General features: G+C 44.8%; 6 protein-coding genes across 6 annotated transcripts; 3 read left to right on the top strand and 3 right to left on the bottom strand.

The window, feature by feature from the left end:
- Positions 1-57,770: 57,770 nt before the first annotated feature.
- Positions 57,771-63,273, bottom strand: COA7 (cytochrome c oxidase assembly factor 7). The gene is made up of 3 exons (XM_066597590.1): positions 63,117-63,273; positions 60,964-61,104; positions 57,771-58,319 (listed from the first exon to the last, which is right to left on the bottom strand). Exons 1-3 carry the CDS (start codon positions 63,220-63,222, stop codon positions 57,874-57,876), a joined length of 693 nt encoding a protein of 230 aa, XP_066453687.1. The 5' UTR covers positions 63,223-63,273; the 3' UTR covers positions 57,771-57,873.
- A 4,450-nt stretch (positions 63,274-67,723) lies between these two features.
- On the top strand, positions 67,724-85,668 carry ZYG11B (zyg-11 family member B, cell cycle regulator). Its single transcript, XM_066594761.1, has 14 exons — positions 67,724-67,794; positions 71,794-71,959; positions 73,015-73,769; positions 76,059-76,199; positions 76,291-76,467; positions 79,135-79,199; positions 79,422-79,521; positions 80,647-80,697; positions 82,005-82,166; positions 82,704-82,751; positions 83,359-83,556; positions 83,837-83,889; positions 84,539-84,636; positions 84,773-85,668. The coding sequence occupies exons 1-14, from the start codon at positions 67,792-67,794 to the stop codon at positions 84,955-84,957; spliced, it is 2,202 nt and encodes a 733-aa protein (XP_066450858.1). The 5' UTR covers positions 67,724-67,791; the 3' UTR covers positions 84,958-85,668.
- An 11,330-nt stretch (positions 85,669-96,998) lies between these two features.
- Positions 96,999-112,685, bottom strand: ECHDC2 (enoyl-CoA hydratase domain containing 2). The gene is made up of 10 exons (XM_066597589.1): positions 112,509-112,685; positions 110,545-110,612; positions 108,767-108,854; positions 104,187-104,273; positions 102,589-102,681; positions 102,443-102,499; positions 102,170-102,357; positions 101,098-101,148; positions 98,097-98,144; positions 96,999-97,459 (listed from the first exon to the last, which is right to left on the bottom strand). Exons 1-10 carry the CDS (start codon positions 112,633-112,635, stop codon positions 97,382-97,384), a joined length of 885 nt encoding a protein of 294 aa, XP_066453686.1. The 5' UTR covers positions 112,636-112,685; the 3' UTR covers positions 96,999-97,381.
- A 451-nt stretch (positions 112,686-113,136) lies between these two features.
- Positions 113,137-157,198, top strand: SCP2 (sterol carrier protein 2). Its single transcript, XM_066597588.1, has 16 exons — positions 113,137-113,311; positions 115,561-115,612; positions 124,027-124,098; positions 124,292-124,423; positions 126,169-126,233; positions 129,745-129,871; positions 131,640-131,703; positions 134,543-134,629; positions 136,044-136,194; positions 137,018-137,165; positions 137,357-137,464; positions 147,349-147,505; positions 150,073-150,163; positions 153,816-153,945; positions 154,909-154,988; positions 156,592-157,198. The coding sequence occupies exons 1-16, from the start codon at positions 113,261-113,263 to the stop codon at positions 156,685-156,687; spliced, it is 1,611 nt and encodes a 536-aa protein (XP_066453685.1). The 5' UTR covers positions 113,137-113,260; the 3' UTR covers positions 156,688-157,198.
- Positions 157,199-164,290: 7,092 nt separating this feature from the next.
- Positions 164,291-228,339, top strand: PODN (podocan). Its single transcript, XM_066597586.1, has 11 exons — positions 164,291-164,481; positions 187,440-187,710; positions 188,193-188,286; positions 188,442-188,506; positions 202,507-202,616; positions 205,310-205,466; positions 206,290-206,405; positions 208,851-209,508; positions 211,116-211,264; positions 211,656-211,814; positions 223,749-228,339. Exons 2-10 carry the CDS (start codon positions 187,444-187,446, stop codon positions 211,795-211,797), a joined length of 1,758 nt encoding a protein of 585 aa, XP_066453683.1. The 5' UTR covers positions 164,291-164,481; positions 187,440-187,443; the 3' UTR covers positions 211,798-211,814; positions 223,749-228,339.
- An 11,952-nt stretch (positions 228,340-240,291) lies between these two features.
- Positions 240,292-273,366, bottom strand: SLC1A7 (solute carrier family 1 member 7). The gene is made up of 9 exons (XM_066594760.1): positions 273,155-273,366; positions 264,971-265,013; positions 261,911-262,133; positions 260,128-260,227; positions 259,366-259,599; positions 255,900-256,094; positions 250,125-250,259; positions 246,849-246,948; positions 240,292-241,578 (listed from the first exon to the last, which is right to left on the bottom strand). Exons 1-9 carry the CDS (start codon positions 273,364-273,366, stop codon positions 241,354-241,356), a joined length of 1,467 nt encoding a protein of 488 aa, XP_066450857.1. The 3' UTR covers positions 240,292-241,353.
- Between the last annotated feature and the right edge of the window lie 14,992 nt (positions 273,367-288,358).

Genomic DNA, 288,358 nt, shown 5'->3' with positions numbered 1-288,358 from the left:
AAGGTTTGGGTTTTCACCAAACCGAATGTTAGGAAAGTTCAACCCAAAACAGTGTTCAATTGTTCTGGCTTGCTCAACACTCTACGTGCCTACTGCATGTATGCCGATTTCCATTCCTAAAACAGACTGAGAACAAGATGTACTTAAACACTTGTTGGCATCAATTGTGTGTTTAACTGCTGCTTACCCTTTTAGAAAACCAATTGTGATGAAATGGATGAGTGGGTGGGCACATGTGCCTCATGTATTGGGGAGTAACATATAGTAACATAGTATGTAAGGCTGAATGAAGACAATGTCCATCTAGTTCAGCCTGTTTAACCTCCTATGTTGTTAATCCAGGGGAAGGCAAAAACCCCCAAGAGGCAGAAGCCGATTAGACCATTTGGGGAAAATTCCTTTCCGACTCCCTGATGGCAATCAGACTTATCCATGGATCAACCTCTAATAGTTCCTACCTGCCTCTATAGCCTGATTAACAATTACCTAAGATTTATATCCTGTAATATCCTTCCGCTCTAGAAAGATATCAAGTCTCCTGTTAAACTCCTCTATGGATTTTGCCATCACCACGTCCTCAGGCAGAGAGTTCCATAGTCTCACCGCTCTTACAGTAAAGAACCCTTTTCTGTGTTGGCGATGAAACCTGCTTTCTTCTAGACATAGCGGATGCCCCTTTGTTACAGTCGCAGTTCTGGGTATAAAGAGATCCTGGGAGAGATCCTTGTATTGTCCCCTCATGTATTTATACATAGTTATTTGATCTCCTCTTAGCCGTCTTTTTTCCAGGGTAAATAATCCTTATTTTGATGCCTCTCTGGGTATTCCAGTCCCGTCATTCCATGTATTAGTTTAGTTGCCCTTCTTTGAACCCCCTCCAGCACTGTAACATCTTTCCTGAGCACCAGTGACCAGAATTGTACACAGTATTCCATGTGAGGCCTGACAAGAGCCTTATATAGTGGGAGGATAATGTTCTCGTCCCTCGCCCATATACCTCTTTTAATGCACCCCAAGACCTTATTAGCTTTTGCAGCAGCTGATTGGCATTGGGTACTCCAGTTAAATCTACATTCCACTAGTACCCCCAGATCCTTTTCCATATCACTTTTCCCTAGCAGTACCCCATTAAGTGTATATTGGTGACATAAGTTTCTCCTGCCCATGTGCATAACCTTACATTTTTCAACATTGAACTTCATTTGCCATTTTTCTGCCCAAGCCCCCAGCTTATCCAGGTCCGTTTGTAGCCGTACATTGTCCTCCTTTGCATTGATTATATTGTATAATTTTGTATCATCTGCAAATATAGATATTTTGCTGTGCAGCCCCTCTATCAGGTTGTTGATAAATATATTGCACAGAATGGGGCCTAATACTGAGCCCTGTGGCACCCCGCTAGCGACGGTGGCCCAATCAGAGTACGAACCATTTATTACCACCCTCTACTTTCTATTCTGAGCCAATTCATTACCCAACTACACACGTTTTCACCTAATCTGAGCTGTCTCATTTTATATACCGTATATACCGGCGTATAAGACGACTTTTGAACCCCGAAAAATCTGCTCTGAAGTCGGTGGTCGTCTTATGCGCCGGTAATACAAAAAAAAAAAGTGTAAAAAAAAATTCATTACTCACCTCCCCCGGCGTTCTGTCACGCTCCGGCAGGATGTCGCTCGCTCCTCGTCCCCGGCGCAGCATTGCTTTCTGAATGCGGGGCTTGAAATCCCCGCTTCCAGAAAGCTAGTACACACGCCGGCAGCCATGACAGCATTGAATGGCTGTGATTGGCTGAAGGCGCACGTGTTAGCAATCACACCCATTCAATGATGTCATTGAATAGTGTGATTGGCTGAAGCCACGTGTGTTTTAGCCAATCACAGCCATTCAATGATGTCATGGCTGCCAGCGTGTGTATTAGCTTTCTGGAAGCGGGGATTTCAAGCCCCGCATTCAGAAAGCAATGCTGCGCCGGGGACGAGGAGCGAGCGACATCCTGCCGGAGCGCGACAGAACGCCGGGGGAGGTGAGTAATGAATTTTTTTTTTTCTCCACTGTATACCGGCGTATAAGGTGAAAGTTGGGGGGTCGTCTTATACGCCCCGTCGCCTTATACGCCGGTATATACGGTATCAGCCTATTATGCGGCACGATATCAAATGCTTTAGAGAAGTCCAGATATATGAGATCAATAGACTCTCCCAGATCCAGCCTAAAACTTACTTCATTGTAGAAACTGATCAGATTGGTCTGACACGATCGACCCTTCATGAATCCATGTTGGTGAGGAGTTATACCGTTGTTCTCCTTGAGGTATTCTAGAATGGCGTCTCTCAAAAACCCCTTGAATATTTTTCGAGTTATTGAAGTGAGACTTACCGGCCTGTAGTTACCAGGCTCACTTTTGGACCCCTTTTTATAAATTGGAACCACGTTGGCAATGCGCCAATCCAGTGGTACAACCCCGATCTTGATAGTATCCATAAATATTAGATATAGCGGCGTAGCTATCTCATTACTTAGTTCCCTTAGTACCCTTGGGTGTATTTTATCTGGGCCTGGCGATTTATCAATTTTAATCTTCTTTAACCAGTTCCGCACTTCCTCCTGCGTTAGGTGTGGAGGATGGCAACAAGCCACTGAAACTTCTGCTGACCAGGGATAGTTAATTTCAACGAGAGCAACCACCCATTTGATGTGTTTTGGGGTTTCCCAACTTTTCTGCAATGATAGATGTTGGGAAAAAGAAGAATCAGTTTGTTGGATTTCAACATGCCGATCCATTTCTTCTCAAAGGAGATAAGCAGCTGTGAGAGGTGTCTGGCTGCAGTTTACTCTACTCTCTCCATTGAAAGTTTAAGTGATCAAATTCTCTACAGCACCACCACAGGGCAAATAAAGCATTACACAATTACTAGTTAAATCATTAGACCGTTAGTGTAATGCATTGATATGGCAGCAACTATAGAGCAAGATGTTCTTTGCTGCTATTTTAGACCCATGGTGATAACAGGAACAGGGTCCTGAAAGTTTAGGATTGGTACAGGTGGGGAGACTGCCAAAGCGGCTTGGATTCTTATCCACATCCAGTCAGCTGCACGGTGAAGTCATTGCGGTCACCGGCCTTCCATAATACTGGTATTGGCTTGACCCATACTGGGCAAAGTGGTTCCGGTTGAGGATCTCCTTGCAGAGTACTTGCCAAAATAAATCAGACTGCTGCTGCATGCAAATAATTTAAAAAATGGTGGCAACAATAGGACAGTTCTTAGTCCATTCAGGCTGTGGGTGCACAGTGTAGATCTCACTCTCTGGATAGGAGTTACTGGTCCAGTGGAACAACCCGGGTCAACTCTTGGGATGCTCTTTCTTGGTGGATGGATCCCTAATGGGTTTTGGTCAGGACCCTCTGTCTTAACCTCACAGCCCATTATCTGCTTGCCCTCCCTTATAGCATGAGAACAAGACTACTAATTGGCAACTAATGGCATCACACTGTTCACAAGTCACGGACTGCTTTATAGCCTCCAAATCTTATCTCCTCTTGATAAAGTTATTCTCTGCACTTTGTGCCCATCTGACAACCCAAATATATAGACCAACTTGAAAAGAAATAGTTACCTTAAAAAACAACAACAGTAAAATGTGAAATGTACATAATGTCATTATCAGGGTATCATGTATTCTAGCTTACTGGTAGGCTGTCTACAGCTGCTCTGAGTTTTGGTTGATAGATGTCATTTCTAAAGGGTTGATTCACCAACTTAACTTGGCATTCTTTAATAGAGTACAGGATTGTACAGGATTCGGCCTCTTTCCAACGAGCGTATAACGACCGGTCGTTTTCACGGCCGGATGATATACGCTGCGTTGGGAGAGATGAAACGCCGAGACTGCCATGCCTTGCCCCCCCCCCCCAATCGCAGGCTCACCTCTGCTCTCCTCCCCGCTCGTTCTTTGCAATGGGAGGGGGCGGGGTGGCGGCGGAGCTAAGCGCCGTCCCGTCTCCTCCCATTGATGACTATGGACAAGGAGCGGGGAGAGGGCGGGAGCTGAGCTATACGATATACGCTTGTGGGAAAGAAGCCTTCGAAAAAGATGGTTACTTTTTGTCCCCAGATGTTTCTGGTATTGCAGCTCTGTTCCATTTAAGTGAATGGGCCTGAGCTGCAATACCACACACATCCTGTGGTCAGGTGTGGTGCCACTTTTGGAAAAGACAGACATTTTTTTCTAATGCTGTACAGTCCCTTTAAGCAAACTGAAGTAGAAAAAAAGTTTTTGAACTTTTTCTTATCATTTTAACATACAGAAGTTAATGCAGTGAACCATGCCGCTATTAAATCTGCCATAGACATGTTAGTTAGAGTCCTTTGTGGATAGTCAGTCAGATGGCTTTCCCTTGTAATAAAACTAATCTGGGATTTGAGGTGATTGATCTTGATCTGTGACTGCTGGAAGGATTGTTGTAGACTTTCTTATTATTTCACTTATTTCATGTGGGAGATTTAGGGGATTCATTCTGGTCCTCCAGAACTCCAGCTGTGAAGCATTTTATCATATTCGGAGCTGTCAGATGATTGCAATGATTTATTGAGTAGGCATGGGGTCTGTAACAGCGGTTCTGCACTGCAGACCTGCCACGGTTTCTGGCATATCAAAGGTCCTAAAAACGGTCTGTTTCTAATATAATTCTGAATAGTCAAACATTGCCCAAAACATGACAAGCCTGGCAGCTCCGATATTTCATGATTAGATGGTACAGCAGCCCACCTACTGTGAAGTCCAGAGTGATTAATGGCATTTTATTCAGGCCCTTATATCAAGTATCACTTCATTATTCACAGTGTCGCTGTTAGCCATATGAATTCACTGCCGTAAAAACGTATTAATACAAGTTAGGAATTATTACCGTGTTTATATAAGAATAAAGTTATCTAACACTTATATCACGCCTGAGAAAAAGGAACTGCCCCCTTAATGGGAACGGGTCATCAAAAAATTACCTATTGTATAAATCAAGTTTTTATGTTAAACATATTTTAAGAATTTTTGGTGATTTTTTTTTTTTGTAGTTTTTGATATTACAATCCCCAGATGAAGCACTCATTAACATGACTGGCATATTGTGATAACTGGATTTAAGGCATTGAAGTTCATTATAGTTAGGATCCAGTAAGCCACAGACTCGTTTGGCATTGGGCCAAATCTTTAGTCAACAGGTGAAGTACCCCAATCTTCACGCTTTAACCCAACCACTAGATGTGGGGTCCCCTGGCCATTACTCAGGATCCCAGTACTGTGATGGTTGACGCTACTTTAGGCCAACCCATGGTACCGTAAGGAACAAGCTGGAGGTCTGGTCATAGAGAACAGGTTCAAAACAGAATTCAGGCCAGAGCTCAGGGTAGGCAGCAGACAGATGTGTCATCACATAAACAAGCCTATTACAGGAACAACGTCAAGGAACCCACTTGTCAGGAAACCAGGCAGTCAGAAATGAACTTGTGAGCACCTTGAACGGACCCAGATGACCTTGATACTCAGACACTCTCCAAAGGGGAAGATGCCAGATATACCCAGGATTAACAGATAATTGGTGGGAAAAACCTTGTATGAGGCACACTGGCCATTAAAGAACATTGGCAGGAGTTCACAAGTAGCTGATTGTGTGTGGATTTTGCTGTGGATAGGCAATCTATTTGAATTCAATTGAAAGGGTGAAATCTGCAACCACAATCTGCAACAAAATCCACACAAAATCAGCTGTATGTGATTGCACCCATAACCCTGGCATTAGGGTTGTATGGAGTGGGCTCAGGAACCAAATTCGCTCCATACCCAAAGTCTACCAGCTGTTGACACTTAACTGTCAAGCACGCATCTAAACAGCTAGAGAGGGTCCATCAATAGACCTCCCGAATGTAGTTGCAAAGTGCCAGTGGGCTAGCATAGCAGCCTGGAGCCTAGTGAAGGTGTTCTGGATTATGATTTTCTCCAGCAGGCTTTGGGGTATTTTGCCGCTTCCGAATTGTATCGTGTGCACACATCGTCGCACAGAATCAGACACAAATGCTGGTCTAAAACTGGGAGAGTCTCTACAATGTGTAGAGGCTCAAGCCTTTTATTATAACACATGACAACCGCCCTTCAATGGGCGTGCAACAGATTACATCAGTAACATATAAGATTCTCATTTGTCGGATCATATAGAATCTCCCACCTCTCTGCCCACCCTCTACTAGCCAGGATGTAGTTTAGACTTTGTCCTCTATGCAGACAACCTTAAGCAGTTTCTGTGTATGTGGCAAGTCTTATCAACATGTGCTCAGGCTGAAGGAATTCCTTTGTTGTAGAAGTTTCAGCGTGGGGGGCAGGGCTGGGGATTCATCCAAGATGGGCACAAGCAATATATATATATATATATATATAACACTGTGATTTAACTCTTTCCTTATGCAGCAGAGTTCCACATTAGGTTGAAGTCATTACAACAGCATAATACATTTGGTTTATACAAATCAATAGACATTTTACACTAATCATCATGTCTATCACAATCCCCCCTTAAAATGTCTATCCTCTAACTCTCTATCTAATTTTCACAGTTCTCAGCGCATGAGCCTATAACTGGAGCACGTTGAAGGTTCGTTTTAGAGTCTTCAAGGGGGTGTAGGACTTGTCCACTCCTTCTGGGGATGCATTCAGCAAACTCATGGTGGGAGCGGCTTTTCCAGCATCAGTTTCACAGGTCTCTCTGACACAGGGGATAACACAGCAGACTAGAACAGAAAAAGTAACCATCAGTTCACATACAACAGCGACGCCCGTCTGTGCCAGGATCCTTTACCACCCGCTCATCCATGGCGAGTGCTGGTCCCAAAAGTTAGCTCTTTTTAGTTAGTGCGGTCAGCTTCTTAATGGCAACTGCGTCTTTACCCGCGGGTCACGTGTCGTCTAGGATGTAGGTACAACAAGTCTCCCCTATCATCTTACAGACACTCCCCTTTTTAGCTAAAGTCATATCTAAGGCCATTCTAGTTTGAAAAGTCATAGTCGAGGTAGGTCCTATTGGTCGACTAGTCCCTATAAGGCGTCTCTAGTATAATTTATAAACCGCTGTTAATTATAATAAACATAATTAATCCAATCAACGTTTATTTACCATAATGATCAGGAAAATGGACTCGAATCTAGTTTTAACTTGGTCTCTAATTTTTAAAACTTGTCAGGTACCCCCCTTGGCTATCCTATGATGTCAATGTATACGTGTAGATCAAAACTACCACCAGGGGTCTCTCTTCTCGCTCTAGTATAATGTTACAATACTAGTAGCGTGCACAGGTACGCACGGCGTGGGACTCCCTAATCTTCACCCACACCAATGTCCCTCCTGGAGATAGTCCTAATGGTGAACACGTCCAGGTTGCCTCACCCTGACCCTACACTACCTAGTGACAAGACTGGAAGGAACCGCCGTACCTATGCGGAAAACAAGGATAGACCAGCATGACAGGATAACCACAAAACACAGACTGAGTTGGATCGAGATAAATTAACTATTGGGGGTAACCTCATTATCCTCAATGCTGTCTGACAGGATGTGGAGGAGCATAAGGGCTTTACTAAGGCACACTCCCCTGTCCAATTACCCTCCAGGCGGGTCCTCTACCTCATGTCACTACAAAGCCAGTAAACGTCTCCTAAGGACTGAACCTGATTCTGCATCCATTCCCCTCCTTTCGTACCGTAGGAGGAGTAATCCCCGTTGGTGAGTTCCCCAAAAATCTCCCTCCACCCTGCCTATTTGCCCGGCAGGTGTAGTTTCCAGGGTAGTCAGTAATACTCTCTTTGGTGCAAAACACTTAGTTATAGAGTATTCCTTCTTCCATTTTTCACGGACAGTGTAATTAGCGGAAATGTTCGTGAAGAGACTAATAAACCAGTCTTCAGCATCTACAGGGAGATTTAGGGGGACCATCCCCGAGTGTGGTCGGGCACTACCGCACACGCAACAGTTAGACTTGTTGCTCCTGTTAGCATTGTACCTCATCAACTCCAACCAGAGATTCTGGTCAGAGTAGCCAGTCGCTACTGTCAAGGTGTCCTCAAAGGTAGGGTCGGCTATGATCATCATGTTCGTCAAGGTCTTTATCTTACGGCGGAGGGGGTTAATTATGTGCACGGGACTAAGTAAAGGCTTCCATTCGGCTGCATCTACCATACCCCTTATTTTAAACTTCCCTAAGGGATCTGTCCTCCCGTACCGGTATGTCCCCAGACTATAAGTCTCCCCGTCCCCCGGGCTTGGATCTCCCATGGTTAATGTAAAAACCGCATTAAAACCAAGCAACATACTAAGTTCAGCCTTCCAATACCTGCTGTCCTTATTATTCTCAAGGAGGGTTATACGACTAATTAGGGATTTCCCGCTCCTATCTTTCTTATTTAAGGCACTTTGCGGTTTATAGGACCAGTCTATTCCTGTGTTACATCCCATTAATCCCCAATAACGGCAGTCTTCTCCCCAGACGTTATCAGTGGCGCAAACATATTGTATTCCCCGGGTATATAAGTCATATAACCAGCTGGACTGAGTTAAATCTGGCCTGCGGTGGGATCTTGCGCCTAGACACGGGACTACAGTACAATAGTCGAAGGAATATGCGGCTACTTGAGCATTGGACGAGTTATACTAGAAGGTAACCATACCCTCATATTCTTCCGACTAAGGATTCCAGTTGCCACCCTCCTCTCTCACTAGCCCTAACCAGAGTAATGTCTTTGGCACAACTAAGATTGGTCTCCCGGATCTGAAGCTTTCTTACAGTATGAAGCATAGATCCATGTAAGTCTTTCGGCTAGTTTCACAGCGGTGGCAGTAGTCAGAAGCACCTGGTAGGGGCCATCAAATCGGGGCTCAAGAGGGTGCTTCCTGAGGAACTTCTTGACGCACACCCAATCCCCAGGCTGCAAGAAATGTGTCCCAGTGTCTGCCTCTGAGTCTGGAAGAGAACACCTGTGCATAGGCTTTGGTTAGTTCTTTAACAACGAAAATCACATACTTAGTCAACACATCAGATTGTAATTGTAACCACTGAGGATAGTAACAACCTAGCCTTGGGGCTAGCCCAAACAATCTCGTAGGGAGATAATGTATAATCCCCCCTGGGTTCATATCTAACACTGTATAAGGCTATTGGATGACAGTCTTTCCAAAGTGGCGTCATTTTTAAGTATCTTACTTTTTAGCGTGCCACTACGTCTCTCCACCTTTCCACTACTCTAAAGATGGTAGAGTATGTAAAAGGCCTGGGATACACCCAGAGCAGACATGACATGTTACATTCACCTGCGAAGTTTTTACCTCTGTCTGACTCTGAATCACTTCTGGTACCCCATATTCACAGTTTACCTCGTTCATGAGCTTCTTTGTGGTTACCTACTTGTTTGCCTTGGTGACAGGGTCGGCCTCCAACCTGCAAAGACATCAACAACAACAAGCACGTATTCATACTTCCCAACAAGTGGGAGCTGAACGTAGTCAATTTGCAATCCCTGAAATGGGTAGAGTGGTCCCGGCAAGTGTGATGTGGCAAATTTACTTCTGCCCTGACTCACCTATGGCATAGATCATGCTAAACCGGACAAATGATGCAGCAGCTACAGAGAACCCAGAAGTCGCCCATCGTCTTTCAAGCGTCGTCGTCATTGCTGGTTTACTAGGTGGGTCTTTCCGTCCATCAGCTGGGCCATCATGGGATACAGGAACTGTGGTGGGCAAGTGCTGTTGACCGTTCACCACATGCTGTCCTGTTTCTGCTGCTCCCATATTAGTCCATTTATTCTTTTCTTCCTTGCTGGCTTGTAACTGTAAAAGTCTTTAGCATATCAAAGTCCAAATTTTTATCAATGTCCAAAGTTTTTTACCACTGACTCATGCCGTTAGTATCTTTTTCTTCTTTCTTCCACGGCTTGAGGGCCGCTGCCTTTGCTGCGCTGTCAGCAAGGGTGTCGTCTCTCGCCTCTCCAGTGTAGGAATTGGTGCGAACTCTCAACTTTGTCAGGTAGAAGTAGGGCCTCCATGCGACTCTGTACCGCTGCACCATTCTCAATTGGTTGTCCTGCTAAGGTAAAAAAAACTGTCTGGCCTTCCATATTGGGCCGTAATCATGAGCTATGCCAAATGCATACCAGGAGTCAGTGTAAAGGGTTGCCGTCTTACCTCTCGCCACTCTACACGCCTTAGTGATGGCCTTCAATTCCGCTTCTTGTATTGAGACATGCGGAGGCAGAACTTCTGCTTCTAGGACATCTTGTTGTGTGACCACTGCATATCCGATGTGGAGTCGTCAATCCTCACCCTGATACCATCTGCAAAAAGCTCAACATATGCATTATCAACAGAGGTTCTGATAACAGTTTGCATACCTGCAGTTTCTTACTGTATTAGTACTAAATAATCGTGCTGATGTTCTATTTCACATGGCTCGGAATCTTGTTATCTTATTCCATTTATTTATTTTTTTTCAAACCCAATCGCTGATCTACAACACCTAGATCATCTATGGCCCAGATCACCTCTGCCTCCCCCCTTTTGAACCGGAATACTCAATGGAAAAAAAAGAGTAATTGCGTTCAAACTAGTAAACCAAGAGGCACAAAAACAAGCACTTTGTAGGTCAAGGTGACATTGTATGCAGCGAAGTCTGAGCGAAAATCTCCTTAAAAAATTTTTTTTTTTATTTCAGGTCGCAGTTAGCATTTTTTAACACAAGGGGGCGCAACACAAGTAAAATTTTACGTCACCCAGTGTAATAGTATTTCAGGAGAAGTCCAGCGTTTAGCTTTTACTCTCCTGTCGGAATATAATTATAGCTTCAGTGTAGACTGACACTAGAATATACAAAAGACTTAAAGAAAAACTAAAGAATACGGATGACTTAACATCCTACTCTGGGCAATTCAATCCCTCTTTCTTCACATAAAAAGTTAAATTACTTCACCAAATTGCATGAAAAAAAGTTTGCTGGGTGACTATAGGGAAATTATTTCATCTGTAGGAGCCTTCCGTAACATCATCTGTCTGAGTATCCATTGGAGAAGCGGGCAGTGGAAAACAGAGCCCCTGGGAACATGAGAGAGCGTCCCCTGTCATGTATTCCTGGTCTCTGCCCCCCATGCATCAACTCCAATCTTCCATGCACTATAAACCAGCTTAGTCGTCTACTATGTCCCAAGCTGCATCTCCACAAAGGTTTGTTTCCCTGAACTTATCACACATCCAAAGTGGCCACATCTTGGAGCGTAACAAAGTCTGGTCAAACAAAACCTTACTTCAGACAATCATGATGTTAGCACTGGATACAGTGGCATTGGGGAATATAGGCCTCCCAAATGCAGCAAAATGGCCGCCAGAGGCAGAAAGGGGCGGGGCTACAGATCTCCCAGGTGAGGCAAAATGGCTGCCGGAGGAACGGGCAGGGCCAGGGGCAGCAGCACTCCCAGGTGAGGCAAAATGGCCGCTGGAGGAGGAAGAGGCGGGGCCAGGTCCTGTCCCGAATGGGGAGGGACCGGAAGTAACATCACACACCCTGAAAGTGAGCACATGGGGGGAAGTAACTTCAGGGTGGGGGCAGGCCTCACTACATTTACTGCAGAGTCACACTATGTTGGATTGTAAACATTGCAAGCGCGGCCGCCATTACAGGGAGGGGCTGTAGTCAACACAAAGGCATTACATTGTTCATAAGCAATACACATACCCCACTACATGCTTTCCCCTCTTCAATCTCTTAACTACATTATACCTCCTCCTAGCAATCTAAAAACACCTTTCTTTCTGCTAGGCTTCCTGCTCATCTTCTGAAAACTTTCTACAGCCTATCTTATCTGTCCATGACCTGACATTTCTTTCTGCAACTTTTCCTGGTCCTTTCCCATTGTTCAGTAAACTCTGCTGCCTTCCCTTCAGCAACCAGATCACAAGCTCTATGACCTTTGCCCTTGCTCACTTTGCTCCCCATTCTCTAAACAACCTGCGTCTATGCCTAACCTTCTCAATCTGCTCAACTCTATTCTATTCGAAGTTTCTATTCATTCTATTTGAAGACACAGTAGTGTTTCTCTTGTAAAATCTGCTTTCTTCAAATCCTTCCCATATAACCTCTCTTTCCCACTCAGATTACAATGCACATTAATTCTACAAAACACAGGGAAAGACAAAGTAAACAGAAAGGGTTAATTGGAAAAAGCTTTCAGTTCACTCTTATCAGCAGCCCTCCCCCCAACAATAAACACTGCACATTCTTTCTATAGTACCAGACAGACGGGATTACTGGAGAATACCCACACAGGCTCAAGGTATATATCTCATCTACCTTTATAACAGCCCACCGTATACTAGTAATCCCCAAGAGCACTCCTTGTACACGATCTAGACAGGACATTTAGCTATACACAGAGACTGACGATTATTTTCAATGACCAAAACCTCAACAATATTCTGGAGAAATCAGCCGTCACAAAGCACGGCTATACCTTTCCACATATGAGAACATAACACGCTCAATCATAAAGGTAAGTATACGTATCATAAATCTTCCTAACCTCACACTAGTTTTACCTAGGAGCACATGTCACTGGCGTGTTCCCTCAGACCTAAACAGCCGAGTCCGCCCTTCCGACACATTAACCCTCACAGAATTTATCTCTTGGTCTTGTATACACAGTGTTTAACCGTCTCAGACACAACAGCATACAAAATACCCCTAGACAGGTAACATGGTGATTTTTCGAGTGGACAGACCTGTCTTTCAGTGAAGGTCCAGTCTGGATCAGATACAGGCAGATTTAGCAGTCAGAACCCAGATCACATCGGTAGATTTACATAAAGCAATCTTACCGTGTTCTGTAGATTTTCGGGCCCCTAAGTTCTGCGTGCCATCTGCCGATCTCTGTACGTTCCAGGCTGTGACCTCACAGATCCACTCGCCCACCCAGGGATGCCACTGTTCTGGATTATGATTTTCTCCAGCAGGCTTTGGGGTATTTTGCCGCTTCCGAATTGTATCGTGTGCACACATCGTCGCGCAGAATCAGACACAAATGCTGGTCTAAAACTGGGAGAGTCTCTACAATGTGTAGAGGCTCAAGCCTTTTATTATAACACATGACAACCGCCCTTCAATGGGCGTGCAACAGATTACATCAGTAACATATAAGATTCTCATTTGTCGGATCATATAGAATCTCCCACCTCTCTGCCCACCCTCTACTAGCCAGGATGTAGTTTAGACTTTGTCCTCTATGCAGACAACCTTAAGCAGTTTCTGTGTATGTGGCAAGTCTTATCAACATGTGCTCAGGCTGAAGGAATTCCTTTGTTGTAGAAGTTTCAGCGTGGGGGGCAGGGCTGGGGATTCATCCAAGATGGGCACAAGCAATATATATATATATATAACACTGTGATTTAACTCTTTCCTTATGCAGCAGAGTTCCACATTAGGTTGAAGTCATTACAACAGCATAATACATTTGGTTTATACAAATCAATAGACATTTTACACTAATCATCATGTCTATCACAATGGTTCCTAGGGCTGCCATGCATGGATGCCTATTTAGATCTGCTTGTAGCAGAGCTTATTAGGCAACATTGAAAATCATTACATATTGCAATACTGAAGTATTGCAGTAGATAGTACAAGCAATCACCAGTTAAAATCCTCTATGGGGATAAAATAAGAATGTTTAATAAAATTTTGAAAACATTGAAAAACAAAAATTTAATCAGTGACAAAAAGTCCACATATTTGGTACCAGAATGATATTACTCGGAATTGCAGAGTTTCTTTTGTTAACTTTGCTACTAAAACAATAAATAAAAAATTATCAAAAAATGTATAAACTTTAAAATAGTACTAATATAAACTACAGCTTGCCCCACAAGAAACGAACCCATATACAGCCTAATGAATGAAAAAATAAAAAAGTTATGAGTCTCAGAATATGGCAATGGAAATCAATTTTTGTTTAAAAAAAGTTTCTTTACTTTTTAAGTAAAACTTTAAAAACAGTATAAATCTGGTGTCGCCATAATTGTACTGACCCAAAGAATAAAATTCTGGTCATTTTTACTGCACCATCAATTGCATTTTCTTTTCATTGCATCCCATTTAAAAAAAAAAAATCAGTACATTATATGTTACTCATTCCATGGCGATGCAAAAATAAAAAAGTTATAACTCTTGAAGGCGGAGTCAAAAAACGAAAATAAAAAAATGGAAAATTTCTGGACCTGAAGGGATTAAAAAGATTGTCCCATTAGCACAGCTTCTAATCATATGACTTATTAGAGCATTTGGAGGTCACAGAGTGAGATCCCCACTAGGAAACCCCCATCAATAAGCCATAGAGGGGAGATAAGTATTATCAGCTTAAAGATGGGTTTTCCACGATTTTCAAATATCTCCTATACTCAAAGTATTGAATATGTGTCTGATCAGTGGAGGTCCAACTGCTTGGACCCCCACCAATCACAAGATCAGGAGTCCTGTGGTCCCTTATATGAACGCACCAGGAACTGAACAAATGGGCTGATGCTCGATTAATCTATAGCAGACTTCCAGAAATTGTAGATAAAAATCTTGGCATAACCCAGAAGAGTAATTTGAAGCTGCTTGGCCCCAATGCACAATCTGTAGTAGGGCCCCCAACTATAATGCTTCATTCATAGCACTGGCCTCCTTGTATGGGAAAGAGTCCTTATGGACTACTTATGACCCCATCGAGGGTAACCGAATCTTCTGCACCCATTATAGTTCTGACTCCTACACAACCCCTATAAACTCGTCAGCCTCGGTGCTACAAATCCCTTGTATAGACATAGAGTTCAAGGATAAAACTCTGATTGTCTGCATTGACTACTAGGAGGAGCTTTGGAACTTACTGTTCTGCTGTCTTGTGTCCAACCGCCATCATTATACTTAGTTGAGAAACCTCATAAAAACTGTTTGCCTTCAAATTTGCAGTCGACTACTAGATGGAATTCATAAATCTCCTTGCAAGGGTTTTCAGAGGATTGTTTGATCGCCCCACCATAGCATGGAGACAGTGATGTGCTTGATTGAAGTGAATGATGATGCAAAAAAGGTAACACCATCCCCTGCCTTTGAGTCGACATTGTCCGATCTCAGACAAGAATTTAACCATCACATGAGTAGATAACGAATTAGAGGTTGAAATAAATACAGATCCCAGGGTAAACTTTTTTGAGACCTCTCTGTATGCACCATCCTTCATCCAACGTCCTTGCTGCTAAGCATTTCAGCTGAGGTCCTCGCTATTAACCAATTCAGTCAGGGTCCTGGCTACTGAGCCTCTAGGTTGGGGTTAGCATTTATCTAGGCTTCCTTCAACCAATCAGAGAACATGACTGGGAGGGCCAAGGCTGTAAAGTCAAAGTCAGTTTTAGGTGGACTTGCTGTTGGAGTCAGAATTGGTAGAAATGTACTGACTCCGAATTTGTATGATACATGAGCAATTTTTGTAAGAGTCAGAGTGTGGGACAATAAAGGAGTCGAACATTTGGCCTAACAACCCCACAGCCCTGGTGAAGGCTCATTTTGCAAACATCAATAGGTTATTTTGAAATAAACTCATAAGAAGTTGACCCTAGTAGCAAGTGACACCCAGGTCTACTGCAAATGAAGTTATATTCTGCAAGACCTTTGTGGTCCTAAATGATTATCATATATCAGAGCCTTGGTGCACCAAAAGAGCCTGTGATACTCCGGGCAACAGCAGTCAGTGTCCCGTAATATGTTTATTTACTAATATTTACTATATGTTTAGCATTATATGTCAATGGAGTTTGGCTTTTTCCGGCAGCATGTGTCAGGCCTGTGTGTGAATTCCCAGACTGTTTAATATGATTTTCTTGTCTTATATTATGCAGATGTTTCATTCTTCAGAACGGATCAGATCAAATAATTGTCATCATGGTAATAATATCTTGTGTTAGAAGAGGCCGGGCTGATGGCTCTCGAGAGCAATTAAATTGCCTCTGATCTCTGACACCTCAGAGTGGTGAGTAGACTGGAGTGTTCCTAAATCAGTCAGCCGCATATCTCACTGCACGAGGACGGGACATACAATCATATATCACATGCTCTACGAAATATTTCATGCATTTATATTACAATTTATTTAGGAAATAGAAGGAATTTAAAGGAACTCTCCAGGACAACACTGTATTCTGCCTGGTGCAGTAGTATGTCATGCCTGCTGACTACCTCCTGATTACATGAGGTTACATGTACTGGAGTTTTCAGAGGATGGTTTCTTTCTAATTTTCTATTGAAATGGTCCAATGTTCAAAAATCAGCCCTATTCTCATTTGCACAAGGAAAGACTAGAAGCAATGGGATGAAACTGAAAGGGAGGAGAAACAGATTAGATATTAGACAGTAAGGGTGATCAATGAGTGGAACAGGTTGCCACAGGAGGTGGTGAGTTCTCCTTCAATGGAAGTCTTCATGCAGAGGCTGGACAAATATCTGTCTGGGATGATTTAGTGATCCTGCACTGAGCAGGGGGTTGGACCTGATGACCCTGGAGGTCACTTCCAGCTCTACCATTCTATCATTCTATGTGTGCCTTTATCTTTTAGTTTCTGTAGCCAGGAGCAAATAAACTACTGATCGTTTTAATATTAACCCCCTCGCTCTCAGCACCAGGATCATTCTGATCCCAACCATTTACTCTTGTGATGCTTAATCAATCAAGTTGATAGTTTTAAGGCACAGCCCTGGGTCATTTTAGACAAGCCGAGTTCTCGGCCCAATCTAACAAGGGCCGATCAACATACATATCAATCAGTGCTTGTTTCATTGTCTTTTACACTGGCAGAGAATCAGCCTATGGACATGAATGATCGGTAGTAGGATCATTTGTCTCCATAAGCCAGCTTTACATCTCCGTGTTCGCATAGGGAGGTGCACCAGCAACCATTTTTAAGGTTCAATGAAATTGAACAATTAGTCAAAGAATGAGCATTCGCTCATTTGTCAGCCGCTCACTGTTCCCTTTACATGGCTCAATTGTTTGGTGAACAAGCATTTAGATGAACAATATGGCCCGATAACTAGCCTATGTAAAAGGATCTTAAAAACAGACCTTGGGCTTTCCTAATCCCGAGACTAATCTTGTTAGGGCATACCTGAAGTACTGTATGCTTTAACAGCAGCACAGGTAGTAATTCACTAGAATACATAGGGAAATGAACCCCACCTGATGGAGGACCAAAGTCAAGACTCGTGGACCTTCATAAATGCTGCCCATGCTGAGCTCAATACAACTATCTAAGCAAGAACTGGACTGAGTAGGAGGGCCCAAAATGAGTGATTCCAACTAATGAAATTCTCACGATGAACAAGCTATTGAGAAGAAACTGATTACTCCACAACCACATTCAAGGGATTGTGGAGGTCCCAGGGATCAAATAAACGTGATGGGTGGGAATACCCCTTCAATCTCATGACTTAGGCTAGTGATACATAACAGCTTTGGTCATACAACACCTAGATCACAAGGTCAAACTTAAAAATCACAAGTAATGATTGTGCATGCAGTCATGTTACAGAAGAAGATTTCTACACCAACAATAGAAAAGGGTTCTTTACTGTAAGACTTGGGAACTCTATTCCTGAGGACGTGGTAATGATTAACTCACTAAAAGAGTTCAAGAGGAGCCTGGGCGCCTTTCTTGAGCAATATAATATTACATATTATAGTGATTGATTACTGTTTATTACTGGGATTATTCTGTTTGCCAGATTGGAGTTAGAAGGAATTTTTTTCCCCTAAAATGAGGAAAATTGGCTTCTACCTCACTGGAGTTTTTTACCTACCTCTGGATTAATATTGCAGGATAGTATAATAGACTGAACTGGATGGACATATGTCTTTTTTCATCCTTAGACACTATGTTACTACACGCGTCATGATATGACTGTATACACTACAGCTGCAAAATATCCAAACCTGCTGTATTTTTCATTGCAGTCACATGTGACTTACTCATTGTAAATCACATGTGACTCACTTGCAACATGTCAGCAGTTTTTTGTGTGTGTTTCTTGTGTGCGTTGTAAGTACTAAATCACATGCAACTCAAAGTCAAATTGTACCCTAAAATAATTGCATGCAATGAAAAATCACAGACAAATTACACACATTTTCTGTTTTGCGACATTTACGCGGCTTGATGACCATTTAAATGGCCCCCACGAGTTGGGTACTTGTTCACCTAAGGCTGCATTCCCACGAACGTATATCAGCTCAGTTTTCACGCCGAGCCGATATACGTTGTCCTCGTGTGCAGGGGGGGGGGGATGGAAGAGCCAGGAGCAGGCACTGAGCTCCCGCCCCCTCTCTGCCTCCTCTCCACCCCTGTGCACTATTTGCAATGAAAGGAGGTGGGGCGGGGGCAGGGTTAAGTTCTGAGAATTAGCCCCGCCCTGCCCCGCCTCTCCCCATTGCAAATAGTGCAGAGGGGCGGAGAGGAGGCAGAGAGGGGGCGGGAGCTCAGTTCCTGCTCCTGGCTCTTCCATCCTCCCCCCCTGCACACGAGGACAACATATATCGGCTTGGCGTGAAAACCGAGCTGATATACGTTCGTGGGAATGCACCCTAAGCCTTATCTCAGTGCTGACTAATAAAGAACCCAAATAACACAAATGACACTTAAAGAAATCTATGAGGAGATTTATCTGTGCCATTGTGTCATAATACTGGTGGTGCAAAAAAATAACTCATGAGCCATTATGTCTTTTACTTCAGCCTCGAGACTCACTGTAACCGCAAAATATGCTATGAAATCTATGAAAATGATGTTTTGTGTAATTTCCTGTATAATACTGTAAATTTATTCTGCAGTCCCATGGCATAACAATGGGTCTGTATGCAGATAACAGACCACCTGCTGTTCTCTGCCTACAGCTCAGGGAGGCTCATTTACATGCAAATGAAGTTAATAAGCTATTAATAAGTGCCCATTAGCAGCTTATGCAAAATGATCTCTCAAACTGTCAATCATCCTATCTTTTGAATGAATTTTGAGCTATTATCTTTGCATATAAATGGAGCTTTACAGTAACAAGTTTAGACACTTTGTAAAAAGCCATAATTAATTTGAGCGACATCTGCAGTATTATAGACATTTATAATGAGCCGTGCATCATTTAACGACGATATATTGCAGATTATTATAAAGCAGGTACAAGCTCTGTGCCAAGTCTGACCTGTATGTTGTGCAGTTAGAGGTCAACATATTGCAGAGTCAGGTCTGCACTGCCAACTGGCCTTATGTGTCCCTTGAGGTTTTGGCTCCTCTTCCCCGCAATAGTCTAAAAAGAGCTCCCCTTACTAGTCACAGCAGTATCCCCTCCATTACTAATATTAAAAACCTGCACCTCCATCCAGTTCCCCACTTGTTAGAGCACACCTTGCTTTGTCAGTAGTTACAGAACCCTTCCCAATCTTCTCAACATCTTACCACCCTACTCCCCCAGTAGTCACAGCAGTTCCCAGAATTGTTTCCCCAATTTTAATACATAACCCCGAGATTCAAGAGCAGGTAAGAAGCCGCTTTTAGTATTATTTCTTATATGTTTTAGCTGAACAGAGCATTTCCAACATTTCAGGGCAGTTTCAAATGACAGTATATGCAATTGCGCACGCTTCAGTGCAACACACAGCGTATGAGTCCTTTTTTGCACACGTATCAGCGCGATTAGCTCTCAATTGTCAGCTTTAGCGGTGATGTGTAATTAGCGCCCTAAGTGCGACTTCACACGAGCATATGTACAACTACGCTCGCCTCAGTGCAACGTATTTGTGCTATTAGTGAGGTTGATTTGCGTGCATGTCTGAACATAGGACTTTACTTTTTGCTCACGCAGGACCAGTTCACATGCAGGCGCAACACACCTCTTCTTTGATTTAAAAGGCTATTTAGCCTAATAAGGTCCAGATGTGTTATTTTTCCCTCTGAATTGCGTAGTGTATAGCACACATACTAAGTGTGCATTGGTACAACTCCCATAGACTTCTATGGAGCCCAAACGATGCCCGACACTCATGTATACTCGCTACTGTGCTGCTACACAGAAGCGAGCATCGCTGGATCGCTCATAGCGAGCTGGGATTTTGAACCACTACTAACAATAATCGTTCCATGTAAAAGGGCCTTAAGACCGCAGATCAGATCAGGTCCAATTCAAGACAGGCCATAAATGATAGATCAGTGAACAATAAGTTACTAAAAATGGAGGAACAAACCTATCTTACAAAATCACAGAAAGCGGCCATACTTATGGATAGACCAATACAGCGGTACAAGGGTAGCATGAAGAACTGCCAAATCCTATGTGGAGATTGTAGAAGTGTAAAATACTGATGATCAGCCACTGTCACACCTACCATACACCGGGGGGCTGCTTAGTATTATATGTGCACATAGATATGGCTTCTATAGGACATCAGTCACACAGATATGAGTAGTGACCCTGCAGGCTTAGAGCCTATTAATGACGCCCTTCCTGCACCTTATAAGTGAAGCACACAAAGTACCGACCCCCCAGACTCCCCAACATTTTACAGCCAGACTGCTCCCTGCAGTTAGTTTTGCCCGTGTCTGTATGTCCTGCCCTTGTGCCTTTGTATCGGTATATCAGGGAGTATGGGGGCCGCCTTCTGTGAGGTTTCAATAGATCAGTGAAGAGCTGACGGCTGGGACCCCACTGATCATCAGAATGGGGGCTCCGTTCTCTCTAGACTCAAGACCGCCGCTAGAAGTGATTCTAAAAATCTAATCTAAAAGACCATTTCACTCATGGCGGAACATTAGAACATTTTTATTAACGAGATAACAATTAACGAAACAACAAATAACGAATTAACAAATAAACAAATGACACTCTGAAGATGTGATGCGTCTCTTTTTCTGGAAGCAGGTTGTATTTTGCCACATTCGGATTTCTTCTCTCATATCATTCAATGACTGGGATCTGCAAGATAAAAAAAAACTTCTGATTATTCAGTGAATTTAAAGGGGTTGTCCCGCAAAACAAAGTACAGTTAAGCACTTCTGTATGGCCATATTAATGCACTTTGTAATATACATCGTGCATTAAATATTGGCCATACAGAAGTTATATACTTACCTACAGGGGGTCCCCCCCCCCCCCCCCCCCCCCCCCCCTGTGTTGGCGTCCCCGTCTCCCTGGCGCCGACCATACCTTCTCCTTGCTCGATTAGACGCGCTTGTGCAGTCTGCCTCTTGAAGGGGCTGCTCCAGTGTGCTCGTGCCGGACAGCTGGTCTAATCGAGCAAGGAGAAGGTATGGTCGGCGCCAGGGAGACGGGGACGCCAACACAGGGGGGGGACCCCTGTAGGTAAGTATATAACTTCTGTATGGCCAATATTTAATGCACGATGTATATTACAAAGTGCATTAATATGGCCATACAGAAGTGTTTAACTGTACTTTGTTTTGCGGGACAACCCCTTTAAGTTCTTACTTGCAAAAATATTTTTTTAAACAGTTTAGTCGGCAGAAATCAGTAACATTATTTTTCTGGCCTAAAAGAATTTCTAAATAGAAACCCCTTTTTATTGTCTCCACTGATGTCAGGCTCAGGCGATGTTCACACCACGTTGTTCAGTACGTGGTTCTACAGCAGCTGGGTCTATCGGCACATCTAACCAAGCTGATAAAATCACCTTATACCAATCTAGAAGCCACTGTGAGAACACAGTATGGGGACACCGATTGGTAACAGAGGATTACCTGCACTGATACACTGTAACAGACAGTATTTATAGTCTTCATCTATAGACATGTTTGTATTCTGCACTTTATCATCTTAATCATGAATTATACTTGGCACCACATCTATAATGTAATAAAATACAAATACTGCTTTAAAAAAAACAAATCCTTTTTCACTTGTCTCTCTTTGTCCATTTCTCGTTTTATCCATTTATCCATCTGGGGGGGCAGGGTGTGACCCGCTGTGTGCTGCTGCTCTCCCACAGTTCTGTAGTGCCAGTGTAGGCAATCTTCTGGTACATTGTAACATACAGATACATTGTAACATCTCCCGCAGCTATGAGAGCAGGAGTAAGGGTGGTTTCACACTCATGAGGGCGAGCACCCACTGGCGTTTGCGTTTTCCGCGGGAAAAAAACGCAGCGTGTTCGCCGCGTTTCCCGCGTTTTTCCGCGCGCTTTTCGCGGCGTTTTTCGCGGCGTTTTCGCGGCGTTTTCGCGGCTTTTCCATTAATTTCAATGGAGAAAAATAAGGACACATATGCAACTGACAGTTCCTATGTTAAAAACGCAAACGCAACGCAAAAAAAACGCCAGTGGACAGGAACACATGTTATCTCTATGCCTGTGCAGGAAAAACGCAAAACGCAAAACGCAGGTTAAAAAACGCCAGTGGGTGCTCGCCCTTATGCTGGGGACTCAGCTTTCCTGCTCTGTTCAGGGAGAATCCTCGCAGCAGAACGGTTCCATCTCTGGACGGAACCAGACAGCGCCCAGCCGGACCCCAATGACTATAATGGGGTCTGTCCACTTTCTGCCCAGCTGCCAGGTTTTAAAATGGAAGAAAAAGCGCTGCATAGAATGCTTTTTCTACCGGTATTTGCAGCCGGATCTGCAACGGAAGTTCCAACCAGAGGTTTTGATGCAGATGTGAGACCTGTCTAAGTCAGAAGCAGTCTCAGTCTTGGAATGCAAATAAGAGCGCTTCATTCTCTAAAAGCAAGCGGAGATGTGGAAATTGTTGAGGGATTGAAGTCTGTTAGACAGAACAATTTCTTGGAAAGTGGCAGTGATACAGCAAAACACAGACATAGAACCAGCACATTGTATGATATATACTCTGTATACTCTGGCTAGTAGTGAATATGGGGTGTAGAGCGCCTCCTTATGGGAGGGCCTTGTATACTCTCATCTTTTTTGGCAGCACAAGAGCAGCAGAAGAAGGACAGGAATCTAAAAAATAAAGAGAGGCAACTCCTGGTGACACGGGTTTTATCACACTATTCTTAATTGGCCGTCTCTGTACTCCACAGTTGCCCTAACTTCGACCGTGTCCCCAATGCCAAGAGCCACAATAATAACCAAAATAACAAACCCAATGATGGCAGCTTTCTCTATGATACAAGGTGAAAGCAGGGTCTGTATCACTGTGGATGGGGGAGGGTCATAAATAGATATCAGTGTTACCCCAACTTTGAAGCTGTCTCTTTCCATTATCAGGGGGCAGTGATTCTAGAGCTCCCAACATTTCCTGAACCTGGTAAAGCTGAGCTGCACCCCAATATTTCTGAGCTGTTCCCTGACATACCCCAATGAGGAGCACATAGGCCCCAGGACACAACCATTCCCTGTAGAGGACTCTGACCCCTCTAAGCTTCTACCTGTGGGAGGGATAACCTATAAGAGCAGAATGATCTTATTTCCCAAGATCTGCCCAGTATTTACCTGGATGGGCATTTATTGTCCATTTTGCTGCTTCTGGAAGGAAATAGAAGTCATTACTCACAAAAAATGTCTAAGCTTACAAAAAAGAAGAGCAAATGGCAGAAAATGCGTAAAAAAAAATTAATTGCCAGAACTCCAGGTTGACTTTCCCAAAGCCCCATGTAAGGTCTATACTAGACCCACAGTAGCCATGTGTCATTTACAGTCCTGCTGTCTTCTTAACCGGAAGGTCTTTGAGTCTAATTATCATCCTGTTCTTGATGAGCGTCCCTGCTGGTCTGGAGAAATAATCCCTGATAGACTTTTGTGATATAAAGGACATTAATCAACTATCTAATAATCAGATTCTATTGCCTACTGCTCCTCGCCGGACCCTCCATCCAGGAAGTGCTGTTAGGTCACAGCTGGAATAAATTAGTTACATAATGCCTGATCCCTGGTGAGTCAGTGTTATGCATCCTGCCCCGGGAATCCTATGGGAAAGCTACCTCTTTTAAAGGGAAAGCCCATCCCTGATGAACTAGAGACAATGAGTTCAGTCCCATTCAGTCATTTTTTAATGGCCAGTCCCTGGAGTTCAGTGGTCAATAATGATAAACTGCATATACAAAATATAGAAGACAGACTTTCTTTAATGGAAACTGTATAAATCCATTTGTAGTGAGCGCCCGGATAGAACATAATCGTGTAGCTACAGCTATATGAGAAAATGCAGGGCATTTGGAGCTAAGTGTCAGAAAACTGACCTCTCAACGCATACGAAATCTGAACCTATTAATCTCACATCAAACAACATTATAGATACACCTTCCTGCCCCAGATCACCATCATTAGCCCCTTCACTATCCTAGACCATTAAAAAATAATCATATAATTATATAATATAAAGTATTGACCACTAAACCTCTCTTGTCCTCCAGGGTTATTACAGCAATACTTTGACTACACATTGCTAGGCAAAAATGTGCAGTAGATGCAGAAAGTTGGTGAAGTGACTATAATTGGGGGTGGAAAGGAGTTTAGCTACATGTGTCATAGGCATCGATACACTTGGAAACCCCTCTTTTAAACTGTGGAATTTTTGTGTGTATGTCGAGGGTGCCAACACAGTTGGAAACCCCTCTTTAAATCTTTGTATTTACCCCAGCTAATTCTATGAACTGACATTATAGTGTCCAGTCCAGATAATGCAGACGTCCTATACAAATTGGTTTCCCTGTTACAATTATTGATGCTTTATTCACTGTGAAATGTGCAGATAATATCCCCAGCAATAAAACGTCTCACTCATATAAATACATGTACTTTAAGGGACCCTCCAGCCTTAAGGGAAAATAGCTTAGATGGATGAACCAACCCCACTTTGTAAAACTTTGCATTTGCTCCAGCTAATTCAATGAACTTACATGACAGTATCCAGTCCGGATGCCACAGAAAGTCTCTCATATTGGTTTCCGCTGTAACAGAAAATCCATCTTCAGTTACAATTATTGATGCTTTATTCATTGTGCAAAGTGCAGAAAATATCCCCAGTAATAAGACGTCTCGCTCACCCTCACGTCTTATGGGAAAAAAGCTTAGATGGATAAACCAGTCCCTAAGAGTAAGGCTAGGGCTACAAGGTAACTTTTGGCCATGACAAAGGTCGTACATATTAGACCTTTCCAGGCACACTTCAGGTCCATGGCTTCTTGGTACCAGTGCAAATTCTGTGGATTTTTTGTGACTTGTGACCCTACAATCATGGCACCCTGCCATTCTCACTGCAACCCTATTGACCCTAATCTGAGATGAGGAGATCCCAAAGGAAGATCTTATGTCTTATATCACTGCAGTAATAACATTGTATGTCTCATGTCACTCACCTGTTCCTCCTTGTGAACCAGCATCTTGATCTTCTACAAAATCCAGAAGGAGAAAAATAAGGACAGTAAGAAGTGATGATCCCTCAATAATGACAAGTATCAGCAGCCGATCTATGTGGACATTGTACTTACCTGTTCTTAATGTCATTCTTGTCCTCACTGTCCAACACAAAATAGAAAATATCTCACTATTGGAGAAAAGAGCACAAGCTCTGATGAATGACAGCACAGACTTAAATCCCAAGTGATAGCAGATAGCTCAGGAGACACCAGAGACATCAATCAACAGTGCCGGGTGGGGTTCAGCATCTGGAGGGGCAGTGAATCTCGAATGAGTTAGCCATCAGATGGTTCGGCAGTGACTTACATACCGTGTGGAAAACATGAAAAAAAAGATTTTTAAATAATTAGAGCACTAAAGAATATAAAAGGTAGCATTGGATTTAATGGCACGTTATATTAATGATAAACTGCATATACAAAATACAGAAGACAGACTTCCTTTAATGGAAACTATATAAATCCATATGTAGTGAGCGCCCGGCTAGAACATAACCGTGTAGCTACAGCTATATGAGAAGATGCAGGGCATTTGGAGCTAAGTGTCAGAAAACTGACCTCTCAACGCATACGAAATCTGAACCTATTAATCTCACATCAAACAACATTATAGATACACCTTCCTGCCCCAGATCACCATCATTAGCCCCTTCACTGTCCTAGACCATTAAAAAATAATCATATAATTATATAATATAAAGTATTGACCACTAAACCTCTCTTGTCCTCCAGGGTTATTACAGCAATACTTTGACTACACATTGCTAGGCAAAAATGTAGAGTATATGCAGAAAGTTGGTGAAGTGACTATAATTGGGGGTGGAAAGGAGTTTAGCTACATGTGTCATAGGCATCAATACACTTGGAAACCCCTCTTTTAGGGTGCATTCCCACGAACGTATATCGGCTCGGTTTTCACACCGAGCCGATATACGTTGTCCTCGTGTGCAGGGGGGGAGGATGGAAGAGCCAGGAGCAGGAACTGAGCTCCCGCCCTCTCTCTGCCTCCTCTCCGCCCCTCTGCACTATTTGCAATGGGGAGAGGTGGGGTGGGGGCGGGGCTAATTCACGGAACTTAGCCCCTCCCCGCCCCACCTCCTTTCATTGCAAATAGTGCAGAGGGGCGAAGAGGAGGCAGAGAGGGGGCGGGAGCTCACTTCCTGCTCCTGGCTCTTCCATCCTCCCCCCCCTCTGCATACGAGGACGACGTATATCGGCTCGGTTTTCACGTTCGTGGGAATGCAGCCTAAAACTGTCAAATTTTTGTATGTATGTCGTGGGTGCCAACACAGTTGGAAACCCCTCTTTATATCTTTGTATTTACCCCGGCTAATTCTATGAACTGACATTATAGTGTCCAGTCCAGATAATGCAGACGTCCTATACAAATTGGTTTCCCTGTTACAATTATTGATGCTTTATTCACTGTGAAATGTGCAGATAATATCCCCAGTAATAAAACGTCTCATTAATATGAATACATGGACTTTAAGGGCCCCTCCAGCCTTATGGGAAAATAGCTTAGATGGATGAACCAACCCCACTTTTTAAAACTTCGCATTTGCCCCAGCTAATTCAATGAACTTACATGACAGTGTCCAGTCCGGATGCCACAGAAAGTCTCTTATATTGGTTTCCGCTGTAACAGAAAAATCCATCTCCAGTTACAATTATTGATGCTTTATTCATTGTGCAAAGTGCAGAAAATATCCCCAACAATAAGACGTCTCGCTCACCCTCACGTCTTATGGGAAAAAGCTTAGATGGATAAGCCAGTCCCTAAGAGTAAGGCTAGGGCTACAAGGTGACTTTTGGCCATGACAAAGGTCGTACAAATTAAATCTTTCCAGGCACACTTCAGGTCCATGGCTTCTTGGTACCAGTGCAAATTCTGTGGATTTTTTGTGACTTGTGACCCTACAATCATGGCACCCTGCCATTCTCACTGCAACCCTATTGACCCTAATCTGAGATGAGGAGATCCCAAAGGAAGATCTTATGTCTTATATGACTGCAGTAATAACATTGTATGTCTCATGTCACTCACCTGTTCCTCCTTGTGAACCAGCATCTTGACATTCTACAAAATTAAGAAGGAGACAAATGAAGACAGTAAGAAGTGATGATCCCTCAATAATGACGAGTATCAGCAGCCGATCTATGTGGACATTGTACTTACCCGTTCTTGTCCTTCTTGTCCTCACTGTCAAACACAAAATAGGAAACGTCCAATTATTGGAGAAAAGAGCTCAAGTTCTGATGAATGGCAGCACAAACTTAAATCCCAAGTAATAGCGGAGGTGCAGGTCCCAGAGGGCCCCAGTGTCAGTGACACTGCAGTAACAGCGTTGAACAGTAGGTCAAGTTGACCATAGAGATGCTACAGGCAGCATGCACTACAATTTAATGTGTTTATGTCACAAGGACCAACATGCTTGGAAACCCCTCTTTAAAATGTTGTATTTGCCCTATCTTATGCTATGAACTTACATTATAGTATGCAGTACGGATGATGCAAAATTCGGATAAAATGTTCTTTTCTAGAGATGAGTGAGCACCAAAATGCTCGGGTGCTCATTACTCGGGACGAAATTATCGCAATGCTCGAGGGTTCGTTTCGAGTAACGAACCCCATTGAAGTCAATGGGCGACCCAAGCATTTTTGTATATCGCCGATGCTCGCTAAGGTTTTCATGTGTGAAAATCTGGGCAATTCAATAAAGTGATGGGAACGACACAGCAACGGATAGGGCAGGCGAGGGGCTACATGTTGGGCTGCATCTCAAGTTCACAAGTCCCACTATTAAGCCACAATACCGGCAAGAGTGGGCCCCCCCCCCTCCCAACAACTTTTACTTCTGAAAAGCCCTCATTAGCATGGCATACCTTAGCTAAGCACCACACTACCTCCAACAAAGCACAATCACTGCCTGCATGACACTCCGCTGCCACTTCTCCTGGGTTACATGCTGCCCAACCCCCCCCCCCCCCCCCCCCCCGCGCACGACAGTGTCCACAGCGTACACCAAATTGTCCCTGCCCAGCCTTCAGCTGCCCTCATGCCACGCCACCCTCATGTCTATTTATAAGTGCGTCTGCCAGAGGAAAAGCAGGCACACACTGCAGAGGGTTGGCATGCCTAGGCAGCAACCCCCCCATAAAAGGGGCGGGGCGATAGCCCACAATGCTGTACAGAAGCAATGAGAAATCCAATCCTGTGCCAGCTCCATCTGGAGCTGCACACGTGCGCATAGCAATGGGGAACCCATGTGCCACACACTATTCATTCTGTCAAGGTGTCTGCATGCCCCAGTCAGACCGCGGTTTTTTATAAATAGTCACAGCCAGGTCCAACTCCGCAATGGGAATTCCGTGTGCACCCACAGCATGGGTGGCTCCCTGGAACCCACCGGCGGTACATAAAAATATCCCATTGCATTGCCCATCACAGCTGAGGTAATGTCGTGCTTAATACAGGTGGGCTTCGGCCCACACTGCATGCCCCAGTCTGACTGGTAATATGTACCTTAACAGTAACCTCGTTGGTGGTAATGTGGTGGTGACTGCGGACCTAGTAGCGCGGTTTAATGTAGTTGGTTTTCGGAATGTGGCCAGGATTAAGTGGACCGTGGCGGGGGATGGTGGTGGTGCTCTCTAGTTGTGTCGTTAATGGTGAAATTCTTGGACTGCCACCAGACGGACCAATGCAAAGGCATTTGCCAAGAATGTTTTCATTGTTGGAGGAGGAGGGGGATGTTTTGGAGGCACTATGTGTCCTCTCCACGTGTCCGTGGTTATATGCACCTTAACAGTAACAGCGTTGGAGGGAAATGGCCTCGCCGCCATCATGTCTTTGGGAAGCCTCTGTTTCCACACCCCAGTGACATACCATTAGCAGCGGTATAGGCAGAGCCCAGAATTATTAACATTTAAGCCATAGCATTAGGACAGGCCCCACTAACATATCACTAGCAGCAGTATAGGGGGAGCGCAGCCTTAGTTCCATTTTAGTAATAGTAGCACTCAAGACAGGCCCCAGTAACATTCCCATTGCAGCAGTTTAGGGAGATAACAGTCTCTTTCACATTTCAGTAGCTGCAGTATAGACAAGGCCCCAGTTACATTTATGTAGCTAAAGTGTAGGCCAACCCCACACACCTTTCTGTACCATGAGTGCAGGCGAAGAACATAGAAATTACTATGATTACACTGTAGGTGAGGGCCCAAAAAAATTGGTGTACCAACAGTACTAATGTACCTCAGAAAAAATTGGCCATGCCCAACCAAGATGGCAGGTGAAACCCATTAATCGCTTTGGTTAATGTGGCTTAAGTGGTAACTAGGCCTGGAGGCAGCCCAGTTTAACGAAAAATTGGTTCAAGTTAAAGTTTCAACGCTTTTAAGAGCATTGAAACGTATAAAAATTGTTTAGAAAAATTATATGAGTGAGCCTTGTGGCCCTAAGAAAAATTGCCCGTTCGGCGTGATTACGTCAGGTTTCAGGAGGAGGAGCAGGAGGAGGAGGAGGAATATTATACACAGATTGATGAAGCAGAAATGTCCCCGTTTTGGATGGTGATAGAGAACGATGCTTCCATCCGCGGGTACAGCCTACGTATTGTTTAGGTATCGCTGCTGTCCGCTGGTGGAGAAGAGAAGTCTGGGGAAATCCACTCTTTGTTCATCTTGATGAGTGTAAGCCTGTCAGCACTGTCGGTTGACAGGCGTGTACGCTTATCTGTGATGATTCCCCCAGTCGCACTAAACACCCTCTCTGACAAGACGCTAGCCGCAGGACAAGCAAGCACCTCCAGGGCATACAGCACGAGTTCAGGCCACGTGTCCAGCTTCGACACCCAGTAGTTGTAGGTGGCAGAGGCGTCACGGAGGACGGTCGTGCGATCGGCTACGTACTCCCTCACCATCCTTTTACAGTGCTCCCGCCGACTCAGCCTTGACTGGGGAGCGGTGTCACAGTCTTGCTGGGGAGCCATAAAGCTGTTCAGGGCCTTAAAGAGTGTTGCACTGCCTGTGCTGTACATGCTGCTCGATCTCCGCACCTCCCCTGCTACCTGGCCCTCGGAACTGCGCCTTCTGCCACTAGCGCTGTCGGATGGGAATTTTACCATCAGCTTGTCCGCCAGGGTCCTGTGGTATAGCAACACTCTCGAACCCCTTTCCTCTTCAGGAATGAGAGTGGAAAGGTTCTCCTTATACCGTGGGTCGAGCAGTGTGTACACCCAGTAATCCGTAGTGGCCAGAATGCATGCAACGCGAGGGTCACGAGAAAGGCATCCTAACATGAAGTCAGCCATGTGTGCCAGGGTACCTGTACGCAACACATGGCTGTCTTCACTAGGAAGATCACTTTCAGGATCCTCCTCCTCAGGCCATACACGCTGAAAGGGTGACAGGCAAGCAGCATGGGTACCGTCAGCAGTGGGCCAAGCTGTCTCTTCCCCCTCCTCCTCATCCTCCTCATGCTCCTCCTCCTCCTCAACTCGCTGAGATATAGACAGGAGGGTGCTCTGACTATCCAGCGACATACTGTCTTCCCCCGCCTACGTTTCCGAGCGCAAAGCATCTGCCTTTATGCTTTGCAGGGAACTTCTCAAGAGGCATAGCAGAGGAATGGTGACGCTAATGATTGCAGCATCGCCGCTCACCACCTGGGTAGACTCCTCAAACTTTCCAAGGACCTGGCAGATGTCTGCCAACCAGGCCCACTCTTCTGAAAATAATTGAGGAGGCTGACTCCCACTGCGCCGCCCATGTTGGAGTTGGTATTCCACTATAGCTCTACGCTGCTCATAGAGCCTGGCCAACATGTGGAGTGTAGAGTTCCACCGTGTGGGCACGTCGCACAGCAGTCGGTGCACTGGCAGATTAAACCGATGTTGCAGGGTGCGCAGAGTGGTAGCGTCCGTATGGGACTTGCGGAAATGTGCGCAGAGCCGGCGCACCTTTACGAGCAGGTCTGACAAGCGTGGGTAGCTTTTCAGAAAGCGCTGAACCACCAAATTAAAGACGTGGGCCAGGCATGGCACGTGCGTGAGGCTGCCGAGCTGCAGAGCCGCCACGAGGTTACGCCCGTTGTCACACACGACCATGCCCGGTTGGAGGCTCAGCGGCGCAAGCCAACGGTCGGTCTGCTCTGTTAGACCCCGCAGCAGTTCGTGGGCCGTGTGCCTCTTATCTCCTAAGCTGAGTAGTTTCAGCACGGCCTGCTGACGCTTGCCCACCGCTGTGCTGCCACGCCGCGCGACACCGACTGCTGGCGACGTCCTGCTGCTGTTGACACATCTGGATTGCGAGACAGAGGTTGCGGAGGAGGAGGAGGAGGGTGCTTTAGTGGAGGAAGCATACACCGCCGCAGATACCACCACCGAGCTGGGGCCCGCAATTCTGGGGGTGGGTAGGACGTGAGCGGTCCCAGGCTCTGACTCTGTCCCAGCCTCCACTAAATTCACCCAATGTGCCGTCAGGGAGATGTAGTGGCCCTGCCCGCCTGTGCTTGTGCACGTGTCCGTTGTTAAGTGGACCTTGGCAGTAACCACGTTGGTGAGGGCGTGTACAATGTTGCGGGAGACGTGGTCGTGCAGGGCTGAAATGGCACATCGGGAAAAGTAGTGGCGACTGGGAACTGAGTAGCGCGGGGCCGCCGCCGCCATCATACTTTTGAAGGACTCCGTTTCCACAACCCTATACGGCAGCATCTCAAGGCTGATAAATTTGGCTATGTGGACGGTTAACGCTTGAGCGTGCGGGTGCGTGGCGGCGTACTTGCACTTTCGCTCAAACACTTGCGCTAGCGACGGGTGGACGGTGGGCTGAGAGACATTGGTGGATGGGGCCGAGGACAGCGGAGGTGAGGGTGTGGGTGCAGGCCAGGAGACGGTAGTGCCTGCGTCCTCAGAGGGGGGTTGGATCTCAGTGGCAGGTTGGGGCACAGGGGGAGAGGCAGCGGTGCAAACCGGAGGCGGTGAACGGCCTTCGTCCCACCTTGTGGGGTGCTTGGCCATCATATGTCTGCGCATGCTGGTGGTGGTGAGGCTGTTGGTGGTGGCTCCCCGGCTGATCTTGGCGCGACAAAGGTTGCACACCACTGTTCGTCGGTCGTCAGGCGTCTCTGTGAAAAACTGCCAGACCTTAGAGCACCTCGGCCTCTGCAGGGTGGCATGGCGCGAGGGTGCGCTTTGGGAAACAGTTGGTGGATTATTCGGTCTGGCCCTGCCTCTACCCCTGGACACCGCACTGCCTCTTGCAACCTGCCCTGCTGCTGCCCTTGCCTCCCCCTCTGAAGACCTGTCCTGAGTAGGCGTTGCAAACCAGGTGGGGTCAGTCACCTCATCGTCCTGCTGCTCTTCCTCAGAATCCTCTGTGCGCTCCTCCCTCGGACTTACTGCCCTTACTACTACCTCACCGATAGACAACTGTGTCTCATCGTCATCGTCCTCCTCACCCACTGAAAGGTCTTGAGACAGTTGCCGGAAGTCCCCAGCCTCATCCCCCGGACCCCGGGAACTTTCCAATGGTTGGGCATCAGTGACGATAAACTCCTCTGGTGGGAGAGGAACCACTGCTGCCCAATCTGAGCAGGGGCCCGAGAACAGTTCCTGGGAGTCTTCCCGCTCCTGAGCATGTGTCATTGTAGTGGAGTGAGGAGGCTGGGAGGAAGGAGGAGCAGCAGCCAGAGGATTCGGATTTGCAGCACTGGACGGCGCAGAACTGTGGGTGGACGATAGGTTGCTCGAAGCACTTTCTGCCATCCACGACAGGACCTGCTCACACTGCTCATTTTCTAATAAAGGTCTCCCGCGTGGACCCATTAATTGTGCAATGAATGTGGGGACGCCAGAAACGTGCCTCTCTCCTAATCCCGCAGCAGTCGGCTGCGACACACCTGGATCAGGAGCTCGGCCTGTGCCCACACCCTCACTTGGGCCTACGCGTCCTCGGCCGCGTCCACGTCCTCTAGGCCTACCCCTACCCCTCAGCATGCTGTATTACCAGTGATTTGATTTCCCAGCCAGGAAATAAATTGGCGCAAGCCTGCTGTTAAACTTAGCTGGCTGCGTATGATTTTTGTTTAAGTTCTCCACCCAGCACACACGTACCCAGAACGCTGAGGACTGTCAGAGGCAGGCCAAATAGAATTTTTGCCCTTTTTTTTTAAAGGAAAGGCCCACTGACTATATTCAATCACTAATAAATGTGTTGTGGCCCTGCTGTGTGTCACAGAATTGCAGTGTTGCACTGTTATTAACTGCAGCAGAGCGGTGATTTCCCAGCCAGGAAATAAATTGGCGCAAGCCTGCAGGCCAAATAGAATTTTTGCCCTTTTTTTTTTAAAGGAAAGGCCCACTGACTATATTCAATCAATAAAATATGTCTTCTGGCCCTGCCTACACAATTCTGTCCCTGGAGTATTACTGCAGGGCGCAATGCTCTGCACGGCCGATTTGGAAAAAAAAAAATGTGCAACACTGCTAACAGCAGCCTGCACAGTACTGCACGCGGTTAGATGTGGCCCTAAGAAGGACCGTTGGGGTTCTTGAAGCCTACACTAACTCCTAACACTCTCCCTACAGCAGCTCCAGCACGATAGCACTTTCCCTCAGCTAAGTCACAACGCATCTGTGGCGAGCCGCGGGAGGGGCCGATTTATATACTCGGGTGACACCTGATCTCACCAGCCAATCACTGCAGGGGGGTGGTATAGGGCTGGAACATCACAGGGGGAAGTTGTAATGCCTTCCCTGTCTTTCAATTGGCCAGAAAAGCGCGCTAACGTCTCAGAGATGAAAGTGAAAGTAACCCGAACATCGCGTGGTGCTCGTTACGAGTAACGAGCATCCCGAACACCCTAATATTCACCCGAGCATCAAGCAAACGGACGAGTACGTTCGCTCATCTCTATTCTTTTCCTATAATAGAAAAAATAATCTTCAGTTAGATTAATTCATCCTTTATTCACTGTGAAATGTGCAGATAATATCCCCAGTAATGAGACATCACTCACATACATACATGGACTTAAAGGGCCCCTCCAGTCTTATGGGAAAAAACTTAGATGGATAAACCAACCACTAAGAGTAAGGCTATGGCTACACAGTGACCAGTTTACCATGACAAGGGTCCTACAAACTAAAGATCTGGAGCGCTCTACCTGTACTGGGGTCCTGAGAATATGTCACGTAGCTGGGGGCCCCCAATGTCCCCTGCCTGCCTCTATAGTGACCATGGACAGTACAATCTGCCGGCGCCCCCCAGTGGCAGGTCCGTCCTGCAGCCGGTTATATGTCAGATCAGACTTCCTATTCCTCTTTCTGTAGCAATCAGACATCTGTGATGTGTCATCTATAGTGTCTATGTAATCATCTCCGTCCTCCACTCACCATGTCCGGAACTCCTCATTATCCTCTTCATCCTCATGTTTGTCTTCATCACTATTAGAGGGACACAGAACATCTCAGACATAAATCCAGAAATATTTTATTCCATCCCCAATTTCTATAAAGACCGTCTGTCCCCTGTATTCTGTATATACAACTTATCATCTTATACATAAAGCATGAAATCTGTTTGTATGTGTCATAGCGACCAATCACAGCGCTGCTTTCATGTTACCTCATCAGTATAAGAAATAGCAACCAATCATAGCGCAGCTTTTATTTTACCTCATCAGTATAAGAAATAGCAACCAATCATAGCGCAGCTTTTATTTTACCTCAGCAGTATAAGAAATGAAAGCTGCACTGTGATTGGTTGCTATAGGCAACACAGATTTTCTTTTGGACACCTTCCATAACAGTGCGGTGCTCTTATCATTTTTGCGGCCCACTCGCAGTCAAAATTTGCCATGTAGTCCTAGCCTCATGTCTAATGTACCACAAACATCTGTGCCCTCACCTGCTATGTGTTCTTCATCCCAGCAGAACAGTCCTTGTGTTGTTACAATGTATCAGTGCAGGTAAGAGCCATCAGCCTGGAGTCTCCTACTGGAGAGAGGTTTCTACTGCTGCTGTGTTTAGCCAAGAGAGGATTACCTGCACCGATACACTGTAACAAACCCTCATCTGTGTGAGCTAAACTCAATTTTGCAGGGTTAATCCTATTTGTCTCTTCCTATAGAAGGTGGATGATGATTCTCCTTCCAGTGTAAAGTATTGGCCCCCCAGGACTATTCCTGCTGCTCTGTAATACATACGGAAGACTAATTGTTTGACCACTGTAGAATGGGATGTGTCTTGGAATACATACCTGACTGCCGGCTCAGCCTTGCCAATCATCTCTATGATTTTGGTTGAGAAATAGAAGAGACATAAAGAAAAAATATTAATTATCTATAAAGTTCAGTCACTTCCAGAACAACTTTCTTCTGTATCAGGTCACATCTAGTCTTGTAGTGGTGACCCCATAATGCTGCACAAATGCTCTATTATTGCACTATTGGGGGTGCGACTATACAGAGGGAACCTTCCTATGAGCCTCCAGGTGACTCCAGCCAGGAACAAGGACAATCAAGGGACTTTGGTATAATTACTGGTAATAAGGTGATGGTCACCAGCAAATCTCTCACTACTAGTTAAAAGCACTGATGTGAGCTTGACATCTATTACATGGAGCGCTGCTCTGGAAGCTCGGACTGATACTTTTGGAAAAACAATCTCCTCTATTCCCTATAGATCTGCAGAAAGGTTCCCGCTCCAAGATTTGGCTCTATAATAGTAGTCCTTGCACCCCGCAACATCAGAGGGAGCAGGAAGCATAGAAATTTGAAAAAACAAGCAAGGGAGAGAAGAGCTTGTCCTGAAGAACTGACAATCTACAAGAAAGAGAACTCTGCCATTAAAAGCTGATAATCTACAGGAGAGAGAACCCTGCCCATAAGAACTGACAACAAGAGGAGACCCTGACTACATGTGCTGGCAATTCACAATAGAGATGACTTTACCCACAAGCGCTGACCATCTAAAGGAGAGAGGACCCTACCCAGAAGAGCTGACAATCTACAAGAGGGAGGTCCCTGCCTATAAGAGCTGACAATTTACAGTAGAGAGGATCTTACCCAGAAGAGCTGACAATCTACAGGAAAGAAGACTCAGGCCATAAAAGCTAATATCTACAATAGAGAGTAACTAGAACATAAGAGCTGACAATCTACTCTAAAGGAGACCCTACCCATAAGAGCTGACAGACCCCGCAGAGCATAATATCTGGGGTGCGGCCCCCCACAGAGCACGTTGAGCATTCTTTATACTTACATGATAAGCTCCTGCTTTGGCTTCACCGGATTCTCTCTGTAGGTTGATGGAATATAATAGAACAATATGGCTGCCGTTAGAATCTTGCTGGAAGGCATGGATACGGGATTTATGGCTCAAACTGAACAAGAATTCTGGTGCATTTCGGATAGTAAATCCCCCCAATGACTGCATGGAGTTAACCTCTTCACGGTCTTTGTGCCGCACGCTGTATGCAGTTCTCACACCTGGCGTGTTGCTTCATGCGGTGATAACTTTGGCAACCTTTTCCTTATCCACCCAGTGACTCTCAGATTTTACTTTTAGCTTTAAAATTTGGTTGATTTATTTTATTGTTTCTGACAAACAAGCAGAAAAAAAGGTAATTTTTATTACTTATCCATTTAATAATTCATAGCCGTGAAAAATGTCAATAGTCCACTTATTCACAATATCCGTCCTTGTAGATATAAATGGAGACCCATTGTCTCTCCAATCAGACATCAAAAACACTTAAAAATTGATTAAAAAACACGTACTATAATTCATAACAGGGTCGTACCGTAACAGTGCCAGAAAATGAAAAACACAGAAAAAATTGACCTTATTAAGCACTTGTATCGCTGGACCTGGATAAAGTGATCGCCCTGGGAAGGGCGGCTCTGCAGTGGGACCTACCCGTACAAGCCTAGCAGGCCCTGATAATCGCAAAGACTGTCTAGTTAAGGGATAAAATAGGGTGTAAAAGGGTCAATGTTTTGTACCTGTGTTTATCCTTTACTGGCACTGTTACTGTAGGACCCTGCAATGCATTATGGTGCATGTTTTTTATCTATCTTTGGCCTAATGCACATGGGTGTACCGTGTTTCCCCGAAAGTAAGACAGTGTCTTACTTTCTTTTTATCCCCAAAAGCCCCACTATGTCTTACTTTCGGGGTATGTCTTATAATAAAAAAAAATCATTACTCACCTCCCCCGGCGTTCTGTCGCGCTCCGGCAGGATGTCGCTCGCTCCTCGTCCCCGGCGCAGCATTGCTTTCTGAATGCGGGGCTTGAAATCCCCGCCTCCAGAAAGCTAATACACACGCCGTCAGCCAGTTACAGCCATTCAATGACAGCATTGAATGGCTGTGATTGGCTGAAGGCGCACGTGGCTTCAGCCAATCACACTATTCAATGACATCATTGAATGGGTGTGATTGCTAACACACGTGCGCCTTCAGCCAATCACAGCCATTCAATGCTGTCATTGAATGGCTGTAACTGGCTGACGGCGTGTGTATTAGCTTTCTGGAGGCGGGGATTTCAAGCCCCGCATTCAGAAAGCAATGCTGCGCCGGGGACGAGGAGCGAGCGACATCCTGCCGGAGCGCGACAGAACGCCAGGGGAGGTGAGTAATGATTTTTTTTTTTCTCCACTACGGTATGTCTTACTTTCGGGGTACGGCTTACATTGGCCGACCCCCCTGACACCCCCGATACGTCTTACAATCGGGGGTGTCTTACTATCGGGGAAACACGGTATTTGCATTGTGGAATCTGGAGTGGGTGTCCGCCTCAGGATTCTGCAGCAAACACTGCCTATAAACATAGCATTAAAAATCACTTCTCCATGTCCACAAGTGGAAATCAATTGCGGTTTTCCGCTCACGGATGGAAAATCACAGCATGTACTATTTGAGCATGGATTCCGTGCGGACAGCTTGCATTGAAGTCAATGGAAGCCATTAGAGATGAGCGAGCGTACTCGGAAAAGCACTACTTGCTCGAGTAATTTGCTTTATCCGAGTATCGCTGTGCTCGTCCCTGAAGATTCCGTGCCGGCACGGAGCGGGGAGCTGCAGGGGAGAGCGGGGAGGAACGGAGGGGAGATCTTTCTCTCCCTCTCTCCCGCCCGCTCTCCCCTGCTCCCCGCTGCGACTCACCTGTCAGCCGCAGCAGCACCCGAATCTTCAGGGACGAGCACAGCGATACTCGGATAAAGCAAATTACTCGAGCGAGTAGTGCTTTTCCGAGTACGCTCGCTCATCTCTAGAAGCCATCCGATCTGCGGATGGGCCGCAGAATCCGCAACATCGCCTGGCAACAGTAAGGCACAATCTGTGGATTGAGTTTTTCACCGTTATAAATTTTTTAATGGAATAAAAGTTATATTTTCATTTTTTGGGCAGGAATTGAGCATCGTGTTGGCAGTGATTTTATGACTTATTGCTAGTTTATACAAAAAAATCTAAAATTAACAGAAAATGTAGAAAAATTTACAGCTTTTAAAATTAGAATTTTTTCTGCTTGCTTTGTTTGAGATTTGTGCGTTTTGATATAAGTGATGTTTTCCTGCATGGGACTGCGATGCGATGCAGGAAACACATCGCAACATGTCCTATCTTTCTGCAAGACCGCCGGTCCCATTGAAAGCAATGGGAGAACTCCTCGATCCTCTGTCGTGGCTGTGACAGCCGCAGCGGGGATTCCCTTTGATCCGGAAGTGATGCAAGACTGTTTTCAAATAAAAACGCCTCACACCCCTGGGGCTTTTACGTGGTGGTCAGTGCGATATCAGGGCGCCCATCCACTGGCGATTTTTTTTTCTTTGCGTTTTGCGTTTTTTCTCAAGAGCAATTAGAATTGAATGTACTCCTGTCCACTGGCGTTTTTTTTTGCGTTGCGATTTTTAACATAGGAACTGTCAGTTGCATATGTGTCCTTATTTTTCTCCTAATGCACCCATGAAAGTCAATGGAAATTAATGGAAAAGCCGCGAAAACGCTGCGTTTTTCACGCACGAAAATCGCAAACGCCAGTGGGTGGGCGCCCTCAGGCTGTGAATCACGGCCCAATATGGCCCTCGCCTGTGTGGTTAACCTTAGACAGACACACACAAAATACCTAATAAATAACATTTCCCATATGTTCCCTTATGTTGCCATCATTTTGTAAGCACGCTGTTTCTTTTTTTGGACATCAGAAGGCTTATAAATTTAGCAACAATCTTAAACATTTTGAAGAAAATTTCCAGTACGTATTTCTTAAGGGACAAACTCAGTGACTTTGGGGGGCCTATATATTAGTACTAACCACCATACATCACCCTATAATAAAAGCTGCACCCCTGAAAGCGTTCAAACAGCATTTAGTCCGGGAACTCCTGTTGTGTTTCACAGAAACAAGAAAATTGGAAAATAAGTTAGAAAATGACTTTTTTTGGCAAAATTTCAACTTGAAATTACATTCTTTTCTGTAACACGGCAGCATTTAGTGTAGAAAGAAGGAAAACTCAACATTTATTGCCCTGAGGGCTTCTCGCCAGTGTATTTCTCGCCCCCTTTCTGGCACTCGCCACTAGTTGCAACGGGAGGGGGCAGCACGGGGGCGGAGCTAAGTTCCAATATGTAGCTCCACCCTGCCCCTCACATTGCAAATAGTGGCGAGGGGTGGGGAGGGGGCGGAGAGGGGGTGGGAGCTCAGAGCACTGCTCCCAACTCTTCCAGCCTCCTCCCCCTGCAGAGAGGGACACCGTATATCGGCCGGCGTGAAAACCCGGCCTACATATGGTTGGCTGAATAAGCCCTTAATCTGAAACACACACCTCTTAATAAATTACGTGCATCTTAGACTGTCTATGTGCCAGATAAGGAAGTCTACACCAGTTGTGGTTTAACTTATAGTAAATACCAGTCCGCGGGAGACACCAACCTCTTCCACTAAACCTGCTCACTTTTTTTTTAAATGACAAGAGTAAAATAAAATAGAAAATTAGCACATTTTGCACAATAAAAGCACGCACCAAAATTTGCAAAATTTTCATCTACGCAAAACTGGTCCGAATTGCATAATAAATTACCGCAAAGTCTGTTGAATATTATCCACCAATGAAAGGGGTTTATCAGCCATAGACGTGAGCTATATACCGTATATAGGATATACCATAATGTCTATAGCAGGGACCTGTTAAAGAGTAACTGCACTGCTTGAAAAACGTTTCACATTTCAGCGCATCGTGTCAAAAGTTTTGATCAGTGGAGATCTGGATGCTGAGGCGCCCGCTGGTGGCTCAAGTGAAGGGGCTGCAGCGCTAATCCAAGTCCTTTGCCCCTTTGGTTGTCGTCATTGCTAGCCGGCAGCTGAAGGCAAAGGCATAAACTTCTATAGACCTCTATGAATAAGTCTTCAGCTGCCAAGAAGGCTGACAGGCAGCGAAGGCAGCCGACGGGGCACAGGGCTCGGATGAGTGCTGGAGTCTCTTCATTTCAGCCACCAGTGGAGGTCTCGGCACCCGGACCCCACTGATAGAAACTTTGGACATTCACTCAGTCAGGTCAGAAGTTTTTGAACAGCGCAGTTACTCTGAATATTTTGGATGTATAAATACTTTTTAGATGCTTTACTACTAGAGATGAGCGAACGTACTCGTTTCGAGTAATTACTCGATCGAGCACCGCGATTTTCGAGTACTTCCGTACTCGGGTGAAAAGATTCAGGGGGCGCTGAGGGGTGGGGGGAGGCGTGGCAGAGCAGGGGGTAGCAGCGGGGAACAGGGGGGAGCCCTCTCTCTCTCCCTCTCCCCCCCACTCCCCGCTGCAACCCCCCACTCAACCACGGCGCCCCCCGAATCTTTTCGCCCGAGTACGGAAGTACTCGAAAATCGCGGTGCTCAGGCTAAAAAGGGGCGTGGCCGAGTAGGTTCGCTCATCTCTATTTACTACTTTTGCACAATAAATAAACACTTTGAACATAGTTCTTATGCCGCTATATTCTGAAAGCCATTTCTGTTCAATGTCAGATTTCGGCCAGTTTCAGATGAGCGGATTGTAACGCATCCGTAATGTGGATCCGCGGTACAGACGTATCACAGACAACATTACTAGCGTCTCATCAGTAATTCATCCTTCTTTGATCCTTTTTTGCCTCCATATTTGCTGTCTTCCGTTTTGTTTCCTCCAGATCTGTATTTGTCCGATAGAAAATAATACCAATGAATACAAATACGGAGGCAAAAACGGACAAAAGTAGCGCGTGCTGCTCTTAAAACACGACCATGTGAACAGATACATGGGGCAGATTCATGAAACTAAAAGAAATTCTGTCTTAGTCGCCCCAACAACCAATCAGAGCTTTCATTCGCAATGAACAGTTTTTGCTGTATAGTTTTCGTCTACATCGCCAAAAATGTGACACGACCGCACTGTCTGAATCTACCCATACGGCGGCTTCACACGGGTATATTTATGCACGCAAAATTTGCGTGCACCGTACGCAGAGAATAGAGCCCATTACTATAAATAGGTTTGTACACATTTTCCGATCTTGCACATGCAAAACAATAGGAACTGCTCTGTTTTTGTCTACATTTGCGCACCGAGGGTCCCCATAGAAGTCTATGGGAAGTGTGTATATGTGCATTACGCTACGCAATTCCGTGAAAAAGAGAACACACCTGGACCTCATTAAGATTATAGCTATTTAATCGTCTGATACCCATAAATGAACATGCCTGGCGTGCGCAAAACATACGTTAAAATGTGCAAACCAACCTCGTTCATAGTGCAAATATCTTGTGCTGAAGCGTGCGCATTTGTGCATTCGCTCATGTGAAGATGTTCTTAGACTACAAACACTTGTGCAAGGTGCCCGTGGCTGCAGCGCCGCAAAAAGTTATCTAAAATCATCTAAAATAATGATAATATTCCATGATATACTGGAATCTGAAAACTATTATTGTGTGTAGCAGTAATTTCCTGTAATTCATTAGAGCTTGTGTGCCCCCCCTTCAGGATTAAAACGCGCTGCACTATGTGTACTTATGGACCTATATGTCCTCATTCAGTCCTATAGATGTCTGCCATCTATTAAGTGCAGCAGCTATACAGCTATTTGGTGGCATACATTGTAAGGTTTCCCACAAAACCAAAAGTGGATCCCTTCTTTCCATAAACCCCAAATATTCCAATAGATAGGACCATGCAGAAGCGTGGCCACCTCTCCAGTGAAGTAGGTTCTCGCAAATGGGGGTCCCAAGACCCCTGTTCTTCTGATAGATGAGGGTCCCAGTGGTGGAACTCATACTTGACAGGTATTTATGGCAAATCTTTAGAATTTTTTATTTGAACACTAGAAAACAATTCTAAGTATAAGTTCGCATGGTGGAATCCAATGCGGATTTGCAGCTGAATCAGCAGGGATTTTGCATAAAAGCCGCTGCAAAATTTGAACATGTGAACATAGCCGAAAGCATCAAATGCTAAAAATGTCCTATTTCATTGCCTTTTAAACTCTGCTCCCTCCTCATGCTGCCAGCCTGCTCATAAATGTGCCCCATGTCGCTTTTTAAGCTGCAGTCACATATATTAGCCCTTAAAGCCGGTTCTATCTTACGGGCGATTAGGCGGTAATATCCTTCCTGTAAATCCCGCCATTCACCATTAAGACGCTCATTTACTTACACAATTCCAGCCTTGGATTCCGGACGGAACGTTTAATCAGTTCTGCCGCTCTACTTCAGCCAATTACAGCAAGAACCTCAGAAGAAAGAAAACCGATAACCCCCCTTATTCTAGTTGTCTGCAGAACCCACATAAAGTATGGGGTCATTAGAGAGTAAATAGACTTCCCGAAAACTTCTACACGTCATAGTGATATGCCAGAGGTTTTAATTCATGAGGCTCTGAGCGCCGATTGCTAAGACGAAGGGCAAAAGTGCTCATCTGCTGCAATGTGCCCAATCGGCTGTTTGTAACGCTCCTCGAAGCAATGCACAGGCCCAATAGAAAGTCTATGAGTCCGCACTGTCGGCCACAGCCAATGGCGCACAGCACTCAGCTGAGTACTTCTAGTGCTTCGGGGGTCTCAGCAACCGAATCCCCAGTGATTAAAACTTATGACAAGTTCTTATAATATGATAGAAGTTTTCTGAAAGTTTGGTTAGACTTAAAGGTAATGGTGTGACCAGAAGGCGAGTATCTGCACAAGTCTCACAGTAACCAGGTCATGTATATATGCAGCAGCCGGCTTGTTCATAAGAAGGAACTAAAATCCGAGAAATGACTAATGAGCTGAATGATAGAAGTGCAGGAATTATATCCAGGGTGCCAGTGACAACACCGACCTGTTATTACGGTAGGAGGCTGCATTCAGGTGGCCGTGTGCCATGTTTGGCGGAATTCGCAACAGACGGCACGGACACCTGTCTATATGCTGTACAATCGGCGGGCACAGTGCACATTGCATGCCCTATTCTCGCCCGTGATATGTATGAGAATAAGACATAGACGTGGGCACGCTTCAACGCAACATATTTGCACTTTGAGCAAGTCTGATTTGTGTGCTTGTCTTTCTTTCTCATGCAGGCCTGTTCATATGCGCACACAACACCCCCTTCCTTCCCCATCCTAATTTTAATGTCTGTTTATCCTATTGAGGTCTTGATGTGTTCTTTTTTTCACAGAATTGCACATTGTATCGCGCATTTGCGCACCTCCCATAGACTTCTGTGGGGACATTTTCTGTGCAAAAGAGAGCATGTTCTATCTCGTGAGCACAAAAACGCAAATGTTAATACAATGGGTTCTATTCCCTGCAAATCGCATACGCAATACGCTCGTAAATACGTCCGTGCGAAGGAGCCCTTAGGGTATATTCACACGACCCATTTGTTGTAGGAATTTCTGCAGCTGATAATCCATTGTATACGTCCGAATGAGGTTATTTCTTCCACATGTGCGCAGATCCCTGCGAGCCGCAGTCAGATCATGAGACTGCTGCAAAACTGCCAAAATGCACCCATTGAACAGCTCATTGGTCCCGGAATTTGGGGACGGGGATTTGAGGTTCACGTGTGCCGTTTGCTAGTAAAGGAGCCCAAAGCCTCTGAACCAATAAGAAGCAGGAGGCCCTTTTGACACATCTGATTTGCAAAGGGTAATTTTGGATTCTTTATTTCAGAGCATCCAACTATCGGGGCTGTTTTGTGGGTTCATACGCACCCCATAAAATAATTTGGGTATCTTTTACCTATCATAATGGAAGCTCTGCCTTTTACTTATATTTACTATACCATAAACCCTGAGCAATGATAACATCATCTCCAGGGGAAACAGTTACAAACTGCTGTATTGGGGTGTCCTAATGTGAACTGCTGCAATACCAAATACAGCCACTACTAAAAGTCCAGCGCTGTGCAGAACGGGCAATATAAATACTGAAGAGACCTCAGAGCTTGTCCGAGTATTGCAGCTCCTTCAAACAGATGATCAGTAGGGGTGCTGAAAGTCGGACCCCCATTGATCTAATATTGATGGCCTATTTAAAAGATATGCCATCAGTTCTAAAATACTGGGTAACCTCTTTAACAGAAGACCTTATGTCACTCTGGAGGACCTGGCACGTCTACACATTACGTTAACAGCTCATTAATTTCACTGAGAACCAATTAATACTTCATTTTCCCTGCGGTGGACAAACCTGTAATGACCCCAAATACACGTAATGATGGCACTGTCATCAGCCATTAAAGGTTTACGAAAATATGAAGGATCTTTGATAGTTACCGATTGTTCAGTAACATAAATTATAAATACAGATCATCGTTACCGATCTTGGATCATTAGAAAAACTATTAACCCCTTGAGGATGCAGGTTTTTTTTTTCATTTTCGTTTTTTTCTCTTCACTTTCAAGAAATCATAGCTCTTATATTTTTCTATTGACACAGCTGTCAGGGGCTTGTTCTTAGGTACTGTTTAATGTACGGTGGAATGGGGGAATGGGGGGAAACAATTTCTCCAACTTTAGGCCGTTTTCACACGGTCCAGAAAATCGCGCAGAATAGAGATTGAGAGGTAAAAAAAAAATGACCTCGTTCATGTGCAGCTACACTCCGTTGCGGCGAGCATAGTTGCGCATATGCCCATGTAAAAAACCTTTAGCAAACTTCTCAATGGCAAGTGATGTGTTAAAAGTCAATTTAAAGTTTGCTGCATCTGTATGTTGCCATATCTGAAGCCTACAGTATACGGCATGTCAGTGAAAGTGCATTCTCCATCATTTAAAACTTAGCGACTGGTCTGTGTGCGGCGTCCCCCCGGTTCTGTATGTGCTGGGAGTCGGTTTACGTTAGTGATTTCTACTTCACATATGTTCCCTCATTATTCCCTTCCCGTCTTGCATGATGGGGACAAAGCAATTAAAGAGGTTTTAGCTGCTCGCAGAGTTGTTTCCTTCCGTTAGACGGAGCGTCTTCTGTCTCTTCTTCCCTCCACTGGGACTTTAGAGCCTTGGCAATGAGGCATCTGAAAAAGTTTGCTGTGGAGAGATACAACACTTGGGAACTCGCATCAATGTTAGGCGGCTTTGACCCCATACGGACAGCATAGAGTGGGACCCCTCACTCGTCCCCCTGCATGAGTCAGAACTGAGAGACGCCCTGTAAGAGCAGCTCCCACTTTGGCAGCCCTTGTATTTCATGGATCTGAATGCTGCCCATTTAAAGCTACATTTTCCCCTCTGCTATTTGTCAGGGCCGTCAGTTCCACTGCACTCAGCTCATTGCCGCAGCAGCTCCAATACGAAAGGTGGTCCTCAGGATGGGTCATCAGTAGTAGATTGGGGGGATCTGCTTGGGACGTCCAGCGGTCAGCCATTATCCATCTCACTGTCCCAATGGCCGGAACTTCCTCTCACACTTCCCATGCTGCTATGCATAATTCTGCTCCAATCAGCTGCAAGGCAGCACCTGCATGCCCGCCCCCTGCTGCATGTAGCTACTAGCAGAATACCTAACAACAAGCGGTGGATTGTAAAGGTGGGCAGACACTTCAAACCTTCAGTGGTAAAACTAAAAAAAATAAATGCAAGTATATTATAAGGTTGGTGATACCCGGACCGGCTGTTAGATGAGCAGAAGTTGTGGGAAAAGTTAGCTTCTATTTAAGTTCTTAATTCTTTAATGATCCTGCAGAGTAGTAGGACTTGCATCACAATGAGGGTTTATCTGGTGTTCAGGAGCTATGGAGTTCTGGGTGACAACAGTGTGGGCATTGTAATGCTGCCATTAAAGGGGTTGTACCAACATGGCTGATCAGTGAGGCTCTCACCGCTGATCTCAAGCACAGGGGGCTTGTAACCCCTCTGCCTGTTACTGCGGAGGTCGCTTCTCCTCCCATAGTGATGTTACTTGCCAAGCACGTAACATCACTACGTTCGGCTACCATGTTCGGCTCTCCATTAATTTCAATAGGTGCTTGCAGCTCGGGTATTTCAGCTGTCCCAATGAGTGTGAATGGAGCGACAGCTCGCTTGCACAACTGATGCTCCATTTAGTCTCCTCCTGACTGTATCATGGGGTTTGCAGTAACCCCATAGTGAGGATGACATGGGAACCCTGTTCTCCAGATTGGGGGGTCTCAGTGGTCAGAATGCCACCGATCAGCAAGTTATTCCCTATCCTGTGGATAGGAAGTAACTTACAATCGTTGTACAATCTCTTTAATGCTTGTTACCCAACATCTGTCGGAGATCAGGTCAGGAGCGGAATAAGGTACAGCATCCAGCAATAACTACTACGGCATATTACATTACGTCACTAATCCTCACAGTATAAATATGATATCACCCTCTACATCACAATATTATCTACAGAAGCCGACAACACAATAATGTAGAGAAAAAAAGACAAACTGCCATGTTTAACTCTGCGCTCTTCATGCCTGGCGACATCATAGAGTCCAATGTAAACTAATGAATCCTGATGGAATTAAATATATACATAAGAGGTACATAAGACAAAGTACAGTACAGAGGTATTGGGCTAGTGAGGGGTTAATACATAGCTATGACTCTTCTTAAAGGGGTTGGTCCATGAACAACCCAATATATCAACCATTCACAGGATAACACCTATCCACAGGATAAGTGACAAGTATGTGATCGCTGGGGGTCTGACTGCTAAGACTTTCAATGATGACAAGAACAGGGTCCTAAGTCCCTGAATGGAGCAGTGGTGTCACATGAACATTACAGATCCATTCATTGCCTATAGGAATGACAAGGATAGCCAAGTACAAGTGCTCAGCTGTCTGCGTCAATCCTATAGCCAGTTAGTAGAATAGGAATGGGCGAACATGTACACTAATCCATTCAGATAGAGGACTCAGGACCCCCATTCTCATGATTGATGGAGGTCCCAGCAGTCAGATCTCCAGCAATCATATACTTGTCATGTATCCTGTGGATAGGTGGTGCATGTTGCTCTTTGGCCAAACATTTTACATGGGCGGCTCTGCTTCAGACAATGCACACTTGTTAGAAGGATTCTGTAACAATAGGCTGACCACGGAGCAGCCCACTGCTGAGACCCCACCCCCACGATCTACCATAGGCTGTGGAGAATCTATTTAACTTACCTGTAGTGTCATCACAGGTGTTGCATAGTATGTATTCATGTTAATGGGTTGTGTGTATAATACAGGACAGGACAGGTCCTCTGGAGAGAGCAGTGATCTTTGTAGCCGCTTTTCACACTGGCCAAGAGATGAGGACCATGAACCGAGGATCCCTTCTTTCTTATTAGGGTGTATGGAAATGGGTTTTCTAAACTAGACATTTAATAAATGACACCCAGCGTATCCAGACGATCCCCTGTGCAATTCGGTATTCAGAACCTATTCTTCTATGGTAGAGAACTGCATGTATAGCAATTCCTTAATTCTCATGCATTATGGTAACTCAGTTTATGGATTGGACCATTCAGACAGTAAAGCAGATCAATATCAGAACGCAGACATCAGCCTGTCAGCAGAACATGTCGCTCTTTATAGCAGTCTGTATTCTGTGTATGGAGACACAGACAGTAGCCTGTTATAAAATAGCCAGTGCCAGATGGCTGCAATAAAGCCTCACTGTATTTAGTCTTTCTGCAATACGGCACTTATTCTATTAATATAAAAAAATAGGGACCTCATTTGTATAAATCCGCCAAATTTACAAGTAAACCTTCACTGAGTCCCCAAATGGTATCATCATTCTAGGTTTCCCTGTCCCATGACATCTATAATGCCTAATGTGGTGCAATACTCCGGACTCGCCATAAGTGACTGGCTCATGTCCCAGGGGTTTTCCTTGGCAAGGTGTTCTTCTTTTCCCCCAGTGGTACAATTGGGACATTGTGTGTGAAAAAAAGTTGCGTAAAAGGAAGTTTGTTTTTTTTTTTAGTAGGAGGTAAATCAACCTTTGACAAGGATAAAACTATTTATGGAATGTTCTTGGTCATGCTGCCATGAAGTACATGACGTCTTCTGTGTCTGTAGTCATTACTTTGCCTTTTCATACAGTGTATTGAAAACATCCCGATTCCCCTGGAGTCTTATTTATCAGAGATTCAAGGTCAGACATAAAGCCTGTAGCCCAAATCTGAGCCCCCGTTAGATGCTACTGCCGTTCCTCTCCATATTTCACACCAGAACGTATTTCTAGCCCTTGTAGGACAGAAGAACGGTGACCCACGGGCAGCTCCTCCGCCTCTAATTTCATTTATAGAGTGGGTGAAATCTGCATACGTTCATCCATCTATATGGAGACGAATGGGGAGAACTCTGAGGGCTTCTTCACACGCCTGTGCACACGTATGTAAGATCTGTGCGCGCTAAACATAGAGAATATAACCCATTCATTTAATTCACTTCAATGGGAACTGTGCATTTAACCCTTTCCAATCCACTGTCTGACATCTACAGACATTATGATTTAAGGCTGTACAGCTCCGATGTTGAAAGACGTCCTTCCAGGTCCTCTTACTGTATATTGCCAGCCTCTCTGCTGTTGGAGCCTATCCAACGTGTCACCTCATGCAGTACTGGCTTTAGCCAGTAGATAGCGCCATTGTATAGCAGCAGAAAAAGAGTAAGCCCCCTAGGAAAACCAGGATAGAAATTGGATTGGAAAGGGTTAATACCAAGCAGGGCCACAGTATAGGGATCAGGGCTGTCTGCTTCATGCAGATATCAGCTCCGCGAGTGAGTGCACCGTCCCAGTAAACTGTTGCCCAGGACACCCACCAATCTACTATTCATGGCCTATCCATAAAGAGTAACTGCACTTTTGGCAAACCTTTGGAATATCAGAACGACAAGACAAACGTTTTGATCAGTAGGGGGAGCCACTACTAAGACCCTCGCTGATTGCTGAAAGAAGGGGGCTGCAGGGATCATAGAGATCTATAGAAGGTGTCAATGAACCTGATGTGCTGACCAAGAGGCGACAGCAAGCAAAGACAGTCAAAGGCGCATAGCAGGTGAGCGCCGCAGCCCCCTTGCTTCCATGTTCAGTTGGACCTTCCCTGATCAAAACATTGATATGTCAAAAGTTTGTCGAAATTGCTGATACACTTCAAGGGTAGGCCATTAATAGTTTACAGTCCTCATTTTGGAGGATGAAAACATGATTTAACCCTTTCCAATCCACTGTCTGACGTCAGGACGTCCGTCAGAGTATTCTTACTGTAGATTACTGGCCACTCTGTTGTCAGGGGCCTCTCCAGTATGTCACATACCGCAGTACTGGCTCTAGCCAGCAGATGGCGCCATTGTATAATGGCAGAAAGAGAGAGCCCCCTAGGAAACACTGAATTTAAAATTGGATTGTAAAGGGTTTAATGCAACGAATCCAGTATTTTTCTGGTCTGTGGCTCAGATCATGACTGAATTATCACATGCAAATTAGAGGCATGGACCAAACTAAGCTGCTGCTTGTCTCCACATTTGTTGCTGACCTATGGGAACTAAATCTAACTGACCTGCAAGAAATTGCGCTGTGTGGCGAGAAAACACCTTATCTATGAAAAATATATGAAGTGTAATTGGTCATTACAAAGGAAGATTTCACAGAGGAGAAGACACGGAACACATTGCTGTGGAAGGCATTTTAATTATTACTTTGTGTTATGAACATTCGACTACAGCAGAATCCCAATCAGTCTGCTTACCGTACAAAACCTGCTCATTTCTGGAAGTCTCGCCAGGCAGATGTGGGAAGATGCAACCAGCCGCCGTCTGCTCTGAAGCTTCTCGTTCTGAATCCGACGGCTGAGTTTCAAGGCGAGATCTCTTCCTATAGTACTACAAAGTACGTAGTACGCCAGGTACATGAGAACAGACAGAAACCCCAATGGACCGATTTTGACTGCTACAAAGAAACTGTTTTTGCAGCATTTCTGACAGTTTTCTGGCATTCTATTCCACTCTCCTCCGCTATGATGGGAACTTATGGGCACATTTAACATATGTGCTGGGAGCTTTCGTAACACCTACTGCCAACTTTTAGGGGAAATGGAGTGTGAAAGGAGCCTCGTCCTGCAGTCAAAGGGCTTGACCCACCAAATGAAGTCATCACTGGACAAGGGATAACTTTCTGATGGGTGGGCTCCATCTACTAAAGTTCTCCCCAATCATGAGAACAGGTGTCCCTGAAAAAAGGAAGTTACAGTCCAGAATACACACCATCGCTCCACTTATTTCAATTGGAGCCGCTGGAGATAGCTAGATTTAAGAGCTTGGCTATCTCCACCAGTGCCATTGAAATTAATGGAGTGGCGTGTGCATGCTCATTGTAGCTCCATTCATTTGGGGATATTTACGATCCCTGTTCTTGTGCTCGGCAGTGGCCCCAACAGTCAGAACCTCGCTCATCAAATACTAATGCCCTATCCTTCATTTGTCCACAATTATCTAAGACCAACATGTAAAACACCAGTCTTAGGGCCCCTTCAGATAAGCCTGTGCAAAATCTGCGCAAGCAATATGCAGAACATAGAACCCATTCGCTCCCATGTGCATGTTTTGGAAAGGGTGTCTGGTGCGCGTGTCAACTGGCCCTACGTGCAGAAAAGGTACAGTACTATGTGCTCTTATACACGCAAAGCTACCTCATCCAAAGCGTAAACCCGTTGTGCTGCAAGCGTTTTTGCGCATATGCTCGTGTGAAGGGGCCATTAGATAAATGCCCCTATTGTAATAAAAGAGTCCCGATCACCCAGCCCAGAGGCTTGTTATAATCCACCAGTTAACCCCTTGAGTGGCACGCCCGGAAATTTTCCGGGACAAGCTCCACTGCTCATGGCAACATACCCCGGAAGATTTCCGGGCTATGTATCACTATGGGAGCTGCAGAGCACAATGCCACAAGCTGTGACATTGTACTCTGCCTGCACAGACCCACAGAGAACAAAGCAAGGGCTTTGAAAAACTAGCAGAAGATATTGCCGATATGCCGGCAATCTCCTGCTTTGTTTACAGGTTGCCATAGAGACCATCGGCTTGTCAGAAGCAAGCCCATGGTCTCTGTGGCAGGGAGAGCTTGGTGCTTGGCTGTGAGAGGACAGATAGGTACCAACTCTTACAGCAGAGATCAGAGAAAACCTCCGATCTCTGCTGTGTTAACCCTTTACATGCTGCAGTCTATGTGACTGCAGCATGTAAAGGGCTGTCACCATCGGACCCCCGGAATGTGATCAGGGGTCCTGATGGGTCCCTATGGAAGTCCCCTAAAGGGACAAAAAAAAAAATTTAAAAAAAAAGGAAAAAAAATAAAAAAATTATAAAACCACTTGTCTCCCTTTACTTTGTAAAAAATCAAAAATAAAATCACACATGTGGTATCCATGCGTCGTAATGACCCATAGAAGGAAGTTAGTACATTATTTAACCCCTTAATGACATGGCCCCTTTTTTTCTTTTTTCCCCATTTCTTTTTTTCCTCCCCCCTGTTTAAAAAATCACAACTTGTCCCACAGAAAGCAAGCCCTTATATGGCCATGTCAATGGAAAAATGAAAAAGTTATGGCTCTTGAGACGCAACTGCAAAATTAGTTGAAATTCAATGATTAGACCATTTTAAAAAACCTGCCCTGGTGGGCACGACAGGGTGGTAGGAAACCCGCCACTCAAGGGTTAAACTTGACAGCTCTCACCTACAGTAAAGGCCCCATATGCCTCCAAAAGCTGACGTCCTCTTCCTCGTTCGGCTGACTGCTATTTCTCCTGGTTTCCCAGGAATGTTCAGGTCGGGCAAGTATTCATGTGTTTTCAATGGGTGGAGGTAGGTAAACCGCTGCCTGTCAACTCTGGCAGCAGACTTCTTCCTATCTCCAGGGCTAACAAAAGGATTGGCAGTGAAATTCAAGATGCCCCAACCCTTTTCCTGCATCATTATATAATCGGAGAGAAGTTTGCAGGCTTCTACAGATATGATAGTTGTCCAGTCCCACCAAAAATCAGCAGTTCTGGATGACTTTTCCCTAAAGTACAGAGTAGTCCAAAGGTATGGAGACACCTGAATCAAAAAACTAGTGACCACTTGTCCATGCATGAGTTACATGCTCTGCCCCTAATCACGTGACTGTGACGTCATCACAAGTCCTTCATGACGAGTAACTTACATGCTTCGCCCCTGATCTCATGACGGTGACATCATCACAGGTCCTGTAAGCACACGGCTGCTGTCCGGCTAGGTGTTCGTTAGTATTCCATAGAAACTGAGACTGCAGGGGGTTTGTAGGGGATGTAGTCCATCCGTAATCTGCACAGGAATGAAGGACCTCTGATTACATCACCGTCATGTGATCAGGGGTGGAGCATGTAACTCACTCGGGATGAATATGTGATGACATCACTGTCATGTGATCAGGGGTGGAGCATGTAACTCACTCAGGATGAAGGAAGTATTTGTGATGATGTCACCGTCATGTGATCAGGGGTGGAGCATGTAACTCACTCGGGATGAATATGTGATGACATCACTGTCATGTGATCAGGGGTGGAGCATGTAACTCACTCAGGATGAAGGAAGTATTTGTGATGATGTCACCGTCATGTGATCAGGGGCGAAGCATGTAACTCACTCGGGATAAAGGATCTGTGATGTTAACGTCATGTGATCAGGGGCAGAGCATGAAGAACCTGTCATGACATCACCATCATGTGATCAAGAGCAGAGCACGACAGAGACATCACCACAGGTCCTTTATCCCGAGTGCTGTGCTGCTTGTGATATCCATAGTATGAGATGAAAAATGTATGTCGCACAGCTGGATATGAAGTATATGTAGCAGTGGTATGTGTGAAGTGCATGTAGCACAGCTGTGTGGCACACTGCACCACCTGAGACCCTGGTACTACAATTTCCTAATAATTACTAGTCAAAGTACTAATAACCACTTGTCCGTGAGTGACTGAGTACATGCTCCGCCCCTGATCACATGACAGTGACATCATCACAGGTCTTTCAATATCTTGACCAACTCCAACCGTCCTTCAGTGAATTACATGTGGTGATGTCATTCACTATATTATAAGTTACCAGTAAATGGAGAATGGTTGCTGGGAACAGGTGAGTACTTGTATACATCTGCAGCGCGGGGTTCGTGCAGGTTTTGCTTACTAGAGTCTGCTACTCATAGACCTCATTTTAGAGATCGTTAATCCCATATAATTTATACTGTCACTCACAGGCTGCAGCTTTATATTCTTTCACTTTATGCGTACTATTAATGCAAAAAAAAAGGTAAAAACTAAAGTTTTATCTGTAGCTACTCAACTCCAGAACATACGCATTTTAGGTTTTCTTGTTGTCTATTATTGTCCATGTGTGCCCCCTAGTGGTCTAGCTGCAAAAGAAAAAAGGAAGCTTCAATCTGATAGTCTACGTGTCCAACATTAAATGAAAGCTTTGTAATACATCGTCATTAGTGTCAAGTTGGTATGGAAAGAATTGTGAATCGGGACTCCTGATGCCGACTTCCATAAAAATCAATAGGAGCAAAAACTGGGTTCTCTAATTTGTCCTCCAAATTGTTCCTTGAGCCAAAGTGGCGGGGGGCCCAGTGGTTAGCCGAAATCAGCAGCTATTCTGCCACGGATCCACACACCTATTGTCAATCCGTAAAACCTGTGTGCGGGAGTTTCCAACACACTGTTGTGGGAAGTAGTGCCATCCCTTTTTTAACGCGGTTCAGTGTGGAATTGTGCCTGAAATCCTGCCCCCAGATTTTGCTTATTGATAGGGCTAAATCATGCGCAAATCCTTAGTGGTATCGCCATGGATTTCTTGTGCGGTTTTAGAGGCGAAAACAAGGCACAGAATTCCATGCCAGTTTCTACTTTGCATGGAACGATACCTCTGCAGCGCCACCTATTGGAAAGCAGCATTCCTGCAAGTCAATGTCAGACGCTTTAGACAAGCCTTATAATAATGACTGGGAATTGAAAACCATACACAGCCAGCTCTTTTGGGGTTCCCAGGTAGACATATCCATATAACATATGGATTCTATTGTTAACAAGACCACCACTGAAGGAATATCGTTAGAAACATTTTAAAACTACCAAGACCCGATGTCCTCTCCCTTTTTTATTTTGTGCATCTACTGCCATCTGTGAGCATTTACTCAGAATAGAACCCATTGCTGTCAATGGAGACGTGCACATTTCCCACACTCGCACACAAAAATAAAAAATAGAACCTGTTCTAGTCGCACCAAAGAAGTCTATGGGGAGTGCGTAAATGCGCACACAATACACAAGCAGATGCGTGAAAACTATTTTGCAATTTTGCAGGGAAAAGACGACATCTGCACCTCAGTAGGATAACTAGCCATTTAAATCAGGGCTTTAGTCTGCCACCCGAAATTAAACATGCCTTGCGTGCGCAGAAAGCACATTAAAACGGACAGACGTTCGCACAAAAAAAAAAAACAACGCTCATACATAACGCAAATATATTGCATTAAGGTGTGTGCAAAAATGTCATTATATTGGACTTTTTGTTCTGCATTTAGCCCCATATTATAATTGTGAGACTTTAATATTATTCTTAATAAGAGAACACAAAATTTGTTAAAATCATTTAAAACCACCAATTAATAATTCATCGACACGGAATGGAAAATTCCACTCTGAATCCACAGGTAATTTAGGCCTCATGCCCACGGCCGTATCGGACTCCATCAGTGGAATATCGCAGCGGAGTCCGACATAGCGCCCCACAAAGACCCAACACTCCCCTCTCCTGATCTGCCGTGAGAGTCCCATCCGGCACACATGAGCAGTGCAGAGCATGACACGGCCGTGTTGACGCGTAATCACGCGATACTTCCACTATGCTCACAACTGAAGTATCACGTGACAGACGGCTTCCATTGACTACAATGGAAGCCGGATGCATGTTTTGCCGTGGCAAATAGAACATGCTGCGATTTCTTTCAAGCTGCGAAATTCCGCGGTAAAGTTCCGCAGCGTGACCATTACAAGGCAGAAAGCCATTAGGTTCAATAGGACCTAATAGCTACGGAAGACCGCCGCAGATTTCCACCATGTGAAACACGGCAGTATCCGTCCGTGGGCATTAGCCCTTATGCTTGGATCTTTATAGTGGATTTCAACTTTTGTAATATGAAAGTTTAAGAAAATAGGACTTCACCTCAACATCAAGAAGACAAAGATCATGACTGCTGCCAACAAGGTCCACAAAAGGTCAGCAACGAGAAAATTGAAGTGGTTAATAGTTCCATATTCCTTGGGTCCCTCATCGATCATACTGACAGCTCGACAGGTGAGATAAAGCTTCGATCAGCATGACCATGATGAGCCCGAACCCAATACAGAAGTGCAAGGATATCTCAGTCACCATCCAACGAAGGTTAATCACAGCCGTCGTCTTCCTGGTTGCAACATATGGCTGTGAGACGCGGACATTGTGGATGGCAGACAGAAGAAAAATTGATCCTTTCGAGCCGTGGTGTTGGAGAAAATATCTACGAAGCCCCTGGACAGCTAGGGTCACCACCAAAGCTGTACTGGACAGTATCAACCCAGAAGTGTCCCCGGAAGGCAAGAACATGAGACTGACGTACTTTGCATACGTGATGAGGGCGAAGTTGCTGGAAAAGAGACGCTACTTGGAATGGTCAATAGTAAAGGAAACTGAGTAGACAAGAGAGATGTTGGGCAGGCACCATCAAGAAGGATACGGGAATGGACAATTGAAAGCAGCCGTAGATCATAGAGAAGCATGGAGAGGCCCGGCCTACAGAGTATCCAAGAGTCGGACACAACTAAATGGATAGAATTGGAATATAAAAGGTTTAAATTTGTGGCAAATCTGCACCAAAATCCAGGCACAAAGTTTGCACCATTTAGGTGTACATTAGCTGCATATTCGTTGCAGCAACTCCATAGCATTTTATAGTCTGTGTGCGGGCACAGCAAAGGTTTTCATGACCCAACCTCAGGATAAGCCATCGATAGTCAATTGGTAGCGGTGACAAGTGGTAAACATTCATAGGGCTAGTGTATCAATCAGAAGCACACGGCTCTATACACACTGCAGTGGCCCGGCATGGTATTGCAAGTACAGTTCCCACTGATGTGAACAGGGCTGTGCCCGCAATACCATGGTGGGCCACAGCAGTGTGTAAGGAGCTGCCTGCTTCCTACCTAGACTCTCAGCTTATTGGCTTATCCAAACTACGGAGCCCCAAGCCAGGTAACATGGGAGCTCAACGCTGGAGAAAAACGACCCTACACTGCACTTCTGATTTCCTCCAATTTTACAGAGGTACAACGAGGCTTTTTTCCCCCTTCTCAAAGATTCATGCTAAGGAATTTGTAGGGAAGAATCAGCTATTACATATGACTCGAGATGAGCGAGTATACTCGCTAAAGGCAATTACTCAAGCGAGCATTGCCTTTAGCGAGTACCTGCCCGCTCGAGACCAAAGGTTCGGGTGCCGGTGCGGGGGAGCGGTGAGTAGCGGCAGTCAGCAGGAGGGAGCGGGGGGGGGGGGGGGGGGGGGGGGAGGAGAGATCTCCCCTCCGTTCCGCCCCGCTTTCCCCCGCAGCTCCCTGCCCGCTGCCAGCACCCGAACCTTTGGTATACTCGCTCATCTCTACATATGACATGTCCGGAATTCCAGAATTAAGAAATCTAGAGGCAGACCAACATAAAGATCAGGCTCCTATCTGAATCTCTACATAGTACAAGTCAGACACACAAGTTTGTCACATTGTATTTCTTTATCACAAAAGGTTTTCCATGTTGGTAGAAAACCCTGATATCTTGCAGAGTAGCTAAAAACCATTCTTCTCCCTCTTTGTCCTTTACATCCCGAAGGTAATTTCTTTGGCCCCTTTCTCCTTCTCATGGAGGTCCTTCGCCCGATTCTTTAACGTTTCAGCCTTGGCATCATCTTTCTTGACCCCGTCCCCAAGTTTGCACATTCGGCTGGCATTAGCACATCCCCATATGTGTCCCAGCTCACATGCCTTCTCAGCAAAGTGCAGCGCCCGAGTCATATCCTTGGGAAATCCAGGCGATCCCTCCATGTACATTGCACTGAGGTTGAAGCAACTCGCTGAAAATTTGCCATCACACGCCTTCGTATAATAGTCCCTGGCTACACGAACATCGGCTTTCCCATCGTTCATCCGACCCTCTTGTGCCAACAGTGCAACGTTATGGCAGGCATCAATAGATTTCTTCCCTCCCTTCAGACAGGATTTCAGGAAGCAGTTATAGGCAGCTTGGAGATCGGCTGGAAGCCCTCCTGCAAAATACAAAGATGCAAATTATAAGAGCTTCCGCCAACAGACTGTTGAAGAAGGGTGGAAGGGGGAGCGAGAAAGTTAAAAGCTTAACCCCTTCACTCCCCAGGACGTACAAATATGCTCTTGGCACGCAAGAAGGGAGATTCGATTCCGCTCCACACATGGCAGATGCAAGCTTTGACAGCCAACACCCGCCTGCAACAGTCGTGATTAGCCCTCAAGTGGATCATGGTTGTTAACCCTTTAAATGCCACACTCAATTCTGACAGCAGCAGAATTCAGAATGGCATGTGCCAGTGTATGGGAGCCTCAAATAGCCTGTGGCATGTCTTGATATATTATACAGTCTTTTGATGGGCAGTCTAATATTATGGTATTACATTATACTGTATTAGCAATCACAAGTTCCAAAAAAACTAAGTAAAAAAGAAGTTTTATCAATTATTAGAAAAAATAAAAAAAGTTATAAAAAAAGTTTAAAAAGAAAAAAAAATCCTTTCCTCATATTTAGCAAAGAAAACAACCATATTTGGTATTGCCGCTTCTGTAAAAGTCCAATCGATCAAAGTAACACATTTATCCCGCATGGTGAACATAGTCAGAAAACGAAATAAAAATTCACAATGCCAGTGATGCGCCATTTTGGTCACCCAGTCTCCAAGAAAAATTTTTTTATAGAAAGCAATAAAGTCATATGAACTCCAAAATGGTACCAGTAGAAACTACAGGGCATCCCACAAAAAAATTAGCCCTCATAACTATCGACACAACGACAGTTATGGCAGTCAGAAGATGAAATATATATTTTTGAAAGTAGTACAGCAAAAATGAAACTACATAAATTGGGTATGATCATAATCATACTGACCCACGGAAAAAAAGTTGCCATGTCATTTTTTCTGCAGTGTGGTGGAATTGCGTTTGTTTTTTTTCGTTTTACGCCACTTACAACTTTTTTTAAAGTTCTTCATTGCATTAAATAGCAACGTTGAAAAATACAAAATCACCCTGCAAAAAACAAAACCTCATACAGCCATGGCAAAAGATAAAATAAAAAGGGCTAGGATTTTTTTGAAAGTGGGCAGGAAAAAAAACTAAAAAAGCGTCATTAAAGGGTTAATATAGTTATAGTTCTATACAACATTGCATTTCCGCTAGGAGCAATCAGTTTTCATTTCCTGTATCGGAGGCACAGAGGTCCTCTGTGGGACCATAGCAGGTTATAGGCCTGGCATTACAGCCACGTGCAGCAGGCTTCAAAAAACAGAACGCATGTATGTATACAGCCTGCACTGCCTCCTTATGGACGAGCTGGGGTCTACAACATCAGTAGTCTGGGATTACATTTCAACACATTATGAATTTGTATTGATATTAAAGTGACCCACCGATCCTGGACAAATATGGCAGAACTGCTTCTCTGACTACCTGATGTACACTGCATTAGTATGCATCACAAGATACTACATATTGCTTTGATTGGCCAGTACTGTCCATGTCAGAAGCGCTGACCAATCAGAGCAGCATGTAGTGTCTTAAGCCCCTTTTACACGGGACGACTGCCAAGCAATGATGCCCGACACTCGTCCCCGAATGTACTCAGTCCCGTGCTGTTGCTCACAGAGCGGCCTTGGGCGGCTGCAGGAGATTTCTATCCTTGCTCTCCCCAGCCCCTCTCCATTCACTTAACTCATCGTCCGTTCAGTACTGAACGGCTGCTGTTTACACTGAACGATCATCGTTTAGGCTGCATAAAATCCGGAACAATGATCGTTCAGTGTAAACAGCAGCCATTCAGTTTGAACGGCCACTGTGATAAGTGAATGGAGAGGGGCGGGGGAGCGTGAGGAGTGAAATCTCCTCCAGCCATCCCGACCCCCTGCTGGCTGCTCTGTCAGAGAGACAGCGATACCCGCTCCTATGCAACAGCACAGGAGTGAGTACATGCGGGAACGAGTGTCGGCATCGTTTGCTAGGCAGTCTTCTCGTGTAAATGGGGCTTTAGACTAATTACGCATACTAATATAGTGCATCAGATAGTCAGAGAAGAGGTGCGGCCATCTTTGTTTCCAGGACCGGAGGGGAGCTTTAAAGCAAGATATATGCAGGCGGGCCAACATTATTTTCAAAATATTTGCCAGAGAGCAGATAACAGGCAGAGAAAAAACCCACATTACTTACTTTTTAAATGTGCCGTCCAACTCTGGTCCCGGAAGCTCCTGCAGCTTCTGGGACTGGAGCCACGAGACATTTTAGGCGAGGTTCACATGGGGGATGTGCGGAGAAATACAGGGAGCTTTCCCAGGTGAAGTCGTGCAGAATGCCTACACTGCACTCCTGGTTTTACAGAAGTACAATGAGACATTGTTTCCCTCTTAGATGATACAGAGTTTTGTAGGGGAGAATCCAATGACTCCCGGAGGCACCATATGGCGAGTACACAGAGCACTGAACATTCAGACTTCACGCGCCTCCGTTCAGACTTCACGCACACTTTGTCATGTTATAGCTTGTAGCGCCCCAAGTCCATACAGACTGTAAAACAGAACATCCCCCCAAATAACGGAAGGGTCTGCGATGTAATAACACACAGTACATGTGAGGTCTTCTCCGATACCTCCACTGTATCTCCAGCATACAGACCTTTCCCGGTGATGTGATACGCTCCCAGCTTGTAGCAGCTCTCGCTATGGTCATTCTGCTCACAGTTAAACTTCAGAAGTTTTGCTGAAGCTTCAAAGTCTCTTTTTATGCTCTCGAAATAGTCTGCTAATCGATGACATCCTGGAAAATAAGACACGTGTCACTGTACGCAGATGGCGGGAATAATGGTCTGGAATCACACAGCACAATCCTGCCGGAGAATTTAGAATATAACTATACCCAATCCAAAGGAGAACTATCTGACCAGTGGGGGACCGACCACCACTGGGACCCCCATCACCACAATTGGAATCCCAAAGGTGCCCAAAATGAATGGAGGGGTTGTCAGCATGTACAATGCCACTCCATTTACTCTAATGGGACTGTTGGAGAAAGCAGAGTACAAGCGCTTGGCTACTTCCAGCAGTCCCACTGAAATAAGTGGGAGAGAGCCTGCAATACCATTCCTGGCCACTGCACAGTAGACGGAGCTATGCTAGTTCCGATGTGCAAAACAGCTGATTGGTGGAGATGCTGGGTGTCAAATCTTTGCAATGTTTTACTGATGACAGGTCTCAATAAAAAAATATCCAGGAAACCCCTTAAAGTGTTAGCATTCAAAGGGTCAAAACCTGTACAGACCAAAGTGAGAGGCAAATGTAATAGTCTACAGACCTTAAGAGGTTTTCCCGCTAGTGCCGGGCTTCAGTAGGGTCAGAGCGGAAGCTACTGCTCCGACCCTAGTGTAGTGTCCAATGCTTGTAATTGCAGGTGCAGCTCTCATTGAAAGCAATGGGAGCTACGATTGTAATTAGAGGCTGGAGTCCCATTTATTTTAGTGAGAGCTGCGCTGGTAATTACAAGTAGTGGCCACAACACAGGGGTCGGAGCAGTGGCTTCTGCACTGATAGCTGCTACGAGATATCAAAATGGCACATGTCGCGATTTTTATGTGATTCCTCAGAAAACGTGACGATTATCTCCGACAGGAAAGTAAAAAAAAATAATCGCCCCGCACTCGCATCTACATGTGGGTTTTATATAAATGCGATACAGTTTTTATATTATAGTATTGAAACGTGTATTTTTCATACACAGGAAAATAACACGTTCAGCGATACGTTTTTCCTGCAAAACGCATCGCAGGTTTAAGAGCGCGACAGATCGGTCGGACTAATATCGCTCTCCCCAGTAAACGCAGCCTTACACAGGGGTGTCCACACTGGATACATTGAAGCAAAGTCTCAGGTTTTCAGCATCTGGATTGGGCTGCGTTTACACGACCAATAGTCACGCATGAATTCTGTGCGATTGTGATACGCGCAGAACTTGTGTGTGGAAGACCCATTGTTTTCTGTGGGTTCACGTACATACGGGATTTCTCGCCCACACAAGTAGTACGACTGAAAAGTCACGACCTGCCCCGTTTATTGGGAGATTCTGCTGCGAGAACCGTCCATTCTTATCTATGGGAACAAAAAAAATCCAGAAAAATTGCACCCAAGCGCCGTGTGATTTGAACGCAAGTGCGATGCATTTTTTACCCGTTTGCTATTGGAACAAGATGCTTTTTTTTTAAAACAAGGAAACGCATCAGAGAAGCCATAAAATAATATATATATATATATATATATATATATATATATATATTGAAGGTTTGGAATTGGGATCTAGATGTGATTTTCTCAAACCTCCATCGCACTCGCCGGTGTAAGTACAGCCAGGGAACCAGTCAGCGACTAGATTTACTATAAACTACAGGAAGTGGCGGTGCTTATAGTTTAGCGTCCCCCGTAAAGTCAGCGCTCCAGCAAAACTCTCTGCTGAAGGCTGTTCAGGAATCCTGCGGGAAGCGAAGAGTATAAGAGGGGGCTCCCCGGACCCCAAGTCATCAAAACTATAAGCACCGCAACTTTCTGCAGTTTATGGCGCTCATACTTGCCGACAGGTAAGCAGAGTCTTCGGGGCGCACCCTGCATCACAGTCCAGGAGCAGGGCCACAGCCACATATTACTACACATGTCCAGGAGGAACTACAGGAGCCACAACGGTCTGCACCACCAATTGTGCTTCTACTCCGTCTATAGCCATGCACACACACAAGCTGTGCTCTGCCGCTCCAGGTGCATGCTGGGGCTTGTAGTGCTCCTCACCGTCCGCGTCCTTCTCCCGGTGACACTGATACGAGTATTCTATGCCCAGGTTGTCCAGAAACTCCTTCACCTCCTCCTCATTCTTGAAATCCACCAGCCCCGCCATAGCGTCCACATGCACAGGTCGCAGTGACCTCTAGCCCCGCCCATCACAGCTAACCCGGAAGTCAGAGTTCCCATGGTAACAAGTTACGACAACCCGGGCGCTTCTTGATGACGTCAGAGCTTTGGCAACTAATGTGAGCGAGAAATACAGTCTGTAGGAGCTGATGTGTGCTTCATCTACTGCTCCTCACCTCACCTATATACCATATACGTGTATCCCAACTCCCCTATATACTGTGCACACTAATCACACTCTTACATACTATACACTAACCCCACTGCCTGTTGGAGCATGTGTAGAGTTATATATCTAGATGATGGGTTAGCTCTATATAAGGGGTTAACTCTACACATGCTTTAAGTGCATACAGTATATAGTGGAGGTGAGGTAAGTCCATATAATATATACAATTACCTCACCTCCCCCATATACTATGTACACTTAGCTCACCTCCCGTATATACTATATACACTGACCTCACCTCCCCTATATGCTATCTATGTACACAACCCACCTCCAATTAGAGCATGTGTAGAGTTATATATGTAGAGGTTGGGTTAAAGGGAACTTGTTGCCACCTATGGACACCATAAACTAAGTTCAACTAAATGGGTAAAACCAAAGTGGACGTCAACAATCAGACAAGATGTCTCCTGTGATCGCTGGGGGTAACTGCACTGCAATCACTATCGCTATGTAGAACTAGTATCCTGCCTCATAAGCATTCAAAAAAATCATGTGTAACCCAAAATGGAATGAATGAAAACATCCACCCATTCTCCAAAAAACAAGCCCTCACACGGCTCTGTTGATAGGAAAATATAAAAGTGATGGCTCTCAGAATAGGTCGAGTTCAGAATTCCATAGTGCAAAAGTAGTAAAAGATGTATATATATTCGGTATCACCGTAATTTATGCGTAATTATAATTACGAGCCTTGTTTTAACCGTCATCACCCGGGTTTGCTGGATCTTCACCTGATGGCATACACAGGTAAGTGGACCTTTACAAAAACTAATTGAGTACCCTCACTATTAACTGGTAGCAGGTTTATGGGGAAACTTTTGCGCTGTTTATGTGAAAACACGACAATTTATGGGGAAAGAAATCTTGTTATTTGTGTAGCACCAACTTATTCTGCACCGCTTTCAGGTAACTTTTATTTATTACTCCCCACCAAGCTGTCAGTGCTTACTGCCCCCAGTACCGCCGCTGGTCAGGTGATGCAGAAGTGACTAACGGCGCTGTGCTGAGTGAGAGAAGCACTGACAGCTGAAGAAGTCAGAGGTGAGCGCTGTGTCCTCCAAAATAAGCTGCGGGTAAACCGCCTATTTTCCACCAATGGTACGGGGTTGGACTCTGTTTTGCATGCGGAATTTACGCTGCGGACATTCTGCAGCATTTCCGCAATGTGTAAACATACCCTATTGCTGCCTTCACACTAGCGTAAAATCGCGCAATATTTGTACATTACGTGATGCACAAATATGAACCCTATTTTTTTAATGGGTTCATACACATGAGCGATGTTTTCCCGCATGGCACTGCAATGCGACGCTGTGCAGGAAACAAATCGCAGCATGTTCTATCTAGCTGCGAGATCTCGCATCGCAGCCCCATTGCGACAGCCATGGCAGGGGATTCCCTTCATCCCCGCAGTGATGCCAGGCTGTTTTCATATTAAAATGCCTCGCATCCACTGGGCTTTCACATGGTGGGGAGCGCGATATGGGGGCGGAATTCGTGATCCGATATCGTGTTCGCCAATGTGAATGAGCCCTAGGGGAGCGTTCCCACAGTGTTTTTCACTATGCTGTGGGATTCCCTCTGGGGGTTACATCACAGGTGACGAAAGAAGCATTGTGACGAACCACCGGATGGAAAGTAACAGAACCATTCACAGTCATTAGTGAAACGGGCGCCACTTTGTTGTCCATTTGACAGCGTTTCCGTTCGCTTCTACTATATTTGGAGTAAATAATAGCGTAGACGACTACATTATTCTCGACATTAAACGGAAAGGAATAGAAAGTATTTGTCAGACACCAAAGTTGTGTCCTTTTCACTGGTGACAATGAATAGTTCCCTTGCGGGTTCCGTCACGGTACTGTTTTTAGCACCCGCGACGGAATCCCACAGCAACATAGTATGTTAGGTCAAAAAAAGACCCATGTCCATCCAGTTCAGCCTATTTCCCCCCATTGAGTTAGAAGCCATTTTTCTCCACTTAAGGCTACATTCACACAGGTAAACTCAATATCGGGGCTGCCAACGTGCATTTTGCACGCCGATGCAAGGCGTTTTTGATTAAAAAACGCTCCACATCACTTCTATGAAATTGCGAACCTCGGACATGTGTTTCAGGCGCATCAGAGGATCGCATGTGTTTCCCATTGATCTCAATAGGAAACATCGCACCAGCATGCAAGTGCCATGCAACGTTTTTTAAGGTCCCATAGAAAACAACGGGCGAGGTGTTCATGGTAGTATCCAAAGATAGAACATTATACGATTTTTATCTTCGCAGCGTTGCTGTGAGGAAGCAATGTCGCTCATATGAATAAGTACGCACAACTCGCGTGAGATTCTCCCCCGTGTGAAAAAGCTCCAAAGGCAAGAAACTTCCTTTCCGACTCTGAAGTAATTAGTGATATAATGTAATATTATAACGCTCAAAAAAGGCGTCCGGACCCCTCTTAGGCTTAGTTCACACTGGGCGGAAATCACGCGGAACATACGCAACAGGACTGCACGAAAATTCAGCGAAATTTCTGCAGCTGAAGTCCTGAGGCATTTGGCACTGGTTTTGAAAGTGGCTTATTCCACTGCGACCATCTCTCCCCACAGAGAGGAGAGAGCCTGCAGCGGAAATGGCGATACAATTGACGCGCTGCGGATTTGAATTTCGCATGGCATGTCAGTTTCAGCGTGGTTTGGCCGCAGCGGACCGTCGCAGCGTGTGGACGAGATTTTTGCAAATCTCGTCCACTTTTCTGCTTAGTCTCGGGTTTAAGATTGCAGGCGGAATTTCCATGCGGAAAGTCCTCACGGAAATTCTACAGCAATTCCGTCCCGTATGAACCCAGCCTTAAACTGTTTTATTGAGTTCGCAGTGATAAGCGCAGTAGCGAAACTCCCTACGGCCGGGTCCGCACGTATGCTGCTTTAGGCCTCATGCACACAGACGGGCCCTGGCAGCAGTGGCGTCCGCACGTACCTGCTTTCTGAATCTTGAATCTGTACTGCGGATGGTCGGCACGGCCCACCGTCGGACATGCGCAGTACAGTTTTTTTCCTCTTGCTTTTCCATGGAATCCGCAGCCCATCCACAATGGAAGCCGTCTGTGCGGGAAACGCAGGAAAATAGAACATGCTGCGATCTTTCATCCGCGAGCGTAAACCGCAATCAGTTTCCGCCCGTGTGCATGAAGAATAATTTTTCCATCGCATGCTATGGAGGGTTATTGATGCGGAACCCGGAGGCGCCCGCTCCTGATTCCGCAGCAAAAATCCGCCCCGTGTGCATGAGGCCTTACAGCAAAATATCCGCAGCGGGCATTCTGTTGCAGATAAGCACCATTTGGTGCGGATTTTGAAAAAGGTTTTATCTCGTTTTTTTTGTGCGGAATTCACCCCCTCATTGACGAGAGGCGAATTCCGCAGCGGTAACGGCGATAACAATGACACGCGGACTGGAATTCAATGTTTTTTTATTTCTGCAGTTTATGGACAAGATTTTCAAAATCTCATCCATTTTGCTGCTACTGTAAACACCGCTACACGTCCGTGCGGAGGGTCATGGAAATTCAACGGCAGATCTACCCCATGTGGACCCCCTAAAGCTCTGGTCAAATTTCTGTTTTTTTTAAATTTGTTCTTCCATTCCATCAAGGAACAGAAGTACAAAAAAAAGGCGCGCCGAATCGTGAAGTGACGTAAACCAGCGGCCATGACAGAACCTGTTGCCTATGATGGGTTCCATCTATGTTTTTGTTACGGTTTCCGTCTGCGCAGTTTTTTCCGGCATTTCTGACAGAAATTGTGACAGAACAAAACAATAGAAACATGTGTAGCGCATTTCTGGGGGCGCTCCGGTATCATTTCTGGGGGCGCTCTGGTATCATTTCTGGGGGCGCTCCGGTATCATTTCTGGGGGCACTGTTTATGAGGGGGGCACATGAAGGAGGCACTCTGGTACACTTTATTAAACCACCAGGCTGTTGTATGTGGGGGCAGTGTGAGTTCGGGGGGCACTCTGACAGGACTTGTGATGGCTGAGGTGAGGTGTGTACGGTCCTGTAGGCACATTATGGGACGGCTCCTCATCCAGTGCCATGATGTAAGCGGCTCCACTGTCCTGCCTGACCCCGCTCATCTAATACCCGCGGCCCCTTTAAGAAAGGTTGCGTAGCAACGCGTTCATTTCCCGGCCTGCTGCACCCGGGCCTCCCACCTCACTCCGGGCCGCAGCTTGTCACTTCCTTACGGGCCGAGACAAGCCGGGCAGCCGCAGCCAGCAGGTCCGAGGTGCGGGGCCTCCTAGCAGCAGCCGCCGAGCCTGCAGTAAACATGGTAGGTGCTGCTCCCCGTCCACAGCCTGTCAGCCCGCCCCCTGTACGGCCACCTATGGCCGGTGTATGGCAGCCATGGACATTCCCTTACATAAGCGCCCTCTGTGTTGTGGATGCCCTGGCTGTGGCTCATGTTTCTGTGTCTTTGTCCCCTATCCGCAGGCTGGCGCTCCGCCGCCGTCCGTGCCGCGCTCTGCGTGTCCCACAGCGATACAACTTTATCTCTGTCACCGTGAAAGTGTTACAAAACTTCCATCTATCGGATACAACATTCTGGCAACAGGTTGGGTCACGGCGGTGGCGGGGAGCGCAGCGGTACGGGCGGCGGATAACAGTAGTGGTTGTAGTGACCCGTATTATACCGCCAAGTGGGGTTTACCAGGGAGGGTTCACTTACTTTAGATATGTATGGCGTACGTGCAGGTACTCTAGAAATGTCTGACGAGTGGCGATTTTCAGGGCGCGCTGCGTCACGCTTTCCTGCACAACTCCGTCTTTTTGTTCCATTTTTGGGTAGAACGGTTTGGCCGTCATCACATATATATATAATTTTTTTTTTTTTTTAACTTCCATTCAGTTACCCAGATTTTGCCGGAACAAACGGCGCCGTCCACGGCGCTATTCGTACAGCCAGAGTAATGTATCGGAAAGGAATGTTTCTGGTTTCTTCTAGGCCGGGCTCATGTGAGCGGGTCAGATTCCGAATGTGGTAGTCCTGTGAGCCCAGCCGGTGACAGTGCGTTCTGCAAGTACCTGCGAATGACCGTGGAGGCTCGCAGGCGCTCATGCGCAGTACAGTTTTTTTTTCTTTGCTAATTGTATACGGGCTGCAGGTCGGATGTCTCCATTGACTTCACTGGAGGGCGTCCCTGCGGATTTCATTGCGGAGCATGCTGCGATAAGCATGCTTCCGTATAAGCGCGAGCGTTTTATTAGAGCACGCGTATCTCCCGCTCGTGGGGCGCGTAATAAATTGTGTACTTGTAAATAAATATAAACCCTATTCTTTTGAATCCGGACATACACATGAGCGATATGGGGGAAAATCGCGGCATGTCCTACCTTGGACGTTCCCTCACATCACGGATTGTTTTAAAGGATCGCTACTTCCCCGAAGTGATGCGAGACGCCTTTAATACAATCTGATAGGCTGGCCGCGAAGAATCAGGGCAATTTTCAGCATTCTGCGAATTGCCCATAGCGAACAACAACCAATATAAATCAAACAACGGAAGTCCTGTGTAAAGAGGCAATGGTTCATCTATGAATGACTGCCTGCTTACTGTGGATGGAGACGGGCGGCTGGAAGCCATCTCTGGCTGCACTTGTGTGAGCGATAATCGCTGGGATCACTGATGATCGACCCATGTAAAAGGATCCTACAGACTGACAGTATGGTAGGTCTAAAGCTTACATTTCTGTTGTGTTTGCCCTTTAAATTATCGCTGGCGTCGTCTGTTAGGCTTCCTCTACACGGCGCAATAAATTGTACGCAGGAGCGAATGATGACCGTTTATACAGGCTGATAAATCATCCGCAATTTTGTTCGTAATTGCGTTCAGAAATTGTATCCACCGGACTGGTGAATGGGAACGATTAAATGGTCACTGTTCACACGATGCCTGCGTCAAATGAACAACGAACGAGAAGTGTACAAATTCTCGTTTGTCCCTCAATCGTTGGCCGTGTTTGCAAGGAACGATTATCATTTAAATTTGCGCGATCCCATGATTTTGGGGCGATAATCGTTCCGTGTTAAAGGCTACTCAGCATCACACAAACACTAGTTGCGTACGACAGATAATGCTCCTGACTCGTGCCGCGCTTGTTCTTACAACACTAAATGTCACCCTATATCCTTTCATTAAAGCGGCCATCGCTTTTTATATAATGGCGGGGGCAGAATACCCAGACATTATATTTCTAGGAAAAGCACAATGGTTGTCATGGCAATAATGTCACAACTTTTGAGACTATTGTCCCACTCTGCAAGAGGGGCTCCAGCTCTTGCGGGGTTGCTGCATCCAGGCATTGCTATCCATTCACAGCTGACTGCAGGCTGCAAGAGGAGCTTGCTTTTTTTTTTTTTTTGAAAGGGTGTTGGCTTTGAGACTCCTCCCACCTTTAAAGGAATTCTCTAGTTTAGAAAACTAATTTGCATGTACCTTTTTAGGGAATTTGGAGGTAAAGGGGTTATTGTTTTTTCTTTTTTTTTCTGCATATTTAAGCCCCCTGCCACAAACTATAATTTAGCAATGTACTCCCTATGGTGCCGGAGCGCTCTTCTGGCGCCATGGCACTTGACCCAGTGACCTAACCCTATTTTCTGGCTCAATGACGTCCCATAAACAGATCACATGGCTCTCTAATGCAGAAGCTCCAGCTTGTTTACAAAACGCCACTGATGACGTCCCATGACGGGGCCTCCTACAGGGTGCGATGGTTGCATGGATAAATAACCATGTGACCACTGCAGACAAGGTAAGCGAACCAACCGTAGCTGCAGCAGGGCAGTGGTGCATTAGAGATAGGGAAGTATTCTTGTTTTCAATGTATATTTAATCCCCCCCCCCCCCGCCACCAATGTAGTTATATATTGGAAAAGCCCTTTAATAGTGGGGAAGGGGGTGCTCTGTTCAGGATCCTCATCTCTTGTCCAGAGTGTGGAGACATTACAATTCGGTCCTGCATTAAACAGTGTATTGCAAAGCTTCATTTCTCCTGTGGTGGCGCTGCAGGAAAATTGAACACTTGATTCCATTTTCCCCAACAGATTACAGCTGATCATTGGGAGTCCCAGCAGGGGGACACTTTGTGATCAGTTGTTAAAGGATCCTTCTAACATGTGGGCATTGTCTAAAGCGGAGAACCTCTTAATGTCACAGGACATAAGTTTACGTCCTGACTGGTACTTAACGCTACAGGACGTAAACTTATATCCTGCTTATGGCACAGGCTCAGAAGCTGAGTCAGTGCCATCCCACAGTGAGAGCCACTGTGACTGACAGCTTACCTTCCACTGCAACGGCGGGGATGGGTGAGAACACGATCACTGGGGTAACCCCTTATGTCGCAATCAACATAGATCGCATGTAGAGAGTTCACATCATCAGCCCTCTATGCAATCGCAGAGGGCCGATGGGTTGCCATGGCAACCAGGCATCAGAGAATTGTAAACACAGCGATTGTAGCTTTTCTGGTTTAAATCCCCTATAGAGACATAAAAAATGTGAAAATAAATAAAAATAGTAAAAAGAACAAAGCAAAAAACGCAATTAAAAAAAACCCTTTTTGCACAGCAACTGAGCCAAAATGCTTATTTTGTTCATTTGACCGCCCAAAAAAATGCAATAAAAATTATCAAAAAACCATATGTACCACCATATGGTATCGATAAAAACTACAGCTTGTCACACAAAAAACAAGCCCTCACCGAGCTCCGTCAATGGAAATATAAAAGCGTTACGCGACTTTGAATGCAAAACATTAATAATTTTAAAAAAAATAATTATGCAAAAATGGAATAACCTAAAAAAATATAATTTTGGTATTGTTCTGATCATATCAACCCACAGAAGAAATTGATCAGGTATGATTAACACTGTAAACAAAGCAAAAAAACCAATGGCAGCCAGCCCCCAAAAAATTAATCAGTTTTACAATTAATTATATGTGCTCAAAAAAATTATACCAGTAAAAACTACACTTAGCCATGCAAACAACAAGCTTTCACACGGCCACGCTGACCGGAATTTAAGAAAGTTGTGGCTTTTGAAGAGGGGAGATGAAAATCGACAAAAAAAAAAATGTTGCTTCCTTAGGGTCAAAATAGACCGTGTCCTTAAGGGGTTAATGTAGTCATTTGGGAAGACTTGGAAAGCGGACAGGGAGTCCAAATGACCAAAGTCATACACCTGCCATTATTTGTGACCTCCTCTGCATTTCCTTATTGCTCTGAATCGTGGTTCCTTGTGAATGTAACGTTAACATTCTCTTCCAGGAGGAAGCCACGCCGAAGTCGTTGATCAACATAGCCCTTCACTTCTTGAGCGCTCACCTTGAGAAGTTCTGCTGGAAGAGATCCGACGGGACGCTTTGTTTACACGATGCAGCGGTGTTCCCCCAGGAGGTGGCTGATCAACTACTGCGCACTATGGCTGTTCAAAGTAATACCGCAAGACCGATGCCTATAATGATGTAGTATAATGCAAATACATTTATCATTTAGTACTAATTGTCAATCTCTTATATGTATTGATGTACAGTAAATGTATATGGCCCATGTAAGAGCAGGTGAGGGCTGCTTGTGACGTAGAAGGGTAGGTAAAATAATACTATGCTATACACTCACTGCCGCTTTATTGGACGCCCAATCTAGTAGCACGTTGACCTCCTTTGGCATTCAGAACTGCAGCATTTCATTTTGGTGTCCATGCTCAGGTATCATAGGAGCCAGGGTGTGCCAAGAAAGCATTACTCCACCAGCTTTACAGAAAGGGTTCATCGGTTCATGCTGCTTGCACCAAATTCTGACCTCCCATCAGAATAATGCAACAGAAATTGTTTTTCCACTGCTCAGTCATCCAACTCTTGCACTCTTTTACCCACTGGAGTCTTGTGTTTCTACTTCTCTTAGACACAATGGCCCTGGAACCAGTCGTTTGCTGTTACAGAACATCTGTTCTAATGAACGGCGAATTGTACTTTCAGTCATGTTTGTTGGGACACCAGCATTGTATTTTGCTGCAGTTTTCTTGATGTGCAGTGCCTGTTCATCAGAACAATTCTTGACATCCTCCTCTGACCCCTTTTATTAAAAAGTTATTTACATCCACAGCATGGATCCCTTTTCACTGGGTTTTCTTTGCTCACACCATTTTTGGTATACTCTCAACACTGTTGCACGAGAAAACCACACAAGGTTGGCAGTGAAATTCTGGCCCTAGGTAGTCTAGCACCGATGACCAAGCCTTGTTGGAAGTCGCTTAGATCGCTGGATTTTCCATTTCTAATGTGGATTCACACTGAAACTGATCCGCGGAAAATCCATCACTTTAATTTATGTTGCACTCTAGGGTCACGGATCTAATTTCCATACAGGGAAGCTGCAGTCGTGAACGGCTGGTGATTCTAATAAAGTGGCCATTCGATGTATATTTGGTATGTAATTGTCTGATTTTGTCAAGTAGTAATATTTTTTATTTCTTTTGTTTTTTTCCAGGACAACTAAATGAGGTAACGGTGGGAATATTCCGTGGAAGCCAGCTGCGACTAAAGCGTGCATGTATCCGCAAGGCAAAGATCTCTGCCGTTGCCTTCCGTAAGGCTTTCTGCCATCACAAATTAGTTGAATTGGATGCGACGGGGGTAAATGCTGATATAACGATCACTGACATTATAACTGGGCTCAGTAGTAGTAAATGGATCCGGGAAAGCCTACAATGCCTGATCCTGAACTCCCTGACGCTTTCCCTGGAGGATCCCTACGAACGATGCTTCAGTCAGTTGTCTGGACTACGTGCTCTGAGCATCACCAACGTGTTGTTTTACAATGAAGATCTTGCAGACGTCGCTTCCCTTCCCAGGTTGGAAAGCTTGGATATCTCCAACACATCCGTGACGGACATCTCTGCTTTACTGAGCTGCAAGGACATACTAAAGTCTCTTACAATGCATCACCTAAAGTGTCTAAAAATGACCACAACGCAAATATTGGAAGTGATCAAAGAACTGAGGCATCTTAGTCATCTGGATATATCTGATGACAAGCAGTTTACATCAGACATAGCCTGTCGTCTGCTGGAACAGAAAGATATCCTGCTTAGCCTCGTCTCATTAGACATCTCTGGGAGAAAGCATGTGACGGATAAAGCGGTGGAGGCCTTCATCTTACAACGCCCTCAAATCCAGTTTGTTGGTCTTCTGGCCACTGAGGCTGGGTATTCAGAGCTCCTTTCTGGAGAAGGCACCGTCAAGGTGTGACATTCATGTATCCTACTTCTGATGTAGCCCATCTACTTTTCTGGTGCCTTGCGCTAGAATATTTTATTACATTAACAGTCTGTTTTATCGGTTACCGCTTCCCGACTGCATCATGTAAATATACATCATGCGGTTGTGAAGTTTAATAAAAGCCTGTCTGAAGGCCCCTTTACACGGGCAGATAAGCAGCCAAACAACAAACATTCATATTCATATGATCACTCGTTTGTGACTATTGCCCCATGTAGTCTGCATCTAACTGCTGACAAGCGGACAAATGCTTGTTTGTTGGCTGCTCACATATTTTATGGGGATGCAGAAATCGTTGTTGTTTTCCATGTAAATAACAGATGTGCCGCCGAAAAAAGGAAAAGTGTAAGGCGACGAACGATTGACTTAATGATCATTCACCCCTCAAACAATTTGCATTGGATTTTGTAAAGGCCTTTAAACAAATGCCAATTAATGTGTTGTATCCCCAATCAATGCTCATTATGGGCCTAAAACTGGGCAATGTAAGGTTGGGTCCACACAGTGGGGGGGGGGGTTGTTGCAGAATTTCTGCACGGAAATTCCGCTTGCAATTTTTATCCCCGGTTAAAGCAGCAAAGTGGACGAGATTTGCAAAAGTCGCACTGAAATTGACATGCTGCACGAAATTCAAAGCCGCGGTATGTCAGTTGTTTCGCCGTTTCTACTGCGGCCGTCTCTCCTCTACGGGAAAGAACTGGCTGCAGCGGAATCAGCTGCTTGTAAACCCACGCCAAAACCTGCGGAATTTCCATGCGGTCCTGCTGCGGACATTCTGCGGGATTTCTGTCCCCTGTAACCGCAGCCTAAAAGGAACTTAAAGGTGTTTTCCCACTACTTGCTACTTCCTGGTTGCTGCTTATCAGGACATGTGGCTGCAGCAGGCACAGGTCCTGGTCAACAGCAACCAGTCAGTGGCCACATTGGTACTCACATCCTGAGTGCCATGATGTCAGAAGTTCAGAATGGTCACTCTGCGGCCTCTGATTGGCTACAGCAATCAAGTGATATCTGATCTCACTTTCCACAACAAACATTGCGAGTATAGTGAGCTTACTGCATTGGATCCCCGTGGCAGGAGATGGGTAAGTACTGCTTTTTTTTTATTTTTTTTTATTTTAGCACTGTTGGACCTATGGGGGATGATGTTGTCCAATAAGGGTTCGCTCACATCAGAGTTTGAGAGTTTTGTTTTCCTCCTCTGTTCGGGGAGCAAGAAAATGGTTCCCCCTGGTGGAATGGTTCTATTTTATAACTGAACCAAATGGACCTCCATTGACTATAATGGGGTCCCTTCACTTTTCGGCACAAAGCTCCGGCATTTTGCCAGAATTTACTGGATGCTATTTCGTATTGTTTTCTAACTGAAATCGGCAATGGAGGTTCCGAAAGGAACTATTGGACTACCCCTTTCCTTTAAATGTAGATTCCTGAACCAGAAAGGGTGACTGTCTTTAAGTATTTGCAGGTACATCACAAGAACTTCCCAAGATGCATATGTTTAACTATTGCAACTGCATGTTCGTCAAAAAATAAAGATGCAAGGAGCTTCATGCAGTCTGTAGCCATCAGTAGACAATTCCAAATAAAAATGTGGTGTAGTTCTCTATATTATCGTAGTGTAAACATTAGTATTTCATATTTGGAAAGCTTTTCATTCTGGAAGGTTGCACTTTGAGCAGCAGTCGTCTGACAATAATGAAACCTTCCTTTTTCATCTCCATATGGAATCCAACCAATCTTTAAACCATGCTTCCCTTAATAGGGCGATCATGGAGGTATGGGTACAGACTAGAGATGAGCGAGTATACTCGCTAAGGCACATTACTCGCTCGAGTAATGTGCCTTAGCCGAGTATCTCCCCGCTCGTCTCTAAAGATTCAGGGGCAGGCGCGGTTGACAGGTGAGTTGCGTCGGGAAGAGAGGGGGGGGAGAGAGAGAGAGATCTCCCCGCCCACCGCCGCGAGTATACTCGCTCATCTCTAGTACAGACAACTGCTGGCCTTTTTTTGGAATTGGCCTGAAGTTGTTATTGGTTTTCACTTTCGTCCTCCTCAACCATTTATAATCTGGGCACATCTATTGAAGCCATTCCTCACAATTGTATCCTCTGTGCTGCACTGATCTTACTACTCTTAGGTTATGGACTAATTGGAAATAAGTTGTTAGAAATGCTCGTAAACTCCTATATGTCTTTTTCCAGTATTATGCTGGATATTTTACATTGTATTGATCTTGGTCTGTTTTATAAAGGTTTCTGGAGAAGCAAATCAGATCCAGATTGCAGAAGCTCTCCGCAGATATAGTGAACGCTCCTTCTTTGTTCGTGAAGCCCTCTTTCACCTGTTCAGCCTAACACATGCCATGGAAAAAGCAAATCCAGAAATGTTGAAGGTAAGGACTCGTTTAAACAAAGAACCCATTGGCAACGTTTACATATCCTTAATTGACCTATTATGTTTTTTTTTTTTGTTTTTTTTTACAGTTAGTGGTAATTGGCATGAGAAACCACCCTACTAATCTACCTGTACAACTAGCTGCCAGCGCCTGTGTTTTTAACTTAACCAAGCAGGATCTAGCAGCTGGGATGCCTGTAAAACTACTGGCTGATGTAACGCATTTACTATTAGAAGCTATGAAGAATTTTCCAAACCACCAGCAGGTATGAGTTAATTGTTAATTAATGGGCACTGTGCTATCTAGGGCGTATGCCAAAGCACTTGCGACTCATATCGTACATTATAAACCGCACCCAATAAACTCTAATCACCTTTTATAGTTAAAAAGGTATTCTCATCTTAGGAATTCTATTTCATAAGATGTTTATTTTCAAAATGCTCTGTTCTCCAGATATTGCAAATATTGATTCCCCTGGTTGTTGACTGCTCATTGCCAGGGAAATAGACCACCTTGTCTATGGAAAATATCCCTGTTCTTCAGCTAGAGATGGTCGGTCTTGTCCATTGCATTGGGAGGCACAGCCTAGGACTGTGGGTATAGCTACTGCCACTAGGAGGTGGGCACTAAGCAAAGAGAGTGTTTGGGGCTATAGCCCTCCTGCATGCACCAAGCTAGCCAGTTTTAGCTTGGTGTCTGTAGTTTTCTGTTTTCCTGACTAGGGGACTTCAGGGCTGGCACTAGACTCCCTGTTTACCCCACCAAGGAGGGTGAACAGACTGGATTTCACCTCTGTGCACAACCAGAACTATCATAAGACATGGAGGCATGGTCAATGTTCGTTTGACCTGCCAGCCATAGCGATCTCCACATTGGAGCACTCCCTTCTTACTCCAAAGCAGGCGAGCACTGGGGGGGGGGGGGGGGTACAATTCTGGAAACCAGGAGCAGGGCTCCTTACGGTGGAACAGTAAGTATTCTCTTCACTCGGGTAAGTATCCTCCTCCCACCCTCTCTCCTTCTAGTGCCTCCCTCCACCGTATTTCACCACTAATGTCACATCTCCCACACCTTCCTTTTTCCTCCTGTGGCCCGTGGGGTGGGGGGAATGGACTCTCCATTTCTTCCTCACTAGAGGGGTGGGCATCATTCCTTTCGCCCTCTGCTGCTGGGACCGGTAATGCACCTGGCGACCTCCTGATTCCTGTTCCAGGGTGTCATCAGCATCACATCTTCACTTCCACACCAGCCCAGGACCACGTAAGAGCTGCCTGACCATGAGCTCCCCTCCGCCTTTGCTCCTCCTACAGCAGCCATAGCAGAAGGCCTATTTGAAGGCGCAGTGTGACACTATGTACGACTCAAGGGCCGACTGACTCAGGACCCGACCAGAGCCACACATTTCGCTTGCGCTCCCTTCAGTTTGAAATTTTAATGAGGACAGTCAGAGTAGTTATGTCCCGGCTGTCTTCCACTGACTTGGGTGGCCAGTGAACCGCCAAAGGCACTCATCCTGTCCAACCACCTCTATCTGCTGAATTGGTGCGCAACTTTACTAAAGTATCCACCACCATCATAGACAGGCTGATGATATTGCCACACGTGACCCTCCACGCGGTAGATCTTGAAAACTGACTACTTGCTTGAGGTATCCTTCCAGATCCCCAGCCTCGGCATGCACCCTCAGTTTCAATAGGGGCACGCTTGGTGCTCTCTTTCAAAGACAACGTAGGCGGTTCAGATGCCTGGGGTGGACAATTCGATAGCCGACTTGCTAAGCAGGAAAAATGGAAGTTGCACCCAGACGTGTTTCACAAACGCTGTCAAAGATGGGGTCTTGTGCAGTCAGGACATATACAGGCGTCCACAGTATATGCTGTGTATAGTGCGAGCTTGCTTAGGAGACAAGCCTGCTCCATACACTACAGGTATTGGATGTCCGACGGCAGCTGACATCTACCCACAACAGCTGTGATTGGAAGTAACCCTGATGATGGCATTTAAATGTGAAACGCAAAGACCAAGAACTTGGAAGGGTGGGCAGAGGTTCTGGAGTGGAAGAACCCTGAGAGATTGGAGCCAAATGGTGCTGCTGTCCTAGTGACACTACAGAGTCAGCAGGCTATAGCAGTGCCAGGTGCATAGAAGGGGGTAACAAAGAACTGCAATCTTGGCATGAACCACAAAGGGATGGTTGACTTGAGAATGATGAAGAACTTTCTCTGATTCCGGCATGCAATGTGTTTCGAGGCAACACATCCTCTTTCTCAAACAGCTGGAATTTATCCCTGAAGGAATTTCAAGATGAAATATCAAATGGCATGATATGCAATAAAAGTCTGGTGTATTCAGCAAAAAACAGTCGTTAGATAGAAGCTTCATTTTGATTTCTTCATACATGAAGTGACATGCAACAGCCAGAATGGCATGAAAAGATAGAAGAACTCTAACGCACCTTGCAGACGTCAAGTCGGTAGTCCAGTTCTGCTCAGACACGTTTTGGCATAGTTTCTGTTGTCTATTGCACTGCAGTGGAGATGCGTTGTTTTAGGTTGTCTAATGTCACCACCTGCACCTACATCATACCTTTTGTAAGGTGCAATAAAAACTTGAAGAGTTCTTCTACCTTTTCATGTCGTTTTGGCTGTTGTATGTCACTTACTGTATGAAGAAATCAGCTTTACTTTTGCATCGTTCTTTTTGAACCACCCCGTATTACTTGTCTGCCATTCAAGTGAATGCATGAACAGGCTAAAATTGGGGGGGGGGGGGACCCCCTTCAATGATGATCATTTGCCATATGGCATGGGATGTTCTTGTGCGACAACGGTTTCTGTATATGGCAATCCATTCTTTTGTGGACTATTAAGCAATGTGACTTAAGATTTCTTGAATCTGACAGGTATTTTACTATTTTGTTTTCATGGTGTAGTTGCAGAAGAACTGTCTGCTGTCCCTCTGCAGTGATAGAATATTGCAAGATGTCCCGTTCAACAGGTATTTATAAGAAAATGCCTTCAGTATGTCTTATCTAGTTAAATAACCAATCAAACCAGTGAGGCTGTAACAGATTTATTCTGCGTCGTGTACAAGGATAAGTTATACATTTTTGCCTAGGCTGTCCATTCATGCCAATGCTGGCACTGTTCATAGTACAATGTACAGTATGTTATATACTTTCAATAGTTAATTGTAACAATGTGTGCATTTGTTTTATAGGTTTGACGCAGCAAAGCTTGTAATGCAGTGGTTGTGTAATCATGAAGATCAGAACATGCAGAGGATGGCGGTTGCTATAATCTCTATTCTTGCTGCAAAGGTTTGTGTTTCCCTTATACCTCCATTAATGTAGGCTGCTACTGCATCTCCCACCAGAGTTTTAGAGTTGCCCATACACATTGGATCTTTATCCGCTGAAGCCACCAATTTCAGGAGCACTCCTTGATCATCTAATGTGTATGGCAGTCTCCTGGCTCTCTTTCCCCCCCCCCCCCCCCCCCACCCCCACCCCAATGGCAGACATCAGGGGAAATAAGGATGTGGCAGTTGGAGTTCAACTTGCCCAATCTTTTTTTTTTTTTTTTTTTAAGAAGCCACTGCCAGAAGACTCTACAAGCAGCCTATTCCCCTCTCCTCAGTCAGCATACATGCGGCCAAGCAGGAAATATTTAGTGGGAGCTCTTTCAGTTGATGTCAGTCTTAGGGCGGATATAGTTAAGATGCACTTGAATAGGGGCTCTGTGGAATGGGCTTCCAGCAGTGTAAGGCTACATTCACCACAGTACTTCTGATCTGTCATCTATGTCTCCCACCATCACTTATAAACTCCTGGTGTGAGATACAATGGCAACATACATAATGGGAAGTGCATGTTAGATCATCCTGCTGGAATACCTCTTAAGTTGAGGACCTCATAAATGTTATCTCCTATCCATGGGATAGAGGATAACTGTCTGATCAATGGGGTCTGAGCGTTGGGACCCTCACTGATCCCAAGATTGGAGGTTTGGTTGCTCTCCAAATGAATGGAATACAAGTTGCACATGTGCATTACTGCTTAATTTATTTCAGTGACTGTGCCAGAAATTGCCAAATTTAAGCACCATGCAATCTCCAGGGTTCAAATTAAAATGAACGGAACAGTGGCGTGTGTACGTAACCTCCGCTTCATTTGTGAGAGAATTGTCTGGACCCTCGTTCTCGGGCTCATTGGGGTCCCAGCAGTCGGACCCCCCACCAATCAGCCAGTTATCCCTTATCCTGTGGATAGGGGATAACGTCATCCTACTGGAATACCTCTTTTAAGCTTACAAATGTGTTCTAATGAACATGCACAGCTCTTGTTTTACTGCTTTCACACTATATGGTAATGGAAGGTACGGTTCAGCTCCTGTTCTCATTTGTTTGTGTTTATGCGTGTAACACACTTTATTTGTTTTTACAGCTATCGACTGAGCAAACAGCGCAGTTAGGAGCCGAACTCTTCATTGTGCGGGTATGTTTTTTAGCTGTAAATGTGCTCTTTATATTGTATCTTGATATGGATGAGCACATTTCACAACAGATATTCCCAATGCATGTATGTCTTTTGCTTGATGATAGTAAAGTCACAGATATTCACACAATGTAGGGCGCACATTTCCTTTTATGGGCTTACTTTGTAGAGTGATATAAACTTTGTAAAGTATTTCAAAACTCTTGCACTTTCTCTCACCTGATCATTTAAAGACCTAGTTGTGCAACGTTTTGTAGGGTGCAGAACAATCAGCCGTATGCTTTTTTTTTTTTTTTTTTTAAAGTCCGAGGACCCCTCTGACAAAACACAGGGGGGTGGTTGTTTTTGCTGGGGCCTGCATAATCATAATTAAGAGAAATTTAAAAATGTATATTTTCACATAAGTTATATAGTATGTGAACATTTTTTTTTTTCTTGTCCATTTCATTGGGGGGGGGGGGGACAGCTTAGACCATGGTTATAGCTACCGCCACTGGGAGGTGGACACTAAGCAGAAAAAAAATGTTAGCTCCTACTACTAGCTTTAACCCCTCTTGCAGGCAGCAAGCTAACCAGTTTTAGCTTAGTTTCCGTAGGAGGTAGCCCTGTTTTTCGCCGGTCTTCAAGAACTTCTTGGACTTGGGGAATACAGTGCTGGCAGGACTCTTCCTGTTACCCCACAGAGGAGGCCAAACAGAACGGAATTAACCATTCCATTGCCTACCCGGACCTCAGAAGAAAAGGAGGCACATCCAAGCCCTAGCTTGAATGTCACCCGCCAGCCAGAGTTTCCTTCTTTCACTAAGGAGTCTACCCGCGAGGGACTGCTCTGGAACGTCCCATGGTCTTCAGCTGTGCTCCCCAATGATGCAGGCTTGTAAATAAGATTTTTGTACTTGCCATAAAATGTTTTTCTTGTCTCGTTCATTGGGGGATACAGCACCCACCCAGTCTGATCTTAGGACTTTCACATATCTTCCTCCTTGTTACAGTGTTTTCTTTGAAGTTGCACCTTGTGCTGCAACGAGTCACAGTTTTTTAATAGTTTTCATGTTTTTGTATATTGACTTGCTTTTTTTTAATATCGTACTTGACTGCTTCTACTGCTTGCATACAAACTGGTTAGCTTGGTGTCTGCCGGAGGGGTATAGTTGGTAGGATGAGCTAACACGTTTTCTTTCTACTTGGTGTCCGCCTCCTAGTGGCAGTAGCTATACCCATAGTCTTCAGCTGTGTCCCCAATGATATGGACGAGAATTAGATTTTACGGTTAGTACCAAAATCTTGTTTTTCTCTTTTTGCAAAAGCAACTTCTTCAAATTGTGCGGCAAAAGACCAGCCAGAGTCTAGTGGACACCACCTTGAAATTCACTCTCAGTGCTTTGTGGAACCTCACAGATGAATCCCCAACCACATGTCGACATTTTATAGAAAACCAAGGCCTGGAGCTCTTCATGAAGGTCCTTGAGGTAAGGGAAATTTGTCAAGTTTTTATTTTTATAGCGCCAACATATTCCACAGCTGTTTTATAGCTATTATCAATCACTTCTTGTTCACACAAGCGCACAAAGGTAACTAGTAAGGCAGAGCATACGATTGATATGAGGCTCTTGTAGAGAAGGGGCCCAGCTGCAATTGCACCATCCCTTTTTCTACTGGGTAGTGAGAACATATGCAGGACCTTCCTCCAAAGAGGAACTGCATTGTTAGCAGACAAGGTAATGGAGAATTGGAATAAGGGTCCTTTTAAAGGGTATAGAATTGGAAACAAATACCAGCCCTCCTGTCCTGGGTGGCAAAACTATGGATTAAGGGGAGTGCATTTAAGTTTTTGCTTCACGGCCACATCTCTTCTATGTTCACCACTGCTGATCAGCATGTTCTTGAGTTGTCAGAGGAAACAAGATAACTGGGGTAAAACTCCATACACCATTGCCCTTTTAAAATTTGAACTCCAGACTTGATTTCAGGAAATTCTAACAATTTCTTCTTCTCTCTCTTCCAAGACCTTCCCATCAGAGTCTTCCATACAGCAGAAGGTCCTAGGTTTACTGGTAAGAATTTGACTGTTTGCATGTGATGCATTTGGTGGTATTCGTTGATGTACCTGAAAGTTGTTTGCTATGATCATGAGTGGAAACTACTCAAACAAATGAAGTTAAAGGGCGTTTCCCATCTTGCAAAGTTCTGGCATAAAACTATCATATGCCATCAGTTCTATGATTTGTCTGTGGGTTGGACCCCAGCAATCCTGAGAATAAAGGAACCTCAGATTTAGAGTTTTCCCCTCTAATTTTTCCTTGAACAGTGCCTCTCTGGGCCACCCAGTTCTGCAGGGAACTGCAGCTGACTTCATTCTCTTGAATACGACAGCCAACGCTCATATAACGTGTATGCCGACCTTTCAGGGTATGTTCACACATAGTGGAAATGCTGCGCAAAATCTGCAGGGTGAGTGGGATTTTAAGAAATCTCAACCTCACATTGCAGAAAAAATCTGCAGAGTAAATTGAGCCGGTGTTCGGATTTTAAAGCTGCGGCATGTCAATTTAAATGGCAGACTTTTATAACAAATGTCACTTCTTCAAATGAGGACATTTTGCAGTAATCTAGTGTCCATGCCTTCACTTTTTTACACAAATGTCTGTGTGTTACTTGTAGAACAACATAGCGGAGGTGAAGGAGCTGCACTCAGAACTTATGTGGAAGGACTTTATTGATCAGATCAGTAAGCTCCTGCATAGTGTGGAAGTGGAGGTCAGCTACTTTGCTGCTGGGATTATTGCACACCTCGTGTCCCGCGGAGAAGAGACCTGGACCTTAAGTTCAAGCTTGCGAGATGCATTACTGCAAGAACTTGTGAGTTACGATATACGATTACTCTTTCTACCTGTATAGATACTAGCTTAGCTTATTTTACCCACTTGGTATTTACAACTGCAGAGACGTTTGTTTGTTTTTGTTTGTTTTTTTTCTGTTTAAAATTTGTCTCTTTTTATTACAAATACAATATATATTTTGTATACTATATAACATTCCCATAGGAGTTACTGTTATGCCAAGAGTGCTAAAAATGTAATGATTAGGAACCCATTCAGTACAACTCCCTATTTCTAATTTATGTACCTGTGTTTTGCAGCATTCTGCCATACTCAGTTGGCCAACACCTGAATGTGAGATGGTGGCCTACAGGTGAGGAATGTTACACCCTTGTGTCTATATCCTTTGTTAACCACATCCCTACCGCATAGCATAAATATATATCATGTGGTTGCAAAGAGTACTCAATACCCAGTGAGTGTCAGCAGTTACGAACAGCTAGATGGCAATTGCACTTAGATGTTTCGGTCAATGATGACCGCTGCATTCAAGTAGTAGGAGAGGGGAAAGGCACCATCGACTTCCATCTCCCTTCTCTGCCATGATGTGATCATGGGGTGCTGATGTGTTGACATTGCAGCCTGGGATCTAATAAAGGCTCCAAGGGCTGCCAAGAGTAGATGCCTATTAAAGGGATTGACAGGTTAACGAACAACATATCTGCAGTAGCTTCAGAAATCCCCGACCCGCTCCATATTCATTCACTGGTGGTGATGATTTTTGTGTAAAAGCACAGGAAAGATTATCACTGGAATGATGCGCTCAATGGCAACCACTCTTTTGTCAGATGAAACAGTACTAATCTGACATGTGGCACCAAAAGATCCGCAGAACACATCTCCAAGTTGGTGCCAGCCTGTGATATTACAAGCAGGCTACGTATGTATCTAGATTCAGCGCTCCTTTATGTCTTGGTTACGTTCTCCGATTACAATGTGAATATTTTCCTCTACTTTTGTAGGTCTTTTAATCCCTTCTTCCCTCTCCTCGCCTGCTTCAGCACACCTGGCGTACAACTTTGGGCAGTCTGGGCCATGCAACACGTCTGTAGCAAAAACCGTATGTACTTTGGAAAGTTTTTACAAACTTCATACTTTGTTTTAATTACATATGATATATTGTATAGACTGTATGTTATGGAGGGACATTGTTGACTGCAGTTTTGTAATGTTTTACCTTGTATACCAACTTCCAGCTGTTCGATACTGCAGCATGCTGATTGAAGAAGGAGGTTTGGAGAAGCTGCACTGCATCAGAGACCACGCAAGTGCCAACCGAGATGTACTGCAGATTGCAATCTCCATCCTAGATAACCTCGATAGACACCTTACACGGCACGGTAACTCTTTTTTTCCAAGGCCATCTACATCTACGAAATGAGGCTGGAGTCGTCTTCTCCCGGTTTGCCCAGTGTCCACTGCAGTTTGAAAGTGTGTATGAAGTGTGAGCTACTACTCAAAATGTCACTCCAGATGTTGCTTTTTCATTAGGTAGCAAAGACTTTTGTACTGAAATGGGACATTTAGCATCAACCGTCACCTGAGCGCCCCTCACGCATATTGTTTTTTGCATGAGAGTGTGTTTAAGAAAAAAAAAAGACTTTGTGTAAAAATTAGTATTGAAATGATTATCTACTTTGTATTGTGCTCTTGCTTCTGGTCAGTGTAGTTTTGCTGTTACATTTTACAGTAGTGACGAAAGCAAGTTTGCTAGAATATGGAATTTATGGTTGATATATTTGTGACATCACTACAGTCTTAAAAGGGTTTTCTGGAACTTGTATATTGGGGAATTATCCTTAGAATAGTTCATCAATATCCGATCGGTGGAAGTCCGATTTCTGGCACCCCTGACCATCAATTGTTTGAGGGGGCTGCAGCACTTGGACAAACGCTGTGGCCTTTTCTCCAACTTCTGATTTCACATTCATCGATCACACAGCTTCTGTGCAGCGCAGTCCCATTCAAGGGAGCTGCAAAACAAGGCACAGCTGCTACAAAATATATGGTATACAATGAAGAGACTGCGACGCTCACCCAAACGCTGCAGCTGCTTCAAACAGGTGAATGATAGCCGTGCCCAGAGTTGGATCCCCACTAGAGATGAGCGAGCGTACTCGGATAAGCACTACCCGCTTGAGTAATTGGCTTTATCCGAGTATCGCTGTGCTCAGGGCTAAAGATTCGGGTGCCGGCACGGAGCGGGGAGCTGCAGGGGAGAGCGGGGAGGAACGGAGGTAAGATCTTTCTCTCCCGCCCGCTCTCCCCTGCTCCCCGCTGCGACTCACCTGTCAGCCGCAGCGGCACCCGAATCTTTAGCCCCGAGCACAGCGATACTCGGATAAAGCCAATTACTCGAGCGAGTAGTGCTTATCCGAGTACGCTCGCTCATCTCTAATCCCCACCGATTTGATATTGATGACCTAGTCTAACGACAGACCATTAATGGAACAGTCCCAGGAAACCCCTTATAACCATCTCTGAGTTCTGTTAGGATAAAGCACATCCCTTTTAATCATCGGAGATTCTGGGTAGACCTGAAGTCTTGTAAATCAGAAGATATTATTTTATTTTTTTTTTAGTTGGTGGGAAAAAAATGAAAATATAATGTTGTAGAAGACTAAATGATGTAAATAAGCTACATGAGAGATTATGTTGTATAAAAAGATGGGATTTATATACAATTATATTACAGTGAAAACTTCTGGATGATGCAGGGTAAGGGCGCGTTCACATCCGTGTTCGGGAGTTCCATTTTCCTGATCTGTCTGGGGAGCAGGAAAACTTCACCCCCTGGCCGAACGGTTGTGTCATGACGGAACCGACTGGCGCCGAACTGACCCTCATTGACTATAATGGGATCCGTTCAATTTCCTGCCAGTGGTCCAGCATTTCGCTAGAATTTACAGACCAAAATAGTGCAGTTTGTTGTGCTATTTTGTCCTGCTTTCTAACAGAAATCAGCGATGAAGGTTTCAAAAGGAACCTGCAGCGCTGATGTGAACGAACCCTTAGTTCACCTCACAAAATGTACTTGTCGGTTTTTGTTTCTTTTTCGATCTAAATGGGCCCAAAGTTCTGTATTAATGCTTTATTGAGCATCGATTTCTGATCTAGAGATCTAAGTCCGCTGCTTTCCCTAAAGTTTTAGGATTATCCTATGAAAAATTTACAGATTAGGTGATAAATATCTGAAAGGTTAGGGCCCAACCACTGAAACCCCCAATAACTTTGGGGATTCCAGATGTCTCCATATGAAGGGAATGGTGGTCACACATACACTCCATTCATCTCTGTGGGATTGCTGGGGATAAGAGTACAAGTGTTTGAATAACTCCAACAGCCCCATATAGATAAAGTCTGCGGTCGTGCGCATGCATGTGCAGTGGTCCATTCATATGGGGACACTCACAACCCCTTCCAACATAACCCAGTGGTTGGATCTCCTCCAATCAGATTTTGTGTATAGGTAAAACCTCTTTACAGATGCAGCAAAATTTAACTTGATTGTGATTACTTTCTACAACCAGTTAGCATTTGCCATTGAAGAAAACCCTTTGTTCTCTTATCTTAACACAAAGCCCATAGTAAAGCAATTAACTTTCTGTGCCACAATTTATGCTTTTATCATAATGAGTGAAGCTATGTTTAATTCCCTTACATCTGTTAATGATAAGATTCTGTCTGTGTACATCTACCACTAGGGGGAGCTTCCTAAAGACAGATTTAGAATTGCATTCAATAAAAGTTGTATAAATCTGTTTTTGTGAGCTCCCCCTAGTGGTGGCTGCAGGCAGTCTAATTTTTATCATTTAAAGGAGCATTCGAGGATTTTTCTCTTCTGTTGATGATCAACAGATGATCGTTGGAGACTTGCCATGCAGATCCCTGCGACTCAGTGTATTTCTGTGTCCACTGTCACTGCGGTCAGCACACGAAGCAGAAACTGCTGAGTATAGCTCAGCGGCCCAGGTCGGGATTACAGGCGCAGCTCCCATTGAATTCGGTGGGAGCTGTGCTGCATTTTCAGCCCTGCTCACTGCGCTTTGGTCAGCACTTTCTACTTCCTGATCGCAGTGACGGTGGTCCCGGGAAACAGCTGATAAGCAGGGATTCCCGTGGCCGATTCCTGTCAGTCATCAATAAAAGAAAAAAAGGTCCCGGAATATCCCTTTAACTCTATTAAAGGAGGGGATTTTTTTGTCTCTAGATATATTGATCATCACATTTTGGATCCATTTAGATTAAAAAAAATAAATTAAACCATAGGTACATTTTAAAAATGACTTAATATATAGGTGGTAAACCAAAAATACACTGATTTATATATCTTTTATTAGCTTTTGACGTTTACTAGAGTTGAGCTTTTATCGATCTGGAGATGGCGCTGCCTTTGGTTGCTGCACTGCCGCCTGGCTGAGTACTATGTAGTGCTCGCTTACTCCTTGCAGCATATGTTTGGCCGCTATTACAAGAGCGCCGCTATCGCTCGTAATATAGTGCTAATTGCTGGGTTGCATCCGAACTTGCTAGTTATTGGCGGCAGACACTAGTGCTCTTGTAGCACTTGTGTAATAGCACCCCCTAGGGGACGGTCCCTTAAAGCTAATGATGGTCTATTTATAAATGTACTTCTTTTCAGGTGTAAGGCTTATTTATAAGACGTCCTTGTTGATATGAGCCTACACTTTAAGCAGTGGGTGCGAATTTTGTACTAAACTGAAAGGCTTGGCAGCAATCCATATTTGGCCAAAGCACTACCGCAGTATACGGATACTTGCAAGTCTTAATTTAAATCCTATTTTTGTGCGATGCAGCAAAAAGCTAGAGGTCCTCGGCCTCATGTTAAGCAATAGAGATGAACAGAGCTGTGGTTGTAGCACCGAGGCCGTTCTATTTGCTTATTTTGATGTAGAAATCTTGTGTGTAGCAGGCTGATTTTATTTTACTATTGGACAAGTTAGATAAGTAGTGTATGGAAACTGCATTAAATGGGTTGCTTCTTTCCAGAAAGCGCGCCACCCGTGTCCATGGGCTGTGTATGGTATTGCACCTCATCTCTATTGACTGAGATGCAATACAGACACATGTCATGGACAAGTGTGGAAAAATGCAAACTCCTCCATCTTTTCTTCCTAACTGTACGCAACTTTGTTTTATATGTGTGTTGTGAAATCCCTCCCCACTGAGTACTTGCTTTGGGGTTACTGCTCTACTGTTATGTCTCTGATTGTCCAAAGGTTCCAAGAATTAAAGGGGGTTTCCAGGTAATTTTTATTGATGACCTATCTTCAGGATATGTTATCAATAGTTGATTGGTCAGAGTTTGGAGTGGCGGATCGTAGACAATCGGCTGTTTCGGGAGCAACTGTCACCGGCAAAGTACAGAGCAGAAGCTAATGCTCTGACCGCTGTGTAGAGGTCGGCGTTGGTAATTGCAGGCACAGCTCATTAAAATCAGGGAGAGCTGTACCTGCAATAAACAGGTACACTACACAAGGGTAGGTCGGAGCGATCTACTTCTGCTTTGTGTTATTTTGCCAGTGACTCTAGGCACCGCAGCAGCTGATTGTCTGGACTCTACCACTTGCAACTCTAACCAATCAATAAAAATAGCCTGGAGAACCCCTTTAAAGTATCTGTAGAAATGTCATAAAGCGCTACTCTCTTGTTAAATTCCATACCGCTCCAGCGATGCTGATGCCATGGTGGTCCCTGATGGTCGTTACTTGTTTTTCTTGAGTGATGACATGCCGTACATCCAAGTCACGCTACAGCCAATCGCTGGCCTTATTGGTCATGGGTCATGGGCCATTCATGCTAACCTCACCTCTGAGGCCCAGTGACTGACTACAGTGGTCACATGGATTTACAGCACTTCATTGCTCCAGCGAGGACCGCTGGAGCCGTGGGGGATTTAACTGGTGAGCAATGTCGTTTTTTTTTTTTTATTTTATAGCATATCCTGCAATTAGTTTCTAAAACTCTTGGACAACCCCGTTTTAATTAGAAGTGTGTTTTATAGAGTCAGGTGGATGTCCTAAAGGCGAAGCGTTTTAACAGGCGGTACTGTCTGGCATTCTAACAGGGTAATTTTCAGTGAACCAACATAATTATCATATTAGCGCTCTGCATACACAGCAATGGCCTAATTTAGTACTATTATCAAAAGTAATTCACAGACAGTCCGCTGTGAGGAATTACAGATTTTCTGCCATTGCTTTGCAAAGTCGTCGGCTTAGGATGAAGTGCCTTTTATGGCAGTCTGTAGTCGGTTGGCAAGAAAGACTCAGGAAACTTTAATTCCTTCCGGCTGCTGCCACAATTTATCGACGGAAAGTTCCTACTATTTAAAGGGAGCAGTTTTGGTAATAGTATTATATTAAGGGAACCGCTCCAGATGCAGCACTACTAGCAGCACAGTCACCTCTAGGCTTTATTTCTCTACAGCCTGTGGCTTTCACCCCAGGCTTCTGTCTGGATGGCCGAAGATGGTAGATAGAAGCAATTGTCTGTAGTCAAATGGAGACCAAAGACTTTGTCCTTCATTTTTAACTGGCTTACGCACTTTTTGGAGGACAGAATAGCCTAGTGGACTGTAGGTGCGTTTAGACGGAATGATAATTATCCTTCCAAAAATCGTTCAAACAAACGAAAGGGAACAATAATGGTTCAGTTTAAACGCAGCCAACGACGAGCGAGAAGCTTTCTCTCTTTTCATTTGTCGTTCAGTTTCAGCCGGCATAAAAATAATCGTTGGCTCGTTCACGTCTCGTTGTGTGTAGAAGGGCCTGTATGCTGTATGGTCCTTCAAAAATGATGGAAACCAGGTCAAACTGAGGCTAAAGTTTGCATTTTTGGTCTCAGATTGACTAATTAAAGGGGTTGTCTAGTGACAATGAAATTTTAATGGCAGGTGCACATGGGTTAAAATAAGGAATCCAGCAGCATGTACCGTTCTCAGCCCCTAGCGTTGTTATCCCCCGTTTGTTGGTGAAGATGATACCACTGCATGACCGCTACAGCCAATCAGGGGCCGTAGCATCACCATTCTGAATTCCTGGCATCACGGACCACAGGATGTAAGCTCTGATGCCTGGAGAACGGGCAGTGACCCTATGGCCTCTGATTAGCTGCTGCGGGCAGGTGATATCCGGGAGTACCTGGGGATGAGGATTGGTAAGTACTGCTAGATTTGTTGTTTTTAACCCATGTGGACCTGCTGTTGAAACTTTAATTTAGTAACCGGACAACCCCTTTTAAAGTCAATGGCTTTGTTGGACGTTGCATCTGAATACCATTTTCAGCTTTTTGGACAGAGCCCTGGGATGCAAAACTACAGTATACATAGAAACGCTGCATGAACCCAGCCTAAAGGTACCGTTGCACTATCATTCAGATAGCGTACAAATGACAGTCATGTGTTCGCTTTTGCAGAGCGATGAGTGTTCATTAGTTGTTTACCGAGATGTCGCTCGTAGGTACCTTTTACGGCACACAGTAGAAGCAGCAGCGTACATTGCAGAGGCTTAAGATCCTACACAAGGGATCACTTGGGTGCTATAAACTATGTATATCGGCACTACAAGGGCAACAAAGTGCATTTTAAAAAAATTACTTGGCCATTCACCCCATTCCAATCCAGGTACGTTCACATTCTTTTGCCTCAGCGGTGTTTCTATGTTTTAATGAAATCCTAATGTCGCTCTCTGCTATGTATGGTAGGTTCTATATACTGTATATACCATGAGTGCATGAAAATAATGAAGTCCGCCTGCAGATCCCACCGCCTCTTACCATTGTCTCCTTACCAGCCGGTTGGTTGTAGCCGGTGATGTATTGCAGTGTATTATAACTAGAGAATCATGTCTGATGTTGACTTTCCTATTGATCTGTTTCTCCAGTTGATCATCTAGTCGCTGTATAACTCACAAGAATGCAAAAAAAGGCTTGTTGTAAAACTGTAGAGAAAACAAAGTATTGAACTTGTATATATGTGACTACTCACGTTTTTATCGTTCTGAAGTTTTAATTGACGCCTATATTAACACTGGGAAGAGAAAAGCTTCCTCTGTAATATGTAAGTTATTTTTATGTTGCGCGCGTTCCTGATCAGGAAACTGAATTATGTTTAGAAAACTTAACCAATTTCCCCAGAAAACAACCCATCCCTGCTGTAACCATCGCATCACGGTGTCCGATATGCAGTCATGGAACGTTTTCTGTGGGCTCGTTCACACGTTGGTAGCTGAGCTCTGGCTTCCCTTCCATTCTATTTCCCAAATATCAAGAATTTATATACATTTTTCCTTTGACCCAGAAAGGCAGCCACGGATGTGAAGATTGTCCCAGGAACATTAGTTATCACCTAATCACAGGATAGGTCATAAGTCTCTGATCGGCAGGGGTCCTGTTTTCCCCTGTAAGAATGGACTGCTGGTGGTCACACTTGTTCACTATTGCTCCATTAATTTCCAGGTAACTGCTGGAGCTACTTGAGCACTTGTACTTGGCTAGCTCCAGCAGTAGTGTTGATAGGCATCTGCGCCCACCATTCCCTTTATTGAAGAACACTTGGGATCCTCATGATTATTGGGGTCCTCCCTGATCAGATGCTTGTCCCCTATCACCAGTCGGAGTGGTGTATAGTGGCCGGTGCTTGTAACAGCAGGCGCAGCTACCATTGATTTTAATTACAGTTGCTCCTGCAATTACAACCACTGGCCACTACACAGGAGTCAGAGCCAACTGCTTCCGCTCTGACCCATGTATTACAGTGCTGACATCCGGGGTCCCAAGCGGCCGACCACAACCAATCCACTCTTGATGGCCTATCCTGAGGTAAGATTTTCAAAAGTATTTGCATGGGAAACCTTTTTAAGCAAATGGCAGATGGTATGATGCCTCACCGGTGCCATCTATTGAATGGCAGCTTCCCTATAAGTCAATGTCTGACAGGCCTTGTAACTTAATGGGAATATAAGTGAAATTCAGAGTTTTTTTTCCAAAAGGAAAAGAAAAGTATGTTCAAGTTACAAGGCCTGTTAAAAAGTGAGATATTGACTTCTAGGGAAGTCGGCTCCCAATAGGTGGCGCTGCAGAGGCATTGTACCATCTCCTATTTGCATACCAAATTTCCCAGAGGAGCATTTGCTTGGCCCAGAACGCTCCTTACGCCTACATGGTGCTCTCCACAAACAGAAAAAGTATGTTTACTTTGTGTTTGACAGGAGTTTACACTAACTAAGGAGTCTGTTGAGAACTTGTCCCCCTGCTGGGCGGCTCTATTAGAGCACTGCTGTGGTTGATATAATTTGTCATCTTCTACCCGTTACAGATCCTGCCCATCATGAAGAGGTGAGTAGTCCCAAAAAAACTCCACGTTATTCGAGGGCCGGTTGGCCACTGTGGGTATATTAACCCTTTAAAACTTGTCAGAAGAGAAGTAAGGCTAATACACTTTACAGTAAGCTGTAAAGAAATGACTAAGGACAAATTTTGGTAGATATGAACTTTAGTGAAGCTCATAATGAAAGGATTTGTATTTTCTTGCCTTCATTCGGCCATCATAAATATGGAAGGGAACACAGATCTCGGGTACAGCGCTGCAGACAAGCCCGTATCTGTATGGATGATGTGTTTATATCTTACCGCAACGGTCCTGGTCACAATTTGTAGGACAAGAGCAAAACTAATAAATGGTACAATCATAACCTTTCTGCATCATCTGTTAAGGAGCGCGAGCAGCAAACCCGCGGCGCTGCTCTGACAACTGCTGTAAAGTGCAAATAATGTTTATTTTGGCAGTTCTTGAAGTTGTAACAATATTGTATGAGGATTATTAATTTCACTGCCTGCAGATTATTTCACTTCTTCTTTTTTTTTTTTTAAAGTTGTGACCCCCGGGACCAGCAAACTTTTAGACTAAAGGAACACTAGATGTGGGAACGGCACAAAAACTGAAATCCCAGAAATTCTTCCATTAATTCCCTTCTCTTTTTTATTTTTATTTTTTGTTTCAATATGAAAGATATAAAAATATATTTTAGTTTCATCTATGTGTTCCAGATTGCCACCTCATCAATCCTGTCTGTGGCTGCAGCAGGAGCCTCCCCCCACTGCTCTGGATGTAATAAAAGACCAGAAATGCTAAACTCAGTCCCTCAGGGGAAATTAAAGGGATTTTCTTTGGGTAAAAGCTGTTTGCTGTGGTATGGAATGTGATATGGCCACTGCTTAAGCCCGGTTTAGACACAACAATAATTGCTCAAAGGATGGCTTTGAGCGATGATTTTGAGCGAAAATCGATGTGTCTAAATCGGCTTTTACAGGCCGAGGTCTGCCCAGTGCGCCATTCAGCCAGTTTACATGCGGTCATGTGACCACGGCATAAAATTCAACTCCTCAAGCCTCATACAAGGGGTGACAGATGGATATATCATCCCCTTCCCCTCTATAACCACCTTCCTCAACACAGCTTAAACCCCTTCTTCTCCTCCATTCATAGGGCCCAATCAATCCAATGGGGGACAGAACGACACCCAGATGGGAGGGAGGAGTTTTGGTCACATGATGCTGTGGCATTGGTGGGTGACCATTGTATTTGCGGTCTTGAAATGGGATACGGCACATCTGTACACTGACGTAGATCTCTTTATGTGTAAGTGGTGACCATATTACACTATATACCATAAAAGACTCTTTTCATCCAGACAACCCCTTTTAACTCTTTCCTTTTTTTGCTAATTTCTCTGTTTTAGCCCGAGCATATTTAATCTCTGTATTTCACGGATGGTAATACAGAGCTAATGTAAATCTATGTATCCACGTGGCTGTATTTTTCATACCCGTTTTATTCAAAACGCATGTCTTATTTTGGTCTGTTTCTGCCTCCATATTGATGGTCTTTTTGGGGGGTCAGATATGGATCAGTGTTTGTCTGGTAGATCATAAAACCAATGCCTGTAAACACTGATGACCTTCAATTGTAATGTCATCTGTGACACCGGTCCATATAACTGTGCTCCCAGGTTTAGTGTTCCTTTATGCTCTTGCTGGACTACGATGCACCGGGCCGCAGCGCTCCGTACAGTATAGTCACAGGGTCTGTGGGGTTATATGATCACAATGCAGTGTTTACCGTCGCTGTAAGAAGTTAGTCTGTATTCTGTTAATTACTAAGTAACCGCCACTGCTCATGTAAATGGAGATGTGTAAGAGTTGTACTGTCTGACACCAGTGTTACCGCCTACCATCACACCGCATAGGAGAGACGGTCTTTTGTGTAATGCACTAGAACAAAACACCACAATAAACCTGCAGTGACTACCTGACTTTGCTCCTGTGCTTTGCCTTTTTCTGCATTGGTACTGGATTGTTTTCTCACTTAGGCAAACGTAAAGGTACCTTAAACGGGGAGATAATGTGAATGGTTGCTGGAAACGGCAAATTCAGGCAATAGTCATTCTATGTACACCCGGCCACCGATGGGACACTGAACGAAAGATCTCTCACTTGTCGGAGTCTCTTGGCTTTTAGCAGAATTAAAAACCAAGCGATTGTCATCTTGTGTGACCAGGCAGTCGTTTAACTATAAATGACTGCCTGTTTCTGTGAACACGTTTTGGTTTATTTATGTGTTAGACAGTGCAAAATTGGACTAGGCAGTCTTTTGGTGTAATTTAGGCCATGCCCTTTTTTTCAGACACGTAGTAAGTGTGGCCTAAAGAAGCATGGAAGACAGATCTGTGCCGCAATTTGGACCAGTAAATCTGTCCCGTTGGCTTTCTTCCAGGAACAGCACCACGCTGCTTTCACAGGTTATGGGGTATTGCATCTCAGCCCTATTCACTAGTGGAGCAAAGCTGCAATACCAGACACAACCCATGGACGGGCTTGGTGCTGTTCTAGAGGAAAGCACAATTTCTCCATGACATAGGAAAAAAAAGGGTCAGCTGTGTTTGCAGAAATAGTCCCTGGACAGAAGTGCTCTCTGCTATTGCATCTTATCCCATTTCAAGCCATAGCCGGTCCATGGATAGGCAAGACGCTGTCTCTGCAACCACAGCAAACATCGAGGATTTTGGTATAGATCCGCACCGTATTTCACTCCACTCAATTGCAGGGGTGAAGTGTGCTACTGCTCCACATCAAAATCTGCACCAATGGTGGAAATTCCATGCCAGATCTGTTATGTGTGAGCGCACCCTTTAAATGGGTCTTCCAGTGCCTTTTTTTTTTTTCTTCTTTTATACGAACGTGTTGGCTGCTGCTAAAATCATAAATGACCTAGAAAAAGTGTTGCATGCAGGACTTTTTATTCTCATAGAAGGCCGGGCATCTGAGCGGAAACCAAATGGACACTATAATAGTTAATGGTCTCTGTTCGGTCCCATGGTAGGACTGATCCATTGGGCCGCGGAGATTCCTCTTTTCTGTTCTCTAAATCAAACAGGAAAATGGAATCCCCAACGCAGATGTGACAGCAGCCTAAATAGTGAAGGATCCTGTTGAATGACAACAAGCAGAGATCTTAAACTGGGGAAAGTACATTGGAAATGTTACCTATTGGATTAGACGATATGTCACAGCGGTGTCTTTATTTCTGTTTGGCTGTTCTGTCACGGCAGCACAAAAACAAAGGCAATGCATGTTTGTTTTCCAGCCCATAAAATGTACTGACAGTGTAGCCCTTCAGTTTCTGCGATTTCCGTCTCTATTCAATTTTTCCACACTGGAACAAAAGTTTAGCCTGCTGCGCTTGTTTCCAGTTCAAAACGGGGAATCGAAATGCTTTTCACAGATCACCATTTTATTTATTTGTAACATTGCTTCATCGGCAGTGAATGGAAAGCTGATTAATCCTGTTTTTCGTTTCCGTTGAGCTGCTCTTATAATGGAACAGCTAGCCAGAAACAAAAAGCGCTGGTATGATCCTGTGTAACTTATTTGATGCCCGTCCGTCTGCACCTCGCATGTCCTATTCTTGCCAGTCACTATGGATGGGAATAGGAAATGCAGCTATTCTTTCTTCTCACCCAGACAATCATCGCTGTAGGCCTATAGGCTATAATGGGGCCCTGTGCTGCTCATGCGATATAGAGAAAATATGCCCATGCGAATAAGCCCTCTTGTAGTACTCCTGCGGGGGTCTCGGCTCATGCACTAATAATGATGCTGTCCTCTTAGGTAAAGGTGAACATGTATAAAGGTGGCCATTTATGTTCTGATCCACCAGTCAGATTGTGTAGGGGAAGGAGTTATCGCCACTTCTCAGTAGTACATGTTATAGAGGAAGACCTCTGGAGGTGCCCTGTCCCTCTAGCAGAGCACAGGCTGGTAAGTCACAGCTCTCATAACTTGTACACGGTGTGGATTGTAAAATGTAAGAAAGTATAGGAAAAAAAAAAAAGACACGTCATCTTTATTACGAAAGATATGTTTAGTGTCCCCAGAAACTGCAGCGTGAGATAACATACAATCTTGCCCTTTCCTGTAAGTGATGAAGACCCTTGCCCATCTCCATCGTTCCAGACCTCCAAAAAAGTGATGGAAAAAATAAAAACTCTTCACTGATAATGGTGTGAATCTCAGCCAAGCTCAGCTTACGGTGGGATTTGCTTCTTAAGAGATTTTATGGAAATATCTAAATCATCCTTTCTGGCAGCGGCAGCCATGTTTCATAAGTGTCTAACAATCCAATGTAATCCTTGCAGGGAGTGTGAGGAGGGCAATGTCAATGTTTACTGGCAGCTCTGCCCCGTTAGCCCCTTGTATGGGTGAAGGCTGCAGTAAGTAGAGAGGTTTTACTCCCCTGTGAACCGAGGTGAACGCTTCTCCTGGAAAGCTGCCATTCCTTCTAACCGATCCTTGGTAGGAATAACCTGAAGGACATGAAACCCGTTCGATGAATACAGATCATTACGTTTACCAGACTCCCTCCCTAAAGGCTGCTTACATGAATGCTGCAAATGCTCATGTGATAACGGTGAGCTGCACCCACAATTGTCGGGCACACACCAGAATGCATAAGCGATTTTCGGTTGTGTAAATCTGCAGTGTATTTAAGCGTCCAAAATGTGCTTCCACCCGTGTGAACGGGCCCTTGGGCTGCATGGGCTCTTGGGTGACCGTGATGTGTTCTGCACCAAAACAGTGATCCCATCTACCATAACACGATGGGTACAGGGTGGTGGAAGAGAGATACAGTCCTGCGAGGCTATAGGCGATTATGAACCGGGTTGCAGTAGAATCCATCATATCACCTGCATTCTTCCACCTGACCTAAGATCTCAGCTTCTCCTCACTGATCAGGGACAACGGCCAGGAGATGACCCATGTCCTACATAGAGCTGTTTAATCATTTGTCACACTGTGCTAGAATTGTAGGTGCCATCTAATAACATCTAGACTTTGTACGCCGGAGACATATTGCCACTACTATCAACTGCTCCAAATGCAGAGAGTCTAAGCCCAACATAGAGAATAAATGGCCCAGATGGGTCTATAGTAGAAACTCACCTGTCCATAGCACATCCCCTCTATGGCCATTCCAGAGGCAATGTCCACCTACAGGAAACAAACACCGATAACTGCAAACACTGGGAGCAAAAAGTCTCAACCGAAGTGTAGTGAACAACTTCATTCACTTAGGGCCGGCCCCGTTGTCACTTATCACTTTTGCTGAGCAGCCGTAAATAAAACCATTACCAAATTTTACGTTTTAATTTACTAATAGATGGCCAAGTTTGTTTTCTTAGACATACTTTTAGTGAAGCACATCTTCTTGAGCAACAGTTTGCTTTTTCTATCTAAAGTTGTCAAATTCTGTGCCAATTAATATACAGAGATGTGCAGAAAATGCATCATTTGGCACTGAAAACCACAAGCAAGTATATAAACGGTATAAAACCTTCATGAATTGGTAAAAAAAAAAAAAAAAAAATTGACACATTTTAAAATTTATTTAAATTTAATTAAAAAAAAGAATTCCAACAGCTCCCAGGTGGTTTATACTGCTTACTTATTAGTTTCACATTGAATGGAGCATGTGATGCAATTTTTTTTTGCACACGTCTGTACTGTTCTAGGGGTCAGGGCTCAGATTTCTAATACAGTGTTTCTCCAAAAATAAGAGTGTCTTATATTAATTTTTGATCAAAAAGGTTTAACTTTTTTACATGTATAGCTGCCTGGACACTATTTAAATTGACTTTTTTAATTAACTTAGCAGGGCTTAATTTTGCAGTAGGGCTTATATTTCAAGCATCCTCAAAAAGCCTGAAAAATCAGTTTGCATCCTCAAAAATTCTGGAAAATCATGCTATGTCTTATTTTCAGGGAAACAGGGTATAAAAGCACTACATAAAGGAAGTTCTAAAACTTGTCTGCCTGCAGTCACCACTAGGGGGAGCTTACTACAGATTGAGAGCCATTCACAACTTCCCCTAGTGCTGGAGAAATTTTAGCATTTAACCTCCCTTAGGCCTTAGTCACACGGGCGTTTTTTCACGCGATTTGCGCATCGCATGACGGATGCGCATGCGCAAATCGCGTGACCGGCGCCGAAAAATCGGCCGAAAAATCGCCCGAAAATCTGCTCCTAGCCGCGTTTCATTAGAAACGGGCCGGAGCTGTCCAGCGCATTGCATTCAATGGAGCCGGCAATACAGCCGCCTCCATTGAATGCAAGCGCTGCGGGCGAGTGTGGGATGAATTGTCGGGAAGGGGTTAAATATATAACCCCTTACCTGCAATGCATCCTGAAAAGTGAAAAAATAAAAAAAATGTATGTACTTACCTGCTCCTGGCAGTCGGAGATCCCCGCGGCCGCCCTGCAGTGGGTGTGAAGGGGGTGTGACTCAGGCTTGCCCCTGATTGGCTCAGCGCTGAGCCAATCAGAGGCAAGTCTCAGTCACACCCATTCATGAATTCATGAATGGGTGTGACTGAGATCAGCCTCTGATTGAGCCAATCAGGGGCAAGCCTGAGTCACACCCCCTTCACACCCACTGCAGGACGGCTGCGGGGATCTCAGGCTGCCGGGAGCAGGTGAGTACATCCTTTTTTTTTATTTTTTCACTTTTCAGGATGCATTGCAGGGAAGGGGGTTATATATTTAACGCCTTCCCGACAATTAACCCCGCGCACGCCGGCAGCCCATTGCTTTCAATGGAGCGGCTGTATTGCCGCTCCATTGAATTCAATGGGCAAACATCGTTCTTCTCTGCCACAGCTGGAACAGCTGTGGCAGAGAAGAATGATTTGTCTTCTATATGTTCTCAATGGGGTCGGCGCTGCTGCCGCCGGCCCCATTGAGCGCATATAGAGAAGAGAACAGGAATCGCAGATCGCAGATAGGTGCGATCTGCGATTTCTGTTCTCTAATTTATCGGATGAGCGCATAAAAAGCGCTCATGTGTCCGATACCATTGCAAAGCAATGGTATTAAAAAAATCGCCGGACGCATGCGCAAATCGCGGCAATAAACGCCCGTGTGACTGAGCCCTTAGGGTGCTTAACCACTACCGTTACATTTTCACTGCAAAATTCACAGCGTTTTTTTTTCTCCAGGTGTCTATGGGACTTGTTAATGTTAAAATCGCAACGTGGCAAAAATCACAATTTCGCCACGTTGCGATTTTAACATTACAAGTCCCATAGACACCTGGAGAAAGACGCAGCGAATTTCGCAGTGAAAAAGAATTGTAGTGGGTAGGCACCCTTAGGACGAACAACCTCTGTTTATTCTGTAGGAAAAGGACATCAAGGTTTGGGCCAAACAACTTCAAACAGCTGGAGCTCCACTTTAGTTAGAGCTACCACCATGCTTCTGGTTGGTGGTAGCACTTACAGCTGTTGGCTCTCCAGCCACCATACATCACCTGTCCTGTGAAGCAGTATTAAATGTTTTTAAGAGGTCAATATCAGCCGAGTGTATTATGGACACCTATTTACATCCATAGAACGGATGTGTCTCCCAGCCTGACCGCAGGGTTTGCTGAACCAAACTGGGAGCACAATAGAGACTTATAAATGTTTTGAGTTTGGTTCAATAAACCCCACAGTCAGAGATGAGACATACATCCGTATTACAGATGCAAAAATACGACTGTAATGCGCTCATCTGAAACCGGCTCCCCCTAGTGGTGACTGTAGATGTAGAGGAATAGGAGCTCCATAATGAAAACAAAAAAAATTTGACCTCTTAGGTTTTGCGATGAAGGAAATTAACATTAGTGAAGGACTTTCACAGAATATTCTGCAAGACATCGTAGACAATTCTGCAGGTCTAACTGCGGATCTTGAGGCTGCCATTACTAAAACAGAGACCAAAGCAGCAAGAAACATGGAGGTCGCCAAAGTAGGATCGATCATGTGGTAGTCGCTCCTGGCTGTACAAAACCAGCGGTGTATACTGATCATGACCCCAAGCCAAGAGGTGACAGAGGAGGAGAAGAGGCAAGCAGCGCAAGTCTGGAAAATTGGATATTAGCGGTATGTAAAGTTATGAACTATTTACCTCAATTCCTTTATTCATTGCCAGCTTGGCCATCCTGACAGCAACGGGGGCCTGGAGGAGGAGAAGAGGGGTGAACCACGCAGAACACCACCGAAACGCCTGAAAACCTTTCATTGATGTTTTTTTGGTGAGCAATTAATAATCGTAAATGACCACAAGGCGTAGAGTCGGGCTTCTATCACCTGTGCTGCTTACAAACTGCCAGCAGGTGGCGCAGCAGCTATAGGATGATAATGCTACACTGCCATCGATGGCGCAGAGAGCTGGTGTTGAGTATCAGACTGGCAACTGTTCTAATATTTTAGGCCGGGTTCACATCTGTGTTGGATCCTCCGTTCAGAGGTTCTGTCGCAGAACTGGCACCAAATACCAGAAGAAATAGTGCTGCATGCCAGGCTTTTCCTTCTGGTAAAGTGCCAGACAGCAGAGCGGAAACTGAACGGACCCCATTATTGTCAGAAATCAGGAGCTTCATGGTGGTCCTTGGATGGCTTCACACTACTGTAAGCGTATTTGCATGATGGGCATTGCTTTTTCACACGTGTGCATATTTTACTGTACGTGCAAAAAAAAAAAAAGCTTCCATTGATTTCAATGGGCAATACGCACAAGAATTGGACATGCTGCATTTTTTTCTTGCACGACCGAAACTGGTTTCGAAAGGTGCTCAAAATTTTTTGTGCAGGTGTCAGCCAGGGCCCACTGGGAGATCCCCCAGGTGGACCAGTCTGAGCCTGATAGGGATCCAAACCCAAAGCTTTCCTATACAGCCATGATGAAATTACGTTTGCCTGCAATTACTGCAAAAGGGAGTTTACTGTACAAGTTCAATGTATAAATTGTATGCAGTAAGCTCTGAGGCTCCCCCTAGTGGCTGCAGCAATCAGCTGAAATGTAATCATTTAACTAGACGGAAAAGTCTGGGGAATTTGGACCTCTGTATCCGAAAAAGCTCAGACCCTCCTGACCTTCAGACTACAGAGCTTTAGACTTATGTAGCTTAGAAAAAATACAATGTTCAAAGCTGGACATTCCCTTCAAGAATAAACCATGGCATCACTCAGCATGTTACCTGCGGCAAGATCTCATGGGCCAGTTCCAATGCTTTCTTATATGCGGAGTTCCCCTCTTCATTTTGAGGAACGGCATCATTCACCAGCCCGATCCGGTACGCCTGCGTACCCTCGATCTGTCTCCCAGTAAAGATAAGTTCTTTGGCTAAACCAATTCCAACAAGTCGTGGAAGTCGCTGTGAACCCCCTAAAAAATAGTCAAGGTAAGCCTACAAATACCCCTACATGCCATAAGAATTACCACACTGTGTATTGCTGCTGCGTTCTCTTACCCGCCCCCGGAAGTAGTCCTCTCGTAGTCTCAATCAGCCCCAGTTTAGCTGTGGATGCTGCAAGACAAGCACCAGTCACTTCCAACATGCCCAATAGCAAAGTGACCTGGGCTAATAAAAGCATCATATACATGTTTATCACATACCTGCAATACGGAGGTCGCATGCCAGTGCCAGCTCCAGGCCGCCACCCAGGGCAAATCCATCTACTGCTGCAATTGTGGGCATTGGCAGGGCCGCTGGGCAGAAAGGGAAACAATGGTTTTAATAGACTTTGCAATATAGGACAACACCTAGTGTCTCAGAGTGGGGTAGCTGTAGGGGGTTGCAAAGGTGGGAGTTGCATCTAGTGCCTTGAGGAAGATCAAAAGCCCCACTGCCGTATGTAACCATAGCAGATATTGGAACTGGCGCATGGTTCGTGAGCGCCCCAGAGGTTCAAGTTACACCTCTGATCCCAATGAGTATCCTAACAATTCGGTTGCCAATTACCTAGAGAGGAAGCAGTTGATCGTACCCTTGGCTGTCATACCATCTCAGCAGTCCATACACTATCCTACCGAAAGTAATTGGACCCCTGAACAAGAATCAAAAGTAGTATTTAGTGGTATATTTTCTACTAACGTCCGATGCCCTTCAAGTGGGAGTTCCCTCAATTCATCCTGTAAACATCTGGCGAGTTCTCTCAACGACGCTGTTCATATTTCCTGACTCATCGTTCCAGTTCGTCCCAGAGGTGTTCAGTAGGTTCAGGTAAGGACTCCGTGCAGCCGGTCCAATCACAAACAGCCATATTCTCAAACCACATAAAACAGCTTTGGATTTGTGACACCGCGCGTTGTCTTATGGGAAGTATGGCCGACCATTCCCAGAGTATTACCACTTTGTCAGCAACACGTTATTGTCTAGAATGTCAAGTACACCTTCGTTTTCATGGTTATTGTCACCAACGGACTGAGACCATGCCACGTAAAACATCCCCAGACCATAACAGAACCTCCGCCGTACATGACTGATGGCATTCCCCAGCATCCTCCACACCCAGGTACATCAATGTGATCATTCCATAGAACGTTCTTCCATCGCTCAACTGTCCAATGACGACACTTCTTGCACCACTGTAGACGGGCCGACACATTGTGCTTCCTGATGGACAGCTTGTCTGCAGCGGCGTAACCCGTATATCCAATAGCCTTCAGTTCCCGTCGCAAACTATGGCTGATACCTACAAGGGTCTGAGTCTTATATAGCATGGTTTAGGACACGTGACATGCTAATAACACACAATCCAATCTACTGATGAAGGATTGGGGGGGATCCAATACTTCTGGTAGTATAGTATACACAGGAGTGCATTTAGGTTATGGAGCGGGTCAGGGACAGTTTACATATAGAACTAAGATAAACAGGGGTGTCCAAGAACTTCTGGTAGGATAGTGTACTACATCAGAGTCCTAGGATCAAATTAGGTCTGCATTCAACCTTTGTCAACCACTCATCAGACATTTTGCTGTGGACAGGGGCGTAACTATAGGGGATGCAGAGGAGCAGTTGCACCCGGGCCCAGGAGCCTTAGGGGACCCATAAGGCCTCTCTTCTCCATATAGGGAGCCCAGTACTATGAGTAAAGCATTATAGTTGGGGGCCCTGTTACAGGTTTTGCATTGGGGCCCAGGAGCTTCAAGTTAGACCTCTGGCTGTGGGCCATACTGCCAGCCGCCTGTGATGGACCCGAGGGACTCACCGATTTCACTCATTAACTTTCTCAGACTCTGAACAAACCAAGGCGCTTCATGATTATCCATCTTTGCTCGTTCCTTTAAATCCGCACCTGCGAGGACAATGGAGATCAGTCTAAGGGCTTTATAAAGAAAAATCAGGCCATTATAACGAAACAAACTAGAAGTGTGAAACAGACATCTGCGAAGTCTAATTGGGTGAATCCCTTAAATCACTGCTCCCCAACTCCAGTCCTCAGGGACCGCCAACAGGTCATGTTTTCAGGATTTCCTCAGTGTTACACAGGTGATGTAATTATTGTCAGTGCCTCAGACATTGCCTCAGGTGTTCTTAATTTAGGATATCCTGAAAACATGACCCTTAAATAAAATACCCGCCATCCTCAGGGCTCCCACCCACTAGCGTTTTTTTTCACTGCGAAATTCGCACGTTTTTTTTTTCTACAGGGGGTCTATGGGACTTGTAAAGCTAAAATCGCGATCGCGCAAAATCGCGGTTTTGCGCAATCGCGATTTTAGCTTTACAACTCCCATAGCCCAAAGACCCCTGCAGAAAAAAAAAACGCTGCGAATTTCGCAGTAAAAAAACGCTAGTGGGTGGGAGCCCTCACATTGTGCTGGTGAACCATAAAGCCTTTGGTTCCTGGGTCCCTCTTTTGTCTTCCAAGATGGCAGCAGATGCCCCCTGCATCGATCGCTTGAAACGCTTCACAGGATTGGCTAGTAATGCTCACATCAGAGAGCAGGCATAGCGCATGAGTCCAAGACGTTACCAATGTAGTGTGCGTATTGGGTATCAGAGAAGTACCGTGGCCAAAAAAACCAAAGAAGGGCCAGAGAACTGGTGGATCCACAGCACAGATGGAGAATGGCCGATAACGTTACTCACCCCTCCGGTCCTGGGACAAGCTTTACCTGGGACTGAAGGGTCACGTTAAGGGTGCCCTTACACGCTGCAGTTATCTTCTGTAACTACATGTGGGCCACCACTAATTGCCGGGTGGCAACTGGACTGAACCCTCTAAAGACCGGAGTGTTTCAGTCCTAAAGGACCGGACACTTTTTAGCGATTTTACCCATTGTGGTTTTACGGCCATATTTTTTTTTCCCTGGATTGACACAATTATTTTAGCTGCATTTTCCCCCCATCACATGCAGGACTAGATTTAAAAACTTTTTTTCACAGAAATTTGTGTTCCATTATTTTATTAGTTCTTTGCTTTTAAAATTATTATATTTACATTAAAATAAAGTACAGGAATGGGGGAGGTTTGGCGCATCAGCCCTGGTCAAGGCTTTACGACGCATCAGACTGTCATTTCTCTATGAAAGCACATAAAATCGGGGTAAGTCGGCGCTATACAAAACAACATATAGGAACGAGTTCGCCATTTTGTCTCAGACTTTTTGATACAATGCGCACATGGTGACGGTTTTGGTTGGAGTCAGCAGTTTCTATTTTTCATATATGCTTTTTTTTTTTTTTTTTTTTTTTTTTACTTCTTTTTGTAACTTCTTTTTAACATCTATGTCCCTCATGACGTCATGTAAGACACCACACTTTTCTTTTTCCACACTTTTCCACTGGAGCTGGGCATCCGTAGGAGCCGCATCCATGGGAGTCCCAGTTACAAGGAAAACATCCCCCTGTAGTGATAGTAGTCACTGGCAGAGCTGATCAGGGTCTGCTAGGGCCCTGCAGCTCTGACATGCCAGGGGTTGCCGGCGATCCTGTGATCTAAGGGTCTAATGCAGTCTCTGCACTCACTGAGAGCCTTTAAAGGGGTTTTGTCATTAAAAAAAAATTATCTAAACTTACCTATTCCTTCCCTGTCTGTCTCCTTATCACATCTTCTCCTGGTTGAGCTTCTCCAGTGCCCCAGATCAGCTCACTGCAGGCTGGGCCCAGCTTGTTATGAAGGCTGCTTATCACAAACTCCTTCCTGCTGGGTCAGTGAAGGTCACATCCCTGTGCTGTAGCTTCACTGCCTAGGAAGGAATTGTAATCTATTTCAGAGACAGCTCGCATGAGCAATCTCTGAAGGAGATAGGCAGTCCTCCTGCTGGCCTGTGAGCTGTGACGTAACGTTCATTGGTTGGCAGGCAGAAGAAGGCCAACCAGAGTACGTAACCTCACAGGAAGGGGAGGAATCAGGCAGCTGGAGGTGAAGTGACCCCCGGACTGCAGGAGACAGGAGAAGATAAGGGAGGTGAAGATCTGGTAAGTAGACTGACCCAACCTGCTCCTACTAGATTTTAGGAGCATTAATCCTGCGCCGTATATTTACTATCGGACGGGTTTAAAGCCCAGGACCAAGTGCCATATATTCACGGAGCTTATCCTTAATGGGTTGAAGGGGTATTCCAAGCTTTTACTATTGATGACCTATCCTCGGTGTGGTCTGTCACTTCGGATTCCCACCACTCAGCTGATCCTCTTGCCCGCTCTCCCTGCAGCAGAGTGGGTCATCCCTATTGGTGGTCAGAGCCAGAAGTGTAATAGCCAACTTCATGCCTATTCAAGTTAACGGGAGCGCAGCCTCCTATTATACATCTGGCTCCGACAGCCATGAGGTGCAGGAAGTGCAATGTAAGACTGTAGGAGTGAAGCCCTTATTATATTTCTGCCTTTGACCACCGATGACTACGTCTGGCTGGAAGATCAGATGCCTGGTGAGGATCCAGATCAGCAGACGGCTGCCGATCAACTATTGAGGACTTGTCCCAAGGACAGGCCACTAATAGTAAAAGTCCAGAATACCCTTTTAAATAGTGAGCAGAGATGCTACCTGGGAATTAGCAGATACAGCACATAAATTGCAGCGGGTACTGGCGCCCACAAGATAGGCGATCGCTAGAACCCTGAGGGATCACAAGAACAGGGCGCCTAGAGTCCCCCTAGTGAATGGATGTGCAGATTCATGACCACTGCTCCATCCAAAGTCTATGGAGATCTCTATCAGTCACAGTGAAGGGAATGGCGTAATGGTCACACATGCAGACTGCCACTCCATTCACTAGAAGGATATGGCCAGCACCATTCTCATGATCCCAGAGGTGAGACCCACAGCGAGCAATCACTTATCACCTATCCTAGGTAGGTAATAAAGTGTTTTTGGTGGGAAATTTCTACAAATAAGGAAGATAGAACAATACCTCTGCAGCGCCACCTACTGGATGGCAGCATTCCTTCAAATCTTATTTGCATAAATTACCCAGAGGAGCATGCATGGCATTATAAAAGTCTCCTCACTCACTCCTCAGATGTCTTCTCAAACACCTTCTGGGTGCTCTCCTTGGGGAGAGCTGATGCCCCCCCGACCGACTCACCCCCTAGGTGTCTCCGCACACTTTTTGGGTGCTCTCCTTAAGGAGAGACAACACCCCTCTTGACCCTTTGGTGGGAAAATACCTTTTTAAAAAACCCTGTGTTAGAAAGTCCCCCAAAAATAAACTGACCACAGGATATCACCATCAATCAGCTGCAGAAGAACCCGATATCATGTGTGCAATTACCCTGCAGTGCCTCCGCAGGCAATAAGGAGTATTACATGGAGACTTTTGAAATCAATAGGCTATTCACGTTGTGTAGACACCCCAGAGAGAGGCGAGCTGCCAGTTTTGCACTTTGATAGATACATGTGTACATTGATAGAAGATACAGCACTCACCAGATCATCTCCACCGCAGCAGTGAATAGAAACAAGAAGCAGTTTGAATAATCTATATATTTTACATACAGTATGACTAATGTTGTACCTACAGTGCTTTACCCATCTTGTACTGATCCTCAACGACAACCTATTCTCATCCATTACTACATGGAAAGTTCTACTGCTTTCGAAGTATAAATCTCCCAGCATCCTTTGCTCGTGTCTCCGTAATGCTCGCCCTGGCTTTTTACATTCTGGCAAGTGCAGAGATCATGCGAATACTGTACAGTAATCTGATGCAGGTAAAACTAGCTGCCCGCTACATGACAGGAGCTCAGAAAGACAACAAGGCTGTTGACAGTATACAATTGCAAAAGCAGAACTGTGAATGCAGCTCTGAAGTATAATCCAAGTTGTCTCTCAGAATCAGTACGAGAAAAATAATGCGAAGCTCGGGCCCTTTTAGATGAGCCGATTATCATTTGAAAGAGCGAATATAGACATCATTAGCTCATTCACCAGTGCAGCCCGTTTATACATCGTTAGCGCGTTCAAACGAGAAATCGTTCAGTCGTTCACATTCGCTGTACACGCGACTGAGAAGGACTGAATGAGCGCTGGTTAACCGAACGATTGGTGAACGAGCCGACAATGGTTTTTATGTCTGGATAAAACGAATGATCATTCGCTTTCGCTCATCGGAAGGATTTTTTGACTGATAATCGTTCGTCTAAAGGCGCCTTAATTACGTTTTTGGCAGGTTATAGATATACATAAATGGCGTCTGTGTCTTAATATTGGCATTGTCGCGTTATAAGGTGTTCACCACTAGAGGGCGGCACACAGAGGGCAGATGGCTTCACAGCACGGAGTGGTAGCGACTTCATATACCGCCACGCCGGCTCTGTGCGCTATGAAGAGGTGACACTGACCTGCGCAGAAGACCCCGGGGACTTCGCTCCTGACCACCACCACACGGACACCGCTGTCCTGGCGCAGATGGTCTACGGAATGAAAAAACTGGAGACAGATAGGTTTAATGAGAATAAAAACGGTAACTAAATACTCCGTCTTATATGTTACTAATAATCCATCACCAAGTCCTAAAACAACGGAGAACCCAAGATATAAGAGTAAAGCGGAAGTACAAACACCGCAAAATATAGTAAATACAATCCTAAAACCAAAGTATGTTCTCCGAGCAGCGTGTAGGAGTTGTCGTAGGGCCGGCCTTTTCCCAGAAGGAATTAAATGATTGTTACAAAGTTTTTTGTCATTTTACAACATAAACCTTGTTACCACTACATGCATGGCCTGACGGGCAATCTGCCATGGCAACTGAACGGCACCCCGCGATCTCCATTTAAAGGGTTAACAGCTCCAATGAGCAGCGGGGCTGATCAGAGCTATTGTAAGAAACAGCTGGCACCCACATTGTATGGAGCGGGATTGACCAGTGATCCTCCTCCATACAAACCCCAAACCTCCATGATGTAGGTGTACGTCCTGCAGCGTTAGGGGGTTAAGTACACCCAAGTGACCGCTACCTAGCAGTTCCAAAGACGCAGTCCTGGGTGTTCAGTCAGATCTGATGGCATTCACATCAAGTATTAGGTGTGAGTTATATTCTTTTCCAAAGTATTAGAGGGGGGGTAGTCTTAATGTTGGGCTATTCATTTCCTTGCTCTGTATACACGTCTTACTGCTGTTATCTCTTCCTGTTCCTCTATTGGTCAATCATTTACGTATCCAAGTACAGATCCAAGCGGAGGAAGGTCGAGGTTACCTTCATATACCGCATGCACTAAGGAGCGCACTTCTGTCCTATGTAACTTTGGGCAGCGCCACATCATATGGATTAGTTCCGCAATTTGGGTATTGCATTGCATACCCAAAGAGGAGTATCTCTCACTGCTATATCATACAGGGGTGCCGTATACTCTGTGTGACTCCCTTCATGATAGGGCCCCCAACTTAAGTTGGTTTCACGTCTGCGTCGGAGTTGCAGTCTCAGATCCGCCTCAACATACCGGAATATAGAGGGATACATGCAGCACCGTTTCTTCCGTCCAAATGCCGGGCAGCTGGGCGGAAACTGAACGGACCCCATTATAGTCAATGGAGGCCGTCCGGCGCCACTAAGGACAGTCCTGAGACATTCAGCTGCGGGGATTCCCAAAGCTTTCCCACACCTGGAATGGAGCAAAAAAGGGGAACTGCGGGGGCAAATATGAAGCCACCCTTGATACCTTCACTTCTCCAAACCGCAAGATCTTTTACCTTCCTTAGCTCTGGTACCCCAAGTAGAGGGCGATTCCCCCACCCATGTGAACTAGCGGTGCATGCACAAACACGCACAGTACACTCATACAAAAGTGCGCAGAGGTGAGCGCATTTTTGTGGAGCCGCCCTTGGGGTGCGCTCACACGTCGCCGATTTCCTACGGATCTGGCAGATTTCAGCCTTTCAATTTGAATTCAAATGGGAGGGCGACATCTGCTCCAAAATCTGCAGCGTGTGAACACACCCTTTAATCGCAGTGCGCCCCCTTCAGGATCTGCGGACTTGCATCTTGTACGTCTTCCCCCAAGGGGCGAGAAAATAAGGCGGAGGGGGTGAGGGAATCAGGTGACCCCGCTGCAGCCGCCTCCTTGGAGGTCGGAAGGGAAGACTCCTAGTTGAATATTTGCGTTCTTCTGGCAGTTTGTACCTCGTTAACAAACACTTTGCCCAGCGAGTTGCGCGCCCGAGGCCGGCACATGACGATCTCTGCGATGCCTGGAAGAGAAGAACAAGTCCATGAGGTCATGCTGAGACTTGTAGTCCAACACCAACCATTCCTGCCGTACGAGCCTCAATGGGGGAGAGGAAAATGCATCCTGTGTCATTTTCAAGGTCCCCAAATTCTTTATGGGATCATGAAAAAGTGAAACATTACTTTGCCCGTGTGCACAAAGGGTTAAATTGCAAGTACATAACACGGGTGGCCCGGGTCTGGAAAAATATGGTCTCCACCCATTTAAATAAATAGCGCCACGCTCATCCACAGGTTGTGTTTGGTATTGCAAATCAGCTCCATTAATATGAAAGAGGTTGAAACAAAATGCTGCAGCGAGTCTTTTTTTGGAGATGAAGCCATGTTTTTAATCCTGCACAATCAAATTAAAGGGTTAAAGGGGTTTTCCAGGCAGCCGGGGTTGGAGCAGAAGCCACAGCTCCAATCCCTGTGTAGTGGTCGGCGCTCGTAATTGCAGACTGGGGCCCCACTGATTTCAGTGAAAGTTGTGCCTGTAATTACAAGCGTTGGCCACTACACGGGGTCGGAGCTGTGGCTTCCACTCCCACGACGCTGAGAAATGCTGATGATCGTTCTTGGCTTTGCTTCAAGCTCGGACAAAAGTACAAGTTTTGTTTACAGTTTAACCCAGTTTCATGTGGTTTTTCCATTGAGTTGACCACGAGGGCCGGGGTGGGCCACAGTCCTAAGCCACAGATACCAAAATCCGTGCTGGGGAAGGAGAGGGGGGCAGAGCCCATGTGTGTGCGGCCCTATAAGGGCACGTTTACACGTAGTGGAAATATCACGGAATTTCCGCAGCAGCAAATTCCACAGCATTTACATTTTCAAAACAGGCAATGCCGCCCCACCCCCATCCACTCGGCGATAACCGCTCCCCGCCGTGTTTCGCCTCCATCCGCTGAGTGGCAACCGATCCCCGCCGCGCTCTGCCTCCATCCACTGAGCGACAACCGATCCCCGCCTCCGTCCGCTCAGTGACCATCGATCCCCGTCGCGCTCCGCCTCCTTTCGCTCAGTGACAACCAATCCCCGTCGCGCTCCGCCTCCATCCGCTGAGCGACAACGGATCCCCGCCTCCGTCTGTCGAGCGACCACCGATCCCCGCCGCGCTCCGCCTCCTTCCGCCCAGCGACCACCGATCCCCGCCGCGCTCCGCCTCCTTCCGCCCAGCGACCACCGATCCCCGCCGCGCTCCGCCTCCTTCCGCCCAGCGACCACCGATCCCCACCGCGCTCCGCCTCCTTCCGCCCAGCGACCACCGATCCCCGCCTCCTTCCGCCCAGCGACCACCGATCCCCGCCTCCTTCCGCCCAGCGACCACCGATCCCCGTCTCGCTCCGCCCAGCGACCACCGATCCCCGCCCCGCCTCCTTCCGCCCAGCGACCACCGATCCCCGCCTCCTTCCGCCCAGCGACCACCGATCCCCGCCTCCTTCCGCCCAGCGACCACCGATCCCCGTCTCGCTCCGCTTCCATCCGCCGAGCGATAACCGATCCCCAGCGCGCTTCGATCTGATGTGCGATAACCGATCCCCTCCGCGCTCCGATTCCATCTTCTCGTGATCATCACTCTTGTGTAACAGCGCTCGAACAGTTTTACGCAGGTATAACAATCCTCGTCCGCTCGTTTGCGCCTCGTTACGTGCGACAATGATCGTTTAATCGTTCACATTCACACACACGTCCGCCGGTCCCAGCGCCTCTGTCCAATCAGAGTGTAGAAGCTTGTGGCAATTCATCTATACCACCGTGCAGCCTCTCCCACCCCAGTATAGCGCCCCCTCTGGTAAGGGGGTGATATCTCCTCTATATACAGTGTAATCCCAGCGGCCACACGCGCTCCGCACATCATGTTGCACACCGCCGTCACTCACCCGCATCCCGCCCTTCCAGGTGGGTCACACGGACCTCCTTGTGCCCGGCCGCGGTGCTGAGACCCCTCAACAGCCCCCATTTCAAAGTCCCCCGACCTCCAGTCAGCAGTTGTACTACGCTGCACATTGTAAGAGCCAGCAGTGCGGCACCTAGCGGCCAACCCCGTGAACAACATCGGCTGGGCGGGAAATCCTGCTGATTGACACTTCGAACCAACGCAAATATCCTATAACTTCCTGATTGGCTGTTATACGCTCACTGACAACGCCTTCTTACCTGATTGGTTGTTATGCTGATATTAACTATGCCTTTTTACCTGATTGGTTGTTCTATAGACTTTGACCACACCTTCTTATTTGATTGGTTGTTCTACAGACATTGACCACGCCTTTTTACCTGACTGGTTAATATACAGACATTGATCATACTTTCTTATTTCATTGCTTGTTATACTGACATTGCCCACACACTTTTACCTGATTGGTTGGTCTATAGACGTTGACCACACCTTCTTATTTGATTGGTGGTTCTACAGACTTTGACCACACCTTCTTTCCTGATTGGTTGTTGTACAGACATTAACCGCACCTACTTAAAGCAGGCTGTATACAGAATAGTTAGGTTATAGGAGTAGTTAGACACTGTTCTGTTGCCGCTTTAAGAGTGCAAGAGGCGACTGCAGGCAGCAGAGAAGCCAGAGAAGTGTCCTGTCCGTACAGCCGGAGATCGGAACCGAGAAGTGTCTGCAGAGATGGGGCCGGCGCAGAGGAAAGTCTACGTGGTGGGAGTTGGAATGACCAAGGTGAGCTGTGGGCTCGCCCAGTTGTGCGCGCAGAGAGCTTCCTGGTTCTTGCAGGTTCTTATGTGCATTTTGGACACTTTTCTTTTAAAGGGGGCTTCCAATCTCAGACTGTTATGTCCCAACTCCTCCCTATATACCCAGCCCTGTTCTGTCTGTATGATTACCTGTAGGACTCCTCTGCACTCCCAGCCACTCTGTCTTGGTGTATTCCCATTGCAGTCATCACTGCCCAAGACGGACCTCCCCTTTAAGGTTGTGATCACATCTACATCTGTCGTTTCTGTTTTTCTGCTGCATCCAGAACCATAATGATGAAAATTGGGCCGTGACTGGCACTAATGGGATGAAGGCCGGCTGCAAGAATGTCAGAAGTGCTTTTTTTTTTTTTTAAACAGCTTCGTTGACTCTTATGTAACGTTCTAAACCTTTGTCTCATATTGCAAAACAGTCAGCTGTTACCCTTTGACCAGCTAGAAGTAAGTAACCAGTGACAGCGCCATAGCAGAAAATAGATGAAACTTCACTTTACCCCAGAGTCCCTTTAAGCCTGTCACCGTTATGTCAACAGTTCACGGTCCTACCAAAAGTAATTGGACGCCTGCGCAAGAATCAAAACTATTACTCATTTACCTGTTAATACTTAGTGGGGCTCCTTTGGCCCTAATGACATCAGATACTCTGTAGCATACTTTCTACTAACGCCCGATACACTTCAGCTGGTATTTCCCTCCATTCATCCTGCAAACATCTGGCGAGTTCCCCCAAAGAAGATGGACTCTTCATATTTCCTGACCCGATGTTCCAGATTTTCACAAAGATGTTCAGTTGGGACTCTGTGCAGCCAGTCCAATCATGGAACATCCATATCATCAAATTAACGTAAAACATCATCGGATTTGTGACAAGGCTTGTTGTCTTGTCGGAAGTATGGCCGACCATTCTCAGAGTATTGCCACGCTGTCGGCAGCACATTATTGTCTAGAATGTCAGGGTACACCGCCATGGTCATGGTTCTTGTCACTACAACCGGCGGACTGAGACCATGCCATGTAAAACATCCCCAGGCCATAATGGAGCCTCTGCCATACTTAACTGTTGGCACAACACACTCAGGCAAAAGGTGTTCCCCAGGATCCTCCACACCCAGGTACGCCATCTGATCTGAAGATGGGGTAGTGTGATTCGTCACTCCACAGAACGTTCTTCCATTGCTCAACTGTCCAATGCCGACACGCCTTGCACCACTGTAGATGGACTGATGCATCATCTTTGTGATGGACGGCTTGTGTGCAGCAGAATAACCCATGTATTCAATACCATGCAGTTCCCGTCACAAACTATGGCTGACAACTCCAAGGGTCGGCATCTCATGTAGTATGGTTTAGGTAATGTGACATCCTAATAAGACATGATCCAATCTACTGTTTGGGGGGGTCCAATACTTTTGGTGGTATAGTGTACACAGGGGTACGTTTCGCTAATGGAGCAGGTTAGGTGCAGTTTATATATGGAACTAACATAAAAAGTTGTGTAAGTTTGTAAACTCTTTGCCTTATTTGTCTAGTACTGATCCTGAGTAGCAGCGTGTTTGGAGCTTAATTCTGTAGAACTGATGTCCTCAATGCATCACAGGAGCTAATCTGCACTCTTGGGGTGCCATTGACAAGCGTTACAGATGGCGCTGGCGCTCAGTTTCCCAACAATTGCCAGGCTGTACCTGCAGGTGCAGCCCTGTAATTGGCGCTATTACTCCAGTGTTGACAGTTCACGTGTCGACAAACTTGTTGGCCGCTACGCTCTGATATACTCAGTTTTATTTGGTCCCTGGCAAGTGCTTAGAGGGTTGTGTATGTGTGTGTATAATACATATTATATATTAGTTCCCTCCAGGCTGAATTGCCCCAGCCTCTCTTGCCTTAGAGTATTAACCCTTTCCAATCCACTGTCTGACGTCTAAAGACATTCTTATTGAAGACTGTACAGCTCCGATGTTGGAAGACGTCCGGCAGGGTATTCTTACTGTAAATTATATAATGGCAAAAAGAGAAGCCCCCCCCCCCCTAGGAAACCCTGAATCCAAAATTAGATTGCAAAGGGTTAAAGAGCTTGCACTCCATTTATATACCAAGAGGCCCCGATTACCTGCTGTGGTCCATTCCCTTATTGCTCGTACACTAATATATTATAATGTGTATATAGGTTCTTTGTATAATGCAGAAAGTTTCTACTTTTTTCTGTCTTCCTTGCAGTTTCTGAAGCCCCGAGATGCGGTAGATTACCCCGATATGGCGAAGGAGGCAGGTGAGTGTCGTGTGCGCGGCTGGTAGTCACATGATGACTTTATAGGCCAGGATGTTTGCCCATGGTTGGCATGTGACTTGGCATGTTGTCACAGGGAAAATGGGCAAATAACCTACCAAGATGGGAAGCACGAGACCTAGTTAACCCCTAGGGCAGGGGCGTCAAACTTATTTTCAGCGAGGGCCATATTGGCATTACATTTGCCTTCAAAGAGCCGTCTCTAAGGGCTCATTCACACCGGCGTATTTATGCTTTGTATTACGAGCATAATGTTTACGTGTGGAATACGGACGGCTTACACATCACCGGTTTATATTGGGGTATTCAGACATGCATTTTTCATGCATGTAAGAAAAAAATCGCCGCATGCCCTAATTTGGTCTGAATTACAGAGCAAAATTGTCCATTAAAGCAAGGGTCCGCAACTCCAGTCCTCAGGGACCACCAACAGGTCATGTTTTCAGGATATCCTATGGTAAGAACACCTGTGGCAATGTCTGAGGCCCCGACAATAATTACATCACCTGTGCAACACTGAGGAAATCCTGAAAACATGACCTGTTGGCGGTCCCTGAGGACTGGAGTTGGGGAGCACTGCCTTAAAGTCAATGGGATTGTGTAAATATGCAGTGAATACGTATGATACATGTATATTTACTGCTCATTTACGCATGAAGGCGGGAGACTTCTATGGGACCTTCTCGTATGTTTTTTGAGCACGTGAAAAATGCAGCGAATATGGTCACAAAAAGAAAATGCAAGAAGGTCCAAATATGCAGTAAATAACGCACAGTTTAGTTCTGCATGTGTGACCGGCATCTCTGCACTATAATGGCGTTTTCCCCTTTTGCCTTTTTAGTAGCGAGCTTCCCACCTTAGAGGGTGTCTAGTGTGCCAGCTAGGGCTGGGAGTTGCTGAACAGAGGTGCGTGGTGGTACTCCGCAGCTCAGAATCCAAGATGGGACCTGTTCCCAAGCCTGATGCCACTCCCTTCAAGTGCTGGCTGTGTCCTCCGGAGAAAGTGGGGAGCTGGTCAGTGCCTGGACCTCACAGGCCATATAAAATGGCATGGTGGGCGATATTCAGCCTGCCGGCCTTTGCATCTGACATGTCCTAGGCTATATAGGTGTATTAGGCCACGTTCATACTGCGCACTTTTACAGCGGTTTCACTATGGGTTTTTTCTCTTATTTGCCATTAATCTGAGGAAACTGGCAGCCAGTTTATCAAGAATTTTCCTTCAGAATCCAAATTGTTATTTTTTGTGGTATTTTCTATGAAGGCCAGCTCTAGGTGTATGACATCACTGAATGGCTCTGATTGGCTGGCGCTCGATCTAATCACAGTGCTCACTTTGATGGAGGTGGGGTATTCAATGCCCTGTCACCAGAAAAAAGCTGAGATATCAGAGTGGAGGACACTGCAGTTTGCCGCAGTGCCGCCGGAGACGATCGCAAGGCATCGGGACGCCGCGGACTAGGCGAGTATTGAAATTTATTTTTTATTGCAGGTTAGCTGAAGCTTATTTTCGGGGAAGGGCTTATATTTCAAGCCTCCCCTGAAAACCGGGGTAAGGCTTATTATCGGGGAAACACGGTAGTAGCAAGGTTCTCATATGTATTTTTTCCTGGCCGTTCACTTCCCTTGCCATTTTGTTCTAGTTTAAAGCTCTACTAATGAGTAAAGCAAGGCACCCCCCAAATATATTCTTACCTGTTTTTGTAAGGTGCCACCCGTCTCTAGCAAGCAGTCCATCATATAGGTAATTCACTCCATGGTCTAGGAATCCAAATCTTTGCTGATGGCACCATCAACGTAGCCAGTTGTTCACCTCTAGAATCCTGTTCATCTTCTTATTCCAAGGCCATCCACTGGGAGGATGGATGAGAAGACTACCTGTGCTCCTAGTTCCTTCACCTTCTTTCCAAGATCTTCAAAGTCTCTGCAGATAGTTGCAAGGCCCTTTTTTGCAGTCATTTGTCCCTACATGTATTAGTAGGAATGGGTGGTGTTCTGTAGGACTGAAGAGTCTTGACCACCTATCAGACACATCTGTGATTTGTGCACCTGGCAGACAGCACACCTCTCGTGAGTTTTCAGGTCTGCAGGCAGCGGCCTCTGTTCCTCTCAGTAAGGATCCCCCCCACAACCAGCGCTCTGTTTCTTCTTCACAACACTTCTTTATCTCCATCCAAGAGGATTCTGGGTGTTTACTAGATTGTTCTTTGTGTAGAGTCATTTCTTGCTGTACCTCTTCGTTGTTCTCCTGCATGAGAGCCTGGTATCGGTTCCTGGGAATATGCAAATTAACTTCCAGAAGCTCCAGTCTCTGGTCTGGCAATGTCCTCCGAGCAGCTAAACCCAGTAATCATCCCACTCACAGTGACTTTGGTCTTCCCAGAATGCAGCCTGCTGGTCTTCAAAAGAACACTCAGTTCTACAGTATCGACGGAACACTCGGCACCGCAGCCTTTTGCAACAGTGATTGTTCTCTCGAAGACAGCTTTCACGTATTTATGCGCGTTCAGTGGCCTCGGCAACGAATGAGCATGCAGTGGGGAGGGCCAAAGTTTCAAATACTTGCCCGCCAAAGAACCTCACAGCCCTTAACGATATTTCCCCTCGTCATCCTGACAGCAATCACATGGAGGTTGCCTGCTGGACACCTGTTGGGACAGGAAGCGGAAAATACAAAAGGCAACTCCCACCACCGGCTCACCAGTGTCTTCCTGTCCCTACAGGACAGTCCAAGCGGGCCTCCAGGTGTATGCTGGAGGTGAATGAAGAAAGAAGACTCCCATGCAGCCTGTCCGCCCGTGGGGGGACGACTCTCTGTTCGGGCTGGCAGGGCTTGCGCGGGTGAGACCCTACGAGGGGACCCTCACCTGCAGGATCTACCCAGCACTGTTCCCCCAGTGGGAAAATCCTCCCCCGGTACGCTGCCCAGTGGGGTTGTCGTACCGGTAGGAAGCAGCCCCGGTACCTGCAGGCTCGGACGCCGGTGTCTCCAGGGATCCACGTCTAGAGAGGTATGCCAGCAGCGCTCGGGGCGGTCCGTTCGGCGCGAGCGCGGCGCCATGTGTGTCTCCTAGGCGGCGGGTCCGGTCGGCGTCCCCACGAGTGTGCTGGTCGGCGTGCGTCCCCACGGGTGTGCTGGTTGGCGGCGTCCCAGTGTACGCGGCGTATCCCCCGGGTCCGGCGCAGCGGCGTGACGTCAGCGCGGCCGCATCACGGGGGGCGGGGCCTCACTTAAAGGGGGCGTGTCGGCGCCCAATTTGAAAATTTAAAAGGACTGGATTCCTCTGCATCTCTCCTGTCTGCACCTTACTGAAGATGTCAGCCAGAGAGGACACTGAAAGCAGCCTGCTGGTGAGTAGACTGCTTTGGGAGTACCGGGGAGGGAGGATTGAGACATCAGGATCTGGTGCTGGAAGTCCTTTTTGCTGTCTCCGTCTCTTAGGACAGAGATGCACAAAAGGTTAGAGAGGCCAAAAAGCAAGTGCGCAAATGTCCAGTTGGCTTGCGGCGGCTAGAAGAGGGCCACACCAAGCCACTATGCGCGGACTGTACGGAGAAGGTGATCCGCGAAGAGGGCTCCTCGGGCATGTCGGACATCCGATCCATGATCCGCGAGGAGATTGAAGCCTCGCTCTCCTCTCTTTCTCTACCGCCCCCCACGGAAAGGGTAAGGCGGGCACGAATGGAAGAGTCAGACTCTGAGGAGGTCCTAGAAGATTCTCCTTCAGAATCCATGCCGCCCATGAAGGATGCAAGGAAGTATTTCTTTTCATCGGCGGACTTGGGTCAGCTGTTAACTGCAGTCCGGCGCACCATGCAGGTGGAGGAAGAGGTGCCGCAGCAGCCATCCTTTCAGGATTGCCTGTTCCGGGGACTCCTACCACAGCCAAAACCGTCATTTCCAGTTAATGACATTTTAAAACAGCTGATCCTGACAGAGTGGAAACAGGCAGATCAGAAATTCTTCCTGTCCAAGGAATTCAAGGATCGGATGGTCTTCACACCAGAAGATATCGAGTTCCTAGAAACCGTCCCTAAGGTGGATCTGGCGGTCGCCAGGGTCTCAAAAAGCAGCCCTCCCCTTTTGAGGACATTTCCCAACTGCGGGATCCACTAGATACCAGAGTGGATTCTGCGATGGAAAAGGCCTGGGAGACCGCGGCCCTGACCGTCAAAGCCAACATCACGGCCACATCTGTGGCGAGATCTATGTCGGTCTGGTTAGACCAACTCCAGACGCTGATTTCTCAGAGGGGCTCTAGGGAGGAAATCTCCAGCTGCCTTCCCCTCCTTCAGAGGCAACCGGCTTCCTGGCAGACGCCTCTATGGAGTCAGTGAGGTTCAGGGCCCATTCAGCAGCCCTCTCGAACACAGCAGGAGGGCTGTCTGGGTTAAGGCCTGGACAGGAGATAACGCCTCCAAGAATAGACTCTGTTCCCTGCCCTTCCAAGGACACAGAATCTTCGGGCCTTCCTTGGATACTCTCCTAGAGAAGGCATCGGATAAGAGCCAGGGACTACCATTGGAGAAATCGTTTAAGCGGCCTTCCTCCTCCTACCCTCCTCCTTTTGTTCCCTCTAGAGCATACAAGGGGAAAGGAAAAACCGGACGCTGGTCCTATCCCAAAGGCGGAAAGGGTGAGAATCCGCCTTCCCGGATCCTACAAGTAGGGGGTAGACTGAAGGGGTTCGCCCTTAGATGGAACGAGGTGACCTCCAATCCTTGGGCCTTACGCCTAGTCTCGGATGGCTACAAAATTGAATTTTCCTCCCCGGAGGTTCATGGTCACCCCCTGCCAGTCACCTGCGTCTGCTCAGGCCCTCCAGTTGGGGGTGCAAGAGCTGTTGTCCCTAGGGGCCATCACTCGGGTTCCCGCAGAAGGACTATTCAAGGGGTGCTACTCCCCCTTGTTCCTAATAAAAAAAAAAACCAAAACAACGGATCCTATAGAACTAGAATTAATCTGAAATTCCTGAATAAATCTATCACGTATCAAAGATTTAAAATGGAATTGGTGCGGTCAGCAATCCCCTTAATTGCGCCGGATAGTGTCATGGCCACCGTGGACTTAAAGGACGCATATTACCATGTCCGTATACACAGATTCCCAGCGGTTTCTGCGGTTTGCCCTGGTGATAGATGGCTCTGTCTCTCACTTTCAATTTACGTGCCTGCCGTGCGGGATTTCCTCCGCACCCCGGGTGTTCTCCAAACTGGTGTTTAGAGATGGTGGCGGCACTGACAAGGTGTTGATTGTCCCATACCTCGACGATTTCCTGATCATAGCAGGATCGGCATCAGAACTCCAGTTCCAGGTCAACCTCACACTCCGTCTGTTCGAGTCATTAGGCGGGATCATCAACTCCTCTAAATCCAGTCTTCTGCCCGAGCAGAAAGAGAAAAAAAAAAAAATTTCTGGGAGTGATTCTGGACTCACACCATCAGTGCTCATCCCTTCCCCTAGAAAGGCAAAAAAATGATCCAGGATGAGTGTCGGGCACTTTCTCTAACCACTGAAGTCTCCCTTAGGAGAGGCATGAGGGTCCTCGGCCTCATGACCTCTTGCATCGGGGTAGTCTCTTGGGCCCAGTTACATTGTAGAACCCTCCAAGACTTTATCCTAAACAACTGGGATAAATCCCCTGCCTCCCTGGATCGGAAAGTCGTCCTTACGTACAAGATAAAATCCTCCTTGGAATGGTGGATGTCTATCTCTAACCTTGCCAGAGCCACGTCTCGGTACCCCGCATCCCCAGTATCCATCCTTACTGACGCAAGTGCAACTGGTTGGGGGGCCCACTTAGGCCGTCATTACGTCCAAGGGGGCTAGAACCGGGAGGAAGCTGCTCAATCCTCCAACTACAAAGAACTTTGCGCTGTCTGGAAGGCCATTCGGGGCCTCGAGACAGAGATCAGGGGTAGTCACATTAAGATCTTTTCGGATAACATAACGGTGTCCCTCATCCGCCACCAGGGATCCACGCGGAACCCCCGACTCCAAGACCTGGCGGCGAAAGTTCTCGGGTAGATAGAGCAGCGGACGCCTTCCGTCACAGCGTACCACGTAAGGGGCCCAGAGAACTCCATGGCGGACCATCTCAGCCGCAGGAAGATAGACCCCGGGGAGTGGACTCTACATCCACACGCGTTCCAGCTAATTTTAGAGAGATGGGGGACACCCAAGGTGGACTTGTTCGCCTCTCGGGAGAACACCAAGTGTCCCCGGTTTTTCTCCATGGGAGCAGACGGGGGGTCCCTGGGAATAGATGCACTATCCCAGGCCTGGGATTGGGACCTTGCATACGCCTTCCCGCCTATCCCCCTGATTCCTCGGGTCCTAAGGAAAATTCAGGAGTCCCCAGGCTCCGTTATTCTGGTGGCCCCATTCTGGCCCAAGAGACCCTGGTTCCCGCTCCTGGCCGCTCTCTCGACACAGGAGCCTCTACATCTGCCGCAGAGAGGCGACCTCCTTCAGCAGGGTCCCCTGATATGCCCAAAGGTCCGACAGTTCAGACTGGCGGCCTGGAAGTTGAGCAGGTAAAATACCTGAGCCAGGGCCTATCAGGGAGGGTGACCACTACATTATGTGAGAGCCTCAAAATACTCCAGGGTGTGGGATACCTTCTCTAGGTGGTTGGGGCATAGTATACATGACCTCCAACAGCCCGACATTAACAAAATATTTGAATTCCTACAGGATGGTTTGGACATGGGGCTAAGACCTGGTACCCTTAAGGTCCAGGTGGCCGCCCTTGGGGCCTTCTTCGACTTCCCCTTAGGCGACCATAGGCTAATTAAGAAATATCTGAAAGGGGCAGTCAGACTCCATCCCTTTATAAAAGAAACCATGCCCCCATGGGACCTGAACCTTGTTTTGCAGGCCCTCTGCGCACACCCCTTTGAGCCCCCGGAAGATCTATCAGTGAAGATCCTCTCCCACAAAGTTGCCTTTTTAGTGGCCATCACATCCGCCAGAACCGATCGGGGAGATCCAATCCCTCTCGATTAGGACCCCATACATGACCACCTTCCCAGATAAAATCGAGTTCAGGCCTGACCCCTTCTTTCAACCAAAAGTTCTCACAGACTTTCACAGAGAACAGCGTATAGTACTTCCCTCCTTCTGCCAGGAACCCCGTAATACCACGGAACAGAGGTTCCATAATTTAGATGTTAGACGAGCAGTCCTGAAGTATTTGGAGTTCACACATTCCTTCAGGAAGTCTAACAACCTCTTCATTCAATTTTAAGGTCCACGCAGAGGAGGGGCCGCTACTAAGGACTCCTTAGCGCGTTGGGTCAGGAGGGCCATAGAAGAGGCGTACAGATCCCAGGGGATCCCACTCCCAGGCGACGTTAGAGCCCATTCCACTAGGGCGGTCGCCTGTTCCTGGGCGGAGAGAGCCCAGGCGACAACCGACCAGATCTGCAGAGCCGCCACTGGTCGAGCACACATACTTTCGTTAAACACTATCGCCTGGATTTGGGGGCCAACCGTGATATGGCCTTTGGGCGGAAGGTGCTACAGGCAGTGGTCCCTCCCTAAAGCCCTTGGTCGTTGGTATTCCTCCATGTGTATGCTGTCAGGATGACGAGGGGAAGACAGGAATTGGGTCCTACCTGTTAATTCCTTTTCTTGAAGTCATCCTGACAGCATAGGGGCTTTTCCCTCCCCTTCAGTTATATTTTACGTGAAGTAACGTATTGTACTATGATTTCCATATTAGAAATGATTGGTTAAGCAAAGTCGGGTCACTGTAGTTATTTGGTACACACTGGTGAGCCGGTGGTGGGAGTTGCCTTTTGTATTTTCCGCTTCCTGTCCCAACAGGTGTCCAGCAGGCAACCTCCAGGTGTATGCTGTCAGGATGACTTCAAGAAAAGGAATTAACAGGTAGGACCTAATTCCTGTCTTTAGGCCGAGTAAATCCTCCCAACAATTAATTCAGAAATTTGTGAAATTGGACAAGTGAAAAACAATTGCTCTGTGTAACAGCCGACAAACGGCGGTCATTTGTACGCTTTAGTGACTATTTTGAGCGACTAATCAGACGATAGTTGTCCTGTGTAAAGCCATCCTTGCGTTGTGTAGCGGCTGTACCGGTATTACAGCTCAATCGCATTCACTTGAATAGGACTGAGCTGCAGAAACGCCAATGACTGATGAAGAGGCCACATCTCTCGCCCAAGCGCCGCAGCCCCTTTAAATAGATGATCAGGCAGAGTGCTGGGATCGGACCCCCACCGATCTGATATTGATGGGTCATCTATATCCAAGTCCCAAATAACCCTTTTAACTCGCTAATGTTGTACTACAGCGCTATACACGGGTTCAGTGCGACTTTTCGGAAAAGCATAGCCCGACATGACTGACATTATTTTTTTCTTTCTCACAGGACAGAAGGCTCTGGCTGATGCACAGATCCCATACTCCTTGGTGGAGCAGGCGTGTGTGGGCTATGTCTATGGTACGTGACTATATATATCGTATGACCAGTTCACCTCTGCTACATCTGAATACAGAACCCCGTTGCCATCCTGTGAGGTTCTTTAGCTTTCTCTAATGTAATCACGTTTTGCGCAACTCAATATAAAAATGATTATGGCAAAAATCTGATATCACTTTGGTTGTTTCTACAAGAAGGCGTTTTTGACTTGCAGGCGACTCAACATGCGGACAGAGGGCGATATATCACAGCCTGGGACTCACAGGGATCCCCATCATGAATGTGAATAACAACTGCTCTACGGGCTCCACAGCCCTCTTCATGGCCAGACAGCTGGTCCAAGGAGGTGAGAGATGGTCTTGTATGTTACGAAGAGGTGCAAGTCCAATTATGGGGTCCACGCCATAGAGAGGGCATATGATATAAATGAAGTGTCCTTGTCTACCCCTTCACCCCACCTTGGTATGTCAAGTAGAGACGGAGGTAATTGCATCCAGCCTCTCTCAGATTTTGAATAGGCCTCTCTAGTGGCCCTTTAAGTAGCTACCCTATGTTAATGTCAGACCCTTTAACAGACCTTACAACATGACTTAAGCTATGAGCCAAACCAGAAGCCCATTTGGGTTTGCTATTATGCCTAGTCATGTTGCAAGGGCAAGACATTGACTTATAGCGTAGTTACTTCCAATAGGGGGCACTAGAGACGGTTTTCTTCTTTCTGGCTGACTTTTAGACCAAGCAATTATCGTTCACTTTCGCTCATTTGAACTTTTTTTTTTTTCCCTCTTATGATCGTTCCCTTTAATCCTTCAAGGACAAGTTTCTAGTGGTGTGTACAACACCTTACCATTCTCAACATAGTTGCTTGCTGTCAAGAAATTGGACATTTTATATAGATCCAGAGGCTTGAAAATTGTAAATGCTTCTCCCAAGTACAGATATATGCAGTCTAGACAATCCTCTGTGAGCCAAACAGTCTGGACTGACCACTGATACATTGTAACCTTCACTGATACATTGTCACAAACTACCATCACAGGCATTAGACTTGTGCTGCTGATGTATGTAGAGGATTTTATAGAGTGGATTCATCTGTAACAGACCCTCAGCTGTGTTGTATTACGATATCATCACACTGGAATCTTGCCATGGATTTAATGCTCACTCTGCTTGGACCTTGATGCAAATCCGCCTCCCATTACTTTCAGTCGGAATCCGTGCCGTAGTAACATTACTTCTTGACATGGATTTCGCCCAGGGAGTTCTGTACACAGATTTGCCCATTGAAAAGTGTTGGTTCTCTGCGCAGTTCTGCAACCTTAGGGCTCTTTCACACTAGCGTATATCAGCTACCATTTTCACATCCGGCTGATATGCGCTACCATCTGAGCGGTAAAAACCTGTAAGCGAGCGTACAAATCTAACTTTTGTGCGCCCATTCAGACGGCATGGGCCCCGGCGCATATACGCCAAGGCCACCATGCCGTTGCCCCTTCCCTCCACCTCGCCGGCTCACCTCCTCTCTGGCTGTTTGCAATGAGAGGGGGCGGAGCTAAGCTCCTGCCCTTTGTCCGCAGCCAGCAATGGGAGGAGATGGAGCGGTGCTTGGCTCCACCCAGTCCCGCCCCCTCCCATTGCAATCAGCCAGAGGGGAGGAGAGAAGAGGGAGGTAGTTTAGCAGTCACTCTGCTAAACTCTCTCCCTTCTCCGGCCGCTGTCATTGGCTCCCATAGGAGCCGATGCAGCGGCCGACGTATTCCGACCTGAAAGATAGTTCCAGTCACGGGAATACGGCCATGTGATCTGATGCATTGGAATCCAATGGATCAGATCATAGCATATATCGTCTGACTGTGAAAACAGCGGGCCGATATACGCTCACGTGGAAGAGCCCTTACGCAGCTACACTACAGACTTCTGCCGAACAATGCCTTGTGTATAGCTTTTTAAGACTCTGGTAGATTACTATGTTGCCATTCATTGAGCCATCGCTGTTAATCTCACCACTTTGGTTTGTTACAACTTTACTATAATACTCCTACATGATGTAAGTGGTGATTTCTGACTTGTACTCTTCTTTATCGTCCGCAGGGTTGGCAGACTGTGTTCTCGCTCTGGGTTTTGAGAAGATGGAACGAGGGTCATTAAAATCAATGGTTAGTGTTTAGAAGGACATCTTTACCTTGATGCAATCCAGGTCCAGCTGTGCCGACACCACCACTCCTGGCCCCGGTAGTGACCTCTCCTTGGCTATGATGCCATCTCTTTGGGGGGACCTCTCCTTGGTTGTGATGCCATCTCGGGGGAGGTAGGGCGTGGGGCTGGTCAACTCACTTCAATAACTAAGCCATACCCGTTCTGCGCCACGAGGCGTGCAGAGATCAAGAAGGGGTCTGAATTAGTTATTGAGATAGTGTCACCGATAATAAGCGGTCCTTACCATTTGACTCAATGTTAGAATCTGTCCAGAAGTGAAGGCACCTGCATCGCTGGACAGGATCAGGTGAATCTTTGACCCCTTTAAATGTATTCGAAAGACATGGCTATTTTCTACCACAAACAGCGCCACTCTTGTCTATAGGTTATGTCTAGTATTACAGCTCTACCACTTTAATGGGGATAAGTTGCAACACCAAATACCCCATTTTTTTTTTTTTTTGCTGGCTTTATACTTTGCGAGTTTCCATTAGGTGGCAGAGAAATGGGGTGCTGCCTATGGGCTAAAGGTAATCTATAATTGCATACATAATCTTAGTCACACCTTTTCCCTATAGCAGGGACTTGTTACATCTACTGTACTTGATGAGTTACACTTAATTTCCGGCTGTTTGACCAGGGGCTGTCTTATCTACGTGCCACCATTATATAGGAATGGGGAACGGCAGGTTAAGCTGTCATTATTTCAGGTCGGATTAGGATGGATGAGAAAGTTCTGCACAGACCTGTCTAGTTCTGCTCTGTCTGCTTAATAAAGAGCAATGTGACCTCTAAAGCGACAAATGCGTTTAAAGCCCCATTTTGCCTTCTATTGCACAGAATTGGACTTTTCAGTCCGAGTTGTGAATATTCCCATTTAGACAGACTTTTGTGCCCCGTGGATCTGATGTCGGAGTAGATCATATTGCGTATCTGCAACCTTGTGTTTAGAGTGTATAGCGATGTGCTGGTTTATGTAATGAGCGGAGTGCTGTCCATCATACTCCCTACAGCCGGGGCTTCCTAGGGATCCTTTAGCAATAGAAATGTCTTTCTGCCTGCTTGTCAGGAAGGAGCGGCCTCTGCAGTAAATACTCATTGACGAAAAAATGGCACCAAAAAGGAGTTGTCAGAATCAAATGAAACTCTCTGATTGTAACATTGATATAAGTGATTACAGTATCAGAGCAAAAGGAGAATTAATTGGAGCAAACTGTAATTTAAAGGAGGCTGTAGTACCTGTAGCCTGGATACATGATGATACGAACAGGGAGGCGTACCGGCTCCGTATGGTATCTTGCAGCACATTTGCCCAAAGATGTTACAACTGGATCACTAGATGTTTCACATTAGTAGGCTCTCTAAGTTGGCGTCCCAGCGGGCCCCAATAAATATGCAAGCCAAAGTGAAGCAACCTGGCAGAGGCATTCCTGTGACCCCCTTGTGTGTGCGGCCGAACATTATCCTGCTGCCTCTTGGAAGCCGCCATGAGAGGAACACATGTGGCTGCAGGATGTCCTGAACACATCGCTGAGCTGTCATTGCCCCTCGCACCACTACTAGGGGGGACTGACTGTTGTATGCAATGGCCCTCAGACCATCACACCAGCAGTGGGGACAGTGTGCTGCTCCACAGCAAATGCAGGATTTAGGCACTCACCCCAAGGCATCAATACTCAAATATGACCAGCGTTTGTTCCTAAACAGCACTTGGATTTGATGCTAAAGATACAGTTCCAATCTGTAGCAGTCCAGACCTCTCAATCATGACAGCATTGCAAATGAAGGCAACAGTGTTGGGGTGTAAATAGCAGCACACATAATGGGCACATGGCACCATATTTCCTTCTGCTAAGTGCCTGGTCTGGGTAGAGACTGGGTTCTGTAACAGTGGCGCCACTTGTCTGGATGGTGGATAACTTGGCTCTGCTCCTGCTTGTAGGCGGATCAAACAATCCTCTCTACTGGTGGTCTGTCTGCCCCCATGCACCCACTGGTCTCAACAACTCCTAACAGTGTTGCCCAGGTGGCGGGCAATTCGTTAAAACTATCATCCTGCTTCGCTCATAATACGCCCCCTCATAAAGTCTGTTAACTGGGCAAAAAGTCTTCGAGTGCGTCCAAAGAGGCACCTAGTGGTCAACAAGCTCTACACAAGAGGTCCACTACACAAGAGTAGTCTGTGAGCCTTTTAATAGGGCAACAGGGGAAGCACGTGTATGGCCTCTGATGACTAGACCCAGTGTCTAATCGGACCAACTGTAATCATGTACATTTCTGCCTGAGACATAACACTGTCGAATTTTGCAGCAGTCCAACATTTCTATTTTGGGTGCATTATTGTTTTGTCAATGAGTGGAAGTGTAGCTGAGAAAACTCCTACAAGGAAAGAAAGAAGGGGCTATATTGTCAGCTGCCAGAGGGGGAAGGAGACTGACTGTGTCCAGAGCTGCCTTCATCCACACAGATTAGCAGCAGCAGCATTAAGGATGACGCATGGAAGCAAAAATTCTGAAGTATCTTTTTATGCTAGAAATGTTGCAAATTAATTTAAAATAATTATCAGCATTTTAGGAATTCTAGTATGAAAAGGATTCGTTAGATGCCCTTTTAATGGGAGCTGGGTAAATCCGTATGCAGTGAGCATAGTTGGGCCCATTAGCATATGGGAAGAGAGAGGGGCTCAAGACATAAGAAGGGCAGTTTAGTTAGGCTTGGCTCTCTGAAATCTGCATGTCTCACTATACAAAAAGTTTTGAGGCTGACACTGATTTCAGTTTGCTGCTTCAGTGTTTTTAGATCTTTTAGTCAAATGTTTGTTGGTATACTGAAGGACAGTTCTAAGCATTTCATAGGGGGGCTCACTCACAACTTTGTCTAAAGCACCGCTATGAATAAAAAATAGTATCTAAACCTCCTCCAATCACAAGTTCTCCCAACCATCCAGGAGCAGTTTGGTGATGAACAATACTTTACCACCATGTCACAAGGCAAAAGTGATCACTAAGTGGCTCGGTGAGCAAAATATTGAAACCTGTGTTCAATACTCAAGTGGGTGGACAAACACAAACTGTGGTAAACTCCAAGCACCGATTTAGGCAATAATACTTTGCCATCAGTCAGGATTTGGCCCAGAAGCTTAGATCAGCAGGCCAGGATGAATTGCAGAAGTCTTGAAAAAGAAGGGTCAACACTGTAAATATTGAGTCTTTGCCTAAATTTAATGTATTTGTCAAAAGTTTAAAAACTTATGCAATTCTTATAAATGTACTCCAGTAACCATAGAAACATCTGACTAAAAGATCTAATAACACTGAAACAGCAAACTGTGAAAACGAAAATTTTTGGCCACAACTATACCGTGCCAACCACAGCCCGGGCATCTTGGGGGAGCTGACGGGTTCTCTTTAACATTGTGGCGACTTGAGATAAGTCATTAGGCTTACTGCTTTTTTTTTTTTTTTTGTGTAGTACTCGGACCGGACTAACCCAATGGATAAGCATTTGGAAGTTATAGTAAACAAGTATGGCCTGGAGCCTGCTCCGATCGCTCCTCAGATGTTTGGAAGAGCAGGACAGGAACACATGGAGAAATACGGTAACACAATAATATTTATAAAAACTACAGTGATCAGCTCTCCAGCGCTCGCCCAGCGCACATCACACATCACTGTGCTACAATGATGATGAGATCTCCAGCACACATCACTGCGCTACAATGCTGATGAAATCTCCAGCGCTCGCCCATCACACATCACTGCGCTACAATGCTGATGAAATCTCCAGCGCTCGCCCATCACACATCACTGCGCTACAATGATGATGAGATCTCCAGCACACATCACTGCGCTACAATGCTGATGAAATCTCCAGCGCTCGCCCAGCGCACATCACACATCACTGCGCTACAATGATAATGAGCTCTCCAGCGCTCGCCCATCACACATCACTGCGCTACAATGCTGATGAAATCTGGAGCGCTCGCCCATCACACATCACTGCGCTACAATGCTGATGAAATCTCCAGCGCTCGCCCATTACACATCACTGCGCTACAATGCTGATAATCTCCAGCGCTCGCCCATCACACATCACTGCGCTACAATGATGATGAGATCTCCAGCGCTCGCCCATCACACATCACTGCGCTACAATGCTGATGAAATCTCCAGCGCTCGCCCATCACACATCACTGCGCTACAATGCTGATGAAATCTCCAGCGCTCGCCCATCACACATCACTGCGCTACAATGCTGATGAAATCTCCAGCGCTCGCCCATCACACATCACTGCGCTACAATGCTGATGAAATCTCCAGCGCTCGCCCATCACACATCACTGCGCTACAATGCTGATGAAATCTCCAGCGCTCGCCCATCACACATCACTGCGCTACAATGCTGATGAAATCTCCAGCGCTCGCCCATCACACATCACTGCGCTACAATGCTGATGAAATCTCCAGCGCTCGCCCATCACACATCACACATCACTGCGCTACAATGATAATGAGATCCCCAGTGCTCGCCCATCACACATCACTGCGCTACAATGCTGATGAAATCTCCAGCGCTCGCCCATCACACATCACTGCGCTACAATGCTGATGAAATCTCCAGCGCTCGCCCAGCGCACATCACTGCGCTACAATGATAATGAGCTCTCCAGCGCTCGCCCATCACACATCACTGCGCTACAATGCTGATGAAATCTCCAGCGCTCGCCCACCACACATCACTGCGCTACAATGCTGATGAAATCTCCAGCGCTCGCCCATCACACATCACTGCGCTACAATGATGGTAATCTCCAGCGCTCGCCCATCACACATCACTGCGCTACAATGATGATAATCTCCAGCGCTCGCCCATCACACATCACTGCGCTACAATGATGATGAAATCTCCAGCGCTCGCCCATCACACATCACTGCGCTACAATGATGATGAAATCTCCAGCGCTCGCCCATCACACATCACTGCGCTACAATGATGATAATCTCCAGCGCTCGCCCATCACACATCACTGCGCTACAATGATGATAATCTCCAGCGCTCGCCCATCACACATCACTGCGCTACAATGCTGATGAAATCTCCAGCGCTCGCCCATCACACATCACACATCACTGCGCTACAATGATGATGAGATCTCCAGCGCTCGCCCAGCGCACATCACACATCACTGCGCTACAATGATGATCTCCACCGCTCGCCCAGCACACATCACACATCACTGAAGTTCTGGAGAATTGCAATTTTACAGATATTTCTTCCAGTCCTGAGAGATGTACCTTTGTAACAATCTGATTGGACGGGGTCATCCGCTTCTCACCTGTCAAACTTTTTGTTTTATTTCCTTGTAGGAACACAGTTGGAACATTTTGCAAAAATCGCCTGGAAGAATCACAAACATTCGACAAACAATCCGTAAGTGTTGTATAAGACGCCGGGCTTCCTATACTTACCAGTCCAAAGAACTTTATCAAGAAGCTTCTTTGAACATTGAACCCAGCTGTGAAAAATCATGTAGAGATGTTGGTCCTAGGTCGGCTTTTTTGTGTGCATCGGCATATTTTACTATACTTTATATGCCCACAAGGCTCATTTGCGAGCAGCAAATAGACTGCAGTGTTTCCTGCATCTCCCTGCCTATTGCGCACCCCCACTCCATTGACTTCTATGGGGATCTTTGTGCGCAAATATACAGAAATAGAGTCTGTTCTAAATGTGCGAGCAAAATATGGAAATGTGGGTGAATATTGAAATCAATGGGTTCTATTTTGTGTATTGCGCACATAATGACGCCCATGTGAAGCCGGCCTTACTTGCAGGACCTCTGCTTGTCCGTAGTATAGCTAGAAGTGTCAAAACCACACTGTTTTGTAATAGAGAAAACCTTCCCAATTTTGTGGGAACCCATAGATTATGGTTGGGGTGTCTATAGATTTGGCACATCTTTGCCTTTTTGGTGCACCAGACCTTCGGATCTAGATTTGCACTATAGTTTATACCAGTCTGTGGGAGACCAGGCCCCTCCTAAGTTTCACCCACTTGTTGAAAAAGTCACACATTTAATGCAAAAAAAAAAAGTTGCAAGTCTGGGAAAACTGCCACCATTTACCTTCAATTGCTACCTCTGTGTTTCTAGCATTAGACTAAGTGCAGCAGGAGCCTACTACTACCACTGTTTCCCCGAAAATAAGACCCTGTTTTATATAATTTTTTTGCCCCAGAAGAGGCACTGGGTCTTATTTTTGGGGATGTATAATTATACTTACCTAGTAGGCTCTCCATGTCCCTCCCACCGCTCTCCAGAGCTCCACACTATTTTTAAGCCTTAGCTGCTCGTGTATCATCACTTCCTGGTGACAGGATTCATAAATCCCGCCTCCAGGAAGCAATAGCTGTGATTGGCTGCGTGCGGCGCTTGAGAACCAATCACAGCCACCACATTGGTTTATCCATAGCTGCATTGATTGACTGAGCTGCGGCGCTCAAAGAACCAATTAACAGCCATCAGATTGTCGAGGCAGGATTTATGAATTGGTTAGCCACTGCTCAGCCAATTCACAAGTCCCACCTCTACATTGCAATGGCTGTTGATTGGCTGAGCTACAGCGCTCAAAGAACCAATCAATGCAGAGCTGGATTAACCAATGCGATGGCTGTGATTGGTTCATCGAGCGCTGCATTGATTGGCTGAGCGTGAGGCTTGAGAACCAATCGCACCCATCGCTTCCTGGAGGCAAGACTGCGGGAACAGCACGGACCTCTGGAGAGCGGTGTAAGGGACCTGGACCGCGCCTGCTCTTGGTAACGTATTGCACCCCCTACACCTTTTTTAAATGTAATGTAGCTAGGGCTTATTTTTGGACTGTGCTGGACCCCCTGTGGTTACTAAGTAGAAGGCAATATTCCTCTAAAACATAATATATACACTCCTTCACTCCCCTTGTGGCTCCACTCCTGTCCTTCCGGCCTCTGGCTAGTGTGATCATGTGCTAGACTGCCTGTGGCTGTGCTATTCGGACCAGAAGAAGAACCGGAGTAGCAAGGGAGCAAAAGGGGGTGACTATCTCTTAACAGCATGAAAAGGGGGCATTTCTACTGACGGAGTGCAAAAGGGGATTTAACTACTGATGGGGGGGGGGGGGGGAGAGAATGGGCATTATTGTGTAGGGGCAGAAAAGCGAGCATTACTGTGTGCATTTTCCTAATGCAGGTTGCAAAATCAAAACTGTTATGTGATTGGTTGACATGTGCAACCAACTGTGGTGACTGGTTGTCTCCATCGTTTTAGGCTCTGGTTGCCTATCTAACTTCACACATCTCTTCAATACGTTGCATGACCTCACTTGTATGTTCGGTGTATGAAGTAAAATGGGCTTAGAATGTTTCTTAACCCTTTCCAACCCACTGTCTGACCCCTGGAGACATTATGATTTAAGGCTGTACAGCTCCGATGTTGGAAGACATCCGTCGGGGTTCTCTTACTGTATATTGCCAGCCTCTCTGCTGTTAGTCTATCCAACCCGTCACCTCATGCAGTACTGGCTTTAGCCAGCATATAGCGCCATTATATAACGACAGAAAAAGAGTAAGCCCCCCTAGGAAAACCAGGATACAAATTGGATTGGAAAGGGTTAACTTCCTCCTCGGCTAAAAATAATCCTCTAAAATGATGGTCAAGGAATTATTACTCCTCTGGAAAATCGTCACATGTGATTCCTAAGAGACCTTTCACACGGGACGGACTAGGCCAAAATCTGCATGCGACCTGCAGAACTGAAAATTGCTCAAAACCTGCCTGCGGATTTTAGTGTGCTCTTCCATGTGAAAGGGCCCCTTAGGGTGTCCGATGCAGCTGGTGACGACCCATATGCAGTATTCACTGCGATCACCTCTTGGAAATCCAACATTTGTTAGACAAAGTATTCTCAGAATGCGTAAAGAATACTCAGGGCCTTGTATACTATGGATTTTCCTTTTTACTTCTGCTAGAGATGCTCCACTCCCATACCACATATGTGCAGTGATGGTGCTATAGGCACAACATGTGCAGAGGAAAAGTCACATTTCCCTAGCAACCAAAGTTCAGGGTTTTGGTTTTTTTCTATTGGCAAATGAACTTTTTCACCGACCACTCTGATGCTCTCTGCATTGATATGTACAGTAATCCAGTTATTTAAATTATGGGGCCTTGATTTATTTTTTTCACTTTTGATCTATTGGGTTACTGCAAGCATTTGATGTTCTCTCTGTACAGCTTCTCACAGTTTCAAGAGGAATACAGCTTAGATCAAGTGAAGAATTCCCGGAAAGTTTTTAACTACCTTACAGTTCTCCAGTGCTGGTAAGCGGATGTCCACTTTTGACACTATGGTAGAGTAAGGAAATTGGAGCTGCTTTTATGGTTCCCACAGGCAAAATGGATATTTTTGGAGTCTCCTTATACATGGTAGCAGGAACATGTGCTTCAGCTCTCATACACGTTTAATATCTGCATAAAAATTGCACAACTGTTATTTCTATACTAACCGCATGAAAAAATACAAAGTTCTTTGCGCACACTTTGATCAAAACATATGGGCCCATCCGTCATGTGCAGACGAACCTTATTGGATGTTTTTTTTTTTGTTTTGTTTTTTTTTTCTTTAATTAACTTTAGAGACACCTCTCTTTGGGCAAAAACCCTTCAAATGAATGGAAAAGCTGGATACCTGGCTATATATTCACTGAAGCACCTGGGACAGATGGGTGGATGGAATGCATAACAAGTGTAGGCGGCCACTTCTCCACCAATGCAATGCATACAGAAAACAAATTAATTAAGCTGCACGTAAGCCATAGCTGCGTCAATTACAATAACAAACACATGCCTCTGTACTGTTACACATATATCTGAATAAAATTGCGTAAATGTTTATACCAATTGCATACAAAATGCAAGGATCTTGGTGCACATCTTGATCAAAATATGTGGGCCCATCCATTGCGTCCAAGTGAACCTTATTGGATGGGTTCCTAACTTATAATGCCGCAGATCCACATGTATGTACGGATAACCCAATGTGTGTTCTGCATCAAGGCGTGACGTGGAACAACTTTTTTTCTATTATGCAGATCTCAAATCGGTGAATAGAAAAATCTTCACTGTATAAATCACGGCACAGATTCCCTATCAAATGCATGGGATGCAGATCTGATGTAGATTAGTGTGGTTTTCACCTCCAACTTTGCTGTGTGAACATGGTCTTAGGCCATAAGCCATGTCAAATTCTGCCACAAATCTGAATTCTGTGAATCTGCAGTGTAGTTTAAACATCACGGATCTTATATATGCACAGATTTCAAATCCACATCGCAGAAGATCAAAGTCACCTGTCATGTCACTTTTTTAAGGTGGACTCTGCATCATGTTACACACACAGATTTGCAGTGATGTCAATGCAAAGGAACTGCAGAAATCCAAAGCTCAGCCTCTGATTTTTGACGTAGCCTATATGGCAAATTTTTTTTATTTTTTTTTTTCTGTATGCAATTTCACTATGAAAAATCCACAGAATTTACACCTCATGTGCCCCTTTGGTTCCCCCTTCCCGTTTGAGTCAAAAGGCTTTCTAACAAGTCGTCTATGGGTCAGATTCGCTCTGGGTCCTTCCACATGTGTCTAATTCCAAACAAATGACGTTCAGAGAGATGAGCTTGGAGCTACGGAAGCAGATTTTAAATGAAGACCTCCAACTTTTTTAACTTCTTCCCTGCAGTCCAACCTCCGATGGTGCGGCAGCGGCCATCCTGGTAAGTGAAGACTTTGTGAAGAAGCATGGGCTGCAGCACCAGGCGGTGGAAATCGTGGCACAGGAGATGGTGACCGATACATCCAGCACATTTAATGAGGAAAGCTGCATCAAGGCAGTAAGTATGGTTTCCTGTAGCTAATGTGGTGGAGGAGATTTAACAAAAGTTACGCACTTTCCCGTAACATCCAGTCAGGTCACTGCTTCAGTTTTCCAAAGGCTGTGATTGGTATGGGGAACTGCTCTACGTTTCCATTTGCAATCATTTTGATGACTCTCTACCCCCATAATTTCAGACCGGTGATCAAACTTTTTAATCAATATCCATGTGACCGTCTGTTTGCTTAAGTCAATTCTCTAGGAGACTTTGACCAAAAAACTGCTCACATCTCCTACGGGATCTGAACACTAATAAAGCCAACTCATTGGGGGAGAGGTACTGTTTTAACATTATCATAAAATATACAGGCAGACCCTTGTGCGTTACATTGAGAGCTATTCATTCCTGCTGCAAGGGAAATGAGTTGGGGTGGCTTCATATCTGTATCGGGGGTTCCAGTTTCCTGTTCGGGGAGCAGGAAAGGGAATCCTCTGGCCGACTGGTTCCGTCTTATGGCGGAACCGAACAGCGCCGAGCGGACCCCATTGACTCTAATGGGGTCCGTTGGCTTTCCGCTCAGCTGTCTTGCTTCTTGCTGGAAAAAAAGCTGCATGCAGCACTTTTTCTTCCGATATCTTGTGCCAGATCTGCGACGGAACCTCCGACTGGAGGTCCAATGCAGATGGGAAACCACCATTTGTAATTGTAACCTCTCTTTTTCAAAAAACAGCTGAATAACTGGGGTGAGAAGCGAACCCACTTTTACGTCCTCTTAGGACTTATCGCACAAAGCTGGGTGCTCAGGATATTCCTATATTCTCCTTTTTTATATACTTTCCAGGTTGGATTTGACATGACCAGGATTGCAGCAGAGAAGTGTTATCAGAAAGTGGGGGTGAGACCAGAGGATGTGGATGTGATTGAGCTTCATGACTGCTTCTCTGCTAATGAACTTATTACATATGAGGCACTGGGACTCTGCCCAATAGGTAATCCACGTATAGAAAATCATATTTAAAGGGGAAAGCCAAGTATCTTGCATGTCAGTGTTATCAAACCATAACCTTTTATAAATGGCTGATAATTGTATAACATCTGTGAAGTCCCCACAGACTTGGATGAATCTGTTCCTGTTACTGAGTGAATAAATAGCTGACTTTTGTCTGGTTTCTTCTTGCAGGTAGAGCTGGAGAACTGATTGACAGAGGAGACAATACATATGGAGGACGCTGGGTTATCAATCCAAGTGGAGGCTTGATCTCCAAGGGGCATCCGCTAGGTGCAACAGGTCAGAGATGTAAACATTGTTGTAATCCACAAACCATATGTGTATGTTGTTGAAAATGACTTTTATATATTTATATAGAGAGGTTTTATTATGTTGTCAGCTCTCTTGTTTATTGCTGCTTTTATTAACAAGTTGGCTTGTGGAGCTGCAGGTTCAGAGCTCAGTTGGCATTCTCTGTGAAGCTGTTCTCTTCACCCTTTCTCAATATGCTGTAACCATTGCCCATGTCGCATCCTACTTGTGCTGAAATGGCTGTGCTTTCTGTGAATATATGCAGCTCAGAAGTCTTCTCAGAAATATCTAGCTGTGTGTCCGTCCGTCCGTCCTGACCACAGATGCTTCTGCAGTGCGATAGCTTAGCATGAAACAGCAAAGTAATACATGTCCGCAGGATGACACTATGAATAGGGTTGGTTTGTAGTCAAGAAGTAGGGGTAGCATCAGCTGGGTGCACATAAGTCTGTTAGGAGCTGTTCACACCAAACGGTAGGTTTCAATTAAGATTAACTTTTGCTTCAATATTTTTTTTTTTTAATTGGATACGTTGGACAAAGGAAGGGCACACCCTAAGTAGCTGACAAAGTCTCAGTTAAGCTTATGGGCTCCAAGTAAGTGACCCGCTGAGTCCAGAGATTAAAGTTTTATACTTCCACCCTCTGCCATTCCCCCAGTGTCAACGCTTAAACCGTCCTCTGAGTGAGTCGTTAAGTAGTCTTCCTGGCGTAGCAAGGTCAGGTGGTGCCCGATGCAGAAAAAAAATTGTCACCACCCCCAATTTTGAAATTATTAAAAAGTTAAACAAGATCCTTACAATTACAAGTGTAATTTTCTGGTTTATTTACTTAACATTGTGAGCAGAAACCTAATGTCTCCTAAGTTTGTTCTCTGCAAATTGTGAAATCGCCTCAAAATCAATTACTTTTGCTACTTTGTTTTCAATTGACAAGATGGCTAAGGCTACCTGTCCACAGGCGATGGTTCATTGCGTTGCTATGGAAAGCGCAGCCGCGGCGTCCACGAGCAGAGAATCATAGCAATTCTCTGCTCGCAGGATCTAAATTGCGAGATGCCGCGATTCTCCACTGTGAGACTCACCGCAGAGTACTGACAGCAGCCCCCCCCCTTCTCTCCCGCGACGAAATATCACTGGCGATATTCTGCAACGGCCGTGGACAGGGGGCCTAAGCTGGAGAGCCGAGCTTGACTCATAGTGAACCTGAGAGCTCTACATTAAAAACTCCTCTCACACGATGCTACTGAAACACATAACGTTAACAAGCAAGTCCTATATAATACAAGCAAGACAATAAACTAAGACTCTCAGAGCACACAAAAATAGAAATGCAAAGGTGTTACCACATCCTAGTCAAGACCTGTATCCTGAGCCCCAACGCACATTTCGCATCTGCTTTTTCAAGGAGAACCTTTCTGGGAGGGGTCGTTGGCACATACATTTTCACAAGGTGTAAGTTTGGGGAGTAAGGAAGGCATGGTTTGGGGAGTAAGGAAGTGGAACACCTGGTTGATCCATAGGGATTCCTGCATGGTAGGTTTAAATATGGCAATAAATTGTTGTACAGTTAGGAGTGTTGACTTATTATAGAAGTGTCGTAGTGTGGTTAGTTGATTGTTTCTCCACCATATAAAAAGAGAAAACTCCAGGCTTGGAAGAAAGTGTGGGTTAGGGATTACGGGAAGCATCGGGGAAGTCTTAGAAGAAAGGTTGTACTTAAACCTAATGCTTCTCCATAATAAGAGTACGTAGTATAGGAGGGGGCTCATCCCGTACAGTCCAGGGGGAGGGACTCTGTGGACCAAGTTAACCCCTTAGTGACCAAGCCTGTTTGCGCCTTAATGACCAGGCCAAATTTTGCAAATCTGACGTGTCACTTTAACATGGAAAAACACCAAGCGATTCTGACATTGTTTTTTCGCCACATGTTGTACATCATTTAGGCGGGAAAAAAAGACAGATAGAATTTGTTTATTTATTAAAAGCGCCAAAATTGGGAAAATTTTGAAGAAAATTACAATTTTTTTTTTCACATTTCCAGCTGCAATATGTCAAATATGTGCAAACATAATATAGAAATTTTTGCTAAGATATATATTTCCATCCGTTTACTTTATTTTGGGCGCACATTGGAAAAACTTTCGTTTTTTTTTTTAACCATTTAGGAGACTTACAAATTTAACATTACTTTTCAGCATTTTGAGGAACACTTTGTATTCCTACACCAAGCCAAGATTGGAAAGGCTCATAGGAGTCAAAATGATACCCCCACAAATGACCCCATTTTAAAAACTACACCCTTTAACGTATTCACTGAGGGGTGTCAGGAGTATTTTAACCCCACAGTTTTTTTAGGAGTCAATGCAATTTAGAAGAGCAAAACTAAAATTTCATATTTTTGCAAATATGTCATTTTAAAGACAGGACCTTTTTTCTATAGTACACATGAAAATTAGGATTTGCACCCCAGAATGGATACCCTTGTTTGTCCTGTGCTCAGAAACATACCCATTGTGGCCCTAGTATTACGTCTGTATGCACAATGGGGCCCAAAATGAAAGGAGCAACCGGTGGCTTTCGGAAAAGAAATTTTGCTTGAAGGAGATTTAGTCCCCATTGCACACTTGTAGAGCCATTGAGTGACCAAAACGATGGAGAACGCCCACAAGTGACCCCATTTTGAAAAGTAGACCCCTTAACGAATTTATCTAGGAGTACGATGACTTTTTTGACTTCACGGTTTTTTGTAGAATCTAAGCCAAACCGAAGGAAAAAAATTACGATTTTCATTTTTTTGGTAATTCTGTCATTTTAAAAGCAGTTTTTTTTGTACAGCACATATATGAATGAAGACTTGCACCCCAAAATGGATACCCCCGTGTGTCCCGTGCTCCGAAACATACCCATTGTGGCCCTAATCTTATGTCGGGATGCACAATGGGGCCCAAAATGAAAGGAGCAACCGGTGGCTTTCGGAACAGAAATTTTGCTTGAAGGAGATTTAGTCCCCATTACCCACTTGTAGAGCCCCCTTCCCCCGCCATCCCCATTTTTTGGCATTCCCTAATTATTAGATAAAGGTAATAATATAAACTGCGTTTTATGTCCGAAGACAGGGGTAATTACGGAGGCTGGTTGGGTTAGGTACATAGGGCAAGAAAACTGTGTATCCCCCCTCCTCTCGCTTTTTGGGGGTCATTTCTTGACCTCAGTGGCGGGGATGGGGTGTAAAAAGTGGCGCTCTGAGTCTCCGTAAGCTCGCTGAGGTGCGGCGGTCTCACACAGAAGACGCTCAACAAGCTGCTCCTGGAACTGCAGGAAGGCGAGCGTTCCCGGGGCTTCTTGTAAAATACGTATCACAGGTAGCGGTCTGAGTAACGCCGGGCTCACACGGCCGTAGGTGGAATCCGCTTGTGGAGGCCCGCAGTGGATCCCAGCTGTGAGCCCGGCTGTGACCCTGCGTACGGACGCGTAATGTACTGCGCAAAACTGCCTACTCACGCAGGCGGTCATTCGCAGTACAAATTTTTTTTGTTTGTATTTCCCGCACCGTCGCTTAGCGATGACGCGGGTACCCGCAGCCCGTATACAAGGTAGTTGCGTTTAGGCAGCGGGTATATCCATGACCATGGAGCACAATGGGCTCTATGTTGCGGATAGCCACGGTAAAATAGAACCTGCTGCGTTCTCTTTTCTGCGCGTGGATTATGCAATTCCAACCCACTAATGTGAGCGGAAATGTGTAATCCAATGCGATTGATCTGTGTATTACCGCGGATCAGACGCATGCAGAATCTAATTCCTAACCGGTCGTGTGAGACCGACCTATGTTAGAGCGCTACTTTTTTATTACGTGACCGTGGACCGCTCAACGAGGCCACCCGTCACTGCTCCAGGCTCTCGGCGACCGTTGGTCACTGGGAGTACGGAGATTTTAAGTTTCCTGGGCTCCCCGACTCCTGCGCATGTGTCCGGTGTTTTGCCGGCGGTCGCATGTGCAGAATCCGGGTAAGTTCACGGAAGAAGATCGCGTCGGGGTGCAAATACGGAGGCCTCCGGTAAAAGGTTTCATCTCCTCTCACCGATCGCATCGGTGAGGGGAGATGAAACTTACTTTTTTTTAACTTTTACGTGATCGCCATTATCCATTGGATAACGGCGAACACGTGATCAGGAACCGCTCATCGTGAAATTTCCAGGCTCTTGGCTAAGTTTTGTAGCCAGGAGTAGGGGGATTTTAAGTTATCCTGGCAATCCACAGCTTTTGCGCATGCGTCTGCCGCTTTGGCGACGGCTGCGCGCGCAGAAGCTGTGGTAAGGTCCGCGGATAAATCCAGGGGACTTAGGTTCGTAATTTCATCCTCCCTCACGGATATGATCCGTGAGGGGAGATGAAATGTAAGCGTTTTAAGGGGACTCAGGTCCCGGAAGACCGGGACGCCGCTGAGGACCGGGGGTGAGTATTTTCACCTCCCCTCATGGATCCGATCCATGAGGGGAGGTGAAATTAACCTTATTTTTACCTTTTTTTTTTTTTTTTTTTTTTTTTACTTTTTCGCGATCGCCGCTATCCACTGGATAGCGGCGATCGCGGGCCTGAGGACTGCTCGCCACGGTCCCCGGGGACATCCCTTGGTTCCCAGCTACCTTCAGGAGCCGGAAACCAGGAGATTTTAAACTCCCGGGGCTCCCATTCTTCTGCGCATGCGCGTGACATCATTCGTCTGGCGCGCATGCGCAGAAGAGCCGCGCCGGGTCCCGGAGGACCCAGTCTCCGCGGCAGACATCGGGGAAGCCGGGTAAGTACTTTCAGCTGCCCTGATGGATCCGATCCATCAGGGCAGCTGAATCTTTAGCTTTTTTACCTTTCTTTCACACTTTATTGCGATCGGCGCTATCCATTGGATAGCACCGATCGCAATGCCGGGGGGGGGTCCCCGCAGCCCAGGATGACAGCTCCATGCTGTCGGCTACCTGCGGGCACCGACAGCATGGAGCTGTCACGTCCATAGCCCACGGGGCTTTATTCTCTGTAGGACGCATGTTTTTACGTCCTCAGAGAATAAAGCCCACTTCAGCAGGACGTAAAAAGACTATGGGCTGGTCGTTAAGGGGTTAAGAATGATCTATCATGTGGTCTCACCCGATTCTTTTCAATTTCCATCCAGAGCGGGGTATTTGTGTTTCTCAAACTAGTGGCCCAATGAGCTAGTCACGTTGATTTGTAATATTTTGTTAAATTGGGTACAGAGAGACCTCCCAATCGCCGGTGGTAGTACATAACCGTGTATTTGATCCTGGCACGTTTCTTAGCCCAGATAAAATTAAAGGCCGTGTGCTGGAAATTGCAAAGAGTGGGCTGAGGAACTGGAATAGGCAGACATCGAAAAAAGTCTAGTATTTGTGGTAGGGTAACCATAAAGTTTATCTATTTTAATTACTCTAAGCTCTATGTGTGGATCCGTTTTTGTGTTCTCATAGCAATACAGTAGAGTGTTTAGCAGTTGTGCCTATTTTATGGTTAACTTCACAATGTCTTGCTCTTCCACATTTAGGCTAGGGCTACACTGTGACTTTGGCCACAACACGTGTACCATCCCCAAATGTCCTACTATTTCTCTGCTACTTCACATCCTAATGTTAGTGAATTTGGTCACATTGTGATTTGCAAGTTACTGCGACAAGACAATCGCAAGAAATGCATCAGGTCTGGACGTCTTCTGATTGTTGGGCCATGGTTGCAGCACCTTGTGAGTCACAGTTTAAGTAACTTCACTTACATTAGAATGTGATACACTAGGGTCTTGGTGGGATATTGGCCATGCAATGTGCGTCGCAGCCAAGGTCATTGTGCAGCTCTAGATTAAGAATTTCTCTTCTCCATTTTTTTAGATGAATGTACCTCCTTATTCTTTTTTTAAAAAAAGTTATAAAAGTTAAAAAAAACTTTTTACCATATTTACAATAAAAAAATCTAACTAATAAAACAAAAATACATATTTCGTATCCGAAAAAGTCCGATCTATCAAAGTAATGTATTTACTGCGCGCGATGAACATCGCCCAAAAATAAAATGGCAGAAATGTGCTTTTTTTTTTTTTTTTTTTTTTAATTTTTTTTTTTTTTGGTCACCCTGTTAAGAAAAAAATCTAATAAAAAGCAATCAAAAAGTCATATGCATTTCAAAATGGTGCCAACGGAAACTACAGGACGTACCGCACAGAATGAGCCCTCGTACTATATTGACGGAAAAATAAAAAGGTTATTCTGTGCAGAAGATGGAGACAGAAAATAACTTTAAAAATTAAATATCTTTAAAAAATATAAGTAGTACAGAAAAAAAAACTATACAAGTTTGGTATCGTAGTAATCGTACTGATGCATAGAATAAAGTTATCATGTCATTTTTATTGTGGTTTGTGAACTGTAGAAACAAGACACACCAAAAGATGACGGAATGTCGTCTTTTTCCATTGCTCTCCACTTTTTTTTACGTTTTTCAGTACATTATATGGTACATTAAATAGCACCATTGAAAAATACAGCTCGTCCTGCAAAAAACAAGCCCTCAGACAGCGACATCGTTGGATAAATACAGGAGTTCCATTTTTTTTTTTGTTTTGTTTTGTTTTTTTGAGGGGGGAGGGTAAAATGAAAATAGGCGAGACAAAAAGCTTGGTCACTAAGGGGTTACACTCTGCTCACTATAAAGAACTATGATTGCAGCTCTTGCTTCTCTTTGTGCTCTATAAATATACCACAGCGTTGAGTTGCAATGCCGTATATGGAAAATCTAGACTTTAAACCGCTACGCTGAATGTACCTGGTACAGATGTAGGGAGGGGAGGCTCGCCCAGGTTCAGCTTATCTGCAGACTTGTGTATGATCATGGAATTTGTGCCCAGTTTATCTCCATGCCGGATAGGGACACGAGGACTTTACTCTGCAAGCCTTGAACTTCACTCCCTTATAACCAGATTACCTCTGACACACATGAGATACAGAGACCTGAGGACCTCCGCCAGAGATAATTAAGCAAGATGGAATAGACCGCCACATGAAAACTGCCAGCGGTCGACAGATCCCAGTATAAAGATTGATAGGTTGGAAGTCTTGAGTGTATCTGGCTCAGGTATCAGTCCCTGTAAGTACTAGAGGGACTGATCCTTGAAGTGATTGTCTTCTCCCTTCCCGCCCCTATTGAACTTTCCTCTTTATGTCCTCTGATGGTCACAATAACCTGCTGACTCTGAATTAGATAGACTGACATTGTGCGCCAATACTTTGGACCTTTAACCCTCTGATAAATGAAGGGCTCAAATAAGGAATGCTCTAAGTCCACTTTTTCAGAAAGCTGACAAGTTGTAAAACTTTCAAGTGATCAAGTCTAAAGTATATAATGAAATGGGGGTTTGAACTCTAATACACTATATGGACAAAAGTATTTGGACACTGCAGAAAACCGGCAAATATGCAAATGCTGGGTTTGCCGAAGGGCATGGGTAAAAGAAAAAAGCTGCTCATTTTGTAATAACTATTCATTCATCCGATCGAGCACTTGTGGGACAAACTGGAGCGATGGGTACGACACCGCCACCCACGCCCATCCTCGCAACAATCTCTTCTTACAGCCTGGCACAAGGAATGGCAGCTATTCCTGCCTAGACTTACAGAGAACTTGTGGAAAGTATGCCTCGACGTGCTGCAAATGGAGGGCTGGCCCATCACTAAATAGGAGAATTAAGCACTTGTTCTGAAAGACATGCAGTGTCCCAATACTTTTGTCCATATACTGTAGTGCAGGGACCTCTCTAAAGCTGTAAACATGGCTGAAAGTATATAATAAGAAGAAATCTTTCTGTTCACCATCATCTGGATCGTTGCTACAATGTGGCAAATGGTAATCCTCCTCTTCTGTGGCACAAGTTGTTACAGCCTGCTGTATTGGTCCACATGTAGCGGCAGAAGAGTAGAGTACAGATTATCCTACATTCTAACATCTTTGTCCAAACTCACAAAATCTACTGCCAAGGTCCACTGGGCACACTGCCAGTATGGGGCACTGCTGACCTCTTTCATCCCCTTAATTTTTTGCAAACTGTGAAAAGTACCCTGGCACAAGTACAATGGATGTAAAAATCCATAGCATCTTTGACCATGCCTTGTTTCCATCATTCTTTCAGCAACTGTATTTTCTTTCACGGCACTGAAATGGGCTATAATCAGTTCTTCATTTGTCTGCCTTCACCAACACATTCTACAACAAGCTACAAAATAGCAGGTTCTGTTTAAAAACACAAAAAGGGAACTCTGATCATCCTTGCTTCAAATGATTTCTAGATCTGTTTTTAATTTTCTGCCATTGATTTCAAGGGGTTTTGTCATTAGGACAACCCCCCCCCCTCCCCCACCCAACTGCGTGAAATAAAAGAACAAGGGTATTTTACTGCCCTGTAGCACCAGGATGCAGCTGAAAGTCACCGCCAGTATTCGGTGGGCACTTCCTGGCAAGTGGATCGCAGAAGCAGATGACCGCTGCAGCATCAGTCGGCCCTCCTGGCATCAGCACTCTTATCCTTGGCGCCATGATGACAGGAGTTTATGGATATGATGCTACAGCAGTCACATGCTTCCACCGTCTGCAAGGAAGTCACCTCTGAATACCAACTGGGACTGTCAGCTGCGTCCTGTGCTCCAGGACAAGCGAGTATACCCCCCTTTTTTACATAGGGCACAGCAGAGGGGATGGGGTTGTGTCCTAATGAGAACCCCTTTAATGGAGAATAAGTCACTATGAAGGCTCCTCTAACATAAATCTGGACATGCAAAGGGCGAAATCCACAGAAAAAAATGCGCAGCCTAAATTAACATGCTGTGTGTTTAATGACGGCACCGCAGGCGAATTCCACAGTGGATTCCATGCAGATTTCTTACACTGGATGTAATCTGTTAAAAATCGTGGATATAATCTGTTAAAAAAATAAGCTTTTTTTTTTTTCTTCTGCGATTTCTGCAGCATGAGATTTTAAAGGATGATCAATGGAAGTCATGAATATCAGCAGGAGTCACAGAAGGACAACCGTTCAAACTTTAATGTTACTTTTCAAAAGTTACCATAAACTCTTTATACATAAAACAGATTCATTTCCATGTATATATTAATGAATGTGTAAGCAGGAAGCAAATCCTGTATCGGGGACAGTACTACATGGTCGGCAACTGCCAGCTATAGCTCCCTGTTCTCAGCCAGCACACATGGAGGGTTCTACTGCAGGGCACCGATCTACTGCTGCCAGTTATCGGCCATCAAATTGCTTCGGGGAGCAGTAGATCAGCACCCTGCAGTAGAATCCTTGGTGTGTACTGGCTGATAACAGGAGGCAGTAGCTTGCAGTGCTGTCCTCAAAGCACAATTGGCTGCCTGCTTCCACAGAGATTGTGTTATTTTTTTTTGTTTTTTTTATTTCTATATTCTTTCATGTATGCAGTGTTTTATGGTGACTTTTTTGTGTGTGTGTGTGTGTATATTTCATATATATATTTTTGCATGATGTTGGATGAGATTTGTTAATCCCAACCACATGACTGGTTCTGTAAATGCTGGCGAATTTTTTTTTTTTTTTTTTTCCGTGCGTAAATTCTGCGCTGAAAATCCGCAGCATTTACGTTGCCTGCGCACAAATCGTATGGAACCGAAGTGGACTGTAAAAGGATTCTGCAAGAGACGCAGCTGTAATAGGTTTCTACTTCACTATGTAGATCTAGGAGTGTACTTGTGGGTAATGAAGGGTTAAGTAAGCCGCAGTACTGCCTACAGGCAATAGAGTGTGCTCAAGAGCCGGAAGCTCATCTCTTCCTTCTGTATCCCCAGGCCTGGCTCAGTGTGCAGAACTCTGCTGGCAGCTCCGAGGTCAGGCCGGCAAGAGACAGGTTCCGGGAGCCCAGCTTGCTCTGCAGCACAATATCGGACTTGGGGGCGCCGTGGTGGTCACGTTATATAAGATGGGGTTTCCAGACGCCACAGCCAGGTAAGTAGTGTGCATTACAGCTCGGTAGTGGGTTGTGTGCTTGCATGATGCACTCCCTTGTGCGTGCTCCTACTATTCTAGATCCGCTGCATGATGCACTACTGGGTGCTCCTACTATTCCAGATCCGCTCCACGTCTCTGCATGGTCAGTGTGGATTCCTTTTATATATTATGTCCGCTGATTGATCCCCAGCAGGATCCGGGTCAGCAGAACTCCCAATTCCTGAGTGGGGAGCTAGGAAGTGTTGCATCCTGGGAAGTGGCTTTATCACGTAATCCCAGATGAGAGGTTCTTATAGAATATATTGTAATCCACCCTAACGCATAACTTCGTATGACCTACAACACACTTCTGACTCTTAACTGCTTATCTACAGATTTCCAACATAAGCCAATACATGGGCGTTCTAGTTCCCAAACTACGTTTACAGTTGACTGGCCGACAACAGAGAACATTAACATTCTAGTGGGATTGCAAAAAGAAGGTTCGGAAAAACAGCTGTGACCGTGATTTAACCCCTTAAGAACGCAACTTCCTACCCCACCCCCCCTCATTTTCAGTTTTTTTCCTTCCCACTTTAAAAAAAAATAAAATCTTTCCTCCCCCATTTCCTCCAATTTATCCATCAGTATCGATGTCTGAGGGGCTTTCTTTTTTTCGAGATGTCGTATTTTTCAGTGATACGATTTAATGTACCATATAATGTACTGAGAAAATTGTTAAAAAATTCCAAGTCAAGTGAAATGGGGGAAAAAAAACTAAATTCCACCATCTTTGGGCGTCTTGTTTCTACAGCGCACAAACTGCAGCAAAAATCATGGGATAACTTTCTTCTATGGGTCAGTATGATTATTACAATACCAAATTTCATATAGTTTTTTTTTTTTCTGTACTATTAAAAAAAGAAAATCTTTGGAGAAAATTTAATAATTTTCTGCCGCCATCTTCTGACAGCCGTAACTTTTTTTTTTTGTATTACCCATTGACCTAGTTATTCGGGGGCTCATTTTCTTGCAGAATGTCCTGTAGTTTCTATTGCTGTCATTTTGGAGTACATATGGCTTCTTTTTTTTTTTTTTTTTATTATATATTTTTCTCGCAGGCAGGGGTGACAAAAAGCACAATTCTGACACTTGTTTTTTTTTTTTTCCTGACGTTTACCGTGCGGGGTAAATAATGCATTACTCTTTTTAGGATTTATACCAAATGTGGTTGTTTTTTTTTTATTTTAGATTTTTATTACCTTAATTAAAAGTCCAACCCCCACCCCACTTCCTATTCCGAGATGAATATCAGCCTCCCTGATCCAATGTCTTCATCCAGCTCCATGCCATCAAATTATGATCGGTGGGGATCCGGCCTCTGCGACCTCCACTGATCCTAAGAATGAAGGTGCCGCAGCAGCACGGCCCCATTCAAGAGACTAAAGCCAGTTACAACTCCTTGCAGAGCCCTAAATCTGAACTGTAGCGCCTTTCATTCTCGGGATCGGTGAAGGTCCCAGAGTTTGGGCCCCAACTGATCATAAATGCTTCACAAATCCTAGTGACCTACCATCAGTTAAGAGGATGGGAATATACCACTTTAAGAGCAGAGGCTATGGCTATCTCTTCCTGCACACAGGAACTATTGGGCAACTGTGAACTTTAGCATCCAAAACGCAATATCAGTTAAAGTTCGGACCGCGCTGCCGCCTCCAGCTCTATCTTTGACAGTAATATGCGAATAAAGCTGCTGCGGGTTCAAGGTTGGAATCCCACCCGGACCCCCGCTGCAGTCTGTACTGCAAAGGGTGGAAACTACAAACGTTCAACGTGCCACTTCCGTTTTTAACGTGCCCAACGTTTGCATCGTATGGTGCCTTACGCTATATTCATTGCACATTGTAGTCTATTGACTACTGGGCGACTACAATATCCATGTACCGCGCTGCTCCAGTCATGTTTAAAGGCGATAAAGCTGCAGAATCTGCACCAAAAATTCCCGTTTTCATGGCTGTGGAATTACTGCCTTCCCTGTTCCATGGGAGAGCGAGAAAAGTGACATCAATTGATATTTGTGTATGCCTAATTTTTTTTATTGATGTCTTGCGTGCATGAAAAACGCCGTGAATATGGATGCAATGTGGACCAAAACTGCATACGCCTGTGTGAATGAGCCTAAGGGGGTCTCTCACAAGCTGATTCTAATTGTTACTCCCTCACACTTGCAGATTGTGTATTCCCCGAGCGTGGGGAAAGATTGCAGCATGCTCTATTTTGCCGCAGAATCCGTGTGGACCACCTCCATTGAAGTCAATGGAGGCATCTGACCCACAGCCCATGTGCAATTAATATTGCATATGGGGAGTGGGTACCCGCGTTATCGCTAAGCGATGATGCTAGCAATAGAAAGGGGAAGAAACTACTGCGCATGACCGCCTGCGAGCCACCGTGGTCATTCGCAATACAGATAAATCGGGTACGCAGCATGAATCTGGCAACGGGTTCAGCTTAACCTGTATACTACTGTAAAATGTTGCCGCTAATGCAATCCACCTATACATAACACGGATCTGTCTCTTCAGTTCTTCCCGCATCCAGCTGAATCCAACCAGCGCTGAAGATGGATTTAAAGCCCAGTATGTATTCAAAGAAATTGAGAAGAAATTGGAAGAGGTCAGTGAGCTACTCTTATATGTATGTATGTATGTATGTATGTATGTATGTATGTATGTATGTTTAAATGTAGTTCAGGAATGAATGCCAAAATTAGCGATTTGTGCTTAACCTTTTAGATAGTTATCTACTTCTATCCAAGAAGATCCCAGGAGACAGCAGGATCTGTCTCCTGGGATCTTTGCCAATTAGCTGTTCTCTGGGCTGGTGTACTCTCGCACTAAGCAGCTTTCTGTGGGAAGCAAACTGCTCTGTTCCCACTGCAGTGGCCAGGCTTGGTATTGCAGGCCAAGTTTCCATTAATTTCAGTGGGAACTTGGCCTGCAATACTAGCAGTGCGAACAGAGCTGTCTGCTTCTTGCAGCATACCAGCCCAGCTGATTGGCAGGGATCCCAGGTGACAGACTCCTGTCGATCTGCTATTGATGGGCAACCAATAGTTTACAACCAGCCCAGAGAACAGCTGATCAGTAGGGATCCTGGGCTAACAAAAATACACAATGTTATAGTGAGCTTTCAAACCTACTTGGGTCCTTCTTTAGGCTTAAAGCCTGAAGAAGAACCGTTAGTAGGTTCAAAAGCTTGCTGTAACATCATGTATTTTTGTTGGCCATTAAAAGGTATCAAATCTACAAGATTACTTGGTTTCTCTTGCTGGAAACAACCACATTTTGCTCTACTGGCTAATGCTGCCTGTCCACGGGCATTGCGGTATCCCACGGCGGAGATCCGCCGTGGGAGCTGCCGCCTAGGGGCAGGAGCCGGTAGACGGATCTCCACTGTCAGCCTATCTGACAGATAGGCTGACCAGGGAGAATCACGGCAATTCGCAGCATGCTGCAAATTGCCGGCCACGAGCAGAGAATCGCAATGATTCTCCGCTCATGGACAGGAGGCTAACACTTTCCATAGTAACGCTATGGAAAGCTTCAGACAGCGTGATTTGCCGTCGGAATCACGCCCGTGGACAGGGGGCCTGATGCAGTACTAAACGTTTTTTTCATTTCTAATAATAATCTTTATTTGTGTAGCACCAACTTATTCTGCAGCGCTTTACAAGCACCGATAATACAACAATTACGTTTTATATACAATCGGTTTGAAACAAACAGGGTGGGGGTGCTGTGTAAGGGGCTGTTGGGAAGATGAGGCACGGGGGAACACGGGCGGTACGGGAATTACGTGTGGAAAGCCATTATTAGGAAGCAATCTGGGTAGGGGCGAAATGGAGGTGCAGGGGTCATATGCGATAGGCAGGGTGGAAGGTGTGGGGAGCCATAGGGAGGGGCAGGGGGACTAGGTCAGGGGATTTGGTCTGCCTCCCTGAAGAGGTGCGTTTTAAGGCCCGTCTGGAATTTCGTGCATCGGGAATTGTCCAGATGCCTTGAAGTAGAGCGTTCCAGAGGATGGGTGCTGCTCTGGTGAAGTCCTGTAGGCGAGCATGTAAGTTTTGTATTAGAGGGGTGTTTAGTCTGAGTGTGTTAGCGGATTGGAGTGTGGCACGCTGGGTGGTGTATGGACAGAAGGGAAGCGATGTACAGTGGCGCGGCGCTGTGGAGAGCTTTGTGGGGGAGGAGTTAAAATTTCGTTCTTCAGTGGATGGACAGCCAATGCAGTGACTGGCATAATGCAGAGGCATCTGAGGAACGGCTGGATAGAAAAATGAGCCTAGCTGCCACGTTTATTATGAATTGGAGAGGGGAGAGTCTGCGGGGAAGGCCAATGAAGAGTGAGTTGCAGTAGTCTAGTCGGCAGTGGATGAGGGCGACTAGTGTTTTTTAGTGTGTCCGTGGTGAGGAACGGACAGATTTTAGCAATATTTAAAAGATGCAGGTTACATAGTCGGGCCAGAGATTGACCTCTCCTTTACCCAACATCCAGAGTCCAGCGCGACCCTCAGGTAGGGGGCGTGCTGTCTGAGGGTTATGGTGGTGCCAGATACTAAAGTGGAGATGTTGGGGGCGGGGTGAGTGAGGGGGGGGGGGCTGGTTGAGGGCAGAAAGACGAGGGGGTCTGTTTTTGAGAGGTTAAGATTGAGAAAGAGGGAGGACATGCTGTTAGAGACAGCAGACAGTGCGATTTTGATGAAGCTCCCTTGGGTGACTATATCAGTAACTTTCACGTGTAACATTTACAACCCAAGCTGCAGAAAAACATTCCTGTTGATTAAAAAATGATCTTTGATCCAATCGGTGAAGCTGTTCTGTGATAAGAGAAGGTATAAGGTCAAAATCTAAATTCTAGCGCATCGCCTCTAGTCATCTGGAATAAATCCACTATGACATTGTACTTCATATGTACTACATCATCCGGTTTAACTTTCAAGTCGGTATTTTCTCTGCAGGTAATAAATTCATAATCACATGTTTGTATAATGCAGATCTCCTTTACAGCACTTCAAGTGTAAAAAAAAAAAAAAAAAGCAACCAAATATCCCCATTAATTGTAGAATTTATCAGTTGTCTACTGGAATAAATGCTACCAATCTACATCGCCAGCCTTAGCTATGTGCGATCCGTGCAATCATGCAGGGCACTGGCCACCAGCTTGTAAGTTGGCACCAGCGGATCTAGAGTGGGACAATTGCCATCCCTTAGGTCCGTCCGGCCAGATATTCTTCCTCCATACAGAAGCATCTTGTAGAGCTACATGAACCATCCTCCTCCTGGCTCTGCCTCGGATTGTCAGAAGGGAGGAAACCGAGCTGGGAGGAGGATGATTCATGTAGCTCCACAAGATGCTGCTGCATGGAGGAAGTGAGCATATTAAATAAGTAGGTCTAAACTAGTCACTGAGGAGGGACATCTGAGGGCACACAAGGGGCTGCTATTAAATTATGGGGGGCACAAAGGGCACTGCTATTCTATGGGGGCATATGCATGTATTATAGGGGTACTAATACCATATTGGGCAGAAGAACTACCACCTTGTGGAAATACTATACCTGTAGGCTTCTAAAGGCACAAAAATGGCAAATGGGTACAGAAAAGAGGGGGACAATGAGTGGTACTTTAGCAAAATGGGAGCACTGAAGAGACCCCACAGGAGCAATAAATAGCTAATGGCCACGGAATTCAATGCCTCCTTACTATTATACTGTATTAATTGCCTTTTTAGACCTTGTTGACATCACCTTTTAATGAGCTACACTTAAATTGTAGGTCAGGACAAGCTCCCGATGTACATGCTAAACATCTATAGGGCTCCATTCATCTGAGGGAGGCAAAAACTGTCTTTCTGATCGCCGTCAGGCTGTTATATCTTGGCATACCTTTATATTGTATTGAATAGCGTAATAGACTTCACTGTTCCATAGAAACCATCTTCTATATATAATGGCATCATAATGGTTAGACAAAGGGGTTCTATCAACTTATCTGTGCCCTCCTGCAGCATGATGGCTTAGTTTTGCTACTGCATTACTTGTTATGAGTTTGTTCCTGGTGCTGTACTTATGTTATGAGCTTGGTTCTACTATCCTATATATTCACGGAGCTGTTCTGGTGTGGGTTATACCATGTACTATATAATAGGAGGGAGCAATAGAAAATTTCACATAGAGTGCCATCATACCCAAGGCTGGCCCTGCAGATGTATAACACGGTCCCAGGACTACTGCATGATTCATAAAATGCTTGTACCTGTCTTGCAGGAAGGAGAGCAGTATGTTAAGAAGATTGGAGGAGTCTTTGCCTTTAAGGTGAAGGATGGACCTGGTGGAAAAGAGGCATCTTGGGTGATTGACGTCAAGAATGGCAAAGGCTCTGTGCACTACAATTCGGGTAAGGAAGAGCCGTTGAATGGATTTCTAATATGGTACTGGTGGGATAGATAGATTTTTTTTTTTTTTTGCTTGTGGGTTTCTTAAAGATTTGTGAAAGAAAAATAAAATTTGAATTGTCTCAAAAGCTCCATCACATGTTATGTTCTATAGATGTTCACCATACAAGCCTCTTTCCAGCGAGAATAGGGTCTCACATGGGCACCATCCAGCCTTAACACTTAAAGGGGTATTCTGAACACTTACTATTGATGACCTATCTTCAGGATAGGTCATCGGTAGTTGATCTGTAGGGGTCTGCTGCTTGAAATCCCTGCCAATCAGCTGATCCTCTGGCCGCTGTCGGTGCATCTGTGCTGGTCTTTTGCATCAGCGGTCAGATACAGAAGTGTAATGGGCTTTGCTCTCATTAAAATCAATAGGAGTTAAGACTTCTTTCTGTTACACTTCCGCCCTGACCACCAATGTGGATGTCCAGCTTGGCTGCACTAACAGTGGCCAGAGGGTCCTAAACGGCGGCCCCCTGCTAATGAACTATGCCCATAAAACCCCTTTTAAAAAGTCGCTGTTCCCAATGACCCAGAACCATAAACTAAGTTATTATGGTGAATGTATGGGGAGCTGGGAATGGCATTTTTATATCCAACTGGTTCCTTCGCTCTAACCCATTGAAGTCTACATGTGGTCTGAAAACTTGACTCTTTAGCCGGCTGTGCACTTTCACTGCCATAGACTTCTATGGGAGAGCGCATGCACAAGTTGTCTGAAAAGCAGCAAATTTTCAGACCACACATGGACTTTGCAGGGGGACACTGTGGGAACAGGGCAGCAGGTGAGTGTAAAAATATTATCACCTTCCTAAACAGCACTAACTTTATATTAAAAGGGAACCTGTCACTACTGAACAGCACCATAAACTAAAGTCAGAGAGAATTGAATTTGGTTTTCTTTGATTGTGTTGCAGATAAAAAAGCTGACTGCACAATCACAATGGCAGATGCTGACCTCCTCGCTTTGATGACAGGCAAGATCAATCCACAGACCGTAAGTGTCCTACCTATCGATTAAGAAATCTGATTACCGTCTTGTATTGCGCGGCTGTGGAGCATTTAACTTCCTCCCAATTTTTCGTATAATCTGCCATCTGACCATGGGCTCCTGTTTATAGCAGTCTGTATTCCCCATGTAGAGCTGTAGACACTGCATCACTTCTTCTCTGCTTTTTACTTGGATGCTGTATTTGAAATCCGAGTCATTTTTAAAGCTTGCAGGTATAGTCAACGTATTCCTATAAGCATAAAGGGTTAACTGCACTTCTAGAATAACCTTTAGTATGTCAAAGGCTTTGCTCTGTGGGGCTCTGGCTGCTGAGACTTGCAAATCACAAAAATAAGGGGCTTTAGCGTTCACCCGAGCGCTGTGCTCCTTCGTCTGTTGGCTCCCCTCATCAGCTTAAGACGGATGCATAGACTTCTATTGACATGTATGTGTCGGTCTTCAACTGCCAAGAGCAGCCAACAAGCAGCAATGACAGTAGGAGCACAGCGCTGCAGCCCCTTCATTTGAGCGATCAAAAGTTGTCAAAAGTTTTTTTTAAAAGTGCAGCTCTTTAAACTTTTCTGCCGCATGTTTGGTAGCTAAAGGCCTTTTTATACGGCAGATGAATTGCCCATACAAGCGCTGATTGACTATCCAAGTTGATCAGTGCCCTTTAAGGAGGACTTCACACAGGATCGGGATCGCCTGAAGAAATGGTCACACAGTCATTCATGCAGCTGTTCGTTTCCACGTTTGTCAGGAGAACCCTTACTTTACAAGAGTTGATGTGCGGCCGGAAAACAAGGACTTTTATACTGCATAAAAATCAGATCAGCAGATAAATAAGCGAAGATGTTTGCACAGAACAATGCTCAGGAAGGAGTGATGTAACCATAGGGTGTGTGATGCCTCCTTTTAGTATATTGGCCACATAAATGGTGAAGTGGTGGAAGGCTCTAAATTAGAAGTATAGAAATGGGTTGGACCAAGACACTTGGAGGCTGGAAGTGGGAATTGGGTGTCTAAGCATGTCCAACATCAGCTTGCATGTATGGGATTAAGTAGGTGGGAATAAAATATCAGACATTTGGGATTAGCTGTGGGGCTAGATGGGAGGAGTCTGGTAAACTTATTTTGTGTTAAACTCCCTCCCACAATATTCCTCATAAGGACGACTAGCAGTGACCCCAGGGCACCTGCTGGTCTGTTGGCAATATTGACCAGACAGGGCTCTAGGCGCATGGTGCTCCAGCTTGGAGGAATAGTGTGGTACCATGACTGGTTAGGCTCTGCAACTATTCCAATAAATGTCCCCCCCCCCCATCCTTTTTAATGGAACCAAGGATTTACCTAAGCAATACCCGCTTGCACAAGTAGGTTTTCCAGCGTTTTGTGAAACCTCCGTGGAACATATCAAGTGCTTATAATCCTAAGAAGACCTTATAACCGGCCTTTTATATAGTGCAGTCTCAAGCCCAAAAAACTGTTGACATAGGGTGGCATTTATAGAGGGGGGGGGGGGGGCTTGCATTATAAATTACAATGTACTTGCTGACACGTTACAGTTCACTTTTACATTGACTCTCACTAATCTGTTTATGCCTCTCAGGCTTTCTTCCAGGGCAAGCTGAAAATCGCTGGGAATATGGGCCTTGCCATGAAGTTGCAGAGTCTGCAGCTGCAGCCTTTGAAATCCAAGCTCTGAAGAGATAATGCATCTGATATATGACCAACCTCAGCAGCGCAGCAGATGCCAACCTCCATGCCCAGATGTCATCAGCGTTGGCTTCTATAGGACCAACCACAACTGCTGCTCTCCCTACCTGAGAATAGAATAATGCCCCCTTTATTTCTAAGCGTATGGCGGAGTGTAGCTGTGCATGCGCACATGTATATAGGTTTATGAATGTGGCCTTTTAGAAATCCTGGTCTACACTGCGGGGCTGTTTAGAAATGAAGGGACCTGTTGGGGACATTGTTAACGGCTTGACTTAATCTGATGTCTTCTGTCTTCTCAGTACTAATGGATCGACATAATGTCTAAAGCAGATTTATAGTGCAGCAGTGATTGAACTACTGTAATTCCCGTGATATTAGAATGCCAACCGAGTCTCTGCTGCCGGTATCTGTACAGCACAGCCGCAGCGGGGCTCAATGCAGAATTCTCTAACTTGTTAATAGTCCAAATAAGATTTAATAAACCACTAATTTCACAATTTTCAGGCTGTTTTCTGCATACAGAACTTTTATAGACGAGATGATCAGAGGGGTTTCTTTATACCACATCAAAAATGTTAAAGGGGTTGTCCCGCGGCAGCAAGTGGGTCTATACACTTCTGTATGGCCATATTAATGCACTTTGTAATGTACATTGTGCATTAATTATGAGCCATACAGAAGTTATAAGAAGTTTTTCACTTACCTGCTCCGTTGCTAGCGTCCTCGTTTCCATGGAGCCCGTCTAATTTTCGGCGTCTAATGGCCAAATTAGACGCGCTTGCGCAGTCCGGGTCTTCTTTTCTCAATGGGGCCGCTCGTGCAGGATGCCAGCTCCGTGTAGCTCCGCCCCGTCACGTGCCGATTCCAGCCAATCAGGAGGCTGGAATCGGCAATGGACCGCACAGAAGCCCTGCGGTCCACCGAGGGAGAAGATCCCGGCGGCCATCTTCAGCAGGTAAGTAAGAAGTCACCGGAGCGCGGGGATTCAGGTAAGCGCTGTGCGGTGTTCTTTTTTAACCCCTGCATCGGGGTTGTCTCGCGCCGAACGGGGGGGGGGGTTGAAAAAAAAAAAACCGTTTCGGCGCGGGACAACCCCTTTAAATTACTCCTGCACAGAGACGTCACTTGATATTTTTGGGCCCCAATGCAAAATCTCTAACGGGGCTCCCCCTAGATTTGCAATTGGTATCCTCCTATGGGACACTGGAGTCTTCCGGAAATTTCAAGTACCTATACTGGGGGGTGTGACTGCAACCCCTGCACTTTATATAATGTCCTGCCAAAAGTAATTGGACACTTGAGAGAGAATCAAAAGTTTACTCTGACTGAAGCTAACTTCACACCAGCAAGCGGGATATGAGACCAAGAATCCCGCCCCATATTGCGCTCCCCGCCATGTGAAAACAGCCTCGCATCACTCTAGGGATGCAGGGAACCTTCGTCTTGGCTGTCACAGTTGCTGCAGAATCGCAGAGTTTCTCCCACAGGTCTTAATGGGGCTGGCGATGCTGCCGCCAGCCCCATTGAGAACAATAGGTGGGGCGATGCGAGAGCACACAGGAGGATAGGACATGCCGCCATTTGGTTCCCGCATCGCATGCGGGAAAACATCACTCATGTATGACCCAATAAAACCTGTGCCTCATGACGCCAGATGACATATTCCTGATCCAATGGGAGGGTTGCTATTGGGCTCTGGCTGGGCAACATCCCTGGGACTACTATGGTGGTCATTATTACTACTGGGGCCACTATGGTGGGGGGGGGAGGGGACACCCTATTAATACTTGGCCCCCATAGTGGCCCCAATAATAATGGTGTCCCCTATATTGGCCCGAGTATTAATAGGGCGCCCCCCCCACCATAGTGGACCCAGTTGTGTGTGTGTGTGTGTGTGTGTGTGTGTGTGTGCGCGCGCTATTGGGGCTCAATCCCATGGACGTAAGCACATTTCAGTCATGCAAATGCGATATGTATTTGCACAACCAGACATTGCTTACGCCTGCGGTTTTTGCCTGCTCTGACTGCATATTTGCACATGAAAAAAAAGAACATAGACAGGCTCATTAAAATGGTGTCCAAGTCAGGTTTCCTGCGTACTCGCTGCGTATTTGTGCCTGCCCATTCACTTCAATGGCTTATTGCAGTATATAATACGCCCCAACAAGGTCATTATGCTGCATATTTTTTTTCTCACAATTTAATTCAATGGGTTGTATTCGCTGCGTATTCCGCACACAAGACATCTCAGTCATTGCAGACCGTTACTAAGGGAAGTGCAATCCAAACATGATGGGCGACTTTTGCCGGCTCTTACAGAGGAAAGTAATGTTTCATACAGGAAAAGTCAAGATCCAAGCATCATTCTCCATCACAAACAGTCGAATAGTAATATTACGGCACGTCCAAAGGTTACCATCTTAAATAAAGGAAATGGTTCGTAACTTGAAAGTGAGACGTGCCGCTATTATCCAATGTTACCGGTGGAACCAGCAGGTTTTAATTTTACAGGAACTTATCAATTACTTTCTGCTATGAACGTGTTTTTGTTTTTTTTTCATTTATTGCATAGTGTAATCCTTCTGTGTAAAAGCGCCGTAACAGGACTTGCCATGATTTTAGTCCTTCAGTTTCCAGTGTCTTGGAAATCAAAGACTTTTTTAATGAAAACCAATTACAAAAGTTTTCATTTCCAAAACATTGGTTAACTCATTAAAGGCTATGTACACCTTTACATTTTTTTTTTCTTTTAAAGCTGCACATTAACCCATTTACGACCAGCCACTGTATATATACGGCGGCTGGTCCTGGGCTTAGAGCACTGCTGATAGTAAAATTACAGGGTGCTTTAAGTCTCCTGCCTCTGCAATCAGTCAGAGCAGGAACGGGTTATCAGCTGTTAGTGACAGCTGATAACCCAGAGCAGAAGGCAGGAGGGGTTTTTAACCCTTCCTGCCTTCTGCTTCCCTGATATACAGTGCTCAATGAGCACTGTATGGGGAAACTGAAAGTAAGATGTACTTTCACTACGGGAGCCTCGGGGGATCATGTGACCTCCCGGGATTCCCTGCTACTGCAGAGCTGGAGGGTCAGACTAGACCCTGGCAGCTCTGCAGGTGATTGTCACCACAGGGGTTGCTTTCCCCTGTAACTAGGGCTCCTATGGATGCCTCAGCTACAGTGGGAAAGTGTCAAAGGGGGAAAAAATGTGAATGTCCCCCAGAGGTCTTATATGACGTCATGGGGGACACAGATAGTAAAAAACATAATTACATACATAAGTAAAACAGAATAAAACAACAATACATACAAAAAGAGAATAACACAAAGCAGACGCCAACAAAAACCGTTGCCGTATGCGCCCTATAAACCAAAACCATACATACTATATATCAAAATGTCCGAAACAAATAAAGGGAACCCATTCCCATACTTTATTGTAGTGTAAATATAAAAGTAATTTTTAAAAAAATTATAAATGTTAAACTATTTTTTATTTTTATTTTTTTTAAGCTTTTTACCCCCAATAAAACTAAAAAACAGAAAAAGTCACTGAAAAAGATATTTTAAAAAATTAGTCCTATATGTCATGGAATAAAAACACAGCAAAAATAATTTTGGTAGCTAAAGGAAAAAAAATAGAGCAGTAAAACCGCCACATGGGTAAAATCCCTAAAAAGTGTCTGGTCCTTAAGGTACAAAACAGCTTGGTCCTTAATTATATTTAACCCCTTATGTGACAAAACAGTTATATTAACCCACCTATTTGTAATTATAACTTGAATGTATATACTTGCATAAAGGGCTGATTTTTTTAATTTTTTTTTCCATGCAGTAACTATGGCTGTCCTGCAGGTGGTGCTATTATAACTGCAGTAAAACAACTGGTGGACATCCTATAATGCAGTAGTTCCTTTTCACAACATTTTTTACTTTTCCTTTTACTGGGATCTATTCCTGTTCTTGGCAAGAAATATGCAGATGAAGCACAAATCTGCTGTGTAATATAAATCACATGTTGCACATGTCTAGATAGTTGGAGATTACTGGGGATTATGCAACCGATAGCGATATAAAGTGCATGAACCAACTGGCTGGAGAGGGCTGATACGAAGGAAAGTCAAATCAAGCAATTGCTACATGTAGGGCACTGACATCATATCTTCCACAATACATTCCGGTTGTGCTGCTATCATGTCCACAAGTTCCACTTCTAGTATTATTATTGGATCTCCTGTCAGCGGTGGCCGGGATCCAGTTCTAGTTTGCTGACAGCACTGCTAAGTTTTTGGAGCGCTGCTGTCGCTGCAGTTCTAGTAACACTAAGCTATACAAATTCTATTTAAGGTTAAAAAAAAAAAAAAAAAAATGACAAGTTCTCTCCAATCCTGTTAATGGGGGATAACTTGCTGATCGGTGGGGGTCGCACTGCTGAGACCCCTTACTGATCCCAAGAAGGGGGGGGTGAACTCCATCCTCTGAATGGAGCAGCGGTTGTGCAAGCGTGCTGCCACTCTGTTCACTTTCAGTGGGACTGTTCGGGGGTAACTTGCAATTCTGGCACAACCCCTTTAAGTCCTCTGGCACATGAGAATATTTGGGGTCCATGTGCTATCTGATGCAAGTTGCACCTGAGTCTCTGGAACTGAACCCTGTTTTGGCTAGTGTGCAACTTGCCTAAAGAGTTTTATCGGAATGGTAAAGTTTACATTTGGGCTCGATAAGGAAAGATATCAAACGTTACCTTTTCAGGCTACATTCACATAGACAAGTGCAACATCTAGCTGAGAAACTCAGACCGATATCGTGCTTGCCAAGTTGTAATTTTTCACGGTAAGGCAATGCATTTTTGCTTAAAATTCGCATTGCTGTGTGTGCAAACATGGTGACCACCTCCCATTGACTTCAATTGGGGGGGGGGGGGGGAGAGAATAACCAAAGCCTCCATAGATACAGGAGAAAGGATGAAACAGGACTATCCCAGTTCAGGTCTGATAGGATGAAGAAACCAAGAAAGGTACAAGGCCCTCAGGGACAATCTTTCACGAAAGAACTGATAAGACTAAATGATAAGCAACTTGCTTCACCTGGGAGAAACATCAGACCTTTGTTAACTCTGTTTCCAGAAAGGCAGTACCCAAATGTGGTTTGAAGTAACTGGAAGCAACAATTGGAGAATCTTGACAATGTGTGTGTTGGAGATGGCCCCAATTAAAACTAATAAAATAAAATGGTGAAGTTACTTACCATTTAGTCTTACTCATTTCTTGAAGGCTTGTTCTTGAGTGCTTTGTGCCTTACTCTGCTGCTTCATCCTGGACCATTGGACTGGATTGGACGACTGCAGCTGGCGCTCTCCATATTGGATGACGATCCTCTGCCACCCATTTAGGTTGTATACAGAAGGGCGGCTATCCAGTGTTGTGGTGCACCCCGCATTTACAAATGTGACCCCACTGCACCAGGTGAGTCTGGTTCTGTACATCCACTTGTTCTCGTCTCACTTGGGCTGCTTTCTTTTTTTTTTTTTTTCCATACATTTTTGACGTTTAGGCCTGAGGAAGGTACCATTCTGGCACCGAAACGTGTTGCTGAATAAGCTGCTTCCACTACATCTGGATTTGGACCTCCCTTTTGAAGCATGCCGTAGACCCGTTTTATCCTTTCTCTTGGTTTGTGTTTAAAAAAGAAAAAAAAACAAAAACCTAGTGTTCCATTTTGGTTTCATTTTGTAATCTTGAAACAAATTCACAGCAGTTTGCACTCTTTCAGTTCATAAAACATGATGAAACATTGACAACCTTTGGCAACGTTTCAATGCATGTCTATGGGTACAAAAACTGAAGCATTCTCATTGTGTTTAGCCGCTCCCACCACAAGAAAAGCTAGAAGGAAATGAAAATCGTTAGTGTGAACTTACCCTTAGGGCTCCTTCACACTGGCGAGTGGGATATTAGCCCGATGTCGCACTTGGCACCATGTGAAAACCCTGTGGATGCCAGGTGTTTTCATCTGAAAATGGGCTTGCATCACTGCGGGGATGAAGGGAATGCTCTGACGCGGCTGTGAGGACCACAGAGTTCTCCCCCTTCTAGCTATTGATGACTTCTACTCAAGATACCACATATAACAGGGAAAAAAAACAACAGCGTTGCGATGCCAGAAAATACATTGGATCATCTGTACACTAATCCAAATCACAACATCCACTAAATACATATCACATGAATAAATCAAAAAGGTAAAAAGGAAAATAAAAAATTGAAAAAAAAATGTATCCATTAAATGGATAAAGTACAGTAAAGGACCAAATTTTGCAAATACACTTTATATTATAAACTTTGTGCTGACAAATATGAAGTGTTAGTGCATATAAGGATGGTGCAACCAATAGACAATATGAAATCTAAAGTATAGTGCAAACGTTATAATAAAGGAGAATGGCATGTATGGAATAGACGTATTGTAGCCGCCAGATAGACTGCATGTAGAATCAAAAACCAGAGAAAGAGTGCTGTGCAGGGTACAGCCTAACCCACATGTATCACTGGTGTCTTTGTGTTGGAAGCAGGCATTCACTTCAATAGGACTCTGCCTGCAGTACCAATCCAGGCCACTACACAATGTACAGAGCTGTCTGCTTCCTGCAGCAAAACAGCTCAGTACTCAATGGACGAACAACTGATTGCATGGGTTCACAGAAGGTAGACCCCCACTGATCTGTTGTTGATGACTTATCTTGAATTTAGGTCACCAATTCCTAGAAGTGGCACAATCCCTTTAGGTTTAAAGGGTTGTGCAAAGTTATAAAGTTATCCCACACAATAGGGGATAACTATGATCAGTGGTGGTCCAACTACTGGGATCCATACCGATCTCAAGGATCCTTCCATAAGTGGAGTGGAGAATTCGCATGTGTGCCATTGCTCCATTCATTTCAATAGGAGCATCAGAAAGTTTCTCTCCTCCAAAAACTGAGCAGAGGCGGAAACCCTGAGCTGAGCGGTAACGCAGGTGTGAAAGCAGCGCAACTATATTATAACATTCGTATATTATTCGGATTTATAACACGGTATGATATATTTTACATACGTATAGGACTTCTTACGCAACTTGTACATCCTTCTGTCCCTCTTCTAGTCTTCGGCCAGCTGTAATCCACTCTGCAGCACAAAGGGGAGGTGATATATAAACTATGAGGTATATAAAAGTTTTGAAGAATAAGCTAAAGTTTTGTTCTATTAGATCAAGCACAAAAATCCCAAAGTTAAGTAAAAAGTATTGCAGTCCATGCATGAGTGACTGAACCCCAAGATTATAGCATAGAATATAATTATTCTACGCACTGCTATCCTCTCACTAAGGGTCCACAAGTTATTTCCATATATCCCAAGCCTTGTACAAGCAGGTGCAGTCCAGACTCCAGTACAGTATGAAGTGCATTGTTCATAGTGGACTACAGGTGGCACAAAGACATCAGACTTTAGCAGAGGGTGAACTTTTAAGGACTTCCATCCATATGACAAGTCGTGTACAGACCCCAATTTATAAAATCCCAGATCCAAATCTGCAATGAGCAGGTCCTGCTTCCATGCTGGGCTTCTCCCCTCCCCTTAGAGGCTCCTAGATATTTCCACAAAGCCCCTGACATCTGCCAGGGAAGGCAGGACATCCGCGTCCCACATCTGGGCTGGATCCTTGTTGCTGGGAGGCTGCAATTAGAGGGATACTTGACATGGCATGAAGTGATTCTCTTCTCCTTCATCTCTGTCTCAGCAAGGTGAGGGGGAAGGGGGAGTGGTGAGAAGAAGACAACAGTAGGGGGTAAAGGGGCAGGTGATGAGGGGGGAGTCTGAGGAAAAAGTTGGGGGAAACTAGAAATAGGCAAAAACTTGGATTTATAACCGTGAAAGATTGCATAAATGATAGGATGATGCATATGCCAACTTATATATGTGCTGTGATTGCATGCATGCTTATATATGTCCTCTGCACCAAATGCGCTCAAATGTGTAACAGATGATGACCCCCAATATGACCCTTAACCCCGTCTCCCACTAAGAGGGGTCAAGAAAGCTGAGATATGGGGAGTTGTTTGCCAGGTTCTGCACAGTTGGTGGTCACTAATGATTTTCAGTGGTTAATTAATCTCCAGCTATTGTAAAAGTACAACTCTCAGGTAGAGGGCATGCTGGGAGTTGTAGTTTTGTAACAAATCTATTGTTCTAGTGCATTTATATCAAAGAGGTTTATGGGATTGGAAAATCTACATTTGGGCTTGGAAAGGAAAAATATGAAACTTTACCTTATAGTCATCTTAGTGTTTCTGCTGTTGTTCCCCCGCTGATGGCGGGCGATATCGCGCTCCTGGGCGATATCGCGCTCCTGTGTCGCATCGTCTGACAAATACCCTCACACACTACTCCATTGGTAAGCATGTCAGTTTTTACTGTTAGTTTCTGCATGTTTGGCAATGCTGTTGATAGGAGTTGAGGAGCGGCTTTGTGGAGGATGTATTATATTCTCTTCTGCTCTGCTAGTTCCAGGACAACTACTCCCATTATTTGACAAGCAGTAATGTATATACAATACACACTGCTGGATGCTGAGTTTTGGATACATTATACACTAGTTATTTATAAATTGTTACAATGTATCCCAGCATATATTAAATAGCATTGACATTGTATCTAATCTTTGCTCCATGTCTCTACAGCAGCCTAGGTGATTCGGTTACTGCAGATGATTGTCATTGGGCTGTAGATGTTGATTTGTCCTTTGGAGCATCATATTGGGATCTTTGCCAGTGTTAATCTTCTTTCACCTGTTTGCGCACTGATTTTATGTTTTAGAAGTCTTTCCCATTTGTGAATATCTATTCTTATTGTAAATGGCTAGGTCACTGACACCCAACCGGGGTGCCGCAGGTCCCAGGCTGGGAATCACTCAGCCGACATTACATGGGTTTTCCACTACAAAAGGGTCAGAGTGAAAGCTACTGCTCCGGCCCCTTTGTAGTGGCCATGCTCGTAATTGCAGGCACCGCTCTCATTGCAATAAATTTCACAGCATGTCAATTTTAGTGCTGTTTTTGCTGTGGAATTCACCTCTTTTGAAAGAGGGAGTAAATTCCGTACAAAATACGCAATAAAACTCGCACCAAATGCTGTGGGTTTTGAGGCAGATTTTCCGCTTTCTGCAGCAAATCAGCCCAGTGTGCATCCAGTCTTAGGGCTTATTCAGACGACTGTATATCAGCTGGGTATTCACGCCAGCCGATATACAGCGTCCCTCTCTGCAGGGGGAGAAGCCTGGAAGAGCCGGGAGCAGTGCATTGAGCTCCCGCCCCCTCTCCGCCCCTCGGCACTATTTGCAATGGGAGGGGGTGGAGCTAAGTATCGGAACTTAGCTCCACCCACCCCGCCTCCTCTCATTGAAAATAGTGCTGAGGAGCGGAGAGGGGGTGGGAGCTCAGTGCACTGCTCCCGGCTCTTCCAACCTTCTCCCCCTGCAGAGAGAGACGCCGTATATCGGCCGGCGTGAATACCCAGCCGATATACAGTCATCTGAATAAGCCCTTAGGGTGTGTTTACACATAGCGGAAATGCTGCAGATTTTCCACAGCAGAAAAATTCCATGGCAAAATCCGCAGTATTTCTGCAAACAACAACAGTCAAAACACGCACAATCGGTGTGGATTTTAACTTGAAATCAGCTGTGCTTCCACAACTTATTTCAGAAGATACCATGCTCCCTCTCACCTCTGAAGTGAAAAAGACTTGGGTATACTAATAGATCATAGACTGAACATGAGTCAACAATGTGATACAGCAGCCAAAAAGGCAAACACAATTCTGGGATGTATTAAGAGAAGCATAGAGTCTAAATCACGTGAGGTCATTATCCCCCTCTACTCTTCCTTATTCAGACCTCATCTGGAATACTGTGTCCAGTTCTGGGCACCGCTCTTTAAAAAAGACATAGACAAACTGGAACAAGTTCAGAGAAGAGTTACCAAGATGGTGAGCGGTCTGCAAATCATGTCCTATGGAGAACGGTTAAAGGATCTGGGAATGTTTAGCTTGCAAAAAAGAAGACTGAGAGGAGACTTAATAGCGGTCTACAAATATCTGAAGAGCTGTCACAGTGCAGAGGGATCAGCCCTATTCTCATCTGCACAAGGAAAGACTAGAAGCAATGGGATGAAACTGAAAGGGAGGAGACACAGATTAGATATTAGGAAAAACTTTCTGACAGTGAGGGTCATGAATGGACCAGGTGATCAGATGATCGCCAGTTTGCAGAGGGGCAGGTCCCCAGCAACGTGCATGCAGTCATTCCCATCTCAATGTAGCCGTACCACCACTGTGTATATTAATTGATGTAGGCACAGAAGGTAAAAGACATGACCATATATAAGAAGGGGACAAAGGAGCAGAATGCACAGGAGTGTTTGCTGTTGGGTGACTAAAGACAACTCTCTCTATCCTTCAAAATTGCCAACTGTAGGAGCAAATTCCTATTCCAAGATGCAAAAGGAAGAACAGCTCTGGGGACAAACTGCTCCTTTACTAGGTAACCCAAATAACATTGTACAATTGTCAAGGATATGTATTATTGATGGGGATTGTGGTCATTGTTGTGGGGGCCCTATGGCCGCCAGGACCACAGCATCAATTGTTGGAACACTACTGAACTTGCTTCTTAGAACTTCTAGGAGACTCCTGAATAGAAGGTGGTACCTTTGTGACCATACTAGGATAGGAGGATAATGTAGGCTACTATGTGTGGGCACGCCTAACATCATTCAAGGACATTGTTATGGGTGTAGTATCAATCTTTCTATTTAAGGCCCATTTACATGCAACCATTATCGCTCAAAATTTGTTTAAACGACCGAATTATAGCGATAATCGTTACGTGTAAACGCGAATCCGTCATGCGCTATTTGTTCACTTGTCGTTTATGGCTGAGTTTCAGCCTGCATAATCATAGTTGTTATTTTGTTGGCTTGTCGTTAGGTTTAAATGGCATTTGTTCAGTCTTTCAAACGACTTGAGGGGAGGAGTGATTGCCCAGCTAAACAAAACGACTCATGCAGCAGTAGACAATGATTTTTTTCTTCACACTAATTAAAAACCTCCTGCCTAGAGGATCTTCACATAAAAACATGCCCAACTGAGCAAACAACATATACAGTGTTTACATAGCTAATGATGCTGAGAATGGGGGTTCCATGACACCCTCTCCCAGGGCCGGCTGCAGGTTTATGAAGGTCCTTGGGTGACAGAATCTGAGTGGGTCCCTTTGCAGTATGTAATGCACATGTAACAGTAAATATCTAGCAGCACATACAGTGGCCATATAACAGTAGATACCAGCTCTACACAAGTGTTTTGCAGACCATATATGTGATTACAGTACTGTTATGTACAGGTGATATCTTCTCTGACTAGAGTTGTCCCACTCCTCTTTTCTTCTGTATTTGGTCCAGACCGCCATGACAACTTCTTCCGTCCACAATTTGTCTCTTTTGAATTTAACACAAAGACGTCTTTTGTTCCTTGCCTGCATTTAGAAGGAGAGGTAAACATTCCCCTCACACCCTCCCAAGATCGGTGGATTTTACCAGCTTGGACCTGAGCTAAAGTTTTGCAATATTTAGTCTGAGACTAAGCTAAATGCAAGAGGAATGTTGTAAGGCTCTATTTACACAGGCGATAATAATGTGCAAGTGCTGTGAGAATGCTAGACGCCCAGAACTCACACATTGACATAATCCACTATTTTTAATGGGTTAACCCTTTGCAATCCAATTTTGGATTCAAGGTTTACTAGGGGGCTTTCTCTTTCTGCCATTATACAATGGCGCCATCTGCTGGCTAGAGCCAGTACTGCAGTATGGGACACGCTGGAGAGGCCCCCGACAACAGAGCAGCCAGTAATATACAGTAAGAACACCCTGACGGATGTCTTCCGACATTGGAGCTGTACAGCCTTCAGTCAGAATGTCTTCAGATATCAGATAATGGATTGGAAAGGGTTTATGTACAAGGGGCCATTTTTCGCTTGCACCAATACCGCAAAATAAAAAATTTGCGTAATGTCCTATTTTTCACATGAGTGAAGGACTTGAAATTTGCAGTGTCCCACACATCGCACAGGAATTGAACTTGGTGTCCATGCGCTGTGTGATGCGCCCAAGAATCATGGGCGCCACTCACTCTATGAGTTACAACTAGAGATGAGCGAACGCGTTCGTCCGAGCTTGATATTCGTGCGAATATTAGGGTGTTCGGGATGTTCGTTATTCGTAACGAACACCATGCGGTGTTCTGGTTACTTTCACTTACTTCCCTGAGACGTTTGCGCGCTTTTCTGGCCAATTGAAAGACAGGGAAGGCATTACAACTTCCCCCTGTGACGTTCAAGCCCTATACCACCCCCCTGCTGTGAGTGGCTGGGAAGATCAGGTGTTCGCCTAATATAAAAGTCGGCCCCTCCCGCGGCTCGCCTCAGATGCGGTGTGAGTTAGATGAGGGACAGTGCTGTTTGTACCGGAGCTGCTGTAGGGAAAGAATTGGTAGTTAGTGTAGGCTTCAAGACCCCCCAAAGGTCCTTATTAGGGCCACTGATAGCTGTGTGTTGGCTGCTGTTAGCAGTGGGATTTTTTTTTTCTCAAAATCGCCTCTGCAGACCGTTGCACCTGGCATTAGGGACAGAAGTGCTGCATAGGCAGGGAGAGTGTTAGGAGTGAGTGTAGCCTTCAAGAACCTCAACGGTCCTTTCTAGGGCCATATTTATCCGTGTGCAGTACTGTCCAGGCTGCTGTTGGCTGTGCTGCATTTTTTTTGGGCTTCTCAAAATCGCCTCTGCAGAGCATTCCACCCTCCATTGATACTGCAGGGAAAGAATTGTATAGGCAGGGCCACAACACAGTTATTATTCATAGAATATACGCAGTGCTGCCTGTTGGTGGGAAAAAACTGAAAAGAAATCTATTTGTCCAGCCTGTGTCCGTCCTTACGGGCGGTGGAGACGTGTGAGCTGCGTGAAATACATTGCTAAATCATACGCACCCAGCTACGCTTTACTGCTGGCTTCGCCATTTGCTTTCCTTAATTGGGAAAAAAAATACCTGCTCTCCAAGAGTTATAATAACTCTGCTACCCTCACGTTCTGTGACACATAAGCAGGGACACAGCACAGTTATTAAACTTCGCAGGTTCATTGAATATACGCAGTGCTGCCTGTTGGTGGGAAAAAACTGAAAAGAAATCTATTTGTCCAGCCTCTGTCCGTCCTAACGCCTGTGGAGACGTGTGAGCTGCGTGAAATACATTGCTAAATCATACGCACCCAGCTACGCTTTACTGCTGGCTTCGCCATTTGCTTTCCTTAATTGGGAAAAAAAATACCTGCTCTCCAAGAGTTATAATAACTCTGCTACCCTCACGTTCTGTGACACATAAGCAGGGACACAGCACAGTTATTAAACTTCGCAGGTTCATTGAATATACGCAGTGCTGCCTGTTGGTGGGAAAAAACTGAAAAGAAATCTATTTGTCCAGCCTCTGTCCGTCCTAACGCCTGTGGAGACGTGTGAGCTGCGTGAAATACATTGCTAAATCATACGCACCCAGCTACGCTTTACTGCTGGCTTCGCCATTTGCTTTCCTTAATTGGGAAAAAAAATACCTGCTCTCCAAGAGTTATAATAACTCTGCTACCCTCACGTTCTGTGACACATAAGCAGGGACACAGCACAGTTATTAAACTTCGCAGGTTCATTGAATATACGCAGTGCTGCCTGTTGGTGGGAAAAAACTGAAAAGAAATCTATTTGTCCAGCCTCTGTCCGTCCTAACGCCTGTGGAGACGTGTGAGCTGCGTGAAATACATTGCTAAATCATACGCACCCAGCTACGCTTTACTGCTGGCTTCGCCATTTGCTTTCCTTAATTGGGAAAAAAAATACCTGCTCTCCAAGAGTTATAATAACTCTGCTACCCTCACGTTCTGTGACACATAAGCAGGGACACAGCACAGTTATTAAACTTCGCAGGTTCATTGAATATACGCAGTGCTGCCTGTTGGTGGGAAAAAACTGAAAAGAAATCTATTTGTCCAGCCTCTGTCCGTCCTAACGCCTGTGGAGACGTGTGAGCTGCGTGAAATACATTGCTAAATCATACGCACCCAGCTACGCTTTACTGCTGGCTTCGCCATTTGCTTTCCTTAATTGGGAAAAAAAATACCTGCTCTCCAAGAGTTATAATAACTCTGCTACCCTCACGTTCTGTGACACATAAGCAGGGACACAGCACAGTTATTAAACTTAGATAATTCATTCACTAGAGGCAGTGGGGCCTTTCGTTTTCCAAAAAGGGCAAAAATTATATTTGGCCTGCAGTCTTGCGCCAATTTATTTCCTGCCTGGGAAATCTAATCACTGGTAATACAGCATGCTGAGGGGTAGGGGTAAGCCTAGAGGACGTGGACGTGGACGTGGCCGAGGACGCGGAGGGCCAAGTGAGGGTGTGGGCACAGGCCAAGCTCCTGATCCAGGTGTGTCGCAGCTGTCTGCTGCGCGATTAGGAGAGAGGCACGTTTCTGGCGTCCCCACATTCATCGCCCAATTAATGGGTCCACGCGGGAGACGGTTATTAGAAAATGAGCAGTGTGAGCAGGTCCTGTCCTGGATGGCAGAAAGTGCTTCGAGCAACCTATCGTCTACCCGCAGTTCTGCGCCGTCCACTGCTGCCAATCCGAATCCTCTGTCTGCTGCTCCTCCTTCCTCCCAGCCTCCTCACTCCACTACAATGACACCTGCTCAGGAGCGGGAACACTCCCAGGAACTGTTCTCGGGCCCCTGCTCAGATTGGGCAGCAGCGGTTCCTCTCCCACCAGAGGAGTTTATAGTCACTGATGCCCAACCATTCGAAAGTTCCCGGGGTCCGGGGGATGAGGCTGGGGACTTCCGCCAACTGTCTCAACAACTTTCTGTGGGTGAGGAGGACGATGACGATCATACACAGTTGTCTTGCAGTGAGGTAGTAGTAAGGGCAGTAAGTCCGAGGGAGCAGCGCACAGAGGATTCGGAGGAAGAGCAGCAGGACGATGAGGTGACTGACCCCACCTGGTGTGCAACGCTTACTCAGGAGGACAGGTCTTCAGAGGGGGAGTCAAGGGCATCAGCAGGGCAGGTTGCAAGAGGCAGTGCGGTGGCCAGGGCCAGGGGTAGAGGCAGGGCCAGACCGAATAATCCACCAAGTGTTTCCCAAAGCGCCCCCTCGCGCCATGCCACCCTGCGGAGGCCGAGGTGCTCTAAGGTCTGGCAGTTTTTCACAGAGACGCCTGACGACCGACGAACAGTGGTGTGCAACCTTTGTCGCGCAAAGCTCAGCCGGGGAGCCAACACCAACAGCCTCACCACCACCACCATGCGCAGACATATGATGGCCAAGCACCCCGCAAGGTGGGACAAAGGCCGTTCACCGCCTCCGGTTTGCACCCCTGCCTCTCCCCCTGTGCCCCAACCTGCCACTGAGATGCAACCCCCCTCTCAGGACACAGGCACTACCGCCTCATGGCCTGCACCCACACCCTCATCTCCGCTGTCCTCGGCCCCATCCAGCAGTGTAGTTCAGCGCACCGTTCAGCCGTCGCTTGCGCAAGTGTTCGAGCGCAAGCGCAAGTACGCCGCCACGCACCCGCACGCTCAAACGTTAACCGTCCGCATCGCAAAATTCATCAGCCTTGAGATGCTGCCGTATAGGGTTGTGGAAACGGAGTCCTTCAAAAGTATCATGGAGGCGGCGGCCCCGCGCTACTCAGTTCCCAGTCGCCACTACTTTTCCCGATGTGCCGTCCCAGCCCTGCACGACCACGTCTCCCGCAACATTGTGCGCGCCCTCACCAACGCGGTTACTGCCACGGTCCACTTAACTACGGACACGTGGACAAGCACAGGCGGGCAGGGCCACTACATCTCCCTGACGGCACATTGGGTGAATTTAGTGGAGGCTGGGACAGAGTCAGAGCCTGGGACCGCTCACGTCCTACCCACCCCCAGAATTGCGGGCCCCAGCTCGGTGGTGGTATCTGCGGAGGTGTATGCTTCCTCCACTAAAGCACCCTCCTCCTCCTCCTCCTCCTCTGTCTCACAATCAAGATGTGTTAGCAGCAGCATGTCGCCAGCAGTCGGTGTCGCGCGGTGTGGCAGCACAGCGGTGGGCAAGCGTCAGCAGGCCGTGCTGAAACTACTCAGCTTAGGCGATAAGAGGCACACGGCCCACGAACTGCTGCAGGGTCTGACACAGCAGACCGACCGCTGGCTTGCGCCGCTGAGCCTCCAACCGGGCATGGTCGTGTGTGACAACGGCCGTAACCTGGTGGCGGCTCTGCAGCTCGGCAGCCTCACGCACGTGCCATGCCTGGCCCACGTCTTTAATTTGGTGGTTCAGCGCTTTCTGAAAAGCTACCCACGCTTGTCAGACCTGCTCGTAAAGGCGCGCCGGCTCTGCGCACATTTCCGCAAGTCCCACACGGACGCTGCCACCCTGCGCACCCTGCAACATCACTTTAAGCTGCCAGTGCACCGACTGCTGTGCGACGTGCCCACACGGTGGAACTCTACGCTCCACATGTTGGCCAGGCTCTATGAACAGCGTAGAGCTATAGTCGAATACCAACTCCAACATGGGCGGCGCAGTGGGAGTCAGCCTCCTCAATTCCTTTCAGAAGAGTGGGCCTGGTTGGCAGACATCTGCCATGTCCTTGGTAATTTTGAGGAGTCTACCCAGGTGGTGAGCGGCGATGCTACAATCATTAGCGTCACCATTCCTCTGCTATGCATCTTGAGAAATTCCCTGCAAACCATAAAGGCAGCTGCTTTGCGCTCGGAAACGGGGGCGGGGGAAGACAGTATGCCGCTGGATAGTCAGGGCACCCTCCTGTCTATTTCTCAGCGCGTACAGGAGGAGGAGGAGGAGCATGAGGAGGATGAGGAGGAGGGGGAAGAGACAGCTTGGCCCGCTGCTGACGGTACACCGGCTGATTGCCTGTCATCCTTTCAGCGTGTATGGCCTGAGGAGGAGGAGGAGGAGGAGGAGGATCCTGAAAGTGATCTTCCTAGTGAAGACAGCCATGTGTTGCGTACAGGTACCCTGGCACACATGGCTGACTTCATGTTAGGATGCCTTTCTCGTGACCCTCGCGTTGCACGCATTCTGGCCACTACGGATTACTGGGTGTACACACTGCTCGATCCACGGTATAAGGAGAACCTGCCCACTCTGATTCCCGAAGAGGAAAGGGGTTCGAGAGTGTTGCTATACCACAGGACCCTTGCGGACAAGCTGATGGTAAAATTCCCAGCCGACAGCGCTAGTGGCAGAAGGCGCAGTTCCGAGGGCCATGTTGCAGGGGATGTGCGTAGATCGAGCAGCATGTACATCCCAGGCAGTGCAACAGTCTTTAAGGGCCTGGCCAGCTTTATGGCTCCCCACCAAGACTGTGTCACCGCTCCCCAGTCACGGCTGAGTCGGCGGGAGCACTGCAAAAGGATGGTGAGGGAGTACGTAGCGGATCGCACGACCATCCTTGGTGACGCCTCTGCCCCCTACAACTACTGGGTGTCGAAGCTGGACACGTGGCCTGAACTAGCCCTGTATGCCCTTGAGGTGCTTGCTTGTCCTGCGGCTAGCGTGTTGTCGGAGAGGGTGTTTAGTGCGGCTGGGGGAATCATCACCGATAAGCGTAGCCGCTTGTCAACCGACAGTGCCGACAGGCTAACACTCATCAAGATGAACAAAGGCTGGATTTCCCCAGACTTCTGTTCTCCACCAGCGGACAGCAGCGATACGTAAGCAATACGTAGGCTGCACCCGCGGATGGAAGCTACGTTCTCTCTCACCATCCAAAACGGGGACATTTCTGCTTCATCAATCTGTGTCTAATATTCCTCCTCCTCCTCCTCCTGCTCCTCCTCCTGAAACCTCACGTAATCACGCTGAACGGGCAATTTTTCTTAGGGCCACAAGGCTCAGTCAAATAATTTTTCAGAACAATTTTTATAAGTTTCAATGCGCTTAAAAGCATTGGAACTTTAACTTGAACCAATTTTTCGTTACACTGGGCTGCCTCCAGGCCTAGTTACCACTTAAGCCACATTAACCAAAGCGATTAATGGGTTTCACCTGCCCTCTTGGCTGGCCATGGCCAATTTTTGGGATGTACATTAGTACTGTTGATACAGCAATTTTTGTGGGCCCTCGCCTACAGTGTAATCAAATTAATTTTTAGCCCACCTGCATTACAGCTGACGTAACCTCAGCTGTGTTGGGCAATGCAATGGGATATTTTTATGTACCGCCGGTGGGTTCCAGGGAGCCACCCATGCTGTAGGTGCACACGGAGTTTTTAATACATCTGTCCACTTCTAAAGAACCCCAGTCTGACTGGGGCATGCAGTGTGGGCCAAAGCCCACCTGCATTAAGCACGACATTACTACCTCAGCTGTGTTGGGCAATGCAATGGGATATTTTTATGTACCGCCGGTGGGTTCCAGGGAGCCACCCATGCTGTAGGTGCACACGGAGTTTTTAATACATCTGTACACTTCTAAAGAACCCCAGTCTGACTGGGGCATGCAGTGTGGGCCGAAGCCCACCTGTATTACGCACGACATTACTACCTCAGCTGTGTTGGGCAATGCAATGGGATATTTCTATGTACCGCCGGTGGCTTCCTGGCACCCACCCAGGCAGTGGGTCCACAGGGAATTATAAATGCATCTGTTTCCACTTCTAAAGAACCCCAGTCTGACTGGGGCATGCAGTGTGGGCCAAAGCCCACCTGCATTAAGCACGACATTACTACCTCAGCTGTGTTGGGCAATGCAATGGGATATTTTTATGTACCGCCGGTGGGTTCCAGGGAGCCACCCATGCTGTAGGTGCACACGGAGTTTTTAATACATCTGTACACTTCTAAAGAACCCCAGTCTGACTGGGGCATGCAGTGTGGGCCGAAGCCCACCTGTATTACGCACGACATTACTACCTCAGCTGTGTTGGGCAATGCAATGGGATATTTCTATGTACCGCCGGTGGCTTCCTGGCACCCACCCAGGCAGTGGGTCCACAGGGAATTATAAATGCATCTGTTTCCACTTCTAAAGAACCCCAGTCTGACTGGGGCATGCAGTGTGGGCCAAAGCCCACCTGCATTAAGCACGACATTACTACCTCAGCTGTGTTGGGCAATGCAATGGGATATTTTTATGTACCGCCGGTGGGTTCCAGGGAGCCACCCATGCTGTAGGTGCACACGGAGTTTTTAATACATCTGTACACTTCTAAAGAACCCCAGTCTGACTGGGGCATGCAGTGTGGGCCGAAGCCCACCTGTATTACGCACGACATTACTACCTCAGCTGTGTTGGGCAATGCAATGGGATATTTCTATGTACCGCCGGTGGCTTCCTGGCACCCAACCAGGCAGTGGGTCCACAGGGAATTATAAATGCATCTGTTTCCACTTCTAAAGAACCCCAGTCTGACTGGGGCATGCAGTGTGGGCCAAAGCCCACCTGCATTAAGCACGACATTACTACCTCAGCTGTGTTGGGCAATGCAATGGGATATTTTTATGTACCGCCGGTGGGTTCCAGGGAGCCACCCATGCTGTAGGTGCACACGGAGTTTTTAATACATCTGTACACTTCTAAAGAACCCCAGTCTGACTGGGGCATGCAGTGTGGGCCGAAGCCCACCTGTATTACGCACGACATTACTACCTCAGCTGTGTTGGGCAATGCAATGGGATATTTCTATGTACCGCCGGTGGCTTCCTGGCACCCACCCAGGCAGTGGGTCCACAGGGAATTATAAATGCATCTGTTTCCACTTCTAAAGAACCCCAGTCTGACTGGGGCATGCAGTGTGGGCCAAAGCCCACCTGCATTAAGCACGACATTACTACCTCAGCTGTGTTGGGCAATGCAATGGGATATTTTTATGTACCGCCGGTGGGTTCCAGGGAGCCACCCATGCTGTAGGTGCACACGGAGTTTTTAATACATCTGTACACTTCTAAAGAACCCCAGTCTGACTGGGGCATGCAGTGTGGGCCGAAGCCCACCTGTATTACGCACGACATTACTACCTCAGCTGTGTTGGGCAATGCAATGGGATATTTCTATGTACCGCCGGTGGCTTCCTGGCACCCACCCAGGCAGTGGGTCCACAGGGAATTATAAATGCATCTGTTTCCACTTCTAAAGAACCCCAGTCTGACTGGGGCATGCAGTGTGGGCCAAAGCCCACCTGCATTAAGCACGACATTACTACCTCAGCTGTGTTGGGCAATGCAATGGGATATTTTTATGTACCGCCGGTGGGTTCCAGGGAGCCACCCATGCTGTAGGTGCACACGGAGTTTTTAATACATCTGTACACTTCTAAAGAACCCCAGTCTGACTGGGGCATGCAGTGTGGGCCGAAGCCCACCTGTATTACGCACGACATTACTACCTCAGCTGTGTTGGGCAATGCAATGGGATATTTCTATGTACCGCCGGTGGCTTCCTGGCACCCACCCAGGCAGTGGGTCCACAGGGAATTATAAATGCATCTGTTTCCACTTATAAAGAAACCCAGTCTGACTGGGGCATGCAGTGTGGGCCGAAACCCACCTGCATTAACCCTTTCCAGTCCACTGTGTGACCTGTGAAGACATTAGGGTTTAAGGCTGTACAGCTCCGTTGTTGGTAGACGTCCGTCGGGGTTCTCTTACTGTATATTGCCAGCCTCTCTGCTGTCGGAGCCTATCCTACGTGTCAGCTCATGCAGTACTGGCTTTAGCCAGCATATAGCGCCGTTGTATAACGGCAGAAAAAGAGTAAGCCCCCTAGGAAAACCATATACAAATTGGATTGGAAAGGGTTAAGCACAACATTACTACCTCAGCTGTGTTGGGCAATGCAATGGGATATTTCTATGTACCGCCGGTGGCTTCCTGGCACCCACCCATGCTGTAGGTGCACACGGAGTTTTTACTACATCTGTACACTTATAAAGAACCCCAGTCAGACTGGGGCATGCAGTGTGGGCCGAAGCCCACCTGCATTAAGCACGACATTACTACCTCAGCTGTGTTGGGCAATGCAATGGGATATTTCTGTGTACCGCCGGTGGGTTCCAGGGAGCCACCCATGCTGTGGGTCGACAGGGACTTCACAATAGGGAGTTGTACCTGCCTGTGTCTATGAATTAAAAAGCCCGGTCTGACTGGGGCATGCAGACACCTTGACAGAATGAATAGTGTGTGGCACATAGGTTCCCCATTGCTATGCCCACGTGTGCAGCTCCTGATGGCAGTGGCACAGGATTCTATTTCTCATTGCTTCTGTACAGCATTGTGGGCTATCGCTCCGCCACTTTTAAAGAGGGTCGCTGCCTAGCCGTGCCAACCCTCTGCAGTGTGTGCCTGCGGTTCCTCCTCATGGCAGACGCACTTCTAAATAGACATGAGTGTGGCGTGGCATGAGGGCAGCTGAAGGCTGCGCAGGGGCACTTTGGTGTGCGCTGTGGGGGGGAGGGGGGGCGGTTGGTCAGCATGTAAGCCAGGAGAAGTGGCAGCGGAGTGTCATGCAGGCAGTGATTGTGCTTTGTTGTAGCTAGTGTGGTGCTTAGCAAAGGTATGCCATGCTAATGAGGGCTTTTCAGAAGTAAAAGTTGTTGGGAGGGGGGGGGGCCCACTCTTGCCGGTATTGTGGCTTAATAGTGGGACCTGTGAACTTGAGATGCAGCCCAACATGTAGCCCCTCGCCTGCCCTATCCGTCACTGTGTCATTCCCATCACTTTCCTGAATTGCCCAGATTTTCACACATGAAAACCTTAGCGAGCATCGGCGAAATACAAAAATGTTCTGGTCGCCCATTGACTTCAATGGGGTTCGTTGTTCGAAACGAACCCTCGAGCATCACGGGAAGTTCGTTACGAATAACGAACACCCGAACATTTTGGTGTTCGCTCATCTCTAGTTACAACTCATCCTGCACCATCACTTTCCAAACCTCATTAATGCAAGCAGTCCTTTGTATCTATGATCCTTCATGCCAAGCTTGATATTCAGCAGGGCACTCTGGAACTTGGTATAATGCTGCACGGTACATTTGTATTTTGCCACTTTACAGGAGGAAGCGTCGCCTCTCAGACTTATTTATACATGTTATCCCACCGTTTACGATCTATCAGCCATATGGTTTCAGTAACCTTTAGCTGATGTCAAATACATGTCATTAATTTGTTCTCATTCCATAAATACAACTTGTTCCTGGAGCAAAGCAAAAAATCACAGAAACACTGTGTACAAAACATGCTGGAATGACCTGAGACTTCATGAAGGACCTTCCCTCATCACTCCATTGTGCTACCAAAAAATAATGAACTGCAATAAAAGTCACTATTGAATTGTGACTGTTTAAAAGCCGATCCAGTCACATGATTCTTTATAATAACTTTAAAGAGAACCTGTCATCAACTGTAGTATAAGTACCATAAACTAAGTTATGGTGCTTATAGTTTAGCTGATGGGGAATTTGGAGATCTGTGTCTCATACTCACCCGATTCCCTATTCCTGCAGCATTCCCCAGCAAAGTCAGTGCCCTCCAATAGCTTGACTCTTCCAGTGCGTACCTCCCATAGAGATGAATGGGAAATGTGTGACCAGAAACAGCTGCAGGCGTACACTGACTTTGCCAGGGGACACTGCAGGAATGGGGAACTTGGTGGGTATTAAACATAGCTCGCCAGACTTCCCATCAAATATATCTTAATTTTTTAGAAAATCCGTTTCAACCCTTTCCAATCCACTGTCTGACGTCTTAGGACATTGTGATTTAAGGCTGTGCAGCTCCGATGTCGGAAGACATCTGTCAGGGTTCTCTTACTGTATATTGCCAGTCTCTCTGCTGTCGGAGCCTATCCAACGTGTCACCTCATGCAGTACTGGCTTTAGCCATTGTATAAAGGTAGAAAAAGAGTAAGCCCGCTAGGAAAACCAGGATACAAACTGAATTGGAAAGGGTTAAATAACCCGTTAGGGCATTCTGGATCCTTCATTCACAACTTTCAATACTTGAGTGGATGAAAATAGTATCTCTCTTCCTGGAGAACCCAGCACAGCCATGTGTTACAAGAACGATCCATTGAATTTCAGGAGCATCATGTAATGCTTCACCTGCCCTGTGGAGGTGCTGTAGGAGAATTGAGCATATTGTGCCTGGTTGATCCACAGCTGATCGTTCAGAGTCCCATGCTTTGCTCAAAGTGGAAACCCCTTTAAGTGTTGCTAATGAGATTTTGTACTATATTTGCACAATGAGGGATCTTGTTCATTGGATGTATCTCAATTGTCGGTTGGAATTGAGGGCAAATAGAAGAAATTGGCCTGTAAAATGGGCAAAGAATGTGGTGATAACTAAGTGACAAGAATGATGATCATACTCTCAAGTAAAACCATAGTGGTTTTTTCCCCACCATAAGTACAAGGATAAGTGAAAAATTATCCGCACTCCAGTTTTATCAAAACTTCTCACTGTCTGATCAACACTTTCCGTTGTAGGTCGCTGTCTCCCCAGTCACTGCTGTTCAGGTTTAAATGTATTAAATCAGTTAATTTGTGGTTGCAGTGCAATAAAAAAATGCTTGCCCCACTTGTGATTTGCAGACAGAAGATTAGCTTTTTGAGCCTGAGAGTAATCGAAACAGTATGGAACAGAAACATCCTGAATTGTTGACAAAAAAAAAGTTCAAAAGTCGACCATCAGCTGGAAAATTGATGCTTAAAGGGGTTGTCTCGCGGCAGCAAGTGGGGTTATACACTTCTGTATGGCCATATTAATGCACTTTGTAATGTACATCGTGCATTAAATATGAGCCATACAGAAGTTATTCACTTACCTGCTCCGTTGCTAGCGTCCCCGTCGCCATGGATTCGTCTAATTTCGCTTTCTTCTGGTGTTTTTAGACGCGCTTGCGCTGTGCGGTCTTCTTCCTGGTGAATGGGGCCGCTCGTGCCGGAGAGCTGGTCATCGTAGCTCCGCCCCGTCACGTGTGCCGATTCCAGCCAATCAGGAGGCTGGAATCGGCAATGGACCGCACAGAGCCCACGGTGCACCATGGGAGAAGACCCGTGGTGCATCGTGGGTGAAGATCCCGGCGGCCATCTTGGTGAAGGAAGAAGTAGGAAGAAGGAAGACGTCGCAGAGCGGGGATTCGGGTAAGTAATATAAATTTTTTTTTTTTTTTAACACATCCCTTGGGGTTGTCCTGCGCCGAACGGGGGGCCTATGGGGGGGAAAAAAACACCGTTTCGGCGCGAGACAACCCCTTTAAGAGTTTTCTAGGATTCTCAGTGGACAGTATTGGAACATTATCAGGAAAAAGGTTCAAAAATCAACAGTATTCGTTACAGTGAAATGCTCCCTGAAAAGCTGAAGCCTAGAATTTTAAAAGACACAGACTGCTATCCAATGTTGTTGTGTTGTTGCATAACAATGCATGTCTGCACAACACTGCCCATACTGTCAACATTCTCCAAAAACTTTGTTTTGAGGTGTTAAAGCATCCACACTATAGTCCTGACCTGTTTGGTCCCCTGAAAGAAGCCCTAAGAGGAATCATAGAATCCTAGAATGGTAGAGTTGGAAGGGACCTCCAGGATCATCAAGTCCAGCCCCCTGCTCAGTGCAGGATTTATTAAATCATCCCAGACAGATGTCTGTCCAGCCTCTGTTTGAACACTTCCATTGAAGGAGAACTCGCCACCTCCCGTGGTAACTTGTTCCACTCACTGATCACCCTCACTGTCAGAAAGTTTTTTCTAATATCTAATTTGTGCCTCCTCCCTTTCAGTTTCATCCCATGGCTTCTAGTCTTTCCTTGTGCAAATGAGAGTAGGGCTGATCTCTCATTCACAAATGAGGTGTCTACAGCGATGCATTCGTGGTTCACAGCTCAGCCTAAAACATTTTTGTAATGAGGGAATACGAAAACTAGTTGACAAATGGAAAAAGTATCTTGAAAATAGATTATGCTGAAAAAAATGTATTTGTGTTTTCTGTAAGTTGATAAAAAAAAATATTCTAGAGCCCGAGTGTGGATAATTTTTGACTCACCCTCAGGCTTCTCTCACATGAGCACATATCAGCCAGCCGTTTTCACGGACGGCCAATATGCGTTTTGATCTGATGCATTGGATTCCAATGCATCAGATCACATGAGCATATATGTGAGACGTAAAAACGCCCAGCCAAGCCAATATAGCATCGGGCGTTTTTACGTCGGACCCAAAACAGTCCTGGAACTATGTTTTGGGCCGAAAAACGTCTTCCCTTGCACGGGCTCCTATGGGAGCCCATGGCAGCAGCCGTAGGTGGGAGGGAGTTTAGCAGCGTGGCTGCAAAGCTGCCTCCCTCCGTTCTCCTCCCCCCCCCCCCCCGTGCAGGCTCCCCTCTGTTCCTTCCCGCTTGCTCTGTGCAATGGGAGGTGGCGGGATGGGGCGGAGCTAAGCGCCGATCCACCCCGCCTCCTCCCATTGATGGCTATGGACAAGGGGCGGGAGGAGTGAGAGGGGAGCCTGCACAGGGAAGGGGAGGGGAAATGGGAGATGGCCTGGTGAGGTCGGCACATTTGTGCACCCGTTCACCAGTTTTTTCGCCCCTAATGTAGCATATAACGGCTGGCCGTGTAAACAGCAGGCCGATATCCGCTGGTGTGAAAGAAGCCTCATAGATACTCTGCAATATTGTACCTCGCAATACTGAGCCTCAACCAACACATGCTTATATTATGGACAATGATTGAGGATCACACAAGAGACACATATCACCTGGTAAGCTAAAGTCTAGACAGCACATCTAAGAAGACTCTTGAAACAGGAGCGTAACTATAGGAGATGCGGTTGCTCCCCGGCCTAGGAGCCTTAGGGGGCACTTAAGGCCTCACTTCTCCATATTGGGAGCCCAGTACTATGAATAAAGCATTATATTTGGTGGCCCTGTTACAGATTTTGCAAACGACTCATTTATCCAAGTCTGACTCAGTTTGGCCTCCCTTGTTATCATATGCCGGAAATGCAATAGGCAATTTTAATTCTTAATATGTTCTTTGCCAGACTTGTGGATGGCAGCCAACCCCAGTTGACCCTACTCTTGGGAAAGAAGGTACTTCACCAGCAATTCAAGCAGGAGCGGACACTGACATCAAGATTTCCCAACCCATCCCATGAACCTGCAGAGATCAGAGACTTATAGGACCATCCATGCTCCTCTGGGAAATATGCAAATGAGAAAATGGAACAATACCTCTGCAGCACCACCAATTGGAAGGCAAAATATAAACATACTGTGGACCTCAAGCAACTCATCTTTGCATAGATGGAAGCTTTAAAACAATCTCATTCAAAAGTCCAAATTTGGTTTTGGGTAGAACTGTTCTCTAGGATAATTCTAGTACATTTTCATATAAAGAGACCTACATGAACTATTGAAGACCCTTCTTAAACAAGGGATATGTTGCTGGAGAACTTTAAAAGACACATATAGAAGTTGTTGAGTCTGTTCTAAAGAAGTCTGCTCTGAGGTTGCTCCATGGTCTACACAGAGCAGAGGAGGCACCATAGAAAAGATCAAAATGGAATTTACTGATACAACCTTTCCAAACTAGAAGGGTCTGGCATGTTTTGCAAAATGACCCCCTAACTCGTGCCAATGTGTCCAAAGGTATGCATAAGAAAGGGTGATAGTCTTAAACTTAGCTGTATTTCTCATACTCATGGACTCCAAAGGAGTTGAATGGCTGATGTAGGTTTTTGTGATTTACATGGGTGGCACTGGCGCAAAGGAGCAAGAAGTGGGAAAGGAATATCTAACCTAACTATCTGCAGCTCTGCCAGTAATAGCTTGGTAATGTGAGCTTTATACACAATTTATTTCAAGGCGACTCTAAGGCGTTGGGTTCGTTGATATTTGGACTTCCTGTTGATGAAACTGGATCGTATTTTCGTCATCATTTAATACACTTTAAAGAGCTGGCAGGCCACAGTGCACACAGGTTCTAACTGTGAGTGCTCCCCGCATGCTGAGAAGATTGTTGTCCGTTTTCTTACAGACCTCATTAACTTGTCTGTTGTTTTCTCATCTGTCATTGTGATTACGGTGCAAAGACACAAATATGCAGAAATTTGCCTGCTTTTGTATATTTTCCACATCAGTAAGAGGCCTCAGCATGATGATGATGAAACCACCAGCACCGCTCACACACTGAGTCTGTCAAACAGTGGAGAAAAACAGAGTATTGCACCTGGTGCTGGCCAACTTTTTTCTTTGTCTTTATTACGTGAACTTTTGCAAAGAAACTTGGAAATGGTGATTAGTGAGACAGCTGGGAATATTCAGCATCAGCCTGAGTTATACCATGGTAATTGAGAAGTGGACAGTCAACATTTGGGACTCAGATATGCAGAAGATTTACTTCTCTGCAGAGCCTTTGGTATCAAGAGGTTTAATTATGAACATTATGTTAAAGGAGATGTCTCACGCCGAAACGGTTTTTTTTTTTTTTTAATAGCCCCCCCGTTCGGCGCGAGACAAACCCGATGCAGGGATCAAAAAAAAAAAACGCATAGTACTTACCCGAATCCCCGCGGTCCGGCGTCTTCATACTTACCTTGTGAAGATGGCCGCCGGCATCTTCACCCTCGGTGGACCGCAGGGCTTCTGTGCGGTCCATTGCCGATTCCAGCCTCCTGATTGGCTGGAATCGGCACGTGACGGGGCGGAGCTCCACGGAAGAGTTCTCCTGCACGAGCGGCCCCATTGAGGAAAGAAGAAGACCCGGACTGCGCAAGCGCGTCTAAAATTGCCAGAAGAGGCGATTTTAGACGGAACCATGGAGACCAGGACGCTAGCAACGGAGCAGGTAAGTGAAATAACTTCTGTATGGCTCATAATTAATGCACAATGTATATTACAAAGTGCATTAATATGGCCATACAGAAGTATATAGACCCACTTGCTTTCATGAGACATCTCCTTTAATATAAAGCATATGCAGCGACCGAGGCGCAAGGCACACTACTGAGGAGATGGCGGAGTAGCTGTTAGGGTTGTCACAGTGGCACTACCAACTCCTCCCCTGAGAGGTGTGTGGCCCTTGGCCAAGGCACTGACAGGCCTCTCCAAGCAACGCTAGGGTAGCAGTTATCTGAATAAATGGTGTAGTGGACTTGAAGAATTCTGTCACGGGTGACACCACTGTTCCTTACTCCGAGGAATATCCGACGGGAAATAAGAAAGTCTACACACAGTTAACTTGAGAAACTCAGTTGCTGGGAACGGTCAACAACTGGAACTTTACTTGAAGATAGATAGCTTGATATAGGCTTACAATTTTCTGTGGGATGTTTCACTCATCAGCGCAGGAAAAAACAAGGACGGAGGTCAGGGGGAAAACACAGGATGACACCAAGCCTACAGTTGAGTTATCTGTATGACTCCGCTCCTGTACACACACACTCCGGAGGAGGAGAAGAACACTCCACTGAACACTCACTTTTCGGAAGCTTCTACACACTGCACAGCTGACTCACTCTCCTTCTCTTCTCCAAACTCACTTTCTCTCTCTTCAGGGTAGGGGTCCTGGGCATGAACCTCCAGGGTACCGCTCCTCTGCTTCAATTCTTCCGCACATGAGGGTTGAAGGTACCCCCATGTGGCTGGCACTTACTCTCTGACTGACTAGAATGGAACTCCCTTTACGTGCACCTTGCACTCGCATATATCTTGCATGCTCACGTGACAACATAGATTGTTACATTTTCCAGACATATCCCAGACATTCACAGACATTAACCTCTCACATGCTGCAGCTGTGCAATACACATAACTAGTGACAAGACAATTTCCACAGAGCATCAACGCTAAAGACATGACATTTACAGCAATTGTAGACAATTATGGAGGGGCCAGATATATGTACTTCGGGCCACTACACATACACCACACGGCCCCATTGATGAAGTACACCACATACAGCCGAAACTCCGGCCACCCACTGCACCCAACAGCTACAGATTTTGCTGATCATACTACCCGGCCACTGGCCACCATGAATGGATGAGGCTTTAGCTACATGTAGTTACCACATTGTGAAACTCAAACTACACCATGGCAGCTTCAGGGGATGCATTTATGAAGCAGCAAGTCAACAGTCAGTTCTTGAAGTCTATGTGTTGGAGGCAGGAAAAATGAGCAAGTGTAAAGATTTGAGCTACTTTGACAAGGACAAAATGACAGGTGACTAGACAACCTGGTCAAAGCATCTGTGAAACAGCCAGCCTTGCAGTGGTTAGTACCTACCAAAAGCTGTCAAAGAAAGAACACCGGTGAACCAACAAGGTCATAGGCACTCAAGACTCATTGATGTGCATTTGGTTCATGGAGGCCCCACCTTGCAACTTACAGGACTGCTGCCCAGCCGGTGCATACGCAGAACGGAGCCGGCAGCTCTTCACTGACATTTCTCTGCGGGCCTCTGCGAGACCTGCACAGAAATAGAACAAGCCGTGATTTGTTTTCCGCTAGTTATTTCACGCGGACAAATCGCGGCCGTCTGCCTAGGATTGCGGTTTCTAATGCAATCCTATGGCAGCGGCCATGGGTGGAAATTCTGCGGGAAATCCCGCCGCGGAATTTCCGCCCATGTGCAGGGGGCCTTACTCCTAGTGGAGTAAAAAAGGTATCAAAATATGCAGCATAGCGCAATTATTATTTATGTTACTCGATCGTGTAGCGCATTTATATTCTGCAGTGCTACACAAATTATCATCTTTCCCATTGGGTCCAGTTCCCATGGGGGCTCACAATTCTTATTCACCTTTCAGTATGTATTTGGAGTGTGGGAGGTAACCCATGCAAACATGAGTAGAACATAGAAACTCCATGCAAATGTTGTCCTTAGTCAGATTTGAACCCAGGGCCCCAGCATTGAAAAACAACATTGCTAGCCAGTAAGCTGCCCATGCTGCGTCTAAATTATACTTAAAAGGATTTCCCACGCTGGATAGCCACAGCTTACATTTTTTCCATGCAGTGGGATTACATATAATAGTTGTTTAATGTTTTCAGTGTCTTGGTTCTAAGCCTCCTAATCGGTTTCTTCCCCTATTAGCTCATCATGGCTCAATAGTGCATTCACAATGAGTTAAAGGGAATGTGTCATCACAAAATTACCTACTTTCAAATCAAGCCTTTTATGTTTTTTGATCATGTTTGGTTTTTTTTTGGTTTTTTTTAAATTTTCCAAGTTATTTTCTATATTAAAGCAAATCTTGAAGTCTTGCAGATTCCGCACTGACCACCAAGTCTAACAATAGGCTGACACTTCCTATTTTCTAGAAATCACTTTTCAGCAGTCATGTAATTATCATCACAGACAGGATTACAATGAAAGTAGCTCAGACAAGATGTCCGCCCATATCAACATATACAGAGAAAACCTACAATCAGAAAATAAAAACAGATTACAAAAAAAATAATATTTATCAGTATGTGGTTTTAATTATTTAAAAAAATCAGGGTGATAAATTCCTCTGAACTCAACTCTAGTCAAGCCTAAAAAAACCCCATTAAACAGGAAAGCTAACATTCTACTTCATTTTCTGCAGTGCAATGCGTCTCTGTAGTTTGGCTCTTCTCTTTACGCTCCTGTTGATCTCCTCACATGGAGTACGAGGACAAGACGAGGAGGAGGAAGAGGAGGAAGAAGAAGAGGAGGAGGAAAAAGAGGAGAACCATTTCACCTCGGTGACTTCTACACCCTTAGAGTGTCCCAAGGACTGTACATGTACTCAAGAAGGGGTGGTGAACTGTGCTGGAGTCGATCTGAAGGAATTTCCTGTTGACCTTCCTGAGAATACAAACCACCTATCTTTGCAGGTCTGAAATTAGAATTAATATACAGACATATATGGCCAATGCCAAATTATTATGAGCTAACCAATGTTCTTGAATTAACATAATGTGATTGTTCCCAGCAAGAGAAACCAAGTAATCTTGTAGATATGATACCTTTTAATGGCTAACAAAAATACATGATGTTAATGCGAGCTTTTGAACCATCGCAGGGTTCTGCTTGAGGCTTAAATGAAATAGATCCGAATAGGCATGCCTATTTATACACACATACTTATGACAAGGCACAGACAAGTATGTATAAACATGCATGCCTTTTCGGATCTATTTCATTTAAGCCTGAAGAAGAACCCTCCATTGGTTCTAAAGCTCGCATTAACATCATATATTTTTGTCAGTCATTAAAAAGTATCATATCTACAAGATTACTTGGTTTCTCTTGCTGGGATCGATCACATTTTGCTCTACTGGCTAACACAGTACTAAACCTTTTTGAATTAATATAGAATAACCGAATTGAAGAAATTCCTCATGAGGATCTGCTCCGACTTCACGGGCTGGAAACCCTGAACTTACAGAACAATCGCCTTACATCAAGAGGTGAGAATAGTAACACATAGAACCTGCCAGAAGCATAATGTGAAGCTCCCCTAATGCCGCGTTTCATGTAAAATACTGGTAGATGGGCCTGTATGGCAAACATATGGAATCAAAGTTGCACCTATGTACAACTCACAAAAACTCTCTCCCCGTAGGACTCCCAGATGATCTCTTTGAACAGCTAGAGAACCTTAATTATCTTTACTTGGCAAATAATAAGGTAAGGCCATATTATCTTATGCTGAAACTTCTTTAACCCTTTGCAATCCAATTTTGGATTCAGGATTTCCTAGGGGGCTTTTTCTTTCTGCAATTATACAATGGCACCATCTACTGGCTAGAGCCAGTACTGCAGTATGTGACATGCTGGAGAGGCCCCCGACAACAGAGCAGCCAGTAATATATAGTTAGAATACCCTACAGGACGTCTTTCGACATCGGAGCTGTACAGCCTTTAATCAGAATGTCTCTAGATGTCAGACAGTGGATTGGAAAGGGTTAAAACTGCTACGGACTTTAACAGTTTGTTCTTGCTTATACATTTTTATAGAATTTTATATAATCTTCATAAAAATTGAAGATTATATAAAAACTTCATAAAAACTTTGTAAATGCATTCATTGCATTATCCATATTACTACAGAGCTGTATTCACAATTCGGCTGCTTATTGGAAATTCAGCAGGTTTAGCAGAGATCTTATGATGCTAGTTCTTGCTACACATTACTGAATAGTATCTGGTGTCACTGTTACACTTTCAATAATGGAAATCACCAGAGCACAATCTGTGCAAACACTACACCAACGAGGAGTGTGGCAAGAGTTCAGCTTTAAAGTCCTCAGAACTGTGAATGAAACTATAGCCTGCTATACAGGTTGTAACTCGGGAAAGCGAATATACTTATAAAGTTTATAAGAGGGTCAGTTTTGGGTGAGGCCCTTGAATCTTATTTCTCCACTTGAGGGTGCACAGGAAGATGCAGACACACAGCGATGAACTTGTTTTAGTTTTACAATAGGCATAAAGCTTGACAGTTGCAATCAAAATAGCTGCAAGCTTCAGCAATTGCAAAGTCTTTTGAAGGTGGAAAACTTGGTGGTTGTAGTTAAGGGCACACACTGCTTGATGGTTACAGTTTTAATGGGCACAAAGCTTGGCAGTTAGTATGAACAAGTAACAGTCTCTTTTCAGAGCACACAGCTTTACAGTTATAGTCTTTGTTACTTCACAGGGCAACTCACTTGAACAGAACACAAGGCACTTGGGGTAATGCCTAAATAAGTTCTGGTTGCACAGCAGTTTCTCCAGGGTTTGCTAGCCCACAGTACAGTCTTTCCAGGTAAAGGTCCGTAACCATCTCCGTTATCTAGGGGTACTTCAGATAGAAGTCTCAGCCTCAGGAATCCCATATAAGGCCACATGCTCTGGCGTCCTCTCCATGACCAAAACCTGTAATCATTTATATTAACATAGCATAAAATAGCCAGCAGTAAGGCTACTACTAGAGATGAGCGAGTATACTCGCTAAAAGCAATAGCTCGAGCGAGCATTGCCTTTAGCGAGTACCTGCCCGCTCGAGACCAAAGGTTCAGGTGCCGACGGCGGGCAGGGAGCTACGGGGGAGAGCGGGGAGGTACGGAGGGGAGATCTCTCTCTCCCTCTCTCCCCACCCATTCCCTCCTGCTGACTGCCGCTACTCACCACTTCCCCGCGCCGGCACCCGAACCTTTGGTCTCGAGCGGGCAGGTACTCGCTAAAGGCAATGCTCGCTTGAGCAATTGCCTTTAGCGAGTATACTCGCTCATCTCTAGCTACTACCATACCACAAGGCAGTCAGATCACAGGTCACAGATAGGAAATAATTTTCAATCATGGCACGACCCCTGCTTCGCTGCAGGAAGCAGACAGCTCTGTATATTGTGCAGTGGCCAGTGTTGGTACTGCAAAGACTTGTTGAAGTGAATGGGACTCAGTCTGCAGTACTAACCTGAGCCACTGTGCAATGAACAAAGCCATGTGTTTCCTGCAGCAAAACAGCTAGAAGTGCAACAAACCCTTTAAGGGTCACTCCAAGCCAAAACAAGAAAAACAGGTATCATATACTGATTGAAATGCTAAAATTATAATTACTACCATTTTCATGTAGTAGACGGTTTAAGTCACTATTAGTAGATGAAATCACTTTTTAACAAAGTACCTTGAAATTAAACACTTGCTATATACAGATAGTGTATATCTTTCTATGAAGTGTAAGTAATTCCTACTATCAATGGGGCTATCTCATGACAACCTTTTTTTGTACTTTTAGAACCTCTATATCCATTACACTGGTTGATAGTTCACAGACCCAAGAAAATTTTTTATGACATTTGTTCCTTCCAAGCTTGCTGGAAAGAGTTAGTAATAAGAACTAAATAAAACACTTTCTGGAGAGACTGGCGCTTAACATATCCTAGACCAAAAGACGTGAGCCGAAGCTTAAGCTGGCCCTGGGTTGACATTTGTAGTAAGTACAAATGCTGGGCTGCCGTCCATGAGAGCTGGCTGAGTGCTCACTTTGTTACATAGCTTTAACCCTGTCAAAATACTCTGTGAGTCGACAGTCCAGGATTGGCACCAGCAATGTTCTTGGAAGCCTAAAGGAAACAATGAGCAAACATTATAATGTGACAGCCCAAAATCACTAGCGGTTCTGGAACATCCATGCAGTGAGGAACATTAACTTACTAACCTATTTGGGACTTGTCTTGGCTTTGCTCTTGGTTGTGTAGATGACTTTCATATTTGACCCAGCCAAGAGTCAGGAAAACGGCAGACACAAGCATTGTGGTTCCTCTGTTTCCATCAGTAGAGCAAAACTAGAAGTAAAATGGAAAGTTACAGAGAGTTCGATACAGAATTGTCAATGTTACAGTGCAGTTTATGTACATAAGGTTAATTTGTTGTACAATGAAAGGCTATGTGACTAAATACTTTGTGTTTCCATTGCTAACCATTTTCAAGATCTGAAGCTAAACCTGCACTCTGATCAGGAGCTACAAGCCCTGGTGCAAATGTTTAGCTTGAGCCCCCCAATCACACCGCATCTATGAGTACAACTGCTCTTCAAGCCCATCCATTGCTGGCAATATTCCTGCTAAGTCTTCATAGCTAATGAATGCGTCTGTTACAGAACTGGGCGCTGTTCCCTTTAAGCCAGAAAATACAAAGCTGCATCAAAGCAATATTAATTTACAGCATCCTAATCAGCTATAAAGCATCCAGGTGTACAAGGCCACATAGCATTGGTAATGTTAGGATTCATGGTGGTATAGAATAGTGAAGGGGTTCATCTCAGAATTCCTTGTGGTAAATAACAGTGAAAAGGTTAATGTAAGGATCCCTGATGGTCTAGGGCAGTGAGGGGGTTATTGTAAAGATCCCTGGTGGTGTAGAGTAGTGAAGGGATTAAAGTACAGATCACCACAGGGAGGCGCTCCGGGCCATTGTATGTGAAGACAGAGCTGGGTGTCAGCTACAGAATGGGGTTGAGTATGCATTGCATCTGCCAGGAGAGGCAAGTTGGTGGCTGCATTATAGTTTTCCAATATGTACGTAAAAAATATTTTCTGTCCGAGATTTTTGGATAAGCTGTTCAGAAACAAAATGAAAATTCAGGTTTGTAACCTTAGATTATGTACGTGAATTTTTTTTTTGTCTAGGATATTTACCCTTTTGTAGATAGTTCTGCCATAGACTATAGACCACCGTGGAGTAGAACCAGTCCTTTTACAACTTTGAAAATGCTAAGAAATCTATTGGCTATTGGTATGTCTTACAGTGGTGCTTGAAAGTTTGTGAACCTTTCAGAATTTTCCATATTTATGCTTACATTCCACCTAAAACTTCATCAGATTATCACACAAGGCTTAATAGTAGATAAAGAGAACCCAATCAAGCAAATGAGTCAAAATATTAGTCATTTATTCATTGAGGAAAATGATTCAATATCACATGTATTTAAGTGGCAAAAGTATGTGAACCTTAAGGGTGCATTCACACGAACGTATATCAGCTCGGTTTTCACGCCGAGCCGATATACGTCCTCCTCACCTGCAGGGGGGAGGATGGAAGAGCCCAGGAGCAGGAACTGAGCTCCCGCCCCCTCTCTGCCTCCTCTCCACCCCTCTGCACTATTTGCAATAAGAGGGGCGGGGCTAATTAGCGAACCTTAGCCCCGCCCCCGTCCCGCCTCCTCTCATTGCAAATAGTGCAGAAAGGCGGAGAGGAGGCAGAGAGGGGGCGGGAGCCTCAGTTCCTGCCCCTGGCTCTTCCATCCTCCCCCCCTGCACACGAGGAGGACGTATATCAGCTCAGCGTGAAAACCAAGCCGATATACGTTCGTGTGAACGCACCCTAAGGCTGCTATTGGACAGCATTTAGCAGGAGAGAAACACAGCATATGTAATAGCACACTCTCGATAAACAGATAATTTGAAGGTGAAATTAGAGTCAGGTGGTTTCAAGCAATAGGATGACAATCAGGTGTAAGTGGGCGACCTGTTCAAACAGGGATCCAAAAAAGTCTGATTTTCACAACATGTTTGTAGAAATGTATCATGACATGAAGAAAGGAGATTTCTGAGGACCTCAAAAGTAGAGCTGTTAATGCTCATCAGGCTGGAAAAGATTACAAAACCATCTCTAAAGAGTTTGGACTCCAGCAAATCACAATCAGACAGATTGTGTACAAATAGAGGAAATTCAAGATCATTATTACTCTCCTCAGGAGTGGTCGACTAGCAAAGATCGTGCCAAGAGAAAGGTGTATAATAGTCCACAAGGTTACAAAGGAACCCAAGATAATCTCTAAGCAATGAAATGCCTTTCTCACATTACCTAATGTCAATGTTCATGACTAGGAGGACCCTGAACAACAATGGGGTGCATAGCAGAATTTCAGAGAATATTGATGCCCATCTACAGTTTGCTAAAAGTCACCTGGACAAGCCAGAAGGCTATAGGAACAATGTTTTGTGGACGGATGAGGGCAAAATACAGCTTTTTGGCTTAAATGAGAAGCATTATATTTGGAGAAAGAAAAACACTGTATTACTGCATAGAAACCTCATACCATCTGTGAGACACGGTAAGGATAGTATCACTGTTTGGGCCTGTTTTTCTTCATCTGGGCCAGGATGGCTTGCCATCTTTGACAGAACAATGAATTCTGAATCACACCAGTAAATTCTAAAGAAAAATATAAATATCTGTCACAAGTTGTTCTATAAAAGAATGGTTAAAGATGAGTAAAATTAAAGTGGTTTTCCAGGCACAAATATTATTGATGACCTATCTATAGGATAGGCCATTAATAGTTGATCAGTTGGTATCCTCCAATCAAGAACTCAGCCGATCAGCTGAGAGGGCACATGCTGTCAGGGGGCGGAGCAGAAGCAACTGCTCTAACCCCTGTTTAGTGGCCAGTGCTTGCAATTGCAATCGCAACTCCCATTGATTTCAGTGAGACCCCAGTCTGCAGTTATAAGCACTGGCCACTACACGGGTTGGAATAGCTGCTTCAACTCTGATCCCTGTGTGTAGTGGTGCTGACAGCATGTGTCCGCTCAATCGATTGGCCGGGTTCCCGAGCTGCGGACCCCGGCCGATCAACTATTGAAGTCCTATCCTGAGGCTGGGTCATCAATAGTATTTGGGCCTGGAAAACCACTCTAAAGTTTTAGAATGGCCAAGCCAAAGCCCTGACCTTAGTACTATAGAAATGTTGTGGAAGGACCTGAAGTGAGCAGTTCGTGGGAGGAAACCCGCCAACATAAAATGGGCTACATTTCCTCCAAGCCGATGTGCAGAACTAATCAACAATTACCAGTAACGTTTAGATGCAGTTATTGCTGCACAAGAGGGTCACCCCAGATACTGAAAGCAAAGGGTCGCATATTTTTGCCACTCACAGATATCTGGTATTGGATCATTTTCCTCAATAAATAAATTACTAAATCTAATATTTTGCCATATTTGTTTGTTTTGGTTCTTTTTATCTACTTTTTGAACTTGTATAAAAATCTGATGACGTTTTAGGTCAAATATAAGCAGAAATATGAAAAATTCTGAAGGGTTTAGAAACTTTGAAAACCCACTGTATATGTAGTCTTAGCCTGGCATTGAATCCCTGTAATATAATAACATTATTTCTGCAGTTGCAGGTGTTCAGTCTCTTGCCAATTTTATCATGGCTTCTAATCAAACATGTCAAAATTTCCAAACTCCATTTCTACTACTTCCAAGTGCAGCTGTAAGTTTTTGACTTGGCTAGTAAATCTTACGCATATCATTCATGTTTGCCATCAAGCTAATTATTATTAGCAAGCCAAATTTCCATAGATGTAGAGAGCATTTTGATGGGAACTTTCTTCTGGATTAGTCAAAAACAGCCACAAAAACAACAGCAGCAACCACATTGTATTCCTGGAGTAAAGAGAATACAAGCTCCCATGAATGCAGATGCAGATCATTTCATCTCACCCTCCTATGTGTTCATCTTCTACAGTTTACATATAGAACTAGCCTACATAAATGGTTGAGTAACTCAGTACATACTGAGCCTGAGTTACAGCCTGTATTACAGTGCAGAACTGCATTCACAATTCTGCAGCCTTCAGAGCTGAAATCTCTCACAGCATTCCCTACTGGTTCCAATGTCTTCCCAGAGCTTGTTCTGGTTATTTGCATTCTGGGAAGTGAAGTCTTCTAACTGTGCTTCCTAAAAGCTTGTGATTCTTCTCAACTGGCTAGCTGAGCGGAATCCGAACTAACCCCATTATAGTCAATGGGGTTCATTCAACACTGTTCGGTTCCGTAATAAGACAGACCCATTCAACCAGGGGTTACCCCATTCCTGCTCCCTGAATGAAGCAGGAAAACCGAACCCTTGTCACAGATGTGAAAGCAGCCATGCAAAGTACCAAACTTTTTTACTTTTTAGGGCTCAGTCAGACAAGCGTTTTTTGCGTATACCTGTGTGCACAAAAAAGCGCATCTATTAGAACCATTGGTTCCCTATGAAGTGTTCACATGTCTGTCTTTTAGAGGTGCAAAATACTTTCACCTGCAAAAGATAGGAGATGCAGGCCTAGAATACACGCCGGTAAGGTCCGTGCTACACATAAAGAATCCCCACAGTGTTCAGTGATGATGGGACTCCCCAAGGGGACAAAAGAATCCCCTGTCACAGCTGTCCCATCTGTGACAGGGGACCGCAATGTCATCCCATTGCTTTCAATGGGGCCGCGCTGCTGCTGCCCCATTGAAAGCAATACGATGAAGGAAACCCCCACAGGAATTTTGGCAAAGGACTTGAAATATAAGCCCTTCCCTGAAAGCCCTAGCTGCTGTAAAAAAAAAAATTATATATATATATATTTATATACATATCACCTAGCAGTGCTGTCAGGGCTCCGGTGCATCTTCTTCCTGACACTCTTCAGTAGCATTTCTTCTGGCCAGGGATTTAAAAATTCCCTCCCCCTGAAAGTGCTGCCTCAGATTGGTTTAGCGCTATGACCAATCAGAGGCAGCGCGGGGGTTGCCTTCATCCCATTGCTTTCAATGGGGTGGCAGCAGCGCCGGCCCTATTGAAAGCAATGACATGGCATTGCGGTCCTCTGCCACTTCACGGAGCATCGGTCACGTGCATTTGGCAGATCTGTGGAGCGCATCTTTTTTGCGCACATAGGTGCGCACAAAAAAAAATTGCTCGTCTGACTTCGGCCTTATTAAAAACATTTGACATGTCATAGGGATTGCTGAGACCCCCACCGATCACTGGAACTACTGTAGCTGGCTGAAGCACTTGCCCAAGTACTATCACTACTTCCTAGCTGAGGATGGGCTCAAAAGATAGTCTATGGTTCCGTCTTTGGCTAGCGAGCACTGATAGAACTTGGACAAGCACTTCAGCTAGCTAGTTCTAGGGATCGGTGGCGGTCTCAGCACCCTGATTAGAATTTCTGATGTGCCCCTGTCACATGGCAAAAGTTTTTGGAAAGCACAGTTACACATCAAACATAACACATGGGAATTCTTATTTGACTGTAAAGAAGCATCTTCCTTTGGGTTTGAATGCAAGAATTGTGTCTTTTATGTGTGTGGCACTTCTAAAGTTACCTGGCTCGGAGAAGGGAACTGCGGAGGCCCAAGTGTGGGAGGTTTCCCCTTAATGCACAATGCAGAAGTCTGGCAGCCTCCTGGTCCAGAGATTGAGGCCAGATAGCATGTTAGGATGTGTTCTGCTGGCTCCATCCAACGTATATCTCTTCCAACCTGTGTTTTGTTTGGCCAATAATAGGGTCCGGATTGAGTTCAAGATTAACTGAGATGCGTCAGGGATTTGTCACTTACTTTGCAGCTTGTAAGCACAGACAGTGTGAGGATTTGATTCCCCTTTTAGCCACTATTAACTCAATTGGTGCTGCAGAGATATTAATTGCATGTTCTCTCACCTACACCAGCGGTGTATACACACGATGAAGCCAACTGAGGACATGATGAATATGCATTATATAGCTGATACAACCAAAAGGAGGATTGTTTTTGACTTTTTTGATTTGTCTAGACACAATTTGTATTTGTCATTCTGCTTAGTTATATTTGATGCATTTTTGTATAACATTGCGATTTCCCCTCTTAACCCCTTAGTGACCAAGCTTTTTTTTCTTTTTCCATTTTCGTTTTTTCTCCCCGCCTTTTAAAAAATCATAACTCCTTTGTTTATCCATCAGCGTTGCTGTATTAAGGCTTCGTTTTGGCGGAACGAGTTGCATTTTTCATTGGTACTATTTAATGTACCATATAATGTACTGAAAAACTTAAAAAAAGTGGAGAGAAATGGAAAAAAATGAAATTCCGCCATCTTTTAGTGCGTCTTGTTTCTACGGCGCACAAATTGCATCAAAAATGACCTGATAACTTTATTCTATGGGTCAGTGCGATTACTACGATACCAAACTTGTATAGGTTTTTTTGGTGTACTACTTGTATTTTTATTTCAAAGATATTTATGTTTTTTTAATAATTTTCTGCCGCCATCTTCTGCACACAATAGCTTTTTTTATTTTTCCGTCGACACATTTATCCAAGGTCTCATTTTTGGTGAGGTGTCCTGTAGTTTGTGTTGGTACTATTTTGGAATACATATGACTTTTTGATCGCTTTTTATTGCATTTTTTCTTGGAGATAGGGTGACTAAAAAAGCACATTTCTGGTTTTTTTTTAAATTTCTGACGACGTTTACCATGAGGGGTAAATAATGTGTTACTTTAATAGATCGAACTTTTATGAATGCACCGATACCAAATATGTATTTTTGTTTTATTATTTAGATTATTTTCTTATAAATATGGCAAAAGGTTTTTTTTAACTTTTATTACTTTTTTTTAACAATAATTAGTAAAACTTTATTGATCTTATTTTTACTTTTTTTGTAGTCCCTAGGGGGGACAACAACTTGCAGTGCCTTGATCGCTTCTGTAGTATGATGTAATGCCATAGCATTACATCATATTGCTATTGGGGAAGGCAGTGTATCAAGCCACCCCATGGGCATGGCTTGATAGGCATTCTGCCATGACAGCCCTGGGGTCTTTCAGAAGGTCCCCGGCTGCCATGACATTCGTACGTCTCCCTGCGATCTCATTGTGGGGGGCCATACGGGACCCACAAACATCGTTTGGGGCATTTAAAGGGTTAATAACTGCGATGGGCTGCATGGCTTATTGGAGCTGTTGCCGCCAGGCCGTTAATAGGCGTATCGTCGATCGTTAAGGGATTAATGGACATAAAGATGTGTTTGGACTAAAGGGCAGAGGAATAGGCTAAAACATTCTTTACTTAGGGCAAAGATTTAGTTAATTGCCCTTACCCTTGCAACCAGAACTCTTGGCATGTGTGTATCGGTTCGTGGATAAGATGCCCAGGTTCTTTTAGGATACGACCACCAAGCAAGCTTGCAACTTAGGCCTCCTGCAAACGGCCGGGTCGGATCCCGCTGCAAGAATTCTCACAGCGCAATGCGAGCATTGTCCCTGCAGTGACCACTGCAGCTCACCTGCTCCGCCGTCCCCTCTGCTCTGCTATGTGCCATCTGCTGCCCAGCCGGCACATGCACACAATAGAGCCGGTGCGTCAGCCGTGATGTTTCTGTGCGGGCCTCTGCGAGGCTTGCACAGAAATAGGACATGCCGCAATTTGTTTACCGTGCGAGTTTTCACGCAGTCAAATTGCGGCTCTTTGCATAGGATTGCATTATCTAATGCAATCCTATGGTGGCGGGCACGGGCAGAAATTCTGCGGGAAATCCCACCGTGGAATTTCCGCCCATGTGCAGGAGGCCTTAGTGACCATGAACAACACCATCCAAACAGTATGTTAGCCACTGTCCTTTATAAGAGATTCTGTCCTAACCTGCCTCTGTCTAGAGTAATCAGGGCCTTGTGAGCTGTACAGTCCATCATGTAATCATCCCTATTAGCACACACACACTAGCTAGTCAGAGACCGGTCTCTTACGTGTCTGGTGTAGTACTCCAGAGTTGGGGTCCCACAGCATTGCTATTACTACCTCATATAATGTGTGGATATATGTGTGTAAATGTATGAAACTATGTATATGTGGCTTAATAATGGTCAGGAAAGTGTTAATGTCTGGTGTTCCTACTATCTAGCACTGCATGACTTTGCAGAATACACCCTAACCTGCTCTCACACCTGTCAGTTATCCCTAGCTAGATTGTGGATTGGCTAGTTAGTTTTCCCTTAGCTCAGGATTGGTAGACAGGAAAGGTATAAAAGGTAGAGAGTGAATGGGTTAGCCAGTCTAATTCAGGCTTGGAGAGAGTCTAGTCCAGAGGGACCTTAAATAGAGACTAGGGAGGAACAAGGAGAACCTCTCGTCTAGCCAGTGCGGTGGGAAGCAGAAGATTAAGTGTGAGTAACATCAAGACAAGGTTATTCTGAGAGAGTTAACAAAGGAGAGAGAAAGAGTGAAACCAGAGGAGAAAAGAAAAGTTAGCAAGTTTATGCAGGAGAGAGAAACAGATGCAAGTCAGCAGTTAACCCTTTCCAGTCCCAGTCCACTAACTGAATCTATAGTGAATGATGCATGTGGAATCTGTAATCTAAGTAATGACAAAATAATGAGAATAATGTAACTGTTATTGGGACAAAGAACACTCTCCTAATAATGTTCGGAATTGTTTTCATCTAAAGTCTGCTTCCTGAAGTGCTTCCCACCACCTACAACAACTGCACTGAGGTACCACACAACACTACAGGAAAGCCAGGACTACTATCTAAATTATTGTTTAGCTCTCCAATTTTTGTATTTACTATTTTCACGTTGAATGGATCCTAACCCATATACGGACTGGCATCACAACAAATTAACATCTTACCCTACCCGACTCCGCGGGTAGCAGGCCATAACAGCTGCATGTTTATTTTTAGATTATTTAGTATTTTAACCACTGGTGTAGCTCTGTCCAACAGACCACTATTTTTGCCATCTGCCAGGAGGAGCAGTAGAGCCACCATGACTACAATCTGATTTTTCCCTGCTGCTTAAACACCTCCTAGGTCTGAGTCAGTACCTTGGCAACTGTGTCTCCATTGATTTACGGCTTGAACAAGTCCACCTTGAAAGCTTTGTAGTGGTGGAGGTCTTGACCTGGCTACTACCCTCCTGGATAGTCGCGGGGAGGCCTTATCCGTAGTGGGCAAATGGCTCATGAAATTTGGCAGTCCAGCAGCTTTTTGAACCAGAGTTTCTTGGCAGCAACAGTTCACAGCAACAGCATAAGCAGCATACTAGCACAGCAGCACTGTCTCCCCTGAATTCTTCACCAGTAGCAACCACCACAGCTCTGTTCAGCCTCCACATTTAGTTACTCAGAACCTCTTTCTAGATGTTTCCAGCACATTCCTATTGAGCATGCGCAATAAAGTCCATAGAAGGATATAATAGCTCCATTGATTTCTATTGACCATAATCACTGCCCGCACCTGTGGACAACTTTAATATTGAAGTCTGTTCATTGACTTTAATGGGGCTGGCTTTGCACTAATTGTAGCAGGGGCAGTCTGCCACCCTCCTACATGTGCACTATTAACAACCACCCTCCATTGCTACCCTTCAAGCTGGAAAAAAACTAGCATATTATTCCAATATGAATGATTTTGATAACTTAGTGCATTGTATGTAAAATATATTGGAAGTTTGAAGCATAATTTTAGGTAAAGTTGATTTCCAATAGCTGGTAGGTCCTCATTCTAACTGGATGTTAAACTTGCAGATTTATTGTATTGGATACATGCATGTATGGAGACTTCATCTTTTTCTATTGATCTTTACATAATTAGCAACTCACTATCGGGATAAAGCAAGTTTCATCTGGTCAAAGTTCATTTATGATCCCTCATTGAGTATGTGACCAACACTTACCCTTGGAATGAGGCAAATAGTCTATAAGCTGAGAATGTAAAATATATACAAAAAAACAAATTTTAATGTTTTGCCTTCACTTGCTGCTACCGGAAAATGTTAACAAGTTTGTCAATAGCCATAACTCTTAGATGGGTTCCTATAATGCATTCCTCTCTATAGTACTGCTTTAGGAGGTTTTGCTATATTAGATAACTATACAGTGCCTAGAGTAGGGATGACATCACAGAATGCAAAATGCAGCTCATTGCAAAGACTGGACAAGCAAAGAATGCTGGGAGATTTCAGCTCTGGGCCCTGCTAAATTGGGACTTCATGCATGCTGGATGAGAATGTACTGTAATACATTATACGAATTTGTACAAGATAAATCAAGTAAACATTTGCAAAGTTACTAAACTTTTAATATAGCTTAAGGTCCTTTCATGTTGGCCAGTTATAGGGTCTGAACATTCGTTGGTCGGCTGATTGATCAGTTTTAGCGAGCGTAAAAATGCTTACTGTTTGGCGGTACGTTTCCCAGTGTGAAGAGAGAGAGATGTACAGCCCACCTATGAGGACGAATGATCATCATAGCAATGGTTCATCTCCATAAACTGATTCTCAACCCGTGTAAAAAAGATGAAACGAGTGCTGATCAACATTCATGTTGGTCGGAGCGCGTTACATCAGGCCAAGAACTAGGCCCATGTAAAAGGACTAGAGATGAGCGAGCCTACTCGGTAAGACAGATCTCTCTCTCTCTTCCCCCCGCTCCCCCCCCACAGCCTACCCGAGCCTGCTCGGATCACTAAGCAGTTACTCGAGAAGAGCTATGCTGGCTCGAGTAACTGCCTTACCGAGAAGGCTCGCTTAACTCTAAAAAGGACCTTTAGGCCCCATTCACATCTCATTCATTTTTCCCATTCTGTGTATAGGCAGGGAAAGCTTCCAACGTGTACATTAATAGTCATCTATAGGGTATTATGGCATCCATTTTCCGTTTAATGTATTCGTCATCAGCTTTTCATGAGTTTCTTTTGACATATACGTACATTATAGCCATAATAGCCTATGGATAACGGATGCCACAATACAGCATCTGTCACAGTAATTCATCACCCATAGGCTATTATGGCAAACATTAAATATATACTGTACACTAGAGGTCCCCAACTCCAGTCCTCAGGGACCACCAACAGGTCATGTTTTCAGGATCTCCTATAGTAAGGACACCTGTGGTAATGTCTGAGGCCCCGACAATAATTACATCACCTGTGCAATACTGAGGAAATCCTGAAAACATGACCTGTTGGCGGTCCCCGAGGACTGGAGTTGGGGAACACTGCTGTACACTATGTAAAGCTTATGTAAGTTTAGAGAATACCTGTGATAAATGCCATACACAAACATCCACAACCCATAGGCTTCCATGTTATAAAAACGTAGAATAGTCCACTATGCTATTCCATCCTTTTTTTGCAGTCTACTTATGTATACCTGCCAGACAGAAATCAAAAAGACACTCATTCGGCCTCCTTCTGACTAATGGACCCCTATGGACATGTTTAGCATGAACATCGGAAGCTTTCCAAGCCTACAGGCTAAACATATGGCAAAAATGTGATGTTAGTGCTGCAGGATAGCTATGTATAGAATGTAAAATAGTGTTCAATAGAGAAGTTACAAGATGCTGCCATATTTCATATTATGATGATGCTCTAACTGTAATCTGTTTTAATTTTTAGCTAACCTTGGCGCCAAGATTCCTCCCGAGCTCTCTTATAAGCGCCGACTTTGCCGCCAACTTCATAACTAAAATCTATATAAGGACATTTGGACATAAACCAAATCTGCGGTGAGACCAACAGAATATTGTATACTGTGTAGCCGTGTTGCATATTATGCTGAAACAACATAATCAGTGCCGGTCTTACATTAAATGGCACCCTGTGTGGAATGTTTTTTGCCTCCCCCTGCCATAAGAACAATATAGACTGCATTGATACGCAGTCAGACTGTATTTTGCTTGTCCAGAAAGCAACAAGATAGCAACAGCTCAAGGAATAAATACCATACCAGAATCAAGCTCATAACATAAATGTTGCACCAGAACCAAGCTCACTAAATACATGGAATACCAGAAACAAGCTCAGTACATACACTCAGCACATTAATACAGCCCCAGAACCAAGCTTACAACATATATACAGTAGCATAACAAAGTGACTGAGTTGCAGGGCACCGATAGGCTGATAGTGGCGCCTCAAAACAGGAAACAGAGGCAGGAGAAGAATGATTCACGCAGCTCCACAAGATGCTACGGCAAGGAGGAAGATCCTATGGCCAACCAGACCTAAGAGGAGTGATTGCCCCCAACATTCATCCATCCGCCTGGTGCTCCCCCTACAAGCGAGTGGCCAGCGACCTGCACAACGACATGGGTTGAATGTAGCAAAAGCAGGCCATAAGCATAATTCACTTGCTTAAATTTCATACAACTTTTCTAAAACTTTGGAAACTATTATCAGGTCTGTAGTTGTTCTTACAGCTGTAAAATAATGAGGGCTACCGAAGCCTACAAGAGTTCTCTGTTGGGTTGTCGTCCCTGGTTATGGCGGAGGGGTCACTGCCCATGGCTGAGTTTACAGAAGCATATAAAATCTCTCTAATGGAAACTGATAGGTTTGCATAATTCTCAATTATCTCAGTGGGAAGAATTCTAGCTTGAGAGGCCACCTCTTCAGTAAGACCAGGACCCACTTGTTCCTAGGAAGCAGGCGGATCCGGCTGCAGAATGCGCATTAGTTTATTTTTATGGCATGTCTGATTGTCTGCCATAAAAGCCAGCTATGGAAAAACCCTTTAAGGCCTCCATCGCAGCCAGTTAATATAGTTGGATAGTGCGCTGGGTTCTCTATTGTACTTCATGTGAAAACATGTTCTTTATTATATTCTTCTGTCTCCTTTCCAATTTCTATATGAAATATTAACCCTTTCACAGAGTAGCAGTAAGTAACCTCTAGTGCTTTATACACACAGACGGCTCCCAGCAAATATGTTCCATTTGTATCCTGCATGTTTCTTTCACGCGGTTAACGTCTGGAGCGAAACGTCCTAAATAGTTTTTTTGTTCAGTAACTGACCCAATATAAACTTACATCCACATAACATATATAGTCAGCAGGACAAAAGCTGTGCCTTGAAAGGTCCTCTTTTTATTAATAGCAGTCAGTAACTGCACCGAAAACATATGCTGAAATGTAATAAGAAACATCTCATCTTATACAAAAATAAGTAGTTACAAAGCTGCTTACCATCGTAGTTACAAAAAATTAAATATTGAAATTAATATTCGGACTGTGAAATTGTTTATTACCGTGTTTCCCCGAAAATAAGACAGTGTCTTATATTAATTTTTGTTCAAAAAGGTTTACGTTTTTTACATGTATAGCTGCCTGGACACTATTTAAATTGACTTTTTTAATTAACTGGTAGCAGGGCTTAATTTTGGAGTATGGCTTATATTTCAAGCATCCTCAAAAACCTGAAAAATCATTTTGCATCCTCAAAAATTCTGGATAATCATGCTATGTCTTATTTTCAGGGCATGTCTTATTTTCAGGGAAACAGGGTAGGCTGGGATTTATCCATCCACCTGGAGCGGATTCTATACGGCTATGAGCCCGGCCAGTGACCCTGCGTACCTGAATTGGCTCGCCGTCGGTCATGCACAGTACAGTTTCGTCTTTTTGAATGTTCATATTTGCTGCGCCGTTGCTTACCGATGATACGGGTATCCGTGGCCCATGAGCAATGTTGACTTCAATGGAGGCCAGTGTGCACAGCAAAATAGAACATGCTATGATTTTTCCTCCGCTTGTGGAATACGCAATTCGTATCCGTGAGTGTGAGCAAAAAAGCTAAAGTACATGCCTTTACATGCAAACACACTGCAACCTTCCCTGCAACCTATGACATTCACATGGCATGATCAGGGTGTAAATTGTACAGTGTGAATCTACTTGAGGTTAGACTATAAGGCCGGGCTCACACGGGCGTACCGGATTCTGCAGGCGTAACCTTATGTTGCTGTATTGCAGATGACCGCGGCAGCTTGTTGGTCATGCGCAGTACAGGTTTGTTTTTTTTAATGTTTGTATTTCTCATACTGTCTCTTAGAGATGATTCGGGTACCCGCAAACCATATGCAATTTTAATTGGGCTGCAGGTCATACTACCTCCATTAACTTCAATGGAGGCTACCCGTGCGGAATCCAGTGCAAAATAGAGCATGCTATGATTTTTCTTCCACTCATATCTGCAAGTGTGAGCGAAAAAGCGTAATTATGTGCTTTTCAGTGCCTGCGTTTTGCTGGGGATCCTCCACGTAAATGCCGGTCGCGGATTCAACAATTGGAATACGCCCGTGTGAGCCCGGCCTATCATATAGATTGTGAGCTATAAGTATATAAACACTAGAAAGCCTAGCCTTGGAACAATAGCAATGGATGGTACAACGCTGAGGATGATGGATGTCTCTCTCAACAGGTCTGTGTATCTGCACAACAATAAGCTGACAGATGCTGGCCTACCCGACAACATGTTCAACCGCTCTGACAATGTAGAGATCCTTATAATGTCCAGCAACTTCCTGAGGCACGTTCCCAAGAATCTGCCTCCTGCACTGTATAAACTGCACCTGAAGGTATCAGAAATCATTTCATTTGCAAGACCTAATACAATTCATTATATAGAAAGCATGCTTTTCATTTATTGAATGCCCCACTCCCAAAAACACTGGTAGAGGGGAACTTCTACAATTACATATACAAAACAAGTCTTATAGGGGGTTGCATTTTCAAATACCCTATTTAGGAATGCTCGGGTGATAGAACAGGGCGGTCTGCCATTTATATTAGTATGGTCATTAATTAGCAGAGCATCTCTTGCTCTGGAGGTCCTGACATGTTTGTGTTTTATACAAAGCCCTCATTCATGTCAATGGGGATCATGTAATGCTTGATTTCCCCTGCTGTGGCGCTGCAGGGGAATTAAACACTTACTGGCGATTACGTCAGCGATTTGTGATCAGATTATCAGTGGACAGCCTTTTTAGCAAAAGAAGTTGTAAAAAGTGAACAATCCCTTTAAATCCACTATCAGGACCATGACCTGATGAATTGCTATGTCCCACAACACAATCTAGGTCAGTGTTTTTAAATCAGGGTCCTCCATAAAACATCAAAAGAGCTGAAAATTCATTTTAGCCTGGTCAAGGATCCTTGAAGTGGGGTAAAAAGGGCAGTTAACAAGTCATGGGCAGAACCTAGCACTGGACAGGACCTATAGAAATGTTCTTCCCATATCGAGCTTCTTCAAGGGGTACAGGTGTCACATGGTATAAAAGTACAGGACCATAGACATACAATTGATGTGCATGCTTATTGTTACAAAATTGCTTTCTCGTGTGGCCTAGTGACTACTGCAGAGCCACATTCTGGGTCTAAAAATGTATTTCTCTCTCACAGAACAACAAGCTGGAGAAGATTCCAGTAGGAGCCTTTACCCACCTCCTAGGTTTGCGTGAGCTTTACCTGCAGAACAACTTCATTTCCAATGAAGGCATGAATAACGAGACATTTATGTAAGTCGAATTTTATTTGAGTCCTTGTCATAAGAATATGACCCATCAATTAAGTAGGAACAAGAACTTTCGTCTTAGTTTAGCTTCTGGACCCCAATGCAAAATATGTTCTCCATTTTCTCATGTCCAATTGATAATATTGATGCATATGTAGAAGAGGAGCCATAGGGCCGTATCAGGCACCAGAGCCTGGATGCAATATTAAATCCCCCTCCTGTAGCCACACCTTTATTAGTAGTAGTAGAAAGCATTATGGCATCGGATGTGGATTGCTGTGCCTCGGAATTGATTTGACTTGGGGCTAGATACAGGAGCTTCACCTGGGGTTCAATGGTTTACACCCTTTTACCCCTACAACCGGGATATGGTCTTTGCCGCAGGGACCCCCAGACTGTTAACCTTAAAATAATCTTAGTTAAGAGGCATTTGATACACTTAGTTACGTTTTCTGTAATGTGGCATTGGAGGGTGTAAACAGGAACGTAGTCATAGAGCAGAACCAGAGTCAGGGCATGCAGAATACTTTCACAACGTTGATTACGCCAATGGTCAAGGCAGGCAGCAGACAAGGAAAGAGTAGTCATATAACGAGCCAAGGTCAGGACTGGAGAGGTCAGGAGAACAGGGCCAGTTTTAGAGAAAGTGTGGCCATGGGCAAAATTAAATATGGGGCCCCAAATTTTGAAAAACTGCATGAACAGCAAAGTCAAATTACAGATATTCCGGAGGCGATGTGCAGAGTGCTGCAGACAAAGCCCCTTTAAGAATGCATTGCCCAGCAAAATCAGCCCCCGGTGTCCCTGGCAAACAGCTAATTTTGAATGAGGGAACCGCGGCCAGCCAGACATTTTTCCTGAAATTTATTAGAGTATATATAAAAACTTTTTCACACCCATTCACATCTCGTGATGAAATGTATTGGGCTGTAACCCTTTCACTGCTGGAAAAGTGACGCGTTTCTCAATTCTCAATTCACAGTTTAAGGGTTATCCAGTGTAAACACTCAATGGCACTGAGCCCTGTAGCAGACATAGCACATATAACATGGCTGTGAGGGGGGCATTATACACTGAGCCCATTGAGGAATTTTCAGCAGTTGACAGCTCAGCGTTTTTTTGTAGTGGAGAGAAGAAAGCAGCATATATTGTCTGTCATTTGTGAGTTCATGTTAGTGGTGAGGGACCCGTTGGGCCATCCTAGATTATACACCCAAGAAAATTCCAACCTCTGTGACCCCTATTGCTATGCCACTGCTCGGGAAGGTTGCTGCTATCTGTCTGTACACTTACACATTGGTAAGTCCCATCAGTGTCTCAGATTACTTGGGGGCCCCCTTAGGGTTGGGCAGTTGCCCACTTTGTCCCCCCCTAACGTTGGCCCTGCAGGAGACCTGAGTGGTTCAGGTATAAGGCCAAGTCAGGATCCCGCTAACTGGACAGGGGGAGGCAAGCAACCAGGACATTTGGGCTCATGTACATAGAAAGATTCCAGTATATAGGGCATTGATTGGGCTTCAAACATAATCCTGGTTACAAGTGTTGCTCACTAGGTACGGCATATACAGTGGTGATGTAATGGGATGTGGCCACATAATGAACAGTCCAAACTTCTTGCTGAAAACGTGGTTTATTAAAAGAACTTGCAGCAATAAAACTCTTTTTGCTCACGAGCATTAAACAGACAGCAGTCGCTATTCAGCGGACATGTGGTGGTACTGGTCACGTCCCACTCCCCGAGAGAGAAAAAGTGAACGTTGATGCAGTCCCCTTCTGTATTGGAGTGTTGTTCGCTTGTGGAGGGTTCGGTTCCAGACAGAGTCCACAATACGTGGGCACCAAAATGGGATCTTTCCACAGCAAAGTTACAACATAGGGAGAGTAACATAGGGTTACCCACCTTACCCAGGCACAGCTCAAATATAAGGAGATAATTTTACGTACGGAATCTAATTCTCTCACTTCCCGATGTCATAGAAACATGAAATTTGGCACAAGCATTGATTATGTCATAAATAGGAAAAGCTAATGGGTCCCAACTCGATTATTCAATTCTATGCGCAAAAGAATTAGCGTCCAAATTTTACGTACGGAATCTAATTCTCTCACTTCCTGATGTCATTTTATATAAAGGAAACATCGCATGGTTACCTCCACATGGTGTTTCCTGGGTAACGCAAAGAACCATGCAAAATGGTGAACATATTTTTTTCCTTGGTATCTCTAAAGTAACGACGACTTCATAAGATTTTCCATGTGAACACCAGATAAACACCAGTACTAAATTAAATTGGGCAAAGCTGGGTATATCAGCTAGTATATATATTATATATATATATATATATATATATATATATATCAATTATATATATTTCAGCCTGTGCTGTTCTAATAAATGTCATAGATCACTATTTCCTTACTATTTCAAATGTTATTCTTGTCACTTTAGGAACTTAAACCGATTGGAGTACCTTGATCTTTCAAGCAATAACTTGTCGCACATTCCCAGTGGACTACCCCGTAACATTGTCATGCTGCATCTGGAAAAGAATTCAATCAGGGATATCTCTAATAATCTTCTGACTCAGATTAAAAATCTGGAATATCTTTTGCTTCATAACAACAAATTAAGGGCTCGAGGGATTCATCCAGGAGCCTTCACTGGTTTAAAAAAGTTACACACTCTTCATATGTACAACAATTTGCTGGAGAAGATACCTGCAGGACTTCCACGCAGGGTTAAGACACTTATGCTCCTTCACAATCAGATCACCGGTATTTCTAAAGATGATTTTGCCACTACTTATCTTCTTGAGGACTTAAACCTTAGATACAACAAGATTATGAGTAGTGCAGTACATAAAGATGCTTTCCGCAAACTTAGGCTGCTCAAGACCTTGGAACTATCTGGTAATTTTTTGAGATCTCTGCCACATGGACTCCCCAAAAATTTGGAAATTCTAAGACTAAATGATAATGAAATTAGCTCAATACCACAAGATACACTAGCTGGGATGTCGAAACTTAAAGAACTTTATATGAAAAACAATAAACTCAAGATAAGCTCCATCTACACCGGCGCCTGGGTAGAGCTCAGTAGTCTCCAGGTAGGTAGCTTATGAAACTTACTAGAAGCTTCTGAAAAGTATGCACTCCATAAAAGTAAAAACTCTGGTAACTGAGTGGCTGACAGAGCTAGTGATATCACAATGTATCACTCCCAAAACGACTCAGTCACACAGTGTAAAAATGTATCGGGTTATGGTATAGTAGACTGGACTTGCTGCTGTTATGATGCAGTGTAAACCCTAATAAAAGTCCAGCTGAATTCACGTTTTACTGGTACTTTAAAGGGGTTGTCCCGCGATAGCAAGTGGGGTTATACACTTCTGTATGGCCATATTAATGCACTTTGTAATATACATCGTGCATTAAATATGTGCCATACAGAAGTTATTCACTTACCTGCTCCGTTGCTGGCGTCCCCGTCGCCATGGTGCCATCTAATTTCAGCTTCTAATCGCCCGATTAGACGCGCTTGCGCAGAAGGGTCTTTTCCCTTCGGCTCGGTCCGGCAGCAGCGGCGTTCTGGCTCCGCCCCCTTCTACGCGTCATCGTGTAGCTCCGCCCCGCGTGTGTGCCGATTCCAGCCAATCAGGAGGCTGAGCTACGCGATGACGTGTAGAAGGGGGCGGAGCCAGAACGCCGCTGTTCTCACAGTGCGGAAATGTTGTTGCGTCACGGTTTTTGAAGACGCAGCATGTCAATTCTTCGGGCGTCTCCACAGCGTTCTTTTTGTCCATAGGCCTCAATGTAAGTAGCAAAAACGGCAGCTAAAAAAGCTGGAAATACTGTAAAAACTCTGCGGATTTCATAACCTGTGGAAATTCCGTGCAGAAAAACTGCACATAATACGCAACAGTAAACACTTGTCAGCGGTTTTGCTGCATTAGTGTAAATTCTGTGGAATTTCCGCACAGAAATTCCGCAGCAAATCCGTGGCAATTCTCTCCCCCCCCCCCCCCCCCCGTGTGAGCCCAGCCTTACTGTACTATGTGGGTCGGAAACAGCCACCACTTACAAAATACAATACAGTAGTAAAAACACTTTATAGTATAACATTATTGTAAACATATCACAGTGACATGGAACACACTTTTGTGGTACCAAAGTCCAGTTTTTGATTACTACAAATATTCCCCCATTGTGGTTTTGCCAGCTACGACAGCATAGTAACATAGTATGTAAGGCCGAATGAAGATAATGTCCATCTAGTCCAGCCTGTTTATCCTCCCATGTTGTTGATCCAGAGGAAGGCAAAAAAAACCAAAAGGCAGGAGCCAATTAGCCCTTTTGGGGAAAAAATTCCTTCCCGACTCCCTAATGGTAAGCAGGTCTGGTCTTTATTTACCCCTTCACGCCCTTCCATGATCCTTTGGTCAATTCTTCACCGCCTTATTTGCTCACAAAGCAGTTCCTCTGAGGAGGGGAATCTTATACAGGTTCTCTTAACCCAAAAGTAAAAGGAATGGAACCAACCAGGGCTGAGACCCATATTTTCCAAGCAAGGGCCACATAACAGCTGCATGGACTACCCCTAAGGCACGAACACTACTGAGATAAATGAGAATCAATCAAGGACATTGCTGATCTATTTGTATAGGTTTAACATCCAAAAACTTGACCAACAAAAAATGTATTTCTCTCCTTTCAGCTACTGGACTTGTCTGGAAACCTGTTGTCTTATGTCCCACCGGACCTTCCAGAAAATCTTGAGTACCTGTATCTTCAAAATAACAAGATCTCCACCGTCCCTGACAGTGCCTTTCAATCCACTCCTAATTTAAAGGGTATTTTCCTCAGGTAACATCTTAAACTGAAATAAATGTCATAAACACACGTTGTAAAAAAAAAATCAAGCCCCTAGAAGGAGTTGTCATTTTGTTGCATGCAGTTTCATCTCGGGCGGATATGTAAATGATGAGAGCTGTGGTGATTAGATGAACGGTCTTGCCACCTGAGGCCCTAAAAGTGGTTTCCCCCCATGGCCTATAAAAGGCTCTCAGAGGCTCCTTGTGTGTAGTGGCCTCTTCTTCCGCTTGTAGAGCTTGTTGACCACTAGACGCCTCTACGACGAGATTGCACCCAGTTAACAGAGTCTGAGAGGGGCGCATTATTGAAATACGAGAAACTGGATAGTCGTATCGAGGAACTGCCTGCCACCTTTTTTCCCTAATTCATTTTTCTCTGACAGGTTTAATACACTAACTCCAGAGTCGGTGAAGGAGTCCGCCTTCGAAGGACTGGAGAAGTTGCAGGTTCTAGACATTGAGAATAATCTCGCTTTCAAAGTCACCAAGAAGAAAAAGGAAGAAGAAACAGAAATTGAGGATTAAAACCAAAAATAATTGTGGTAAGTTCCAACATGACCTTTCCTATCATAAGGGTACGTCCATCCGGGACACAAACACTGCAGATCTCCTGCAGCAGAATTGCATGGGGAAAATCTACGGTGTTTACAGTAGCAGCACAGTGGATGAGATTTTACTGAATCCCATCCACACACCGCCAGAAAAATCTGCAATGTAAATTGATCTGTGATGCAGATATGAAATTAGCAGCATGGGTCAATTTATACTGCGGATTTTCGCTGCGGACTTTCCTCTTTGCAATGCCCAGGTTTAAGAGTATTTGCACGTGCCTGAACGCTGCGTATTTAGGAAATTATTGACGCTTTTCCGCGTGTGCACTGGTGCAGTTTACTGTGCTCCCCCCCCCCCCTCCGCAAGGCATGTTCATTTGCACACGACAAACAAAGACTCCCTAATTGAAATAGCTAATTAGTTCCAGATGTGTTCTTTTTTCAGCGCAATTACTCAGTGTTTTACGCATCTCTTCGCGTTTTGTGCACGGTATTTCGCCAACCCCATTTCCCCCATTGACTTCTATGGGGACCTTTGGTGTTCAAATGTGCAGAAAAATAGAGCATGTTCTATTTTTATTTTTCATGATTGAAATGCGCGCGCAAGATATGAAAATGTGAACGAACCCATTGAAATTAATGCATTTCATTCTACGTGCATTGCACGCGTAAACACGCCGTGTGAAGCCGGCCTAAGGCTCAGCTCACAGCTCTGTTGCGTCTTCCGTCATAATTCCATTCCTATTCCATTTTGGAGTTAAACAGAGATAAACTGAAATCGCTATTTGCTTTTTTTCTTATTGATTTCAATGGATTTTCAAAAAAAACTGAAAGCTTTCCATTCGCTTCCATTCCGTTATTCCATTATATTTGCAGCGCTATTTGTTCCGTTAAAAAAAATGGAAGCAAACGGAAAGCTTTCCGTTTTTTATGAAAGGCCATTGAATAGAAAAAAACTGAAATGTTTATTAAGGGCTCCTTCACATGGGTGCATTTGCAGAAAATAGAATCCGTTCATTTCAATGGGTTCGTTCACAAGCGCGTATTTTGCGTGCGCATTTTGAACACAAAAAAACGCAGCATGCCCTATTTTCCCGCTATTTGCGCAGGAAAAAACCACACCTGCCACTCATTAAAGAATTTGGCCATGTCAATGGCTGAGAGCATCGGTGCGTATTCTTGCTGTGATATCGCCCTCGCAAACCATGTGAAAACAGCTGTCACAGCCGCGGCAGAGGATCGTGGAGTTCTCCCATTGCTGCTGCCAGCCCTATTGAAAACAATGGGCGATATCGCAGAAAGCTTGGGCACGCTGTGATGTGTTTGACGCATAGCATCGCAACGCGGTGCCATGCAGGAAAACATCGTTAATGTGAATGAACCCATTCAAAAGAATGGGCTTCATATTTGAGCATCTCGCAACGCACAAATCTCACACTATTTTCTTGAAAGCAGCCTAAGGCTGGATTCATACGAGCGTATTTGTGCGAGCATTTCTGCCCGTTTTTGCACATCAGAAGTTGCATAGTTGCATGCCCATCTGCGGTTTTTACTGAAATGGAGTCGTTGCCCCTGGTTACAGTTTCCAGCTCTGTTTAGTTTTTCAGGCACTGTGGAAAATGGAAGCAGCAATCTGACTGGTTGCCGTAGGCAGCTGCTCCATTTCTCCTTTGCGCCGGCTGTGGTAAAATGTCCCCCTTATTGTAATAAGTAACCAATAGAGATTTGTGGACCTGTCTAAAAGGAAAATTCTGTGTGTTGCCCATAGCAACCATTCACAGCGCAGCTTTCCTTTTTCATGAAGCTCTGGACAAATGAAAGCTGATCTGTGATTGGTTGCTATGGGCAACACAGGCAGTTTTCCTTTCAGACATTTTACACAGATTTGTCCCTTCAGTCTTTGAGATTCCCCAGCATGGCTGACACTGAATGCCCACCTTCTGGAGCGCTGTCAGTCACAATGGCCACATGTGCCACGAGCTCAGACACAGGAAGATGGTGGCAGAAACCCAGCAATGAATAGTGGATTCCTGGGTAGCGTTATGCTTCTGTCTGATTGACCTTATAGCGCCAAAAATAATTTGACGATATGTTAAAAACAAGGACGGGCAAAACAACGTATATAACCACCATATTTACTAAGCTCCGTGAGACCTACAATGTGTTGTAAAAACCACCCCAATCTTCAGTTTTGAGTTAGGGCTCATTCACATGACTGTATCCATAAAACATGGGTGTCCCGCAGCGTTTTTCAGCCTGTGTGATGGCGGCTCTGCTGGCAGAGACCGCATATGGCAGTGAGTGTACTGCGCATGACCGCTTATGTCACGCACGCGGTCACGAACAGTGTGACTCTGTTTTTATTTTTTTTTAATTCTCTGCTCTGTTTCATAGCGGGGTTGCGTATGAATCACTGCCCACGCGCAGTGTATTGCATATGGAGAGCATTTGCATACGCACCCATGCAAAAATATAGGGCTAAATGCTGCATGGTACGCAGAGAAAAAGAGCCTGCTGCGATCTTTTTCTCACGCAGTGTTACACGCTCATGCGAACGGATCATTGAGAGTCTATTTACTTTCATTGACTCCATTCACTGCATGTCATGCGGCCGTGCTGAAATCACGGTCGTGTGAATGAGACATACGGCGTATGTGCAAAAAATGCACACATCAGCGCAATGTATTTGCGCCATGGACGTTGCACTTTCACATGTTTTTCCGCATTTTAGTGTACTTTTTTCACTGTCGGGGACCTTTCACATGTTCCATGATTTAAAAGGCTGCGTAGTGTAATTAGTTCCAGATGTCTTATTTTTCCTGTGAAATTGCGCTACATAATGTGAAATTACGCGGGTATTGGGTGTGCAATTGCGCACCCCCCATAGACTCGTATGGGGCCTTTGAAGCGCAAACGCGCACTAAAATAGAGCATGATGTGTTTTTTTCGTGCATTTTTTTTCACGAAAACGAACACTGAGAATGAACCCATTGAAATCAATGGATTCCGTTCTCTGCGTATTTCATGTGCAAACAGTTCCGTGTGAACACGTGTGTGCTTTAACACCTGCGCCTGGGGTTCCATTTTTCTGCTCCGCTCAGGAGCAGGAAAGGGAAATCCCCATGGCTGAACTGCTTCATCTCTGGATGAAACTGAACAGAGCCGGATGGGCCCCATTGACTACAGCGGGGTCCATCCGCCTTCCGCTCAACTGCCCGGCCTTATGCCAGGCTCAACAAGACCCCTCTTGCTTTACTTAGCACAGACGCGGAAAAAGCCTTTGATAGAGTCCATTGGAATTACATGAGGGCCGCCATGTATAAATTTGGATTCCCAATGCAACTAATTTCTGCCATCGTTTCCCTATATTCACAACCCACAGCCAGAGTTTGGGTCAATGATACTTTATCAAAACCCTTAACGATCAAAAACTGTGGTAGACAAGGATGTCCGCTCACCCCCACCCTTTTTGTGCTGGTGATGGAAACACTACTCCAAAAAATAAGACAGTGCCCAGATATAATTGGCTTAAAAGTCGGAGGGATTACTCACACTACAGCAGCCTTTGCAGACAATCTCCTAAGGGCTCCTTTCCTATCATGGATGGGTCGGAAAAACTTGATATCCACATATGTCTTACCATCTATCCTATACATACTTTTTACAGTACCATTTGCAGTCCCCAAATACTTTTTCAACTACTTAAAACCTTCATTAACCAATACATCTAGAATCACTGCAAACCGAGAATAGCCCAATCCTACCTAATTCAAAAGACACCATAAGGAGGATTTGGCCTTCTAAGCATTCACCACTACTACCAAGACAACCACCTTGCTAGATGTCTCTTGTTAGAACATACCTCAATAGATACCCCCACAGTAAACCTAGAAAAGTCGTTTATGACCCCCGGACACTAGTATTTACTCTAGTTTAATTCCCCAGTTAAAAATTATAAACGCTTCCTTAGCCCTATTACCTATGGCACAATAATGACCCTTCAGGGAATTCGCACGGCAATACCAGACTAACATAAGCTTTCTCCTATGGTCCCGGCCTCCCTGATACCCTTAATCTTAGCCAATAAACCATTGAAAGTACCTAAAATTTTGAATAATTTAAATCCTGGACAATTTTTAACATGCTTAAAGATATCAAACTTGACACCTCTAACCAAGTTGAGACTTTCATAGAAAAACGCCCACTCACGTTTCCGGAGAAGCTGGATACCTTTCAATCCGCAAAAAAAAGTTTGCGACAAACTTAAAGAAACATATTTGTCCCTCCCATCTCACTCACATAAACTGACATCGAGACTTGTCACTAAATTACGCTCCCAATAAACCATGGTACCTTAGGGAGTGGGAAAGACACTTGAAGACCACCTTCTCCGGATAAGACACCTTCAAAATACTTACCAACTCCCATGGATTTAGTAGAGGTGTTCGAATCCAGGAAAATTCCTATAAGCGTCTTACGAGATGATATAAGACACCTGCTAGCCTAGCTAAATTAAAACCTACAACCTCAGGCTGCTGTTGGCGCTGTGGCCTTAATAGCGGCTGTCCGCTACACATCTGGTGGGGATGCCTGATGATTACACCTTATTGGTCACAAATAGTAGAACATATCAACAAAATAGGCTCAACTCACATCAAGTTATCCCCAGTAACTATCCTCCTGCGGAAACCTTCTGTCTATTTGCACCCCTCTAACAAAAACCTACCAACGTTCCTGATTTCTGCTGCTAAACTCCTAATCCAGCATATGTGGCGCAAGTCTGAGGCACCTTCTCTGTCCCAGGGGGCAGAAAGGGTTTCACCAGCATGCCGCTTTGAAGAAATTGCAAACTGGGAAAATGTTCCAAGACACAAATTTGTAAGCATTTGGAAACCTTGGTACGAATACATCACTTCAAACAACGTCAGCTTGGGTCCATGAACTTCACCCCATGCGCTCTACTACGAAATAAATTCATGCTCTACTCCCCCAATGCTTCCAAAAATCCATCCTCAGGTGAAACCTTAAATGTGTTTGGAAAATACAGATAATTTTCTCATTTACCACATAACAGCGACACAATTGCCCACACCTGTGTCGGACTCCGCCAGCGGAATATCGCAGCGGAGTCCGAAAAGGCGCCCCCAAAGACCCATACTCACCTCTCCGGATCCGCCGTGCAAGTCCCATCCGGCGAGCCTGCGCGCATGTCGTGCAGGCGGTGGGTGGTGACGCGTAATCACGCGATATTTCCGCTGTGCTCATAGCGGAAGTATCGTGTGATGGACGCCTTCCATTGACTACAATGAAAGCTGGAAGCATGTTTTTCTGCTGCAATTTCTTTCACGCTGCGGAATTCCACAGCGTGCACATTGAAAGGCAGAAAGCTATTAGGTTCAATAGAACCTGATAGCTGCGGGATAAGGCTGTGGATTTGCGCCGCATGAAACGCGGCAGAAACACGTCCATGGGCATTAGCCCTTAATCAATGACCTTATTACCTTATTTGTTTTCTGTTTTTATTTTTCTGTTCTGTTTGTCTTAAATCCAAAATATTATGATTGCGGGAAAGTAATGACCTTTTATGTACTTAAATAATACAACTCTAATTGCAACTTTATGTTAACAAGTAGTTAAACTTATACAGTAATTTCTGTTGGGGACCTGCGTGTCCGTTTCTTTATTGCCTCTTCCAAGTCTTTCAACCTAAATTAATATTAATGTAACTTGCATTTTTATTCTGTCATATACTCAATAAAATAAGACTGTTTAAAAAAAAAAGCCCTACAAGTAAGCAGGAGCAGCTCGGGTCCTCAGCTGTCAGAAACGGCAAAGGGCCTGAAGCAGAAGGCAGAGGTGGTTTTTAATCATTACTGCCTTCTCTGTCACAGGCTACACAGTGTTCAGTGAGTGCTGTGTAGAGAATTCAGGAAGCAGCGGTGCTGTTTCCTGCATGGCAACCAGCAATAGTGATCGCCGGCGACCCCCGACATGTCAGAGCCGCAGGGTGTTAGCAGACCCCTGACCAGCTCTCACAGTGAGGGCTCCTGCACACTTGCGTTTTTCTCGCACATTTTTTTCCCGCGATATTGCTGCGGTTTTTTTTTTTACGCGAAAGTCAATAGGACTTACTAATGTTAAAATCGCATTGGATCACACGAAAATCATTAGAAAGTCGTATTGACTTTTGCATTTAAAAAATGCAGCAAAATCGTGTAAAAATGTGTAAGAAAAACGCAAGTGTGCAGGAGCCCTGACTAAAGTCACGCTAGGGCACATGTGTCAAACACAAGGCCCGCGGGCCGAATCCGGCCCGCTCCCTTGTGTTATGTGGCCCACGGCGTGCCGACGCTGCTCACCACTGCAGCGATTACCAGCTGAGGTGCTGCAGCTCCCTGGTAATCGCGCTGTTACTGCTGATCCCGGCATACACTGACGTCAGTGTGCAGCCAGGATCCTCCTCCCCTGAGTCCCCTGCTCATCAGTTCCGCAGGAGAGGACTCGGGGAGGAAACGTGCTGGGCTACACACTGACGTCAGTGTGCATCCGGACTCAGCACGAGCAGAGAGGGAGCGACGCTGACAGGAAGGAAGAGGTAAGTATATGGGTTGGGGGGGTGCTTATTACTGGTTTGGGCGCTGCTTATTACTGGAGGAGGGGGCTGCTTATTACTGGTGGAGGGGGCTGCTTATTACTGGGGGTGGGGGCTGCTTATTACTGGTGGAGGGGGCTGCTTATTACTGGGGGTGGGGGCTGCTTATTACTGGGGGTGGGGGCAGCTTATTACTGGGGTGGGGGGTGCTTATTACTGGGGTGGGGGCTGCTTATTACTGGGGGCGGGGGCTGCTTATTACTGGGGGGGGAGCTGCTTATTACTGGGGGGGAGGCTGCTTATTATTATTACTGAGGTGGGGGCGTATTACTGGGGTGCGACTTATTATTATTACTGAGGGGGGCTTATTACTGGGGGGTGGGCTTATAATTATAATGTTTCTATGGGGGTTAATATTACTAATTGGGCCACTTTGGGAGTCGTTATTTTTACTGGGGCCACTATCAGGGTCACTATTAGGGCTCGTTCACACGAGTGTAATTGGATTTCGGTCGCACAAATACACTGCGTATTTGCGCAATTGAAAATTGCTTATGCCTGTATATTTGTGTATGTAAAAAGGAACGCAGATGGGCCCATTGAAATAGTGCGCAAATATACAGTGAATACATAGGTTTCCTGCGCATTCACCATGTATTTGCGCGGCCCATTCACTTCAATGGCCTATTAGGGTGAGCAGTACGCAACAAAATAGGTCATGCTGTGTGAAAATATACATCATGTGAATGAACTCATTGACATCAATGGCTTCTATTCACTGCATAGTATGTACGCAAATAGGCTTGTGTCAAAAGGCCCTAACTATACTGACTTAGGCCCCCTGCACATGGGCGTAAATTCCGTGGCGGGATTTCCCGCAGAATTTCGGCCTGTGGAAGCTGCCATAGGATTGCGTTAGAAAACGCAATCCTATGCAGACGGCTGCGATTTGTCTGCGGGAAATCTCGCACGGAAAACAAATGGCGGCATGCTCTATTACTGTGCGGGGCAGCCGGCACATCACAGAGCCGGAGCCGTGGGAGCAGGTGAGTGCCGCACTGGTCCCTGCAGGGGCTCGGGTCGGGTCCCACTGCGAGAATTCTCACAGCGGGAGCCAACCTGGCCGTCTGCAGGTGGCCATACAATGGGCCCTTTGAAGGTCAACATAAGCCTGATGTGGCCCTCGGTGACAATGAGTTTGACACCCCTGCGCTAGGGGGATGTTAGCCACTGTAACTGGGGTTCCTATAGATGCCCCAATTACAGAGGAAAAGTGTAAAATTTAAAAAAAGCTGTAAGAGTATGTTTACACGTAGCAAAAATTTTCCGGCAAATTTTGCAGCATTTTTGCATCCAGAACAGAGTCAAAATCCACACCATTGGTGCATATTATGGCTCGAAATCAGCTGATTTCAGAAGATACAGCGCTCGCCTCTGAAGTCTTCAGTTATCAGCACACTCCACCCGGTAGCCAGCGGCCTCTAGTAAGCGCAGCGCCGCTGGCCAGGTGATGGTACTTCCGCATGACCTGAAGGAAGTGCTGACAATGGAGGACTTCAAAGGTGAGCGCTGTATTTCCTGAAGTCAGCTAAAAAAAATTTTAATAACTATGCTTAAAAAATCTTTTTTCTTTTATTTTTCACCTTTTGTACACATTATGGCCGTGGATGAGATGTACATTTTTACGTGTGAGGCTGGGCTCACATGACCGGCTCAGATTCCGCATGCGGGAGGCCTGCAGTGGACTCCAGTTGTAATACCGGTCGTTAAACCTGCGTACAGCACTATGCTGTATTGTGCATGACCGCGGAGGCTTGCTTCGTAAGGACATTAATGGAGGTCGTCCGCGTGGAATCCGTGGTAAAATAAAGAATACTTTGATTTTTCTTCTGCTCGCATAATCCGCAATTCGTATCCACGAGTATGAAGCAAAATTAGAAAGCAGTCGCCAATCGCGGAACTCGCTATTCAAATCCGGTCGTATGAGAACGGCCTACTTCTAATAAGATAAAAAACGGAAAAAATGTCAGTGAAAGAAGGTATTAAAAAAAAATTCTATATGTTCCCTCACCCCGAAAAAAAGATGTTGCAAAAATAATTTTGGCAAGCCAGGAAAAAAAAATTTGGGCCATAAAACTATCACATTGGTAAAATAGCTAAAAGGTATTTGGTGCTTTAAGGGGTTAACATTTCCGTCCCGGCGATATGTGTAGAGCGCAGCGTTGCAGTATGTGGTATATAGTGCTGGTATTAATAAATCTCCCACATTGTCTACTAATAATTCCTTCCATCTGCAGATGGTTCCAACCAGGAAACTTCAAGCTCCTGCACAGTTAAAAAGTGGGGCCCTCTTTAATATCTTGCGCACTTTCGAGCTGCTTCCGTGTCAACTATGAATATTTCTTAAGGGTACGGTCTAACGATACGGTAACGACATGCGGCCGAAGCCGAGCCCACCCATCACAGCCAATGGCTTCATTGGCATTATTAGCAAAATCGTGCAGCCATTATCCGCTGGGGGTTAACAGGGTTTCGGCTGCACTGCAATAACTGCATTGTCCGACTATATCCTAGGGGCTTATTCACATGGGTGTATGTTCTGTCTGTGTATATCATGGACTGCAGCGAACCCTTTGTAGCCTCTGAGGCTGTAAACACATGAGCGATTTTTCACGCAAACCGTAGGTTTGTGTGCAAGGAATCACTACATGCCACAGGGGAGAATCAGACATGCAATGTGGACTGTCCATGTAGATAGAACCGAACGCGGACCGGTGGACGTGTTGTGCTTGAAAAGTGAGTTGTGCAACTTCTGTTTGCCCATCTGAATAAAGCCTAATAGCGGCTGTATAAATAATTATGCAGTGAGCTTCACCCAGTGGCGTCTGCTCTCAGCCAAAATTTTTTGACTACCTTATAGGAGCTTAAAACAGCCGAGTGTGTTACGCCGCGATTTTGCGAGCGGGAAAATCCAGCACACAACACGGAGAAATAGAACCCAATGATTTCAATGGTCTCTTTTTTTCACTTCTTCTTTTTGTGCCCATTGTTTTCGCGGCACAAAAAATACGACCTGCCCTATTTTGTGCGTGTTTGCGCCCAAAGAGTCCCATAGAGGTCTATGGGAGATGCGTAAACACGCACATCTGCGCGCCCGGACATTTTTTTTCGCACGAAAAGAGTGTATTTTGCACTTGTGCCTGCGCAAACACTGAGCGAGGAAATCACTCCGCCATGATTTAAATAGCTAATTAGCCCAACACGGTTCCGCTATGAGCTGCATATAGCGCATACCTGCACAGGTAGATGTTTGCACACCTGCTTTAGATCTCTATGCGCGGGCACAAAAAAAGAAGTGAGAATGAACCCATTGAAATCAATGGTTTCTATTTTCTACATTATGCACGCTGAATTTTCCTGCATGCAAAATCGCGGTGTAACACATTCGTCTGTTTAACCCCTTAGTGACCAAGCGTTTTTCCATTTGCTTTTTTTCCTCCCCGCTTTTAAAAAATCGTAACTCCTTTATTTATCCATCGCCGTCGCTGTAGGAGGGCTTGTTTTTTGCGGGACAAGTTGTATTTTTCAATGGTGCTATTTATTGTACCATATAATGTACTGAAAAACGTTTTAAAAATTCTAAGTGGAGAGAAATGGGAAAAAAGTGCAATTCCGCCTTCTTTCGGCGTGTCTGCAACAAAAACGTCATGATAACTTTATTCTATGGTTCAGTATGATTACTACGATACCAAACAGTTTTTTTTTTGCTGTATTATTTTTTTTAAAGATATTTAATTTTTAAAAATTATTTTCTCCCTCCATCTTCTGCGCGCAATAGCTTTTTAAATTTTCTGTTGACATAGTTGTGTGATGGCTCATTTTTTGCAGGACGTCCTGTACTTTGCATTGGTACCATTTTGGAATACATACAACTTTTATGGATGCAGCAACACCAAATAAGAATTTTTGTTTTATTATTTAGATTCTTTTATTACAATATGGCAAAAGGAGTTTTCTTTGAACTTTTATTACTTTTTTTGTTAATAATTAGTAAAACTTTAGTGTTCTTATTTTTACTCTTTTTTTTAGTCCCCAGAGGGAACAACAACTTGCAATGCTTTGATCGCTCCTGCAGTATGATGTAATGCTATAGCATTACATCATACTGCTATCGGGCAGGCAGTCTATCAAGCCACCCCACGGGCATGGCTTGATGGGCATTCTGCCATGACAGCCTTCGGCTGCCATGACACCCACACGGCTCCCTGCGATCTCAGCCAATGGGAAGTTTTTGGGCATGACCTGGGCATTCGCTTTAGCTCAGGCAGCCCAACCCATACTTCCGGTGTCGACATATTGCACTAATACCGCATATCCTTGAGTACCTACTTTGCACAAGCGCTGTTCTTTACGCCCTATCATTATGCAAGTGAATGTGGAGACATTATCAACTATGACTTAGATTCTATATATACATCTCAGTTTGGACATATGTCTTTGTGGTCTCTTCATATTTGGCTTGCAAGCTCCCTCTCGAGTTCCTATTGATGTATTCCTCAGGTCACTGCTTTATGCAATTATAACTGTCTTTTTCTTCTTTTGCATTTGTTTCTATGTTATAATTTTTAAAAAAATGTTTCAATAAACAGATTAAACATATAAAAATAAAACAAAAACGTACATCACCAATCAGTGAAATCACTGGAAGTAACTGCACTGTAAACACTATTAATATGTAGAGCTGGTATTCTGGCTCATAAGCCTTCAAAAAGCTCATGATAGTTTGAATGAAATTATCAATTCATTCTGCAAAACACAATCCCTCATACAGTTCTGTTTATAGGAAAATAAAAAAGTGTTGTCTCTCAGAATATGGCGACTTAAGTGTTCAAAAGTATAAACCCTTTCCAATCCACTGTCTGACGTCTAAAGACATTCTGATTGAAGGCTTTATAGCTCCGATGTCGGAAGACGTCCGGCAGGGTATTCTTACTCTACATTTTTGGCCGTTGTGTTGTCGGGGGCCTCTCCAGAATGTCACATACCACAGTACTGGCTCTAGCCAGCAGATGGCGCCATTGTATATTGGCAGAAAGCGAGAGCCCCCTAGGAAACCCTGAATCCAAAAATGGATTGCAAAGGGTTAAGAAAAAAACATCCATGCATAATTGGTGTTGCTGCAATCATACCGTAATTTATACATAATTATAATTACGTGCCAGTCTTCACCTGATGGCAGACACAGGTAGGTCGACCCTTACAAAATCTAGTTGAGTACCCCTGATATAGAAGAAAAGTGAACCCTGTTTGATATGAACCTGTCTTACTTTTAGGATCTGCCTTCTATGACCCCCCTCATCCACCTTTGCTGAACATTGTGGATTCTTCCTGCAGTGAAAGAATGAAGAAGACTCGGATTCAATCAAAATGAGAGAAATGGACCCTGCAAAAGCTGGCTTTTGTTATATTTTTATATTGTATTTCAGGTTTATGGTTAAATTAGTAGATGATTAAAGCTTCCAATCATCTGGACTAGCAGAATCATGTGATGTCCGGTTACTGAAGTGTACAGTAATACAGCCGACATAAATTATTTTTATAGCTATCATTATTCTTATGATATTGTATGATTAAAAAAACAAGCATTAACCCTTTCCAATCCACTGTTTGATGTCTGAAGACATTCTGATTGAAGGCCGTACAGCTCCAATGTCGGAAGACGTCCGGCAGGGTATTCTTACTGTATATTTCTGGCCTCCCTGTTGTCAGGGGCCTCTCCAGCATGTCCCATACTGCAGTACTGGCTCTAGCCAGCAGACAGTGCCATTGTATAATGGCAGAAAGAGAAAGCCCCCTAGGAAACCCTGAATCCAAAATTGGATTGCAAAGGGTTAATCAAGAAAGTTTAAAGGGCCCCGTCGTATGTGTATAAAGTATAATCACTGTACTACCAGAAGTCTTGCAATTTTTTATATTCCTCACCATCACAGCTGAGAGTTTGCTGCAATTTCTCTGTGAGCTGTACAGTCTGGACTCTAATCTGTTACATTTTACTAACACTGATACATTGTATCAGATGTTCTGAACTAAAAGTGCATTTAGAGGATTAGCAAGACTGGATACACTATAACAAGTCCTCAGCTGTGAGGAGTATTTGGTAGGTACAGGTTATGAGTCTATTAAATGTGAACAGTAGGGTTTCCGTTCAATTATAGGAAGCTGAGATCTTAAAGGGGTTGTCAAGTTATAAACTATTAATGGCCTATCCGTAGGACAGGCTAACAATGGTAGATCAGCAAGGGTTTGCCGTCCAGGACCCCCACTGTTCAGCTGTTTGCTGGACTGGTGCACAGAGATGATTTCAAGCAAGAAGCAGACAGCTCCATACCCACTACAGTGGCCAGGTTTGGTATTACAGGCAAAGCTTCCATTTAAGTAAATTGTAACATAAACCTAGTCATTGCAGTGGAATGGAGCTTCCTGGAAAAATCAGATCAGTGCACAAGTGCACCTGCCCTGTAAACAGCTGATCAGCAGGGATCCCAGTTGGCGGTCTATTCTTTGGGTAAGCCGAAATAGGTTACAACTGGACAACTCCTTTAAAGAGGGACAGTTGGCACTCCTGACATGTCTGCTTTAGTAAGGGCCCTTTTACACGCAACACTTATTGTTTGGATTCTTGTTGGATCACAGGATTCTAAAAGTTACTCTGTGTCATGAAAAAATGTGTTTGTTTGTTTTTTTGGAGAAAACTTTTCTTTGTTTTACCGAGTTTTTAGGTGCTGATTCTAGATTGGTGCTCAGATTTTAACTGTCTGGAACAGATTTACCTTAACAATAGAATAAAAATGCGTACCGAGTGGTCCAACAGTATGGAGACACCTGAATGGATGGAAAACGGTGGTTGGGAACCGCATTCTATGTGTGGCATTTTGCAAAGAGGAAGAGGACAAATCTGTGAGGAGCAGTGTCCAACATGGTGGCCTCTTTAGAAAGCTGCCACCCTGGAACCATGTCAGTATTTTCAAATGGGAAGGGGTACATGTGACATATGCATCCGATAGAGAGTTTTTTGAGGACTGAAAATCTGTGCTTACTTATGATGTACCTTTATTCCTGCCAAAGTTATTATCAATTTACTCTTTGTTATGGACACAGATTAACATGTGATGAGAGGAGAGAGATTGTGCTGAACTCTGGGCAGCGCAGTACCTGAGTCATTGCGAACGATTCAACGTTCTGCACCCTAACAAACTACCTATCTGCCATGGTGCAGTTGGGAAATCGCTTACCAAATTTCGCCAAACATGTTCTGTGTTGGACCTGCCAAAAAGTGGATGTAACAAAACTGCCAGAGACTAAGCAACAACAGTGGCTGTCCTGATATCCTTCTGCAAGAGACCACAACATAGCACTTGGCATGTGTCACAGGAAAGCATGGTGAGTCGAACCCCCATCGGGCGGACACTGGCTACATACAAATGGCACCCCTTCAAGTTCCAGTTGCTACATTGTCTCACTGAGGATGATTCCGATTGCTGTGTTGAATTTGCAGAATGGGTGTCAAAGCAATTGCAAGAGCACCCACATTTCACAGTGACACTAGGGTTCAGCAACACAAACCCACAATGGACAGATCCCTCCAAGATGATTGGTTCATAGAAAGTCACGCTGTGGTGCTTTGTGTGGAGTACGAAGATAATAGTCCCATTCTACATCAGTGGTAACCTTACTAGTGCCAAGTATCTGCAATTATTACATGACACTGTGCAACGAAGATGGCAGATTCCCAGTGGTCTTCCAGCAGGATGGTGCCCCACCACATTATGGACGTGATGTCCACGAGTTTTTGGATCAGCAGTTTCCGGGGAAGTGATTTGGGCGTCGTGTCCTGATGGAGTGGCCCCCAAGCTTGCCGAATCTCACCGTCTTGGACTTCTACCTGTGGGGTAATGTGAAGTCCCAGGGTTTATGCGGTATGGTGCACATGCAACAGCGGATCCTGGACGTCTGTGCAAGCATTTCCATTCAGATGTGGCTCTTATGAATGAGATAAGAGGATAGCCTTGACGCTTCAAAGCACGAAGAACTCATCGAGCATATCCTGTAGTGGATTGTTGTTGTGTTCCATGTTCCATGGTTAATACTTTTGGCAGGAACAAAGATATGACATTTAAGCACAGATTTGGATTTAGCATCAAATTCTTTATCAGACATGCGTGTCCTACAAACACCTTACTGTTTGAAATATCAACTTGGTTCCAAGATGGCAGTTTTCAAAATATTCGCCTAGTTGGACTCGTGTCAGGTGTTTTGTAGACTGCTACATTGCGAAAATACAAAATCACGGCATGCTCTATACAAGCCACGATTTGCAATGTTTTGTAGCGCATGTTTTCCTATAGAGCTTTCCTATGTGTTGCATCACATGAAAATGTGGTTTTCATGCGATGCAATGCAACTTTTACAGTAGAAAATCCTACTGTATGAGCCCTAAAATAAATCCTATTTGCATGGAAAAAAACAAAAAAAAACACAATACATCACCTAACAGGTGCTGTGTGCTCGCCACACTTCTCCTTGCAGGTCCCCGACACCCTTGCCTGTAGTTTTTCCCTAGCACCTCCTGGTCAGGGGTTCAAAAACCCCCAGGAGGTGCTGGCTTTGATTGGCTGAGCCATGGCACTCAAGAACCACTCACTGCAGTGCTTGATGAACCAATCACAGCCATCGCATTGGTTCATTGAGCGCTGCAGTGATTGACTGAGCCGTGGCACTCGAGAACCAATCACAGTCAGAGCTTCCTGTAGGCTGGGATTTTGAATCTCTGACCAGGAAATGCGTACTGAAAACTACAAGCAAGTGTGCTGGAGCTGCGGAGAAGTCCAGCGGAACTGACAGCTCCTGTTAGGTAATGTATTGTTTTTGGGAGGCTTATTTTTGGGGTATGGCTTATAGTTCAAAGAGAAGATGCTCTGGAGAGTTGCTTTATGGGGATTGAAGGTATTTACTAAAACATACATGACTGCTTCGCTTTAAGGCGAGGAATTGAAGTGCAAATTATAACCAAAAAGTCAGTAGATCTTATCCAATGATTACTATTATGAGTGCCCTTGGAGATTCACTGCTTTAAAGGGTTGTACCAACATTTGAAGTTATTCCCTATCCAAAGGTTAGTAGATAACTTGCAGATCAGTGGGGCATCTTAACGGTTCCATTGAAAGTGAATGGAGCGCTGGTGTGCTTGTGTGACCAGTGCTCCATTCAGTCTCCACCTCCCTGCGAGAGATGCAGTAACTCTATAGTGAGGAGGATGGGGGACATAGGACCCCCCAATCTTGAGATCAGTGGAGATCTTAGCGGTGAGACCCTCACGATCTGCAAGTTTCTGGTACATTCCCTATAAGTCTTTATCAGAATAACACGCAGTACAATAGATGTCTCAATTTAACCCTTTAAGGATGCGGCCCGTTGTATTTTCCTTTTCAGATTTTCCTACCCACTCCTAAAAAAATCACAATTCTTATTTATCCAGCAACATAGCTGTATGAGGGCTTGTTTTTTGCAGGACGAGATGTATTTTTCAAGGGTACTATGCAGTGTACCATTTAATGTACTAAAAAATGTTTTAAAAATTCTAAGTGGAGTAAAATGGAAAAAAAATGTGTACATATAAAAGAATACATATAACTTTTTAATCGCTTTTTATTATATTTTTTCTAGCAGACAGGGTGACAAAAAAAAGCGCAATTCTGACGTTGTGTATTTTTTTATCTGCTGATGCTCGCCGTGTGGGGTAAATAATGCATTACTTTAATAGATTGGACTTCTATGGATGCAAGGATACCAAATATGTTTTTGGGTTGTTTTATTAAGATTTTTTAAAATTATAAATATGGCAAAAAGGGTGTTTTCTTAAGTTTTTGTTACCTTTTATTTTTCTAATAATTAATAAAACCTTTTTAAATTAAGTTTTAATTTTTTTTAGTCCCCATAGGGGACATGAACTTGTGATGGTTTGATTGCTTTTGCAGTATAATGTAATACCAGAGTATTACATTATACTGCAATCTGACAGGCATTCTATCAAGCCACGCCACAGGCAATCTGCAATGGAAGTCCTGGTGGCTTTCAGAAAGCCCCTGGCTGCCATGTCAACTGAACATCATGATGAGATCGCGAGGGCCCTTCGGGACTCCTGAACTTCGATCAGGGCATTTAAACAGCCATGATCAGTAGGAGTGTTGCAGCTGTTGCCGGCTGGTGTCAACTGTAAGAAACTGCCAGTACCCGCATTATATGGAGTGGGATTGACCCCCGACCCCCCTCCCTGCAAATCCTGAATCCCCATGACATAACTGTAAATCATTGGACATTAAATGGTTAAAGTATTAATGTCTAACATGCAGGGATGTAACTATAGTGGGTGCAGAGGGTACATTGCATCCAGGCCCTGGAACCTTAAGTGCCCCTTAAGTTCTTTCTTTGACATATGAAGAGATCAGCATAGATTTTCCATTGGAGTCCAGCAGCTTCAAGTTATGCCTCTGTCTACACTCATGTACATTAGGGAAGGGGCATTCCAGCCCCCGGGCCTCAGTAGAGCCCTGTATTTGCCCCGCAGGGAAAGACATGAACAGTGTCAGTAGACCGAGCCTATGATACGTTATATGAAGCATCCCTTGTCGTGAGTTGTATTGAGTACTACCCTAAGTAATGCTGATCATACACAATATGGTCATTGTCAAAAATGTATTTCATCTTGCAAATTTCTCTGAGGAACATGGAAATGTTGTCTTTACATACATTCATCATTTCTACAATATCTGCAACAACATTTACAGAATGTATCTGATAAAGAGAAATTCCTGGCACACTGATTAAAATTGTCTACGTTTCTCAATATGCTCAGTTAGGCATGTCATCCTCAAGAATGTGGGTAAGTGATCCCTGATGTCTCCTAATGTGTACAACGTGCTGACCATGTTACGTTGGTTTCACATGAGCGATGGAACCTCTGCCCGGAAGTTCCGTCGCAGATCCAGCTGAAAATACCGGAAGAAAAAGCGCTGCAGCACTTTTTCTTACGGTTCAAAAGCTGGGCAGTTGGGTGAAAACTGGCAGACCCCAGTACAGTCAATGGGGTCTCGACGGCGCTGTTCCAGAGACAGAACCGTTCAGCCATTGGGATTCCCCTTTCCTGCTCCTCAAACAGAGCAGGAGAGCGTAATCCCCAGCGCAGATGTGAAAACATTGTTAATAATGCTTATTTTTCTATATATATATACTCTTTGTAAAAAAAAAATTAATCAAGCTTTTAGATCGAGTTGTCATTTTGCTGTAAAACTTGGCATGCAGTTACATCTCAGGCAGATTTACAAATGGCATGATTAGATGAGCGGTCCTAAGGCCCTAAAAATAGTTCCACCCTTGGCCTTTAAAAAGGCTCTCAGAGGCTACTTTTGTGTAGTGACCTTTGTTTCTGCTTGTGTAGAGCTTGTTGACCACTAGACACCTCTACAACACAATCAAAGAGATTTCACCCAGTTAACAGAGTTTAAGAGGGAGAGCATTTTTGGAATGCAAGAAGCTGGATGGTGATATCGACAAATTGCCCATAACCTGGGTCTTTCTGACCAGACCGTTAGAAGGTGTTGGGACCAGTGGATGCTGAATGTAGGCTTCACTAAATCATCCCAGACAGATGTCTGTCCAGTCTCTGTTTGAAGACATCCATTGAAGAAGAACTCGCCACCTTCCATGGCAACCTGTTCCACTCATTGATCACCCTCACTGTCAGAAAGTTTTTTCTAATATCTAATCTCTGTCTCCTCCCTTTTAGTTTCATCCCATTACTTCTAGTTGTTGCATCCAACCAGGACATGCTGGATCTGTAACCTGAAATACTCATGTAAATGCACACCAAATAGTGGTAAACAATACAATCACAACATGGAAAACACTGTCCCTAAATAACCTAACCCAGGAAAGGGACCTGCCTATACGTAGGTAACCCGACCTTAGCAGGGTGAACCTGATCATGTACCTAGGCCACTAGTTGACCCTCCATGGAGAAAACCACAGCAAACTAGATGTAAAAGATAAACTGCTGTACTTTGCCTGAGTCTTCTCAAAGCCAACAGGACATCTAGCTCTAAGCTCTGACTACACCCAAACCCAGAGAAAGACTTAAATTAAACAGCATTCAAGATAAGCACAAGGTCAGGTTGCATAGTCCTGACAAATTACCCCCAGGTGAGGCCAAGCATGTCTCACCTAATACCACCAGAAGATAGAGAAACACATACAAAACCTGAACCAGATAACTTAGAAGGAAGCAATCCCAGAACCGCTGCAACACTAGTCTTTCCTTGTCCAAATGAGAATAGGGCTGATCCCTCTGCACTGTGACAGACCTTTGGATATTTGTAGACCGCTATTAAAGGGGTTGTCTCGCGGCAGCAAGTGGGGTTCAGCACTTCTGTATGGCCATATTAATGCACTTTGTAATATACATCGTGAATTAAATATGAGCCATACAGAAGTTATTCACTTACCTTCCCTGCGCTGGCGTCCCCGTCTCCATGGCTCCGTCTAACTTCAGCGTCTAATCGGCCGATTAGACGCGCTTGCGCAGAAGGGTCCTCTGCCTTCGGGTCTGTCCGGCAGCAGCGGCGTTCTGGCTCCGCCCCCTTCTGCGCGTCATCGCGTAGCTCCGCTCCGTCACGTGTGCCGATTCCAGCCAATCAGGAGGCTGGAATCGGCACATGTGACGGGGGCGGAGCTACGCGATGACGCGTAGAAGGGGGCAGAGCCAGAATGTCGCTCGTGCCGGACCGAACAGATGGGAGAAGACCCTTCTGCGCAAACGCGTCTAATCGGGAGATTAGACGCTGAAATTAGACGGAGCCATGGAGACGGGGACACCAGCGCAGGGAAGGTAAGTGAATAACTTCTGTATGGCTCATATTTAATGCACGATGTATATTACAAAGTGCATTAATATGGCCATACAGAAGTACTTAACCCCACTTGCTTTTGCGAGACAACCTCTTTAAGTCTCCTCTCAGTTCCCAGATCCTTTAACCGTTCCTGAGACCGCAGACCACAAACCATTCTTGTAACTCTTCTCTGAACTTGCTCCAGTTTCCATATGTTTTTTTTTAAATTGGGGTCCCCAGAACTGGACACAGTATTCCAGATGAGGTCTGACCAAGGAATAGTAGAGGGGTATAATTACCTCACATGATCTAGACTCTATGCTTCTCTTAATAAATCCCAGAATTGTGTTTGCCTTTTTGGCTGCTCCATCACACTGTTGACTCATGTTCAGTCTATGATCTACTACTATACCCAAGTCTTTCTCACATGTGCTGCTGCTAAGCTCAATTCCTCCCATTCTATATGTGCTCTTTTCATTTTCTTGTCCAGATGTAGGGCTTTGTATTTCCCCCTGTTAAATACAATTCTGTTAGTCGACGTCCACTGTGCAAGCTTTTCTAGATCTTTTTGAATCCTCTGTTCTCCAGTGTTAGCCCTCCCTCCCAGCTTTGTGTTTCTCAACTGCAGTCCTCACCGCCCCCCAACAGGTCATGTTTTCAGTATATCCTATAGTAAGAACACCTGTGGCAATGTCTGAGGCACCGACAATAATTACATCAACTGTGCAACACTGAGGAAATCCTGAAAACATGACCTGTTGGGGTGCCCTGAGGACTGGAGTTGAGAAACACTGATCTAGGTCATTTATAAAAATGTTGAACAAGACTGGGCCTTAAAGAAGACCAGTTCAGGAACATTTATTTTTCTTTTCCAAAAACCCATCAACCATCAATCCAAGCAAATGTGTATGCATATCGTTCGGACCGTTATTATGTCCTACATCAATTATAGAGGAGGCTATGTAATAGGTTGTATAGAGTCAATTGTTGTTACGTCGTCTCTTGCGACAGAATGTATATGTATATGGCAATACAAGAAACAACAGTCCTAGTAGTAAAATAGTAAAAACGATTTGGATTAAGATTTGCAGGATTCTACAAGCACAAGATTATTCCATGTTTATACAAAATTACTAGTAAAACAATAATAAGCATCTTCCCAAAAGTTTTAACCCTTTCCAATCCAATTTGTCTCCTGGTTTCCCTAGGGGGCTTACTCTTTTTCTGCCATTATATAATGGCCTATCTGCTGGCTAAAGCCAGTATTGCATGAGGTGACACGTTGGATAGGCTTCGACACCAGAGAGGCTGGCAATATACAGTAAGAGAATCACGACGGAAGTCTTCCAACATCGGAGCTGTACAGGCTAAAGTCATAATGTCTTGAGACGTCAGACAGTGGATTAGAAAAGGTTAATATGTACAAAATGCTATAATAAATTAAACTGATTCTTAAATGGTTGATGTTTTCAAATCTATCATCCAAAATTTACATTTTTTCTGATAACATCAAAGGTTTCAATTATGCTGGGGGTACGCAGGGCCATTTTTAAAGGCTATGGACACCTCTTGGAGGGAACAACATTTTTTAACTTAAATCATTTTGCATCATTTGCCAGTGCAGCCTCACTGACCTTCTATGTAGATGTAGACTGCAGTGTCTATACACAGTGATATGTGAAAGCTGCAGAAGACAAATTGTGCAAAATGCTTAATCAAACCCAATGGAATAAAATGTCAGCCCAAAATATATGTGTTGAAATGGAAAACAATTGCCCCCAAAAGTACCCATAGCCTTTAATGGTGTGTGATCTGTGTCATTGCGCCCATGCTGGGGTGCCACAGGCTTGCAACTATGATAAAGCTTAATATTATTAGCATAGTAGGATTATTTAGACAAAGCATAGCATTGTTATTAGATTCCTTTTTGTTCGGAGCTGTTATTTAGTTACTGACTGTCAGTATTAATTGAGCACTGTATGACGGCATTTACTGTATTTAGGCATGGTCTGTCGCTTTTACTGAGGCACTACACAGTAGATTATCTATATAATGTATGGTTGTGGCAGCATTGTTATTTAGGCAACCCAATGGCAGTGTTAGTTTGCCAAAATATGGCACTATTTGGGCATATTACTTTGTGTCGCTTATAATTAGGCACTATATAGTATGGTTATTTTAACATTGGATGACAATATACCTCTTATGGGGGTACTGATGGAAGAAACTCCACAAGGCATTACCCAATGTAATGTTTTCCAGTTTTGATTGTAAAATGAGACAAAATATGATCAAAGGACTAGTAAGGTTTAAAGGGTAACTTCAGTTTCATAAACCTTTTCGCATGTCATAGAGACATGTCAAAGGTTTTGATCAGTGGGGGTCCGGAGACCCCACTGATCACTAAAATGAAGGGACTGAAGCACTTGGACAGTGCTTTGCTGTGTTTGTTACTCTTCAGCTGTTCTTGACAACCTAAGACGGGCTCATAGAAGTCTACAGAAGACTTATATAGTCTTCTTTGAGCTTGTCTTCAGCTGCCGAGAACAGTTGAAGAGTGATAAACAGAGTCGAAGAAGCACAGCGCTTGGATGAGTGCTGCAGCGGCTTCATTTCAGTCATCAGTGGGGTCTTCTGCAGCCAGACCTCCACTGATCAAAACATTTGATGTGTCTCTGATAGGTCAAAAGTTTTATGAAAGTGCAATTACTATTTAAAGGGTTATGCAAAGTTATAAAGCCCCCCCCCCCCTGTTCACAGGATAGGGGATAACTTTATGATCGGTCTCCCACAGATCCCGAGAACGGGGGTGCGGCGTCCCAGACACCTGAAATAGGTGGGGAGCTGAGAGGGTAGAATGCTGGCTTGTCATGGCAGCACTTACCATGCTCCTTTCCGGAGGGACACACGCAGCCAGGGCCAGAGTAACACCTAGGACACCCCTAGAATAGGGAATGCCAACTAAACTGGTCAGAGTCCACCTAGGACACCCCTAAGATAGGGTATGCCCACTAAACTGGGTAACAGGGGATTAGTTGTCACACGTGACGCCACCGTTCCTACACACACCGGTATGATCCTTGGCGGATAAGAAATTCAGCCACAGACAATTCTTAGTACCACGGGTCTCTGGGAATGGTTAGAGTCCAGCATGAACTTTACTTGAAATTTGAAACAGATACTACAAGGCAGTTCAATTGTAGACTTCACAGTGCAGGCAAATGCATACACTTCAGAACTTAGTACCTCCACACGGCTCTTATAGGCTCAAAGACGCACATGTGTGAACAGACATTATTTTCTTGCAGTACCTCCACCCAGCCTTGGAGACACGTGGGTGTGACAAATAAAGGGTGTACCTCTACGCGGTGATCCAGGCTTCAGACTACCGCGTAGGAAAAATCAGGAGATTTGATGGTACCTCTGCACTGGTCTTGAAAGAAAGTTGTTACTCAGAGATACTCTTACTGTAGGGGCTTACTCAATCAACACCCAATCACATGCAGAACGGGAAATCTCTCCTCCTCTTCCATGCTTCAGCACATGAGAACTGAAGGTATCCTCATGTACCTGGACCTCCAGAACAGTAACACTCCTGAAGACACGGACCCCTTTCCCGCTCTCAATTACTCACATTTATAACCTCCTCTCATACCACATGACATGACAGACTTGATACATTTACACGCAGACTTTGGATTTTACAAGTATTAGCCTCTCAAGCACTGCAGCTGTGCAACACACATACTGGAAATAACAAGACAGCTTCGCACAGTGCGTCAACACAAGACATACATGTATAACGTTTATGGAGAGGACCAGGATGATGTACTGGCTCACTACAGGGGGACCATCAATACCCAGGTGAATGGAGCTGTCTGTCCCGGAGTGAATTGAGTTGAGGTCACACAGCACCACAGATTACTGAGTTCAAGTGCTTGGGCAATCCCTGGAGCTGTTATTGAAGTGAATGGGGCCGCAGAACGCGTGCAAGACCTCTGCTCCATTCACTCAGGGATCAAACGGACACCTGTTCTCAGGATCAGTGGGTGTCCCAGCAGTCGGAACCCCACTGATCACAAAGCTATTGGGGATATCTTTATAGCTTGGCACAACTCCTTTGTGGGAGAAAGTGTTGAGATTTTTTAAAATATTTTTAGTATTTTCTGTTATATATATATATAGATATATATCAAACAGAAAATACAGCTCTCTCTATATTCCTTCTTAGTCCCCGCCCCTATATATATATATATATATATATATATATATACACACTATTTATATAGTAGAGAGAGATGATATTCACTATACACTTTTATCACTTGATCACTTGTAGGAATATTTTAGCATTACTTAATCTGGTTAATTACTGCTTGTTTTCTGCTTATCCTCAGTTGAACTGCGTTAGTTCTGGAACAATCTGATTGTACACAGTTTTCCATTGATTCTTTATAATGGAACAAGTTTGTAAAATAAAGTTGTATGAATCCTTAAAATAAGGGATAGTACAGAACTCCATACATAAATACAGGCATGCCCAATTACTGACTCAGCCCACCCAACTTTCACAGAGGATTTCAATATTTTAGCTAAATTATGTCATCACTTTTCTATGTAAATCTCACCAGAAATATGAACACAATGTACACTGCAGCCATATAACAGTAACCCTTTGCCTATTTAGTTTCATTTAAAGTGAAATTTCAGACAGACGTCCTGATTAGTAAAATGGACGAAATATGGTAATTTAACGTGCCATTAATTATTTACTCTGGTTCCCCAAATACAAGTTTTAAAGGTGCCCTTTACACTTTAGGAGAAGTTGGTGCTCCAGGATTATTGGCTAAAGTTGCACTTCACAGACTTCCTGCTCGGCCCGCCCTCTGCATAATATAGTGCTGTTCATACTAAAACCTAGAATCTCACTTTAAAGAGCATCAGTTTGCAAATCCTTCTTACATATTCACTTGGCGAACTGGTTTGAGCTGACAGGAAGGTAATTATCACAGTGGTAAAGAATGTAGAAAGTATTTCTGAAGGTGCAATGTGTCAGTTCCTGAAGCATAAGACCCTACTGGGTTCCTCTTGTCAACCAAGAGCCAGAAACTGACACTTAGGCCTCACACCCACTGGCGATTTATTCTCTCTTGCGCTGCGAGAGCACGGGAAAACACGTGCCTCGCAGAGCAAGAAAAACGCTGTAATATCGACAGTGTTTTTAATTGGGCCGGCGGCAGCAGTGCTAGCACCATTGAAAACATAGGGAGAATACCACAGACTTCTGCCACAGCTGTCACAGCTGTGGCAGGAGTTTTCTTCACCCCCTGCGGGGACCGCGGTGATGAAGGAATCCTCTGCCATGGCTGTCACAGCTGTGGCAGAAGTCCTGCACGCTATCCCATTGCCTTCAATGGAGTCGGCGCTGTTTCATTGAAAGCAGTGGTTTGTGGCAACCCCCGTATGATTTTTGGGGAAGGGCTTGAAATATAATCCCTTCCCTGAAAATCATCATTAGCGGGTAAAAAAAAACTAGAAAAAGTTTACTCACCTCTCCACCGCTCCGACACTTCCTCTGGCCGGCTCCCCTGCACTACTGTCCAGCACCTTCAGCAGGCGGGGATTTAAAAATCCCTGCCTCCTGAAAGGGCTGTGCTGATTGGCTGAGTGCTCAGCCAATTACAGCCAGCGCTTAGCTATTCATCCCCGCGGGGATGAAGGAAACTCCTGCCACAGCTGTGAGAGCTGTGGCAGAAGTCCGCATATTCTCCCTATGTTTTCAATGGGGCTAGCGCTGCTGCCGCTGGCCCATTGAAAACACTGGCGATATTACAGCATTTTTCTTGCGCTGCGAGGCGAGTGTTTTCACTTGTTCTCGCAGTGCAAGAGAGAATATATCGCCAATGGGTGTGAGCCTTTAGGTTGAATGCAAGATATTCAAAAAAAAGTTGACTGTTTTGGTGACTTTTAATTTCTGCTGCACCATGTAGATGGTAGGATTAGAACTTGGCCTAAACCATGGGTTCATCATGCCTAGTGTCAATGGTTCAGGCTGGTGCTGATGAAGGTGTATTGGGGGTCGGTGGGTAATGTTAAAATGTTTCCAGCTTATGGTCACAGTCTGTCTATCTACTAATGGCTACTGTCAATTGGATAATGCTCTTAATTTCTGCTGCACAATGTAGATGGTAGGGTTAGAACTTGGCCTAAACCATGGGTTCGTCATGCCTCTGTCAATGCTTCAGGCTGGTGGTGATGACGGTGTATTGGGGTCGGTGGGCAATGTTAAAATGTCTCCAGCTTATGGACACAGTCTGCCTATCTACTATTGGCTACTGTCAGTTGGATCATGCTCCTCATCATGAAATAACATGTGGTCTCAGACATGACAACAAGTTCAGTGTACTCCAATGATCTACACAGCCACCAGATCTCAAACCTTTTTTGAAGTGGTAGTATATAAGATTTACAGTATGAATGCCAACATGGAGCAAAATCTGTAGCAATGGTCCTCAGCAGCTTGTTTAATCCATTAACACAAATTCAAGCTGTTTAGAGGGCAAAAAGAGTTGTACCCAGTATTTGAGAAGATAGATTGAAAGATCGGTGATTATTTAGTAAAATATTGTATATATCATGCATAAACTGCCGCATGAGCGTGTAGGCTCCAACGAAGGTCCATATATGCTCTGTGAATTTTTCATACTCTTTTAGTGCATTTTAGACAATTAAAGCAGGTCTGTTGTTCAGTGTAGAGAAAAATCAACCATGGCTGAGGTTCTGACAGTCGATACTAGTGTAGTATGTCTCCACCGGAAGACATGGATTAGCCAGGTTGAGCTACAGGAAATGCCCAGCCAACCCATGTCTTCTGGTGGAGACATACTACACTAGTACCCTGACAGTCGTCTAGTGTAGCCTTCACATAGGAAATCAAGACTAACCTCTTGTACAACGCTTGCAAGCTGTTACCTGCCTGAAGTACGTGATTCCAGTGGCAATATGGAGGATGTGAACAGTGTAGTATGGTTGAAGGTTTTATTTTGAACTAGAAGATGAAGAGTACTAACCTTTTGGGCATTAGGACATGATGTGAAGGTCCACACTCGCTTAATCAGTTAGAACACTCTTTAAATAGTCAATAACTTTTGAAACAACTTGTATGATAGCCAGTGTGATAACTAGCAAAACTGCAAATCACATTTTTTAACCTAAAATGATGGTTTTGTGATGAAAAATAACTCTAAAGTTCTGGCCACTAGGAGTCTCCCTTCCTCCTAATTTGCTGTCTACTGCCTGCTGTCAAGTGTGTTACGGGAGACTGCATGATAGCAGAACACTGAGTGGAGCAGTGGATAAGTTATTGTTCTCATTGAAGTCTATGACCGCAGAGGGGAGGGGAGAAGGAGCCAGAGATACTCAAAGACCTAGTGTCAGAGCTAATGGTGAGTTATTTAAAGGGCTACTCTGGTGATTGCCTTTCACACCCTGGAGATGTCATCTGTGTATTGCAGCCATTTCCATGCAGTGCAGTCTCCTGTCTGATGCTTATCAGGCACCATAATGATTGTAAGATTTTTTAGTTTCACTTTCACATCAATCCCATGATGCATTAGCACAGGGTTATCTAGGGGCTATACCATTTCTACCTTCCGGGTGGACAGTTCAATTATCATTATCTTCTATAATCATCTAAATAAACTACAGACCATATGTATACAGTCAAGAGGATGAGCTGTGATCTCCTCTATTATAACTGTGTGACAAGCACTGTGTGATCATCAACAGTAATTGTGATAAGAGTGCCCGTGTCCTCTCTAGGCAGTTTCTGTGGTAGGGTCCATGTAACAGCATCACACAGACAAAATGACTATTTTCAGGCAGGATAACCCAAAGTAGCTTTAGCTGGTCAGAACTGAGAACACATGACCATCTGAGGAAAAAGAGGCTGAGAGTTTCAGATAGAAAGAAATAACTAACCAAGGTAACACAAGCAACATATATAATGATGGGATAGCTACATAATGAATGGCTATTTTATGCTATTTATTCTCATCTCCACTGCTTAGTACTACTGTGCTGATGTCATGTCTGTGTGTGTTACAGACAGTTAGAAACCAGAATCTGCAGTTATCTGTGCACATTCTATAGAACACAGCACACACAGAACAGCAGCAGCTCCTCTCAGCAGTCCTGAGAATTAAATGTCTATATCCTGCAGGGGGAAAATGTGGAAAAATGCAGGATACAAGTCATATAATGCCCAAAAATAGCGTTATTCCTCATTTACACACATGGCAGATTATTCTGAAAAGTAATCTGAAAATACAAGTAATAAGTTTCCAATGCACTTCAGGCCCCATCTCACTCTCAATCCACCCCTGCATAGAAGGAAGACAATAACCAACCAATATATTTCCAATTCATTTTATTACCTAAAAAAGAAATAAGAAACCAAACCAAAAAACATGTCCCCGTTGAATTGTGCCTCCTAATTTCGTGTGTCTCGGCAATAATACAGGCAACCAGGAGTCAAAGTTTACGAACTACATCAACTTTACAAGCAGCAGAGGAAAGTCTTCGGTGACTGTAGTGGTTAGAGGCCCTTACAATTACACTCAAATGACTTTCAATATTAAAATCAATTGCCAGACACATTAGTGATTCCATGTCAAGAGACTTATGCAAATAAGGAAGATGGAATTACTACCTCTGCAGCGCCACCTATTGGATGGCAGCATTTCTTCAGATCAATGTCAGACCCTTTATACAGGTCTTTATAACAATGATTAGGATTAGGAAACCAAGCCAGAAAACCATGTATTGGTTGGGAATAGGAAATCTGGTTAAAGACCTGTATAAAGGGTCTGACATTGATATGAAGGAATGCTGCCATCCAATAGGTGGCGCTGCAGAGGTAGTAATACCATCTTCCTTATTTGCATAAATTACCCAGAGGAGCTTGCATGGCCTTATAAGTCTCTTCACTCACCTTCTAGGTGTCCCGACACCTCTTTTGGGTGCTCTCCTTGGGGAGAGACTATGCTATCCCCCTACCCACTCACGCCTAGGTGACTCCACACACTTTTTGGATGCTCTCCTTAAGGAGACACGACACTCCTTCCCAACCATGTCAGGAGACTGACGCAGATATACTGTCCAACATAACACTTCACTTCTTTCTTGCATTCAAGTCAGGTTCATATATTGCATTTTAAAGGGGTTGTACATGATTAGAAAACATGTCTTTTTTCTTCCAAAAGTAATACCATAAATGTCCACAGGTTGCACTTGGTAGTCCAACTCAGCTCCAGAGAAGTGAATGAGGCTAAACTGCAATACTACACGCGACCTGTGTAAAGTTGTGGCAGTGTTTTTGAACAAAAGCAGACATCTTTTTCAACCTCTTTAAATGTAGTCTTCATCTGAGATTTCGAGTTACATCAATCTGATCATCTCATTAGATTAACATAACTTAAATCCCATACAAAATCATATTAAAATAAGATAAGTGGCCCTAGAACGAACAAGACACCACACTGTTTAAGTGTTATTTCAAGCGGAGGATTGTAGGCACCATTTTTTTCTACTCTACACACACAAATATATCACATTTTATAAAATTGCCTTTACCAAATGAGGTTAGTCATGTAAACTTCCTTGTCTTGTATATCTGCACAGTGAATTATATGGCGCAACTATGGTGGCAACTGGATGATATCGCATGTAATGGAAAACGGTCTAGAAAAGAAGTCCCCAACACTTGTTCTTCACACTGATAACCATGAAATCCTTCCAAGTTGGCAGTCAGGTTAATGCAATTCATAAAATCATCCTTTACATAAAGAACCGGGTTTTTGCTTGGTTGGTGTAGTGTGCCCTCCTTTCCTGGTGGAGGGAGTCATACCAGGTGATGTGTCAAACATCATTCTCATCCCACCTGCAGGCGCACGTTGATGTAGGACCTTCTCTGTTCTCGAGAGACCATAAGTTGCACTTACACATTAGTCTCAAGTTCACTGATCTCTATCGTACAGTGATCTTTTTCTGTGCATTTTTCGGATGTTTCTGGAACTTCGGGCTCTGGATCCATTTGAACTTGGTGAAACTCTTGTGCTGTGTGAGAGAGGTGAGGGGCACTGCGGCTCTTCACGCATCCATTTCGTTGGTACGCCATGATCTGGTGGATACTTATTGGCTTGGTCTCACAAATGAGAGGAACCTGGAAAGCAGACAGAACAGTTACTAGAAGGGTGAAAACAATAAGATATATCACATAAAGTGAATGTAACCTCAGTCACATGGTAGTTGAGTAATTCAATGACTTGGCTTAAAGGAATGGTAGTCAACTGGAGATGTTTTGGGTGCTAAAAGGACTTCTATATAAGGCATCACATCGAATTACATTCAGCTAGAGCTGGGTCAACATTTGGGCATACACAAATATGCAACCAACATACATGCAACACAACTTTTGGAAATGGGAAAGATATCACAGTGATGTAACCCCCAGACGGAACCCCATGGAGTAGCAAGTGGGAATAGTGCCCTGCCTGCCAGATTCTCCACCACTATATGGTTCCACTGGTCTTTTATCAGTGGTCCTGCAGTGAGGACAAGCCAACTACACACACTTGACCATTGCATCACCACTGAGGCCAGTAACTGGTTGCAGTGGTCATGCATGGATAGTTGGCCCACTAACAAAGACTGGCAGGACTATAAAATATCAGCACTTGAGCGGAAGGTGGTATAACAGGAAAGTAATAATAATCTTTATTTACATAGCTTTAACATATTCCGTAGTACACTACAAATTGGGGGAAACATACACAAAATAGGTCATAACATCCAATAATAAACCAATGCACATCTTGAACAATAAGGGTGAAGGCCCTGCTCGCAAGAGCGTACAAACTATAGGGAAGTATAGACATAGGATACTACACATATATACATACAGCTGTGTGCGCCGATTACCAGTCCTGTTTGTGAACAAACAGATAAGAGGTGCAATGTGGAGTGTGTTTAGGGATGTAATGGGAAGAAGGGGCTCAGGTTTCCACGGGAGAGGTTAGAAGCCGGGTAGATGAAGGGTTTAGATTGGGAAATATGGTAGGCTTCCCTAAAAAGATCTGTATTTAGGGCTCGCTTAAAGCTGTGAGCGTTGGGAATTAACCTGATTGTCTGGGGCAGAGCATTCCAGAGAACTGGTGCGGCTTTGGAAAAGTCTTAGAGGTGGAAGTGAAAGGTTTAGATTTGAGAGGAATTTATTCTAAGGTCCTTAACAGAGAGCGGAGAGCATGGGTAGGGCGGCAGACAGAGATGAGGGAGGAGATATAGGGTGGTGCAGCACTGTGGAGAGCCTCATGGATGAGAGGGACTACTTTACATTATATTCTATGTTTGACGGAAAACCAGTGCAGTGACTGGCACATCGTGGAGGCATTGGTGCACTGACTGGCACAGGGTGGAGGCAACAGTGTAGCGATGAGCCTGGCCATTGCATTCAGAATGGATTGGAGAGGGGAGAGTTTAGTGAGGCAAAGATCGATTAGTAGCGAGTTGCAGTAATCAAGCCGAGAGTGGATAAGGGAAACAATAGGAGTTTTTGCTGTTTCCAGAGTGAGGAAAGACCGGATTCAGGAGATGTTTTTGAGGGGCAGCTGACATGAGCGAGAAGTGACTGAATATGGGGGGTGAAGGAAAGGTTAGAATCAATATGACCCCAAGACAGCGGGCGTGCTGCCGAGGAGTTATGGTGGCACCACAGACTAAGATGGAGATATCAGGTTTAGATCAGTTGGGAGATGGTGGGAACACAAGAAGTTCAGTTTTTGGGAAATTCAGTTTTAGATAGACGGAGGACATAGTGTTAGAAAACAGCGAACAGACAATCACTGGTGTTTTATAGAGGTGTAATACCATGGGAAGTAGTATATAATTGTGTATCATCAGCGTTGAGATTGTATTGAAACCCAAATCTACTGATAGCTTGCCTAATAGGGGCCATGTAGATGGAAAAGAGGAGAGGACCAAGGACTAAATGCTAAGTGCTGAAGAAACCCATCAACAAAAGGGGAGTGGAGAAGAAGTAGAGCCGGAAAATGAGTAATGCTTCTTTTGTTATTTTCTCGCAGCCCTTGCCTTTAGTCCATTTTGGGGGTCTTGGAAAACCTCATGCACACGGAATTTTCCGCAGCAGAAAAATTTGCACCAAAATTTGTGGCAAATTCCACAGCAAAATATGCATTAAATTCTGCACCTTTGGTGCAGATTTTGACATGCATTTTCGTGCGGATCCACAGTAAACTTTATCCCTTCAATTGATTGGGTGAAATGCGTATAAAATGCAGGTACCAGAATAGTATAATAATATCCCACAACCTTCATCATCCACTAAGTAAATCACACGAAAATCAAACAATCACATCAGTGCTGAGAGAGACACACGCTGACACTATGTGAGTATCCATCCGAAAGCATGGTCACCTGGACCTTGGTGGATGGGCCAATATACTTTGATCAAACTATATACTAAGAAACTTGCATTTTTTAATGTGGCTGAAATATGCATTAGAGTTATGTTTTTTCTGATGTATTTGAGTGCCGTTGCCATGTGTTTCTACTATGCGAGTGCCCGGCACCGTGGGGCTATTAATCTGTACTGTGCTGCCTGACACTTTGGGTGTGCAGGGAATTGACATAAGCGCTTCTTGCTTGGTGCGAGTGTGAATGCTGTCTCAGATACTCAGTAGCAGCTGAAGTAGTATGCATTAGTCCTCTAGTAAACTAGTTTTATGATCCCTTGGAATGTATTTTCTGAGGAGACACTTTAAAGAGAGGGGGATTCTATAGGGACATTCTAGAGCATCTTGTTGAAAGGGGCAGGTTACGGATGGGGTCCCCCCTATCAGGGTGTATACCCTGTGGCACGTGTTAGGGTCTTGAGAGATGGACTGGTAGGGCATAGTGAAGAGTCCCTTTTTCCTCATGTGGAAGTTTAAGACCGCCTTGGACGAATGGTGAATGTAACCTGATGTTGTCAGGAGGTCTGGTTATTTATGTCTGTGTTAATATTATGCATTTGTGTGTGTCTATGCTTAATATTGCTGCTGTTTTTTAGCACATGGATTAAAAGTTATGTTTTAATGTAGATCAATACCCGTATTTACAGTATCTTATCTTTTGGCCAATGGCACACCTATAGAGGATGCAGGGGATGCGGTTGCACCCGGGCCCAGGAGCCTTAGGGGGCCCATAAGGCCTCTCTTCCCCATATAGGGAGCCCAGTACTATGAATAAAGCATTATAGTTGGGACCATGTTACAGGTTCCGCATTAGAGCCCAGGAGCTTCAAGTTACGCCTCTGCGTTTGGCTATTATGTGATAGGGTGAAATCTGCTGCAGACTACATAAAAAAACGCACGGAAATCTGCGGCACAAATTATGCAGCAAATTTTTGTGCAGATCCGCATCAAAATCTGCTGCATGTGAAGTACCCGAAAGGTGTTGTATAAAATCAGAAAAACATGGCTGCTTCCTCCCAAAGACAGCACCACACCAGCCTATGGGTTATTCTAGTATTGCAGCTAAACTTCATTGATATGAATGGAGCTGAGCTACAAAATCCATAACAATGACCAGGGGACAGGTGCGGCACTTATTTTGGAAGAAAGTAACCAGTTTCGGTTCCTATACTACCCCTTTAAATAGCAATTCCATAACATGCCTTTAAGAAAAAAACAAACAAATAACACAATTAAAAAGTTTTATAAAACTTTCTGAAGCCTATAAACAATTCGTTTACTTTGAACCACAGCATTTATTTGCATCTCACACAAGACTCAGTACATTCTGCTAGAATAAGTTCTACTTGCCATGTTTGTACAGCCTTTATATTGAATTAATGAGAGCTCCAAGCCACTTCACTATTGAAACTCGCATTGGCAAAAGCAAACCACTTCAAAGACCCTGAGTACCCCAGCTGAGCCTACGAACTGAGCCAGCCAGTGTTCCCTTGTTACTGAGCTCATTAATTCGCGGCCCCTCATTTCCTTCCTATCCCACCCTGTAAATTGCACTTAAGAGGCCCAATTAACTCCTGCAATGATTAAGGGATCAGCGTCGTTCGCCATAAATACGATGATGTAACCAAACAAAATCTAAACACAGACATTAGTGGATAAACCGGGTCTTATATCATCTACCCCAGAGACTTAGGGTTACATCTCAACATAGATGCTCTATTAGCTGCCTTACTGGATGGAAAAGGTTAATATAAATATCTCTTGATTTCCCGTCAGAGACGCCCAAAGTCAAAGAATTTCCAGATTTCCGTTCTAACTCACAACAGGTTGAAAGATCAGTAAAAATAGTCCCAGACGTGAGGAAATAAAAGAGCAGCCACAGATGGAGGAGCGAGCGTAAAACGATAGATACAAAGGGAGAGATTTATTCGCAGTGAGATAAATCGTGAACTCTGCGAACCGCGCAGCGGAAATGATGAGCGGAGATTCCTGGAGGATATCGGGTGTATTCTAGAAAGCCAATCCTGGAGCAGGAGAAATACATTTGCTTCAAATACATAGAATTTCCACCAGCAAATAACTTTATATGAAGGTGCAAACAGCAACTGTGCATGGATGAAGCAATAGGGGCGATTGTCAGCCCCACTAGATCATAGCTCGCTTTGGCAGCATACTTCACACCGCATGAACCTTGTCATGTGGTCGCCTATAGTAATAAATCTGGCATCCTGCAACTACTGTGCCAGATGTATAGGATGAAGCAATCATGTAACAAGGCCACGTGGATGCTGTACTCTGTATGACATACGGGGCAGGAGAGGGATGGGCTGAACCAAGGGGAGCTGGCTGATGATAAATGGAGCAGAAGTTTTAAAAAAGATCAAGTAGGAAGTTTGTATCTAAGAACATGCCCCGATATGGCCAATAAAAGGGCCACAATCTATATACCGTGTTTCCCCAAAAATAAGACAGTGTCTTATATTAATTTTTGTTCAAAAAGGTTTAACTTTTTTACATGTATAGCTGCCTGGACACTATTTAAATTGACTTTTTTTAATTAACTGTTAGCAGGGCTTAATCTTGGAGAAGGGCTTATATTTCAAGCATCCTCAAAAAGCCTGAAAAATCATTTTGTATCTTCAAAAATTCTAGAAAATCATGCAATGTCTTATTTTCAAGGTATGTCTTATTTTCAGGGAAACAGGGTAAAACACACTTGATAAAAGTTCTGTTTTGTGCAGGACTTCAGATCTCAAAAAGGGTTTATACAAAGGAGGATAAAAAAAATTGGTGTTCTAGGCAGTTTTGGGGGTGCATTTTGGTGTTTTTACTACTTAACCCCCACCCCCACCCCCCACACCTCCATCCTACAATTATGACACTTTGATTGGTTATTAATCCTCTCCTTGATTCTTCAGGTATAATAGTAACTATTATAGGATTGTGTCTTTTTTACCTTTACCTCATCACTCTGCTTGGCAAAGTCTTTCCTGCAGATATGTGCCATGATGCCAGCCGCCAATGCATCTCCAAGCACATTGATCATGGTCCGGAAGCGGTCTCTAGAAATATACAATATTGCTGTTAATTATTCAGTATTGTCTCTCAGTTTTATCTCATACATACAATATTGTGCAAATGTTGTAGGCAGGTGCAGAAGAAAATTCTGCAAAGTAAGAATGCTTTATAAAAAATGGAAGGGTTAATAGTATATGTTTGTCAATTAATAAAATGCAAAGTGAATGAACAAAAGAGAATCAAATCCATTTTTGGTGTGACCGCCCTTTGCCTTGAAAACAGCATCAATTCTTCTAAGTACACCTGCATAAAGTCAGGTGTATGATTAACCAATTATACCGAACAGGTGATAAAAGATCATCATTTTCACATACAGGCTGAAACACAATCATTAACTGAAACAGCTGTGCAGGAGGCTTAAAACTGGGTGAGGATCAGCCAAACTTTGCTAGAAAGGTAAAGTCGTGGAAGACAGTTTCCTGTCACGGGTCATACACCATGCAAGACTGAACACAGCAACAAAACACAAGGTAGTTATTTTGCATTAGCAAGGTTTCTCCCAGGCAAAGATCTAAAAGCAGACTGGGGTTTCAAGATGTGTTCTTCATGTTCTTTTGAATAAGCACAAAGAAATGGGAAATATTGAGGACAGCAGATGCATTGGTTGACCAAATAAACTTAGTGCAGCAACTGAAAGACACACCATGCTTTCTTCCCTTCGAAATTGGAAGATATCCAGCGGTGCCATCAATGCAGAACTGGCAGAAACCAGTGGGACCCGGGTACACCCATTTGCTGTTCGGAAACATCTGGCCAGAAGTGGTCTTCATGAAAGAACTGAAGTCAAAAAACCAGTGTAAACAGGAGGTGCTCAAATATGAGCTACTGCCTGTTCACAGTGAATTGAGGTGGGTGGGCCGGAACAATACATGGCCACTCCTCCTCTATTCACTTGAACGACTATCGCTCCTGTGTAAAAAAAACAGGCGCCCAACAGTTGTACCATGTAAAGATACCTTTGGGCACATATGTAGCACCTGAGGCTGACCGTTATAGGAGTCTCACTGGCTTGCTCATAAGAATTTTGGGGCACTGCCATGCTTAAAGGAGTTGTACCAGATTAGGAAACCATGGCTGCTTTCTTCCAGAAACAGCAGCACACCTGTCCGCAGGTCGTGTCTGGTATTGCAGCTCCAGTGAAATGGAGTGGGGCCGAGCTGCAATACCGTACACAACCTGTGCTTTTAGAAGAAAGCAGCCATGTTTTTCCGATCCTGTAAAACCACGTATAATCAAGTGATGTCATATCAACAACAGGTTAACTTCCATATTTTCCATTCCCCTCCAGTACTATGTGGCACACTTTCTGTTGAGGAGAACATCAAGCAGACATCTGTATAACTAGGAGACGTCTGCTCCACACTTGTGTTGAATCAATCACGGGATCAACAATAGTTATTCAGCTTATCTGTACATTGTATAAATGTCTGTTCTGTTGCCAGAATGGAACTGTGGCAGATATATGGCAAATCATTTACAGTGCACAAGACATGCTACTGTATAGACCGGGGTGCACAGGCCTTTCAGGTTTGATGGGCCGCATTGTTCTATTGACCCATGCCCAAGAGCCACGATAAAACTTAACCCCTTCCCCAAGGGAAGTACATGAACATAACGGAGGTGTGAGTTAGCTATGAAGCGGTCGAGCCCACTGCCTGCCCGCCAGCTGGCAGCTGTTTGAAACAGCTGACACCAACAGCCGCGATCAGAGCTGGCTCTCGACTGAGCTGTTTGATAGCTTACATATGCTGTCAATCCTGACCGCGGCATGTAAGCTGTCAGCCGGAGGCCAACTCACTGTTGGGCCACTGTGATGCAAACATAGGGTGCCCATGTTTGCCATGTTAGCCCTAGGTCTAGTAAAGACTCCCAAGGCTGCCATGTATTTAGAGGGATTGTTCCAAGATTGCAACTTATGCCTTATCCAAAGGATAGGGGATAACTAGCTGATCGCTGGGGGTCTCACTACTGAAACCCTGGCCGATCTCGAGAATGGGAGTCTCTTGTCCCCCTCTGCCTGTCACTCCTCGAGGTCACTACTTCACCCGCAGTGACGTCAGGATGAATGTAGTGACGGCCGAGCTTGCGAGGTTAGTGCTCCATTCATGGAGCTGGCAGAAATAATTGAGCGCTTGTCATTTGATATCTCGTCAGGCCCACTGAAAGTGAATGGAGTGTTAGCACACTTGCACAACTAGCACTCTTTACAGTGTCCTCCTCACTGTGGGAGATGCAGTAACTCTGCAGTGGGGAGGACACAGGATCCCTGTTCTTGAGATTGGTGAAACCCCTACTGACCAACAAGTTATCCTCTATCCTGTGGATAACGTGTAATCTTGGTACAACCCCTTTAACCATATTAAGCTCTGCCTGTGGCAGGACTTAATATGTGAACATTAAAAAATAAAATATACTGCAATACTGAGGTATTGCAATATATTGTAGAAGTGATCAAACAAGCGCAAGTTCAATTCCCCTATAGGGACTACAAAAATGTAAAGTTAAAAATCAAATTCAATTGTAAAAATATTTTAAAAAATTCAACCTCCTGCTTTTTAGTTTCCCACTAAACAGTGAAAAAAAATTAACAGAATTGGTATTGCTGCATCTGAAAAAGCCTGAACTATCTGGGTATCACATTATTTATCTCAAACGGTGATCAACATAAAGAAAAAAATATATATAATCCCAGAATTGCGCTTTTATAGCACCGTGAATACTGAAAAAGCAAAACCCCTGAAAAATGTTGAATGTGTCATTTTTCTCATTTCACCCAACATAAATTTTTTAACGTTTTTTGAATATATTATGCGGTGCATTAAATAGTGACATTAAAAAATACAACTCGTCCTGCAAAATAACAAGCCCTTATATGGCTACGTCAATGGAAAGAAAAACATTGTGCACCCCTGGTGTAGACAGACTTTTCCAAGTGAGATACATATTAAACTATATCCATTTGCAATACATTTGATTCTGCAATGAATGCTGTTCAAAAGTCGTATGACTTAAAAGTTGTATTGACCCTATTATGGTGTATGGAAGGACAGAAGCTCAGGCCTATCTGGTGGAAAAAGGTATTTCAAGCTCCATCCACTAATGTCTTATGTTGGAATAGACTGACAGTAAACCACAGCCAGGTTACCGTCAGAATACTTACAGCGCCCAGTCGACCGCTATGATCAGGGTAATATCATCAGTGGGTAAGCCAACAGAGGTCAGCACGATGACCATGGTTACCAGCCCGGCTTGGGGAATGCCTGCTGCCCCAATACTGGCTGCTGTTGCTGTAATACTGTGAAAAGGAAGCAAAAGACAAGTAAGTGATGTTAGCATTGGATGACCTAAATTAACATTAAATTAATTAACATAATATTTTTTGCCCATACAGTATACGGCTGCTTTCAGTGATTATTTATTTTGTTGAGAGTAGAAAAAATATGTTGATTTTTGGAAACTGTCAACAAGCAGGTAACAGTTCTTATATAGTTCTTGTATTCTACATTCACTGACTAAAATAATAATGCCCCTGCGGAAGAAGGAGCTGTCAGAATTGAAAGAAACTTTATATGTGTGACTGTAATGAATACTGGAGCGTAAGGATGTTTATTGGGGAAAGGAAGCTCTGGTACCCTGTTGGGCCGCCTCTAGCCTTGATAAATGATGAAACACGGTCGGGCATGGAGGCAAACCGGCTCTGTATGTTATCCTGCGGTACATTTGCCCACAGATGTTGCAACTGGGCCTCTAGATCTTGCCAACCGGGCAGACCAAGGAAGTGCAGCAACTTGGCGGAGGCATTCCTGGGAAGCCCTTGCTTGCAGCCAGCATTATCCTGCTGCCTCTTGGAAGCCGCCATGAGAGGAACACATGGATGTCCTGAACATATCGCTCGTACCACTACTAGGGGTGACCGACTGTGACCGACTGTCATATGCGATGACCCCCCAGACCATTACACCAGCAGGGGGCAGTGTGCAGCTCCACAGCAACGGCAGGATAGAGGCGCTCACCACCTCCATACTTGAACACAACTGTCGTTAGCTCCAAAGCCCGGAATAATCGCTAAAAGCTACCGGTATAAGGTTCTAGTCTGCAGCAGTCCAAATATTTCATTCAGGACACCACTACAAAAGTAGGGTGTAAATGGCAGGATACGAAATGGGCACTGAGACAACGAAATATTGGATCTGCTAGTGTTTGTCGCAGAACTGTCAAGTCCCTCGGATATCCCGGGAGACACCTGGGTTTAGGCCCCCTATTCCGGTCACTTCCCCCGGTCACCTGGTTTCCTAACGTGCCCCAAGGTCAGCTTTAAAAAAAAAAAAAAAAATGACTCTTCTCATCTTGCGTTCTCTTTTCTTGGCTACGTCAGTCACTGTCCCACTGGGGAGTGGCTAGATTGGAGTGGGCTAAAGAGGTCTGAAGTCAGAAGATAAGCTGACATTCCCCGATCACATGACTCTAGCAGAGGTGGGCCCTGAAAAGACCACTATATGAGATGCAGCCCAGGGTGAGGAGGCGTAGAGGAAACTTCTGGGTCTGGGAGAACAGTTGAAAAGTGCATGGGGAGTTGTAGCATGCTTGTGAATGCTTACTGTGTGTTTCTCGGGTGGGGATGATTTTTAACCCCTTCCCGCCCCAGGACATAAATGTACATCCTGGCTGAGAAGGGGTTCCTACGAATGAATATAAACTTCCATCCTATGGATGGTCCAGGCACACAAGCTGAGCCCGCGCCATCCACAGTGGGAGTCAGCTGTGACTGACAGACAGTCTCCCACTGCAATAGCAAGGATCAGTGGGATCACGATCCCTACTGTTAACTCCTTACACGCCACGTCCCACTATGATGTCTTTGTCCTTCTGCCATGTGTGCCATATGTACTCCAAAATGGTACCAATAAAAAAACAACAGCTGATTATCTAAAAAACAAGCCCTCACAGAGCTCCGTCAATAGAAATATAAAAAAAGGTTATAAGACATTGAATGCAACAATGAAGGAAGATATATATTTTTTTAAATGGTTTTTATTGTAAAAATAGTAATAGTACCACCCCCAGAAAAAAATGTATCATGTCACTTATGCTGCATTATTAATGTTGTAAGAAAAAAACTCAAAAAAAACCTCAAGAAACTTTGGCAGAATTAATGTGCTTTTTTTCCCCTTGCCCTAACAAATGTAATAAAAAGTTTTATAATACATTATATTTACCCAAAACATGGTACCAATAAAAACTACAACTTGGCACGCAAAAAACAGCCCCGCATATGCGGACAGAAAAATACAAAAAGCTTTGGCTTTCGAAAGGTGGAGATGAAAGTCTCCCAAAAATCGTTGCATCCTTAGGTCCAAAATAGGCTATGTCACTAAGGGGTTAAAGGCACATGGGGCTGTTGGATGCTTCTTTGGGTACACTTTAGCCCACTGTATTGTAAACCCAACCGCTGCATGGGGGATGCCTAATTATTGTGGGGATCACATGGGGAATGCCTAATTATTATGAGGGCCACATTGGGGATGGCTAATGTCTGTGGGGGGCACACGTTTGATGGCTAATTTCTGTGGAGGACATCATTTTTGGGGCCATAACGTGTAGTATAAGTAATTTGTGGGGACCTAGCATGTATTTTGATTAATTTCTGAGGGTATGTGTGTAGTATAACTTATTACTGGGGGCATAGTGTGTGGCATAATTTACTATGGGGGGCACACAGTAGATTTCTGGGGCACAGTGCAATATAAATTATTTCAGCGGCACAGTGAATGGAGCTATTCTCCAGTGGTACAGTGTCTGATGCTATTATTTTCAGAGAAGCGGAAGAGGTTTGGCCTGCAAACTTTGCAGAGGCAAGAATTCAATAGAGAAGTCATGAAAAGTTTAGAGCAGATGGAGAAGAAAAGGAAGGGGTCCAGAGGACGTCACATGTGAGTCACTCAATTTAATTGTGTATTCAAGTCTTTGATTGCATCACATCCGTATTGTAAAATGTGATTGTTCTCAGCAAGAGAAACCAAGTAATCTTGTAGATATGATACCTTTTAATGGCAAAGAAAAACACATGATGTTAATGCGAGCTTTCAGACCTCACAGGATCCTTCATCAAGGCATAATGAAATGGATCCGAAGAGGCATGCATATTTACACACACATAGGGTGTTTGTGCTCTCGCCTGTCATTCATTCAGTGAGAGCTGGCTGTGATTGGCTGAGCGCCTCAGCCAATCAGAAGCAGCTCTTTCAGCAGGCGGGGATTTTAATTCCCTGCCTGCTCAAAGAGCTGCCAGGGCAGAGCCAAGGACAGCGCAGAGAGGATGCGGCTGAGACCCGACAGCTGAAGGAAGGTTAGTATGTGTTTTTTTTTACACTAGTTTGCCTTGTTATAGGGTGCCGACAGCTGGATCCTCTACCGCAGCTGTCATTTGTGACAGCTGTGGTAGGGAATTTTTCATTCCCCGTGGGGATGAAGAATTCCTTTGCTGCATCTGTCACAGATGTGGCAGGTGCAGCAGGGAATTCTTTATTCCGCACGGGAATGAAGAAACATCTGACGCACGTGGCAGGTGTGTTCTTCATCCCCGCGGGGGACACGGCAGCGGCAGGCAGGTAAGTATATATAAATATGTAATTTTTTTTACACTAAAATGGTTGTTTTTCAGGGAAGGGCTTATATTTAAAGCTCTTCCCTGAAAAACAATTACGGGGTGCCGGCAGACCATTGTCTTCAATGGAGCCACCAGCAGCAGCCGTGGCTCTATTGAAGGCAATGCGTGCATTCCCTATGGTGCACGCATGTCCTATCTTTACAGTCGCGTGCCTGTAAAACACGGACATGTGAGCACACCATAGGGAATGCATTGGTTATAATGGACGCATGTTTTTGTGCGTGTCTATGCACACGCTCGTGTGAAGCCACCCATACTTATGACAAGGCACAGACATGGATGTGATTAATTTTCCCTTAAAAGAATACTACAACAGAAATACAAACATAGATGTGAAGGTTTTATGGTCCCTGACTTAGTGTTAAGGGGTCACCAGGTCAGCAGTGTTATTTGTGCTATAGATTTCTCATACTTCCCATTCATGAATGACTCCTCTTGAAGCATTTAACTCTCTGTTGAAAGTCATAATAATGTGTATATAAATATGCCTCTCCGGATATTTCGCAGGCGGAATCCGACCCAGTCGTGGGCATGAGCCGCAATTAATATTGTCGGCAGATTTTTGTTTGAGGGCTTAAAATGATTGGAAGGTTTCCAAATCAGAATCTCTTCGGGTGTGAAGGAGTAGGAAGTACCACACATTTTATTGAGAAGATTAAAAATTGTTTGCAAATATGTTTTAATTCTAGGACAGTGCCACCAAATATGCAAAAAGGTGCCCTTCTTTGCCTCGCATTTACTTTGGCCAAGGCTACTGGCGTTTTATACTATCTGGTCAAAATTTTGTAAGAGTTCTCTTAAGTGCGAACGCATCTAGAGAAACTGTGGGAGTCTTTTAATATATAATAAAGTCGCCAGCTTCTACACAAGATTTCTCCTTTGATTCTTTATTTCAAATGTTCAACATCAGACACATGTTAAAAGACGCAAGTCCTTGCTAGCAAATATCTTACATGTTTCTTCAGTCTCTGCTGCCTTTTTAAAAGCTATTATATATTGGATTTATTGTCTATTGCTGCTGAGACGTACCGCTGGCCAAGACTCCACGCAGAGATCTCAAGGAGCAGTAATACCATAAGGGTTTCATCTTTATTGAGGGTGATGCTTAAGTCTCTTTCTCATTCACTGAGAAACCAATGCATGTCAGAGGAGGATTGCAGGAGTAGACCTTTGTAAAAGGGTGTTACCAGTTTCTTAGGGCGGGAGGGGAGGGAAAGGTACGTTTCGAACCAGAGGGAGTCTCTACGTTTACTGTAGCTGGACCTCTGAAACTTCTTCAAGAAGTTGTAAAGATCTGCTCTGCTCAGGAAATCTAATGCGTGATGGATGAGAAAGGTGTCTATCTGGTTCGGATTTGTTAAAGTAGGGCTTTTAATGATGTCAAAAATAGTGGTATTCTTAAGTTTTTCCCAATATCCTTCTGTATGCAGAGGTCTGTTTGCTAGTATGGGTGGTATCAGGGAGACAGGAGTCATTGGGGGGTGGGGGGGGGGGTGGAACGACTTATTGTCTGCTGTCTCCAGCTGTAGCGACCTTAAGAATTTAATTGTGCCTTTTGTGATGGGGCTAAGGGCCAAGGGTTTGCCCAGGGAGGGATCGTCCACCCATAGAAGGATTTGATTATCTTGTTTCAACAGGGACCTCTTCAATCCATTAGTATTCGATAGGCGAGGTTGAGTCAGGGTCTACCAAAGAAATCCATCTGGCCATGTGAATTACCTTGTAGTATAATTGTATGTTTGGCAGGCTGGTCTCCCTCTGGGGTCTTTTTTGGGTCAAGTAAGGGAATGCTGCGTGTGCCTTATGTATGTCCCAGACAAATCCTCTAAATAAACAGTGTATCTGGGTGAAAAAGAAGCCAGACACTTCTATTATTACTGTACGTAGGGTATAAATGATATACGGCAGAATATAGGTGGAGATTAAGTTTTTCCTACCTAGCCATGAGATTTGTGGGAGGCTTAGTTGTTGGAGCTGGTTCTTTAGTTTTTAAGGAGTGGGTTGTAATTTGCATCGTACAGGTGGGTGGTGTTTGAGGTTAGGGTTATTTCTAAGTATTTGATGCTTGAGGGGGGCCATCTAAAAGTGTGTTGTTCTGCAGACTAGAAATAATATGGGCCAGGGCTGAGATGTTGAGGGCTTCATATTAGTTGAGATTGATCTTGAAATTAGAGAGCCTTCCAAATAGATCAAAGATTTCTAGAATTGCCAGGAAAGCCTTTTTTGGGTTGGTTGTAAGCATGAATGCTAAAACTTTTGTTGACCTACCTGATGGTGATGATCTGGCCAAAATCAAGATCGTAATTGTTCACTTGTGCAATAAAAATGGCAGCTACTGCTTCGTACAAGGCTGTCCCATCCATATTGATAGTGGCTCCAACCGGCAGCACAAACCTCGCGATACGTCTGTCTATGTGATTGTTCTCCAGAAGACACTTGAATGTTATTGGCAGCGTGGCAGAACTAATGAAAAATAAACACATTATCTTATCTGGCAAAGTTATTACGATTATACAACACTGTGAATGCATGTAGTCTGACACAACTGTTTCTGCTAGCAACCATTAGACTTGTGATTGCAGCACTGGAGTATAACACAGGCTGTAGCTAGGTTTCAGTACAAGATACATAATGCAATGTATTTACAAAGTTATTCAACTTTTTATGTAGATAATATCTGTATAGAAATTGCAAAATGTAAGCCTCCCTTTTTTTTTTTTTTTCCATTTTTGTTTTTTCCTCCCCACCTTCAAAAAATGAACTCGTATTTATCCATAAACGTCGCTGTCTGAGGGCTTTTGTTGTGGGACGAGTTGTATTTTTTAATGGTGCTATTTAATGTACCATATAATGTACTGAAGAACTTTTAATTCTAAGTGGAGTGAAATGGAAAAAAATACAATTCCACCATCTTTTTGGGACATGGGGGGGGGGGGGGTGTCTTGTTTCTTTGGCCTATACACTAAAGTAAAAACTACATGATAAGTTTATTCTATAGGTCAGCACAATTACTACGATACCAAATTTATGTAGTTCTTTTTTTATGTACTACTTTTAAAAAATAACATATCTTTGGAAAAAAATAAAATTATTTTCTGCAGTCAGTGGGTGGGTATCAAAGGTAGTACACATAATGGATGCCATGAGACCAAATGTCCTTTAGCCAAACGCCTGGTAGAGGTTCTTACAGACACAGGGGTGTAACGATGACGCCACCGGTCCTCTGGATGGCGGACAACAAAACAGTTGGAGTTGCTTGTCAGGCGATCAGACGCTCCTCTCTACTGGTGGTCTGTCGAGGATGTCCTGAGCCCGGTCGCCCTGTGTGCCTTCACGCATCCACTGGTCCCAGCACCTCCTAACAGACTGGTCAGGACGGCCCAGGTGGCGGGGAATTTGTTGATACGACCATCCAGCTTATTGCATTCCAATAATGCGCCCCTCTCAGACTCTATTAAAGGGGTGTAACCTCTTTGACTGCGTTGTACAGACATGTCTACAAGCGCTACACAAGCAGATGAAGAGGTCACTACACACAATGAGCCTCTGAGAGCCTCTTATAGGCCAAGGGGTGAACCACTTTTAGGACCTCAGGTGACAAGACCGTTCATCTAATCACCACAACTCTCATCATTTACATATCTGCCTGAGATTTGCATGTTGAATTTTGCAGCAAAATGGCAACTCCTTGGTGCTTGATTTTTTTTGACAGTGAGTGTCAATGTAGTCAGGGTCCTTCAGCTTGTGTGTCATAGGCTTGTACAGTATTATACTCGTATATCAATTTTGACTTTAAGCTAACAGTGCAGTGTTTCTTGAAAAGAAAATGTTTGAAAAACGCTGAATTTGTCCTAAAAACTCTGTGGGTGAAATCAACCTAATGCAGGCATCTGGTTTTAATCTTAATACTGGAAATTAAATTCTGCTTCTTAAAGTTCTTGCGTAGAAGTATACAGTTCTTCTTTGTTAGGTTTTAGAAAAGAAACCTATAAAATGAGTTTTCCTACTAATGACATTTCTCCTGTACCAACAGGGTAGATGATAAAAGTGTGATGGCTGGAGTACCAACCACTGACACCCCTAGTGATCCTGAGAAATGCTCCCCCGAGTGCCCCTGTAAATGAAGTAGAGGTGCGCATTCTCTACTGCTTTTCTTTTCACTTCTATGGGACCGGCGGAGATTGATGCGCATGGCAATCTCTGTCCATCCTACAGAAATAAATGGAGAGGTTGTCACTAGAGATGAGCGAGTATACTCGCTAAGGCACATTACTCGAGTGAGTAGTGCCTTAGCCGAGTATCTCCCCGCTCATCTCTAAAGATTCGGGGGGCTAGCGCGGGTGACAAGTGAGTTGCGGCGAGAGATCTCCCCTCCGTTCCTCCCCACTCTCCCCCGCCGCTCCCCGCCGGCCCCCGAGTGGGGAGATACTCGGCTAAGGCACTACTCGCTCGAGTAATGTGCCTTAGCGAGTATACTCGCTCATCTCTAGTTGTCATGCATGCGCATCACTGCTTCATTCACAGGGGCACCTGGGGGAGCACTTCTCAGGATCGGTAGGGGTCCCAGCAGTTGGACACCAGAGATCTGACATTTATCACCTATTCTCCGGATAGGGAATAAATGTCTTTGGTGATAAAACCCCTTTAATAATTATAAATTAACATTTCAATTTAGGGTACAAATTAGCAGAGCAAGGACTTCCGATGGGTGGACTGTACTTGTGGTTAACAGTTCATATTTCGGATCTAAACCTGTAAATATATAGGTTTACCTGTTGGGAAGGCATGTGTTACATGTTTTTTAGACTAGGTTTAGGGATGGATCAACTATACAAAAAAAGATTATAGGTAGCTAGGCATTGAGGCAGTCCTTCGTGGTCTGACAGAGACCTCTCTCATATGTCTAGCCTCTGTCACAACTGTGTTTGATGCACAATCAGTGTAGCAGTTTACTGAGATATTATAATATGGCTGCTTATATAGCACCTCTATTAATAGCTACGTCAAACACTGCATGCTGTGCGAATATATTAGTGGCTAAAGACAATTGCCCTCACAGCCTGCCATGCTATATATATTTAGTTCATTTATGAACTCAGTAAGGATTTAGTTCAGCCACCTATTTCTCAATTTTAAAGGGTTTTTGTCTGTTTTGAGTGCATATATGTCAATAAAGTATATAATTTTAGATAATTCTCTTTTGGGGGGGTATAACCATTAGGTTATTTTTTGCCTTTGGCAATTTTGGGGAAATTATGCTTACTTAGCCAGGTATACCCTAGGGCTTCTCCATTTCTATACAATTTGAATACATACTGAAAATGAATATGTAGAATAAAGGACTACATTTAAATCAACGCAACACAGACTCTACGAGTAACTTTGATAGATGCAAATAGTAAAAACCAGCACCTCCAGAAGAGGGGGACAGACTAAATAAAGACAAATACTACTAATTTTAAGTCTGTCCCCCTCTATTGTGCAGTGCTGGAATCTAACATTTGCAATCCTGATACTGATTGCAGGTCGACATGTTCAGCTAACAAAATAAAGTCCACTACTTTAGTCCGGGCAAGCATGGCTTCTCCTTGTGGAGATTGCCAAGTTGACATGATCAGACTTCTAGGCCATGCAAACTCCTCTGGGAAATAACGTATGCAAATCTTTCATTTGCATAACTCATTTAAATCTAACATACTAATTATGGCCTATGTGTGTTGCGTGTGGGTAGTACCTGGAAGATGTGGCCAGTGCTATGAGCAGAGCCTGTAGTACTCCTCGGATGAAGACGATGGGGTTCTTCTTAGTGATAAATAGATACATGATGGGAAGAATAAAGAGTCCATGCACCACCAATCCACATACTACAGTGATGGCATAAAATCCAAGCTTCTTCCCAATAGCTGTAGGGTCATCCATTTCCAGGATCTTGCCAGCAATAAGGAAGACGATCCCAAACGGAAAGTACCTGCCAGAATCATAAACAGTATCAAGTCAGGAGTTTGGGTGTTTCAGAAAGGGGGCTCCTATAATAGCCCACCTGTGTTGTGCTTTATACAGGTAAGAGGTCCATGTAGTTAAAATCTGCAATTCTATCAGTCTACAATTAGCCAAAACTGTAGCTAGGCTTTTCTTTAGCTGGGCTCAAGATTCAGTCTGCTGCCCAAGTCCTGTATTGGAATATCCTGGTCAATGCAGAACAGTTTGTTCAGGTCCTCCCCATTACACAGCACCCGGGGCGCATGCCCTGCTAGCCCCCACCTTAGCTATGCCTTAAGCAATGCAGCAAGCCTTTCTGCTGGATTTCAATTTATGTTTTTTTCTAAATTTGCACAAAATTTTTAAAAATTCTGATTTACCCAACAGCTCACGGGTTAAATCTCCTGTATCAGACAAGTAAAGGTGACTTTGTCAATGACTATAGACACAAGACTGTTCTTTCCGTGAGATTAAATACAGCAGCTGTGAAGGAATGCAATGGCCATGCCAAACTCACCAAACGGAAACCGCTACTATTTTCATAACGGACTCATTCAGGCACTGGCAAAAACTAACAAGAGGTACTCCGCTTGTTCCCATGCGGCCCAACATTATACCTGAAAGACAGAGGTGGAGAGATAAAACACCATTCGCACAGTTGTCTCACACAGTAAGATGCACACCTGTAGCCCCTTTTTTAACCCCTTCAAGACCAGAGAGATTTTATTTTTTTATTTTCATTCTTTTTCTCCCTGCCATAATTTTTTCCCATTGATATAGCTGTATGAGGGCTCATATTTTTTTAATGATCCCATTTAATGTACTGAAAAAGTTTTTTACAATTTTTTAAGTTGGGTGAAATGAAAAAAAAATGCAATTGCGCCATTTTTGGTGGATTAATTTTTAAAGCATTCACAGTATAGTAAAAAAGGCATGAATGTATGATTACAGTGATACCAAATTTATATTGTTTTTTTTTTACATTTTACTACTTTTGGAAAGTTAGGAATTTTTTTTTTAAACAAAAATTACTTTCCTTCGCCATATTCTGAAACACATAACTTTTTTGTTTTTTGCATTGATTGTTCTGTGTGAGGGTTCGTTCTTTTTTTTTGCAGGGTGAGCTGAAGTTTTTAATAATATTCATATCTTTTTTTGATCATTTTTTGATCAATTTTCTGTAGCTTGGGTAATCAAAATAAACCCAATTCTGGCATTCTGTATTTTTTTATGATGTTCACTGTGCGGGCTAATTAGTGCAAATCAGTTTTTTTTAATTGTTTACATTTCTTTATGTGGGAAAAACAGGAAAGGGGGATAAACTTTATATATATATATATATATATATATATATATATATATATATATATATATATATATATATATATATATATATATATATATATATATATATAATATATATATATACATACATATACCTGCTTTGAAATTCTTATTAAATAGTCTCCTACCTTTTTTTAGTAGTCATAGGGAACTTGAACCTCTAGATCACTTGAACTTCAGTATTGCAGTATATACTAAGTTCCTTATTACCCCTAGCTGGCTATTTAGATGCATGGTCACTTTTGACCATGACACCTAAATAGTTAATCAGAGGTAACGCGGATCATGGCAGTTGATGGCAGCTGTCAGTTATCCAAAACAGCGATGTTCACCAGGCTTCTGAGGCGGCTCCATACATCCTTTGTGATCACATAACATAAATTTATGTGATTCGGTTGGGAAGTGGCTAAAGGAGTTCTACAGGCCCCAATAGAATAATATGGGCAGGGAAAGGTGGAAAATAAAAAATAAGCAGTATTCACCACCTTAATTGCCCTCCTCAGTGCAACTGCCCCTGTCCTCCATTGCAAAGCTGCTGCAACAGCTACAATGAATACATTGTACACATTACACATTGGCTTCAGTGATCACCTGCGATTTGTGGCAGTGGTATGCCAAAGCCAGTGATTGGTTGTGTGGTCATGTGTACAATGAAGGGCACATAACTGCTACAGCAGCTTCCAGGATCAGAGTGGCAGGGACTGGAGAGGCTGCATTGGACTAGGAGGTGGGTATTGCTTATCTATTATTTTGTACCATTTCCTTTCGACAGAATTTTTTAGCCCCACCAAGAAAACCCTTTTAAGTCTAAAACAGTTGCTGGCATGGCTATCTCCATAATCCCCATAGACTTTACTGGCGAAGACCAAGCACATCCTCATTCACTACTTCTATGTGTAACTGTGGTAGTAGTGTCAGGTGTGGCCTGGGTTGCAGAGTTTGCAAATACTACATACCCATGGTGGCAGAAAATATGACAATTCCAAGTACATTCATGCCCTCGCTGGTTCCAGGCTCTGACTTGTAGACCACATCTGGTGAAGGGGTGATATCAAGAGCAAAGTTCTGTATCTGTGATCCATTTTCATCCTGGATCCCATAGATGAGGATTCTGTGAGTTATACTTTCCAATGAAGTCGTCTTCCCACTTTTTATCACTGGTACATTCTTGGTACGGTACTAAAGAATGCAAAGCAAGGTAAACAGCAACTACTGTACGTGCACCATTGGGGAAGATGAATACCACTAGTGTTATCTACAGACGAAGAAGTGGCCCAATATAGTACTACATCCAAGAATACACAATGTATCAAATACATCTTCAGTAGAGATGAGCGAGTATACTCGCTAAGGCACATTACTCGAGCGAGTAGTGTCTTAGCCGAGTATCTCTCCGCTTGTCTCTAAAGATTTGGGTGCCAGCGCAGGTGACAGGTGAGTTTCGGCGGGGGGGAGAGGGGGAGAGAGATCTCCCCTCCGTTCCTCCCCACTCTCCCCCGCCGGCCCCCGAATCTTTAAAGACGAGCGGGGAGATACTCGGCTAAGGCACTACTCGCTCGAGTAATGTGCCTTAGCGATTATACTCGCTCATCTCTAATCTTCAGTTTCCTATTAGCATAACCCCATTCACTAATTGAAACAGCAAAATCTGGATTTGATGGGAAGAATAGAGCTGGATGCATTGTGGTTCTTCCTGAACAGAATAGAGTCCATCATAGGCCAATGAGCTCCATCGTGAGATAGATCTGGCGCTGCTTCGTGCTTCCATTAGAAATAACTCTTACATAGGACAAATTCTGTGCCCAATGTAATGAGCGCCATTAGAAACATATCTGTCAGCGCTCATTTGGTGAATATGGTCCTTAACACGGGCCGAGAATCAGCGTACGGAGACAAATGATCATGATTACGATCGTCCGTCCCCATAGGCTGGCTGTACATCTGCCCATTCACACGGGGAGATGTGCAGCTGATCAATGAGCATGTTTATGCTCCCTGAAACGGAATAATAAAGTGATAAATGAGTATTTGCTTGTCCATCGAGTAATTAGTCCTTTTAGGTAGAGGAGTTTTGGGGCTCGATAACTGTAAAAGGACCATAAGGTACTCCATCCAGAGCATCCATCGGCAATTACATTGCATTTGATTATAAATATAATCTACATAAAAAGTTTAGTAACTTTGTAAACACATTACATTACTTTTGTGCAGACTTTGAACCAGCAGAGAATGCTGAGTAATTTCAGCTCTGAAGTTTGCAGAATTCGGAACGCTGCACTGGAACATAATACCGGCTGTAACTCAGGATCAGTACAAAGTAAAGTAATGTACTCATTACATCTATATACAAACTATAAAAAAGTGTAAAAAACGATGAACATACATTGTTAGAAAAGCTCAGGAAGCCAAAACAACTAGCAACAAATCATAACAGCAAATAACGTTCTTACCTCCATTTTCCAAATGCTCATAGATTGATTAGTGTGGGCAATTATTCTAGTTTTTGGTTTATGTGATGCTCTTGTGGCAAGCACACATAAGGCCCCCTGTCCGTGACCGTAATTTCGCCGGCGAATTACGCCGTCTGAAGCTTTGCATAGCCTTGCTATGGAAAGCGCCGGCCCCGTGTCCACGAGTGGAGAATCATTGCGATTCTCCGCTCGCGGCCGGCATGCTGCGAATTGCCGCTATTCTCCACGGTCAGCCTATCTATTCGATTAGGCTGACAGCGGAGATCCGTCTGCGTCTCCTGCTCCCGGGTGGCGGCTGGACAGGGGGCCTAAGGGTGGTTTCACATTTGCAAACGGGGGTTCTGCTTTACTGCTCACGAAGCTGGGAAAAGGGGAATTCCTTGGCCAAATGGCTCCATCTCGGGACAGAACCGACATTGCCAAATGGACCCCATTGACTGTAATGGGGTCAGTTCAGTTTCCGCTAAGCTAGCCGGCTTTTAGACGGAAGAAAAAGCGCTGGATGACGTTCCAACACAGATGTGATACCAAACTTAGGCTACCCACACGTTCGAGCGCGATATCGGGCAGTGATAATCGGCCCAATATCGCGCTCGTAAACATGGAAAGTACCCATGGATGCGAGGCGGTTTTCTGTCATTACTTTGGTGAGGTTGCGATCCTCTGACACGGCTGAGGATCGGCAAGCGTTTCCCATTGTTTTCAATGGAAAGCTTTGCATTGCATGAGGTTTTCCTGTCCTGTCGAAAACAATAAGCAATGCGTTCCGAGGAATGCGCAAAGATAAAGCATGCTGCGATTTTTTTCCTGCACCGCATCACTGTGTAAAAAAAATATATAAAATCACTCATGTATATGACTCCATTCAAAAAAATGGGGTTCAAATTTGTACGTCTCACAGCGCACAAATCTTGCACGATTTTCTCGCCCGTTCGACAGAGGTCTTACATATATTGCTCAGAGATTACAACATAAGCATTAAATTGCACTCAGCGAAACAATTATTTACCCAGATATAATATAATCTCTGGAACCAAATACACACGGCCAAAGGTGTAACGTGAAGCTTCTGGGCCCCAATGCAAAACCAGTAACAGGGCCCCCAACTATTATGCTTTATTCATAGGACTGGGCTCCCTATATGGGGAAGAGAGGCCTTATGGGCCCCCTGAGGCTCCTGGGCCCGGGTGCAACCGCATCCCCTGCACCCTCTAAAGTTAAGCCCCTGCACACGGCCGTTTATAGATCATTGAGCAAGAAGTCACTAGTACACACGGCCACCAACAGGGTTCTGAGCAAGACATTGCTCAGTAGTTGCTAGTCACTTTGTTTCAGCTCATTGAAACAGAATGACTAGTCAGCGGCTTCTTATTGAACGACCCGTTTGCAGTGAATGGAGGCTAGTAACCAGAAGAGATCTCTGGCTGCCTCTATTACCTGACAGGCGATCGCTCCCATGTAAAAGCTAGTCGCTAGAATGGCTATTGGGCACTTATCCTTAAAGCAAAAGTGCAACTCTTCCAACTGATACGGAGTCTGACTCACCTGCTTAAACGTTGCCTCCACCAGATTTGAAGGAAACATGTTCCTAGGAAGAGAAAACGATCATTTTAGTCTAATGTAATAAATTTATTGTATATATTATTTTTATTTTAGCAAACAATAAAATGGAGAAAGGTTTCCACATTAAACAATAACTGTATATCAATACATATTTGATACCTGGGCTCTCAGCTCACAGCCCTTGACGCCCATCTGCAAATTAAAGCAACCCTCCAGTCTCAAGACAATTTTTGTCCTGGGACTGGAGGGGGCAGTTATATTACCCACTGTTGGTCTTCTGTGCCGATGCGCCTCTGATTCGGATTCAAATTTTCAGCCATTCAAGATGGCCGTCTCAATCTTGCACAGTTTGCATCAGGTAGCTACCCTGTTTCCCTGAAAATAAGACATAGCATGATTTTCCAGAATTTTTGAGGATGCAAAATGATTTTTCAGGCTTTTTGAGGATGCTTGAAATATAAGCCCTACTCCAAAATTAAGCTCTGCTAACAGTTAATTTAAAAAGTCAATTTAAATATTGTCCAGGCAGCTATGCATGTAAAAAAGTTAAACCTTTTTGAACAAAAATTAATATTATACACTGTCTTATTTTGGGGGAAACACGGTAGAAAATTGCAGTAGTCATCTTGGGATCCTGACTTCAGCAGAGAAGAACAGCAGCAGCTAATATACCACCCTCCGGTTTCGGGACTGAAGTTTGTTCCAAGGCCGGAAGGTCTCTTTACGGTATCCAGGAGGAGAGTGAATGAAGGGTGGATGTGCAGGGTGTAACTGGGGTGGACATGTGTGTCTGTTGCTTGGTGCAAGGAGGGCACCTAAAAGCACTCTGCCTTGGCCAGGATATACAAGGATAGGGGGTAGCAATCTGAATCTTGTCCCAGGTGAAGGAAAGCCGGGCTACATTCTCCGGTGAAGTCTTAGTGAGTTACAGAACAAGCCGAACAAACTTTTCATAATGTCTGTTTATACCAGAAGCCACAACACTGTAGGATGAATCCAGACGATACCAGACAGACCCCACTATCCTTACCATCAAAAGTGACGGACAGCCAAAGAGGCTCCGAACAGAACCCTAAATAGCAGAACAAAGCCTAATTGCAAAACTTCATTAATGCACAACAACTGCCTAAATCCTAAGAAATGGGGATACAGAGGGTTTAGCATGGTAATGTGGCAATCAATTAGACATCCACTTTCACTAGAAATAAATTGCATACCCCAGACCTTATTCTAGAACCGCTCTTAGGAGTCCATATTTTGTCTAAGGCTAAAAGACTAACTCATAACTCTTGTCTTTAGACCTAGAGACGTAAAGAAATAAATCACGTGGTTTTGTATGATGGCCAAGTTACATGTGTCACAGTGTGATTTAGATTTTTTTTCATGTGTAATTTTCTGCAATATGACATTACACTGACATGCCATAAGTCATGGGACAAGAAGAAATATCTTGTAGGACCCCCTCTAGTTTGGTGAGGTGCAGCAACACCATATGGCATCAATTCCACAAGTAGATGGAAGATGCCAGGAGGGATGTTGAGACGTGCCATCTGGATAGCTACCTACAGCTCCCTGGTATCTGTACGTGCAGGATCTCGAGTACTAATGGACCTCTCCATAATATCCCATAAATGCTGGATTGGGCTCATACTGCACAAACATGCAGGCCACACCATTCACAGGAAATCTCCAGAATGCTCTACACCAATTTTGGACAACATGGGCCTGATGGCATATTGCCTTATCCTGCTGGAATATCCCATCACTGTGGGGTAACATGAAGTTCATGAATGGCTGTAAATGGTCACCAAGCTGTGAAACGTAGTGGGCACTGGTCAATGACATGTTTAGATGGACTAATGCCCTCAACTTATGCCATGAGAACACGTTGCACACCAGTATGAAGCCACCGCCAGCCTGCAGAGTGCCTTGCTGATAAAAATGGTCCTTGACTTCATGGGGTCTGTGCCATCCATGAACCCTACCATCAGCCCGAAACAATTGGTACAGTAACTCATCAGACTTGACCACATGTTGCCAGTCTTCTAGGGTCCAATTAGCAACCTCATGAGCCCAGGTGAGGCCCTTTGTCTGGTGTTGTGGTGTCAACAAAGGGAATCTGGTGGGTCTTCTGCTCCCATATCCCATGGAAGCTAACGAACGCTGCACTGACCTGCAGGATGTGCATGTGTGGCCTCCTACACTGAGTGTGGATGTGATTTCTGTGAGTCGCTTGTTTTGTTTGCATATACAATTCTAGTAAAGCACTGCTGGTCATGATCATTAAGTACCTGTGGGCAGTCAATGGACTGTCCACTGTAGGTGGTAATACCTTCTATTACATTTTCTCGGTACACATGTGACACTGTGGATCGAGGAATGTTAATGGCCTGCACAATTTTGAAAATAAAATGTCCAATATGTCTGGCGCCCACTATAATGCCTCATTTGAACTCTGATTCCTTCACCTTGCCATGAGTATGCTGCCCAGTGTTCAACCTCACTCACAAGATAACACTGCACAAAGTATACAGTTATGGGGGTACCCAAGCCATCACCTGAGATTTACATACTGCTATCCCACGACTTTTGGCATGTCAGTGTATATAATGTCAATTGTATTTCATTCAAGACTGCAATGGGACACAGCATATAAGTTAAGAGGATTGGCCCATCAACAACATTTGCTACCTATCCAAATGATAGGTTATAAATGTACGATCGTGGGGTCCAACTACTGGAATCCCTACCGATCATAGGAATAGGGATCCTGAGGCCCTCTGTGTATGGAACGGTGGTCATGCATGTGTGTGATAGTATACCATGAATAGGAGATAAATGTTGTTAGTAGGCCAACCCTTTTAAGTCATCATGGAGTCTAGTGGAAAGGAACACTGAAGCTATATTTGTCAAATCTCCCAAAATGTTCATGAGGAGGAACAGCTGTCAATTATCTTAAGCCTGCTGCATGCTGACTAGATACTGGTCTCCGTTTGACCTGGTTTCCATTACTTTCCGGCATTTTTGCCAGACAGAGTATTGTAGTCAACGATGTTAATGTGTCTGGCAAAAACATTGGAAAGGAACATCAACCTAGTCGAACACAGACAAAAGCTTGCATCGTTGAGAGACCATAGGCTTTTACTAATCAAAGAAGACCAAAGATGCAAGCTTTGGTCTCTGTTTAACCTGGCTTCCATTCTTTCCTGGCATTTTTCCCGGTCAGAATAGTGTAGTTGACTATGCTATTTTGTCTGGCGAAACTGGAAAGGAACAGCAACCTTGCCAGAGACCAAAGCTTGCACCATTGAAAGACCATAGATTTGTTGGTCAATCAGAGACCAAAGATACAAGCTTTGGTCTCTGTTTGACCAGGTGGTTGTTTCTTTCTCGCCCTTTTGCCAGAATATCATAGTCGACTACACTATTCTGTCCTGCAAAAATGCCAAAAAGGAATGGAAGCCAGGTTAGATGGAGACCAAACTTGCACTGTTGGTCTCCGTTGACTAGTGAAAGCCTATGGTCTCTCAGCGATGCAAGCTTTTGGCTCTGTTGGACTGGGCCAGAGTTCCCCAACTCCAGTCCTCAAAGACCGCCAACAGGTCATGTTTTCAGGATTTCCTCAGTGTTGCACAGGTGATGTAATTATTTTCAGTGCCTCAGACATTGCCACAGGTGTTCTTACCATAGGATATCCTGAAAACATGACCTGTTGGTGGTCCCTGAGGACTGGAGTTGGGGACCCCTGGACTAGGCTAATGTTCCTTTCCAGCATTTTTGCCAGACAGAAAAGTGTAGTTAATTCAAGTGGTCTTCATTTGACTAGTAAAAGTCTATTGTTCTGTCCAGAGTTCCATCTGAATGTTGACTTTGGCAATTCAGACAGAAGATCAGGACGGAAATGTTAGGCGCAGACAGGAATGCAGTGTGAACCCAACCTTATTTAGGGGGTCTGATTTAAGGTCAGCACTTATTTAAGTGAAACATCACACGGGCGTATTTGCGTATGCAGAGAATGGAGCCCATTCATTTCAATGGATGCATTCACATCTCCTTGTTTTTGCACACACATTTCTTGCGTGCGCAAAAAAAAAAAATAGAACATGCTATATCTTTCTGTACATTTGCGCACCAAAGCGCCCCATTGAAGTCTACGAAGAGTGCGCAAATGTGCAAAATAATGCACAGTTCTGTGAAAAAAAAAGAACACATTTGGGCCTCCTTAGGGGCGTAGCAGTGTCCCGTGCACTAAAACCCCTCCTCTGCATGCGCAAAAAGTACAATACGCCAATATGAATGCAAATCTACCTCGTTCATAGCGCAAATACGTTGTGCTGAAATGTCCGCTCCTGTGAACGAGCCCTCAGAATGTGATAAAGGGATTCAATGTAGTTTATCTGATTCAAATGACTATGGGCTCCTTTACATGGGAATTTTTCCATGTGCCAAATTTACGCATGAAACACGCAGAGTATAGAACCAATTGATTCCAATGGGTGGGTTCATTCATTATGCACATATTTTTCCTGCGCATTTCAGTCGCGCAAAAAAAAAACGTAGCATGCTCGAAGGTCCCCATAAAAGTCAATAGGAGGGATGTGCAAGTGTGCGTGCAATATGCAAGGAGATGCACGAAATACTGCGCAATTCCACTCCAAAAAAATCTGGAACCCATTAGACTAAATAGTGCTTTAACCCTTTCCAATCCACTGTCTGACGTCTGAAGACATTATGATTTAAGGCTGTACAGCTCCGATGTTGGAAGACGTCCTTCGGGGTTCTCTTACTGTATATTGCCAGCCTCTCTGTTGTCGGAGCCTATCCAACATGTTACCTCATGCAGTACTGGCTTTAGCCAGCATATAGCGCTGTTGTAGAACGGCAGAAAAAGAGTTAGCCCCCTAGGAAAACCAGGATACAGATTGGATTGGAAAGGGTTAAATTACGACGCGGTTACCTGCCACGCACAAAGGAACATGCCCTGTGGGCACAAAACGTAAGGTAAAAAATATTGTTCACAGCGCAATTGCGCATACTCACATGTGAAGCAGCCCTTAGCTTGAGGACATGTCCCTTGTAAATGGATGGGGCAAATGTTAAAAATTCTGCACATGACTAATACATCACATAGTAACATAGTATCTTAGGCTGAGGGGCTTAGTTTTCCTATTTTCGGGTACGGGGTGCGCTCATTTATCAGTCCTGCCATGGTGCAGTAGCAAGCCGGTGTCAGCGGCAGACGTAGTAAGCGACATTCAGGTCAGTTTCAGATTGCTGGGGATAGAGGAGCCCTCGTGATCATCAGGCAGATTGTCATTCGGGTTTGAAGGGGATTAAAGTATTTTGATTCCTATAACTAAGTATCACGTAGTGAAATTACACTGGGAACATTTCCAGGATAATCTCACACATTGTTATAAGGTCAATTTGTCCCCACATCAGGTTCAGGGACTGATGGCATATAAGCCACGTAACAATTTATAGAAAGGGTAAGATAAACTGTATGAATGTATAACTTATCTTATGGACGGGGTAAATTAAAAGGGTTGTCCAGGAACAGCGCCACATCTATCCACAGGCCGTGTATGGCATTGCACGTATATTCATTGCATTTAGGAAGTTGCAGCAAATAAAGTGGTCTGGTGGATTGCATTTAGGGGGCAGAAGATGGTGCATACAGTATATACTTAGTATATTAAAGGGGGTACAAAGCTTAGTGAGAGGAACAAAGATGTATCTCCTAACTGGCTTAACGCCAGTTTAGTATGGCATCCAACAGATGCATGAATTAGAGCGGGCTTTCCTCTACAGCACGCAGGCGCACCACAAGTCACAGTGCTGCAGAATCTGGAAATCTTAATACGAAACTGCAGGCAGATTTAACCCTTTCTACATTCTTCCTACATTCTGATTGAAGCTTGTACAGCTCCAATGTCAGAAGACGTCCGACAGGGTATTTTTACCATCTATTGCCAGCCACTCTGCTGTCGGAGTCTCTTTGGCACGTACACACTGGCTTTAGCCAGCAGATGGCACCGTTGTATAACAGCAAAAAGAGAAAGCGTTTTAGGAAACCCTCAATCCAAAATTGGATTGGAAAGGGTTACGTCATTTTCAGTCCTGCAGCAAGATCTGCCGGCAGCTTGCAGTGTGTCTTGCAGGGTGAATTCAACCTCAATTACTTCTACTCTGCCCTAGGTGTCCACTCACTGTTTGCTTTAGGGCTTAGTCATAGGAGCGTGTTACTGCAGCAAAATATGTTCAATGGGTTCGTTCTAACCTCTGCTTTCGCGCGTGAAAAAAGAAAACCCTAACACGCTCTATTTTGGTGCGCACCTAAGGCGCCATAGTTGAACTGCACAATTTTGCTGGAAAATCAAGAACACTGAAGACTAATTAATAGGCTGCACAGGATTTAAAATCACAGCTGCGCTGCGACAAACTTGTTTGCACTCGTCTGAAGGAGCCCTAAATCTGATACAAATCACGTGTTTTTAGTGCAAAAAGGCCAAGCAGACGCAGGAAAATCACAGTAAAATCGCATGTGAAACAGCCTGGGTGGCTTCACATGGGTGTATGCGCAAAAACGTCTGCAACAACTGGATTTTTTGTGCTGTGAAGGCCGCACTATTGCGCACATTTTACTGTATTTTTTGTGCTTCCGGGATCCATTTACAACGGTGCAAGACACATCTGTGCTGTGAATTAGTCCCCGGTGTTTGTGTACCCTCCGAGTCTCCTATGATGCCTTAAGGCGAAGTCAGACAAGCGTTTTTTACGCGTGCCTATGAGCGCAAAAAAAAGCATGTCTGATAGAACCATTGGATCCCTATGTAGTGTTCACATGTCTGTCTTTTACAGGCACGAAATACTCGCACCTGCAAAAGATAGGACATGCGTGCGCCGGGAAGGTCTGTGTTGCGCATAAAAAATCCCCGTGGGGAGTCCCCTCATCACTGAACACTGTGACAGCACTGTCACAGTGTTCAGTGACAAGGGGACTCCCCACGGAGATGAAGGAATCCACTGCCACAGCTGTGGCAAAGGAACGCGATATTCTCCCATTGCTTTCAATAGGGCTGATACTGTAGCCGGCCCCATTGAAAGCAATGGGATGCAGGCAACCCCGCAGTGATTTTCGGGGAAGGGCTTGAAATAAAAACGTGGAAGAGAGAACACGCTTAGAGCCGTGACAGCGGCGGAAGGTGATGTATATATATTTTTTTATTTTTACACCAGCTAGGGATGATTTTCAGGGAAGGGCTTATATTTCAATTCACTGCAAGGGGTTGCCTGCATCCCATTGCTTTCAATGGGGCCAGTTGCAGTAGCGCCGACCCCATTGAAAGCAATGGGCATGGAGCTTCAGTCACGCACATTTTTAACATGCGTGGAGCGGGGTTTTTTTGTGCACATAAAATGCCCATGCAGTTTTTGTCCACTTTCATGATGGATAGAACTTATAAAGGAAAAGAACTCATTGAATGGGTTCATTCACACTAGCGATTTTTCTCTCTGACTGATAGTCCAGGTTTTTAAAATTGCTGCATATCCTATTATTGTCTGATTCATAGACGTCTATAGGGGGGAGCGCAAATGTGCACCCATTACACTGCACAATTATGCGGGAAAGAGAACACATCTGTAACTAATTAGGCAAAAATGCCTGCTAAATCGCGGCGTGGCTGTGTACCACGCCCATGAGAAATCACCTCGCCAGCACAAAAAGTACAGTAATATGGGCAAAAACGTGCACAAAAATATTTGATCACAGTACAAATACATAGCGCTACCATGTGTGTTTTTGCGCACACGTACTTATTGAAAAAAAATGCATCATACACACATGAAAGTTGCAGTGAAATCGCAGGTGATCCGGTTTTCGCTGCCCTACATCGCACTTGCCTGTGTGAATGCAGCATAAGAGTAAAGTGTCCCTAGAACTTATTTCAAACTAGTTCCAGCTATCTGGAGAACCCTTACTTCCCCATCTAACCTCTATAGATCTGGTAGCATGTAACACATATGTAATGTTAGAGCTATTGGCATCATTTCCTTACTGCTCACTGCTAAATACTCCTCCTTGGACAACCTTTGATAAACCTCTTCCATTTGATGGATCTGCTGCGTGTTACATTATAACTCAGCCACGGGCTGCACAGTTACCGAATCAGGTCCAGCAGAGCGTCCGCCGAGCTCATCACCGGCTTCCCGCTGTGTTCTGTGTTCTCCTTCTGGGCAGCACCCCCAGGATGGATGATGGATACCATGATGATTCCCACAATCACCGCCACAAAGGTGGTCCACAAGTAGTAGGCAATGGTGATAATCCCCAAGCGGCTGGATGTCTTAGCATCGAGAGCAGCCAACCCGGACATCAAGCTAATAAACAAAAGAAGAAAAAAGTTACATTAGTACCAAATACATCAATATTACAATCCATGCAACTCAATAACTATACATCCAACATCACTAAGTGCAAACATATCTGTAGATATGAATACATTGAATATACTGCCATAATATGGTAGTACTAACTGAACTCAACTACGTCTACTTTATATGTTGAGTCCATGATTGCACCCTTCACAGGGGCCAGATACTAGTATAAGGGGGCAGAGGGGTGAACTGAATGTTGGGGTTCAGGAGCTAAATGAGGACCCGTACCATTCGGGGACCATAAATTTCTACTTATGAGTCGCACCATATATCTTTATAGCTCTGAATGCTCCGCTACTTCTCATAGCGTTAAATGACAAAAGTCTGTCTCCTTGTAGCACCACTAGGTGGAGCTCATTGAGTACATATTTATACAATTAGTATGGAGATCAATTAAGAGTTGTATGAATCCATTAAATGGAGTTTTCAGCTCTGAATAATTGATGTTTAATTATTTTTGCCTTCCTCTGGATCAACATTGGGGGTTAATAGGCTGAACTGGATGGACATCTTTTTTTTCGGCCTTACATACTATCTTACTATGATCTTCACTCAGGATAAGTAATCAATAGCCGATCGTCAGGGAACTGTTGTCCGAAACCCTTGCTGGCCAGCTGTTCGCATGGGCTGCTGTTTCAGAGTACAAAGCAGCCAGCTAAGTGCGCACTGCAATGGCCTGGTATGGGTATTGCAGGCACGGCTCCCATTGAAGTGAATGAGATTGAGGCTATTTGCTTCCATTCCGTTGGGTTTACATTTCCGCAGCCTGCAGCGCTATTTGTTCTGTTTAAAAAAAGGAAACCTAACGAAGTGGAAACAAACAGGAAGCCTTCCGTTTTCTTTCTGTTTTTAAGCACCATTGAAATCAATGGGGAAAAGCCTGAAGCACTGATTTCCGTTTTAACTACATTTCTCTGCTCCAAAAATGGAACAGTGAACCAGAAATATGACTGTAGCCCTAACACAGATGTGACATAGGCACCATGCCCACAGCCGTGGCAGACTCCGCTAGCGGAATATTGCAGCGGAGTCCACCACGGCACCCCCCCAAAACCCTCATACTCACCTCCTGGATCCGCCGCGTTATTCCCGCCCCTCGAACCGGCGCGCATGCACAGTACATGCGCATGATGAGCCGGCAGTGCAGAATGACGAGGCCGGCGGTGGCACGTATTAATGTGATACTTCCACTGTGCTACAGCAGAAATATAGCGTCATGGCCGGCTTCCTTTAGAAATACAACGGAAGCCGTCCGCACGTATTCCCGCGGCAATTAGAGCATGCCGCGGTTTCTTTCACGCTGTGGAAATCCACGTGGAATTCCACAGCGTGAACATTGAGCTATTAGATTCAATAGAACGTAACAGCTGCGGCATAACGCCGTGGATTTCCGCTGCGTAAGACGCAGCAGAAATTCGGCCGTGGGGATTAGCCCTTAAACCTGAAATGTATCGCTGTGTACAAGTGCAGGTTAAAGTTTTAGCAAAAACATATACAGGTATTTGGCACATATTTACCAAATATATACACATTTTTGGGGCCTTTATGTTAACAATTTGCTGTTTTTGATGCATCTGTTCTTGTTTACATTAGTAGTTGATATATAATTCTTGGCTTGGTTCTGGTAGCATATCTATGTAGTAAGCTCGGTTCTGTTACAGTATCTATGTAGCAAGCTTGGTTCTGGTACCGTGTATATATGTAATATGGTTCTGCACTACAGTAATTTCTCCATTAATCTCCATATGAACTTTAAATCTGCCACCTAAAACTTTGTAGAGTAGAAGAGCTTTCTGGCATCATACTGTTGTCTAAAATACAAGATTGCCCATTGTCCAGGGGCACAATGAAACTTCAGGTACCAGCAGAAACATGTTATAACTCGAGGTATGGTTTAAGGCTCTGTTCACACCGGGGTTGATTTATGCAAAATCTGATGCAAATTCCACACCAAAAATCTGTGTTTGCATCTGTGTTCTTTTTGCATCCCATTGACTTCAAAAGGAATGCTGTAGTTCATATGGCTCGGACGTGAAATCCACGTCATAGAAAAAAACATTGACATGGCTATTCTTGAGGCCGATTCTGCATTGAGAAATCTAGGTGCGTGACATTTTCAAATGCAAATCCATAGCAGAAATCTGAAGTTCAACCTTGAATTTCTGCTTCAGGTTGTGACCTAAATTCCTTCATGGACTTCATATCATTTGAATGGGACCTTATTAAGGGGGCAAATTCAGTATCAGTGCCTATTGGCAGCACAAGCTTTAGAAACGGCCCTGGCAATACCATACTGGGCCACTGCAAAGTGTATGGAGCTGTGTGCTTCCTGCTTTGTGTAGCAAAACAGCATCCCAAGTGGCATATTTGGGATTTCAGCAGCATCTCCAAAGGGGGGGGTGTACCCAACAACCAATGAGGTCGCTGGAATCGCTCACCGCTACTGAAGTGCGGCTGAAATACAATATATGCGCCCAAGTGAACAGCTGACCAGCATCGGCTCATAGAAGTCTATAGGAGAGTGAGCACACAATGGTCTGAAAAGACCATGCACAGTCTTCAACGACGGAGAGCGCAGGAATGGGTTGGCATAAAAAAATATATGCCCCCCATCACCTCCCCAAACAGCACCATAACTTAGTTTATGGTGCTATTCCAAGGTGACAGGTTCCCTTTAAGAATAAAACCAGAGTATAACGCCTATGAGTGGAAACTGGAAGTTCAAAATGTGTTGAGTCATATAACTGAAACTACATGATAATGCTTTTGTATCATCTGCATCAAATACCAATAGGAGAAAATGTAAAACGTTTCACAATTATTGTGTCTCTGAGTCACAAACATATTGCTGCTATTATGGGCAATTTCATCCAAAACAGACCCGAAATGCAAAATCAGCTGAAATAATAGATTTTTTTAAACAAAAGTTTGAATAGATTTACATTTGAAAGCATTAGTGTTGAGTGAACCGAAAAGTAGAACGCTGTTTTGGGTCGAATTTTGCTAAAAGTTTGGTTCAGTAAGAACCTGAACCTCAGGTGTTTCATCTTAACCCAACCCACTGAAAGAGGAAGGAAAAGGGAAAAGAACAACAAGGAAGAAGAAGGAAAAAGTACCTTTTTTCCCTTCTATTTCCTTCTTTTTTATTATCTTCCGTTTTTTTTTCTTTTCATTTTCCCTCTTTATTTTCTCGTCTTTTAATCCTTAATTTTACCTTAAAACAGCTGAAAAATACTTAGATAAACTCGTAGGTGTCCTAATGGTTTTGTACAGAGCTTTTATGGCTCTTACAGGCCAGACTCACGCGAGGGTATGCGCAAAAGCGCTCGAATAAGCACAGCACAGTTCCGCCACGACGACACGCTTTCGCGTGTGTTTTTGCACATATTACTGTATCAAATGGCCACGGAACCCAGCTGAGCCCCAACCTAAATGGCTATTCAGCCTAATTAGTTCCAGATGTGTTCTTTTTCCTGCACAATTGCGTAGCACCATAGGCTTCTGTAGGGCCTTTAGTTCGCAAATGTGCACAAAAATAGAGCATCCTGCATTTTTTTTTCACATGCACGGAATACGTGCAGAAAAATAAGTAGACGGAATGAACCTATTGAAATCCATGAGTGCTATTCTCGAGCGTATTGTGCTTGCAGATTTTACAGATGCAAATAAGCGAGCAAACACGCTCGTGCAAGTTTGTCTTAAGGGCTTGGTCAAACAAGTGTGGTTTACACACTGCTAAGCAACGTGTAAACCACGCTGCTGACATGCAGGGAATTCTGCGCGTGAACGGGCCGCCCCTAGCTCTGCGGAGCAGTCTGTTCACACGTCCATGGTGCGGGCAGCCTCCTTCCACGGCTCCCATAGGAGCCTATGGTAAGCACCCTGGACAGTGCGCACCATGGAGCCGATAGGCGAGTCGGCACTCGCTGTCCGTTCCTTTTTAGAAGCCTATTGGTTGCTATAAACGCGTGGTTTTACATGCTTGCTGTAGCAGCGTGTAACACATGCTCGTCTGACCGAGCCCTATGGGTGGTTTCACATCTGCATTGGATCCTTGGAGGTTCTGACACAGTTCTGGCAGAAAATACCAGACGAAAAAGCACTGCATGCAGCGCTTTTTCGTCCGGTTAAAAGCTGGGGTCAATGGAGTCCATTCGGCATTGCTCAGTTTCATCAAACACGGAGCTGTTCAGCCATGGGAATTCCCCTTTCCTGTTTTCCAGATGGAGCAGGAAAGCAGAACCCTAAGTGCAGATGTGAAAGCAGCCTTAGACAGTGTTATACACCAGTTTTAGGGGGATTGGTAAAGTCCCAGTTTGGTTCAAAATCAACCCTTTGCAATCCAATTTTGGATTCAGGGTTACCTAGGGGGCTTTCTCTTTCTGCCATTATACAATGGTGCCATCTGCTGACTAGAGCCAGTACTGCAGTATGTAACATGCCAGAGATGCACCCGACAACAGAGAGGCCAGTAATCTACAGTAAGAATACCCTGCTGGACGTCTTCCGACATCGGAGCTGTACAGCCTTCAATCAGAATGTCTTTAGACGTCAGACAGTGGATTGGAAAGTGTTACATCGAAACAAACTTTTTGTTGAAATTCGGTAAACCGGCTCATCACTAGAAAGCACATTATTACTATATTTGTTACATAATTGCTTTTCAGGCTTGCTGGCGTTACGCTGAGGACGTGACCTGTAACATCTGCAATGTTTGCTCGGTCTTCGCACCTGTTTCTATACAATGTATTGTTGTGTTGTAACTTTTGGATTTGGGAAAAAAACAGAAATCCAGTGCAAGAAGCCATCTGGACAGCGAGCAGAGAACATGTGGATTATTGAAGAAGCTGTCTGGGATGCTTACCCTGATCACACTAATCTCAGCACTAAGGATGACTCAGGAGCACCACACATGGAGAAGCAGATTTCACGGCACATGTGACCCAGGACAATGCAACAAAGCTTGCGCCTTGCTTGATCTCTTGAAACACCCTTGACATTTCACTCTGATTACCTGGGGCAGCGACGGCCAACCTCCAAGACTATGGTGGCCTCAGATGCAATAAACAGACGTACTTAATTGTTTCCGTACATACAGTTTGCTATGATGGAGGATGACCGGGTGTTTAGAGTTCGGGGGTCGGTCCATTGGACGCTGTTCTTTACATAGATGCAGATCTCAGATGGGACCTGTACCTATCACATATTGGTAGCATATCCTGTAGATATGTCTGAGATGGGAATACCACTTTAACATTACTCCTCTTTTAACCCTTTAATAAAGCAGCCTTTTTTTCCATTTTTATTTTTTCCTCCCTACTTTCAAAAAAAGTTTCATTTTAAAAATTTATAAGTGGAGTGAAATGGAAAAAAAGTAATTCCATCATCCTGGGGAATCTTGTTTTTATAGCATGCATATTTTTTGCACACAGTTTGCTATACATTTGGGGGAGCCCAAGATGTGACCCACTGTGGAGATACAGCGCGATCCACTGCTTTGTCAGTAGGGGTCGCACTCCTGTATGGTGTGGCGCACCTATCTGTGGTTGGTGTCTTTGGTATCCGTTCACATGTGCAGACTATGTTTGCAGTCAGTTCTCCCCCCCCCCCCCATCCCCCCTGGGCTGGGTTGAGTGAGTGGCTTGCATTATTAGGGCTTATTCCCATGGGAGTATATCGGCCGGCGTTTTCACGGCCGGTCGATATACGCTTCCATCTCAGCAGTCCCCCCTTCCCTCCCCCTCACCGTCACTCTGCCTCTCTCCTCCACTCCTGCGTTTGCAATGTGAGGGGCCGGGAGGGGCGGGGCTAAGCTATGCTCTGTCCCGCTCACTCTCATTGCTGGCTATGGCCAAAGGGTGGGGAGGGGGCGGCAGCTTAGCTCCACCCTCGTTCCGCCGAGTCCCACTGCAAACTGCTCGGAGGGGAGGAGAGAAGCAGAGGGTCGGTGAGTTGGAGAGACAGCGTATATCGGCCAAGCGTGAAAACCCGGCCGATATACGGACGCCTGAATAAGCCCTTAGTCTGCATTGAACAAGTAGCTCCTCCAAATTATCGCATTCTACTAGGGTCTACGGCAATTGCCCCTGGCCTGCAGTCTAGCTGGTGTGGCATTACTGGCTTCCTTTTCAGTGAATAATGTCCTTATTTTTTCTCTCACCTCTGTGATTTTATTGTTTTTATAGCAGATAATCTTTATTGTACGGGTCAGAACGATCACAACAATACCAGATTCATGTAGCTGTTTCTTCTGTACTTCTTTCACACAATAAATATCTTTGAAGAAAAAGTAAATCCTGCTGCCATCTTCTGACCGCCATAACTTTTTTATTTTTCCGTTGATTTTTGCGGGACGTCCTGTAGTTTCTATTTTGGAATGCATATAACTTTTTAATCACTTTTTATCAAATCTTTTCTTAGAGATGGGGTGACAGAAAAAGTGCAGCCCTGGCGTTTAGCATTTTTTTTCATCATGAGGGATAAATAATGCATTACTTGTGATAGACATGATGATTATTTTGTACAGAACACGGTAAGATTGCTTTATGTAAATCTACCGATATGAGCTGGGTTCTGACTGCTTTTCTGCCTGTTCCTGATCCAGACTGGACCTTCACTGAAAGACAGGTAATAACTCTAGTTCTGTCCACTCGGAAAAATCACCATGTTACCTGTCTAGGGGTATTTTGTATGCTGTGGCTGCTATGTCTGAGACGGTTAAAAATTGTGTATACAAGACCAAGAGATAAATTCTGTGAGGGTTAATGTGTCAGGAGGGCGGACTCGGCTGTTTAAGTCTGAGGGAACACGCCAGTGACACGTGCTCCTAGGTAAAACTAGTGTGAGGTTAGGAAGATTTATGATACGTATACTTACCTTTATGATTGAGCGTGTTATGTTCTCATATGTGGAAAGGTATATACGTGTGAGTATAGCCGTGCTTTGTGACGGCTGAAGCTTCCAGAAAACTCTTGGTCATTGAAAATAATCGTCAGTCTCTGTGTATAGCTAAAATGTCCTGTCCAGACGGATTACTAGTAGAGGTTGGTTGTTATAAAGGTAGATGAGATATATACCTTGAGCCGTTGTGGGTATTCTCCAGTAATCCCGTCTGTTTGGTACTATAGAAAGAATGTGCAGTGTTTATTATCAGGGGGGAGGGCTGCTGATAAGAGTGAACTGAAAGCTTTTTCCAATTAACCCTTTCTGTTTACTTTGTCTTTCCCTGTGTTTTGTAGAATTAATGTGCATTGTAATCTGAGTGGGAAAGAGAGGTTATATTGGAAGGATTTGAAGAAAGCGGATTTTACAAGAGGAACACTACTGTGTCCAGAAACTTCGAATAGGCTAGAATAAGCAGGTAGCATAGAGTTGAGCAAAGTGAGCAAGGACAAAGGTCATAGAGCTTGTGATTTGGTTGCTGATGGGAAAGGACCAGGAAAAGTTGCAGAAAGAAATGTCAGGTCATGGACAGATAAGATAGGTTGTAGAAAGTTTTCAGAAGATGAGCAGGAAGCCTAGCAGAAAGAAAGGTGTTTTTAGATTGCTAGGAGGAGGTATAACGTAATTAAGAGAGTCAAGAGGGGAAAGCGTGTAGGGGGGGTATGTGTATTGCTAATGAACAATGTAATGCCTTTGTGTTCACTACAGCCCCTCCCTGTAATGGCGGCCGCGCTTGCAATGTTTACAGTCCAACATAGTGTGACTCTGCAGTAAATGTAGTGAGGCCTGCCCCCACCCTGAAGTTACTCCCCCCCCCATGTGCTCACTTTCAGGGTGTGTGATGTTACTTCCGGTCCCTCCCCATCTGGGACAGGACTTGGCCCCGCCCCTTCCTCCTCCAGCGGCCATTTTGCCTCACCTGGAAGTGCTGCTGCCCCTGGCCCCGCCCGTTCCTCCAGCGGCCATTTTGCCTCACCTGGGAGATCTGTAGCCCCGCCCCTTTCTGCCTCTGGTGGCCATTTTGCTGCACTTGGGAGGCCTATATTCCCCAATGCCACTGTATCCAGTGCTAACATCATGATTGTCTGAAGTAAGGTTTTGTTTGACCAGACTTTGTTACGCTCCAAGATGTGGCCACTTTGGATGTGTGATAAGTTCAGGGAAACAAACCTTTGTGGAGATGCAGCTTGGGACATAGTAGACGACTAAGCTGGTTTATAGTGCATGGAAGATTGGAGTTGATGCATGGGGGGCAGAGACCAGGAATACATGACAGGGGACGCTCTCTCATGTTTCCAGGGGCTCTGTTTTCCACTGCCCGCTTCTCCAATGGATACTCAGACAGATGATGTTACGGAAGGCTCCTACAGATGAAATAATTTCCCTATAGTCAACCAGCAAACTTTTTCATGCAATTTGGTGAAGTAATTTTACTTTTTATGTGAAGAAAGAGGAACTGAATTGCCCAGAGTAGGATGTTAATTCATCCGTATTCTTTAGTTTTTCTTTAAGTCTTTTGTATATTCTAGTGTCAGTTTACACTGAAGCTATAATTATATTCCGACAGGAGAGTAAAAGCTAAACGCTGGCCATACCCTGAAATACTATTACACTGGGTGACGTAAAATTTGAATTGTGTGGCGCCCCCTTGTGTTAAAAAATACTAACTGCGACCTGAAAGGAAAACAAAACAAAACATTTTTTTTTGTAAGGAGATTTTCGCTCAGACTTCGCTGCATACAATGTCACCTTGACCTACAAAGTGCTTGTTTTTGTGCCTCTTGGTTTACTAGTTTGAACGCAATGACTCTTTTTCCATTGAGTATTCCGGTTCAAAAGGGGGGAGGCATAGGTGATCTGGGCCATAGATGATCTAGGTGTTGTAGATCAGCGATTGGGTTTGAAATAAATAAATAAATAAATAAATGGAATAAGATAACAAGATTCCGAGCCATGTGAAATAGAACATCAGTACGATTATTTAGTACTAATTCGGTAAGAAACTGCAGGTATGCAAACAGTTACCAGAACCCCTGTTGATAATGCATATGTTGAGCTTTTTGCAGATGGTACCAGGGTGAGGATTGATGACTCCACATCGGATATGCAGTGGTCACACAACAAGATGTCCTAGAAGCAGGAGTTCTGCCTCCGCATGTCTCAGTACAAGAAGCGGAATTGAAGGCCCTCACTGAGGCGAGTAGAGTGGCGAGAGGTAAGACCGGCAACCCTTTACACTGACTCCTGGTATGCATTTGGCACAGCTCATGATTACGGCCCAATATGGAAGGCCAGACAGTTTTTACCTTAGCAGGACAACCAATTGAGAATGGTACAGAGTCGCATGGAGGCCCTACTTCTACCTGACAAAGTTGAGAGTTCGCACCGATTCCTACACTGGAGAGGCGAGAGACGACACCCTCGCTGACAGCGCAGCAAAGGCAGCGGCCCTCAAGCCGTGGAAGAAAGAAGAAAGATACTGACAGCATGAGTCAGTGGTAAAAACTTTGGACATTGACAAAAATTTGGACTTTGATATGCTAAAGACTTTTACAGTTACAAGCCAGCAAGGAAGAAAAGAATAAATGGACTAATATGGGAGCAGCAGAAACAGGACAGCGTGTGGTGAACAGTCAACAGCACTTGCCCACCACAGTTCCTGTATCCCATGATGGCCCAGCTGATGGACGCAAAGACCCACCTAGTAAACCAGCAATGACGAGGACGCTTGAAAGACGATGGGCGACTTCTGGGTTGTCTGTAGCTGCTGCATCATTTGTCCGGTTTAGCATGATCTTTGCCATAGGTGAGTCAGGGCAGAAGTAAATTTGCCACATCACACTTGCCGGGACCACTCTACCCATTTCAGGGATTGCAAATTGACTACGTTCAGCTCCCACTTGTTGGGAAGTATGACTACGTGCTTGTTGTTGTTGATGTCTTTGCAGGTTGGAGGCCGACCCTGTTACCAAGGTAAACAAGTAGGTAACCGCAAAGAAGCTCATGAACGAGGTAAACTGTGAATATGGGGTACCAGAAGTGATTCAGAGTCAGACAGAGGTATAAACTTCGCAGGTGAATGTAACATGTCATGTCTCTGCTCTGGGTGTATCCCAGGCCTTTTACATACTGTACCACCTTTAGAGTAGTGGAAAGGTGGAGAGACGTAGTGGCACGCTAAAAAGTAAGATACTTAAAAATGACGCCACTTTGGAAAGACTGTCCTCCAATAGCCTTATACAGTGTTAGATATGAACCCAGGGGGGATTATACATTATCTCCCTACGAGATTGTTTGGGCTAGCCCCAAGGCTAGGTCTTTACTATCCTCAGTGGTTACAATTACAATCTGATGTGTTGACTGAGTATGTGATTTCCGTTGTTAAAGAACTAACCAAAGCCTATGCACAGGTGTTCTCTTCCAGACTCAGAGGCAGACACTGGGACACGTATCTTGCAGCCTGGGGATTGGGTGTGCGTCAAGAAGTTCCTCAGGAAGCACCCTCCTGAGCCCCGATTTGATGGCCCCTACCAGGTGCTTCTGACTACTGCCACAGCTGTGAAACTAGCCGAAAGACTTACATGGATCCATGCTTCATACTGTAAGAAAGCTTCAGATCCGGGAGACCAGTCTTAGTTGTGCCAAAGACATTACTCTGGTTAGGGCTAGTGAGAGAGGAGGGTGGCAACTGGAATCCTTAGTCGGAAGAATATGGGGGTATGGTTACCTTCTAGTATAACTCGTCCAATGCTCAAGTAGCCGCATATTCCTTCGACTATTGTACTGTGGTCCCTCGTCTAGGCGCAAGATCCCACCGCAGGCCAGATTTAGCTCAGTCCAGCTGGTTATATGACTTATATACCCGGGGAATACAATATGTACGCGCCACTGATAACGTCTGGGGAGAAGACTGCCGTTATTGGGGATTAGTGGGAAGGAACGCAGGAACAGACTAGTCCTATAAACCGCGAAGTGCCTTAAATAAGAAAGATAAGAGCGGGAAATCCCTAATTAGTCGTATAACCCTCCTTGAGAATAATAAGGACAGCAGGTATTGGAAGGCTGAACTTAGTATGTTGCTTGGTTTTAATGCGGTTTTTACATTAACCATGGGAGATCCAAGTCCGGGGGACGGGGAGACTTATAGTCTGGGGACATACCGGTACGGGAGGACAGATCCCTTAGGGAAGTTTAAAACAAGGGATATGGTAGATGCAGCCGAATGGAAGCCTTCACTTAGTCCCGTGCCCATAATTAACCCCCTCCGCCGTAAGATAAAGACCTTGACGAACATGATGATCATAGCCAACCCTACCTTTTGAGGACACCTTGAGAGTAGCGACTGGCTACTCTGACCAGAATCTCTGGTTGGAGTTGATGAGGTACAATGCTAACAGGAGCAACAAGTCTAACTGTTGCGTGTGCGGTAGTGCCCGACTACACTCAGGGATGGTCCCCCTAAATCTCCCTGTAGATGCTTAGTCTCTTCACGAACATTTCCGCTAATTACACTGTCCGTGAGAAATGGAAGAAGGAATACTCTATAACTACTTAAGTGTTTTGCACCGGAGAGAGTATTACTGACTACCCTGGAAACTACACCTGCCAGGCAATTAGGCAGGGTGGAGGGAGATTTTTGGGGAACTCAGCAATATTTCCCTTGTTTAAAAAAGATGAAGAGCCAGTTCCGATAATGCCAACCACATACGCTACCAAAGAAAAGGAGAAATGTACTAGTACTGTGCCTGCCCCGATCTCCTCAGATGGATTGTCAGTGGAATTCCCATTTGCCAAGGGATAGTGCAGAAGACCTTAGGTTCCGGCGAGGGCACACCCTGTGGGGTGTTAACTTGTACAGATAGAGGGTATGGATGCCCGGAAATGAGCCCAGGGAATCCATGGCCTCCCTCTGAGGTGAGGTAGGGATCCCCCCCCTCCTAGGAGTAGGGACTTATGGGCAGTGGGAAAACCCTGACGCAAGGGTGAGGCGACCTGGACGTGTTCACCATTAGGACTATCTCCAGGAGGGACATTGGTGTGGGTGAAGATTAGGGAGTCCCACGCCGTGCGTACCTGTGCACGCTACTAGTATTGTAACATTATGCTAGAGCAAGAAGAGAGACCCCTGGTGGTAGTTTTGATCTACACGTATACATTGACATCATAGGATAGCCAAGGGGGGTACCTGACGAGTTTTAAAAATTAGAGACCAAGTTAAAACTAGATTCGAGTCCATTTTCCTGATCATTATGGTAAATAAACGTTGACTGGATTAATTATGGTTATTATAATTAGCAGTAGTTTATAAATTATACTAGAGACGCCTTATAGGGACTAGTCGACCAATAGGACCTACCTCGACTATGACTTTTTCAAAATAGAATGACCTTAGATATGACTTTAGCTAAAAAGGGGAGTGTCTGTAAGATGATAGGGGAGACTTGTTGTACCTACATCCTAGACGACACGTGACCCGCGGGTAAAGACGCAGTTGCCATTAAGAAGCTGACCGCTCCAGTTATAGGAAAGAGCTAACTTTTGGGACCAGCACTCGCCATGGATGAGCGGGTGGTAAAGGATCCTGGCACAGACGGGCGTCGCTGTTGTATGTGAACTGATGGTTACCTTTTCTGTTCTAGTCTGCTGTGTTATCCCCTGTGTCAGAGAGACCTGTGAAACTGATGCTGGATGCATCCCCAGAAGGAGTGGACAAGTCCTACACCTCCTTGAAGACCCTAAAACGAACCTTCAACGCGCTCCAGTTATAGGCTCATGCGCAGGGAACTGTGAAAATTAGATAGAGAATTAGAGGATAGACATTTTAAGGGGGGATTGTGATAGACATGATGATTATTTTGTATAAAATGTCTATCGATTAATATAACCCAAATGTATTTTGCTGTTGTAATGACTTTTAGCTCAGGAGTTTAAAGGACACACACAATCTAATCATGGTATTTGCTAGACAATGGATGTCTGATCTAATGTTAGCTAAGTACATAGGGATTGCACAAGAGACCTCTAAGAGTTAAGGGCTATAGTGTTATGTGTATATCCTGTGTTCAATACTGAGTGTTTACCTAGCCCCCTTCCACTCCCTTCACACAAACTAGTTAAACAATGATTCATCACTACACGGAGCTGACTTCAGCTAGGACAAAAGTCCATACTACCTCAGCACTTGGAAGGGGGTGGGCAGAGAGGTGGGGGATTCTATATGATCCGACAAATGAGAATCTTATATGTTACTGATGTAATCTGTTGCACGCCCATTGAAGGGCGGTTGTCATGTGTTATAATAAAAGGCTTGAGCCTCTACACATGGTAGAGACTCTCCCGGTTTTAGACCAGCATTTGTGTCTGATTCTGGTCGATGATGTGTGCACACGATATAATTCGGAAGCGGCAAAATACCCCAAAGCCTGCTGGAGAAATCATAATCCAGATCATACTTCGATACCTCAGACTTTTACAGATGTGGCAACACTAAATATGTTTTTTAGGGTTATTTATGTTTGTTTTTGGTATTGTAAATACTGGAAAAGAGGCTTTTAAAACTTTTAGTATCCTTTTTTTTTACAATAATAATAACAAACAAATAGTAACCCCTTAGTGCCCCACATGATAACAGTACCCCCTTAAAAGCCTACATAGTAATGATGCCCCCTTAGTACTATCCTTACACTAAGGATGTCCCCTCATAGTAAGGATACCCCCTTGGTGCCCCCTTCATAGTCCTGATGCCTCCTTAGTACCCTCCTTACACTAAGGATGTCCCCTCATAGTAAGGATACCTCCTTGGTGCTCCCTTCATAGTCCTGATGCCTCCTTAGTACCCTCCTTACACTAAGGATGTCCCCTCATAGTAAGGATACCTCCTTGGTGCCCCTTTCATAGTCCTGATACCCCCTTAGTACCCTCCTTACACTAATGATGTCCCCTGATAGTAAGGATACCCCCTTGGTGCCCCCTTCATAGTCCTGATACCCCCTTAGTACCCTCCTTACACTAAGGAAGTCCCCTCATAGTAAGGATACCCCCTTACTGTGCTCTGCTGGTGGAACTCCGGTCTGCATCAGCTCTGCTCCTCACAAGATTCCCTGTCTTCTAGGCCTACTCTCCTCTGCTCCATCCTGTATAAATTCATCCAACAGGCCAACTACCTCCTTATTTCATAATCCTTGACTGGCCTCTGACTCTTCCTGCCACTTGAGACCTGCCGGGTTGCCTGTCCTTCCCAATATCAAACTGTACTGCCCACAGGGAGGGATAAGTGGAGACATCCCCTTCCACAATCGGGAAGGTCATATAGTAATTGGTGGAGCAGGGAGCTAATAGCTGTCTACTCCACGACTGATTTCAACTGTATATGCATCCCCAGGACACAGATCGTGTCAAAATCAGGACATACATAACGATTCCCGGGACCGCACCAAAAACCAGGGACTGTCCAGCTGGACCTAGGACCCTTGTGAAGTGTGCGACTACTACCTCTGCACCTCCCATAACTTTCCACCCCCCCCTCGGTCACCAAATCAATGACATGTACTGAAGAAAATTCTGTCCTTATAGTCACGTGTACAAATACACCAAGTGCACAGTGTATACAAACTAACCATGTCCACTTCTCACCACAGTCCTTGAATTCGACTGTTCATCATGCCCATTCATTCAAGTGACTTTGCCCAGGAACCGATGCATATGACATATTGGCATTGACTAATGCAGATATTACATGGTATATGCTAAACATTGCATCCCGCTCCATGCTCGGGTAAGATCCTGAGTACTGCAGAGCCTGACACCAGATGGACAGGTGATACTCTAATCCGGCTCACTCCTAGTCTTACTGTATGCACCTTGTTGGTATGGATTTGTTTTCATGTTCTTGACATGTCACACGGAGCTGCGTGCCAGCAAATTGACATCTAATTAGCAATTAGGTAATGCATTATTCTGAGCTATTTTGGTTGACCCAAGGTCATAAAA

The sequence above is a fragment of the Eleutherodactylus coqui genome, chromosome 3, assembly GCF_035609145.1.
Source record: "Eleutherodactylus coqui strain aEleCoq1 chromosome 3, aEleCoq1.hap1, whole genome shotgun sequence".
Classification (NCBI taxonomy): Eukaryota; Metazoa; Chordata; class Amphibia; order Anura; family Eleutherodactylidae; genus Eleutherodactylus; species Eleutherodactylus coqui.
This window is presented reverse-complemented; position numbering and strand designations above follow the sequence as displayed.

Bases quoted from the DNA above. Each gene is read 5' to 3' on its own strand.
- COA7 (XM_066597590.1), bottom strand. From the start codon at position 63,222: ATGGCGGGGCTGGTGGATTTCAAGAATGAGGAGGAGGTGAAGGAGTTT. The intron at 61,105-63,116 runs GTGAGGAGCACT...CTTATTTTCCAG, and splicing joins CCGGGAGAAGGACGCGGACG to GATGTCATCGATTAGCAGAC. The intron at 58,320-60,963 runs GTCTGTATGCTG...TGTATTTTGCAG, and splicing joins GTATCACATCACCGGGAAAG to GAGGGCTTCCAGCCGATCTC.
- PODN (XM_066597586.1), top strand. From the start codon at position 187,444: ATGCGTCTCTGTAGTTTGGCTCTTCTCTTTACGCTCCTGTTGATCTCC. The intron at 209,509-211,115 runs GTAGGTAGCTTA...CTCTCCTTTCAG, and splicing joins TAGAGCTCAGTAGTCTCCAG to CTACTGGACTTGTCTGGAAA. The intron at 211,265-211,655 runs GTAACATCTTAA...TTTCTCTGACAG, and splicing joins TTAAAGGGTATTTTCCTCAG to GTTTAATACACTAACTCCAG.
- ZYG11B (XM_066594761.1), top strand. The intron at 73,770-76,058 runs GTGTGACATTCA...TGTTTTATAAAG, and splicing joins CTGGAGAAGGCACCGTCAAG to GTTTCTGGAGAAGCAAATCA. The intron at 79,522-80,646 runs GTTTGTGTTTCC...TTGTTTTTACAG, and splicing joins TCTCTATTCTTGCTGCAAAG to CTATCGACTGAGCAAACAGC.
- SLC1A7 (XM_066594760.1), bottom strand. From the start codon at position 273,366: ATGTCCGGGTTGGCTGCTCTCGATGCTAAGACATCCAGCCGCTTGGGG. The intron at 265,014-273,154 runs GTAACTGTGCAG...TTCTCTTCCTAG, and splicing joins GCTCTGCTGGACCTGATTCG to GAACATGTTTCCTTCAAATC. The intron at 241,579-246,848 runs GTAAAGGTAAAA...TCTGCTTTCCAG, and splicing joins TTGCCAAGCAGAGTGATGAG to GTTCCTCTCATTTGTGAGAC.
- ECHDC2 (XM_066597589.1), bottom strand. From the start codon at position 112,635: ATGTGCAGCGTAGTACAACTGCTGACTGGAGGTCGGGGGACTTTGAAA. The intron at 102,358-102,442 runs GTAAGAGAACGC...ACTATTTTTTAG, and splicing joins AGGACTACTTCCGGGGGCGG to GGGGTTCACAGCGACTTCCA. The intron at 101,149-102,169 runs GTAACATGCTGA...CTCCTCCTCCAG, and splicing joins CCCATGAGATCTTGCCGCAG to GCCCCCGTTGCTGTCAGGAT.
- SCP2 (XM_066597588.1), top strand. From the start codon at position 113,261: ATGGGGCCGGCGCAGAGGAAAGTCTACGTGGTGGGAGTTGGAATGACC. The intron at 113,312-115,560 runs GTGAGCTGTGGG...TCTTCCTTGCAG, and splicing joins TGGGAGTTGGAATGACCAAG to TTTCTGAAGCCCCGAGATGC. The intron at 124,099-124,291 runs GTACGTGACTAT...TTTGACTTGCAG, and splicing joins GTGTGTGGGCTATGTCTATG to GCGACTCAACATGCGGACAG.